The sequence below is a fragment of the Conger conger genome, chromosome 2, assembly GCF_963514075.1.
Source record: "Conger conger chromosome 2, fConCon1.1, whole genome shotgun sequence".
In the NCBI taxonomy this organism is placed as follows: domain Eukaryota; kingdom Metazoa; phylum Chordata; class Actinopteri; order Anguilliformes; family Congridae; genus Conger; species Conger conger.
Genome location: NC_083761.1, coordinates 79,823,036 through 80,035,535, shown reverse-complemented (window position 1 = coordinate 80,035,535; position 212,500 = coordinate 79,823,036). Strand labels below are relative to the sequence as shown.

Here is a 212,500-nt window from a genome sequence, read left to right as displayed (position 1 = left end):
TCAAGAATAACAATTAGCAAAATACTTGTTCCTGTCACACTGGGAGGAAACGCACTTTACACTTACACTCCTCCGTTCATCCCTCGTTCCTCCATCCCACCCGAGCCCTGTGGGGAGGCAGTGGGAGTCAGCAGGCAGGAGGCCTCATCCACCTCCATCTTATACCCCGAACCTGAGAGAGAGAGAGAGAGAGAGAGAGAGAGAGGGGGGGGGGGGAGAAAGAGAGGGAGAGAGAGAAATGGAGGAAGGGAGGGGGAGAGAGGGAGAGAGAAAGGGGGAGTGGGAGGGCAGAGAGAGAGAGAGAGAGAATGCAGGCGGGGGGCGGGGGGAGACTAATTAAAAAACATCATAAATACTGTAGACCCACCAAATAATTACTTTTGAGTTCTTAACAGTGAACGTTCTCTCTACCAATGAGGCTGAGATATCCCAGTTTTACACGTCCGTTCAGGGGGAAATTTATTCAGGGGAGAGAGTACAGTACAATACTGTCTATTTTACAGAGAGATAGTAAGTGGGGGGAGAGAGAGGGTTCTGTAGTGCAAATGCATATCCACACACTTCCCTCCAAGCAAACATGGAGGTACACACATCATTGAAGAACTTTTTCAAATGGTTTATTTTCTATTTTCATAAATATAGTAGTCAGACATGCAAGGCAGAACATAATCCACAACAGAGTGAAACACAAGGAACACCCCCCACCCCCCCCAAAAAAACTTTTTTAAAATTAATTAAGCATTAAAGCACATCAATGAACACACACCAATCAGCATGCAGTGCAAAAGTAGTTACTGTACACCCTGAAAACACACACACACACACACGCTAAACTCACAGCTTTCTGCAGGAACGGAGGAGGTCAGGTTCCCGCTCTCACCCACGACCATCACCTGATTCTGAATCCGCCCAATCAGAAGAGGGAGAAATGAAAAACGGGACAGAGCCAAAGAAAAACATGGAGAGAGAGTGAGAGAAGGACGAAGGGAGAGAGAGAGAGAGAGAGAAAAGGAGGGGGGAGAAAGAGAGAGAAGGAGGGAGAGAGAGGTCAGGAGAGAGAGAGGGAAGGAGGGAAGGAGGGAGAGAGGGAAGGAGGGAGAGAGAGAGAAGGAGGGGGGAGAAAGAGAGAAGGAGGGAGAGAGAGGTAAGGAGAGAGAGAGGGAAGAAGGGAGAGAGAAGGAGGGGGGAGAAAGAGAGAAGGAGGGAGAGAGAGGTAAGGAGAGAGAGGGAAAGAGAGAGGGAAAGAGAGAGGGAGAGAGAGAGATCACACTGTGAGTCCAGATTAAAAGCATGGAGCGGATGGTCTAATCTGGAGTGGGGCGTGCCCGCGGGTGTCGGGGTCGAGGTTCACCTGAGATTCGGAGACCAGCTGGTCCGGGGTGATGGCGCTCTCCTCCACCCGCACCTCCTCCCCTCCCTGCGGCGTCTCCCTCTGGGCGGACGGACAAACGGCCCGCGGCTGCACCCCCACCTCTGGCCCACCTGGAGGAGGGGAGGAGAAACCACACCTTAAAAAACAGGCGCTCGCACAAAGATGGAAGCCGCCACACTCCCCTGTCCGGGTCTCTTCGGGTAAAACGGCTTCCTCCAAATCGCCTACATCGGCGGGACTGAACCCCAGGATCTGCGGTCCCACAGCGTCTGCAGGCATGTGCTCCTACCGTGCGCTACACCACCTGATCTCACCAGTAATTTTACCTGCTTGGTTCAGATAATATGCCAATTAGTGAAATCAGGTGGTGTCGCGCACAGCTGAAGCAAGTGCCAGCAGACATGGAGCCACATGGAGACATCGATTGCTCAAATTCAAGCAGCTCATTACCGAAAGAATAACGGTCGAATTTTCTGATATTCCGAAAGCATGCTGCCAAAACATAGGTCAGGGTATAAAAATGGAGGGGAGGGGAAATGGCAATCCTGGAAAAGCGCTGACTGCTAACCCGAACAACTCAGCCTGGAAGAGCGCCAACTGCTAACCCGAACAACTCATCCTGGAAAAGCGTTAACTGCTAACCCGAATAACTCAGCCTGGAAAAGCGCTAACTGTGCTAACCCGAACAACTCAGCCTGGAAAAGCACTAACTGCTAACCCGAACAACTCAGCCCGGAAAAGCACTAACTGTGCTAACCCAAACAACTCAGCCGGGAAAAGCACTGACTGCTAACCTGAACAACTCAGCCTGGAAGAGCGCTAACTGCTAACCCGAATAACTCAGCCTGGAAAAGTGCTAACTGTGCTAACCTAAACAACTCAGCCTGGAAAAGTGCTAACTGTGCTAACCCGAACAACTCAGCCTGGAAAAGCGCTAACTGCTAACCCGAACAACTCAGCCTGGAAAAGCGCTAACTGTGCTAACCCGAACAACTCAGCCTGGAAAAGCACTAACTGCTAACCCGAATAACTCAGCCTGGAAAAGTGCTAACTGTGCTAACCCGAACAACTCAGCCTGGAAAAGCGCTAACTGCTAACCCGAACAACTCAGCCTGGAAAAGCGCTAACTGTGCTAACCCGAACAACTCAGCCTGGAAAAGTTCTAACTGTGCTAACCCGAACAACTCAGCCTGGAAAGCGCTAACTGTGCTAACCCGAACAACTCAGCCTGGAAATGCGCTGACTGCTAACCTGAACAACTCAGCCTGGAAGAGCGCTAACTGCTAACTCGAACAACTCAGCCTGGAAAAGCACTAACTGCTAACCCGAATAACTCAGCCTGGAAAAGCGCTAACTGTGCTAACCCGAACAACTCAGCCTGGAAAAGTACTAACTGCTAACCCGAACAACTCAGCCTGGAAAAGCACTAACTGCTAACACGAACAACTCAGCCTGGAAAAGCGCTAACTGTGCTAACCCGAACAACTCAGCCTGGAAAAGCGCTAACTGTGCTAATCCGAACAACTCAGCCTGGAAAAGCGCTGACTGCTAACCCAAACAACTCAGTCCGGAAAAGTGCTAACTGCTAACCCAAACAACTCAGCCTGGAAAAGCACTAACTGCTAACCCAAACAACTCAGCCTGGAAGAGCGCTAACTGTGCTAACCTGAACAACTCATCCTGGAAAAGCACTAACTGTGCTAACCCGAACAACTCAGCCTGCCTGGGCTTGTCTGATCTCACACGACACGGGCACAGCAAAATAAGAGTGAGGTCTAGAAGTATTTGGACAGTGACAATTTATCAGGTTCGATTCAGTTCGTATGTAAGCCTGAAAGTAAAGAGCGGACTGTCAGCTTTAATTTCAGGGCATGCACATCAACACCGAGTAGACTGTTTAGGAACTACAGTTGTGTAAAGTTGTCACTGTCCAAATACGTATGGGCCTTATTACATATATACACTCAAACAGCGATACGCTACAGCGATAATTATCATACGCCATCCATATCGCCAGTCTTTTCACCTTTTAAAAAATTTTTTTTTTATTATTATACCGGATGTGGTTGTAAACATCCAAATTTCAAAGGCCAAGTGAAATGCTTCTGGGGGCAAAAAAAAAAAAGCACCACTGTTATTTATTGGGAGTTTACGACGGCCAATCAGAAGCAAGTTCACGCAGCTTTTGTGTTTTCTGCCAATCACACGAAGGCAGCAAGGCCTTGTTGCTGATTGGTGGTTATCAAACCCCAGTACATATCAGGGCTATATCTGTGTGCTGATCATGACGCCTGTAAAGTTGGAATGGTTACAACAAATCAGGTATGATTACATTTCTTAAAAAGATTAACAAAAGCAAGCCAATATGCCGTACAGTGGGGATCGTGGCTATTACACTTTAGAAAAAAACATTTGATTGTCAATATAGTTTATCCCAAATGCTTACGCTCGCTCGCTCACACACACACACACACACACACACACACACACACACACACGCATGCATACAATCACACTGACACACACACACACATACACACACAAACACAAACATACACACACACAGGTATGTACCGACAGCCACCACAGCAAAATTACAAAATTATACCTTACTATCCAAGACAAATTTCACTTAAGAGACAATTAGGCCTCCCCTTTCCTTCAAAGCACGGACACACATGGCTGGGTCTGTTCAACCGTTTGCTATACCGTGCGATTTTTCTCTTCGCACACGCATGTTGTTCCTCAGCAACACAGCATTAATCTTTGTTAGTCAGAATGGAAACGAACGAGCTTTGTGATCGCACCGGCGGTACGGCTGGATATGCGAAAACAAACGCGGCACTGCGGGCGAACGCGGTCAGGAGTGCTAGCCGCGACCGCTACCGCGCTGTTCGGCTCCGCGGCTGCCGTTCATCTTCCTTAAAATCGCAGCCCAAGATGGATTTTCACCCCTGGTGCAGTCGGGACGTTTGATAAATTTCAGCAGTTGGAGCTAGAAAAGTCTTCCCTCCATGAATGGTTGGATAAGAATAGCCCTCAGGCCGTTTGACTGTGCTACCTCAAGAGTTCAGTCAAGAACTAGCTTCGCCGTCGAGTGCATAACCCTACAATATCAATCCCAGACTCTTATCCAGGCCAACTTACTATGTTACCAAACAGAAGTATATTATACAGGTGAATGTGCCAGATCTGACTAACAACCAGACCTGGGTGTAATACATCATTGTCTTGGATTGAAATACGTTTCTGTGCTCGATTGAGCATTCCTGGTGGAACTGAGCCAACCAAGAGGACCAGACAGGACCAGATGGGGGTTGCACTTCCTCAGTGAAAGGTAGATAAGCATTTGAATCCAAAGCAATTCCATGTCTACCGGCCTACATGCGAGTTGACTACACCAACCTATAATAACACTGTACATTACGAAGACCGTTTGATGGCATGAAAACCTGAGCGGATAAGACAGGGGTGTTGGAGGGTGGGGACAGGAAGGGGTGGGCCGTGTGATTCTAACCACCGTAAAATAAGACCGATAGATCAATCATTGCATTTACAGAGGGCTTTGCTCACATAGTGATGGGTGGGGGGGGTGTCACAACGTGTAGCACCCACCTGGGTGATTATTATTATTTATTTATTTATTTATTCATGTAATTCTTTTTAGTTATCCTTTATTTAACCACATTGAGGTTAACTCTCTCTTTTCTCAAGTGAGTCCTGGCCAAGAAGGCGGCATACATATAGTTACACAGAATAATACATAAAACATCAATGCACAAATTCACAGATAACAGCAGTGCACAGTGCTGCACGGCAGCCATTTTGTGCCAGAACACTCATTACACATCGGCAAGAACAACTTTTTAGCCAATTAAATCAGGGGATGACTAGGTGGTTGCTGACGAGCGTGGAAAGACCAGTTCACCCCATTGCATCCCAGTGCAGACAGGTATGGTGACTGGACTGGCCCGGCCCGGCCAGGCTGACACTCTAACGAGAGTCAAACCTAAATCAAAGCATATTCTTTGCCAATAATCCCACGCTCATGTACTTTTCTGACAAATCACGGTATTGTGTAGGCGGGGCTCCAGTCGGAGACTGTGATTCAAGCCAAGTGAATGACTGACCTATAATTAAAGGCAGGCTAAACTTTGTTGAATCAAACAGATTGGGAGAAAGGCTTTCTTTCCACCACAGATGCTCAGCTCTGGCCCTCCATGCCAGTAGAACTGCTGACTTTTCTACCCAATGACATTACATTACAGTTACTTAGGAAAGACTAAATTCATAGATATCCATCTAAATATATTCTGCATCAGTTGGCTAACAGGTTGATCAATGAAACCGACTGACCAGAGACTTAACTCATCAGGTGTCCCAGGTTTAAATCAGTCATGATTAGAGGGGGGATGAAAAACAGGAGTGCTACAGGGTTTGAGGGCCAGATTTGAGTGTCCCTGCTCAAGAGCCAAGAGCTCCGATGCCAAGCTCATCTCCGGTTGCTGAAGGTTTGCGTGCTTCCCTTCCAAACAGCAAACAATTCAGGCCTCGGAAACCCAGGGGGTGTTAATGCCTTCACCGATTGATGAATTAAATTAACCACTGAGGTGTTGAATGATGCCAGAGACCAGCAGAGAGACCGAGCCCCCTCCCAGGACTGGAGTCTGCCCAGAGACCAGCAGACCAGACACTGTGGTCCCCAGGACTGGAGTCTGCCCAGAGACCAGCAGACCAGACACTGTGGTCCCCAGGACTGGAGTCTGCCCAGAGACCAGCAGACCAGACACTGTGGTCCCCAGGACTGGTGTTTGCCCAGAGACCAGCAGACCAGACACTGTGGTCCCCAGGACTGGTGTTTGCCCCGAGACCAACAGACCAGACACTGTGGTCCCCAGGACTGGAGTCTGCCCAGCAGACCAGCAGACCAGACACTGTGGTCCCCAGGACTGGAGTCTGCCCAGAGACCAGCAGACCAGACACTGTGGTCCCCAGGACTGGAGTCTGCCCAGAGACCAGCAGACCAGACACTGTGGTCCCCAGGACTGGAGTCTGCCCAGCAGACCAGCAGACCAGACACTGTGGTCCCCAGGACTGGAGTCTGCCCAGCAGACTAGCAGACCAGACACTGTGGTCCCCAGGACTGGAGTCTGCCCAGCAGACCAGCAGACCAGACACTGTGGTCCCCAGGACTGGCCTCTGACACCCAGGTTCCACAGAAGGAGAAAAGACTACACTACTGGAAACAACTGGAGAGCAAACAAGACACAGAGAGGAATTCACTCCGCACTGGAGAGAAAGAGGGGGAGGTCACAAAAATGTCCTCCCCCAATGAACAGAAAGTAATTTTCATCGATACAAGTCAGTCAGTGCCCAGCCATTTGGGGGGGAGGTTGTGAAACTCCCCTCTCCCACCCCTTTCTTTTTTTCCAGAGGTCACAGTCCGTCGGGCCTACCTCCCATCTAGAATCGGAGAGCCAGTCAGTCTGACCCGTAAGGACCTCTCCAGAGAAGCTTTCGGGCTGGGCCCATCTAACTACAAAGCCCGGTAGCCATCGTACAGTCTCAGGTCGGGAGCATTAATCAGCCAGACAGGTTTTCCGCTTTCCAGAGGTTGATCGGCCTGCCAGCGCGATGCGGTGGCCAATGGGAACCAGCAGGAAACTGATCGGTGGTTGAGCAACGTTAGTCCGCATCCACAGGACGCCTGCTGCTGCCATTGAAGTAAAAACCTTCTCCCAAAGAAATTAGCATGAAAGGGCAATTACTGATTTCCCTTTCCTCTCTCATCTATGAGAATTACCTGCCAGGCCCAGGCAGGTGAAGTGCATACTGCAGGTTGGGAGGTAGGGGGTACCCCATCTGGAGGTTAACAGAGGAGTTCTCCTTCATGATCTGCTCTGTACCACCAATCACGATGCCATCCACAAAACGTACTGCGACCTCGGTGTTCAGCCCACCTCACTGAACGACCACACAGCCCCTGCTCTGCTCAGACACTGCATTAGGTTTCGTGTAACATGCTAGCTTGCACATTACCTACTGCAGTAACACACTAGCACACATTACCAACTGCAGCAACATGCTAGTATTCACATTACCTACTGCAGTAACATGCTAGCACACATTACCTACTGCAGTAACACGCTAGCACACATTACCTACTGCAGTAACACGCTAGCAACCATTACCTACTGCAGCAACATGCTAGTGTTCACATTATCTACTGCAGTAACATGCAAGTGTACACATTACCTACTGCAGTAACATGCTAGCGCACATTACCTACTGCATTAACACCCTAACGCACATTACCTACTGCAGAAAGATGCTAGAGTGCGTTACCTACTGCAGCAACACGTTAGCGCACATTACCTACTGCAGCAACACGTTAGAGCACATTACCTACTGCAGTAACATGCTAGTGTTCGCATTACTGACTGCAGTAACACGCTAGTGTTCGCATTACTGACTGCAGTAACACGCAAGCACACATTACCCACTGCAGTAACATGCTAGTGAACACTACATTATTCAATTACATTCCTTTTGAAGATGCCCTTGCCTCGAGTATATTACAATGTAGACAAAATCTGATTTCAATGAGTGATAGTGGCAGACCTGGTTGACAACATTCCCAAAACCAGGGAGTACATATGAAGTGAGTACAAACTGTAGCAACATTAAACCATAATTATTATTATTATTTTTCTTTTTAGAATTGTCCAAAAGTAAGAAGTGGTATGGGCTGGGGATGGGAGGGCAGCAATATGCAGTCTGAAGAGGTGGGTCTTTAGTCACAAATTCTGCAATTCTGCCATCCTGCCCACTTTGGGAAGTTTGTTCCAGCACAGTGAGGCCAGTACAGACAGATGATGTCATGACTAGGACTGGGATGGAGGGAATGGAGAGATCTGGCTGGGGTGGAGGGTCTAGAGAATGAGTGGAGGTATGACGGAGCTGTTCTATTCGCTATCACACACAAACACACAGACACAGACACAGACACACACACACACACACACACACACACACACACACACACACACACACACACTGTACCTGAGTCTCCCAGGAGGTCTGTCTGCATCTCCATGGGGCAGCAGGAACACGTGCGAGCAGAGGAGGACAGGGGATGGGGTTTCCCCTGGGCACTGCTGGGAAGGTCTGTGATGTCTGGGCCGCTGATGGAGCCCAGGAGGGGCGTGGCCTGGGACTGCTCCATGGAGATGGGGTTGGGGTTGGGGTTGGGGTTGGGGTTGGGGTTGGGGTGGGGGTGGGGGTGGGGGTGGGTCTGAGTCGGGTTGCCCCTGGCAACACCCTGCACCCCTGCCTCCCTCTTCGGAACGAGACACTCAGCGGCCCTGTCCAGAGTGCCTGAGGTGCCTTTACTCTCATCTTGGTTTTCTGCCACCCCCTCTGCTGTAATGCATTCCGTTTCCGTAGCGACCACTTTTTTCACCTCAACCTGAAGGAGGGGAAAACGGGTCAAGGACACAATCTTTCAAATATTACATTTCTCAATTACTTCACCATTGTAATGGTACATACCAAGAGCTCATAAAAAAACAGCCATTTTGGGTACACATGACCCGGACGAGAGCGAGAGGGAGAGAGAGAGAAACTTCCGTTTTTTCAGTTTAATCAAGAACCGTTTTCCACAGCCCTCGCGCCGTCGTCCCCGGAGACAGTACAAAATGCGACGTTATAGCCTATTCAACATGTGACGCGGTGCGCTTTAAACTTTAAAAAAAGATCCACCGGCTCGTAAAAATGCAGAAATGGGGAATTGATTTTCGGTACTGTAACACGATATTCAACTGTGTAACAGGCGTCTGTTTTGGCACTGTTATAATTCCGTCCTCATTGATCAATGTGATTCGTGTCAAATTAGTTAGCACGGTTTCGTAACAGTGGAAACACGGTCTTTCAGTCTCTCACGACAGTCCGTCGAAAAAAAATATGTATTTCTCCCATCAAAACCAATTAAACACGTACCGAGAGATAGCGATTGGAGATTGAGTCGCACAGAATTAAGAAGCTTAGCGAAAAGCTGGGGCTATGCTCGCTTCGGCGCAGGCTGAATTTCCGCCATCGCGCTGCTTTTACCTCGCATGACCGAAGTGCCGCACAGAGCGTCGGCTCGAACGGCCAACTGCGCTACTCATAACCGACACGCGCACTTCATTCCACTTCTGAGCGCGTCTGCCTTCCAGACAGTGCGTGCGTGCACATTCCGCACAACTTTTCACTAAATCAGCACCGTCGACTCGACGACCGTTAAAAAAATAAACACAGATACCTGTTTCGCTTCGCAGCAAAGAGTGCGTGCGTGTGTGTATAAAACAAAAAGCGGGGCGGACACGAGAGAGCACGGCGCTGCTGAACGAGTAGCTAAACTCGCACCTTTGTACTCCGACGCTGTAGCCTACTGTCGCGCTTGGGGAGAAAAGGGGCAGACATTTGCATATTTAAACAGAAGACAATGACAAACAACGTGTAAACTGACCCACACTGCTTAACAAATGTAGATGATACAAACAAATGCACATTCCAACGACAAAAGTACACATTTATATCGTGGAAAATGTGGGTCAGGCGAAAAAAAAATGCTCTCAAAAATAGTTTGCATGTGATTTCGCTTCGCTCGGAAAAAAAAACTGCTTCCAACGGTGCCTTTCGGCTCTTGTAGGCTAGGCTATGTTTGAAAATACATTTTAAAACTAGACAGTGTAACACCGTGCGGTGTCCAGGACGTGTTGTAAATGTTAAGTAAGCTTACCTTTCTCGCCATGTGTCTATCCTGCAGTGCGCTCTTTAGTAGTCGCGCGGACGGTTTCGCCGCTCCCACTCCCCGAACGGGGAGAGTGATGTTCCCAAACCTGGTCCTTCGCAGTCGACCCCTCGCCACCTCCCTCTCGAGCACCACTTTGACTTTGCTGCGGGTGAGCTTCTCCTGCGATAGGCGCTCCTGCGAGCTCAGGAAGCCCAGTATCTCCTTCAAGCCTAATGGCGTGTGTCCGCGGGCTGCGGCGGCGCTTCCCCGACCCTTCTCCACTAGGCTCCGAACAGAAGCCACCAGCTGATCGCCCAGATCCGGACTCCCAGCCTTCGGCCCGACCCCGAGTTTGTGTTTGAGCGACGCTTGCTGCTTATGTCCGGGAGGGTGACTGTTGCTGCTGGCACTTGCGCCCGTGCAAGTTTTCTTTTCCTTGTCATTACTACTACTACTACCCTCGTGCCCGGACAAGCCCGCTTCCACTCCCCGAGCCCCCCTGCTCTTATTGGGAGCACCGGTCTCTGTATCTTCGCTGGCGCTTGTATCTCGACCGGTTAAAACACTCCTGTCCTCCGTCTGCGGCAGTTTCTTGTCTTTCTGTGCACTTGCTTTCACGCCGCCGCTCGCGGCTGCACAACGAGCTTGACTCTTGCAAACCGCTGCGCCACAGCCGAGACAGTTTCCGCTAGCCGGGACCAGAACCGCTTCGGTTTTCTCGGCGGCGACGGCCGTTGTTTTAGGCTTGGGGTCACCGTAGTGTTTTGTCTCAATTAGATCTGAGTCGTTGCCCCTAGTCTCCTTCGTCTCCGTGGGACTGTGCGCACTGTCGCTGTTCTTGGATTTGGCGTATTTGGTTTGTTCTCCCCCAGCTCCGCTACTGCCGGTCGTCTGTTCAGTCTTTTTTCGGCTCTTTCTCTGCACCTTGGCCGCGTTTCGATAGGAGATTGAGCCTTTGTAGCTAACTTTCAACACTGTTTGCTCTTGGATCAGTTTTTCCAGTTCCGAACGGGTTCGATCTGGGTCTGAGCCGTGTCGCCTCCGGACCATTCGACAGATTCTTTCAAGGTCCGGTCTGGCTTTTCTCGATCGCAGTGAGTCGATGGTCTCCAAAATCCAGTCACGGTACCTAGGTTCAGACATGCTGATGGGTGGGTTCGGTCAGGTTTGGCCGAGTGCCTCAGTCTTGTCGTCTCTGAAGTGACGCTACTGCTCCGATCCGGTCCGAGGCCGGCTGGGAATGAAGCGGAAGGCTTGCTGTACGCCTGCGTTGGCCACATTGTGCGCTTAAGGTGGACTGTAGGAGATGGAACACTCCACTACACCACACTACGATAACAAGAGGCAGGGCGATTTAAGGTGGAATTGAGACGTTACTCATTTTGCGCACCTTTCCATCGCGTTCAAATCGGCAGGTCTTACAAATTTATGAAAACGCTGAAATATATATTTTCCCCCCCCCACTAATATGATTACAATGTTTAATTCCACAACTGATTTTGTCGTCACCACATGTAAAGACTTCGTAAAACTAAAAAGCAAATATCAAACGGTTTGAATTTTAAACAAGTAAAACTTTATTGGAATGATACTTATGTTGCAAAATATTACACTTTTTGTATTTTTTTTTCTTCATCTTTTTAACACTCGTTGTGTCCTAAAGGCCAGCGCCCAATAATAAGGAAGAGGGTAAAAGAAGTTAAGACTGTCAAAGGCAGAGATATACAATATCATTTCCCCAAAAGGTAAGAAACTACACCATCACTGCACCCGCATAGGGAGGAAAACAGATTCATGTTATTGAAAATACATTTAGAAAATATGAAAAAGTAAAATGACAAATTCATTTTTTCCTGATTTTTTTTTTTTTTTGAAAGTAAAATAGTACTTCATAAGAAAAAAAACTAAAACAATGTGGGGGAATCTGGAGTGATCATCCCACGGAAAGGAGATTGTGATCCAGCAATGACCAACAGCAAAATGAGGGATGGGGGTCCTACAAGAACAGATGCGAAATAAATAAGTATTTTCGATAATAAGTAGTGTGATCTGCGTGTCCGTCCAGAACAGTGAAAGACTACTCGTTTGGCTCTTCCGTCTGGAAAAGCTAACTTGACCATCTACGTCGACCAGGCTTTTTTTGGGGGCTCCTGCCATCAAACCAGCCTTTCCACATTTAGACCCCCCCACCCCCCACCCCCCCCGTAAAAAAAAAAAGGCAAAAGAGTTGACCTGTAAATCTCAATCCAGCAGTGTGGTCATTTATGGCAGAGGTACTCAATCTCATCCAGAACGGGTCGGCGTGGCTTTCGTTTCAACCAAGCAGTAAAACACCAGATTCTACTAATCAACGTCCTTAGCAAAGACTCTAGAGGTTAACTCGTCGAATCCGGTATGTAGGGGGCGGCGTGTAGCGTAGTGGTTAAGGTGAACGACTGGGACACACAAGGTCGACGGTTTGAATCCGCGGTGTAGCCACAATAAGATCCGCACAGCCGTTGGGCCCTTGAGCGAGGCCCTTAACCCTGCATTGCTCCAGGATTGTCTCCTGCTTAGTCTAATCAACTGTACATCGCTCTGGATAAGAGCGTCTGCCAAATGCCAATAATGTATGTAACTGCTTGGCTGGAATGAAGGCCTACAGCCACCCAGCCCTACCTGGACAGGGCTGAGGACCTCTGAGACTCCATAGCCACATGGGGCTCACTCCAATCACAAGTTTACACTCCGAGCGCCACCCATCGGGAGAGGCTAGGCAAAATGGCAAGAACGAGAAATAAAGAATGAAGTGGCGTGAATTAGGCAAATGGAGTGTCCTTCAAACGTCACTTCTGAGCTACGTCAGTTACGGACGTGGCGGAGGTGGATCCACGGGTCGATCCGTTTATACCTCAGGCTTCCTGGAGAAAAAAAAGTAAAAAAAATAAAACCTTTGCAAAGGATGTGCTAATGTTTTCTTGCTCAAAGGAAAGATTGGGAGTTCCTAACTTTGACTCTGAGCTCCAAGAAGGAACATTTAACGGGTTGGAATGTCCTTAAAGATGGCGGACCTCAATCGATTTTTTCCAGGTCGGGTGCAAGTAAAAGAAAGAAAAAAAAAAAAGGAGAAAAAGAGGAGAGCGATTGGAATGAGCCCCGGTGAAGTCAGGCCAGGATGCTCTCTGTGACAGCTAAGCCTGAGGGGCGGACCACGCTTAACGGAAACAAAATATTCCTGGGCCGTCTACGCCACACACCTGGCAGCCGTTTTCCCCCTCAGCACTGTCACCCCGGGATTTAGTCCGAAACAAGATGGCGCGCACTCTCTCCAAAACGGAGAGGCATCAACCTTGTTGATGGATAGTGTAAATGGCTGACTTGCATAGGTTTGGGTTGTACAGTAAAAATATGGCATTGGTTTGAAGTGTGCCCTATTAAGAGGATGTTCTCGGCTCAAACCGTCCCACTGAAGCCAGTTAAATGGCAAATTCACAACAGTGATGTTTGGGGTGGGTTTGGGGCCCTTTCGGTCATCGGTGAAAGGTCTACTCAGTTGGAAGGTCTGAATAACGCTTGAGCCATAACCATATTTGTCAAAAAATATTACACAGGTTTTCTCACTAAAGACATTTTTCACCATTAGTTTATACTTTATCTTCCAACAAGACTCAAGACAAGAAATGTTTCCCAGTTCACGACACCAACCAAGGTGGATTTCAGAAGCAACTGCAGCTAAATATTCAACACAGTATCTAATAAAGCTGGGATACCTCCTGGTATTGTCTTTGAGAGATCCGCTTTGAACCTGTCTCCAGGTTCTCTTACCAACATTCAGTTTAAAAACATAAAAAACAACAACGGAAAGTAAAACTACACTTAAGCTTACATGACCAAAAAAAAAAAAAGAAGAAAAAAGAAAGAAAAACAAACAAAAAAGAAAAAAAAACTTCTAAAAACTGGTATTAGTGCTTGGTTAAGAAAATTAATTGCAAAAAAAACCCCCAAAAACAAACAAACAAACTCAGTGGTATACAGAGCACGACATCATGGGTAATTGAGAAGCAGCAGTCACCACCCCCCCACTTCAAATCCCGTTTCACTGGCAAGTCATTGCAGTTACTGTTATAAAGGACAGTAAGAGGCCCCATCCAACAGTTGCCTTGGTGTGAAAAAAAAAAGTTGTACTTCAACAAGCAGAAGGAGTTTCTTTACTGAATTATTCTTTATCATTATTAATATCCATTGCTGGAATATTATGGTTAACTCAAGTGGGAAAAATTGCTGGTTTGTGTTTGTAAAAATAAGTTTGGCCAACTGTGAACATGGAGGGCGGAGCCAAATGAATGCGCTTGACTATGTGTCCCCCTTTTCTTCTTCACTGAAATTCCTAATTCTACAGTTTTACAATAAAATATAAAAACTGACGGGTCCAATTTCACTGCACTGGGATCTTAGGCCATCAAGTTTTCCATCTGAGAGTGAATGTTGAAAGCACTAAATGGAAGTGAAAACCCTTCCTCAGGTTTTTTGGGTCAAAAAATGAAAAGGTCAGTTTCCCACATATTACACACCGGGGGGATTGATTTTTAAAAGTGTTACTCTGTTACAGGCTTGGTGTTTTCTCACAAATTTAAAACCATTTGTATTATCACCATCTTTAGATTGTCAGGTGCGACGGCCATTTCCATAACTGGCCTATTGTATTTCTCTCCTCAAACTCAAAGCTCAGATTTGTGGGATTGACAACAGTGTGATTTACAGACGCTACCTGTACACGTTAGCACTTTGCATTAGCGCAAAAATGCTGGCGGGAAAGATTCCCAGTTAAGGTGGGGACAGAAAAAAAAAAAAACAGGCATGTATAAGCATTAACGTCGACACAACGTAAAAATCTACTATCCCTGGAAGGTAAGCCCTCGGCCGATAAATTCATTTTATTATGACTCTGATAACACAGCGTGCAGACAGAGAGCCCCGAAACTCCAACTCCCACAATGTCACCGTCACTACACGTCAGAGTAAACGCGTGTGTGTGAGTGTGTGTGTGAGTGTGTGTGAGTGTATGTGAGAGGGTGTGTGAGTGTGTGTGTGAGAGTGTGTGTGTGTGTGAGTGCGTGTGTGCGTGTGAGTGTGTTTGTGTGTGTGTGTGAGTGTGTGTGCGTGCGTGTGTGTGTGTGTGAGTGTGAGTGTGTGTGTGCGTGAGTGTGTGTGCGTGAGTGTGTGTGACTGTGTGTGTGCGTGAGTGTGTGTGCGTGAGTGTGTGCGACTGTGTGTGTGCGTGAGTGTGTGTGTGCGTGAGTGTGTGTGCGTGTGTGTGAGTGTGAGTGTGTGTGTGTGTGAGAGTGTATGTGAGAGTGTGTGTGTGTGTGTATGTGAGAGTGTGTGTGTGTGAGTGAGTGTATGTGAGAGTGTGTGTGAGAGTGTATGTGAGAGTGTGTGTGTGTGTGTATGTGAGAGTGTGTGTGTGTGTGAGTGCGTGTGTGCGTGTGAGTGTGTTTGTGTGTGTGTGTGAGTGTGTGTGCGTGCGTGTGTGTGTGTGTGAGTGTGAGTGTGTGTGTGCGTGAGTGTGTGTGCGTGAGTGTGTGTGACTGTGTGTGTGCGTGAGTGTGTGTGCGTGAGTGTGTGCGACTGTGTGTGTGCGTGAGTGTGTGTGTGCGTGAGTGTGTGTGCGTGTGTGTGAGTGTGAGTGTGTGTGTGTGTGAGAGTGTATGTGAGAGTGTGTGTGTGTGTGTATGTGAGAGTGTGTGTGTGTGAGTGAGTGTATGTGAGAGTGTGTGTGAGAGTGTATGTGAGAGTGTGTGTGTGTGTGTATGTGAGAGTGTGTGTGTGTGCGTGAGTGTGTGTGTGCGTGAGTGTGTATGCACGTGAGTGTGTATGCACCTACGCGGTCGGCTAGCTGTTGACATTTCGGCGTCTCGGGCAGGGTGAGGGGAGGGCCTGCCCTTCTGGTGGGTGGCACAGGTGGCCATGTCAGGATGGTGCGGGTGTTAGACTAAACGATCCCCTCAGATCTTGTGGAGTGGTGAGGCGCGGATGGCCAGTCGGGGGGGAACAGGCCCAAAAGGAGGGGTGTGGTACCAGAACATGGCCCACGATGAACACCTCACCCCCCTCCCCCAGGCCCAGAGGATGGGAACAGGAGAAAAATGAATGAGAATAATAAATTAGAGAGAAAAACAAGAAAAAAAAATACTGAAAAGGTAATACTGCTGCCCCCCCCCACCCCCTCTCTCTATCTCTCTATGTCTCTCTCTGTCTCTCTCTCTCTCAGGCTGGTGGTTGTTATCAGATAGGAAAGAGTGCCTCAGCTTCACTACCACTCTACGTTATCCCTCCTTTCTCCCTCTCTCTCTCGCTGTGTCCGTCCGTTCCGCTCCCTCTGCAGCTCCCTGGGTGGGTCTAGAACTCGGCGAACTCCTTTCCGCACTTTTCCGTGAAGGAGACCCGGATCTCCTCCTCCTCGTAGTCGTCAAAGTTACTGGTGTCCCCCGGGCCCTTGCATTTGGGGATGAAGGGGGCCTCCACCTAGAGAACACACACACACACACACACACACACACACACACACACACACGTGCGCACACACACACACATTCATACACACGTGTGCGCGCACACACATTCATACACATACACACACACGCACGCACACACACACACACACACAAAGTACAGTTTGAGTACAGGATTAACATCATTTACACTGAAGAGAGAGAGAGAGAACCTGCAGTCACCTACACACATACACGTGTCCAAAATATCCACCGCAACTTAAACGCATTACACTTCTCCACCCCACACACACAATCAGTTTATAAACCTGGCATTTTATTGAAGCAATGCAAGGTGAAGTCCTACCAGGGAACTGAACCCACACCCTTTGAGTTAAATTACAATACATTATTGCCATTTGGCAGACGCTCGTATCCAGAGCGAAGTACAGTTGATTAGACTAAGCAGGAGACAATGCCCTGGAGCAATGCAGGGTTAAGGGCCTTGCTCAAGGGCCCAACGGCTGCGCGGATCTTATTGTGGCTACACCGGGATTAGAACCACCGACCTTGCATGTCCCAGTCATTTACCTTAACCACTACGCTACAGGCCGCCCCAGTTACATGGCAGGTTGATGTTACAATGATGATGACGATCGTTTATGTCTGCTTGTGACGGTAGTGTAGTACGCATCACACAGTATCTTGCGTATCCTGGCGAAGAGATGAAGCACAGTCCAAGCTGAGATCATTCAAGGTCAGAGGATGCCGATTGGCCCATTCTCAACACTCCTGCCTTCATATCCTAGCAGGCACGCACACACACACACACACACACACACACACACACAGACATACACACGTGTGCGCGCACACAGAGCCGAACACACACACACACACAAACACGCGCGCACATGTGAGCACACACACACACACACACACACACACAAACGCACGCACACACGTGAGAGCACACACACACACACACACACACACACACACACACACTCACAGCAAAAACTACATTTAGAAACCATGTAACAGCAGCCTCAAAATGTCCTCATCACTCTGAGTCTCAGGGCTCTCTCTCACGCCAGTGCCTTTGGGTGATGAGGAGCTGGCACACAAGCCACCTCCCTGCCAGCTGATCAGCGGGGCTGTGATTTCAGCGCAAAGACTGCTTTCAGCTAAACGTCAGCGGGGCTGTGATTTCAGCGCAAAGACTGCTTTCAGCTAAACGTCAGCAGAGATGTGATTTCAGCACAAACTGCTTTCAGCCAAACGTCAGCGGGGCTGTGATTTCAGCGCAAAGACTGCTTTTGCTAAACGTCAGTGGGGCTGTGATTTCGGCATGCAGAATCGTTCAGCTAAACATCAACAGAACTGTGATTTCAGCACAGATTCCTTCAGCTGAACGTCAACGTCAACGGAGCTGTGATTTCAACACACGCTCCTTCAGCTGAACTTCAGCGGAGCGGTGATTTCGACACACGCTCCTTCAGCTGAACGTCAGCGGAGCGGTGATTTCGACACACGCTCCTTCAGCTGAACGTCAGCGGAGCGGTGATTTCGACACACGCTCCTTCAGCTGAACGTCAGCGGAGCGGTGATTTCGACACACGCTCCTTCAGCTGAACGTCAGCGGAGCGGTGATTTCGACACACGCTCCTTCAGCTGAACGTCAGCGGAGCGGTGATTTCGACACACGCTCCTTCAGCTGAACGTCAGCGGAGCGGTGATTTCGACACACGCTCCTTCAGCTGAACGTCAGCGGAGCGGTGATTTCGACACACGCTCCTTCAGCTGAACGTCAGCGGAGCGGTGATTTCGACACACGCTCCTTCAGCTGAACGTCAGCGGAGCGGTGATTTCGACACACGCTCCTTCAGCTGAACGTCACAGGCGTGAGCCACTGGGCATGGGGACAGGCAATAATAATAAGTCACGAGGGGGGGGGGGGCGGACACGCTTCCCCAGCGATTAATGACTCACAGCGACGGGCGCGATTATCGACAGCGTTCTCGGCGCACCTGCTCGGAGCGGTGTGAACAGAACGGCCGAATCGGGCGGCGAACCCGAAACTAACCGACCCCAGGCGAACCCAGACGATTAACGACCGTCACCTGCCTGACGCGTAAAAGGAGGATTTGAGTCTCGAGTATAGGAATTGGGCCCTGTACCTCGAGTGGAACCAATATACCTTTATTTTGGCAGCGATGTGAGACTGCATATGTCCTGCAAACTGCAACTCTACTGCCATTTTGGGTGAGTGCAGACATTCCAGATTCTCCTCCAAAACAGCGGCTTCGTTTCACACCTCAGCCGTATAGCTGAGCTCGCACAGAGTGGAGTCGGAGGAGGACCTTTCATATGCTGTGTCTTTGACATTCTGTCTATGAGCGCCTGATCGACCAATGGGGGTCGCTAGAGAGCGATGTTCTCCTTTTAGGGAAAACACAGACATTTTGGGAAATACACCTTTTGTCCGACTTACCCAGACTTGTTCAGAGGTGTTCGATTTAATTTGCATTTTTGTGCATTCACTGGCTCAATTTCCATGTTAGCATAACGTGTTAGCTTAGCATAAAGACTTGAAGCCTATCGAAGTCAGTAGCCTACCTCCTTCAAAGAGAATGAGAATTTAAATTTTTAAAAGGTAGAACTTCTCTGAAAACAACGTCTCTTGTTTTGACTATTTTTTTCCTGCAGGTGTATTTTCACGTGTTAAAATATCCCTGGCTTGGTGGCAAATCCACATGTCTGCTCCACTACTGCTGCCTGGTCCAGTCCTGCCTGGTCTGGTGTGATTGGTTTAGTTCCTGTCTGGTCAAGTCTGGTTTGTTCCTGTCTGTTCTGGTCTGTTCTTGTTTGTTCTGTTCTGTCCATGTGATGAACAACAATAATATTAACTTGTTATTTCGCTGACATTTTTATCCAAAGCCACCTACAATTGATTAGACTAAGTAGGGGACAATCCCCGTGGAGCAATGTGGAGATAGGGGCCTTGCTCAAGGGCCCAACAGCTGTGCAGACTTCATTGTGGCTAAACCATGGGCTTGAACCACCAGTCATGTACCTTAGCCACTAGGCTACATGGTGCCCCTTACAGGCTGTCTGCTCTGGTCTGCTCTGGTCTGGTCTGGTCTGGTCTGGTCTGGTCTGTTCCTGTTTGCTCTGGTCTGTTCCTGTCTGCTCTGGTCTGTTCCTGTCTGCTCTGGTCTGTTCCTGTCTGCTCTGGTCTGTTCCTGTCTGCTCTGGTCTGGTCTGTTCCTATCTGCTCTGGTCTGTTCCTATCTGCTCTGGTCTGTTCCCGTCTGATCTGGTCTGCTCTGGTCTGTTCCTCTCTGCTCTGGTCTGTTCCTGTCTACTCTGGTCTGTTCCTGTCTACTCTGGTCTGTTCCTGTCTACTCTGGTCTGTTCTGGTCTGTTCCCGTCTGATCTGGTCTGATCTGGTCTGATCTGATCTGATCTGGTCTGATCTGATCTGTTCCTCTCCTGTCCGTCCACGTCTGGCCCGGCCTGCTCCTCTCCGCTCTCACCTTCCTCTGGTAGATGGCGATCCAGTCCGTGGTGGCGAACCACTTGTGACCCTTGATGTCGTTGACACCATTCTTCAGGTTGCCGAAGCGCTTGGTCAGGTCCACCTGCAGCAGGTTCCTCAGGAGGTCCTTCAGGTCCGAGCTGAAGTGCGAGGGGAAGCGCACCTGGGGGGGGGGGGGGGGGCGTGGCCAGGCGGGGGCGAGGACGGGGAGGGAAGGGAGACGTGACGGGAATGAGAGAGAGGGTAGGGAGGGGGGCATGAATGGTAAATGGTTGGCATTTATATAGTGCTGTACAATTGATGCTTCTCATTCACCCATTCATTCGTCAGGAGCATTTGGGGGTTAGGTGTCTTGCTCAGGGACACTTCGACACAGCCCGGGCGGGGGATCGAACCAGCAACCGTCCGACTGCCAGACGACTGCTCATACTGCCTGAGCCATGTCGCCCCTACATGAGACAATGAACGTATGCATCCTAAAGAGCACTCGTCAAACCTAAGACAAATACACGTAGACACGAAGACAGACATCTACTTATTCATGCGATTATCTAATTAGCCAGTCGTGTGGCAGCAGTGCAAATGCATACAATCGTGCAGATACGGGTCAGGAGCTTCACTTAATGTTCACATCAACCATCCGAATGCGAAAAGAAAAAAGAAGAAGTGATCTAAGTGACTTTGACTGTGGAATCTCAGAAACTGCTGATCTCCTAGGATTTTGACGCCACAGTGACAAGTTTGCAGAGAACGGTGCGAATAACAAAAAAACATCCAGTCAGCATCCAGTTCTGCCTGTGGAGACACCTTGTTAATGAGAGAGGCGTTAATAAAAAAATATATAAGTCTAATAAATACCTAATAAAGTGCTCAGTGAGTGTATATCTTTTTAATTCATTTGTATCTAAGCGGGAGCACAGTAGCGCCCCAATGCAATCTCATGTCAGGCGGAATTAACATCTTGAGTGGCGGTTGGAGGAGTTTCCTAGGCCACACAGTGGGAGTTTTTTAGGGAGCGGCAGTCTGGGATAGAGACCTGCATGCAAAGGGCGTCTCAGTGTTTGAGTTTAAGTCGATTAAAAAAATAAAAAAATAAAAAAAATAAATATATATATATATATATTAAAAAAACAACCTTCCCCGAAACTATCTTCTCGTAGATCTGGATGGGCTGGTCGGCGAAGAAAGGGGGGTACCCTGCTGCCATCTCGTAAATCAGTACCCCCAAAGCCCACCAGTCCACTGCCTTATTATAACCCTGCAAAAAACAGAAAAAGAGAGAGAGAGAGAGAGAGAGGAACAAAGGGAGGTAGTTACACATCATGTAGTCGATAGGTTTCATTAAGTTAACTGCAGTTAAGCTCCAGCATATGAAGATTTTATTTATATATTCACCTGCACAATACTCTCTCCTCCTCCCTTCCCCTCTCTCTCAAATATATAAAATAAAGATAATTAAAAAAATTATGTTCCTTATTATTTCCTCCAAGTTAAGTATATTATGCCCGCAGCTATAATGGCCAGGTTTTCTAGGTGTATGTGCAGGTATGAGCAGGTCTAGCAGGTGTATTTGCAGGTGTGAGCAGGTTTAGGAGGTGTATGTGCAGGTGTGAGCAGGTTTAGCAGGTTTAGGAGGTGTATTTGCAGGTGTGAGCAGGTTTAGCAGGTGTATGTGCAGGTGTGAGCAGGTTTAGGAGGTGTATGTGCAGGTGTGAGCAGGTCTAGCAGGTGTATTTGCAGGTGTGAGCATGTTTAGGAGATGTATGTGCAGGTGTGAGCAGGTCTAGCAGGTGTATTTGCAGGTGTGAGCAGATTTAGGAGGTGTATGTGCAGGTATGAGCAGGTCTAGCAGGTGCATTTGCAGGTGTGAGCAGGTTTAGTAGGTTTAGGAGGTGTATTTGCAGGTGTGAGCAGGTTTAGCAGGTGTATGTGCAGGTGTGAGCAGGTTTAGCAGGTGTATGTGCAGGTTTGAGCAGGTTTAGCAGGTGTATGTGCAGGTTTGAGCAGGTTTAGCAGGTGTATGTGCAGGTGTGAGCTGGTTTAGCAGGTGTATTTGCAGGTGTGAGCAGGTTTAGCAGGTGTATGTGCAGGTGTGAGCAGGTTTAGCAGGTGTATGTGCAGGTGTGAGCAGGTCTAGCAGTTGTATTTGCAGGTGTATGTGCAGGTGTGAGCAGGTCTAGCAGGTGTATTTGCAGGTGTGAGCAGGTTTAGCAGGTGTATGTGCAGGTGTGAGCAGGTGTGAGCAGGTCTAGCAGGTGTATGTGCAGGTGTGAGCAGGTCTAGCAGGTGTGAGCAGGTTTAGGAGGTGTATGTATAGGTCTGAGCAGGTTTAGCAGGTGTATGTGCAGGTGTGAGCAGGTTTAGGAGGTGTATGTACAGGTGTGAGCAGGTTTAGCAGGTTTAGCAGGTGTATGTGCAGGTGTGAGCAGGCTTAGGAGGTGTATGTGCAGATGTGAGCAGGTTTAGGAGGTGTATGTGCAGATGTGAGCAGGTCTAGCAGGTGTATGTGCAGGTGTGAGCAGGTTTAGCAGGTGTATACAGGTGTGAGCAGGTTAGCAGGTGTATGTGCAGGTGTGAGCAGGTTTAGGAGGTGTATGTGCAGATGTGAGCAGGTCTAGCAGGTGTATGTGCAGGTGTGAGCAGGTTTAGCAGGTGTATGTGCAGGTGTGAGCAGGTATAGCAGGTGTATGTGCAGGTGTGAGCAGGTATAGCAGGTGTGAGCAGTTTTTGGAGGTGTATGTGCAGGTGTGAGCAGGTTTAGCAGGTGTATACAGGTGTGAGCAGGTTAGCAGGTGTATGTGCAGGTGTGAGCAGGTTTAGCAGGTGTATGTGCAGGTGTGAGCAGGTTTAGGAGGTGTATGTGCAGATGTGAGCAGGTCTAGCAGGTGTATGTGCAGGTGTGAGCAGGTTTAGCAGGTGTATGTGCAGGTGTGAGCAGGTATAGCAGGTGTATGTGCAGGTGTGAGCAGGTTTAGCAGATGTATACAGGTGTGAGCAGGTTTAGCAGGTGTATGTGCAGGTGTGAGCAGGTTTAGCAGGTGTATGTGCAGGTGTGAGCAGGTTTAGCAGGTGTATGTGCAGGTGTGAGGCTGGCTCACCTTGCTGAGGATGATTTCCGGAGCCAGGTACTCCGGAGTGCCGCAGAGCGTCCAGGTCCTGCCCTTTACCCGCTTGGCAAATCCAAAATCTGTTACCTGGGAAACAGACACAGACAGATTAGGCGGAGGGGTGTCTCCTCATTCAATCGATGCAGACACAAGTGTGGCCAACCAATGACAAATGGTTTGACAGCTACACCCCACACGTTATTTGAATCATCTGGTTCTTTGCACCAGAAAATACCTTATTCCGTTAAAATGGGGTTTCAACACTGGACTTAATTTACGCGTGTATTAACTACTCGGTTAAAAACATCGGTTTAAGAGTTTGATTGGCGGTCTGCGGGGTGAAAGAAGCAGCTGACATGAAGTGTTTCAGGGGGAGAAATGGAAACCTGCTCAATCTCGCTCTCGTCGCTTGCTATCTGTCTCAAACCTGCTCTCTCTCGCTCTCTCTCTCAGCTCTCTCTCTCTCTGTCTCTCACTCTCTCTGTCACTCTGTCTCTCAGCCCTCTCTTTCTCTGTCTCTCAGCTCTCTCTCTCTCTGTCACTCTCTCGCTCTCTCCCTCGTTCAGCCTCTGTCTTCCCGGCTCACATCCTCTCTCTCTCTCTTGTCGGTTGCTATCAGTCTCTAGCCGGCTTTTTGTCTCTCGACAGCTTGTGTGTTATAAACAGCGGACTCCAGAATTATTGGCACCCTTGATAAATACGCACAAAACACAAAAAAATAAAACATTGTGAACTAAAATAATTACAGTTTTTGATATACACATTATTTTTCCAAACGTGTGTAAAGTAGTGCGTTTAAAAAAAAAAAATGATTCAATGGAGTCGATCAAATACAAATGTTACTTCATAATTATTGGCACCTCAGGTTTAACACTTTGTGCACACACCCCTGGCGATGATGACAGTCCTTTTCCCTTTCATTTGTGATGAGGTCAGAGATTGTGATGAGGTCAGAGATTGTGATGAGGTCAGAGAGCACGTGAGGAGGGATCCTTGACCATTCCAGCATGGAGAAGTCTGGACCCAACTCCTTGGGTTTGTGCTTATGGACCCCTGCTCCACAGGCTTTCCATGGGATTTAAGTCCAAGGAGACTGAGGTGGCACGGATGGTGCAAACTTGTCTGAACCCTGCCCAATGCCAACAGACTATGATGCGAAAATCAAGCTAAGTTGGCAAGCTTAGGGCGGCACGGATGGTGCAGTGGGTAGCGCTGCCGCCTCACAGCAAGGAGGTCCTGGGTTCGAATCCCCGTCGGCCGGGGCCTCTCTGTGCGGAATTTGCATGTTCTCCCCATGTTCCCGTGGGTTTCCTCCGGGTACTCCGGTTTCCCCCCACAGTCCAAAGACATGCAGGTTAGGCTGATTGGAGAGTCTAAATTGCCCGTGGGTATGAGTGTGTGAGTGATTGGTGTGTGTGCCCTGCGATGGACTGGCGACCTGTCCAGGGTGTATTCCTGCCTTTCGCCCAATGGATGGTGGGATAGGCTCCAGCCCCCCTGCGACCCTGTCCAGGATAAGCGGGTTAAGATAATGGATGGATGGAAGTTGGCGAGCTTGCTTTGAAAGCCTCATATCAAGTTGCTCTTCGGATTGCTCTTCGAACTCGCCCACGGCCGGTAATATGTGCAAGACGATGTTTGGGACCAACTAGTGCGTAAATGAACAGTAGATTATTCAGATGCCGGACACAACAATTGCTCGGCGAATCGATGAAACGGCATCTGATGTAATGGTGCAATTAATAGGGGAACGGAAGTTGTCTGAGGCCTTGCATTGCAATTGGATGATCTCCAAAGACGCACCCTTGGTGTTCGTACGTTTTATTGACCAAAGCGAAATGAGAGAGGAATTCTCGTTTTGTAAAAGACTGCCTGAACGCACAACAAGTTCTGAAATTTTCAAAGTGATAGATTTTTTTTTTTTTTTTTTTTTACGAGAAAATAATGTAGCCTGGGCAAAATGTGTTGCATTGTGTACCGATGGAGCACAAGCCACGGCCGGTTTGAAGAGTGGACTGATTGCGCTCGTCAAAGAAGTTGCCCCGCAAACACTGTGGACGAATTGCATGTCAATTTTATCAAGAGGAGTGCTTACAAATCTTTTTGCTTCTCTCTGTGAGGCATCGGGAGAGGAGCACACTGCGGTCCTTTACCATTCAGAGGTCAGGTGGCTTTCTCGTGGATCAGTATTGGCACGCGTGTTTGAGTTACGCACAGCTATCCACAAGTTTTGTTTTAGTTGGTCAAAACCGTGCAGAACCGGCTGCGAATTTCAATGATCGACGCATACGGCAGACGTTTTCTCCCGAGTTCAACAAACCGAACAGTTCTATGCAGGGCCGCAATACACGATATGCCAGTCGGCTGCACGACCGGGCGGAAGGCTTTCTGAAGAAGACGATGAGATGGAGAGAGCGAGTCGCTTGGAGGTAACTGTTCCACGTTTCCCTTCGGCGGAGGAGTCGGGCGATTCTGCGGTGCCCTCGTCTGACGTGACACGCCTAATCCTTGGGCACTTGGAGGCACTCGAGTGTCAATCTGGAACATATCTGAGGCCTGGCACAGGGACAAGACCTGGACTCGATTTCCATTTGAGGACAACGCATCGCACGGCTCAAACTCAACAGCCTCGGAGGAGGACCGGCTGAGGGAACTATCCGCAGACGGTACGCACAAAAGCGTGTACGTGTCGGCCTGTAGCCTAGTGGCTAAGGTACATGACTGGGACAGCCTGTAGCCTAGTGGCTAAGGTACATGACTGGGGCAGCCTGTAGCCTAGTGGCTAAGGTACATGACTGGGACAGCCTGTAGCCTAGTGGCTAAGGTACATGACTGGGACAGCCTGTAGCCTAGTGGCTAAGGTACATGACTGGGACAGCCTGTAGCCTAGTGGCTAAGGTACATGACTGGGACAGCCTGTAGCCTAGTGGCTAAGGTACATGACTGGGACAGTCTGTAGCCTAGTGGCTAAGGTACATGTCTGGGACAGTCTGTAGCCTAGTGGGTAAGGTACATGACTGGGACAGCCTGTAGCCTAGTGGCTAAGGTACATGACTGGGACAGCCTGTAGCCTAGTGGCTAAGGTCCATGACTGGGACAGCCTGTAGCCTAGTGGCTAAGTTACATGACTGGGACAGCCTGTAGCCTAGTGGCTAAGGTACATGACTGGGACAGCCTGTAGCCTAGTGGCTAAGGTACATGACTGGGACAGCCTATAGCCTAGTGGCTAAGGTACATGACTGGGACAGCCTGTAGCCTAGTGGCTAAGGTACATGACTGGGACAGCCTGTAGCCTAGTGGCTAAGGTACATGACTGGGACAGCCTGTAGCCTAGTGGCTAAGGTACATGACTGGGACAGCCTGTAGCCTAGTGGCTAAGGTACATGACTGGGACAGCCTGTAGCCTAGTGGCTAAGGTACATGACTGGGACAGTCTGTAGCCTAGTGGCTAAGGTACATGACTGGGACAGTCTGTAGCCTAGTGGCTAAGGTACATGACTGGGACAGTCTGTAGCCTAGTGGGTAAGGTACATGACTGGGACAGCCTGTAGCCTAGTGGCTAAGGTACATGACTGGGACAGCCTGTAGCCTAGTGGCTAAGGTACATGACTGGGACAGTCTGTAGCCTAGTGGCTAAGGTACATGACTGGGACAGTCTGTAGCCTAGTGGGTAAGGTACATGACTGGGACAGTCTGTAGCCTAGTGGGTAAGGTACATGACTGGGACAGCCTGTAGCCTAGTGGCTAAGGTACATGACTGGGACAGCCTGTAGCCTAGTGGCTAAGGTACATGACTGGGACAGCCTGTAGCCTAGTGGCTAAGGTACATGACTGGGACAGTCTGTAGCCTAGTGGCTAAGGTACATGACTGGGACAGCCTGTAGCCTAGTGGCTAAGGTACATGACTGGGACAGCCTGTAGCCTAGTGGCTAAGGTACATGACTGGGACAGCCTGTAGCCTAGTGGCTAAGGTACATGACTGGGACAGCCTGTAGCCTGGTGGCTAAGGTACATGACTGGGACAGCTTGTAGCCTAGTGGCTAAGGTACATGACTGGGACAGCCTGTAGCCTAGTGGCTAAGGTACATGACTCGGACAGCCTGTAGCCTACTGGCTAAGGTACTTGACTGGGACAGCCTGTAGCCTAGTGGCTAAGGTACATGACTGGGACAGCCTGTAGCCTAGTGGCTAAGGTACATGACTGGGACAGCCTGTATCCTAGTGGCTAAGGTACATGACTGGGACAGCCTGTAGCCTAGTGGCTAAGGTACATGACTGGGACAGCCTGTAGCCTAGTGGCTAAGGTACTTGACTGGGACAGCCTGTAGCCTAGTGGCTAAGGTACATGACTGGGACAGCCTGTAGCCTAGTGGCTAAGGTACATGACTGGGACAGCCTGTAGCCTAGTGGCTAAGGTACATGACTGGGACAGCCTGTAGCCTAGTGGCTAAGGTACATGACTGGGACAGCCTGTAGCCTGGTGGCTAAGGTACATGACTGGGACAGCTTGTAGCCTAGTGGCTAAGGTACATGACTGGGACAGCCTGTAGCCTAGTGGCTAAGGTACATGACTGGGACAGCCTGTAGCCTAGTGGCTAAGGTACTTGACTGGGACAGCCTGTAGCCTAGTGGCTAAGGTACATGACTGGGACAGCCTGTACCCTAGTGGCTAAGGTACATGACTGGGACAGCCTGTAGCCTAGTGGCTAAGGTACATGACTGGGACAGCCTGTATCCTAGTGGCTAAGGTACATGACTGGGACAGCCTGTAGCCTAGTGGCTAAGGTACATGACTGGGACAGCCTGTAGCCTAGTGGCTAAGGTACTTGACTGGGACAGCCTGTAGCCTAGTGGCTAAGGTACATGACTGGGACAGCCTGTAGCCTAGTGGCTAAGGTACATGACTGGGACAGCCTGTAGCCTAGTGGCTAAGGTACATGACTGGGACCCGCAAGGCCCAGGGTAGCCACAATAAGATCCGCACAGCCGTTGGGCCCTTGAGCAAGGCCCTTAACCCTGCATTGCTCCAGGGGGGGATTGTCTCCTGCTTTGTCTAAATCGACTGTCAGCCAAATTACATGTAATGGGTCAAGACCTCTCATCTAGTTCTTGATGTCTTGCCAGAAATACTTCCCCCCAGCGGGCAGCAAATGCAATGGTCAGCCTTTTGCAACCACCCATCTTTTTGAAAGTGGATTTTCCTCCCTTGCCTACCTGAAAAGTAAATGCCGTTCAAAGCCCTGGGGCTGAGTCGATGCTCTGCCTGACCCAGAATAGACAAGCTGTGTGCCACTCACCAGGGTCAGTCAGTTATTTGCGTGACTGTCACCTTCAGCAGGTAAACTCACCTGTATGTGGTCCTACTGGCTTATGAGCAGGTAAACTCACCTGTATGTAGCCCTACTGGCTTATGAGCAGGTAAACTCACCTGTATGTAGCCCTACTGGCTTATGAGCAGGTAAACTCACCTGTATGTAGCCCTAATGGCTTATGAGCAGGTAAACTCACCTGTATGTAGCCCTACTGGCTTATGAGCCGGTAAACTCACCTGTATGTAGCCCTGCTGGTCAATGAGCAGGTTTTCTGGCTTCAGGTCTCGGTAGATGAGGTCCAGGTAGTGTAGGTACTCGAAGGTCAGCACGATTTGGGCGGCATAGAAGCGAGCATGGGGTTCACTGTGGAGGGAGTGGGGATGGGGGGGGGGTACATTAAACAGGTAACATTTACGTGTTAAAACATTGTTACAAGACCATTAAAAATCCCTTCCTATCATTGAAAAAGGCTCACTGACATGTTGACTCACCCTCTGCCTGTGTTTACAGTCCTTAAATTTGGGTTTCAAAATATGCGGTTGATGGGCTGGCACTCTGTACCAAAACATCGTATCGCTGTACAATAATTCAAGCTCACTGGTTGAAAATTGGTTCCAATTGCCACGGGCAATGGCGTTTCAACATCAGCGCGTTCACAGAGAAGGGGGAGGGATAAACAGTGTTGTGGTTTGAGCGTGTTTGTTGCGCCAATTCCTCTCTTGACCGTTAGAAGTCAGAAATTACCTATTGTAGCTTTAAGGGGGAGACACACTTGTGATCTCAGGATGACTGTGGAGGAGGGCACCCAACATTAAAACACTGGAGCCTTCTGCACTGGACTACCCCTCTTACGTGGCCTCTCTGTCACATATTTTACATTTTAGTCATTTGGCAGACGCTTTTTATCCAAAGCCACTTACAAGTGCATGGGTTCTTCCACAGGTTAAAAGCATCAAATCCATAACCAGTAAAATATGCTAAAGACAAAAACAGTGATTGTAAGTGCAAACTATTTTTTATTAAGGGTCAGGGTTAGACAAGAGGGATATCGGGGGGGAGGACGAAGGTATAGTTTCAAAAGGTGTGTTTTTAGTCTGCGTCAAAATATGGGGAGGGATTCTGCTGTCCTGACAGTGGTAGATAAGTCATTCCACCACCGAGAAACCAGAACGGAAAACAGGCGTGAACGTGCAGCTCGACTGCCAAGTGCTCGTAGTGAGGGAACCACAAGGTGACCAGAGCAGACCAGAGTGGTCTTGCTGGGGTGTAGGGAGCAATTAAAGATTGTATGTAAAGTGGGGCAGTCCCCTTAGCAGCCTGAAATGCCAACACAAGTGCCTTGTCACTTACTTCCACCTACCAGATGTTTTTAAAAATAAGAGAAATAAATTATGTGGCAGTCGGGGCTCAGTTTGTGGGAGGGAGGCAGGGCAATTTTGAGGACCAGGCCAGGCCGTTAAATGTGTGCTTGTCTGAGACCGGGGAACCGCGAAAGGGAGAGCCGTGGTGTGAGAGGGATGAGGCCGAAAGCCACAAAGCTACAAAGTGAAAGCCACAGTCTGGTTTTGTTTGCCTTTGTTTTTTTCAGTTTCCTGTGTTGAACCCCACTCCCGTGAGATGACGGAAGAAGACGGAAGTTTTATTTGTTTATACGTTCGCTCTCGTTGTGTGTGGGAAAGAAGACGCCGGTGAAAACCGACATTCACTCTACCTCTCTGTGTCCATCTCTGTCAGGCCAGGGGTGTGTGACAGCGTGTGACAAAGTATTATTATTATTATTATTATTATTATTATTAATAGGTGGTCACATTCAGATAGGCGTCTCTTTTTCAAGTGAGAGCTATATACATAGGTCAAAAAACACATACAGGCATGGAGACAGACAAATATGATTCAGGCAAACGTTACAGATAACAATAAACAGCACACAATCAAATCAAAGTATTTACATACAGAATTTGTATAAAAATCTGTATAAATCTGTATCTGTATAAAAATTATTTAACGGGACATGGGATCTTAGTTTATGCGCTTGTGCATCTTTAAAATAATTCCAGATAAAAGGGGCAAAGAATTTAAAACAGGACTGACCAAACTTGGTTTCACATATGGTGTGTCTAAAATCAAATAATGGGATCTTGAGGGATAGTTATTGGCCTTCAGCGTGATTAGAGTCAAGAGGGAAGGGGGATGTTTCATGATAAGGGCCTCATATATAAACACAATGCAGTGCCACTCTCTCCTTTTGGTTAAGGAGGGCCATCCAGCTTTATCATAAAAATATTATTTCAGCATATTCAAATGTTCACGTGAACTTCGACGCTAACATGAAACACGGCAGTTAATACTCACTCCCGATCCTGGATCACTGCAGGGTGTGCTGGCTTTCGTTGTTAGTCAGCACTTAATAGATCAATTAAAGCAGTTAATTACACAGTTAACTGGCCTCACCTGATTTCTTGGACTTGGACATTAAGGCAAAAACAAAAACCTGCACACCCTGCGGCTCTCCAGAACCAGGAGTGAGGACCCCAGCACACCCTGCGGCTCTCTAGGACCAGGAGTGAGGACCCCAGCACACCCTGCGGCTCTCCAGAACCAGGAGAGGGGACCCCAGCACACCCTTCGACTCTCCAGAACCAGGAGTGAGGACCCCAGGATACCCTGCGGCTCTCCAGGACCAGGAGTGAGGACCACTGGTTGGAGTTTACCAGAAAACAAATACAGCAAAGCAAAATGCAGTGGCCATACTGCAGTAGCCAAGAAATAAGTCAATCTCAGCAAGTATTTTAGTTTTAGATTTAAACTTAAAATCAAATTTCGATTGCATTTTTACTAAATAAGACAAAAATATTGCCAATTAAGTTTGACCAATTTCAAGATTTGCTAATTAGGTAAGAAAATTTCACTTGTCAAGCAAACAGTAACTTAAAACAACCAAGTATGTCCTACTTGAGAGAAAATGTTTTTTTGCAGTGTGTGTGTGAGTGTATGTGTGCATGTATGTGCGTGTGTGGGTTTATGTGTGTGTGAGTGTATGTGTGTGTGTATGTCCGTGTGTGGGTTTATGTGTGTATGTGTGTGTGGGGGTTTATGTGTGTGCGTGCGTGTGTTTATGTGTGTGTATGTGCGTGCGTGCATGTGTGTATGTGTGTGTGTGCGTGTGCGTGTGTATGTATGTGTGTGCGTGTGTATGTATGTGTGTGCGTGTGTGTTTTTATGTGTGTGTGTGCATGCGTGTGTGTGCATGCGTGTAAGAACGAATGAGCCCCACTCACCTGAATCTGCCGATTCTCCTCAGGTGAGAGAACATCTCGCCTCCAGGGACGTACTCCATCACCATGTACAGGTTAGTGTTGTCCTGAGGGAGGCGCAGGGGCCATCAGCACCTCCATACAGACAGTTACACCACTGCGCACACACCAACGCACATATACGCCTGTACATGCACAGAGGCCCACACACACATATACGAGCACACACACACACTCACACATCACACACACAAGCACACACATATATACAAGCACACACACATGCACACACATACATACACACACACACTCACACGCACGCACACACATACGAGTACACACACACGTATATACGAGCACACACACACACTCACACGCACCCACATACACACCCACACGCACACACATACGAGTACACACACACATGGGCGCACACACACACACACACACACACACACACACACACACACACACACACAGAGTCTGTACCTTAAAGGAGTACTCCACTCGGACAAGGAAAGGGAAGCTGACTGCCTGCAGGATTCGCTTCTCATTCAGTGTGTGTTCAATCTGTTTCAGCTTCACCACCTGAGAGAGTGAGAGGATGACAGGCAGGGAGGGAGTAGGAGAGGGGGAGAGGGAGGGAGGGAGGGAGGGAGGGAAGGAGTAGGAGAGAGGGAGAGGGAGAGGGAGGGAGTATGAGACGGAGAGGGAGGGAGGGAGGGAGTGGGAGAGGGGGAGAGGGAGGAAGGCAGGGAGTAGGAGAGAGGGAGAGGGAGGGAGTGGGAGAGGGGGAGAGGGAGGAAGGCAGGGAGTAGGAGAGAGGGAAAGGGAGGGAGGGAGTGGGAGAGGGAGGAAGGCAGGGAGTAGGAGAGAGGGAGAGGGAGGGAGGAGAAGAGAACAGTTTTCAGCTCAACTTCACTTTAACAACTTCTAGGACGCGGAGGCTTCCGCAATGACATCACAATCACATTAGCATGTAGCCGCGTGCTTCCTGAGGTCAGAGGAGACGGGTGGGACCCATGTGTTCAATCAGGGAATGCTTTCGATGGGAACCCCCTCTCTGCCCTGCTTGCAACTTTCTCTATGGGACAAGCCAAAGTGTGTGTGTGTGCGTGTGTGTGTGTGTGTGTGTTACTTGGTTGCCTCGGTTACCAGTGCCCAGGATTTAAATGCCTGCCCCCCTGCTGCCTAACTGCACCAGTGACATCTTGCCCATTTCCCTCGTGGAAATGTAAAAATATATTGAAATATACGGCAACATACTGGACTTGTACTGCTGTAGCCTATCCACTGAAGAGTCATGAAGCGTTGTGTGTTCAGAGATTCTCTTCTGCATAGCACTTCACAACTATACAAATACATTTCCACTTTAAACCATTGGAAGATATTTCACTGCTGTGGGATATACTGCTGGCCCAATATTCCCCCACACAAGTCCACATATATTTATGATATATTACATTATTGGCATTTGGCGGACGCTCTTATCCAGAGCGACGTACAGTTGATTAGCAGGAGACTATCCTCCCCTGGAGCAATGCAGGGTTAAGGGCCTTGCTCAAGGGCCCAACGGCTGTGCGGATCTTATTGTGGCTACACCGGGATTAGAACCACCGACCCTGTGGGTCCCAGTCATTTACCTTAACCACTACGCTACAGGCCGCAGTATATTGCATTTCCACAAGGGCCGGTCAGGGCTGTGGAGGGGAGGGGGAACATCTGAGACCAGGCACTGCCGTTCCCCGTTATGCGGCATTAATTCCCACATGAGTATGTATATTAATATCGATATGTACTCTGTATCTGTGGAGGCTCCGCTGCGGAGTGGCACGCGGCCCGGGCCGCCAGGAGCCCGCCCCAGAGAGAGCGCCACCCCTCCCTCCCTCCCTCCGCCTGCATGTCTTCTCCTCGGTTCGTTGCCGTTCCGCGGTGTTATTATTGCGTCCGTTTAGGATTTTCTCATTTCGCGTTTCGGAAGGAGAGAACGGCTTGCAAAGATCCATCCAACCCTCCGTCACAGGCCCGCCGTCCTCTTCGCCCTGGATCAGCCAGGATGAGCAGCAGGAACAGCCGGGATGAGCAGCTCGAACAGCTGCGATCAGCAGCTCGAACAGGACTTCAAACCGAAACACTGTTTATCCGTCCCCCGTCTCTCTAAACGCGCTGATGTTGAAACACCATTGGCCGTGGCAATTAAATCCAAATTTTCAACCAATCAGCTTGAACAATTGTACAGTTGTGGAATGTTTTGGTACAGAGTGTCGGGCCGTGAATTGTATATTTCGAAACCCGAATTTAAGGACTATTAAGACTAGGCAGAGGGTGAGTCAGCATGTCAGTGAGCCTTTTTCAACGATAGGAAGGGATTTACAACGGTCTTGTAACAATGTTTTAACACAATAATCTTACCTATTGTACCTTTAAGCGACGCGCTTAACCTGAGCTGCTCCACTAGACGCCCAGCTGTATGTAAAGGACGCAAGCGAATGCGTCTCCCTGGATACAGACGTCTGCTCGACCAGAATTAGTCCCCCCTTGAGGGAGGAAAAAACATTTTTTAAAATACGGAATGAAGCCGTAACTCCGGAAATACGGCGGCGTTTTCACAGAGACCCGTCTCTTCGGCTCACCGGACCCTCTCCGCTCGGCTGGGGAGGCCGCTGATTGTCGGAAGATTTCAGACATTTTCCGCCTCGCGGTCCAAAAGTGACCTTCAATCAGAGGGGGCTTCATCCGTTTTTATGAGGCGAGCTTCGGGCGGCGTGACTTACGGTCGTGTCAGCCTGAACATCTGTTTTTCCCCTGCACCGGCTGGCACCGATGAACGTGCGTGTCATGCTATCATCAGTCCACCAGGGGGCAGTGAGCCTCCAGCATGGGGGAGGACTCTACCTTTGTGGGCGACGTCCCTCAAAGAAAACCATGCACGACACTAGGACGAGGCTGAATCCACAGAGCACGATTGGAATGGCCGCCCACGTAATCAGGGGACACGGCACGCTTCCCCTTCAAGGTCAAAGCTTGTGTCTGACCTCCAATGTCCTCACGTCGTCATTCCCAGTCGGAATCTCGGGAAGCTCCGGAGTTTGCAAGATGACAAATGCGTCACAGCTGAACATCGTGGTTTTTGTTCGTGATATTCATTATTCCAAGCATGCATGGTGATGCGGTCAGAGTGAGGCTAATCACGTCGGCCTGTTGTCCTAGTTCCAACCTTTCGACGCAAGCAGTGAACGCACCACTGCACACTGTGAGGCCCCTACACCACTCATATCATGCTGGCCTCATCCAGAAACTCCACTGGACAAATCTCCAGCCCCTCCTACAGAACCATGCACTGTGACATCACTCCAGCCCCTCCCACAGAATCATGCACTGTGACATCACTCCAGCCCCTCCTACAGAATCATGCACTGTGACATCACTCCAGCCCCTCCTACAGAATCATGCACTGTGACATCACTCCAGCCCCTCTGACAGAAGTATGCACTGTGACATCACTCCAGCCCCTCCTACAGAATCATGCACTGTGACATCACTCCAGCCCCTCCTACAGAATCAAGCACTGTGACATCACTCCAGCCCCTCCGACAGAAGTATCCACTGTGACATCACTCCAGCCCCTCCGACAGAATCATGCACTATGACATCACTCCAGCCCCTCCTACAGAATCGTGCACTATGACATCACTCTGACTCCTCCGGGAGTTCTTCCTCATCCACTCACCTTCTGTTTGTCAAGGATCTTCATGGCATAGTGCTGACCCGTCTCTTTGTGCTTGACCAGCATGACACGTCCAAAGGACCCGGTGCCCAGCGTCTTTAACCGCTCAAACTGGTCCAGGGACGCAGTGTTCTGGAGGCGAGAGACAGAGGGGTCACTGTCAGTCACAGGCGACTCAATGCCTACTGGAGCATTCACATTTTTCCTAGCCATGATAAGATCTGTGCCAATGTTGGGCTCTTACTGCTCCATGAGGGACGGCCCCCTGCTTAGTCTAATCAACTGTAAGTTGCTTTGGATAAAAGCGTCAGCTAAATAAACATAATGTTAGAAGGCAAGGAGCATGATAGCACAGTGTCCTCATAATGGGTGGGTCTCTCTCTCGCTCACACAAACTCACTCGCTCGCTCACACAAAAGCAATGCACAGTATATTTCCCACTGGGGAAGTGAGACTGAGCTGAACAGAGACAATCAGCATTACTCATTATTGCTTGTAATCAACCCACTGAGTCTTAATTGAGGCATGGGCTGCTCCAGTTTACAAATAAGGCGTGTGCATATGTGTATATGCGCGTGTGTACACGTGTGTACACTAATGATGAATGATCGAGAGCAGAAACTTCTGGAAGGAAACATGGATGCTGGATGCCTTGAGCCACACAGGCAATATCTTCCCGGAAAGCAGGCTCAGAACCTTGAAAACGGGTCTGTGCTCTACTTCCGGATGCCAAGCTGACCGAACACACGTGACTGTAGAACTGCAAACCCGTCTGTGTTCTACTTCCGGAACCCCTCGCTGAACGGAACCACACGTGCCCGTAGAACTGCTAACCCCGTCTGTGTGTTCTGCTTCCGGAACGCCCCTCTGAACGGAACCACACGTGCCCGTAGAACTGCTAACCCCGTCTGTGTGTTCTGCTTCCGGAACGCCTTGCTGAACGGAACCACACGTGCCCGTAGAACTGCAAACCCCGTCTGTGTGTCCTGCTTCCGGAACGCCTCGCTGAACGGAACCGGGAGCAGGCTGCCGTTCCGCTGCGGTGTGCCGGCGGAGCGCAGGGCCGTGATTGGGGCAGGGTTGCCACAGCGACCGCGAGGGGCAGGGCAGACACTGGCCTCCGCGGGGAGTCTCAGACGAGCGCCATCCGATAGCAGGCACGGACAGGAAGCGGGACGGTGGCGTCTGTTACCCGGGTTACCCATTCTCCCCCTGTGCGGCTCACTCAAGCGCATAACGCACGCGTACACACACAATGTGAAAACCAGTAAGCCCGCATGTTTAGAGCTTGTATCGATTCAGATCGGATTACTGTCCGCAGCCATGGCTACGGTCCACCATAACACTGAAGACATTAGCTACTGCGCTACGCCGCAATCGCTGTTTTTATCTTTTATTAACGACGACGTTCTGTGCGCCACTGGTGCTTTCACCAGTTTCAACTCATATCCATAGGGCCTCAATCACTCTTTATCTCAGCCCCCTCCCCCACACCCGCCCTGAAACTCTCTGCAGTCTATCACAAGCAGCACACATGCACACACATTCTCACTCACACATTCACACACACACACACACACACACACACACACACACACAGGTAAATGCACGCACACATTCTCACAAATGCATTCACAAATGCACGCACACAATTTTCTCACTCACCTGTGCTGGGATCTCCCATTTCTTCAGGAAATCTTCTTTGGCTTTTGCAAGAAACTCCTTCACTGTGAGAGGGCAACGAAAGAAGGGCAGAGTAGGAGAGGCAGACAGGGGCACAGGGAGAGGGGGAAAAATGAGTGCAATGATGTTACACACACATGGTCTTTTCTTCATTGGAGTCTGAGCCTCTTTCTGACCGGGGAGTCATAAGCTCACATCACTGTGTGTGTGTGTGTGTGTGTGTGTGTACGCGTGTGTATGTTTGCATTGTACATCTGTGCGTGTGTGTGTGTGTGTGTGTGTGTGTTCGTACCATGTGTCTGTGTATGTTCACATTGTGTGTATGTGCGTGTGTGTATGTTCCCATTGTGTGTATGTGCGTGTGTGCATGTGCGTGTACACACGTTGAATCAATAGACATGATGTTGGGTCATGTGACTCAATATGGGACAGAGCTGGCGTTAAAAACAATCAATAGATCAGTGCTCAGATCTGGAGACCGCGTTTGGGCTCAAATATGACTGTACATTCCTCTTACTGCAGGGTAACTGGCCCGAATGGCAAAACTCACACATATCATGGGTACAAACAGTGACAGTTGTCAGTCATACTATACCTAGCTAGTGAAAATGGTTGGTTTGACTTTCGTGCTTGGTTTGCTAGCGAGTATGTATGCGTGTGTGAGAGAGAGAGAGAGAGAGAGAGAGAGATAAAAAGAGAAATGAGGTCATACGCTGCAATTAATTCCTAGTAGTAGTCTGGTGGGGAAAAGCTCAGTTGAAACTACATTCCCAGCATGCTTTGCAGGTCATCAACGAGCCCAAGAAACAGGGCAGGATGCAGAAGCACATTGAATTCACGTCATCTCTAGTTTTTACTAACTCTTTTTTACTAACGCTTTTACTAACCTGAACCACCTGTAGGCTCTTCCTTCTGGACAGACGGTGGGGGAGGGGGTGTTCCTTACTGACTTGGCCTATTTGACATGTGTACTGGAAATAACCTTCGCGGCTGATTCTTTGTGAATTGCAGCTTATCCGACGCATTCTGTAGTTTGCTCTAATGACCTTGATATATTTTTTTGTACGCCACTTTAGATAAAAGCGTCTGCTAAATAAAGAGAAATGTAATGTCATGTGTTCACTGGCAGTGTGTGTGTGTGTGTGTGTGTGTGTGTGTGTGTGGGTATTTCATCACTGTAGCCAGGGTGCTTTGAGTCCAGGGTTTAGGGTTTTGGGGTCCTCCAACATGGGTCGTCTGGTGAGTCAGACAAGGGCCGAGTTGGGTCACAATATACACAACAAAAAGAATGGTCTGCTGCCATTGGCTCCCGCCATATCCAACACGCCCCCTGCTGCACGTCCTGCTACAACGTGCCAAAAAAGTCCACGTTTTAACACCACGTGCAATACTGAATAAGGGGAGGAGTCAGAAAACATGGTCTGTGGTCGGCATGGTGACACTGTGGACAGCACTGTCGTCTCACAGCAAGAAGGTCCCGGGTTTGAATCCCGGCCTGGGCCTTTGCATGTTCTCCAACATAAACACCCAACTGCCTCTTATAATATCACCCAAAATAAATACCCAACTGCCTCTTATAATATCACCCAAAATAAATACCCAACTGCCTCTTATAATATCACCCTAAATAAATACCCAACTGCCTCTTATAATATCACCCAAAATAAATACCCAACTGCCTCTTATAATATCACCCAAAATAAATACCCAACTGCCTCTTATAATATCACCCAAAATAAATACCCAACTGCCTCTTATAATATCACCCAAAATAAACACCCAACTGCCTCTTATAATATCACCCAAAATAAATACCCAACTGCCTCTTATAATATCACCCAAAATAAACACCCAACTGCCTCTTATAATATCACCCAAAATAAACACCCAACTGCCTCTTATATCACCCAAAATAAATACCCAACTACCTCTTATAATATCACCCAAAATAAATACCCAACTGCCTCTTATAATATCACCCAAAATAAATACCCAACTGCCTCTTATAATATCACCCAAAATAAATACCCAACTGCCCCTTATAATATCACCCAAAATAAATACCCAACTACCTCTTATAATATCACCCAAAATAAATACCCAACTGCCTCTTATAATATCACCCAAAATAAATACCCAACTGCCTCTTATAATATCACCCAAAATAAATACCCAACTGCTTTTTTACACAATCTAATCACGTCCAATTGTACGGAAGCTCAGAGAAGCTCTGCAGGCACGCCGTCGTCTGGATACATGCAAATGCTTTACTGCCCATGATAAACGCTTTGCAGCAAATGCTAAACACTTTACAGCACATGCAAACGCTTTACTGCCCATGATAAACACTTTGCAGCAAATGCTAAACGCTTTACAGCTTATGCAGAACACTTTACAGCACATGCAAAATGACCCATGGAGGATATTCTTTACAGGAAAGAGCCTATTCCAGTCCCCCATGAATCCCACACCTCTCTCCCCCTCACACCTCCACCTCACAATCCCCACCTCCATCCCAGCTGTAGCCAGACAGACTAGCACCAGGACGAGAGGAGAGGGACTCATTAGTGTTCAACTGTTACTCTTTCTCCATCGTTCCATCCCTCTCCCTCACACACGCACATATGCACACACACACACACAGACACACATAAACAGACACATGCAAACACACATGTAAACAGGCAAATGGAAGCACACATGCCAGCACGCACACACACGAGCATATGCAAGCATATGTGTGCACACACGCACGCGCGCAAACGCACACAGACGTATGAGCATGCACACACACACACACAGACAGACATAGACACACACACACACACAAACGCAGGCACACACACACACACACAGACGCGCAGGTGTGCACACACACACATGCGCACACACACGCACGCACACGCACGCACACGCACACGCACGCACACACACTCCAGGCTGTTGCTGGAGAGGGGCTCACCAGCAGGAATGCTGGGTAAGAATGTGGGATGTGTTCACATGCTTATCAAGAAATGGAGCCAAAATGTCAGATAGCGTAAATGTTAGGGCTAATTATGAAATTAAGGCCAGAAGTTGGCATGAAATCATGAAACAGATACGGTCCTCATTGTGCACCTCTACACTGGCGGGCCATGAACGGTGATGAACTGGATCTTCAGCCAATTAGAAAACAGAAACACTGCTGCATATCCTATCTTCCAGAGTTTGATTTGATTCAATACTTTTGTTATTAACAAGATTAAACATTTTGTTATTAACACAATTAAAGACTGTTGTTTACACGATGAAACACTTTGTTATTATCAAGGCGCGGCCTGTAGCATAGTGGTTAAGGTAAATGACACGCAAGGTCGGTGGCTCTAATCCACGTGTAGCCACAATAAAATCCGCACAGCCGTTGGGCCCTTGAGCAAGGCCCTTAACCCTGCATTGCTCCAGGGGAGGATTGTTTCCTGCTTAGTCTAATCAACTCAACTGTACATCGCTCTGGATAAGAGCGTCTGCCAAATGCCAATAATGTGATGTAATGTAATCACAATTAAATACTTTTGTTATAAACACGATTAAACACTTTGTTATTAACAAGATTAAAGACTACTGTTAACACAAATCAACACTTTATTTTTTTTTACACTTTTTTTTTAACAACTGTTATTATCACGATTAAATACTTTTGTCATTATCACGATTAAGCAGCACTTTGTTATTAACACGATTAAACACTTTGTATTTAACACAGCTAAACACTTTTCTTATTAACACGATTAAACACTTTTCTTATTAACACGATTAAACACTTTGTTATTGACATGATTAAAGACTGTTGTTATCAACATGATTAAACTCTGTTACAAACACGATTAAACACTTTTCTTTTTAACACGATTAAACACTTTTCTTATTAACACGATTAAACACTTTGTTACTGACAAGATTATACTCTTTGTTATTAACACGATTAAGTACTTTGTTATTAACACGCTTAAACACTTTTCTTATTAACACGATTAAATACTTTTGTCATTATCACGATTAAGCACTTTGTTATTAACACGATTCAACGCTTTTCTGATTAACACGATTAAACACTTTGTTATTAACATGATTAAAGACTTTTGTTATCAATATGATTAAACACTTTTCTTATTAACACGATTAAAGACTTTTGTTATCAATATGATTAAACACTTTTCTTATTAACACGATTAAACACTTTGTTACTGACAAGATTATACTCTTTGTTATTAACACGATTAAGTACTTTGTTATTACCACAATTAAACACTTTGTTATTAACACGATTAAACACTATGTTATTAACACGATTAAACACTTCGTTATTAACACGATTAAACACTTTGTTATTAACACGATTAAACACTTTGTTACTAACACGATTAAACACTTTGTTATTAACATGCACGGCCCTGGTAATAGCATTGTAATGCCATACTTATACACAGTGTTGTGAAACATCAAGGTGCCCGCAATCCTGTTGATGGTTTGATCAATTAGGCAATGAATTAGAGAGAGAACTCCTATCATCTGGTGAAAACACACAGGCAGGCTCTGTGGCCCTCCAGCAGAACCAGGGCAAGGGATCATGGGAGATGTATGCATGGGTGACCCCCTGTCCTACACAGACAGCTTTCAGCACCAAATTAGCCCCTGTTGTGGGGAGTGGGGGGTAGGGGGGATTGATCCATCCACCCTCCCCCAGCCCTGATTAACCCTCCTGCACACGTTACACACACTGCTGGTCTGAAAGAATGCGTAAAATCTGACTGCCCATACCAACCCCCCCAAATTCATATGAATGCATGAGCACACACAACCACACACTCTCACTCACTCACGACACACTCACACACATACACTCACACACTCTGACACACATACTCACACTCTCACACACACACACACACACACGCACTCAAACACACTCTCACTCACACTCACTCACACTCACACACGCACACTCACACACACTCACACACACTCACACACACTCACACACACTCACTCACGCACACTCACGCACACTCACGCACACTCACTCACGCACACTCACTCACGCACTCACTCACACGCACGCATGCACAATCACTCACAATCACTCACGCATGCACAATCACTCACAATCACTCACGCATGCACAATCACTCACAATCACTCACACACACGCCATCATGAACACTCACCATCACGAGCAGGCACCAGAGCCTCTGCCCCAGTAGGAAGTGGCCCTTCCTGGGCCTTCGAGGCCTCCTTCTTCCCAGCATGCCTCCTGGAGCTCTTTCGGTCACACATGAGCTCGGCGGACGACCTCTCAGAGCGCGGGCATGTCCATCAGCGCCGCCGATTACCCACAAGCCTCTGCTCTCTCACCGTCTCTGTCTCTGTCTCTCCCTCACGTTCCTCTCTCTTCTCTGTCCCGCTCATGCACTGCGTCCCCTCTCTCTCTCTCTCTCTCTCTCTCTCCGATGTTATTAAACACTCGGATCAATCTGAACTCAGAGAAACCCTGCGGCAATGTTTACCCTGGAAACAGAGCCTGCTCAATCCCTCTCTCCCTCTTTCTCTCTCCCCCTCCCTCCTCCCCCCTCCCCCTCTCATTTTCTCTCTCTCTCTCTCACTCGCATAGTTACACTCTCACTCACACTCCCATTCAAATTCAAAATGCTTCTTTTTTTTTTTTGCGTGGCATATTTTGAAATCTGCATTGCCAAAGTGTATTGCCACTCTCTCGCTCTCTCTCTCATACTTCTCTCTACTCTACTTTCTCTCTCTCTCTATGACTCACTCATTCTCCCTCTGTCCATCCCTTACTCACATTCATTCAGTCTCCCTCCTCACCCTCAGCTTATCCACTCCTTCTTTCTGTCACTCTCCCTCCCTCCATCACTCAGCCATTCATTAAATTCTCTCTCGCTCTCTCCATTACTCCCAAACATAATCAAGTCACTCTCTCCCTCCCTCCATCACTTACCCTCTCTCCCTCTCCATTACTCCCAAACATAATCAACTCACTCTCTCCCTCCCTCCATCACTTACCCTCTCTCCCTCTTTCTCTCGCTCTCTCTCTTCATTACTCCCAAACATAATCCACTCACTCACTCACTCACTCACTCACTCACTCACTCACTCACTCACTCACTCACTCACTCACTCACTCACTCACTCACTCACTCACTCACTCACTCACTCACTCACTCACTCACTCACTCACTCACTCACTCACTCACGCTCTATTGATCTGAGCTGGGATCCCACATTCATTGTCAGAGAGGCCCATTGTGAAAGACACATTGGGCCTGATTAACTAAGACCTTCAGCATGTGCAGAAGCTTTTAGCACACACAGAACGAGTAACATGACCAATGATGGGTCATGGTGTTTGTTCTGCACCAGAAACCATTTTGTTTCACTCACACACACACACACACACACGGGCACACACACCCACAGACCTTGTCTGACTGCTTAAACAATCAAACTGACACCCAGCCCAGACACTGCCAAACACACTGGCAGAGGTAGGGTACTTGTCACAATACCAAGCAGAAAACACAAACACAACCTTTCACGCTCCACTGAAACAACGCAAACCAGACCAGGGAACAGCAGTGAAAGATTTAGGCTGACCAAATTACCCACACACACCAAATGTTGATCAATAAAGCAGCTTTTACTGCACCAGCAGTAAAAGTGATCTTATTTTTTAAAAATGTATTATCATTTAGAGTTTTTAGAATGTTTTTTATAAAATTCTAAAGCAGTGTTCTAGAACTCCAGTGCCTTCAGTCACCAGCAGTGATTGTGATCAGCATTAGAATGTTCAGCTACCTCACACCTCAAAGGGTTAAAGCCGCTCAGTCCCAAAGCCAAAGTCCACTGCTTGTCCGATTATTACGTCAGCATTAGAATGTTCAGTTAGGCAAGTACTGGTGACCTCGCGCCTCGCAGGGTTAACCTGTGGTCCCAGCCCAGGGTTCCCTCTCACCTCTCCCTCCCCGCGGCGAGACCCCCCGAGTGCCTGGGCACGGAAGCAGAGTGCCCTCAAACCAGCCACAGCGGCCCTATCGCAGCCGCCAAACAGGACTACAAAAAAATCCAATGCCGATCGACATTGGCTTCTTTAGGCCAGGGGCCTGGGTACGGAGAAGTAGAGAGAGCCACCTTGGGTCGGGCAAGGCTTTTTGGGAGAAACCCCTGTCTCAGAAGAGGAGGCTAGCACTCCTGCTGGCGGCCCAAAGCCCTGAATGACCCTGGAATCATGGCGTATCTCGGAAAACATCGCAGATGCTTCGCTTCCTGTCCCAGACCCTCCGCTTCCTGTGGGACGCCCAAGATAACAGTCTAACAGGAAGTGGCATCTCTGTTCTGAGAATCAGAGTACACTGCAAGTTTCTGCGACACTGACACCCACAAAGGCAAACACACACACACACACCCCAAACACACACACACACACACACACACACACATACATACATACACACACACCCCCACACACACACACACATACATACACACACACACACACACATACACACCCAAAACACAGACACACACACACACACACACACATACACACCCAAAACACAGACACAGACACACACACACACACACAAACACACACCCCAAAAACACACACGCACACCCCAAACACACACACACACACACCCAAAACACACACACACACGCACACCCCAAACACACACACACACCCCAAACACACACACACACACGCACACCCCAAACACACACACACACACACACACACGCACACCCCAAACAAACACACACACACACCCCAAACACACACCCCAATCAACAAACATGCACACGTTCATTGCCGGATTTGGATATCTTAATACAGTAGTCTGGAGAATCTGAAAAGCACCAGTAAAATTCTCAGCTGTACAAATAAATGAATTACTGCAAGACAACAATAATATTAATAATAGTAATAATAACTATAATAATGTTTACATTTCTTAAGATACATACCCGTATCTGTTATTACTTCATCGTAACAGGGCTGAACAAAGTTTCAAACCACGGCCAGCTAAGTGTGCTTAAAACCTCCACATCTGTAAGCGCTGTACAGCATTAAGCTTTCTTACATAGCACTCCTCTCCTGAGGGTCCCAGGCCATCGTTTCTCCTTAAAGGTACAATAGGTAAGATTTTTGTGTTAAAACATTGTTACAAGACCATTGTAAATCCCTTCCCATCATTGAAAAAGGCTCATTGACATGTTGACTCACCCTCCTGCCTGCCTGTGTTTATAGCCCTTAAATTTGGGTTTCAAAATATACAGTTGACGGGCCGGCACTCTGTACCAAAACATTGTATAACTGACCAATTCAAGCTCATTGGTTGAAAATTGGTTCTAATTGCTACAGCCAATGGCGTTTCAACGTCAGTGCATTCAGAGGGAAGGGGTGGGATAAATAGTGTTGTGGTTTGAGCGTGTTTACCTATTGTACCTTTAAAACCAGCCCATTCAGACAAAAGAAAGCAGGTGTGGGGCAGAACATGTAATCACCTGCTTTATTGACCAATTAGCCTAGGTATTGGGTAACAAGGAAAACTGGCACAACCTGTAGACTCCCGAGGGCGGGAACAAATATGCCCTCATAACGTCCTGTGGCGCCACCATGTGATGCGGAGGTGAGTAGCAGCACACTCAGAAATTAAGATGTGAAAGTGCCTAAAAAGGCGCAAATGCTAGTCGCTGGGGCTGTACCCTTATAGGCACATAAAATTGTACCCCGAGCCAACAAAAATTCTAAAATTGTACGTTTTTTGTTTTGGAAAATGCATTCATTTGTACCCATTACTGTACGTTCAGGGTACATTTGCGATGGAGAGAAAGACTTTATTTGGGAGAGCGTGTCGCTCCCGGGACATCCTGTTACCGCGGAGACCGGCCAATCCGGGCAGAACCGTTGTGCTCTGGAACACTCTCCCCCGAAACCGCCACAGAAGCTCCTGACCCGCATCTACATGATTGTATACATTGCACTGCTGCCACACGATTGGCCGATTAGAGAATCGCATGAATAAGTAGGTGTAATAAAGCAAAACTGCTCGGTGAGTGTATACACACAAGCTCAAGGGCACACAAACCCATACATGTGCACATGCAAGAGTCATAGAACCACTTTCTCTCTCTGCAAGAGTCATAGAACCACTATCTCCCAATCCAGGAGTGATGGAACCACTTTCTCTCTCTGCAAGAGTCATAGAACCACTATCTCTCTCTGCAAGAGACATAGAACCACTATCTCTCTCTGCAAGAGTCATAGCACCACTATCTCTTTCTGCAAGAGTCATAGAACCACTATCTCTCTGCAAGAGTCATAGAACCACTATCTCTTCACCCAGAAGTCATGGAACCACTTTCTCTCTCTGCAAGAGTCATAGAACCACTTACTTTCTCTGCAAGAGTCATAGAACCACTATCTCCCAATCCAGGAGTCATGGAACCACTTTCTCTCTCTGCAAGAGTCATAGAACCACTTACTTTCTCTGCAAGAGTCATAGAACCACTATCTCCCAATCCAGGAGTCATGGAACCACTTTCTCTCTCTGCAAGAGTCATAGAACCACTATCTCTCTCTGCAAGAGACATAGAACCACTATCTCTCTCTGCAAGAGACATAGAACCACTATCTCTCTCTGCAAGAGACATAGAACCACTATCTCTCTCTGCAAGAGTCATAGAACCACTATCTCTCTCTGCAAGAGTCATAGAACCACTATCTCTCTCTGCAAGAGTCATAGCACCACTATCTCTTTCTGCAAGAGTCATAGAACCACTATCTCTCTGCAAGAGTCATAGAACCACTATCTCTTCACCCAGAAGTCATGGAACCACTTTCTCTCTCTGCAAGAGTCATAGAACCACTTACTTTCTCTGCAAGAGTCATAGAACCACTATCTCTTCACCCAGAAGTCATGGAACCACTTTCTCTCTCTGCAAGAGTCATAGAACCACTTACTTTCTCTGCAAGAGTCATAGAACCACTATCTCCCAATCCAGGAGTCATGGAACCACTTTCTCTCTCTGCAAGAGTCATAGAACCACTATCTCTCTCTGCAAGAGACATAGAACCACTATCTCTCTCTGCAAGAGACATAGAACCACTATCTCTCTCTGCAAGAGACATAGAACCACTATCTCTCTCTGCAAGAGTCATAGAACCACTATCTCTCTCTGCAAGAGTCATAGAACCACTATCTCTCTCTGCAAGAGTCATAGAACCACTATCTCTCTCTGCAAGAGTCATAGAACCACTATCTCTTCACCCAGAAGTCATGGAACCACTTTCTCTCTCTGCAAGAGTCATAGAACCACTTTCTCTCTCTGCAAGAGTCACAGAACCACTATCTCCCAATCCAGGAGTCATAGAAAACAAAGCCACTCAGCAGCCTGTAGCTTGTCCCCTGCTTAGTCTAATCTACTGTAATTCACTTTGGATTAAAGCATCAGCTAAATAACAATATGCAATGTAATGTAATATGTACTGAAAATGTAGAGATAGGGAAACTACTTGGGGACAGGGATAAGGGATGACAATTAATCATTTGAATGTGAATCTCAGTAGGAGTGGTAAATCCAGGACTAAAGAATGGGCCTGGAAGTTTTGTATATTGTTTTTTGTACGCATTTCTGCGGCGATAGATGCATAAGGACACCCTGAGCTTAAACACTAAAAATGTTATCTGCCAGTATCTGACGCACAGAACGAGAGGACAAGCACAAAACACAGTCCTCCTCTCTCTCCCCCACCCACATTGGCTCACAGTAGGGTGTGTGTGTGTGTGTGTGTGTGTGTGTGTGTATTATTGCCCTCTTGAAAAGGTCCACTGCGAAGTGCTGTCACACACCGACCCAATCACCCTCTGAGCCCAGCGTTTCGCCAGCCGACGGGCGGGGGAAATTTCACACGCCAGTTTTAGCAACGAGAAGACGTAACAGTCATGTGTAACATTAACACGGGCATTTTGCACTACTGCAGCGGAGAATCTTGGACTGGAAAGTGCAGCACGTCGCCATGGTATGGGGCGGTCGGGCGCTGTCAGTGTGGCAGCTGCAGCTCCTCGCTGGCTCAAGTCTGAGAGTAAGAACATGTGCCTGCCTATAAGGAGACTCGCAAACAGAGTGTGCATAAAAGACAACTTAAAAAAATATAAAAAATAATACGATTGACACAAAATAGCAACTGCTGACATCGGGAAGCGGGTGGCATTGGTAACTGACAGGCGACGAAGCAGGACTTGACGTTAGCCAACTCAGGGCCTCCATGCAAGTTGTTGGCTTAGCTAAGGTTAGCTCAGCAAGTCGATTCATCGCTTGTCAACACGAAAAGCAACCCATTTCAGTGAGGGCCCCTATAAACTCCCTGTCACTACTTTTCTGGAACCGTGCGCATCTCAACACAATTTGTTCGCGAGTAACGTTAACCAAATGAACATTTTTACCTAGACATCTACACTATGCCGCTAGTTAACGTTACCCGCCTGGCACAAGCCATATGATAAGCTACCTAAGGTTAGCATACTGTCATGGATATTTAGCTAGTTACCCAAAGACAGCACTGGACATTGATATCGCTATAACGTTATAGTTGGCTTGGAAAGCTTACATGCAAAGTTGTTATCATAATGTAACGTTAAATATTTCCAGGCAATCGCAGTGAAATACTTGCTGTCAAAATATTATTTAAAGGTGTTAGTCAGCCTTAGGGCTATTATAGTGGTGCATCCATGATTCATCAATGTCTGTGAGTAATTAATGTACGAGTAGAATATACCTACCCTTGTCTAGCGCATCATAGCTAGCACTAGCATGCATAAGTGTAGCTAGCTACCTACCGCTTTCCATGTCGCTGCCCTTCTTGGCGGTGGGCGCGTTGCCCATGTCTGCAGGCCGGGTGGCTAGTTAGCGCTAGGCGATCCTGCAAGCAAGTTCTCCCTCCTGCAGCGTAGCGTACACTTCACGAACCTTGCAGTACTTGTCCGGCTCAACAGAGGTGTATTTTCGTCGGTTCTTTGCTAGCTAGCCAGCTAGCTTGCTCCTTGTTTGGAAATATATAAACTAACGGTATATCCCCTTATAGCCTCCCGATTATTTCCTTTTGTCGATAGGAAAAAAAACACGAATAATCCAGGACGTAAACAGCGAGTACATTAGATGTCTCCCTGGCGTTTCGGGCAGTTCCCTTGCGCCCCCGGGCCGAGTCCGGTGTTGTCGATCCCGGTTCGGATCTCCTATTCCCCCTGTCCCTCCTCGCAGCCCCTGCGGAGGCCCCCCGGCTCTCCGTTTTATTGGATCACAGGAATCCTGTACGGGCGGTTTCGACTGCCCACAGTTGTATACACTCCTTTCCTGGCCCAGGTTCCGAAAACCTTTCCAAATCCGGTACCGATTAGAACTTGCCCAAATCAATACAGCCCCCTCTTAATCCGCCGTATGAGGCAGATGGAACTCCAGCTGCAGGGGTCCCACCCTTGTACTTACCCCATAGGTCAATTCAAACATGACAGACAGTGGTGCGCTGCGGGCCGCCACGCCTCCTTTCTCCTTATGCTGTTTTGGTTGGCTCGGCAGGTGTGATTTTCCCGTAACTTACCTAGAAACCGTCCCATTTGCCGAATTTAGATTGGTTGTCGATGAAAAACCTGAAAACGAAATGGCCCCGCTAACCCCCTCCCGCCCGGGTAATCTGTGATTGGCCGAGTGACGTCAACGACAGCCTATTTTTAGAAAGGTGGTCAGAATTTAAGGCAGGTGGATACTCTACGACTAGAATATTAAATTGAGCACTAGTCTGTCTGCAAAGGTTCAGTCAATTCTGAAGTGGCTGATAAAATGCTGCTCGCAAATGCACTTCACAGTAAAGATAGATTACCTATACCCTAACTAGCTATATGTAATACAAATCAGGAGCATTCAACATATTAGTCATTTTAAATAAATCTAAGATTATAGATGCATTTGGATAGGTTCCCGTGGTCAAAGATGCATGCCCACCGCAACAGGCAGAGAGCAAACGCTCCCTCACAATTTAAACATTTGGCATATAGTTATGGTTCCAGCCAAAGCAAGTTGCAGAAGGTTGCATTTAATGCAAGAAAAACCACCCCGAAAAAAAAAAAAGCTAGAGCTATCCTTCTTGACGTGCACCGCAAGACTTGCTGCACCTTAACAACGCTCCCCCCCCCCCCCACCACCACTGGGCACTCTGAATTTACATAGCCAATAATCTGTCACCATCGCTACCACCGCCTAGCGCAAAGCCAGGCAAGGGAGTCTAGGTGCAGGAGCTAGGATGAGGAGGGAGACCAAGTCTAAGACAGTGAGAGGGACAGCGATGAGAGGGAAGGACGGTAGAGGGAAGAGTGATTCGAGAGGTGCCCCCCCCCCCCAACCCAACCCCCAAAGCAAGCTGCACGCAAAGACCTCTACTCCTGTGCCTGCCACTGCTGTTGCCTAGCGACGGCTGGTAGGCTGCACCGTCACTGAAAATTGCAGCGGAGGGCGAGCGTGTCTGAGGTGGGCTCTCTCTCACTGCAGTATTTTATGAATGAAACAAAAGCATTGGAGCTCCACCCCCCACCCACCCCCATCTTCACTATAGCTCAGAGCCAGCGTTTCCCATACGCCATACTACTCCATCTCAATGAGACTGCAGGGGGGGGGGGGCAGAGCTACAGCTGTATTCAAAAACATTTATTTACCATCACACAAGATAATTATAAAGCTTTTCTTGGGTATTAAAATAACATCCCGGTACATAAAGATGCATGACAATCTTTGCAATATAAATGGAGCTACAAAAACAAAAACAAAATTAGAACATAGATATATATACAGTTAACAATAGTCAAACACCTTCATGCACAACTACAGACCCCATCCCTCCCTCCACCCCCACCCCCACCCCCACCCAGCTCTGTTCTCCAGTTAATGTCAAAAAGGCAAAACTAAAAAAGACATTGTTATGCCACCTCAAATTAAATTCTTCCCCCTTTTCAGGAGTGAAATTGTTGCTTCAGATTCTTCCGTCCCGTTTTTTTTGTCCTTTTCGCTCGCCCTCCCCATAAAAGGAATGGCAATCATTGTTCTGAGGAAAAATGGCTCTCTACAAGTTGCAGGTGCAGCGGAGATTCTGGGCTTTCACGTCAGTCCAGTCCAGAGATTCTAGCTTCCCTTGTGCACAGAAACCCCGTCGAGACGGGGTAGCTGGCGGAAGCGCTGCACAAGCACAAGCGTTCTGTCTTGCAGTCCACTTCAGTCGCCAGAGTGCATGTGCTGTGTGCACATAAACGCGTTCATCCGTTTCCTGGCCTCCTTCCTCAACGAACGGTGCTAGGAGTCGTGGTGTAGAGCACACGGAACACACACAAACAAACACACAAACAAACAAACAAACGCACACGTATCCGTGCAGGAGGTTCCTGGTTTCCTTCCTCTGAGAAGTGCTAGGAGTAGCAATGTAGAATGTGTGTGTGTGTGTGTGTGTGTGTGTGTGTGTGTGTGTGTGTGCGCGTGTGTAAAATGTCCTTACCTCATTCCTATACCAGAAGTGATAGGAGACGAGATGCAGAGTGCTTGTGTGCAGTGTGTGTGTGTGTGTGTGTGTGTGTGTGTGCGCACATGAGTGTTTCATACATACTTTCACTACAGTAGTGCTTGTTGTGTGACAGTGTATGCGCGCTTGTGTGTTTCTGCGGTTGTCTACAAACAGTCCATGGAGTTGTCTGGCATCAGCCCGAGGGCCGGGGGCTTCCCAGGGGCGCAGGAAGGGGGCAGCATGGCGTTGGGGGCAGGGTCCACGTTCTCACTGTCCTCCATCTTGTCGGCACAGCCGTCCCAGTTGATGTGGAAGCGTGTCACGCGTGGGTTCGAGGCCAGAATGTTCCTCTGGAGCTGTGAGAAAGGTATTCAGAACTGAATCTCTCATCCGGGGGGGTCAAAGGTCAAGGGTCAAAAAGTGATCTCCCCCCTGCCTCCCCCATATAACAAGGTGGGATTACCCGTTTGAAAAGCGCATTACTCCAATAGTGGTACGAGTGTTTACCAATTAGTGAGGTTCATAACAACAGGTCCGTTTACCGGTACCGTAGGTTTATTTTCCTGTTTGACAGTTGTTTGTGGGCGGCCTGTAACATAGTGGTTAAGGTGCATGACTGGGACCCGCAAGGTCGGTGGTTCGATCCCCGGTGTAGCCACAATAAGATCCGCACAGCTGTTGGGCAAAGGGCCTTAACCCTGCATTGCTCCAGGGGAGGATTGTCTCCTGCTTAGTCTAATCAACTGTATGTCGCTCTGGATAAGAGAGTCTGCCAAATTCCATTAATGTAATGTAATGACTCTTAAGGGACATCGCTACACGTAAAAATCAATGGTACGACTGTATATGTAGTGCATATTAATTCGTCGTAGATATTCTTAGTAGAATGACGTAGATAATTTATCTTGTTTAGTTTTAGTGAGCAGTGTTCTTCCCCCATTGTATCGGAATACTGTTGGGCCATGTTTAGCTGTGGATAAAAGCATCAGCCACATGACATGACATGACATGACATGACATGACATGACATGACGACATGACATGACATGACATGAGGTGTAATGTCAGAACGTTTGCGGCACATGGCACCGGACAGAAACAAAAGTGTGAGGCGCAATTTAAAAAACGGGAGCGCGCTCTCGTCGGGACAGGCGAGCTCACCTGCGAGTAGTCGGGTTTCAGGGGCGGGTTCTCGCGCAGCTCCGGGTCGGTGTACTCGTTGTTGACGTAGTATCCGATGCGGATGAACTCCTGTCCGCGGTACGTGCAGGTGATCAGCACCACGGTGACGCCCACCGCGTCCGTCTCGGGGATCAGGCCGGTGTTCGGCGCGTCCGCCTGCCAGCGGGAAGGGGCACCGTCACAGGGGTCAAAGGTCAGCGGCGCAGGGGATGATGGGACGGGGAGAATGGGTGTGTGGACGCAGTTTCCTTGAGCTGAGCCAGTCAGCAAGCAAGGTCAAACAGCTTCATTGGATTTTTTTTTCCCCAATCACTGCAAGGCCTTGCTGCTGATTGGCTGTCCTATCAATACCCGGTAGATAAGTGATTTTTTTTTTCAGAAGCATTTCACGTGGCCTCAGATGTTGGATTGTTTATTGACAGTAGCATTTCACTTTGTCTATGACGTTATTTGCCAACTAAAGCTTCAGGTATGGTTAAACAAAAGCATGGACAATTGTCTATACATTGTCCATGCTCACTGTCTACACGAGGGGTGTCAAAGTGAATTTCCAGGGGGCCGCAGTGTCTGCAGGTTTTTGGGGTTTCCTTACAATCAGTTGTAAATTAAGGCCTTCTGTGGATTCTTTAGCCAACCAATGACTTGAATGAACCACAGGTGCCGAGAACATCCCAAAAACCAGCAGACACTGCGGCCCTCCAGGACTGGAGTTTGACACCTGTGGTCTACACGATCCATAGCAGCAGTTATTCACTCTTATAAAAATTCAACTCAAACCCATCTTCAAGCGCAGACTGAAGACGCACCTCTTCAAGCTGCACCTCTCCCTGTCCCTCCCTACCTCCCTGTGAACCTTAATTGTTGTCTTTACCTGTGATATTTACTTGTATGAGGATGTTTTGTTTGGCTAGGCAAGCGGTTTGTGTGCTGCGGTACTACAATAAAAATAATAATAAAAAAATATAGATATATCTTTTTAAAAGGCAGTTGAAACTGTACTTCCCTCTAGGGTCTTTCAGCGCACTTATCCCCTGGTTATGGGTACGCACTTTGCACTTTGAAGTACGTCGCTCTGGATAAGAGCGTCTGCCAAATGCCATTAATGCAACGCAATGCGATTAGAAACGCAGATGCATTTCCCTGGGAATCAGCAGGCGGCTCGGAACCAATGGCGGTGCGGACACAGAACCCACCTGGAACACAAACATATGCCTGCCGGCCGGAACCGGGCCCACCAGAACCGAGTCCAATGTCTGGTCGTACTCCTCACTCTCCGCTGAGCCCACGTAGATGATCTTCCACTCCAGATCTGCAACGGGAGAAATCGTGCAGCGTTAAAAAATAAAATAAAAATAAAATAAATAAAAAACCCTGCAGTGACAAACCGTAGCCCCCGGGGGGCGCTGCTGCCACAGGTTGCAGAAGAGGGAGCGCAGAGAAATTGAATTTATAAACATTACAAAGCATTTAGCAGATGCTCTTATCCAGAGCGTCGTACAATGAAGTGCACATTGAAGAGGAACGCAACCTCAGCAGCAGTCCTACCAAAAACATGGGCTTCAGCACACAGACGCTGCTGTATATCACAGTTTTGACAGTCGTCAAAAATGAATACATGGACAAATACCCTGGCCACATTTGTTCAAAGGACATGAAAAAAAAAAAAAGTTAATTGTTGCACATCTGCTCCATTTAAATTGTAAATTGTTGGCATTTATATAGCGCCTTTATCCAAAGCGCTGTACAATCGATGCTTCCCTCTCACACTCTCACAGCGATTGGCTGCCATGCAAGGCACCAACCAGCTCATCAGGACAAATGAGGGGTTAAGAGTCTTGCTCAGGGACACTTCGACACACCCAGGGCAAGATCGAACCGGCAACCCACCGGCAACCCACCGACTGCCAGCCAACCACGCTTACGTCCTAAGCGACATGGCTCAGGCAGTAAGAGCAGTCGTCTGGCAGTCGGTGGATTGCCGGTTCAATTTCCCGCCCGGGCTGTGTCGACACGTCCCTGAGCAAGACACCTAACCCCTAAATGCTGCTGATGAGCCGGTGCCTTGCATGGCAGCCAATCGCCGTCGGTGTGAGAGTGCGTGTATGAATGGGTGAATGAGAAGTATCAATTGTACAGCGCTTTGGATAAAGGCGCTATATAAATTCCAACCATTTACCATAAAGTAATACAATACAACTGAGAGAAGCAAGAGAGGGAGACCAGTAGTAATAATTTAGTTACTGAGCGATCGCGTGAACAGTTTTGCCTTTCCAGGGTGGTGGCTTAGGGTGGGTTATATGAAAGAGGGGTGTGGCTTCCACTCCTACGATACCACACCCCGATGTCCTAACTGATGTTGGGGGTCCTAGCTATCACTCTCAGAAGGAGCAGAAACTCTGATTTGGGCCCAGTGTGGCCACACAACACAACAGGACTCCTGAGGCCATTTGGAGTTCAATTCAAACACCGTGAACTGGAATGGGCGGTGCTAATATTAAAAAATAAATAAATAAATAAAAATATCAACAGGTGGGCCTAGGGCCGGGTCCTCGACAGCGGCAATCAACGGAAATTAGTCAAACGTCTTAATTCCCCCGAGTAACGGCTGACAAGGCTTCCAAGTGTGCGATTCAATCATTGGTAAATGGACGTAAGAGACGACTGCTCTTAGCACCTGATGTATGCTTGGACTAGCTTTCAGAAAGATAATCTGTTAAAAGCAAATAATATCAGAGCGGCCACTTTAACGAAATAATCTCCGCAGCGTCTTAGTCGACCACAGTCGGCTGCTGTCACGTTAAATTCGAAGCAGAGGAAGAGCGCGCCTCCCGGACAAGTCAAGACAAGATGCCCGCCCACGTAACAGAAATTGTCCAATCGATTGGAAGAGGCGTGGACCAAAGTCATTTTCAATCGCTTGGTTCAAGTCCCCGCCGGCGCCAAATTTCAAAGACGACTGTATTGTTAATTTTCTTGCTTTGTTCTATGAATAAAATATACGTAGTAGACAAGTTAAAAGATGATAATATACGGGTGTTAGAATTGTTATTTGCCAAGCCATTTAAACACAAGATGTCAATCGTAATCGCATCCCAGAAATCAACTAATTTCAGTTAAGTTACACAGCAGCCCAAGTCTAAACTATCAGACCAAACGAAGCAATAGAACTAAATCAAATAACATAGCAATAGAAATAAGCCTTTTGGCTAGCTAAAATTGCCAAGATTGTACAATTGGGGCCACTGTCAATACGCAATGCTTGCTAGCTAATTAGCTGGCATTCTGTTTCCATAACCTAACACAGACGCTACATAATGCGAAGCACAATTAAACTAAGATCTTTAAAAAGATAAGCTAGCTAGCTAGCTAACATCCGCGCGGTATGAACAGTGCACTCACCTTCTGGTAGGTCCTCCATGCATTCAAATGTCATTTCAAACTGAAAGGGGTTGCAAAATGGACTCGGGTTGTCCAGAACCGCAACGTTTAACACTTGAACTTTCGCCATAGCTGAAGTGGATGATTTAACCGAATAGAGCGAAGTACCCAACTAACGTTACCTCGTTAATTTAATTTAAAACGGACTCGTCTTTCAGTGACCAAGAAGCCTCAGACATTAAACGTAGGCGAAGCACAACGAACTGGTCATACGGAAATTACCTAGCGTTTCGCAACCTATCTCGAGGCGTCCCTGGCTAGCAATATTAGCCAGCAGCTAACTATTGTTATAAGCGTTCTAGCATAAAGCCAACCATTCTTTAACACTGGCTGGCTACTTTTCCGTAATGCTCAGAATTTAGCTAGTTAAGAAAAGTTTTACTTTGGACGACAGCAGTATATTAAGTTTAAGTAATTTTTAGTTCCACACTGTAAACCAAATCCCCCGTTTATTAATCCCTTCACGAAATTCGCTACCAATATACTCTCCCGCCAGACAACCTGCATGCAACTGAGGAAGCTCGATGCTGATTTGCTGAGATATAGCTAGCCTTGGCCACAGCTGTGGAGGTCCCGGATGTCACTGTATGGAATTGGCTGACAGTGAAAATCTGTGTTGATTTGGCAGGTTTTGCTTCACATCAATCTGGATGTATGTCGTGTGCAGTAAACCTATTGTCCGATAAAGGTGCAAACATTTACCATTATTATTATTCCATTATCTGAACCCGCTTATCCTGAACAGGGTCGCAGGGGGGCTGGAGCCTATCCCAGCATACATTGGGCGAAAGGCAGGAATCACCCTGGACAGGTCGCCAATCCATCGCAGGGCACACACACCATTCACTCACACACTCATACCCATGAGAAATTTAGACTCTCCAATGAGCCTGTCTTTGGACTGTGGGAGGAAACCGCAGTACCTGGAGAAAACTCATGTAAACACGGAGAGAACATGTAAACTCCACCCAGGGGCTGACCAGGATTCGACCACAGGACCTCCTTGCTGTGAGGCGGCAGTGCTACCCACCGCACCATCTGTGCCACCCCATCACTGAAACTTCTGTATTAAATAATTTACCCCTTTTGTTATTAATCATTTTTTTGAATGTGAAGATGGGTTGGGAAAAGTGTAATGTTTTGTGAAACAGGACGTAGTAAGCTGCTTATAAACAGACTATTTATTGAATAAAATATAAGGACTTCAGTTACAGTGAAACACAGATATCATGGTTATCCAGGCATCACAGAAATGCCAACTTCTTCAACCCTCCTATTACATTAATGCTATTTTGGCAGACACTCTTATCCAGAGCGACATACAGTTGATTAGACTAAGCAGGAGACAATCCTCCCTGGTGCAATGCAGGGTTAAGGGCCCAACAGATCTTATTGTGGCTACACCAGGGATCAAACCACCGACCTTGTGGGTCCCAGTCACGTACCTTAACCACTACGCTACAGGCCACCCTATTATGTTTTGGGTCAATTTGACCCCATTAAGTGTTTGACATCTCTTAAAAACCAGTTAACACTTTTTTATATTGATACTGTATGCTTTTTTCAAATTTTAGAATTTGGTGGGATTGAATCGTAAACATGCAATAAACATAATGCTATGCCATGTCCTGTACCAAAATATAAGAAAATATACAACCATTTAAATCTTTTTCTCAGATTTCTTTGTGAGTGATTCTGGTGGCACTTTCCCATACAGGTGCTAAACTTTCACTTACTGTTCCTTAGGCTCTAAAATGAAATGTTTCTCACAGATTTTTCACATTTCTTGATAAAAAGCTAGTAATTTAGGAGACAATACATGTCAAAAATATTTTCTTGCAATATTTGTGTGTTTATTTAAACTGTTGGACTCAATTTCACCCTAAACGTAATCAGGATTTAACATTTTCGAGGCTAAACCAGCTGGGGACATATGTTCAATGAGGTACCTTGGCTGAATGGCCGGCCTGTAGCATAGTGGTTAAGGTGAAGGACTGGGACACGCAAGGTTGGTGGTTCTAATCCCGGTGTAGCCACAATAAGATCCACACAGCTGTTGGGCCCTTGAGCAAGGGCCTTAACCCTGCATTGCAGGGGAGGATTGTCTCCTGCTTAGTCTAATCAACTGTATGTCGCTCTGGATAAGAGCATCTGCCAAAATGCCAATAATGTAATGTAATGAATGGGCCCAACACCACATAGCTTGAGACCACCACTATGTCCTGGTCCAGTATCATTTGGGCACACAGTATACACATTCTTTATAAAGAATTCCAGTCAATCATTTTATTTAAATATTTATTTGGTGGCATTCAGGTCCTGTTGTGCAGTAATCTGACTCCACAGAATTACATTCTGACCAATGCAGCTTAACTGTACCGTCCAGAGATCGTCTGCTTCTGATTCGAATCGGAGTGTTGTGGTTGACATGATCGAATGCCACCAACGTGCAACCCCCGGCTGTCACAGACAATAGTCAACACCCAGGTACAATACTGAAATACAGGCCGCCCTGCTCTTTGTTTGTTTATAGTGCCGGGGCAGCCTGTAGCGTGGTGGTGAAGATACATGACCCACAAGGTCGGTGGTTCGATCCCCGGTGTAGCCACAGTCGTTGGGCCTCCTGCTTAGTCTAATCAACGGGAAGTCGATTTGGATAAACCTCAGCCAAAATGACATGTAATGTAATGTAGTGTTTGTAAATTATAATGGTGGAGATGTTTTGTTGGAGGAACGTTATCATTCAGCATTATTCCTGACACCAGCGAACAGGCCTCAGGCACTCCACCTCCATGGGGCAGTATTCAATCCAGGTGCCCCTGCCCAGCATGTATATCATCCTGAAAGGAAGGACATGCCAGTGCCATAATAAACATACTCATGTACACACACACAGGACACTAATAACACACAGCAGCATGTACACACACACACACAGTATACATCATCATCATGTGCATGCACACGTACACACAAGCATATACATACAGACTACATTCATATGCATCAATAAAAAGACATTTTACACACAAACACCAGCATGCTTATTACAGTATATTCACTGTATGCATACATCCAGTGGAAAAAAGAATATCTATTATGTATGTATGTATATATAATGTACAAAAATACGTCATAAACACATAATTTCACTGGAATTAATGCATTTCCTTAAAGTCCTGGGGTGAAGATGGTTTAATTAATCCACTGTTCACCTCAGCGGGTTTACCACGCCCTTTACTGTGTGCCGGAGACGGTGCCAATCAGAAGGCTTGTTCAACTCACCCGTCCCCTCCAATGATGAGATCCACAGACTTGCCCATGATCAGGTAGGTCTTTCCTTCTGTCAGGTCGATGGCCTCTCTGCACTGGGGATGGGCCACAAACGTACGATTTTCGCCCCTTACCCCGGAGTCAGTGCCTGCAGAGAGGCAGAGGCGTGAAAATGTGTGAGGATAAGTTATCCCTGTTCCACCAACACTGTGTATACTGTTGCATGAAAAGTCATGACAAACACAACATAAGGATTATTACAGGCAATAACTGTGGAAAAAAGCCCAAATCAGCCCATAAAAACTTAAATGAAGATTTTTTTTATTTATTAAACCGAATTCAGAGAGGCTGAAGGATACGTTTCGAACGTTACCTTCTTTGATGACATCCTCCACAAGGACAGTGAAGCGGTCTGTGGTGGGAGACAGATGAGCGTGGAGCACTTTGGCTTTGTACACTGCAGAAGAGTGGCATGGTTAGTGAAGCACAATGGGGATTACTCAGTTAGCTGGAAAAGTTCACAGAGTAAAACCCGGAACAGCAGTCCGTGTTCCAGTTTTGAAAGAGTTATCAGGGAATTTATCCAGTAATCAGTAATCCCGCTTTGTGGTATATCCCCCAGTTCATATTTTTCTGTTTGATATACACTCAGTGAGCACTTTATTAGGTATTTATTAGATTTAGAGGTTTGACGAGTTGATCACAGCAAATCGGCAGTTTCTGAGATACTCAAACCACCCTGGTACCAATAATCATTCCACGGTCAAGGTCACTTAGATCTCTTCCCCATTATGATATTTGGTCTGAATAACAGCTGAACCTCTTGACTGCATGCTTTTATGCATTTAGTTGCTGCCACGTGGACTGGCCGATTAAACATTTGCATTAGCAAGCTGGTGTACAGGTCTACCTAATAAATTGCTCACTGAGAGTAGATCAGACATACGGGTTGACCGCAGGTGACCGCACCGTAATCCATCCCGGCCTCGCAGGCTGCAGTCTCACGGTCCAGTTCATCCACATTATTCTTCTTCTGGTAGCTGCAGTTTTCTGCGAGAGGTAGAGTAAACTTGAGGACATCCAATGCTAGGCCTCCTCTGTGACATCACTTCCTGCATGATGGATGTGCGCACCCTACCTTCTGCACAGTGGCATACATTCTCGTGGCAGATCCTGTTCAGGGCCCCATCCTTCTTCTCCGGGTGATAAAACTTTGTGCAGCGGCTTTCTGCGGTGAGACATTTTTTTTTCTTCCCCACACTGCAGGTACGTTTCCTTAAGCTCAAAAAGTAGATCCTGTTTACCAAGCAGGTAGGATCTGAACTCACCCATGGAGTTGTACTCATACAGAGTAACAGCAGCTGGCTGAAGCAGACCCACTCTGTTCATCTTATGTATCCTGAAGACCACTCTGTCAGACAGAGGGTGGGAAAGCTGATAAAAGACAGAGAAAGGGGTGGTAGAGAAAAAGCCAAATACTTTGTGTGACCATCAGCAACCAGCCAAATATAGAGTAACAGGAGCAGGCAGACAACAAAAAAGGTGCTTTTAGCTAAACCAGAGAAACCTAAGACCACAACACCTTATCCAGGTAGAAAATGAGGGAGCCCTTTTCAGATAGCTGTTTGTCCATCTCGATCTTCTGGATGTATCTGTCCCTTCCTGTGGTTAACTGTCAGGGAGAAATGTGAAACAAGGCCACGAGGATGTCCAATCAGTCAATATGTCAAAAAGATCAGTTGGACAGTGATGTAATTTTGCAAACAGCTACCCCAGACTCAAGTCAAGCAAGTGAACAATAAAGATAGCATAGTCTATTTGAACGGTTATTTTAATTAGTCAGTAGCATGGTTATCCACAGTGATGGACCCAGTCTCTTTCCTCACCTTCTCGAGGTCCTTCTCATCTGGAATGAAGCCTGTGAGCATGGTAACATCCAGGATAAACATGGTGGCATCTCTGTAGGGGGGCCGGTGTCTTGGGAACAGGATTTGCGTAAACCAAAAAATCAGAACACATTAATATCCCCATTCTCTCTCCGGTTTGGGATGCGCGCTGGAATCCGAGGTCCGGTCTCATCCCTGTAGCAGCACACACTTGCACATTTGTCAACTGGAGCCTTCAGTTTATTTCACATAAAACAACAATAAAATGGCAGTTCAACTCAAAGAACAGACCGTTACTACCTTTTAAAGTCGTTATAGATATTTGACACATCCGTGAAACATGGTATGACCACCACTGTGTAAGCTTTCTCTGAAAAGTTTGAAGTAGTCATAACATTATGGGTTTGAGAAATCAAAAGTGTATATTTATCAGTGCTTTCTGGGGATTTTAAAGTTTTTCCTGTAAAAAAAATCCCTGTAAAGAATTGCAAGAGATGTGATTTGGTTTCGGTTCAACTTACATCATCTCAATAGTGAGCTTGTACGTTTCCAGAGTGTTGTCCTTGGTAACTGCAAAATGAATATGAACAAAATGGGCTTTAATCAATTTACCATTAAATACAGACAGAGCAACGGTTTGCATGTAAAATCCAGGTAACATTGATATCCAAAGCAAATTCCCCTGGGAAACTGGGAAAAAAAAACATGAACTAAAAATGGTAATGGAATGGTAAATTAAGAATATCTCTCATTTTGTTCCTGTTTCAAAATATACATAGTGTTCTCATATTTGCATCTAAAAAGGCAATTGTCTTTGTTGATAAACAAAATGGAGAAGTCCACTGTGGGACAGCTATCTCCAAAGCATTCCCTTCAATACACAATGAAGGACCATGCAAACCATAACCCTGGGTACCAAAAACAGTTAATGTCCCTTCAAAAGGGAAGACTTACTGCTGGAACAAGAGAGTCAGCAGGCTCGAAGTGCAGTGCTCTGTTGCCTATAAACAAGGTCATTTTAAAAGTGATTAAGAAAAAAAGTAGGCAATTTGTGAAGCAGGAACCAAAAAGAGAGATGTTTTTAAATGTACCATTCTCTATACTTGGAGGTGAGGGTTTTTAGTTTTTTTCTAGTGGAGGTGTTGCTTCAGTTCCCAGTATACTGTACCAGTAGGTTCCTTCACTAGCTTCACCTCCAGTTCAAAGTTCAGGCACTCCGGCTCCTCTTCCTCAGGAAAAGCGTTGTATATCGTCATCACCTGTAATGCACCATCACAGATTGTTTAGGAATTATTAATTGCAAGAAATATGAAATACAATACAAAAGATACAAGTAACGTACATTTTGTGATCAACTTGAAAAAAAAAAAATATATATATATATAAATATAGGAAACAAAAAAAAGACAGGACAACAACACCCCCCCTCAAGATTTAATCGCATGAAACATTTTCAGCTCCGGTTACAAAAAAAGGAAAAGGCCTATTCGTGTTGACTGAGCAGTATCCATTTTGTTTGTAATTTATACAATTACCTAAATTATCGCACAGCATCTTTCTGCCAGAGATATGACTGCAGATTGCAGTAGCCTTCCCTGCAAACCTTTCACCTCTAAAACCCCACAGTTGTATTGCTTGGTGTGCTCTGTAGCGATTCCAGATTCACCATGAAGTAATGCCACACTGCAAAAAATGTCACACCTATTTACGCAATAAGATTAAGGTAAGTTAACATATGAATCAGTAATACTATGCGTTATATCAATTTAATCAGTAATATTATGTTATATTTATTCAATAATAATACTTGTAATCTGTTACCTTGATTTTTACGGTGTATCATTTTTTACAGTGCACATGGCATATTCTCAAGTCAATCTGCATTAAATAAAAGCAAAAGATATTCCATCTGAAGGAAGATTGTGGAACTCTTTTACATGAAATCTCCAGTCACAATGTTTTCATATTAATTGCACTTAGCAACATTTTAAAACGTGTGGCATTACATGGTACTGCACGTGGTGAAACTTATGTCGGAATGGATCCCATGCATTTTGAAATATGGCGGATGGTCTTTCTTTTTTTTTTTTATATGAAAAATTCTAAAGGTTCTGGAGCACCTGTTAAGATAGATATGATCATGAGCACCAGTACGTACCAAAATATTTAAATAACAATGAGCTTACAAGATTTCCATTTTCATTAAATAATTATAACTTTGAATGCAATTCACTTATGATAATCTGCTTATATAAGTACACATATCATATAATTAAATATTAAGTGTTTATAGACAACTTTACATAGCTTACAAGCATTTTTAATTATGAAAAATCTGGTTTAAGCATGTTTTAATGTTGTGACTGATCGGTGTAAAGGAGAGAGGCTTTGCCCAGGATGACCAGTTGACACTAGACTCACCGACAACGTCCCTTGGCCTGTTCCTTTGGCAGTGACACTCAGGTTTTCATCAAAATGAATCTGTAAACAAAAACAACTGTTCCTTACTGACCGAAGAGCAGTTTTCTTATGGCAGTTTTCTCTTGCTCTCTACCTCACTCAGTTTCTTTCAAGACTTTCTTCACGCACCCTTCTTCCATCATACACTCCATCACCACATTATCTTTTCTCTCTCACTCTCTCATGTTCTCTCTCTCTCTCTCTGCTCTTCCACCATTTCTTTCTCTATTTCTGCCCCGGGCTCACCCTCTCCGTGCGGGTGAGGTGAGCGTTGCCCCAGTTGAATGTCCACTTGACGGGTTTGCTACGGCTGGCCACACCGAGACTCACTTGCAAGTCAATGCTTTTCACACCGGATACTTCCGTCATGTACATTGCCACAGCCTGGAAAACTATGATGGTTGCCTGTGGGGGAACAGCAGAGGGCAGTGATGAGTCGTCCTCCCGATGCTAGCACTGTGCCTCTTGACATTGCGAAATGTGCTGGATCACACAGAAGGCTTAAACGGTGCGTGCAGTTGAGTGCATTATATGCTGCATTAAATTAATTGATGAGTGATCATGTGTGAACCAAAAACGTGAACTAAAAACGACATCCCATAAGAGTATAATATAGTTGTGTCAGAGTCCCTTTGAGTATGCAGCAGAAGCAGAGACCTTTGGGGATATTAGAGACCAGGTAAGATGGACTTTAGGTCTATAGATGGACTGAATAGCCTGTTATTGTCATAATTTATTTTTTTATATTATAATACCACATCATATAACACCGCAGAAAACGTAATTGGGGTATAATAGAGTACGTTCTGATGATATTTGTCACAGTGAATGTAGCCTGCAACGCCCACAATCTGTGGCTGAGTTGGCTAATTAACAGTACCTGAGCATACCGGAGTCCTCTGCTGTGAAACTTATGTTTTGTCAACCACCTGATGACGTGTCGAGCCTGGTTAAACTCCTTGGCCTTCACCAAGGCCAGCAGTGCATAGCCCGTAGCCTCGAGGGTGAAGAGGTGACTTCCGGGGACGGGCCAGTATGTTTTTTCTGTAACAGTAGATTGGAACATCATAATGGTTATAGTCTGAATTTTTTAATTTAATGTATGATGGAACTAATGTTTTTTTCTTATTCAGACCACGGACAATGTGCGAGTGAGATCCGCGATATTATGTCGCTAGCCATACTTCCATCAACGTTGTGGACGAGCTTGCAAGATGAATTCAGCGAATTTAAAACGCACAGAACTAAATGTACTGCTGTCATTAACTCTGTATTGACACCGCACTTCATAGAGGAGTTAAGGCAAGATATGGGCGAATCTACTTACTCTCTTTACCAGGACGAAACCACCGATAGGCCTATATGGTTTTTTAAAGTTTTTTTTTTAATGCAACTATTATAAATGTAAAATAATCATAATGTATTTAATGTATTCTCAGAGACATTCTAAGTTCAAAACAATGTTGGAACTGTCTTGCACTAATCATGAATTAAATTGTTTCGTATTTGCCAAATCAGTAGAGGGCTGTTTTCAGACGTGATTTGCGGGAACCTTCCAGTTCAACCGGTCTAATGTCCTAACGTTGAGAGGTGGATAATTGTAACCTTACTAGAAGGTATATTTTTATATATGAATATGATTATTGTTATGTATATACTCCTTATAGATATAAAATATATAGTGGAACTGGCTGCCTTCCCGTCTGTGTGACGTTCAGAATATAGTTAGCGAACGATCAATTTTGCTATGTGAACTAGTTAAAATAGCTAGGCTAAGCGAATTATGTTTGTGCAGTTAAGACTACGTTTAGATGTATGGGTAGTTATCGGTGTAACGTTAATGTTTCGATTCCTAACGACGGCAGGTTGGTAGGCAGCGGCTATCGCCAAAGGCACCTGGTAATTGCGCTGGTGAACGTTAGCTTTAAAATTTGCGGATTTATTGTAAAGCTTTTTATTTTATTTTTATTTTTTTTATCACTTTTAGCCAGTTAGCTGATAACACTTTCTGATGAGGTAAGGGTATGCGCATGGGCATTTTAGCGGCAGAGAATTAAATTAATAGTTTTAACTAACTTACTGCCGTAAAGATAAAAGAACAAAAATACGGAAATCTGCAGAGGGAACTGAGAGAACTCAGTTAGGTCACCGGGTTTTGGGACGACAAACTCTAACGCTATTGGCCAGAGAATGGAGGCTGCACACGGTCACTCAGTCCTGCATACCACGCCTGCCACATCCTACAGCTAGATGTTCAGTGCAGTCCCATTTCAACATTCACATAACGTTCCAGTGTTCTATTTGCCATATAGAATATGTATCATATATTATATATTATAACCAAATGAGAAGCGGTTCAGGATGTCCAGCTGGTGGTTCCCCTCATTGCTCAGAGCGTAAGCAGTGAGGGCCACTGCATAGGGGTTGGTCAGGCTGTGGATCCTCCGGGACAGGAACTTGCTGGCTTCCTTCATGCTGTCTGTCAGACTCTGTGGTAACGGAAAATGACACCAAAACAAACTAGAAAATCAGCTAAGAATAGATCAGCAGGGAGGGAGACACTGTTAGTCCTATATTTAAAAAATGTATTAGTAGCTGCAAGAGTTATCTGCGCTTTCGTTGTAATTATTGCATGGTGTGTACGGCGCCGCTGGGTATTGGCTGGCTGTTGTTGCCCTCCCGTGGTGTTTTTGTCTTCTTGTCACTGGTTGTGTGTTGGTGCCTTGTGACGAGACCGCGACACGAGGCAGCATGTAACGTGAAATGTCGCGCGTGACATGCGATGCACGTTTCTAGGCGCTGGCTGCTGGTCCCGGCACGTACCGTCTCGACGCACAAGCGGCGGGATTCCTGCATGGCGACGAGGACGAACGCGGTCAACGAGGCGTCGCTGTCTTTCCCGTGCACGCCACCCTGTGGCCAAAAAAAAAGCAGGAAATAAGCGTGAGTCTTGTCATCTCCAGTCAGACTGCCGACACTGCTGCTGCTCTTTACACCAGTAATACAGCACTGACAAGACTGAAAAGAGTGGCCTATATTCTCCACATATACAGCTGTCACATATCCAGCGTCTAATGTCAGGATAGTCTCCAGATTATCAAAAATGAACAATAAGCCGATTGCTTCGACTTACCTTTTGGTAAATGATTAAATTGAAGCAGGAGCAATGGGCTTATTATTTATTTGTGACGTGCACAGGGAACATATTTTGGAGGAGCCACGGGGTGGGGGATAACAGTATATCTGTTTTTTTCTGGAGGCCACCTGCAATAACATACCATCATCTCTGTGTAGTAGACTGGGGTATACTCTTTGAAAAAGCCACCTGGCTGCTGCGTGTTCAGGGCCAGCCACTTGAGGGCGCTGCAGAGCACATCTTCCCGAATGGTGACGAGTTTGTACGCCAGACCAAACACTTTGGCCACGTACGCTGTCAGCCTGGCGGAGAGACAAAGGAGTGCCTACCACATCAAAGCATTGTATCTTACATCCTGAACACCTTTGGATTCACCTAAATTAATCAAAATATGGATTTATCTGATTTTACTGATTATAATGTTTATTGGGTTTTGAAAACCTGTTTGTTATATTCAATTCAATTTCATTTGTTGGAAAACAGGACAATTGGCAAAGATGGGGCTTGAGAGAGGTTAAAAAAAACTCCCCAATGAGAAGGAATAAACTTACTTGAATGTTGTTGAGAAATAAATTATCTGGTGGGAATAAATCTTAGTAGAAACATGTATTATATGAAGAGTTGATCTTCTATTCGCTGGCCTCTATTGGATCCTCTATTGGCTGCCAGTTGTTATAGTGTTAGTGATTGGGCAGATGATACCCACTCACAGTGTTGGTCGAGCTGGTAAATGTTATAAGTGATAAGAACGGCTTGGCGGTTCAGTTGGCCAAGAACAATGGGAAGGGGCTCACCAGGTGCTAGATTTCTTGTCTTTCCAAACGCTATATGAGCCATCAGGTTTACGATAGTGCATCTGCTGAGTGTACCCTGAACATGGGGGGAAGGAGAAAAAATAGAAACATCAGCACCAAAAACAGAGCTGTTTCTCTGGGGGATTCCTGTATATACAAAAGGAAATACACAATATAATTTTAATTGCAATCATTTTCAAGTTGCTTGATGTCCTGAAACATGTCAGAAAATGTTTGATTCTTTGAATCATCGTCTGCAAATTACTCAAAAAGTGATGTATTTATTGGATATGTTTGAAGAAAAACTTCAGATATACTTCAAAATACACAAACATATATTTGTATTTGTGTATTTTGATATACAAAAACTACAGTATATTTCAAAAATGGACCTGATTAATATCATTCATTCATTCATTATCCTAATCCTAATCCTGAACAGGGCACGCACACCATTCACTCACACACTCATACCTATGGGCAATTTAGACTCTCCAATCAGCCTAACCTGCATGTCTTTGGACTGTGGGAGGAAACCAGAGTACCCGGAGGAAACCCACGCAGACACGGGGAGAACATGCAAACTCCGCACAGAGAGGCCCCGGCCGACCGGGATTCGAACCCAGGACCTCCTTGCTGTGAGGCGGCAGTGCGACCCACTGCACCATCCGTGCCGCCGGCTGGTTAATAGGTCACCTCTTACCCGTTGTGATGTATTTCAGGGCGAAGGCTCTGCGCCCGATGCCCACTTTCTCCCACTGGTGGGTGGTGTCCAGGTAGTGCGTTGCGATGACTGGCCCTGTCATGCCGATGATGTTGTGCTCGCCATTGCCTTTGGGCTGAGCTATGAGGTGGCCCATGGGGGAACCGCTGATGGCTTCCTGGACGGCCTGACTCAGCTGGTCGCCTGTACAGACAAAAAGCAAACGGGGCTGTGCTGGCATCGTTGCCTGCACTACCGCTAGCGGGAAGAATGAAATGCCGGAATCGTTCAGAAACGGCGAGCGCTTTTGACGTTCCTGTACCTGTCACGCTGATGTACGTGTGAGCGGGAGAACCTGGCACCCTGGATGATAGCTTCACGGCATTAATTTTCTGAGTCTGGGCTCCATCTGAAGGTAGCAGAAGACTGGAGAATGTCACTGTGAAACGGCCGCGTCACACATTTGTGCAGAGTGCTTACTCTCGGTATCATGAACATTACATTACATTACATTACATTACATTATTGGCATTTGGCAGACACTCTTATCCAGAGCGACATACAGTTGATTAGACTAAGCGGGAGACTCCTCCCCTGGAGTAATGCAGGGTTAAGGGCCTTGCTCAAAGGGCCCAACGGCTGTGCGGATCTTATCGTGGCTACACCGGGGATCGAACCGCCAACCTTTTGTGTCCCAGGTATGTACCTTAACCACTAAGCTACAGGCTGCCCCTAGTGAACTAGTCCAGGGGTCAGCAACCCTGGTCCTGGAGAGCCGCCGTGTGCTGGTTTTTGTTTTTGCCTTAATACCAGCAAACAATTCAGACCCAAGAAACCAGGTGAGGCAAGTTAACTGTCTAATCGACTGCTTTAATTGATCGATTAAGTGCTGAGTAACAGCGAAAGCCAGCACACCCTGCGGCTCTCCAGGACCAGGGTTGCCGAACCCCTGAACTAGTCGAACACATCAGCCAGAGAACCTTTCATTGATGAAGATTCTTTCAGTCGAACTGTTGCAAAAGCAATTCCCTTGTGCATTATCATAAAAGTCTCGTCGCATGGTGCGCCACTATAGCAAATGATTCCTTAATGGAATGTCCACTATTTGCAATGAATTCGAATCTTGTTATAACTTAACTCTTGCCTTAACCTAGTGTAACCCATGTATTTTTCCCCAATATAGAAAGGGTTAATGATATTTTCTATGATTTATGTGTTTTTACGTAAATCCCCTTAGTTCCACTAGAGGGCGCAGCGGACTATGTCACGTAGGTCACGTTCCTATGTCACGTCAGTCGAGAAATTACCAGCAAACAGATTTCTGTTGAGAAATTAGCTACAAATTTCGATAAAGATTTAAAATAAAAATAAGCCCTTTTAATTTGAGTTGGTTTAGTAAAACCTTTTGTATTAACAAAGACCAAGTGTCCGACGGTGAAAAGTCCACCTTTCATTGTTTAATATTCAAGTTTAATCGAGCGAAAGCTCCGGTGAGTTTCAGTTCATGAGTCATGCTAAGTATTGGGTGCATTTCATGTAGCTAATTTAGCTAATGTTAGCCTATGAAACGGCAGCGCCGTTGCGGTTTTCTTTTCGTGATTTCATGTAGATTTCATTTTGATGAGTTCATATTTCATGTAGATATTTAAAAAAAAAACCCAATCTGAGACAAAGTTGTGTAATATTAGTCTCTAAAAGAAGTAAGTAAGTTATAGCTCACGATGCTAGCTGAACTAGCTAAATAATGAACGAGGCATTCAGTTCATTTGTGCATTTGGTTCGTGTGTGCGATTTAACGTGAGTTGACGCTAATTGATGTAACTTTGATATAGATTAAGGACTGTACAGTCAAGATTCATATTTAGGTTTGAACTCTAATTGAAGCCGCTGCTGCGTGTAGGTTTTTTTTTTTTGTGGACGTTGAGAAAGTTGATCGGCGAGCCAAGACCCCCGAGCACGAGCGCCCTAGCTCAACTGCATGCACGCGCTCCACTCTGCATGTTCTCAACTCGGCACGCTGCACGCGCCAGGAACAGCGTCACCATTTCTGCCCAGGCTGCAGCAACGCACAGGAGACAGATAAGCAAATTGAGCGCTCTGAACCAAAATCACACTACCCGGGTAGATGGGACATATTGACATTTTTTATTTTATTTTCAAGGTTGCAACCTATTAGTCACAGGAAATCTTATTGGCCAATGTGTACATATGTTTGATATTATTGATCAGGGATTTGATTATTGCTAATAAAAGACCGGCATTTAATATTTGTTTTTTTATACCTTGTCCGTGTGCCTTGAATACTCCTAGAGTCAACCTAGAGTCTTTAACCCTTTGAGTTTTGATGAGAATCAATGCATCAGATATCTAGGCCCAAATAGAACCTGTTACACTAGTATTAATTCAAATGAATTGATAATGTTAATGAAGTGATGAAATGGCTTCTGATCCGAAGTTCAACACTGGGCACTCTAGTTTTTTTTATTTATATGTCTTTTTAAAATAGTCACAGGTCGAAATGAAGATTTGTTTTTATTTTATATCTATAGCCAAGTCATAAGGTTGAGGATTTTTTTATAAAAAAACAACGTTGTAGTTGCAAATGACTGCTGTTCCGGCTCATTTGTTCTGGACAGTGTGGGCCCGTGGTCCGTGTCGGTGTAATCGAAATGCATCCTCCTTTGCAGCTCTTAAATTAATTAACATTAGAAATTAACATTTCTAAATGCTGAAAATCATTTTCATACTCCCATGTAACATTGAAAAATACTGGTTTGATTGACATGACTGCTGAAATAACCTACCAGTACATTTTGTTGGCCACATATTGTATCTACCTGCATAAAGCAAATAATATTAGAAGATTTGAACGACTAGTCAAATCGTCGTTCCAAACTCACGGCTAAGACACGAAGAAAAATTCTTAGTCGGGGGCAGCCCTAATTCTGAGGAAACCACGATTTGGCATGGTCAGAACAGCCAGTAAGTTGCAGGGAAAATGTTTTCTTTCTTCACATCCAACAAAGGCTGGACTTTGTTCCACAGCCCTGTGGCTACATTTCTGTTGCCAAAGTGTGGTCAGACACATACCGTGTGCCGATGGATTCAGGACCAGGGTTATAACCTCCTTTTTAATTTTCACACCTTCGGCCTGTGAGAGAGACACAAGGATAAAGCAGGGGGCTTATATACTAACTGCCTTTCAACCTTTTCGCATTTTGGTATTCTTTTCATGGATGAATCTGAAAACAAAAGTGTAAAGTTAAAACTATTACACGAAATATTTGAAGACAGATAATTGACATTTGTCAATACATGGATTCAAAATAATATCTTTTGTTTCATGAATGTCTTCTGAATGTATTCAGTGAATTATTCCCCAGAATTTAGTATTCTGGATACGCACTGCTGTTTCCGTTACTCCCCAACCTTTTGCTTCATAAACCCAGTATTTTAGCTCTTCATAGTATAGCCTATTCATACAATTACATGTATGAAAGGTGGAAGAATATTTTCTCACCATAGTCTAATTCTGAAAATAAAAAATGGACCCCTGGACACACCATTTAAAGTAGTGCAATAATTATAGGTTGGACTGTCAAAAATATTTTTTCGAGCAAAGAGCCCGAGGCCTAGTATCTGTGTTTAGATAAATTAAATGAATTCAATCTTCCTTGCATACACAGCTAAAATACAGCTAACAGCAGTAGTAGTCAATGCATACTAATTACAGTGCACATTAAGTAGCATTGCTTATGACAACATTTTACATTTAACACATTTTACTCAATTTACAATGACATTTTCTGTAATTGAGTAGAACCCTAGAGAAGTCCCTTTGAGCACAGGAAAGGATGATGTCTCCTCGGCTTTTAAAGGTCCCATATTGTGTCTTTTCCGGTGTTTTATTTTTGGCCCTGATATCCATGAGACGGCGTTTGTGTGGTTTGAAGTACAAAAAAACTCTCTCTATCTATGTATTAAATACCCGTTCTCTGGCGCCTATCATAAGACCAGGCTTTTTTAGTGACTTGTCTTTAAGGCTCATTGACATCAATGAACCTCTGTTCTGATTGGCTGGTTTGCTCCAACTAAGCGAATGCTGTCTGTGCTGAGCGCTTGGATTGGTTCCGGTGAAAGGTGGGCCAGGTCCGCCCAGTAATTACATCAATATAGCGTGACTCATGTCGCCGTGACTGACTTCACTTGCCCACTTACAATAAGCAGCCCACAAGCCAACACTTTGCATATCTCTGTTTGCAGCTTGCGTTGGCATAGTTAAATATGAGAGTTCTAAATGGCATGGAACCCACTAATATTGCTTAAATTGTAAGCAATTATATTATATTAACACAAATTTTCATCTTACGGCATGGCTGTCAACGTCAGACATCGGACGCTGAGGGAACGAATAGATTGCAATTAATGACAGAGGCTCCACTAGCCATTGCGTCACGTTCGATGGCAGCGTCAAAGTTAGAGAATCACCGAGGTTCATTTCTCGATGGTTGACGTGCGCGTTCGTTCCCATGTAGTGAATTGATTTTAATGAGAAATGTAGTTGTTCTGCTTGTTTTTTCTTATTTACCTCCATACAGATGATAAAGTGGGTGGCTATTCACATGGGCTACGTGATCGTGCATGTACTACAGGTGTGGTGAACGTACACAGCTACCTCTAACACCTTTGCTCCCTGCCAAAACATCGGGCCCAAATGGATGACGAGCACTTTATTGACGGGTTGATGGGTCGGGGGTATTCTCACCACCACATGGAGGTCCTTCTTCACGCCATCTGTCTGTACCGAATCGGAGACGGCGGCTTTAACCTCGATGGAGTGCAAACCCAGGGCCAGCGGGATGACGACAAACGAGGTGGTGTTTGAAGACATGGGGTCCACGTACACCTCTGGCGCGCGGTACTTCCTCTTCTTGCTGGCCGCGCTGCACACCTGCGGCGTCTCCATCAGGTCCACTTGCACCTGCGCGAGGGAGGGAGGGAGGGATGCGCGTTACGTCTGCAACGCGAACGCCGCGTTCCTTCGCCCCGCTGTCGGGTGAGCATTGGTGCTAGCCTTCCAAGCAGTTAAGGGGTCTTCCCCAGCTTACCTCCAAAAAAATCAACAGACTCTACCCCCCTGCCAGACCTCATTGTTCAGCCTCCACAGGCCGCTTGGCACCTCCCCCTCTCTGAACTTCCACCTCACGCTCACAACTACTGTCTGTTCTGGCTCCACGGTGGTGGAATGAGGTCAGAACTGTAGAATCTCTTCCCACCTTCAAGCGCAAACTGAGGACGCACCTCTTCAAGCAGCACCTCTCCCTGTCCCTCCCTACCTCCCTGTGAACCTTAATTGTTGTCTTTCTGTGATTTACTTTTTTGTGTATCGGTATTTTTAGTTTGGCTAGGTAAGCAGTGTTTGGCTAGTTAAGTTTGGTCACTTTTGCTTTGTTGTTTGTTAGTTCATTTGTTTATAAAAAAAAATAAAAAAATAAAAAAATTCAAATAGGCCCTGGTCCTTATCTTTGTTGTACAGGTAGCAGTTGAAATTGTACTTCCCTCTAGGGTCTTTCAGCACACTTATCCCTGGTTATGGGTACGCACTTTGTTGTACGTCGCTCTGGATAAGAGCGTCCGCCAAATGCCATTAATGTAATGTAATGCAATGCAATGAGCCGAAAATGAAGGCGGCGCGCGGGAAGTTCTCGCCTTTATTTTCTCGTCGGCGTGGTTGTGAAGCACCGCCCTGACTTCCAGCTGCTCGTTGCGCACCGCGGCGTCGGGCAACTCCAGGTCGACGAAGAAGGATTTCGTCACCCTCATCTCGAAGGGATCCGCCACACAGATTCCTGCGGGCGGGAACGAGACACAGTCGCACTGCTTCACGGCACTTTGGCACGGCGGCCGCGGTCGATCCCCGTGGTGGGGGGGGGGGGGGTGTGGGAAGTAAGGGAGAAAGAAAAAAACGGATTTCTCGTTCAGGATGGGACGGTACCGTAGTCTTTGGACAGGCTGATAGCGGTGACCTCCCAGGTGGTGATGGAGTCCTTCAGGTAGCCGGTTGTTACGATTGAGGTGGACTGACTGAGACAAAGTAAATAAAGTGTTGCATCAGTTTCAGCCGTCCCGATCCCAAGCTTTTGGATATGTTGACGTAACATACGCGCGCGCCAGGGAAGCAATGCAGTCGATACACCGTTGACGCTGTCAGTTAAGTGAAGATGTGATGCTCAGAAAGTAGCACAATCTCCGTCATAGGAACCTCTTTATTTTACTGTTTATTTTTAATTTATGTATTTGAAAAAACCTTGTTTCGCCATGTAAATGAAGGATTCATCACGATTCACCCAACGATCCATCACGATTCAGCCACGCGACAACAATATAGATATATTGTGACGTTTGCATCGCGACGCGTCAATGTGTCTTCACACCCCTATATATAGCTCTTACCATTCCCTCACTTCTGCTGGGCACGGTGGCAGTGTCTCCACCCCCCATAGCCAGCTCTCGGGGAACTGCGTGCGCGAATTTATCTCGAAGTCACTAATGTATTCGTCATCCTTGTCCTCACCTGTGCGTGTAAAGAGAGGCGGAATCAGTGAAAGCTGTAGCCAGCCTTCACCCTCTGACAATTCAGTCAATCAATCATCCATCCATCCATCCATTATCTTAACCTGCTTATCCTGAACAGGGTTGCAGAGGGGGGCTGGAGCCTATCCCAGCATACATTGGGCGAAAGGCAGGAATACACCCTGGACAGGTCGCCAGTCCATCACAGGGCACGCACACCATTCACTCACACACTCATACCCACGGGCAATTTAGACTCTCCAATCAGCCTAACCTGCATGTCTTTGGACTGTGGGAGGAAACCGGAGTACCCGGAGGAAACCCACGCAAACACGGGGAGAACATGCAAACTCCACACAGAGAGGCCCCGGCTGATCGGGATTCGAACCCAGGACCTCTTTGCTGTGAGGCCGTAGTGCTACCCACTGCACATTTTTATATTGCACATTTCATACACCTTAGTGCAACACAAAGTGAATCATAGTCATTTCAACAAGCAAATAACTAAAAGGATACAGCTCAGAAGCATTACAAATAGTAAACTAAACATAACAAAGACCAAAACGGCAATAAAATGGGTAAGAATTTCCTTATTAAATAAATTCTAATAAAAAAATATTTTTGAGAGTAATAATCTTACTGTGTGCGAGCAGGAGGGCTTCCAGCCTGTAGTCTTGGTGTCTTTTTTCCACCTCTGTGCAACAGTGCAAAAATGCTTGAATGCACTCCTGCCCATCGATAATGTGCCGGGACCGCCGTTCACACGTGTACCCTTGCAGATTGTCAGCCATTCCGTCCATGCAGCACAGCCTTTCCAGATCAGTGTATTCCCCCGCTTCAACACAGCATGAGAGACTTAGCGCAGGCTAGCAGCTTCAACACAGCATGAGAGACTTAGCGCAGGCTAGCAGCTTCAACACAGCATGAGAGACTTAGCGCAGGCTAGCAGCTTCAACACAGCGTGAGAGACTTAGCGCAGGCTAGCAGCTTCAACACAGCGTGAGAGACTTAGCGCAGGCTAGCAGCTTCAACACAGCGTGAGAGACTTAGCGCAGGCTAGCAGCTTCAACACAGCATGAGAGACTTAGCGCAGGCTAGCAGCCTCAACACTGCGTGAGAGACTTAGCGCAGGCTAGCAGCTTCATCGCAGCGTGAGAGACTTAGCACTGGCTAGCAGCCTCAACACTGCGTGAGAGACTTAGCACAGGCTAGCAGCTTCAACACAGCGTGAGAGACTTAGCATAGGCTAGCAGCCTCAACACTGCGTGAGAGACTTAGCGCAGGCTAGCAGCTTCATCGCAGTGTGAGAGACTTAGCACTGGCTAGCAGCCTCAACACTGCGTGAGAGACTTAGCACAGGCTACCAGGTTCAACACAGTGTGTGCGTCTTAGTACATGTTAGAAGGTTCAACACAGTGTGTGAGACTTAGTACAGGCTCTGTAAATTCTGGAGGCAAAGGTGTAACAGCTTCTCTTACCTAATGAGCTTTCCAACTCAGTCGATGTTTGTGAACGCCTTTGGCGACTCTTAGAGTGAGTGGGACAGTTGGGGTCTGGAATCGCAGAGGGCAAAGTCACCAAGTGTAGCAGTTATTCTACATATTTCCCCATACAACTTAACTCTTCATACATGTAGACACATGCCGGAAAGAGGAAAAAAAAACAAAAAACACATCAATATCCAATGCAGTTGCAGTTAATATAATCAAAGCAAGAAGCAGTTTTTTATTTTGCAGTGGTAGGGCTCAGTAGGAGGAGGTGTCATTTATTAGTTATAAATATTTGGCTTCAGTTTAAATGTACCCGTTATACATTTCTTTCTAATATTGCCATTATGTTACTTTATTAGTGGGATACACACCGCTACACATGAATCTGGCACAACGCCAGTCACATCTTTTGTCTGGACTAGCTACAAAGCACAAATAAATGTTGGGTTAAGGGCCTTGCTCAAGGGCCCACGGCTTTGCAGATCTAATTGTGGCTACACCGGGATTAGAACCACCGACCTTGTCGTTTACCTTAACCACTACGCTACAGGCCGCCCGGACACATTGACACTTCCCCCCCAGACGGGGAATCGAACCGGCAACCCTCCGACTGCCGGACTACCGCTCTTGCCACCTGAGCTACTGTCGCCTAAACATTAAAACGACTTAATTTTGAGTTTAGTATTAAGTCAAATTAGTAAGCCCTGCACAATGAGCTCATCCGCCTTTCTCGCTCTCCGCATTATGACGAGGTCTCATTGGGAATTCAAGATGTGCCAGTTTCATACAGTTGTGAGCTGGACAGGACGGCTGTGGGGTTTGTATTTCATCGGAGGTGCTACGATGGTTTCGCGAGGCAAGTGGGGCGGCCTGTAGCATAGTGGTTAAGGTAAAATGACTGGGACCCGCAAGGTCGGTGGTTCTAATCCCGGTGTAGCCACAATAAGATCCACACAGCCGTTGGGCCCTTGAGCAAGGCCCTTAACCCTGCATTGCTCCAGGGGAGGATTGTCTCCCTGCTTAGTCTAATCAACTGTACGTCGCTCTGGATAAGCCAATAATGTAATGTAATGTAATGTAAAAGTGTCGTTAATTCGGATGGGCTGTGCCCCAGGGACCGTGCTTCTGCGCGCGTGTCAGCAGTGCCGCGCATGGTAACGATGACACACAGATTATTGATGAGAAATTGGGGAATTGTATGCACTTGCTTGCAGTGTCGGCCAGAATCTGGTAGTGTGGCAGCCCGCCACCACTGTTTTAATGTAACGGAAACGCCGATGTATGAACATCGAGATTAGTCCTAGACTGTTTAAAAGGAGCTATGTCTAGCTTTTAAATGTAGACGAATAATTTAAATAAATTAAATAAAAAAATATATATAATATATATATATTTACCTATACATTTGCTCTGTACAAATACTTTTCTACAGAGACTTGCATTGACATATACACAGACGAAGCACGAGCTATTACCTGTTCGGTAATTGGTCCCACCGGCACTGGATTCAAACGCAAGTCCAGCGTCGTAAAACACTGCCATGCTGTCAGCACCACTCCCAGGCGTACAGCCAGTATCCTGCCTCTCAGTGACTTCCCAGATCTACATGGGCAGAGGCCAGGAACATGTCAGTCAAGTAGTAGCAGGAACACAGAACGCCGAGGACGAGCTGCTGCTGTGGACGACACATCCCTCCACCATTCAGGAGAAGGAAAAAACCTCCAGCGAGTTCAACCCTTACCTTAGCCTGCGTCAGCCTTTTCTTACGGTTCAGGATGTGGACACCCTTGTCCACGGCCACCAGTCCCACCTTTGCCCCAGGGTCACCAGTGATGGTCAAGCTGAAGGGCTTGCGTGGCTCATAGACATCCCTTGGTTTTGTGGAGGTGACTTCAAGCTGTAGGCATAGGCAGAATGCACTGACTAGGGCCGGACGGTATGCTTTCAGGTATACTGGTATGAAGTCACACAACAGTATGCGGTTTTGCAATACTGACCACTACGGTATTTATTTTTCACCCAGTGAATATTAAAAATATTAACACAACATAACTCACTCACGTGCTGTCTTGCAAAGTCAGAATTTCTAACATTGACTGTATATTGACAGGTAATGCTGTGATTCTCTAAACCTTACCATTCCCATGCAAGTGTCTTTTACGTCCACCCATACAGAGTCTGCAACAACTTCCATGCCCACATGGTAGTACGCCAATAATCGAAAGGAGGGGACCATGTCTTTGGTCACTGGCAGTGATAAGATCGCTATTGCCTGTCCACTCAGTCTCTCAAATCTCTCTGCACGAATGAGCCGTCCTTTGTTCATTACCTGTTCAGATACGAATGCGAGCAGGAAGACAGCCAAGAGCTGATTAGGTAAATGACAGGTAAATTTCTGACAGGTAAATACAAGGAGCTCATCAAGAATCAAGAGAGTCAGCTTATTTTCTATTTCTAATCACAATATTTGAATTTAAAAAGCGCTCATTGAAACAGATAATAGATGAGGCACCCACTAAAACACAACAGCAAACATTTCGTCCAAAATGGACTAAAACTTCTATGATGGCAGGTGACTTCCAGAAAGTCTGAGATGTAACGTGAAGTGTGAGTACAGACAGGTATGGATACACACCAGGTATGTGAGATTGCTTATGTGTTCCTGAACCCCTGGGCTGTTCACAAGGTAGAGGCTGATGCCCAGGTTGTCTCCAATCTTGACTTCAGCTGCTTGGATGCTCATATGAAGGTAGTTTTTTGAGCCTTGTCGTGTCTTATAGGGCTGGGCTACCATACGCTCGACAGTCTGCTGCTCCTCAGTCAGGTAAGGATCCTTTGTTTTGACCTAGAGAAGAAAATGCACACTCACACTTAAAAAAAAATGTGTTACTCTGCTGAAGCTTTTATCTGAAGTGACTTACAGTTGATTAGACTAAGCCCCCTTAGAGCAATTCAGGGTTAAGGGTCTTGCTCACAGGCTCAACAGCTGTGCGGATCTTATTTTGTCGTTCTACACTTTACGCTTGAGTCATCAACCTTCTGGGTCCCAGTCATGTAGCTTAGCCACAAGGCTGCCACTTAAGTCCAGAATGCAAGTGCAGTACCAGTCTATCTGCAGGTTTTGTACGGGTCCTAGAAAGTCACAGAAAATAACTACGGGAATAGTGCGTGGTAGCTGAAGGCGAACCATGACCGAGTTGATCCAGTGGGTGATCTTAAAGGGCCCAGTATACCCGGGGGCAAGCTTCCGGGACTCTACCCGCAACGGCAAGTCCCTGGTTGCTAGCCACACCTGTTGCCCAACCCGGTAGGAAGGCCCTGGGCAGCGATGCCGATCAGCGAGTGCCTTCTGGTGGGCAGACGAACGCAGAAGAGCTGCTTGTGCTCTCCTCCAGGTTGCCCTACAACGGCAGACGATATACGTGGCAGACGGCACCCTCGCATCTCTCTTGTGTTCGGGGAGCAGTGGCGGTTGATACCCAAACCGGGCCTTGAACAGAGAGAGACCTGAGGATGCGTTGCGCAGGGTGTTGTGCGCATACTCCGCCCAGGCGAGTTGTCGGCTCCTGGAGGAGGGATTGGCAGAGGCAAGGCACCGAAGCGTGCTCTCCAAGGACCAGTTGGTGCGTTCGCTCCGACTATTGGTCTCCGGATGGATACCCAGAGGAAAAGCTCGCTGTAGCCCCAAGGAGGGAGCAAAAAGCATGGCAAAACCGTGCCGTAAACTAGGGGCCCCACGATCGGACACCACGTACTGTGTCCGTCTGATATCGGCAGACCGGTCGCAAGATCCATGGCGATGTGGCTCCAAGGATCTGAGAAGACCTGGAGGGGAACGGTGTGACCTCTTGTTGCGGACGCACTCCTCACAAGCCGAAACAAACTCCTCCACATCTCTGTCCATCACCGGCTACCAGAACCGCCTCCTCAGGAACTCCTGGGTACGATGGACCCCTGGATGTCCCGTCATCCGGGAAGAGTGACCCCACTGAACGACCTGAGCACGTGTCCTGCTGGGGACAAACAGACGACCTGGAAGGTCACCACCCGCACCTGGCTCCAGGTCTCAATACCCCATGACACTGGAGCCAAAATTTGGGTGGTCGAGACAATCAGTGTAGGAGGACAGTCCTCCTCCGACCCATCATATAGCCGGGAGAGAGCGTCCGGTTTCAGGTTTTTAGGACCTGGATGGTAGGTCAGGAGGAAGTTGAACCGCAAGAAGAACAGCAACCATCGGGCCTGCCTCGAGATCTTCCTCTGAGCACCCTGGATGTATTCCAATTTTTTATGGTCAGTCCAGTCCATAAATGGGCGCTCAACCCCCTCCAACCTGTGTCGCCACTCCTCCAGTGCCAGCTTGACTGCCAGCCGTTCTCTGTCCGGGGGAGGCCTGTAGCGTAGTGGTTAAGGTAAATGACTGGGCCACGCAAGGTCAGTGGTTCTAATCCCGGTGTAGCCACAATAAGGTCTGCACAGCCGTTGGGCCCTTGAGCAAGGCCCTTAACCCTACATTGCTCCAGGGGAGCTTAGTCTAATCAACTGTATGTCGCTCTGGATAAGAGTGTTCTCATGCTCAACGTGGCCGGCATGCCCTCTCGTGGTCTAGAGAGATAAAACCCAGAATTTCCATAGGTAGGAAACCTGGAAATTTGGTATCCGCATATCAAAATATTCAGAGGAAGACTGAGGTGAAGGAATTCAAATATAGTAGGACAATATATTTAGTGTTCAAAGTTGTGTTATTGTGCATGTAGCACAACAACCCATACCTCTAATGCTTGTTGAAGTGTACATGGCCCAATTGCAGCTGTTTTGAGCCTTGTTTATACTGCACGTGAAGAAATGTATTCTGGTGTTTCCAAATAGTTCATCTTTTAATATTATTTAGTAATTACAGACGTAGTTTGTATCCAATACTTCTCATGTTCTTTTTTAGTAGGCCTGTGGTGTGGATATTCAGTACTGTTCTGACTTACATGTGGTCTTGGAATTTACCCGGATTGGTTAGGGAGTCCTGGAATTTGAAAGTTACTATTGCAAAAAAACCTGCATTTGTGCACAATCAGAACTGAATCCAGACCGTAAAGGCAGTACCAATTAATCTCTCAGGACAAAGCTATATTCTCAAAAGAGGGCATACCATGTATTATCTTGGCACTTACAAGCCCAGTATTGAGCTGCAGATATAATATTTACGGCGGCCTGTATCGTAGTGGTTTAGGTAAATGACTGGGACACGCAAGGTCAGTGGTTCTAATCCCGGTGTAGCCACAACAAGATCCACACAGCCGTTGGGTCCTTAACCCTGCATTGTTCCAGGGGAGGTTTGTCTCCTGCTTAGTCTAATCAACTGTATGTCGCTCTGGATAAGAGTGTCTGCCAAATGGCATTAATGTAATGTAATTCAGTACATGTTATACCCATATATCATCTTCCCATAAAACTGCTTATTTTCTTCATGCATGTGCTGAAAAGTAATGTTCAGCGTCATTATTGTGTGGTTGTAGGTGGAGCTCACTGTGATTGAGAGAGAAGTTTTCTCTTCTTCAGTGTTGATGGTAATCTTGGCGATTCCGTTTTTGTTTGTCCTGCCCAAAACCGCCCCTGGCATCACCTCCACATCAATGTTCTCGGCAGGAGAGTCGTCTGGGTTGGTGATGTAAATCTGTTGCATTGAAATGTAACAGATATCTTAACAGCTAGAGTGTTAAACATGAACTATAATGTCTTATTATGTTTTCCATAGATTTTTTGTGAGTACTAGCTGAAGGATAAATGGCTGACTGCTCACTCATAACTTTGCTGTTGAGAAAAATCTCCAATGATTGATAATTTTAGTTATGCTAAAAGCTGCTTTCCAGAGAATAATGCAGAGCAATGAGTAAACACCCAGTGAATTTGTTTTGCTGGCTGGGATAGCAGCGATCATTCAATGGCAACTAGCCCAGCTCAGTATACATTTTTAAATGAAATTATTTGCTTAACATATTAGATGAAAAAATGGAAAAAATTTAAATGTTGATTTCATTGAATGTGTGACATTTGCATTTAAAAAAATTGTAGCTAATCCTGGCATATGTGAGTATTAAATAGAGGAGCAATAATTATGGAGTAAAAAGAAAATACCAAAACAGCAAAAGGCATTCCTGGTTTAAAATAGGTGGGGGTCTTCTTGAAGTGGATGGTGTAGGGTGAGGTCACTATCAGGATCCCCCTTTTCTCTGCCTCCACCATTTCACTGCCTGAGAGAGGGAACAACCCCCGTCAAGTCAGTTTTATGTGGCACACAATACATTAATTTGTACATGTTACACAAAGAAATTAACTACTACATTTAGGCATTTGCAAGCACTCAACCAGACAGGTCTGCACTTCAGTGAAGTCTATACCTTCACTCTCAGACGCAAACACAATCTTTCACACAAAGTTTACTGTTGGGATACTATAGGTTTTACTTTGTATCGGTAAGGCCTGTAGCGTAGTGGTTAAGGTAAATGACTAGGACAGGCAAGGTTGGTGGTTCGAATCCCAGTGTAGCCACAATAAGATCCGCACAGCTGTTGGGCCCTTGAGCAAGGCCCTTAACCCTGCATTGCTCCAGGGGAGGATTGTCTCCTGCTTAGTCTAATCAACTGTACGTCGCTCTGGATAAGAGCGTCTGCCAAATGCCAATAATGTAATGTAAATGTAATGTAATGTAATGTGCTGGAGTTGTGTCGGCTAGGTAAATGCATACAGCCACACACACGCACACACAGAGATAAAGAAAGAGCTAAAGCACCCTACCGCTGTCGGTCAGGATGCTGACGGACACATAGAAAGACAGCTTGATTAGCTGTCTGATGTCTGGGAAGGTCTTCAGAATTTGTTCTCTTTTTAGGGTAGACTTGCAGTTTCCTGAGACAACCTGAATTATAAAGGAAAACCATCCATGAAAATGGGCCTGTGGTGGGGTTTGGGAGGTCTCTTGTAAAGGACACGGGGGTGAGGCTGAAAAGAGGGGTACTGACATTCAGTCTCTGCAGAGAGGCAGGGATACTCTTCTTCTCACCATCCTCGGTCAGCACACCGAAGACCACAAACGCTTTCCCAGAAACATCCTTTCCGTACAGGTACCTGTAGAGCAAAACAAACAAAGGCCTTCACGAGAGAACCAGCTTGAACCCATTAGAGCACGATTGCTGAAATTATAAACCAACACCGTCATATCTGAAATCAGCTACTCTGATGAAATGTTCTGTTTTGGCTTCAAGAATAGTCGGCATTTTCAAGTTTGTGAAGAAAAGGGGCAATATTTAAGTGGTTAATAAACTTAAAATAGATTGGGCCTCATTTATCAATATTTTCATAAATCTATGTGTAAATTTCTGTGCAATCGGAAAAGATTTGGAGCACTCGTGCATTATGTCTGGGTCCTACTAACAAACTGACATGAAAACTGAATGATTCTGAATGATTTACGGTCACATTTGTTTGGCTATATAAATATATCAATATAATATTTATATTAATATAAATATGGTGATGTGATGGGTATAGACATCTCTGGACTGATGAATCAATGACTATTGAAATATTTGGCTGGAGCAGAAGGCAGAAGATGTTTGCCAAAGGACTGGAGAGCAGTACAAGAATGAGTATCTGCAGGCAACAGTGAAGCATGGTGGAGGTTCCTTGCGAGTTTGGGGCTGCATTTCTTGCAAATGGAGTTGGGGATTTGGGCAGAATTAATGGTCCCCTCAATGCTGAGAAGTACAGGCAGATACTTATCCATCATGCAAGAAGAATTGATGCTGTTTTGAAGGCAAAGGGTGTTTGCACCAAATATTGATTTGATTGAGATTTTTCTTCTGTTCATTTATTTGTTCTGTTCATTCATTTTGTTAATTGATAAAAATGAACTATTAAAATTTCCATTTTTGAAAGCATTATTATTTTACAGCATTTTTTCAGACCTGCCTAAAAAAACTAGACTTTATTATATATATTTATTTTCTGTGTGTGTGTTAGTATAAAATACTTTATTATACATATGTTTATATTCTCTGTGTGTGTTAGTATAAAAGAACACATTTGAGAAGTCTGCAGAAGAACTGTGGCAAGTTCTCCAACATGCTTGGAACATACTGTACCTTTTACTTTACATTTGAGTAATTTGGCTGAATAGTTAAAAACTGAATCAAATCAATATTTTTAGTGACCATTAAAACTGCATCACTTCTCTGAGATAGCCAACGCTGTCCTGCAGTTCTATAAGACAATCAGCAGGTTGGAGAACTTGCCACAGTTCTTCTGCAGAGTTTGGTTGGCTCCTTGCTTCTGATCTCAGACAGAAAGTAGTCAATTGCTTACAGTAATATGTTACTTTTTAAAATTAAATACAAAAATATGTCTGTAAAATGAAATCTTTTGGAATGTATATTTGGAAATCTCAAATGTGTTTTTTTATACTAACACACATAAAGAAATCAGCAGATATATAATAAAGTCAAGGTTTCCATAAGACTTCTGCACAGTACTGTATATACACACATTGCTGTTTATATAGCTACTGTATGTTTTTATCCTTCATAGAGGTTGTCAGACGGCCGAGAAACCTAAAGCCAAAACTGAAATGTGACAAATTTTTATATTATTGAAATGTAATTAAATACTTATGTACAAGGGATTGTTAATCATTTTTTGAAAGATGGCATTTCGGAGCTGCCCCCAAGAATACATTGGTGGACTGCGTGTAGCAGAACACTTTTTGGTGGACAGAATGCCTGCAACTTGCCGTTCTGGTGTAATTGAATTGTTTGTCGGCCAGTGGGGGGCAGCTGTAGACCATATGTAAAGAATCATTTCTGAAAAGAATTTAAATTGTGTGGAGATAGCAGTGGAAAGCAATGGGATGTATTCCGGCTTGCAGGCGTTATTTTCTAACGTTTCTAACCAAAGAGATATAGTCATATTATCTTACCGGGCAGTTATGTCGACTGACAGCTCAGCATCGTCAGTGTAGAAAAAAGGTTTGTCTGGTGTCAGCCGGATCCCAAAGCTTGGCAGCACTAGAGGAGTAAAGGGAGAAGTGTTCAGTGAAAAGTGAGGGTTCATACGGCAGTATCTCCCCGTTGACTTTATTCTCAACTAATGCAGATTGACTTGGTAAATGGGTGGCATTTATATAGCGCCTTTATCCAAAGCACTGTACAATTCAGAATCAGAATCAGAAAAACTTTATTGTCTGACATGACAGAAAATCATCTCCAGCGTGGCTCATCAATCAGAGACAAAAAAACAGACAAACTGACACAAAACAGCATTCCTGCAACAAGTGGAAAGTGACTAGTGCAATCAATCAAATCAATAAATAAAACAATGGCCATCTAAAAGAGGGTGGGTGATGCTTTCTCATTCACCCATTCATACACACACTCACACACCGACGGCGATTGGCTGCCATGCAAGGCACCGACCAGCTCGTCAGGAGCATTTGGGGGTTAGGTGTCTTGCTCAGGTTAGGTGACACTTCGACACACTCAGGGCGGAATCGAACCGCCAACCCTCCGACTGCCAGACGACTGCTCTTACTGCCTGAGCCATGTCGCCTTGAGATTGACTTAAAAGTGGCCAGTTTTCCTGGAGAGCGTTTTGCCCATTGACTCTGTTCTCTGCTAATGCAATTGACTTGGAATTTGCTGCTGATAGACGACTCCGAGAAGACCAGAACCTTACCATATTTCTTGACCTCAAAATCAGAGGTAAAATTCTTCTCTGGGGTGTCTTGGAACCTGGATACCACCTTCCAGGTCCCAACACTGTTAACAGAAAAGATCAGTGGTCAAGTCAGTGGATAGGAAGGTATGAGCACTGAGCAGAATTTGGTGTTTCACAAAGCAAACCTAGCAATCTGTGGGAGCTTGTACTGTCCTGATTTGAGGCCGTCGTCAGGATGAACCACATCTTTCTGAACAGTGATTCCCTCAGGAGACTGAATGGGAAATGATAAAAAATTGTTTTCATCATCATTATTTGGTAAACACACACACACACACACAGTGATGACTATTAGGTACACCTATGTTGTACTGTGTAGTATTTGTCTCCTGAACAGCCTGAATTTCCGATGGATTCAACAAAATGCAGGAAACATTTCGGATTTTGGTCCGTCCTGAGTCAATAGCATTATACAGTACCTGCAGAGGTTTTTGGCAACACATGCGCGCTACAAATCACCACCTCATGCCAAAGGCACTCTATTGCATTGAGATCGAGTGACTGTGCAGGTAGGGCCGGGGGAAGACGATCGAGTGCTCTGGGCAAAATAGGAATATGCCGCCCCCTACGTAAAAAAATGTATTCATTCAGGGGGTATTCTGGAGGGGGGCTGGAGCCTATCCCAGCATACATTGGGTGAAAGGCAGGAATACACCCTGGACAGGTTGCCAGTCCATCGCAGGGCACACACACCATTCACTCACACACTCATACCTATGGGCAATTTAGACTCTCCAATCAGCCTAACCTGCATGTCTTTGGATTGTGGGAGGAAACCGGAGGACCTGGAGGAAACCCACGCGAACACGGGGAGAACATGCAAACTCCACACAGAGAGGCCCCAGCCGACCGGGATTCGAACCCAGGACCTCCTTGCTGTGAGGCGGCAGTGCCACTGCACCATTCGTGCTGCCTAAAATTTTAGTCCCAGTAGTACATAAGCATGTCAATAAGTGAGTCGCACACATCGCTGGGATGCCTCTTCCTAGCTGTTTTAGCTCATATCATAGTAATATACCTTTTATTGAACCCCGTGGGGTAATTTGGCCTCTGCATTTGACCCATCCTGGTTATTGGGAGCAGTGGGCAGCCACAGTGCAGCGCCCGGGGAGCAATGTGGAGTTAAGGGCCTTGCTCAAGGGCCCAACGGCTGTGCGGATAATTTTTTTATTGTGGCTAGACCGGGATTCGAACCACCGATGTTGCGGCTCCCAGTCATGTACCTTAACCACTACGCTACAGGCCGCCCCCACTTCATCTGCATCAATGTCCCCGATTTCCACGCAGTGTTGTCACTAATCGCTGTTTGCATCTCCTTGGCGCTGAAGGGAAATCCGAACCATTTCGTAAAAAAAAATGTCCAGCTGTGAATATCTCTTGGTAAGACAGATTAGAGCTGCATTGGCCAGGGGGAGACTTGTAGTTGTAGTTCTCTTCTGGCAACAAGCTTATTGCTGGGCCATCATCTGAACTTGGGAAAACGTTGCCCTTTTTTTCCCACTGGCAAACACTGAAGACTCATTCGTTGATTTGGTGCTATCTTCGGCTGCTGACACCGCTGGCTCCTGTGATCCCGGTCGTAGATCAACACCCTCCTCGGCGTCGTCTTCGTCTTTGCATCCCTCTGGTCTTCATGTTCCGAAGCTAGGCTAGTCACAGCTGCACTACAACAAGCTGGACTAAAGTTAGCTTCTTGAGCAGTATCGGAACCTTTTGGGAATTTTTTTTTTTTTTTCATTTTGGACAGCATTCCAAGCTTTTCCAATTTGCCTGTTATTACATCACATTAATGGCATTTGGCAGAAGCTCTTATCCAGAGCGACGTACAGTTGATTCGAAGCAGGAGACAATCCTCCCCTGGCACAATGCAGGGTTACGGGCCTTGCTCAAGGGCCCAACGGCTGTGCGGATCTTGTGGCTACACCCGGGATCGAACCACCAACCTTGCGGGTCTCAGTCGTATACTTTAACCACTGAACTACAGGCCGCCCTGATTCAGCGCCACTAGGCGTTGAACATTTCATTGTGATGCCCGTTACCACTGCTCAGAGTATGAAAATGTTCATAAAATTCCCTGCTCTTTGCAAGGCCATGGATTATTCAATGACTGTGCTCTTCATTTTGCAAACGCTCGTCATGGTGCGGCGCCCCCTAGTGGTCTGGCACCCTGGGAAATTGCCCAGTTTGTCCAGCGCTTCTGCCGACGCTGTTCGCAGGCCACTGCTTTCCATAAATGCAGGGTTTATTGAGGTCTTTTAAAAATATTATAGCGGTCGATGACCCAGACTTTGAATGCAAAGTTCAAAACAAGATGCCACGCTCTAGCTAGCGTTCTCAGCATCGGTAAATTAAATAGAAATCGATCCAAGGTTTTGTTTTTTTGGGGGGTTTTTTTATACTCGCCTGTGGTAAAAATTGGCTTGCCAAAACATTGTATGTTATTTCATCCAGCTAATTTCTCTTCCCGGTAATGTCTGGTGCAAAATATAACATTATTTACTTTTTATCCCTGAATGTGTTCACTGCGCGTGAAAATAATCAATACCAATTCCACTAGTTTGCTAATATTTGATATATGATACTTCTTTACCCAGCTACATAACAATTTATTATTATGTCCATGTTTGCCTTCCTGTTTTTTTCCTCTAGATTTGGTATCAATACCAAGGTACCAAACTGGTAGCTGATATCGAAATCACAGTTTTGGTACGATCCAACCCAGCATAGACCAAAATCCCTAAGGAAAGGTGAATCCCACAAATAATTCAGGCTGTTCTGGAGGCAAAAGGCAGTCCTTCCTGGTACTAGATTGTAGGGATGTGACAAATCTTCAGTTTTTGTAAACTTTTACCATCCCATTTCTTTTATGGATTACCGTGCAAACGCTACTGCTAGGGGCCGCATCTTATTTATTTATATATATATATATATATATATATATATATATATATATATATATATATATATATATATATATATATATATATATAATTATGGCTTTTGTGCCATCTTACATAATTCAGATAATAGCTTCATTGCCAAATTAAAGATATACTACTCAGTTTCGGTTAACTGTTTAAATGTTTAGCCGTTCACACCCCTACTAGATAGGTGTATCTGATACCGTGGCTAAGTGTGTGTGTGTGTGTCTGTGTAAATATAATCAAAGTGGCCAAGTGGCCTTGCACAGAAGGAGGAAGGGACATGTTTGAAGGACAGAGAGACTAAAATCCTACCATTATTGCCAAAGAAACACCACTTGCAACTGGCTCCAGACCGGGGTTCAGGGCAAAAATCCTGTAATGAACTGGATAATCAGTTAAACAATTAATCAGTGAAGCGATTGGGCAGGGACTAAGTTCATTTTAATGAATGGGCCTCCCACTGCCATTTGAATTAGATGAGTGCTGTGACAAAGCTCTATTAACAGTTACTGACCCGATTGATTGGTCATTAAGTGTACAGTGCTGTTTTTATTATTTTTATTTTTGTTGTTGCCTGATTTCCTCTATTGTTGCATATTTTCACAGTGAATGCTTTCAGATCTTTGGAGAAAAAGAGTTTGAAGTACTGAGACAAATCAAAAAAATATATATATATCATATATTTATATAGATATTTGTCTGCACGCTCATTGGGAATAGTACTTATAAGTTATTTATTTTAGTACTGGTTGTAAGTGTGGTTCATTTGTAGAGCTTAATGTGTCAGCATCTTTGTAGTGGGCTTCATGCTGTCCTACCTGTGTCTTCTGGAGTATAGAGGGTCTTATCGGTCTGCACAAATATGTAACCAGAAAGGAAGGAGACCAGAATAATCTTTGCGAGGTCCTGCTCGGGAAATTTCGCTTCCAAGTAGACATACTGTTTGATATATGTCTCTTCAAAAAAATCACCAGAGATCTGTGAAAAAATAAATGCATCTAGTACACTGTCTTAGAAAGGCGGTACTTTTTAAAAATGATTTGCTGTTCAAGAATGAGAGCGAATGAAATGTATAGGTGGGACAAGAACTTTTGTTTTGGTTTTGTCAGGGGGGGGGGGTGAAGGAGCCAGATACTCACAAAAATTTCTTGCAAAGCCTGAAAGTTGTTAGTTGCGTTGAGGGTCACTGTTTTGGAGAATATCTCCCTGCTTTTGGCTGGGAAGTCTCTCACCAGGATTTCTACATCAAAATGCTCTCCTGTATACTCCTGCGCCTCCACAAACACGTTCTCCTTGCTGTTCACCCGCAGGGCGTTTGGCGCAGACACAACAAACCTGTGAAGAGAGGGGGCAGTGTCTGTGACAGAGTAGCATCAATGTGGCAATGCGTTATGATGAAGGGAATAAGCTAGTAAACTATGGACGCTAAGGTTCAATGCAAATTACCTGTAATATGTGAAACTAGCAGACTGAAGCAGTACACTGGCTGTTAGCCATGAGAACATTCAAAACAATCTGTCCAAATACTCTGCAAAATCCATATCAGTTTGAAAATGGACTCCCCCCCCCCCCCCCCCCCCCCCGCCCCCGCCCCCAGCACTCTTGAGCAAACACATCAACACACATAAAACAGTTTTTGACCAATGAAACATGGTCTGAAATATTCCAGGTGCACCCTAGTTTCTGAGCGCGTGCAACACAAATAATTCTGTAAATCCACCCTCGTTCACAGCGAAATACATAGAGCACACGGTGTGTGCTGTGTACTCACAGTGGGCCACATTCAGAGGCTGTGGGGAGAGAGAGAGCCAGTATAGCCAGTCGCAACATGTCCATGTGCATCCTGCTTGCCTTGTAGGTATTAACTGAAACAGAAACAGCTGTGTTGGAGGGTTAAAACTGGGTGAGGAACAGCCAAACACCAAGGTGAGGTTGCTGAAGACAATTTAATGTCAGAAGTCATACACTATGGCAAGACTGAGCACAGCAACAAGACACAAGGTAGTTATACTGCATCAGCTAGGTCTCTCATTTAAATGTCGACATTCTCATTCAGATAATAGCTTCATTGCCAAATTAAAGATTTACTACTCAGTTTCGGTTAACTGTTTAAATGTTTAACCGTTCACACCCCTACTAGATAGGTGTATATGGTACCGTGGGTAAGTGTGTGTGTGTGTCTGTGTAAATATAATCAAAGTGGCCAAGAGGCCTTGCACAGAAGGAGGAAGGGACATGTTTGAAGGACAGAGACTAAAATCCTACCATTATTGCCAAAGAAACACCACTTGCAACTGGCTCCAGACCAGGGTTCAGGGCAAAAATCCTGTAATGAACTGGATAATCAGTTAAACAATTAATCAGTGTAGCGATTGGGCAGGGACTAAGGTCATTTTAATGAATGGGCCTCCCACTGCCATTTGAATTAGATGAGTGCTGTGACAAAGCTCTATTAACAGTTACTGACCCGATTGATTGGTACTTATATGTAGTGCCGTTTTTTTTTTTTTTTTTTTGTTGCCTGATTTCCTCTATTGTTGCATATTTTCACAGTGAATGCTTTCTGATCTTTGGAGAAAAAGAGTTTGAAAAGAGTACTGAACGGAAAAAAAGAAATAAAAAAAGTATTTGTCCCAAGATGTCTCTGCACGCTCATTGGGAGTATTACTTGTACAAGAACTTTTGCTTTGTTTTTTTCAGGGGGGGGGGTGAAGGAGCCAGATACTCACAAAAATTTCTTGCAAAGCCTGAAAGTTGTTAGTTGCGTTGAAGGTCACTGTTTTGGAGAATATTTCCCTGCTTTTGGCTGGGAAGTCTCTCACCAGGATTTCAACATCAAAATGCTCTCCTGTATACTCCTGCGCCTCCACAAACACGTTCTCCTTGCTGTTCACCCGCAGGGCGTTTGGCGCAGACACAACAAACCTGTGACAGAGTAGCGTCAATGTGGCAATGCGTTATGATGAAGGGAGTAAGCTAGTAAACTATGGAAGCTAAGGTTCAAGGCAAATGACCTGTAATATGTGAAACTAGCAGACTGAAGCAGTACACTGGCTGTTAGCCATGAGAACATTCAAAACAATCTGTCCAAATACTCTGCAAAATCCATATCAGTTTGAAAATGGACTTTCTCCCACCCCAGCAAACACATCAACACACATAAAACAGTTTTTGACCAATGAAACATGGTCTGAAATATTCCAGGTGCACCCTAGTTTCTGAGCGCGTTCTGTAAATCCACCCTCGTTCACAGCGAAATACATAGAGCACACGGTGTGTGCTGTGTACTCACAGTGGGCCACATTCAGAGGCTGGGGAGAGAGAGAGAGAGCCAGTATAGCCAGTCGCAACATGTCCACGTGCATCCTGCTTGCCTGCCCTCTCACGGGGTTTTAAGTTGTCTGTCACTATGCTATGACTATGACTATGCTTCTGTTTTCTGTTAAGTGGCTAAGAGTCTCACTTGAAATAAAAACATTGTTTTGTTTGGTGCTATAATAAGATAAGTAAAAATGAAATATGCTCTGAAAAGTTATGTACAGTGCTGTGCAAACGTTTTAGGCAAGTGTAAAGAAATGCTGTAAAGTAAGAATGCTTTCAAAAATAGAAATGTTAATGGCACAAAGGAGAAAAGGCGGTGGAGCACCCACCTCTTCTAAAGCAAATGTCAAAATTAATCCCCGCATCTCATTGGCAGCATATTTTCATATATTAATCTGTTTACCCGAATCCTCCTGTTGGTCTGTGTCGACAGTCTGAAATGTAAATACTGTTTCTTCCCGGCAGTGAGGTTGAGAAAGAGGCAGAAGATAAGGGAGGGAATGGTTGATAACGGGAGTGCAAAGGTAAACAATGTGAGATTCCACAGTGTGATCACGGCTTGGAACAGAAGTGAGCAGATCAGCCTTCATGAACTTTCCCTTGACATGGGCACGGTGTCCTTCACACAGATATTGTCCGATATCCCACAATGCACAGGGGCACACAATCAGAATTAAGCGTGCAGGCTCACATGAAAACGTGTCAGAAATCATAATTCCAAATAAGAAACAATCCCTAAAGACATTTGCCTCAAGGACAGGCTGGGCCCTATGACAAGATATCCCCAATTTGTCAGTCTGAATTATTTAGAGTAGAGTAGAGTAATCAGTTTTTGCAATGCGTGACTCATACACTTGCCTCAGTGCAATGTTCTAGATGAACTAGATTGTCGACCAACTGCAGTTTCAAATGGCGTAATCTGTGTAATATGTTTCAACATGTGTATTATGTTGAATGTCTTAGTTACAGCAACACTGACCTAGTGAAGTTTAGTATAAATATGTGCATTATCTATTAAATTTAGGATGTGTCTGCAAAGTATAACTTATCCAGAATGCCGCAGCTTGTCTGGTCTTCAACCTTCCCAAACACTCACGTCACCCCCCTGCTTACTTGTCACATAGGATCTCCACTGAATGAAGGGTTTCGCTACAATTTTTCCATAAGTGTATGCTGCTGTTTTTAAGTAAGTGGAGTAGATGGATAGCTAGCTGTCCGTGAAAGAAACAAGTGACGGCAAACCTAGCATAATCCTGGCTTGCGACTTGACTAGAACAAGGGTCTGATTGCTAGAACAAGGGTCTGATTGCTTGGTAATATCTGTGGTTTGGGCTATCTGCTGGAATTATGAGGTACCATTTACACTATTGTGAACTAATGTTCATTTTGGGATGGCAGTAGTTGTTTTCCAGTTTTTAGTCTGACCCTCATGTCTTGCCAGGGAAACAACAACCCTCTTGCTTCATATAACGGATAAGCCACAACGATGTATTTGATTCTAATGCATTCATTTAACTTTTACCAGGAAATCCTTTTGAGATTGAACAATTTATTTTGCAAGGGAGACCTGGCCAATAGGAAGCACAATAAAAGACTTCAGTGTTAATTTTTACAACAATTTTTGAATGAGTTGTAGTGTTAGTCTTCAAACAATATTGAATTTCAGTTTTTGGTGATATTTTAGTCATTTACATTTTATTAGTTATTGTCAATGAAAATAATAATACTTTTAATCCACAAATTGACTGTTTCATGATTCAACACCACCTACAGGGCTCCAGACTAATTTTTTTAACATTGCATCCTATCCAAGAAAAATATAGAATATGCAAAACTGCAGCATTGAACTCAGAACTAAATTGACATATTTGTCTTTCTCTTCTTCAATTATTAAAGGCAATTACTGTGATATTTTCTCATAGTGGTTTTAATTATTTTTGGCCTCAATTTATCTCTGTTCATCATTGTTTCTTTGATTCTCTTAATTATAAATGGAACCCATAATACAGCTTTTACAGCTATGAAATAATTGCAATTTATTTTACATGAATAGGCTATCAAATGAGGATTTTTGCTCCGTTCATAAACTTGTGCACTGATTGATTCAGTAATCCATAACACAATTACATTTCGTATCGTGCAGTCTTCAGATGAGAACTGTATCTGTTGCATCATTTGAGGTCCTGTGCACTGAAGTTTTTGATGCATTTTGGGCATCCCACCTCTCCTCACCTCCTGGAATCCCACACCAGGCAGAGAGCAATCTGCAGGAAAATGGTCGCTAAATGCGAGCGGATAAATTGTTGTGTCACTCAGGTTGGATTGGACCATGTCTAGACCTTGCTGATTCAGCACAGGACTGGTTATCCGGAAGGCATGTTTGGGTTGGGATCTGGTTATGTTGTTTCTGTCATTTGTATAGTACATTTCACAGAGAATTTTAACAAAACGCTTCACAAAAAACCCTGGCCTGAACCAGCAAGTCTAGGACAACAGTAGTGGTAGGGGAAACCTCCATGCTAGATTTATTCATGTTTGGTTCAGGTAGGAAATCCACAGGTCCGACTTGGATGAACCCATGAAGAACTCTAGGACTTAACACTTTGGCCTGCTACCATGCTAGCATGTCATTAAAAATCAATATAAGCCACGTGAAAACATAATTGTCTAGGCCAGACTTTCACGCATATCAAGCATTCACTAATTCACAAAATAAAGATGTGCAATTTGTTTAAATGTATAAACAAGAAAATAATAAACCCTCCTTTAGATGTAGAGTATGTTCTTATTTAACAGTAATAACATAACATACGAGCTGGTTTAAAATGGCTTTTTCTATTTTCGTGCTATTTCTGCACTGAAACCGACTGACACTGCATGGGCTAACAATAATAAAAACACTTGCAGTACAATATTTCAGGGCTATTATAACGCGCTTGACCAAATAATGCAAAGAGAAGTACAGGTAGCACTCTTCTTGCTTCGACAGAGAATAAGTTTTAAACATGAAAATCTGCACATTATTATCCGTTTCCCTTGTCTAAAATGTATAGTATGTGTATGAAATCTGTTGGTGAAAGGCTGGATAGGATCTACAACGCCAGGTTACAAGACTTACAAGATTTTGTTATGCATGACATAATCTTCAAAGGGTACATTTTATAACTGAATGAAACGTATGAATGAAACAAGCTGAAACATGTTGAACTTCAGATTTTATTTCTACAGGTACTTTACACACAATTATATGCTGCAAGATACAATTTATCGTGACGGTGAGAATTTAATAACAGATCCAGAATTAGGTTACCAGTGTACACAAAGTGTGTTTTTCAGGGTGGGACTTTACAAGACTAGAAAAAGTGGATTCATGGCTTGCAGTCAGAAGAGTGTCTAAAGGAGGGGACTAGCGGTATACTCTCTTCAGCCGAGCAAAGCCCAGTACTGTGGCCATAATGATAGGCCAGTGGTTTCATGACCTTTTAAACAGCCGCAGAAAAGGCTGTGGTATGACATGTTCCATTGTTCTATGCTAAAAACGGCAAACCGCAAACTCTGGCGGAGCCCTCATGTATGACAGTTACACTGTGGGAAGGGAGTAACATCAAAATTGACATTCACAGGTGCAAATGCGACGCACATTTTACGTTTTAAAATGTTCATAACCGAAAGCAAACAGAACGTTTAGGTGGGGCATCCAAACGTGACGAGGTCTGCTGTGGCCTCCCTGATGCCTTGACAGGTCTCTTGGAATGCTGGCTCCTGGCACTCCGGCTCTGTGGGCCAGTACTCTATCCAGGTGTCCTCTCCCAGCATGTATTGCATCCTGCAGAGTGGGACACTCACGGACATGAACACCAACGCTAAACGAACACAGCACACAGCGTGGTGGCACACAGCGTGCCCAGGGCAGCTTGTGTACGTACACGTAATGCAGACGTGTGAGGAAACTTGGACACATACCTAGTTATTTGTAATGTGCGGAACGGTATGTGTCTGGCGGCGCATGTATACCGTAGTTGCCAATAATTAGCCGTTGCCCAAGAACAGACAGTGTCAGTTAAGAGGGATATATTTCTGTCACCACTGACATAATTTCACTGCCTTCATGCCTGACATTTTTTAACTCGGCTGAATTTTATTTCAGTGATGCAGAACAAATCTTTTGTCCACCCCAGCACTTTGGCACCTGCTGCAGTCATTGGGCCTGATTTACCAATATTTCCATGAGCCCATGTGTAAATTGATGTGTAATCGGAAATGTACAAATTCTGCCGTATTTGTGATTAGCATAAACTGACGCCCCTAAAATACCATATAAGGAGCTTGAAATTGCATTGTAGGCAGTTTAACCCTTGTATTGTCTTAATGGTCAAAAGTGACCGTGACTATGTTTAACAGCAGAGTTTTTAACAAGTTTGTGATGAGTGACAGGTTGTTTATTCGTGCAAAATGGGTTTGGGGTTTAAGATTCAATTAAGCTGCTTTATTTTAGGAGCTTAGTGAAGGCAGGACAATTTTTGTAGGCCATTCTCGTCTGACGTCTCTCATTAACAAGGCGTTTCTGTCTGCAGTTGGTGTTGGAGTTGGTGTGTCACGTTTCAGGTCTGTCTTGCCATGTTTTATGTTTATTTCATTTTTGTCTTAGTCACTAATTGTCTTATCTTGTATTATGTTAGTCTAGGTTCGTCATGTTGTTTAGTTTGTTTCTTGTTACGATTTATTTTCTTGTCATGTCTAGTTATGTTTCGATACGATTTATTTTACCTTGTTATGTTGAGTGGTTATCGTCTTAGTTCGTTTAGTGTTATGTTTTGATTTATGTTTATTGTTCCGTAGACTGGTCACAGTTTAAACATACACTTTTACATATCTTTCCGCAAACCTTGCGTTCCGCCTTTCTCTCTTTCTGTCATTCACACCCTAATTGTTTCTATTTGTCTATTTACTAAAACTACAAACGCTAGATCAGGATTGGGTAGAACTAACAAACTAATCATGTGTTCATGTTACCTTACGTTTCTCGTGCATGTCATTTACTAATTTACTAATGCTAGGGCAGGATAGGTTTATTACTAACGATTACTAATTACCTTGTTAAACTTGTCATCCATCGCACCTGTTTTCTATTTTCTTGCTGCGCTCTAACTAATTGTCTACACCGGCATTTATATCCCAGTCGCGCTACTGTTCGTTGCGAAATTGTCTGCCTCTTGTTCGTCAAAGCAACTCTTGAGCATTACCGTCATAGATTACACGTTAAGATCCAAGCCTGTTTACCGAACGTTGATTATTGATTTCTGTTTCGTTGACCATCGTTTGTTTTTGACCACGTCCTCGCCTACCGTTTCTGTACCTTTGCCTCGCTGATTGTTTCATGGTTTCGACTTCTGCATCGCCCTCGACTACGACCCTGCCTGCCGTCCGCCTGTACTTCTGCCCCGCTGACAGCTCTCCTGCTACCGGACCTCCCTGCACGTCTACCGACTACGAGTTCGCCTCTTTCATCGGCTGGATCTACATGTATGGACTTTGCTTGTTTTGACTACGCTCCTGGGATTCGTCCCGAATAAAGCCCTGACGGGACTTTATCTAACTATTGTTTCCTGGTGGGCCAAGGAAGAGCGACCCGCCTTCTTCAAGACGTCTCATCTCTCTAATCGTGTCCGTGATTCCGAGGTGTCTGGAGGCGCTTATTGTGCGGCGATCAGCTAACCCTACCAAGACCCTCCCTCTGGAGCAGCGAGACAATTATGCCGCTCCACGTGAGCCGGCCAAGCTTGGCTTTTGGCAGGACCAGGAATCGAACCCCGGTCCCCGGTGTGCAACCGCAAGTCTGCTGCATCTTAGCCTGTTGCGCCACCGCTGCCCCCCAGAGCAACTTTTGATTGTGGGGAACATGGTAAGTTGAGAAAGAAACACACGGGAATCTGGAGCTCACCCGTCCTCATCTCTGATGAGATCGTCAGACTTGCCCATGATCAGGTATGTCTTTCCTTCTTTCAAACCTATCGCCTCTCTGCAGGAAGGATGGGCCATAAATGTACGCTGCTTTCCCTTTAACCCAGAGTCAGTGCCTGGGGAAGCATAATTAGCATGAGTATTAGTACAATTATGAAATAGTTACTGTAAGATTAAGCATAACCTCACTTCTGTAAATACCCACATGAGTTATGAGAAAATCATGAAATCATATTTTTATTGTTTCTCTTAAATATCTTAAAACTCCATCACTTGCTAACTGGGAGAATGAAGAAGAGAGAGAGAGAAAATTGTCAATAAATGGAATGGTTTTTACCTTCTTTGATGACTTCCTCTACTAGGACAGTGAAGCGGTCAATGGTGTAACTCAGATAAGGCCGGATCAATTTGGCTTTGTACACTGCAGAACATTAACACGGAACATATTATATTAAAACCTGTTGAATATTGTTTAGCACAGGAATTAAACAATACATCGATTTTTACACAATTTTTGCGGAGAGGCTTAAAAGGAGTGCCCAATGATTCCACAAAACACAGGTGCGAAAGAAAACCAGGTTAAACCCTGACTAATGAACTCGATAGAGTAGCCTACTAACACTTGCATAAATACAACAATGCATAAATATTCTGGTAGAGGTGTGTAAACTATTTTTGAAATAAAGAGGTGGGTAAATGCTGTTCACAATGCTTCACTACACCCCTGCACATATCTGTGTATAAAATGGCACGTTGCAGTTTTCGTCTCCGTCCTAGAATGTGACCTTACCGTAGTCCATGCCAGCTGAACAGGCAATGGTCACACGGTCAAACTCTTGTTCCGAATCTTGTTTCTTCTGATAGCTGCATTTTTCTATGAGCAGTAGAGAAATGTCAATGAGAACACACAATGCATAATGCCAGCGTCCTCTGTGCCATCACTTTCCGCATGGTGGATGGGCACCCTACCTTCTGCACAGCGACACACGTCCTCATGGCAGATCCTGTTCAGTGCGCCATCCTTCTTCTCCGGGTGATAAAACTTCCTGCAGTGGTTTTCTGTAACAACAATCAGGTTTGTTTTTGTTTTTTTCCTGGGTGCTGATGTATAATACGGACCGAGACATTCAAGTCCTTTTTACCAAGCATGTAGGATCAGAACTCACCCTTGGAGTTATACTCATACACAGAAACAGCAGCTGGCTGAAGCAGACCCACTCTGTTTATCTTATGTATCCTAAAGACCACTCTGTCAGACAACTTGTGGGAAACCTTATAAAAGCAAGAGAAAGGGGTGGTAGAAAAAAAGCCAAATACTTTTATCAGACCCTCAGCATTAAGCCAAACGCGACACATGCAGGCAGACCAAATGCAGGTGCTTTTTCATCAATGCCAGAGGAATACATTTGCACACCTTATCCAGGTAGAAAATGAGGGAGCCCTTCTCTGAAAGCTGTTTGTCCGTCTCGATCCTCTGGACATTTTTATCCTTCCCTGTGGTCAACTGTCAATACGAAATACAGCCATAAGAAGGGACATTCAGTCAATGTGCCAAATTTATGGCTATAAGCATTAATTGTGGTTTACAGCTTTTAAAAGAAAAAAAAGCTTTTCATCACTGCTTGTGAATAATAATAATTGAAAGGTACAATAGGTAAGAATTTTGTGTTGAAACATTGTTACAAGACCATTGTAAATCCCGTCCTATCATGGAAAAAGGCTCACTGACATGTTGACTCACTCTTGCCTGGGTTTATATTCCTTAAATTTTGGTTTCAAATTATGTAGCTGACAGACCGACACTGTACCAAAGCATTGTATAGCTGTATAATAATTCAAGCTCATTGGTTGCAAATTGGTACCAATTGCCACAACCAAAGGCGTGGGGGGGTTACAATGTCAGCACATTCACAGAGATGGGGGAGGGATACACAGTGTTGTGGTAAGAGCAGTCATCTGGCAGTCGGAGAGTTGCCGGTTCGATGTCGCTCTGGGTGTGTTGAAGTGTGTGCAAGACACCTAACCCCCAAATGGTCCTAACGAGCTGGTTGGCGCCTTGCATGGCAGCTAATCATCACTGTTGGTGTATGAATGGGTGAATGAGCATCAATTGTACAGTGCTTTGGATAGAGGCGCTATTTAACAAAAAAGGCAACCATTGTTGCTGCAATTCCTCTCTTCGAAGCCCAAAATGACCTGTTGTACCTTTAATATGTATAATAAGCAACATTGCTGTTTGCAGTGATGGTGCCAGTCTCTTTCCTCACCCTCTGCAGGTCCTTTTCATCTGGAATAAAGCCTGTGAGCATGGTAACATCCACGATAGACATGGTGGAATCTCGATTGGATCGGTACCTGGGAAAACAGAAATAGAGTTTTAGACTGGTTGTGTTTTGTTTGATTTCAAGGTTGTAACAAAACAAAATGAATTGTACTCACAACAAATCAATTGTGAGCTTGTATGTTTCATGAGCATCTTCCATAGTGGCTGTAAAACACCAAAAAATACAAGGCACAATTAAGAAATGTCAAATTAAAATCAAGAGATTCAAAATTATATCTATGGGAGAGAGTTGTGTTTACTTTGAATATAACGGGACAGAGGAACCAAATGCAGACTCGGGCAACGTGCAAAGGCAGGCTTTATTAACAAAGGGAAGATCCAACAACGCAATCCAAAAACAGTCAAAGTCCAAGCGGACAGGTACGGGTACACAGCGCATAATCAGAAAAAAAACAGGCAGTCGAAACAAGCAAACTTGAAACATGAAAAGTTCTAGAAATTTTTGCAAATTTATTAAAAATAAAAAACTAAGAAATCACATGTACATAAGTATTCACAGCCTTTGCTCAATACTTTCTTGATGCACCTTTGGCAGCAATTACAGCCTCAAGTCTTTTTGAATATGATGCCACAAGCTTGGCACACCTTTGGCACATCTTTGGGCAGTTTCGCCCATTCCTCTTTGCAGCACCTCTCAAGCTCAATCAGGTTGGATGGGGAGTGTCGGTGCACAGCCATTTTCAGATCTCTTCAGAGATGTTCAATCAGATTCAAGTCTGGGCTCTGGCTGGGCCACTCAAGGACATTCACAGAGTTGTCCTGAAGCCACTCCTTTGATATCTTGGCTGTGTGCTTAGGGTTGTTGTCCGACTGAAAGAGGAACCGTTGCCCCAGTCTGAGGTCAAGAGCGCTCTGGAGCAGGTTTTCATCCAGGATGTCTATGTACATTGCTGCATTCATCTTTTACTCAATCCTGACTAGTCTCCCATTTCCTGCCACTGAAAAACATCCCCACAGCATGATGCTGCCACCACCATGCTTCACTGTAGAGATGGTATTGGCCAGGTGATGAGCGGTGCCTGGTTTCCTCCAAACATGATGCCTGGCATTCACGCCAAAGAGTTCAATCTTTGTCTCATCAGACCAGAGAATTTTGTTTCTCATGGTCTGAGAGTCCTTCAGGTGCCTTTTGGCAAACTCAAAGGCTGCCATGTGCCTTTTACTAAGGAGTGGCTTCCATCTGGCCACTCTACCATACAGGCCTGATTGGTGGATTGCTGCAGAGATGGTTGTCCTTCTGGAAGGTTCTCCTCTCTCCACAGAGGAACGCTGGAGCTCTGGTGGTTCCGAACTTCTTCAATTTACGGATGATGGAGGCCACTGTGCTCATTGGGACTTTCAAAGCAACAGATTTTTCTGTACCCTTCCCCAGATTTGTGCCTCGAGACAATCCTGTCTCGGAGGTCTACAGACAATTCCTTTGACTTCATGCTTGGTTTGTGCTCCGACATTCACTGTCAACTGTGGGACCTTATATAGACAGGTGTGTGCCTTTCCAAATCATGTCCAATCAACTGAATTTATCACAGGTGGACTCCAATTAAGCTGTAGAAACCAGTGGAAACAGGATGCACCTGAGCTCAATTTTGAGCTTCATGGCAAAGGCTGTGAATACTTATGTACATGTGATTTCTACGTTTTTTTTTAAAAATAAATTTGCAATAATCTCCAAAAAACTTTTTTCTTGTTGTCATTATGGGGTATTGTGTGTAGAATTTGGAGGAAAAAATGAATTAAATCAATTTTGGAATAAGGCTGTAACATAACAAAATGTGGCAAAAGTGAAGCGCTGTGAATACTTTCCGGATGCACTGTATGTGTATATATATATATATATATATATATATATGAAGTCGATATAAGGAGTGGAAGGTGGAGACACAGTTGGAATGAGGGAATGGGAATGAATGGGTAGACATACAGACTACGGAAAGCACAGAGGGTAATAAAAGGCGAAAGCGCTGAGGCAAAAGGGCACAGACTGTACCTTTTCGTTCCCTTTCCAGCCTGACCGTCAAATCAAACATCGTGCAGTCCACTTTCTTCTCTTCAGGCAAAGCATTGTATATGGTCACCACCTGTGACATAATCATCGTATTAAGACGACATAAATACCTGTGCTACATGTTGTAATTGTAATATGGGAAACAAAACAACTTCAGCAGTCACTTAAACGTGAGTGTCATTTGTTCATATTTTAAAACAGAAGTGCATATGTAACGGGGTTAGCTCAGCTAGTTCGCTTGTGTGTGAGGTGCGACAAGGGCCCAGAGGGCGACAACGCACCCGACTACGTAACCTTTGAATTAAAAATAACGTTGTTGCCCTTGGCTAGGGGCGAGTTCACCTTTAGCTGCCTGTTAACGCGTTCGTCTAGCAATTCTTTGGATGAGTGAGGGGCTGCGATTCAAATCGCACCTCGGACTCGGGCAAAATCTCTAAGGTGTTACACATAAGAGGTTCATTCATTCATTCATTCATTCATTCATTATCCTAACCCGCTTATCCTGAACAGGGTCGCAGGGGGGCTGGAGCCTATCCCAGCATACATTGGGCGAAAGGCAGGAATACACCCAGGACAGGTCGCAGGGCACACACACCATTCACTCACACACTCACACCCGCGGGCAATTTAGGCTCTCCAATCCGCCTAACCTGCATGTCTTTGGACTATGGGAGGAAACCGGAGTACCCGGAGGAAACCCATGCAAACACGGGGAGAACATGCAAACTCCTCTCAGAGAGGCCCCGGCCGACCGGGATTGGAACCCAGGACACCTTGCCGTGCCGCCCACATAACAGGTTATTCAGCTTCTTTTGTCTCATCATCCCAGCTCAAAATTGGGTCATTAGAATGTAGAGCTGGGTTGGGGTCCCTTCACTGTGATTGAAACTACTCTGGCCCACATGTTGACGAATGCCAATAACAGACTCCGAAGGGAATGAAAAGCATAGAATCAAGACTAGATACTGAAAGCTTATACCTGCGCTCTGGATGTGATTTCAAACACCTGACTGATCTGAAACAGCCGGGAAGCCTACTGCCAATTACTTTTGGTCCCCTAAAATGGGGATCTAATTGAATACAAAGGGATGTAATTCATCCATGGAACACCCAGTATGCCCTCAAATGAAAGGTGACAGTATGCACTTTAACCTCACAAACATTATTTAATTCCAAATCCAAAGTGCTGGGGTATGTACAAAATTAAATAAAAAAATCGTAAGACTGTCCAAATACTAATGGACCTCACTGTGATTTTTGTGTACATGTTTTACAAATAATGTCCCTGAGTTGTTTGAGTACTTGGATTTGTATCTGCCAAACATACTACAGCTCTGATAATTGTATTTTCATGCTTCTCTAAATGTTTTCATGCAGTGCATGTAGTAGTCATCATAGATGTGCATGCTATTATAAAAAGTGTAAAAGTCTTTGCAGAAACTTCCGCTGTGCCTCTCAAGTTTACTGTCATGTTTATATCGAACTTACGGACATGGTTCCTTGGCCAGTTCCTTTGGCAGTGACAGTGAGGTCTTGGTCAATCCGAGTCTGAAGACAAAAGCACAAGCTTCAAGTACTGAACCGACAGTTTTAGCTCTCTCACATCGGTTGAATTCCTTCACCAAATCTTATTCCTGACATCACTAGCCTCATATCTCTTATCGCTGTCTGCTTTTCCTTCCTCATGCCCATTTTTCTTGCTCTGCCTTTGCTTCACTTTCTACAAACCGCAGGTGACTGACTGACAGACTCAATTTCTCATCGTCTTCACTCTCAGTCTCATTCCGGAACGCGCCTCTCCCTCACATTCCGTCTCGCTACTCTGCCGCTATTTATTTCGCCTTTTTTTAAATATATGCTATAGACTGTAATGGTACTTGTATAGTTGTATAGATATTGTTGTTTTTTGTATTAGCTATTGTATTGTTGTACTCAGGGTATTCTAGCTGCCAACTGTGGTAGGCTAGTTTGGAAGTTGATGTATTCTTCAAGGGTTCTGATTATATCTGTATGTTTACACTCGGACTCGGAACTGTACTGTCCTCTCAGGTCCTCTTCGCACTTGTACTTGTGTTTGATCTGCACTTCGTTGTACGTCGCTCTGGATAAGAGCATCTGCTAAATGCCATGCAATGTAATGTCATGTATTTTTCTCTTTGTGCCCGTGATTCTGGATCGTTCTGTCTGGCCCACCTTCTCTGAGCGGGTGATGTGAGCGTTGCTCTTGCTGTACGACCACTTGATAGGTTTCGTGCGGCCAGCCACATCGAGGCTCACGTGCAGGTCAACGTCCTTCACAGCAGATACTTGTCTCATGTACATTGCCACAGCTTGAAAGACTATGACAGTGGCCTGTGGACAACAGCAAGAGTTAGCCGAGTAGTCCATGTTACCGGTGTTGATTAGCCATGTGTATGCCACATGGCGGTTATGTATAGTTAGTAGTATTCAGGGTATGCTAGTTGGTAAGTTGATGCACTCTTCAAGGGTTCAAGTAGTATCTATGTGGAACTGTACTTTCCTTGTTTATTGTACGACACTCTGGATAAGAGCATCTGCTAAATGACTGTAATGCAAGGTATTGTGCCTTGCACTGACAGTCCTGATAGCACTCTTCACACTGCCAAATGATGAGGATACCAGAGAAGGTTTAACCATTTCAGAGTGTTGTCATACACAGAATTTTGGCTGAAGCCAAAATAGGGAAGGGGACTTACCCACTAGGTCAGGGAATCTCTGAATTCTACATAGCATGACACCCAAAAATACAACAAGGACACTATGAGGGTTAAGCTTAAACTGAATGTCCTGCAGAACTAACGTTTCCCCATCATAAACAGAGAGGGCAGAGAAAAGGTCATAATTGATTACCTGGGTGGATCCATAACCACCTCCATGGAATCTCTGTTCTGTTAACCATTTAACAACCTTGCCAGCCTGGTCAAACTTCTTGGCATTTACCAGGGCCATCAGTGCATAGCCAGTTGCTTCCAGGGTGAAAAAGTGACTCCCAGGTACTGGCCAGTGTGTTTGTTCTGCAGCAAAATATGAATATATCATCATTATAGCATAACATTTGATAAGAAAGAATCATGTAAGCAACATTGAGTGCTTACACATAGACTCTTATTGAACCACAGTGATAAGATTCTTAATCTCCCTTTCTGCAGGGTTCTTCATGATAACATTCTTACAATGACAGTTTGCTTAATTAAATCAGTAGAACTGAGGTACAGAACTGACAACCAGGCAAGCAGCTTTCTTACCATATGAGAAGCCGTTCAGGATGTCCAGGTGGTGGTTCCCCTCATTGCTCAGAGCGTAAGCAGTGAGGGCCACTGCATAGGGGTTGGTCAGGCTATGGATCTTTCCAGACAGGAACTCCTTGGCTTTCTTCATGCTGTCTGGCAGGCTCTGGAGTGATGGCAGAGGGGCTCAGTGACAATCATGAAGCCAGATAGCACAGCAAACTGTTTGCCTGGGGTGTGATGTATAACACTGGTTAGTGGTTGGCTGGTTGGTTAGTGTTTTTTTCCCCGCTTTGTTGCTCTTAAGAGACATTACTGAATTTTCGGGTAGTTGTGTGTTTGGCATCGCATAGTGGGCCATGACGAGACCACAGAACCAGTGGTCCAGAACACCAGTGGTTCTGGACGTGCTGCGAAGGCCCACTCACTTTGACTTTTTCCACACAGATGTGAGGGGCCTCCTGCAGGGCAATGAGGACAAACGCAGTCATTGAGGCCTCTGAGTCTTTTCCTCGTACACCACCCTGTGTGCAAAAAAAGCACACTGAACATATCGCAAACTATAGGATTCACATTTGTTTTTTCATGCTGTTAAAGGTCACCATCTTAGGACTTTATTGTGCCTGGTGTTTTCTGTCTGCATGTATGTCAGCTGTCTTAGCTCAGAGGTTAGTCACCAGTTTATTAACTTGTTGCCTTAGCTTCCCTGATACCAATTAGTGCTAAGTTCATAGATGCAGTATATTGTCACAATGTAGTGATAGACAGTGCAGGTTACAATAGTTGAACAGTAAGATATGCGGTCTAGTTGTTCATGACTTCTTTTTGCATAATGTGGCACCTGAACATACTCAAAAGAACATGCGGAATAGCAGTCACAATCCCCCCAGACCTGACTTATAGTAACATACCACCAGTCCTGCACTGTAGACCTGGCCAACCTCTTTGAAAATGCCATCTGGCTGCTGTGAGTTCAGGACCAGCCACTTGAGGGCGCTGCAGAGAACATCCTCCTGAATGGTGATGAGATTATACGCCATGCCGAAAACTTTGGCTACGTATGCCGTCAGCCTGTTGGGAGATACATGAATTCTCACCACATGACAGCACTGAACCAATACTTTTAACACGCTTTTGGCAGACAGATCCATTCAAGTATAGTCATAAAATGTCCCAACCCTCATGGATATTGGTAGTGGATAAAAATACTGCTCACCAAGAGCTGGGATTACCATTTGCCCAAATGCTGTAGGCACCCTCTGCGTTGCGGTAAGCCAGCTGCTGAGTGTACCCTGCAAAGAAAGAGGGAAGGAGAAACAATGGAAACATTTTCAACAACACTAACACTTTGCCCCTATTTTATGAAAGATACAGTGACTAAATATATATGTATATTCCATGTACGGGATGTATTTAGTATATTTTATACATATTATTTGGGGGATCTGTAGTCTCTTACCCAGATTAATGAATTTGATGGCTTCAGCCCGACGATCTAACCCAACTTGCTCCCACTGACCGGTTTTGTCTAGGTAATGTGTGGCGATGACAGGTCCTGTAACGCGGATCATGTTCTGCTCGCCGCAGCCCCCTGGCTGTTGTATTAGGCTGCCCATAGGTTTCCCACTTATGGCTGCCTGAATGGTCTGGCTCAGTAGCTCCCCTTGGCAAAGAAGTAGACGGCACACTCAGGGCTATCCTGATGTCATACACTAGCAGTTCATTCATAATCCCCTCAAAAAACAAACTACATTACATTACATTATTGGCATTTGGCAGATGTTCTTATCCAGAGCGACGTACAGTTCATTAGACTAAGCAGGAGACAATCTTCCCCTGGAGCAATGCAGGGTTAAGGGCCTTGCTCAAGAGCCCAACGGCTGTGCAGATCTTATTGTGGCTACACCAGGATTAGAACCACCGACCTTGCGTGTCCCTGTCATTTACCTTAACCACTACGCTGCAGGCCACCCGTGGCTGCCTGTGCGAAATCCAGGAAAAAAAAGGGAAGAATATTTCCTTTTTTTCAGGAAAGGAGACATGGCATTACCTGTCACACTGATGTAGGTCTGTGCAGGTGAGCCCGGCACCCGGGATGTTAAGTTCACAGCTGCGATCCTCTGCTTCTGAATGCCACCTGAATGGACAGTGGCACAGGCCAGGTCATGCTCAAGGTCAGACTGGGAAGCAATGTTGAAAACCATGCATGTGATATTATAGGTTGGTCACCTAGAATTGGATTAGAGGTTGGGAGTAAGATTTACAATAGATAAGACTTTTGTATTGAAACATTGTTACAAGACCCAATCCCTTCCTATCATTGAAAAAGGCTCGCTGACATGTTGACTCACCCTCTGCCTGTTTTTATTGTCTATGAATTCGGGGTTGAAAATATACAGTTGATGGACTGACACTCATGTACCAAAACATTGTACGGCTGTACAATAATTGAAACTCAGTGGTCGAAAATGTATTCTAATTTCCACAGCCAATGGCGTGGGAGGGTTCGATGGGGTTTAAGTCTGGGCTTTGGCCAGGCCACTCAAGGACAGTAAGAGACTTGTCCCGAAGCCTCTCGAGCGTTGTCTTGGCTGTATGCTTTGGGTCATTGTCATGCTGAGAAGTGAGCCGTCACCCCAGTCCAAGGTCGCGTGCACTCTGAAGCACTCAGAATCTCTCTGGACCGCAGACGTATTTTGCAGCATTCATCCTTCCCTCGATTTTGACAAGTCTACCTGTCCCTGCCGCTGAGAAGCACCCCCATAACATGATACTGCCGCCACCATGCTTCATTGTTGGAATAGTATGAGCCAGGTGATGAGCGGTGCCTGGTGTTCTGCCCAAAGAGTTCAATTTCTCTCTCATCAGGACCAGAATATCGTCTCTAAATGCTCCTTTAAATGTCCTGTGGCAAACTCCAAGAGACTCGAGCTACTCTACCATAAAGGCCTGATTGATGGAGTGCTGCTGAGATGGCCATCCTTCCGGCAGGTTCTCCCTTCTCTGCAGAGGACCTCAGAAGATCTGTTTGAGTGACGGTTCTGACCAAGGCCCTTCTTGAGCAGTTACAGTTTGCAAGAGTCCTAGTGGTTCCAAACTTCTTTCATTTCACAATTATTGAGGCCACTGTGCTCCTCAAAGCTCTAGAAATGGTTTCATACCCTGCCCAGATCTATGCCTCGCTACAATTTTATTGCAGTCTACAGAGAGTTCCTTGGACTTCATGGCTTAGTTTTTGGCTTGACATGCTGTGTGAATTGTGGGACCTTATATACACAGGTATGTGTCTTTATGAACTATGTCGAATCAATTAAACTTGCCTCAGGTGGACTCCAGTGAAGTTCTAGACACATCAAGGATATTTAAAGCTTACAGGATGCACCTAGCCACAATTTGGAGTGCCACAGCAAAGTGTCTGAATACTTGAGAGATACTTGAGTTATTACATTTACAAAAACACGTTTTCACTTTGTCATTATGGATTATTGAGTGTAGATTGATGGGTAAAAATGGCAATTTTATCCATTTAAAATGAAATCTACAACAAAGTGTGCAAAAAGTCAAGGGGTCTGAATACTTTCTGAAGCCACTGTATCTCTAATCAATGTATGTCTGGTAGCTTTAATATGGAAGATGGCAGCTGATTGCAGGCTGTAGCAAATTACAAGTTTGGTGAAGAAAAGTACAAGCTTCGTGAAATTGTCCCCGGATCCTTCAACCTTGATCTCAGACCACTAAAAGAAGTAAACCAAAGCAACGATCTCAATGCAAGTCTGCCAAAACAGAATAAGAATTAAAATGGGATAAGTGGGTACGTTTTGATCATTGGAGGAGTTTAAAAGAAGAGGAGAACATATTCGGACTGCAGATCGGACTGTGCATTAAATATCTTTTAGTAGAGTTTATTACTTTTGTAGGGCAAAACTTGCTATCTTCAAACCACACCAAGCACTACCTTGCTGTAGAAACTGATTAATTACCATGTTATGCCAATAACCTAGCTAAAATGCTGCAGTTGCACTGTAATTACCACTTACCAACGCAGGATGTCACCATAACAACCAAAAATCTTACAAATTGTCACTTTACGGGAAAAAAAGGGTTCGTACTTTGTCCACACCCAGCAAGGCTGAACTGTTCTACAGCCTTGTGGCTGCATTTTGCACTCAGAGTGTGGTGAAAAAAAACGTACCATGCTCTGCTGGATTCAGGACCAAGTTTGTAACCTGCTTTGTGGTTTTCAGTCCTTCAGGCTGTGAGACATGGGGAGAATAAATAAATTAAGCAGTATCTCATGAGCTTCTGCTAAGTCTTCTTAAGTTTTGTGAGACATTTAAAATGATTGCATTGAAAACATCTGAATCAGTGCCTAATATTTGCTCCAATTTGCTAAATAATGAAAACCCCACTTCATTGTCACTCTACCAATAGGATAATTCCATATAAAAACACTGGCCAAATCTATGAAACTTTTTAATGACATGTTTTAATAATATGTAATACCATGTTCAGTTGTACCTTTTTTAACAGCTGGGACTCATAGGACCACTCCGAGGAATCGCCACCTTAACGTGGTGGAGGGGTTTGTGTGTCCCGGTGATCCTTGGAGCTAGGTTGTCGGGGGCACTGTTAGCCCCCAGTAGGGTCTCCCAAGGCAAATTGGTCCCGGGGGAGGGACCAGACTAAGAGCGATTCAAAGACTCCATGATACGGCCACACAATGACCCAGTTACCTCGCCCGGAAAAGGGAAACCGGGGCCCCCTGCTGGAGCCAGACCTGGGAGGGGAGCTCGTCGGCCGTCGAGCTCGTTGGCCGGGCCTTATCCCATGGGGGTCACGTGGGGTCGCCGCCCTGTGGGCTCACCACCTTCAGGGGTCGGCATCAGAGTCGGGTGCTTTGCCCAACGAGCAGTAGGCAAAGGCAGGGATCCGGGCGTGCTGATCCTCGGCGTCACAGACTGGTTCTGGGGACATGGAACGTCACCTCTCCGGTGGGGAAGGAACCGGAGCTAGTGTGGGAGGCAGAGCGGTACCAACTAGATATAGTTGGGCTCACCTCCACGCACAGTACTGGTTCCAGAACCAAACTCCTGGAGAAGGGCTTTTCTTTTCTGGAGTTGCTCAAGGTGAGAGGCGCCGGGAGGGTGTGGGGATACTCACAAGCCACCGGCTGACCGCCACTGTGTTGGAGTTCCACCCGGGGAACGAGAGGGTCGCCTCTCTGTGACTACATGTCGCTGGGGGGAAAGCTCTGACTGTCATTTGTGCTTATGCAACAAACGGCAGTTCAGACTATCCGGCCTTCTTGGAGTCAGTGGGCGGAGACTCCATAGTTCTGCTGGGCGACTTCAACACTCACGTGGGCAATGACGGAGAAACCTGGAGGGGGATGATTGGGAGGAATGGCCTGCCTGATCTGAACCCAAGCCGTGTTTTGTTATTGGACTTCTGTGCTGGTCATGCATTGTCGATAACAAACACCATGTTCGAGCATAGGGTAGCTCATAAGTGTACTTGGTACCAGAGCACCTTAGGCAAAAGATCGATGATCGACTTTGTGGTCGTATTATCAGACCTGCGGCCGTATGTCTTGGACACTCGGGTGAAGAGAGGAGCAGAGCTGTCAACTGATCACCACCTCGTGGTGAGTTGGACCAAGTGGCCGGGGAGGCTGCCGGACAGACCTGGTAAACCCAAACGTGTAGTGAGGGTGAACTGGGAACGTCTGGCGGAGGCCCCTGTTTGCGAGGTCTTCAACTCCCACCTCCGGAAGAATTTCTCACGCATCCCGGGGGAAGCTGGGGACATGGAGTCCGAGTGGGCCATGTTCAAAGCCTCCATTGCAGAGGCGGCAAGCAGGAGCTGTGGCCAGAAGGTCATCGGTGCCTGTAGGGGCGGCAACCCAAGAACCCGCTGGTGGACACCAGCAGTGAGGGAGGCCGTCAAGCTGAAGAAGGAGGCCTTTCGGGCTTGGTTGGCCCGGGGGTCCCCTGAAGCAGCAGACAAGTACGGGGTGGGCAGAAGGGCGGCGGCTTCGGCTATCGCCGAAGCAAAAACCAGGGTATGGGAGGAGTTTGCGAGGCTATGGAGAAGGACTTTCGGTTGGCCTCGAGGAAGTTCTGGCAAACCATCCGACGACTCGGACTGGGGATATTGTCGGGTGGTGGAAAGAGCACTTCGAGGAGCTCCTGAACCTGAACAACACGTCCTCAAGACGACTGGAAGAGGCAGAGCCCGAAGACTTGGGGGAATCTGCACCTTTATACCTGGCGGAAGTTGAGGTAGTCAAAAAGCTCAGTGGCAAGTCACCAGGTTTGGATGAGATTTGCCCTGAGATGCTGAAGGCTCTGGACATTGTTGGGCTATCTTGGCTGACAAGCCTCTTCAGTGTTGCGTGGAGGTCGGGGACAGTACTTGCAGAGTGGCAGACCGGGGTGGTGGTCCCCATTTTCAAGAAGGGGGACCGGAGGGTGTGCTCCAATTATCGGGGTACCACACTCCTCAGCCTCCCTGGGAAAGCTTACTCTAGGGTGCTGGAAAGGAGGCTCCGACCGACGGTCGAACCTCAAATTCAGGAGGAACAATGTGGCTTCTCTCCTGGTCGTGGAACAGTGGACCAGCTCTTTACCTTGGCAGGGTTGCTGGCGGGGTCATGGGAGTTTGCCCATCCAGTCCACATGTGCTTTGTGGACTTGGAGAAGGCTTTCGACCGTGTCCCCCGGGGAACCCTGTGGGGTGTACTGCGGGAGTATGGGGTACCGGGGCCGTTGTTACGAGCCATCAGGTCCCTGTATAACCAAAGTGAGAGCTGTGTCCGCTTTCTCGGCACAAAGTCAAGCACGTTTCCTGTGGGTGTTGGACCCCGCCAAGGTTGCCCCTTGTCACTGGTCCTGTTTGTGGTATTCACGGACAGGATCTCAAGGCGCAGCCGAGGTGAGGAGAGTGTCCGGTTTGGTGAACTCAGAATCGCATCTCTGCTTTTTGTGGATGATGTGGTTCTGCTGGCTTCATCGGACCGTGACCTTCAGCACGCACTGGAGTGGTTTGCAGCCGAGTGTGAAGCGGCCGGGATGAGAGTCAGCATCTCCAAGTCCAAGGCCATGGTTCTCTGCCGGAAAATGGTGGATTGCTCCCTCCGGGTTGGGAACGAGACTTTGCCCCAAGTGAAGGAGTTCTCGGGGTCTTGTTCACGAGTGAGGGTAGAAGGGAGTGTGAGATCGACAGGCGGATCGGTGCAGCGTCAGCAGTACCGATCCGTGGTGAAGAGGGAGCTGAGCCAGAAGGCGAAGCTCTCTATTTACCGGTCGATCTACGTCCCAACCCTCATCTATGGTCACGAGCTTTGGGTAGTGACCGAAAGAACGAGATTGCGTATACAAGCGGCCGAAATGAGCTTCCTCCGTAGGGTGGCCGGGCTCAGCCTTAGAGATAGGGTGAGGAGCTTGGACATCCGGAGGGAGCTCGCAGTAGAGCCGCTGCTCCTTCGCATCGAAAGGAGCCAATTGAGGTAGTTTGGGCATCTGATCAGGATGCCTCCCTTTGGAGGTTTTCCGGGCTCGTCCAACTGGGCAGAGACGCCGAGGTAGACCCAGAACCCGCTGGAGAGATTATATATCTCTCCTGGCCTGGGAACACCTCGGGATCCCCCAGGAGGAGCTGGAATGCGTTGCTGGGGAGAGGGACGCCTGGAATACCCGGCTTTGCCTACTGCCACCGCGACCCGACTCCGGATAAGCGGGTGGTGATGGATGGATGGATGAATGGACTCATATCACTTAGTTATGCATAACAATGTTTTTAGTACTTATTACCATTTTTAGGACTAATGCTCTCAATACTCTAAGACCTTGATCACACAGGACGCTCTTTAACCCCTGTTCTTGATCCCTTTTTAAAGCAGATATAATCCTGGTCTCTTTTGAAAGGTAACTCCTGTGGGTTTGTTTCCCAAGAGTCAGTATTACACATAATATTACTGAAACAAAGTTATAGAACATCTAACTGGAAATAGAAACGGAAATTCTAAGCTATTTCTACTGGGTATCCAAAAAGGCCATTTGGAGACTCAAAAAGGACACATGGTAACTAAATTATATTATGGGCATTATGAGGTGTACAATACTTTATACTTATCTTGGAAAAGTTTCCCAATATGTGAAAAAAAGTGTTCTCATTCATCCCCTGCCAGTCACCCTCCCCAAACAGCTCCCTCATTCATCTGGCCTCTGGAGGAGCAGGGCTGCAGTAAATCATGTTGTATATTGGGTGATGGGTGGAGGCTTGGAACATATTGGAATAATGGGCTAATGACCGCAGGTAAGGAATATATAAGCGGAGAATAGTGGGTGAAATCTTCAGGGATAAGTGTGACGGGTGAGTTCACTGACCACCACAAGAAGGTCTCTCTTGACACCATCCGTTTGGGTGGAGTCGTAGACAGCGGCTTTAACCTCGATGGAATGAAGACCCAGGGCCATTGGGATAATGACAAATGGGACTGTATGTGAGGACATGGAGTCCACAATCACATCTGGCATACGATGCTTCTTCTTCTTGCTCGCTGCGCTGCACACGTGCTCTGTCTCCATAAGCTCCACTCGAACCTGCAGGGCGGAGGGGAACACGTGACTCCTGTGCTGAGCGTGCGTCCTCCAGACTGTCGAACAAAAGCAAAGGGCTAAAGGCTTACCTGTATTGCCTCTTCAAGGTAGTTGTAAAGCACAGCCTTAATTTCCATCTGCTCATTACGCACTGCAGCGTAGGGCAGCTTCAGCTTGATGAAGAAATTTTTCCTCACCGTCATTTCAAAGGGATCCGCCACACAGATTCCTGCAGACAGAGAGAGTCACAGTATTGTATAGCAGTATTATTTTTTCCTTACTGTAGCTCATGCATATGGGATATTTGCATTTCGTACTATATCTCTTGTGTGTTTGCATGTTAATATCATGCAATAAAACACAAAAAGCTGTCTTATTTGTTTATTTGAAATACATGTGTATTTCATGTAGCGCCCTGTAGCATAGTGGTTAAGGTAAATGACTGGACCCTTGAGCAAGGCCCTTAAACCTGTATTGCTCCAGGGGAGGATTGTCTCCTGCTTAGTCTAATCAACTGTATGTCGCTCTGGATAACAATGTCTGCCAAAGGCAGAAATGTAATGTAATGGGGCAGTACATTTTTCTTTTCATGAAAGAAGTTCAACCTTTTAACTACCTTTAAAAGGTGCACGGATCACCGCACTCAACCAGTGGAAGACGGAAGATGATGCATGTGTGTTCAGTGGTTATAGAGCCAGTGAATGCATGAAAATTAAATCGAACATCTGTCCGAGTAAGTCGGAAAAAAAGGTATATTTCGCAAAATGTTGGTGTTTTCTTTTGAAGAGTGCGATGAGATGGGTCCCCTGTCCAATGCACGTGAATACTAGTAAAGACTTCTGATGGAGTTGACTGTATTTCTACTTTTATTAAACCTGAACCCAATGGTTAAGCTGAAAGGAGAAATAAAATGACAAGGAGAGTGGCAATACCGTAGTCTTTGGACAGGCTAATAGCGGTGACTTCCCAGGTGGTGATGGAGTCCTTCAGGTAACTGCTCCTTGTGAATGACGTGGACAGGCTAGAGTATGAGACAACTAGTTATACCCAGCGGACAAAACTTCAGCTGCAGACAGACAGGCACAATACAATTTATTTCTAGATCACTTTTGCCCAACAACTAATATTTTACCCTGACAACAGGGTCACAAGCAACTGTTCCACAGAGAGCACTTACCAATCCTGTTTGCCTCCAGGACATCCTGGCAGTGACAGTTCCTCCCATAGCCAACTCTCAGGGAACTGCGTGCGGGATACAATTTCAGTGTCGCTAATATAGTAGTCATCATCTTCACCTAAGTATGGAAAGATCCCAGAGTTATAATCAGCTGAGGCTTGGGACAAACTCTGTCCTTTGACATGGGGAACAGATGGATGTTTTACTGGAGTAACCTGTAATGGTGCTCTGCCTGTCATTAGTATATCTATCCATATTATTTTATCTACTGTAACATCCAGACACAAGGAAAGGCAGCAATGTCCATCATAGAAAGACATGGTCCAGTAAATCTGACAGGCGTTCGGTACCAGTCGCAGTCTCCAACCTGCAGAATTTGGCTAAAGAAAATGATGGCAGATCTTACTGCGTGCGAGTAGCAGGTCTTCGGTCTTGGCTTCCTCTGTTTTCTTTTCTACTATTAAGCAGCAGTGCACAAAAGCTTCGGCACAGTCTTTGCCGTCAACGATGTAAAGTGAGCGTCTCTCACACGTGAAGCCCAGCAGATTCTCCACCATGCCGTCCTGACAGCATTGTCTCTCCAGTCCAGTATAATTTGCAGCTGCAACACAGGGCACCAGATTCAGCACAGGGTTCCAGGGCACTGTTTTGCCAGTAACTCAACAAAGGGCAAGCATTCCAACACAGGGATAGTGGCCCAACACAAACCCCAGGCATGGAAACCATATTGAGACTAACCTTGCCTGCACCAAAAGCCTTAGCAGGAGCAACAGAACAGGCAGGGAAGCACCAGTTCTGGAAACAATTCTTGAATAATATATAATACTCATATTGCTTTGGTATTTAGACGCACTCTTTGTTCATTACATATTTCATCAGCTTTTTGACAGTTTTAGAGTAAAACAGATGCAGAGTTTACCTAGTGAGCTTTTCAACTCTGTCAGTGTGAGTGAGCGCCGTCTACGACTCTTTGGTGGGACAGGACAGTTTGGTTCTGGACAGAGACACACAGAGAAAATTCCATTTGTTTGTATGTTAGTGTTTAGATGGTGATAGAGACTGACAGTCTCATAACAGGCCTTTTCTTGGTTGGCTTTTGGCTACTTAAGCTTTTGTATCATTACACTGACAACCTGTGCTAATCTTGGAACTTCTGAAAAATGCAAAGATGAAAATATCTCCAGCGTTCAAATATTGGAGAATATTTTCTCTGCCTATTTGTTGAAACCTCAGACACATGCACGTTATAAAAATAATATGCCACAAATACAGACCATTAGCACATGTACTGCACAAACATACAATGGTGTTCCTCACAGGTTAATAAGTCTTTGCACGATTGAAAACATACCTGATCTAGGTTCGGTCTTATCAATGCTAGATTCAAACGCCAGGCCAGCGTCATAGAAAACTCCCATGCTGTGAGCGCCACTCCCAGGTGTACAGCCAATATCATGCTTTTCAACGATGTCCCAGATCTACATGTGGAAAGGACCTCAAGTCCATCAAGAGACATGCACCCCCAAAAGCCAGTATTGCAAGGTGCTCATCATTTTTACATAAAGGGAAAAAGGAAAAATGTACGACAAAATCTTCCTCCCTTACCTTAGATTGTGTCAGTCTGTTCTTACTGTTAAGGACATAGACACCCTTGTCCACAGCCACCAGTCCCACCTTTGCCCCAGGGTCACCAGTGATTGTTAAGCTGAAAGGCTTGCGTGGTTCATAGAACTCCTTAGGCTTACTGGTGGTGACTTTCAGCTGTAGGCACATAAATGGTAAATGGTTGGAATTTATATAGCACTTTTATCCGAAGCACTGTACAATTGATTCTTCTCATTAACCCATTCATACACACACTCAAACACTGACGGTGATTGGCTGCCATGCAAGCCGCCGACCAGCTCGTCAGGAGCATTTGGGGGTTAGGTGTCTTGCTCAGGGCCCAGGCAGGGGATCGAACCGGCAACCCTCGGACTGCCAGACGACTGCTCTTACTGCCTGAGCCATGTCGCCCACATAAAGACAAAGTGGGTGCAATCATTGTGTTACCATTCTTTCTGGCATACCGTTCCCATGCAGGTGTCCTTTACGTCCACCCAGATGGAGTCCGACACCACTTCGTTGGCCACATGGTAGTACGCCACAATTCGGAAAGAGGGGACCATGTCTTTGGTCACTCGTAACTGTATGGCCACCATTGCCTGTCCTAATTGTCTCCCTGCATGAACAAGCTGTCCTTTGCTCAGTACCTGTGCAAGAACAAGGCCAGACAAGTAAACACCGGGAGCTGACTGGGCAGATGAAGATCACAGATTAGATTCACCTGAAGTGTAAATGTTGCAGACTGGCAAAGGTAATAATGGATTGAATTTTTCCGTATGATCTCAAGAATTTAAAATGGGAGAGAAACTCACTCAAGCTCCATCAACATGTAGCATGCAGTTGTGCACCTAAACACTCGCTACACATCAACTCTCAGATGGAAAGAGAGGACATTGCAAAGGCTGTTAAACTGGAGGATGATGATTAGCTGGCCAGATTAAGATTTTTCCCAGTGATTATGATTTATGATTATGGTTGCTTATTGACTATCCCAGACACCAAAACACTCTGATTGATGTGAATTGGACCAATATTTATAGAGAAAATTACTACACAACATCCCTGTGTTCGGGACCAGCTCACAATGGTCTTAACTCTCTTATGCAGGCTGATCTGAATAAACCTGCCTGGTTAGTAGTCTCTCGTTAGCACGTTAGCAACAGCTTCCCCACCAGAGATCAGCTTTGGTTTTTGTGTGTGTGTAAAGTGTAATTCCTTCTGTTTTCATAAAAACTTCACATACCAGAGCAATTTCAGCATACTGTAACATGGTAATGCTGATCTACTGTGATACTGTGGTGGGGAAGCTGTTGCTAACCAGACACTACGAACCAGGCCGGCTTATACGCCCAGCCTGCATAACAGAGTGCATAGGTGTTCGGACCTTTGGTCTTCCGAACACCGGGACGTTGTGCAGTTATTTGTAATTTTCCCTATAAATATTGGTCCAATTCACATCAATCAAAGTGTTTTGGTGTCTGGGATAGTCAATAAGCGTCTATGGTCATAAACCACATTTCTCTGGAGAAAAACTACCATTGAACAGACGTTAACTTCTGGTGGAAGCGACCACTTCGCTGTGTTCTGTTTGGAACACAGTTTACGTTATGGGTAGCACCATCTTGAAGGAATGTTTTGACTGTGGTCGCTTGAGTGGGTGGGGCCTAGGAATGGTCAATTAACATATACGTCATTTTTGAATGGACTCGGTTAGATTTCACATCTAATTTTTTTTCTCATATTTTCTCATTGTGACGCGTAATGGATTTATAGCCGAATGATAGACGAGTATTTGAAGATTCCAATAGAATCTGATGCAGTTTTTTTTCCAAGTATTCTGTAGAGCTGCATGTTACCCCCTTTACCACGCAGGGACACATATACTAAGTATGATAATGTGAAGAGTACAGACAGGTACAGAGCAGGTATGTGAAGAGTACAGATGGGTACATACCAGGTATGTGAACTGCTTTTGACCCTGACTACCTGGGCCGTCCCGAGTGTTGAGGCTGATTACCAGATCGTCTCCCATCTTCAGTTCACCTGACTGGATGCTGATGTGCAAGTAGTTCTTTGAGTTGTCCTTTGTGGCATATGCTTTGGCTATCATTTGTGCTTTAGCCTGCTGCTCGTTAGTCAGAGCAGGATCTTTGGTTCTCACCTGGTGACAAAGAGGCAAACGTAAATCAAGCCACTTACTTTGGGACAATGTTATTTTCACACAGAAAGCAGACACAGTTCTTTTCAATGTGTTTTGGGGAAACAGTCTGAAGATATTAGGGTACATGCCACATGCCACATCCATCCATCCATCCATTATCTGAACCCGCTTATCCTGAACAGGGTCGCAGGGGGGCTGGAGCCTATCCCAGCATACATTGGGCGAAAGGCAGGAATACACCCTGGACAGGTCGCCAGTCCATCACAGGGCACACACACCATTCACTCACACACACACACTCACACACTCACACACACACACTCTCACACACACTCACTCATACCTATGGGCAATTTAGACTCTCCAATCAGCCTAACCTGCATGTCTTTGGACTGTGGGAGGAAACCGGAGTACCCGGAGGAAACCCACGCAGACACGGGGAGAACATGCAAACTCCGCACAGAGAGGCCCCGGCCAACGGGGATTCGAACCCAGGACCTCCTTGCTGTGAGGCGGCAGTGCTACCCACTGCACCAGCCACATGCCACAGCAATGATAATTAATTAGACGTATTTGTAATGAATGGTAACTAGTATTGATTATGCTGTAATCAGCCAACTATAGTAAATTCCATGAGCAGCCAATTCTGGAACAGTTCCACAAAGAAAACGATATCAACAATATCTCAGCAGTCACATTTGTCATTCTGTATATTCCACTGAGTTGCACCAAATAGTTATTTTTTAAAGACCCTACATTGGCCAGCAATGAGCCACAGATTGTCTGTTGAGTGATTTGAGGGTGTAGCTTACAGTGATCGGTAGATTTTTAGCATCTCCATTGGTGTTGACGATAAGCTTGGCAATCCCATTTCCCTGTGTCCTGCCTGAGGATTCCCCTGGCCCCTCAACATCAATGCCTTGAGCAGGACTGCCATCTGGGTTTGTGACATAGACCTAATATAACAACATTGCAGCAATAAGTATTATTTGACAGATAACCAGAATGACACATATCCTGAAATGCATATCAGAATGCATATCAAAACCCATTATAAAATGGAAGCAAAATATCATGTAATATCATATGAAATTTAAAGCATGACTTTCTTGCAGGGAAGTCCAGAGGTGAGAAATACTTTATTTACTTTTTAGCTCTAATCATAAAATCAATTCAATAATTGGTAATTATAGCACATACCGCAACTTGAAAATACATTCCAGGTTTAAAATAGGAGGGGGTCTTCGTGAAGTGGATGGTGTAGGGTGAGGTCACTATCAGGATCCCAGTTCTCTCTGCCACCACCATCTCACTGCCTGATAATGGGAGGGTCAGGAGTACAGCATTCATACAGTTATAGTGCAGATATTGAAGTCAGAATGGAGCAACTGCAGTTTAGCCACCTACAAATCACTACTATTGGAAACTGCAGCACAGTCACTGACCACAACAGGTATATGTTCGACTTATTCTAGAGACTGTTGTGCATGAAAATCCCAGGAGATCAGCAGTTCCTGAGATACTCAAACCTATATGTGTAGTTTTACAGGGGGACGGGGGCCCCAGGTAGCCTACTTTTCCAATGGGCCAGCTGCCAAAATATAACTATTTTTAAGGAAGATTACACAGACTGTTTTCATAAAAATGTTTGCATTAAACGTTTACGCCAATCTACAGCACTGGTTTAAAAATGTAGCCTAGACCCGTTCTTTATTAAATAAGATTTGCTAAATTGGACGAGTCTTATCTTTCTGTGCATTTTTTGTCCAATTGCAGATATTTTAGAAATGGTCCAGTCCACAGTTGCAGTAGGTGATTAAGATAAAACATTGTGACCAAGAAGAACATATGCTTGAGAAAGAGGGTCAAAAGGGTACCAGACAAAACACTGGATGCCAGTGATTTTATTACTAACAATCAAATAAACAAAAATACTGAGTAAAAATACTTACCAGTGTGTGTCAGGACACTGACAGATACATATATGGACACCATGTCCACATCTTTGGGGAGTGGGGTTTTCTGTATTTGCTCCCTTGTTAGCTTGGCCTTGCCCTTTCCTGCCTCAATCTGAATTTGGAAATAGAGACAGGCAACAAAACCAGCCATGAAAGTGGGTCAGTTGTGGGTTTGGAGCGCACTTGTAAAGGTTTGGGGGTGAAGCTAAAGGGAGGGGGTACTAACAGGCACTCTCTGCAGAGAGGCAGGGATAATCGTCTTCTGACCATCCTTTGTCACCATACCAAAAACTACAAACGCTTTCCCAAAAACATCTTTTCCAAACAGGTACCTGCAGAGCAAAATAAGGGAAGGTATTCACTTAACTGCATATAGGATAGTTACAACAAACAACTTTTTGAGTCAATGACACAGGGTTCGTTGACACAAGAGCAACCATTTTGTGAAAGCACTTCAGGCTTTTGATAAATTATTTCAAATTGTCTCTGTAATCATTTTGTCAGCTGATTTCCTCCTAAATTCGGTATAAATAAGTGTATTGTCCTACCGGGCAGTTATGTCGATGGATAGCTCCTTATCATCAACATAAAAAAAAGATTTTTCTGGTGTCAGCTTGACCTCAAAACTTGGAAGCACTAGAGGAATCAAAGATAGACATCAACAAATAATCCCAGACAATTCTCCACATAAAATAATATAGACACTAAAAAAATTTAAAAAGCTGTAATCTCACCATATTCTTTGACCTCAAAGTCAGCAGTAAAGTTCTTTTGTGGGGTGTTCTGGAATCGGCAAACCACTGTCCAGGTCCCCTCACTGTGAACAGAGAGATAGATATCATTGCACGGTGCATGGCAATATGTAACCCAAGGCGATTTGTGTGTCTCTCAAAACAAACCTGACGATCTCTGGGAGGGGGTACTGTCCTGATTTGACCCCTTTGTCAGGCTGCACAATGTCTCTCTGAACTGTGATTCCATCTGGTGTCTGAATAGAAAATAAGCAAAAGGTCTTTTATCATGACACATACAGTCTCAGAACTTAAATCATGCGATCAAGATGGCTTGCACTTTTGGAGGACAGCAAAGGCTACAGCCTTACCATGATTTCCACAGAAACACCACTAGTGACCGGCTCCAGACCAGGGTTCAAGGCAAAAACCCTGTAAAGAACTAGAAAATCAATCAGCTGATTAATTAACTGAGCATTATGTTTTATATCATACATCAGTTTACACATGTGGAAGGAATATGAAAATCTGAACTGCTTAGAAAAACATTGCTACATGAGTACATGTAGAGTACATGTGGTCAGTTTGTCTTTCATAATGTTTTATTGTACCTGTGCTTCTTGGAGTATAGATGCTCTTATCCGTTTGTACAAATATGTACCCAGACTGAAAAGAGACCATGATGACTTTTTCGTATTCTTTATCGTTAATTGTTGCTTTCAGGGAGACATATTGTTGCTGATTTGTCTCTTCTTCAAAATATGCCTCGGGGAGCTAGAATGGAAGCATAAACTCTTAAGGACTGGAACTGTTAGAACTGGAAATCATGAACCATAGCACAAACTCAAAAAAACCCCAATTCAAATTCCCAAAAATGTATGAAATAAACACAGGTGATTAACCAATATTTTGTGCTTAAAATATACACTCACTGAGCACTTTATTAGGTATTTATTTTTATTTTTTTACTTATTGGTTAATCTTTGGTCAATTGATCTGCTGCTGTAGCCTATTCACTTATGGGTTTGGGATGTTGTGGTTTCAGAGATGGTCTTCTGCATAATACTTTTGTAATGTGTGGTTTTTGTTTCTTGGTTACTGTCAGCTTTGACCAGTCAGTGAAAATCCCAGGAGATGAACAGATACTCAGACCACCCTGTCTGGCATCAATATCATTCCAATTTCAAAATCACATTTCTTCCCAATTCTGACATTTGGTCTGAAAAACAGCTGAATCTCTTGACCATTTCTGGATGCTTTTATGCATTTAGTTGCTGCCACATGAATGGCTGATGAAATATTTGCCTTAACAAGCAGGTGTACTGGTCTATCTAATAAAGTGCTCACTGAGTGTATTTTATCATAAGATTGCTCATAGAATACGGTTTTAAAAAGTTGGTCGGTAGACATTTCTAAGGTCATGTCTTGTACTCTTTCAAATCACACTTCTCTCCTCAAGTGACATGAGCACCCACCAAAATTTCCTGGAGAGCCTGGAAATTATTGTCTGCCTTCAGGGTCAATTTTGTGGAGAAGAGCTCTGTGGTTTTGGCTGGAAAATCCTTCACCATAATTTCAGCATTGATGTTTGGTCCTTCATATCCCTGTGCCTCCAAAAACACATTCTCCTTACTGCCCACCCGAAGCAGGTTTGGTGCAGTCACAACAAATCTGTGAAGGCAGAAGAGGAGAGGTAAGGGAAGTAAGAAACAGCAAAATCTTTTCACACATCACTGTCTATGAAACTGCTGGACTTCAAAAGTACACTTGCTGTTAACAACCAGGACAAGATAGGATTCAAATTAACATACAGTGGTGTGACCAAGGGTTTTTTTGTGGGTTTTTTTGCATGTATGTCACACTTAAATGTTTCAGATCAAACAAATTTAAATATTCGTCAAAGACAACACAAGTAAACACAAAATGCAGCTTTTAAATGAAGGTTTTTATTATTAAGGGAGAAAAATAATCCAAACCTACATGGCCCTGTGTGAAAAAGTGATTGCCCCCTAAACCTAATAACTGGTTGGGCCACCCTTAGCAGCAACAACTGCAATCAAGCATTTGCGATAACTTGCAATGAGTCTCTTACAGCGCTGTGGAGGAATTTTGGCCCACTCATCTTTGCAGAATTGTTGTAATTCAGCCACATTGGAGGGTTTTCGAGCATGAACCGCCTTTTTAAGGTCATGCCACAGCATCTCAATAGGATTCAGGTCAGGACTTTGACTAGGCCACTCCAAAGTCTTTATTTTGTTTTTCTTCAGCCATTCAGAGATGGACTTGCTGGTGTGTTTTGGATCATTGTCCTGCTGCAGAACCCAAGTTTGTTTCAGCTTGAGGTCACGAACAGATGGCCGGACATTCTCCTTCAGGATTTTTTGGTAGACAGCAGAATTCATGGTTCCATTTATCACAGCAAGTCTTCCAGGTCCTGAAGCAGCAAAACAGCCCCAGACCATCACACTACCACCACCATATTTTACTGTTGGTATGATGTTCTTTTTCTGAAATCTGGTGTTACTTTTACGCCAGATGTAATGGGACACACACCTTCCAAAAAGTTCAACTTTTGTCTCGTCAGACCACAGAGTATTTTCCCAAAAGTCTTGGGGAACATCAAGATGTTTTCTGGCAAAATTGAGACGAGCCTTAATGTTCTTTTTGCTTTTTTCGTCTTGGAACTCTGCCACGCAGGCCATTTTTGCCCAGTCTCTTTCTTATGGTGGAGTCATGAACACTGACCTTAACTGAGGCAAGTGAGGCCTGCAGTTCTTTGGATGTTGTTGTGGGGTCTTTTGTGACCTCTTGGATGAGTCGTCGCTGCGCTCTTGGGGTAATTTTGGTCGGCCGGCCACTCCTGGGAAGGTTCACCACTGTTCCATGTTTTCGCCATTTGTGGATAATGGCTCTCACTGTGGTTCGCTGGAGTCCCAAAGCTTTAGAAATGGCTTCATAACCTTTTCCAGACTGATAGATCTCAATTACTTTCTTTCTCATTTGTTCCTGAATTTCTTTAGATCTCGGCATGATGTCTAGCTTTTGCGGATCATTTGCTCTACTTCACTTTGTCAGGCAGGTCCTATTTAAGTGATTTCTTGATTGAGAACAGGTGTGGCAGTAATCACGCCTGGGTGTGGCTAGAGAAATTGAACTCAGGTTTGAGAAACCACAGTTAAGTTATGTTTTAACAGGGGGGGGCAATCACTTTTTCACACAGGGCCATGTAGGTTTGGATTTTTTAAATATAAACCTTCATTTAAAAACTGCATTTTGTGTTTACTTGTTTACTTATCCCAACATCAATTCCCATTTACCATAGTCACACACACCAGAGTACTTTTTATTGAATGTATTTTCACTTCAAAGCATTTAAATATATTTAGAAAAAGTTGTTTGTACATACTTGACCTACATCATTTACAGTTACAAAGTATTTCATTTCATTGAACTGTTAATGCTCATATACAGTACACATGCGGTTTGTGTAGAATTATAACAAACACTTATTTTAATTAAAGCCTGTATTTATGGTAGCGCATTCAAAATAAACTTCCCTTACAGAACATTATTTCTTCTTAAAATAAGCCACAACATTAGGGTTTCAAGAGCTTGATGGAAAGCACACATTTCTCAAGTTTATGCAGTATATTCAAAAATTACTTTTAAAAAGACAGTATTATTAAATTATCATTCTTTTAATTCATTTCACTATGGGATACTTATTCCAATATTTAATTTCTCTTGGGAATATTTTAAATGCTTGGATCAGTAGACATCAGTAGACAAGTCTTAGGTACCCTGTAGATTTCTTTCATTATTTCATCAAATTTGAGATCTTCACAAGATTTTGTATTTTGTTAAATAAAATAACATATTAAACAATAGACCACTTTTCAGATAAAAGCTTGATGGAGGCTGTCTGTGATTACTTGGTAAGCGAAACAGCCAAAGTCTGCAGAAGAACTGATTTTCTTTTATAACTGCAGGACTGTGTACTGTATTTTGGTTGAATGTCTTCTCAGCGGATACAATGCCCTGCTTTTGGAATCGAAGCATCTTTCTTCCATTATCTAATCCAGCTGATTATTATTCACTCACTGCTGTATGATACTCTTGTTTAGTTAGTCTCAAACATTTGACCATTGATAAGGATAAGAGTCAAGAAAATTCACCAATGATGTTTCAATTAGCAGTGCCCCTGTGAAGGAGTGCAAATGTGACCTGCTCTATCAAAATCAGTTGTATTGACCAAAAAACGTATTTTCAGTTTTAGAAACTAATCTGAAAAGGAGAATGTAAGCTTTCTAACAACACCAAAGTTATTTCTTCTTACATATCTTATGTATGAACCCTTTAAAATTATGTTTTTACTTTTGCTGAGTTTGGCATTAACATGTACAGATTATGAAAGCCAAGATATTGTTATACAAAAAAGAAAGCCTAAAAAATAATCATTTTTACCAAAACATCAATTTTTGTGAAATTGACCGTCACAATTTACGACTGATTATGATAGAACGGGTCACTATTTGTATCTCCGTTCAGCCCTCCAGACTCCTCGCTCTTGCTGGTGCCTGTCTGGCTATTTTCTACTTGATCTCTGCCATGTTCATGGTTTGTCTCAGAAGAACTTACAGAAGGAATTACCCCAGTGTGTTTCCTCACTTTTGATAATGTGTAGAGTGTGTGTGTGTGTGTGTGTGTGTGTGTGTGTGTGTGTGTGTGTGTGTGTGTACGTACATACCCATTTTAAATTGTACTTCCCTCTAGGGTCTTTCAGCGCACTTATCCCTGGTTATGGGTATGCACTTTGTTGTAGGTCGCTCTGGATAAGAGCGTCTGCCAAATGCCATTAATGTAATGTAATGTGTGTCTGTGTGGATGTGCATGCAGTATACTCACAGTGGATCACATTGTGAGAGTGCAGGAAGAGATAGAGCCAAGGTAGCCAGCCACACCACATTCACACACATCTTGTTCACCGGGTCCAAGTGTCCCTCTCAGCCCTGGACAGCACTTATTTATACCCACTCTCTGACACACGCTTCCCCCAAACCTGGAAGCCCCAGGCTCCAAAGAAGAACTCCCAGTGCAAACACTGGCTGACCCCCAGGTGGATTGGGGTAGTGAGCTGAGCTCATGTTTGATAACAGGAATCCAATGGCAACAAATCAATCATGGGTTGCACATTACTGGTATAAGGAGATTTTGCACATGCAGTAAACAGGGAATCGGGTAAGAAAGTGAATTTAATGTGAGGCGTTAGGACTATGTGCGGAGAGAAAATGTGCTGGAGTTACCAATAGGCATGAACAAGTGCTTCTGTGCGCCAAACTTGTTTATTTGCATTGCTTGCACCAGACTGTTTCCAGTGTGTGTGTGTGTGTGTGTGTGTGTGTGTGTGTGTGTGTGTGCGTGTGCTGTAGGAAGGGTGCCCATCTCAATTCCCGTATGCTGACACATTTCCCAGAAATCACTTTTTTTTTTCATTGCGCAAGTGTTCTCAGCCCATGTGAAATGCAGACTGCATTGTGCAGTGTGTAAGTACGCCCTTCCCACACCGTATATATCGGTAAAGCTCTGCACAGGCAACCTGTTGCTTTGCACCAGTTGTCCCAAAATGCTCTGATGCCCCAATCATTCTGGGTTTATGATTTGGGTTTTTTTTTTTGTTTTTTTTAAAGAAGGAAATGTATGTCCTGGACAGTCTCTACTAAAAAAAAAAGGCACAGCTTAAAATTACCGAATAAAGCACCCTGACTCCAGCTTCACCACTCCACCATACTCTCTGTCTCTCTGTCTCTCCCTTGCAGTCGCTCACGCTTCCCTAATTATTTCCTTTTCCCTTGTCTACTCACTAATCTACTAACGCTGAATCAGGATTGGGTAATACTAACATTCCAACCATGTGTGCATGTTTACCTTACGTTTCTTGTGCATGTCATTTACTAATTTACTAATGCAAGGGCAGGATAGGTTTATTACTAACGATTACTAATAATCTTGTTAACTTGTCAATCCTCCACACCTGATTTCAATTCACATGCTGCTCTCAAGCTAATTGTCTGCACCAGTCTACACCTGCATATAAGCTCAGTGTTCATGTCATGTCTTTGTGAAATTGCTGCCTCCTGTTATTTAGTGCACTGTTGAGCGGGGTTCCAAGCCATTGTCTACCCGTTACAATCCAAGCCTGTTTATTGACCATCGCCTGCCTGTACCACAAACTCTTGCCTGCTGTCTTTGTGCTTTTGCCCCACGGAGCAGACTTCAGTCTCGGTTCTTGCACCGCCTTCGACCTCGAGCCTGCCTGCCTACCGTCCGTCTGTACTACTGCCCCGCTCTCCTGGTGACTGGACTTGACTGGACATGGTGTACCAATTACGAGACTGCCTTCTCCCGCAGTACTGTACTTTGGTTTTGGCTGGATTTCACATGTATGAACCTTGCTTGTAGCACTCTTCTTGCTTCGACAGAGAAGAAGTTTTAAACATCAAAATCTTCACATTATTATCCGTTTCCCTTAATTTCCATAGTCCATCGTATAGTATGTGTCTGTTGGTGAAAGGCTGGATAGGATCTACAATGCCAGGTTACAAGACTTACAAGATTTTGTTGTGCATGACATGATCTTCAAAGGGTACATTTTATAACTGAATGAAACATATATAATGAAACAAGCTGGAACAAACAAATATATGTTGAACTTCTGATTTTATTTCCACGGTTACTTTACAGACAATTATATGCTGCAAGATACAATTTATCATGACGGTGAGAATTTAATAACAGATACAGAATTAGGTTACCAGTGTACACAAAGTGTGTTTTTCAGGGTGGGACTTCACAAGACTAGAAAAAGTGGATTCATGGCTTGCAGTCAGAAGAGTGTCTAAAGGAGGGGACTAGCGGTATACTCTCTTCAGCCGAGCAAAGACCAGTACTGTGGCTATAATGATAGGCCAGTGGTTTCATGACCTTTTAAACAGCCGCAGAAAAGGCTGTGGTATGACATGTTCCATTGTTCTATGCTAAAAACGGCAAATCGCAAACTCTGGCGGAGCCCTCATGTTTGACAGTTACACTGTGGGAAGGGAGTAACGTCAAAATTGACATTCACAGGTGCAAATGCAACGCCCATTTTACATTTTTAAAATGTTCATAACCGAAAGCAAACGGAACGTTTAGGTGGGGCATCCAAACGTGACGAGGTCTGCTGTGGCCTCCCTGATGCCTTGACAGGTCTCTTGGAATGCTGGCTGCTGGCACTCCGGCTCTGTGGGCCAGTACTCTATCCAGGTGTCCTCTCCCAGCATGTATTGCATTCTGCAAAGAGGGACACTCACGGACATGAACACCAATGCTAAACGTACACAGCACGTGCCCAGGGCAGCTTGTGTACGTACACATAATGCAGACGTGTGAGGAAACTTGGACACATACCTAGTTATTTGTAATGTGCGGAACGGTATGCGTCTGGCAGCGCATGTATACCGTAGTTGCCAATAATTAGCCGTTGCCCAAGGACAGACAGTGTCAGTTAAGAGGGAGATATTTCTGTCACCACTGACATAATTTCACTGCCTTCGTGTTCATTTTTTAACTCGGCTGAATTTTATTTCAGTGATGCAGAAGGAATCTTTTGTGCACTATGGCACCTGCTGCAGTCATTGGGCCTGATTTACCAATATTTGCATGAGCCCATGTGTAAATTGATGTGTAATTGGAAATGTACAAATTCTGCCGTATTTATTAAACGCATAGACAGTTTTTTTTTTTCTTATCCACGTGTGTATGTCGATGAATTCCAAACGATCCTAAATGAAACACAGGATTTGTGATTAGCATAAACTGATGCCCCTAAAATACCATATAAGGAGCTTGAAATTGCATTGTAGGCAGTTTAACCCTTGTATTGTCTTAATGGTCAAAAATGCCCGTGACTATGTATAACAGCAGAGTTTAACAAGTTTGTGATGAGTGACAGGTTGTTTCTTTGTGCAAAATAGGTTTGGGGATTAAAATTCAAGTAAGCTGCTTTATTTTAGGAGCTTAGTGAAGGCAGCCACCAACAATCATTCCACGGTCAAAGTCACTTAGATCACAAGTAGGTGTAATAAAGTGCTCGGTGAGTGTTGATATCCCTATATTCACACTGTAAATGGAAGACATTAGTCTAGCAAAATGTTTTGGTTACAGTGGGCATTACTTTTGTGCAAATTACATTACATTCACTTGACAGACTAACTTTTTTTTTTTTTTCTTCTCCCTTTTTCTCCCAATTTAGTCGCCAATTGTACCCCCCTCTATTCCAATTGGAGTTGGTGTTAGATACCCCGTCCACACCCCGCCCCCTGGTGGGCCGAGAAAGAGCGACCCGCCTTCTTCAAGACGTCTCATCTCTCTAATCGTGTCCGTGATTCCGAGGTGTCTGGAGGCGCTTATTGTGCGGCGATCAGCTAACCCTACCAAGACCCTCCCTCTGGAGCAGCGAGACAATTATGCCGCTCCACGTGAGCCGGCCAACCTTGGCTTTTGGCAGGACCAGGAATCGAACCCCGGTCCCCGGTGTGCAACCGCAAGTCTGCTGCATCTTAGCCTGTTGCGCCACCGCTGCCCCCCAGAGCAACTTTTGATTGTGGGGAACATGGTAAGTTGAGAAAGAAACACACGGGAATCTGGAGCTCACCCGTCCTCATCTCTGATGAGATCGTCAGACTTGCCCATGATCAGGTATGTCTTTCCTTCTTTCAAACCTATCGCCTCTCTGCAGGAAGGATGGGCCATAAATGTACGCTGCTTTCCCTTTAACCCAGAGTCAGTGCCTGGGGAAGCATAATTAGCATGAGTATTAGTACAATTATTAAATAGTTACTGTAAGATTAAGCATAACCTCACTTCTGTAAATACCCACATGAGTTATGAGAAAATCATGAAATCATATTTTTATTGTTTCTCTTAAATATCTTAAAACTCCATCACTTGCTATCTGGGAGAATGAAGAAGAGAGAGAGAGAGAGAGAGAGAGAATTGTCAATAAATGGAATGGTTTTTACCTTCTTTGATGACTTCCTCTACTAGGACAGTGAAGCGGTCAATGGTGTAACTCAGATAAGACCGGATCAATTTGGCTTTGTACACTGCAGAACATTAACACGGAACATATTATATTAAAACCTGTTGAATATTGTTTAGCACAGGAATGAAACAATACATCGATGTTTACACAATTTTTGCGGAGAGGCTTAAAAGGAGTGCCCCATTATTCCACAAAACACAGGCGCGAAAGAAAACCAGGTTAAACCCTGACTAATGAACTCGATAGAGTAGCCTACTAACACTTGCATAAATACAACAATGCATAAATATTCTGGTAGAGGTGTGTAAATGATTTTTGAAATAAAGAGGTGGGTAAATGCTGTTCACAATGCTCCACTACACCCCTGCACATATCTGTGTATAAAATGGCACGTTGCAGTTTTCGTCTCCGTCCTAGAATGTGACCTTACCGTAGTCCATGCCAGCTGAACAGGCAATGGTCACACGGTCAAACTCTTGTTCCGAATCTTGTTTCTTCTGATAGCTGCATTTTTCTATGAGCAGTAGAGAAATGTCAATGAGAACACACAATGCATATTGCCAGCGTCCTATGTGCCATCACTTTCCGCATGGTGGATGGGCACCCTACCTTCTGCACAGCGACACACGTCCTCATGGCAGATCCTGTTCAGTGCGCCATCCTTCTTCTCCGGGTGATAAAACTTCCTGCAGCGGTTTTCTGTAACAACAATCAGGTTTGTTTTTGTTTTTTCCTGGCTGCTGAAACATTCAAGTCCTTTTTACCAAGCAGGTAGGATCAGAACTCACCCTTGGAGTTATACTCATACACAGAAATAGCAGCTGGCTGAAGCAGACCCACTCTGTTTATCTTATGTATCCTGAAGACCACTCTGTCAGACAGCTTGTGGGAAACCTGATAAAAGCGAGAGAAGGGGGTGGTAGAAAAAAAGCCAAATACTTTTATCAGACCCTCAGCATTAAGCCAAACGCAACTCGTGCAGGCAGACCAAATGCAGATGCTTTTTCATCAATGCCAGAGGAATACATTTGCACACCTGATCCAGGTAGAAAATGAGGGAGCCTTTCTCTGAAAGCTGTTTGTCCGTCTCGATCCTCTGGACATTTTTATCCTTCCCTGTGGTCAACTGTCAATACGAAATACAGCCATAAGAAGGGACATTCAGTCAATGTGCCAAATTTATGGCTATAAGCATTAATTGTGGTTTACAGCTTTTAAAAGAAAAAAAAGCTTTTCGTCACTGCTTGTGAATAATAATAATTAAAGGTACAATAGGTAAGAATTTTGTGTTGAAACATTGTTACAAGACCATTGTAAATCCTGTCCTATCATGGAAAAAGGCTCACTGACATGTTGACTCACTCTTGCCTGGGTTTATATTCCTTAAATTTTGGTTTCAAATTATTTAGCTGACAGACCGACACTCTGTACCAAAGCATTGTATAGCTGTACAATAATTCAAGCTCATTGGTTGAAAATTGGTACCAATTTCCACAACCAAAGGCGTGGGGGGGTTACAATGTCAGCGCATTCACAGAGATGGGGGAGGGATACACAGTGTTGTGGTAAGTCGGAGAGTTGCTGGTTCAATGCCGCTCTGGGTGTGTTGGAAGTGTGTGCAAGACACCTAACCCCCAAATGCTCCTAACGAGCTGGTTGGTGCCTTGCATGGCAGCTAATCACTGTTGGTGTATGAATGGGTGAATGAGCATCAATTGTACAGTGCTTTGGATAGAGGCGCTATTTAACAAAAAAGGCAACCATTGTTGCTGCAATTCCTCTCTTCGAAGTCCAAAATTACCTGTTGTACCTTTAATATGTATAATAAGCAACATTGCTGTTTGCAGTGATGGTGCCAGTCTCTTTCCTTACCCTCTGCAGGTCCTTCTCATCTGGAATAAAGCCTGTGAGCATGGTAACATCCACGATAGACATGGTGGAATCTCGATCGGATCGGTACCTGGGAAAACAGAAATAGAGCTTTAGACTGGTTGTGTTTTGTTTGATTTCAAGGTTGTAACAAAACAAAATGAATTGTACTCACAACAAATCAATTGTGAGCTTGTATGTTTCCAGAGCATCTTCCATAGTGGCTGTAAAACACCAAAAAATACAAGGCACAATTAAAAGATGTAAAATCAAAATCAAGATATTCAAAATTCAGAAAGAGATCAAAAACCAGAAAGTCCAAAAACTAAAGCAGACAATCACTGGGAACAAGGGTCAGAGCAATTCAGGCTAGAACCGGGGGAAAGGAATACAAGGGCAGACTAGGAAAACTTGACAAGACGAACTAGCACAGAACAAACAACCTATATATGAGGTCTATGTAAGGGGTGGGAGGTGGAGACACAGTTGGAATGAGGGAATGGGAATGAATGGGTAGACATACAGACTACGGAAAGCACAGAGGGTAACAAAAGGCGAAAGCTCTGAGGCAAAAGGGCACAGACTGTACCTTTTCGTTCCCTTTCCAGCTTAACCGTCAAATCAAACATCGTGCAGTCCACTTTCTTCTCTTCAGGCAAAGCATTGTATATGGTCACCACCTGTGACATAATCATCGTATTAAGACGGCATAAATACACGTGCTACATGTTGTAATTGTAATATGGGAAACAAAACAACTTCAGCAGTCACTTAAACGTGAGTGTCATTTGTTCATATTTTAAAACAGAAGTGCATATGTAACGGGGTTAGCTCAGCTAGTTCGCTCGTAGGCACTGTGTGAGGTGTGGCAAGGGCCCAGAGGGCGACAACGCACCCGACTACGTAACCCTTGAATTAAAAATAACGTTGTTGCCCTTGGCTAGGGACGAGTTCGCCTTTAGCTGCCTGTTAACGCGTTCGTCTAGCAATTCTTTGGATGAGTGAGGGGCTGCGATTCAAATCGCACTCGGGCAAAATCTCTAAGGTGTTACACATAACAGGTTAATTCATTCATTCATTCATTCATTATCCTAACCCGCTTATCCTGAACAGGGTCGCAGGGGGGCTGGAGCCTATCCCAGCATACATTGGGCGAAAGGCAGGAATACACCCTGGACAGGTCGCCAGTCCATCGCAGGGCACACACACCATTCACTCACACACTCATACCTATGGGCAATTTAGACTCTCCAATCAGCCTAACCTGCATGTCTTTGGACTGTGGGAGGAAACCGGAGTACCCGGAGGAAACCCGCGCAAACACGGGGAGAACATGCAAACTCCGCACAGAGAGGCCCCGGCCGACCGGGATTCGAACCCAGGACCTCCTTGCCGTGCCGCCCACATAACAGTTTATTCAGCTTCTTTTGTCTCATCATTCCTGCTCAAAATTGGGCCATTAGAATGTAGAGCAGGGTTGGGGTCCCTTCACTGTAATTGAAACAACTCTGGCCCACATGTTGACGAATGCCAATAACAGACTCTGAAGGCAATGAAAAGCATAGAATCAAGACTAGATACTGAAAGCTTATACCTGCGCTCTGGATGTGATTTCAAACACCTGACTGATCTGAAACAGCCGGGAAGCCTACTGCCAATTACTTTTGGTCCCCTAAAATGGGGATCTAATTGAATACAAAGGGATGTAATTAATCCATGGAACACCCAGTATGCCCTCAAATTAAAGGTGACAGTATGCTCTTTAACCTCACAAACATTATTTAATTTCAAATCCAATGTGCTGGGGTATGTGTGAAAAAAATAATTGTAATTGTAAGACTGTACAAATACAAATACTAATGGACCTCACTGTGATTTTTGTGTGCATGTTTTACAAATAATGTCCCTGAGTTGTTTGAGTACTTGGATTTGTATCTGCCAAACATACTATAGCTCTGATAATTGTATTTTTATGCTCCTACAAATGTTTTCATGCAGTGCATGTAGTAGTCATCACAGATGTGCATGCTATTATAAAAAGTGTAAAAGTCTTTGCAGAAACTTCCGCTGTGCTTCTCAAGTTTCTTCTAGGCTGTCACGTTTATATCAAACTTACGGACATGGTTCCTTGGCCAGTTCCTTTGGCAGTGACGGTGAGGTCTTGGTCAATCCGAGTCTGAAGACACAAAGCACAAGCTTCAAGTACTGAGCCGACAGTTTTAGCTTCGGTTAGTTTCGGTTGAATTCCTTTACCAAGTCTTATTCCTGACATCACTAGCCTCATGTCTCTTATCGCTGTCTTTTTCTTGCTCTGCCTTTGCTTCACTTTCTAGAAACCGCAGGTGACTGACTGACTGACAGACTCAGTTTCTCATCGTCTTCACTCTCAGTCTCATTCCGGAACGCGTCGCTCCCTCACATTCCGTCTCCCTTGTCGCTACTCTGCCCCTATTTATTTTTCTCTTTGTGCCCGTGATTCTGGATCGTTCTGTCTGGCCCACCTTCTCTGAGCGGGTGATGTGAGCGTTGCTCTTGCTGTACGTCCACTTGATAGGTTTTGCGCGGCCAGCCACATCGAGGCTCACTTGCAGGTCAACGTCCTTCACAGCGGCTACTTCTCTCATGTACATTGCCACAGCTTGAAAGACGACGACAGTGGCCTGTGGACAACAGCAAGAGTTAGCTGAATAGTCCATGTTACCGGTGTTGATTAGCCATGTTTATGCCACATGGCAGTTATGTATAGTTAGTAGTATTCAGGGTATGCTAGCTGCCAAACGTGACATGCTAGTTGGTAAGTTGATGCACTCGTCAAGGGTTCAAGTAGTATCTATGTGGTCATGCTCGGACTCGGAACAGTACTTCCCTTGTTTATTGTACATCACTCTGGATAAGAGCGTCTGCTAAATGACTGTAATGTAAGGTATTGTGCCTCACACTGACAGTCCCGATAGCACTCTTCACACTGCCAAATGATGAGGATACCAGAGAAGGTTTAACCATTTCAGAGTGTTGTGTTACACCGAATTGTGATTCGACTCACTGATGTATGCAGTCCTTGGACTGACTGAAGCCAAAATAGGGAAGGGGAATCTCTGAATTCTACATAGCATGGCACCCAGAAATACAACAAGGACACTATGAGGGTTAAGCTAAAACTGAATGTCATGCAGAACTTAATGTTTCCCCATCATAAACAGAGAGGGCAGAGAAAAGGTCATAATTGATTACCTGGGTGGATCCATAACCACCTCCGTGGAATCTCTGTTCTGTTAACCATTTAACAACCTTGCCAGCCTGGTCAAACTTTTTGGCATTTACCAGGGCCATCAGTGCATAGCCAGTTGCTTCCAGGGTGAAAAAGTGACTCCCAGGTACTGGCCAGTGTGTTTGTTCTGCAGCAAAATATGAATATATCATCATTATAGCATAACATTTGATAAGAAAGAATCATGTAAGCAACATTGAGTGCTTACACATAGACTCTTATTGAACCACAGTGATATGATTCTTAATCTCCCTTTACGCAGGGTTCTTCATGATAACATTCTGACAATGACAGTTTGCTTGATTAAGTCAATAGAACTGAGGTACAGAACTGACAACCAGGCAAGCAGCTTTCTTACCATATGAGAAGCCGTTCAGGATGTCCAGGTGGTGATTCCCCTCATTGCTCAGAGCGTAAGCAGTGAGGGCCACTGCATAGGGGTTGGTCAGGCTACGGATCTTTCCAGACAGGAACTCCTTGGCGTTCTTCATGCTGTCTGGCAGGCTCTGGAGTGATGGCAGAGGGGCTCAGTGACAATCATGAAGCCAGATAGCACAGCAAACTGTTTGCCTGGGGTGTGATATATGTTACAACACTGGTTAGTGGTTGGCTGTGGTTTTTTCCCCGCTTTTTTGCTCTCAAGAGACATTACAGAATTTTCGGGTAGTTGTGTTGTTTGGCATCACATAGTGGGCCATGACGAGACCACAGAACCAGTGGTCCAGAACACCAGTGGTTCTGGACGTGCTGCGATGGCCCACTCACTTTGACTTTATCCACACAGATGTGACGGCCCTCCTGCAGGGCAATGAGGACAAACGCAGTCATTGAGGCCTCTGAGTCTTTTCCTCGTACACCACCCTGTGTGCAAAAAAAGCACACTGAACATATCGCAAACAATGGGATTCACATTAGTTTTTTCACGCTGTTAAAGGTCACCATCTTAGGATTTTATTGTGCCTGGTGTTCTCTGTCTGCATCTATGTCGGCTGTCTTAGCTCAGAGGTTAGTCACCAGTTGATTAACTTGTTGCCTTAGCTTCCCTGATACCAATTAGTGCTAAGTTCATAGATGCAGTATATTGTCACAATGTAGTGATAGACAGTGCAGGTTACAATAGCTGAACAGTAAGGAATGCGGTCTAGTTGTTCATGACTTCTTTTTGCATAATGTGGCACCTGAACATACTCAAAAGAACATGCAGAATAGCGGTCACAATCCCCCCAGACCTGACTTATGGTAACGTACCACCATTTCTCCATGGTAGACCTGGCCAACCTCTTTGAAAATGCCATCTGGCTGCTGTGCGTTCAGGACCAGCCACTTGAGGGCGCCGCAGAGAACATCCTCCTGAATGGTGATGAGATTGTACGCCATGCTGAAAACTTTGGCTACGTATGCCGTCAGCCTGTTGGAGAGACACATGAATTCCCACCACATGACAGCACTGAACCAATACTTTTACACTTTCGGCAGACAGATCCATTCAAGTATAGTCATAAAATGTCCAAACCCTCATGGATATTGGTAGTGGATAAAAATACTGCTCACCAAGAGCTGGGATTCTTAGCTGCCCAAACGCTGTAGGCACCCTCTGCGTTGCGATAAGCCAGCTGCTGAGTGTACCCTGCAAAGAAAGAGGAAAGGAGAAACAATGGAAACATTTTCAACACCACTAACATTTTGCCCCTATTTTATGAAAGATACAGTGACTAAATATATATGTATATTCAAGATGTTCCATGTACGGGATGTATTTAGTATATTTTATACATATTATTTGGGGGATCTGTAGTCTCTTACCCAGATTAATGAATTTGATGGCTTCAGCCCGACGATCTAACCCAACTTGCTCCCACTGACCGGTTTTGTCCAGGTAATGTGTGGCGATGACAGGTCCTGTAACGCTGATCATGTTCTGCTCGCCGCAGCCTGCTGGCTGGTGTATTAGGCTGCCCATAGGTTTCCCACTTATGGCTGCCTGAATGGTCTGGCTCAGCAGCTCCCCTTGGCAAAGAAAGTAGACGGCACAGTCAGGGCTATGCTGACATCATACACTAGCAGTTCATTCATATTGGTAATCCCCTCAAAAAACAAACTACATTACATTATTAGCATTTGGCAGATGCTCTTATCCAGAGCAACGTACAGTCGATTAGACTAAGCAGGAGACAATCCTCCCCTGGAGCAATGCAGGGTTAAGAGCCTTGCTCAAGGGGCCAATGGCTGTGCGGATCTTATCGTGGCTACACCGGGATGAGAACTACCAACCTTGCGTGTCCCAGTCATTTACCTTAACCACTACGCTACAAGCCGCCCGTGGCCGCCCATGAGAAATCCAGAAAAAAAAGGGAAGAATATTTCCTTTTTTGCAGGAAAGGAGACATGGCATTACCTGTCACACTGATGTAGGTCTGTGCAGGTGAGCCCGGCACCCGGGATGTTAAGTTCACAGCTGCGATCTTCTGCTTCTGAACGCCACCTGATGGGACAGTGGCACAGGCCAGGTCATGCTCAAGGTCAGACTGGGAAGCAATGTTGAAAACCATGCGTGTGATATTATAGGTTGGTCACCTAGAATTGGATTAGGTTGGGAGTGTAAAAATTTACAATAGGTAAGATTTTTGTATTGAAACATTGTTACAAGACCCAATCCCTTCCTATCATTGAAAAAGGCTCACTGACATGTTGACTCACCCTCTGCCTGTTTTTATTGTCCATGAATTTGGGGTTCAAAATATACAGTTGACGGACTGACACTCATGTACCAAAACATTGTATGGCTGTACAATGATTCAAACTCATTGGTCGAAAATGTATTCTAATTTCCACAGCCAATGGCGTGGGAGGGTTCGATGGGGTTTAAGTCTGGGCTTTGGCCGGGCCACTCAAGGACAGTAAGAGACTTGTCCCGAAGCCTCTCGAGCGTTGTCTTGGCTGTATGCTTTGGGTCATTGTCATGCTGAGAAGTGAACCGTCACCCCAGTCTGAGGTCGCGTGCACTCTGAAGCACTCAGAACCTCTCTGGACCGCAGACGTATTTGGCAGTATTCATCCTTCCGTCGATTCTGACCAGTCTCCCTGTCCCTGCCGCTGAGAAGCACCCCCATAACATGATACTGCCACCACCATGCTTCACTGTTGGAATAGTATGAACCAGGTGATGAACAGTGCCTGGTATTCTGCCCAAAGAGTTCAATTCTTGTCTCATCAGGACCAGAGAATTTTTCTTCACGCTCTTTAAATGAAATAGAAACTGATTCATTAACATGTTATGCCAATAACCTAGCTAAAATGCTGCAGTGTCATAAAAATGTGTTTTCATATCCTTAGAGTTCTTAGAGTTATGTGTTAGCATTTGGCAAGCAAATGCTGTTAGCTATGGTTTTAATCTTTTCATGGATTTATAAGTATTTGGAGTGAGAAGTAAGATTAGTTTTACTTCAATGGTACTTATGGAATATGCATGTGTACTCATATATTTGTATGTCTACACAAACGATGGCCTTATAACAATGGGGCACCATTAGCTCAGGCGGTAAGAGTGGCAGTTAAAAGGTTGCCAGTTCGATCCCACCCTGGGTGTGTCGAAGTGTCCTTGAGCAAGACACCTAACCCCCAAATGCTCCTGGTGAGCTGGTTGGTACCTTGCATGGCAGCCAATCGCTATTGGTGTGTGAGTGTGTGTATGAATGGGTGGACAAAGGCGCTATATAAATGCTATATATATACTTTCTACTCATTTAAAGCTAGCCAAGCCTCTGATACTTGAAAGGGTACACAGGATTGCAGTGTGCAATTGCACTGTAGTTACTGTAGTGCAATTGCACAGAGGATGTCACCATAACAACCAAAAACAAAAATCTTACAAATTGTCACTTTACTGGAAAAAAAGGGTTTGTACTCTGTCCTCACCCAGCAAGGCTGAACTGTTCTACAGCCTTGTGGCTGCAGTGTGGTGAAAAAAACGTACCATGATCTGCTGGATTCAGGACCAAGTTTGTAACCTGCTTTGTGGTTTTCAGTCCTTCAGGCTGTAAGACATGGGGAGAATAAATTAATAAAGCAGTATCTCATGAGCTTCTGCTAAGTCTTCTTAAGTTTTGTGAGACTTTAAAAATGATTGCATTGAAAACCTGAATCAAAGCCTCATATTTGCTCCAATTTGCCAAATAATGGAAAAACCCAGTTCATTGTTACTCTACCAATAGGATAATTCAATATAATAACACTGGTCAAAATAATAATAATGAAAAAAAATATATATATGTAATAGCATGTTCAGTTATACCTTTTTTAACAGCTGGGACTCATAGCACTTAGTTTTGCATAACAAAGTCTTTTGTACTTATTACCATTTTTACTACGAATGCTCCTAATACTCTAAGACTTTGATCACACGGGACACTCTTTAACCCCTGTTCTTGATCCCTTTTTGAAGCAGACATAATCCTAGTCTCTTTTGAAAGGTAACACCTGTGTGCTATGTTACACATAATATTACTGAAACAAAGTTCTAGAACATCTAACTGGAAATAGAAACAGAAATTCTAAGCTATTTCTACCGGGTATCCAAAAAGGTCATTTGGAGAAATGTTTCCCAATATGTGAAAAAAGTGTTTTCATTCATCCCCTGCCAGTCACCCTCCCCAAACATCTCCCTCTCAACCTCCCTCTCCTTGCTCTCCCCCCTGACAGCGAAAATACCGCAATTATTACAACGATAATATCTAGTATACTAATATATTGACGTCCATAGATTTAAGTAAATACTCAACCCCCATCAACAATTCAAACATCCCACAATGTCACATGCTACATATCATTCAAAAGCAGACCTGTACCTTATTTATAAGCATACTGAATAATAATTTGAAGTGTTTTAAGGAGTTGAAATGCGCAGCATCTCCCAAGATCCCAAAAGCAAGATCATGACAAGTTATAATGCTGAAATAACAAATGAAAAACGGGCTTAAATTAAATCTTGAGTCAGTAACCATTCATCTGGCCTCTGGAGGAGCAGGGCTGCAGTAAATCATGTTGTATATTGGGTGATGGGTGGAGGCTTGGAACTTATTGGAATAATGGGCTAATGACTGCAGGTAAGGAATATATAAGCGGAGAATAGTGGGTGAAAGGGACATCTTCAGGGATAAGTGTGACGGGCGAGTTCACTGACCACCACAAGAAGGTCTCTCTTGACACCATCCGTTTGGGTGGAGTCGTAGACAGCGGCTTTAACCTCGATGGAATGAAGACCCAGGGCCATTGGGATAATGACAAATGGGACTGTATGTGAGGACATGGAGTCCACAATCACATCTGGCATACGATGCTTATTCTTCTTGCTCGCTGCGCTGCACACGTGCTCTGTCTCCATAAGCTCCACTCGAACCTGCAGGACGGAGGGGAATGCGTGACTCCTGTGCTGAGCGTGCGTCCTTCTCCAGACTATCGGACAAAAGCAAAGGGCTAAAGGCTTACCCGTATTGCCTCTTCAAGGTAGTTGTAAAGCACAGCCTTAATTTCCAACTGCTCGTTACGTACTGCAGCGTAGGGCAACTTCAGCTTGATGAAGAAATTTTTCCTCACCGTCATTTCAAAGGGATCCGCCACACAGATTCCTGCAGACAGAGAGAGTCACAGTGTTCTATAGTAGTATGATATATTTTTTCCTTACTGTAGCTCATGCATATGGGATATTTGCATTTGGTACTCAATCTCTTGAGTGTGTTTGCATGTGAATATCTAATGCAATAAAACACAAAAAGCTGTCTTATTTACATTTATATCTATATGCGTATTTGAAATACATGTGTATTTCATGTAGCGGCCTGTAGCATAGTGGTTAAGGTAAATGACTGGACCCTTGAGCAAGGCCCTTAAACCTGTATTGCTCCAGGGGAGGATTGTCCCCTGCTTAGTCGAATCAACTGTATGTCGCTCTGGATAAGAGCATCTGCCAAATGCCAGAAATGTAATGTAATGGGGCAAGTTTAACCTTTTAACTGCCTTTAAAAGGTGCATGGATCACCGCACTCAACCAGTAGAAGACGGAAGATGATGCATGTGTGTTCAGCGGTTATAGAGCCAGTGAATGCATGAAAATGAAATCGAACATCTCATCTTAGTCTGAGTAAGTAAGGTATATTTCGCAAAATGTTGGTGTTTTCCTTTGAAGAGTGCGATGAGATGGGTCCCCTGTCCAATGCACGTGAATACTAGTAAAGACTTCTGATGGAGTTGACTGTATTTCTACTTTTATTGAACCTGAACTAAATGGTTAAACTGAAAGACCCAAGAAATAAAAAATGACAAAGGCAATACCGTAGTCTTTGGACAGGCTGATAGCAGTGACTTCCCAGGTGGTGATGGAGTCCTTCAGGTAGCTGTTCCTTGTGTATGACGTGGACGGGCTAGAGTATGAGACAACAAGTGCAGATAGCTATACCCAGCGGACAAAACTTCAGCTGCAGACAGACAGGCACGATAAAATGTATTTCTAGATCACTTTTGCCCAACAACTAATATTTTACCCTGACAACAGGGTCACAAGCAACTGTTCCACAGAGAGCACTTACCAATCCTGTTTGCCTCCAGGACATCCTGGCAGTGACAGTTCCTCCCATAGCCAACTCTCAGGGAACTGCGTGCGGGATACAATTTCAGTGTCGCTAATATAGTAGTCATCATCTTCACCTAAGTATGGAAAGATCCCAGAGTTATAATCAGCTGAGGCTTGGGACAAACTCTGTCCTTTGACATGGAGAACAGATGGATGTTTTACTGGAGTAACCTGTAATGGTGCTCTGCCTGTCATTAGTATGTCAATCCATATTATTTAATCTACTGTAACATCCAGACACAAGAGAAGGCAGCAATGGCTCAGGCAGTAAGAGCAGTCGTCTGGCAGTCAGAGGGTTGCCGGTTCGATCCCCTGCCCGGGCTGTGGCGAAGTGTCCCTGAGCAAGAGACCTAACCCCCAAATGCTCCTGACGAGCTGGTCGGCGCCTTGCATGGCAGCCAATCGCTGTTGGTGTGTTGATGTGTGAGTGTGTGTATGAATGGGTGAATGAGAAGCATCAATTGTACAGCGCTTTGGATAAAGGCGCTATATAAAATGCCAACCATATGGTCCAGTAAATCTGACAGGTGTTCGGCAACAGTTGCAGTCTCCAACCTGCAGAATTTGGCTAAAGAAAATGATGGCAGATCTTACTGCGTGCGAGTAGCAGGTCTTCGGTCTTGGCTTCCTCTGTTTTCTTTTCTACTATTAAGCAGCAGTGCACAAAAGCTTCGGCACAGTCTTTGCCGTCAACGATGTAAAGTGAGCGTCTCTCACACGTGAAGCCCAGCAGATTCTCCACCATGCCGTCCTGACAGCATTGTCTCTCCAGTCCAGTATAATTTGCAGCTGCAACACAGGGCACCAGATTCAGCACAGGGTTCCAGGGCACTGTTTTCCCAGTAACTCAACAAAGGGCAAGCATTTCAACACAGGGATAGTGGCCCAACACAAACCCCAGGCATGGAAACCATATTGAGCCTGCACCAAAAGCCTTAGCAGGAGCAACAGAACAGGCAGGGAAGCACCAGTTCTGGAAACAATTCTTGAATAATATATAATACTCATATTGCTTTGGTATTTAGACACACTCTTTGTTCATGACATATTTCATCGGCTTTTTGACAGTTTCAGAGTAAAACAGGTGCAGAGTTTACCTAGTGAGCTTTTCAACTCTGTCAGTGTGAGTGAGCGCCGTCTACGACTCTTTGCTGGGACAGGACAGTTTGGTTCTGGACAGAGACACACAGAGAAAATGCCATTTGTTTGTATGTTAGTGCTTAGATGGTGATAGAGACTCACAGTCTCATAACAGGCCTTTTCTTGGTTGGCTTTTGGCTACTTAAGCTTTTGTAGCATTACACTGACAACCTGTGCTAACCTTGGAACTTCTGAAAAATGCAATGATGAAAATATTCTCTCTGCCTATTTGTTGAAACCTCACACGAACATTATTAAAAATAATATGCCACAAAAACAGACCATTTTTGTACTGCACAAACATACAATGGGGTTCCTCACAGGTTAATAAGTCTTTGCACGATTGAAAACATACCTGATCTAGTTTCGGTCTTATCAATGCCAGATTCAAATGCCAGGCCAGCGTCATAGAAAACTCCCATGCTGTGAGCGCCACTCCCAGGTGTACAGCCAATATCATGCTTTTCAACGATGTCCCAGATCTACATGTGGAAAGGACCTCAAGTCCATCAAGAGACATACACCCCCAAAAGCCAGTAGTGCAAGGTGCTCATCATTTTTACATAAAGGAAAAATGGAAAAATGTACGACAAAATCTCCCTTACCTTAGTTTGTGTCAGTCTGTTCTTACTGTTGAGGACATAGACACCCTTGTCCACAGCCACCAGTCCCACCTTTGCCCCAGGGTCACCAGTGATTGTTAAGCTGAAAGGCTTGCGTGGTTCATAGAACTCCTTAGGCTTACTGGTGGTGACTTTCAGCTGTAGGCACATAAATGGTTGGAATTTATATAGCGCCTTTATCCAAAGCACTGTACAATTGATGCTTCTCATTCACCCATTCATACACACACTCACACACCAACAGCGATTGGCTGCCATGCAAGGTGCCGACCAGCTCATCAGGAGCATTTGGGGTTTAGGTGTCTTGCTCAGGGACACTTCGACACAGCCCGGGCAGGGGATCGAACCGGCAACCAGACGACTGCTCTTACTGCCATGTCGCCCACATAAAGACAAAGTGGGTGCAATCATTGTGTTACCATTCTTTCTGGCATACCGTTCCCATGCAGGTGTCCTTTACGTCCACCCAGATGGAGTCCGACACCACTTCTTTGGCCACATGGTAGTACGCCACAATTCGGAAAGAGGGGACCATGTCTTTGGTCACTCGTAACTGTATGGCCACCATTGCCTGTCCTAACTGTCTCCCAGCATGAACAAGCTGTCCTTTGCTCAGTACCTGTGCGAGAACAAGGCCAGACAAGTAAACACCAGGAGCTGACTGGGCAGATGAAGATCACAGATTAGATTCACCTGAAGTGTAAATGTTGCAGACTAGCAAAGGTAATAATGGATTGAATTTTCCCACATGATCTCAAGAATTTAAAATAGGAGAGAAACTCAGTCAAGCTCCACCAACATGTGGCATGCAGAGCAGCTGTTGTGCACCAGAACACTTGCTACACATCCACTCTCTCAGATGGAGAGAGAGGACATTGCAAAGGCTGTTAAACTGGAGGATGATGATTAGCTGGCCAGATCAAGATGTTTTCCAGTGATTATGATTCATGATTATGGTTGCTTATCGACTATCCCAGACACCAAAACAACGATGTGAATTGGACCAATATTTCTAGAGAAAATTACTACACAACGTCCCTGTGTTCGGGACCAGCTCACGATGGTCTTAACTCTCTTATGCAGGCTGATCTGAATAAACTTGCCTGGTTAGCGGCCTCTCGTTAGCACGTTAGCAACAGCTTCCCCACCACAGATCAGCTTTGGTTTTTGTGTGTGTGTAAAGTGTAATTCCTTCTGTTTTCATAAAAACTTGTTACAAGTCACATACCAGAGCAATTTCAGCATACTGTGACATGGTAATGCTGATCTACTGTGATACTGTGGTGGGGAAGCTGTTGCTAACCAGACACTACGAACCAGGCCGGCTTATACGCCCAGCCTGCATAACAGAGTGCAGAGGTGTTCGGACCTTTGGTCTTCCGAACACCGGGACGTTGTGCAGTTATTTTTGACTGGACTTGGGTAAATTTCATATGAAAATTTTTTTTCATACTTTCTCATTGTGACGCGTAATGGATTTATAGTCGAATGATTCCAATAGAATCTGATGCAGTTTTCTGTAGAGTATTCTGTAGCGCTGCACGATGTTACCCCCTTTACCATACGGGGACACATATACTAAGTATGTTAATGTGAAGACTACAGACAGGTACAGAGCAGGTATGTGAAGAGTACAGATGGGTACATACCAGGTACGTGAACTGCTTTTGACCCTGACTACCTGGGCCGTCCCGAGTGTTGAGGCTGATTAGCAGATCGTCTCCCATCTTCAGTTCACCTGACTGGATGCTGATGTGCAAGTAGTTCTTTGAGTTGTCCTTTGTGGCATATGCTTTGGCTGTCATTTGTGCTGTAGCCTGCTGCTTGTTAGTCAGAGCAGGATCTTGGGTTTTCACCTGGTGACAAAGAGGTAAACCTAAATCAAGCCACCTCAGAGCTTACTTTGGGACAATGTTATTTTCACACAGAAAGCAGACACAGTTCTTTTCAATGTGTTTTGGGGAAACAGCCTGAAAATATTAGGGTACATACCACATGCCACAGCAATGATAATTAATTAGACGTATTAGTAATGAATGGTAACTAGTATTGATTATATCGATTATTATAGTATTGGCTGTAATCAGCCAACTATAGTAAATTCCATGAACAGCCAATTCCGGAACATTTCCACATAGAAAACAATATCAACAATATCTCAGCAGTCACATTTGTCATTCTGTATATTCCACTGAGTTGCACCAAATAGTTTTTTAAAGACCCTACACTGGCCAGCAATGAGCCACAGATTGTCTGTTGAGTGATTTGAGGGTGTAGCTTACAGTGATCGGTAGATATTTAGCATCTCCATTGGTGTTGATGATAAGCTTGGCAATCCCATTTCCCTGTGTCCTGCCTGAGGCTTCCCCTGGCCCCTCAACATCAATGCCTTGAGCAGGACTGCCATCCGGGTTTGTGACATAGACCTAATGTAACAACATCGCAGCAATAAGTATTATTTGACAGATAACCAGAATGACACATATCCTGTAATGCATATCAGACAATGTGGACTTTCTCAAAACCCATTATAAAATGGAAGCAAAACCTGTAATATCATATGAAATTTAAAGCATGACTTTCTTGCAGGGAAGTCCATAGGTGAGAAATACTTTTTATTTACTTTTTAGCTCTAATCATAAAATCAATTCAATAATTGGTAATTATAGCACATACCGCAACTTGAAAATACATTCCAGGTTTAAAATAGGAGGGGGTCTTCGTGAAGTGGATGGTGTAGGGTGAGGTCACTATCAGGATCCCAGTTCTCTCTGCCACCACCATCTCACTGCCTGATAATGGGAGGGTCAGGAGTACAGCATTCATACAGTTATAGTGCAGATGTTGAAGTCAGAATCAGAATGGAGCAACTGTGCAGTTTAGCCACCTACAAATCACTACTATTGGAAACTGCAGCACAGTCACTGACCACAACAGGTATATGTTCGACTTATTTTAGAGACTGTTGTGCATGAAAATCCCAGGAGATCAGCAGTTCCTGAGATACTCAAACCTATATGTGTAGTTTTACAGGGGGACGGGGGCCCCAGGTAGCCTACATTTCCAATGGGCCAGCTGCCAAAATATAACTATTTTTAAGGAAGATTACACAGACTGTTTTCATAAAAATGTTTGCATTAAACGTTTACGCCAATCTACAGCACTGGTTTAAAAATGTAGCCTAGACCCGTTCTTTATTAAATAAGATTTGCTAAATTGGACGAGTCTTATCTTTCTGTGCATTTTTTGTCCAATTGCAGATATTTTAGAAATGGTCCAGTCCACAGTTGCAGTAGGTGATTAAGATAAAACATTGTGACCAAGAAGAACATATGCTTGAGAAAGAGGGTCAAAAGGGTACTAGACAAAACACGGGATGCCAGTGATTTTATTACTAACAATCGAATAAGCAACAATACTGAGTAAGGTTCTTACCAGTGCGTGTCAGGACACTGACAGATACATATATGGACACCATGTCCACATCTTTGGGGAGTGGGGTTTTCTGTATTTGCTCCCTTGTTAGCGTGGCCTTGCCCTTTCCTGCCTCAATCTGAATTTGGAAATAGAGACAGGCAACAAAACCAGCCATGAAAGTGGGTCAGTTGTGGGTTTGGAGCGCACTTGTAAAGGTTTGGGGGTGAAGCTAAAGGGAGGGGGTACTAACAGGCACTCTCTGCAGAGAGGCAGGGATAATCGTCTTCTGACCATCCTTTGTCACCATACCAAAAACTACAAACGCTTTCCCAAAAACATCTTTTCCAAACAGGTACCTGCAGAGCAAAATAAGGGAAGGTATTCACTTAACTGCATGTAGGATAGTTACAACAAACAACTTTTTGAGTCAATGACACAGGGTTCGTTGACACAAGAGCAACTATTTTGTGAAAGCACTTCAGGCTTTTGATAAATTATTTCTAATTGTCTCTGTAATCATTTTGTCAGCTGATTTCCTCTTAAATTCAGAATAAATAAGTGTATTGTCCTACCGGGCAGTTATGTCGATGGATAGCTCCTTATCATCGACATAAAAAAAAGATTTTTCTGGTGTCAGCTTGACCTCAAAACTTGGAAGCACTAGGGGAATCAAAGATAGACATCATCAAATAATCCCAGACAATTCTCCACATAAAATAATATAGACACTGTAAAAAAAAAAAAATGCTGTAATCTCACCATATTCTTTGACTTCAAAGTCAGCAGTAAAGTTCTTTTGTGGGGTGTTCTGGAATCGGCAAACCACTTTCCAGGTCCCCTCACTGTGAACAGAGAGATAGATATCATTGCACGGTGCATGGCAATATGTAACCCAAGGCGATTTGAGTGTCTCTCAAAACAAACCTGACGATCTCTGGGAGGGGGTACTGTCCTGATTTGACCCCTTTGTCAGGCTGCACAATGTCTCTCTGAACTGTGATTCCATCTGGTGTCTGAATAGAAAATAAGCAAAAGGTCTTTTATCATGACACATACAGTCTCAGAACATAAATCATGCGATCAAGAGGGCTTGCACTTTTGGAGGCCACAAAGGCTAAAGTCTTACCATGATTTCCACAGAAACACCACTAGTGACCGGCTCCAGACCAGGGTTCAAGGCAAAAACCCTGTAAAGAACTAGAAAATCAATCAGCTGATTAATTAACAGAGCATTATGTTTTATATCATACATCAGTTTACACATGTGGAAGGAATATGAAAATCTGAACTCCTTAGAAACACATTGCTACATGAGTACATGTAGAGTACATGTGGTCAGTTTGTCTTTCATAATGTTTTATTGTACCTGTGCTTCTTGGAGTATAGATGCTCTTATCCGTTTGTACAAATATGTACCCAGACTGAAAAGAGACCAAGATGACTTTTTCGTATTCTTTATCGTTAAATTTTGCTTTCAGGAAGACATATTGTTGCTGACTTGTGTCTTCTTCAAAGAATGCCTCGGGGAGCTAGAATGGAAGCATAAACTCTTAAGGACTGGAACTGTTAGAACTGGAAATTATGAACCATAGCACAAACAAAAAAAAAAACCTTCCAATTCAAATTCCCAAAAATGTATGAAATAAACAAAGGTGGTTAACCAATATTTTGTGCTTAAAATATACACTCACTGAGCACTTTATTAGGTATTTATTAGACTTATTTGTCAATCTTTGGTCAATTGATCTGCTGCTGTAGCCTATTCACTTAAGGGTTTGACACATTGTGGTTTCAGAGATGGTCTTCTGCATAATACTTTTGTAATGTGTTTTTTTTTTTTTTTTTTTTTTTTGGTTACTGTCAGTTTTGACCAGTCAGCGAAAATCCCAGGAGATGAACAAATACTCAGACCACCCTGTCTGGCATCAATATCATTCCACAGTCAAAATTACTTAGATCACATTTCTTCCCAATTCTGACATTTGGTCTGAAAAACAGCTGAACCTCTTGACCATTTTTGGATGCTATTATGCATTTAGTTGCTGCCACATGATTGGCTGATGAAATATTTGCGTTAACAAGCATGTGTACCGGTCTATCTAATAAAGTGCTCACTGAGTGTATTTTATCATACGATTGCTCATAGAATACGGTTTTTAAAAGCTGGTCGGTAGCCATTTCTAAAGTCATGTCTTGTGCTCTCTGAAATCACACTTCTCTCCTCAAGTGACATGAGCACCCACCAAAATTTCCTGGAGAGCCTGGAAATTATTATTTTTCTCCAGGGTCAATTTTTTGGAGAAGATTTCCCTTTTGTTGGCTGGAAAATCCTTCACCGTAATTTCAGCATTGATGTTTGCTCCGTCATATCCCTGTGCCTCCAAAAACACATTCTCCTTACTGCCCACCCGAAGCAGGTTTGGCGCAGTCACAACAAATCTGTGACGGCAGAAGATAAGAGGTAAGGGAAGTAAGAAACAGCAAAGTCTTTTCACACATCACTGTCTATGAAACTGCTGGACTTCAAAAGAAGTACACTTGCTGTCAACAACCAGGACAAGATAGGATTCAAATGAACATATCCAAGCTCTGCAGTCTTATCCCAACATCAATTCCCATTTACCATAGTCACACACACCAGACCCTGGTAGCACTTTCAAGTACTTTTTATTGAATGTATTTTCACTTCAAAGCATTTAATTATATTTAGAAAAAGTTGTTTGTACATACTTGATATACATCATTTACAGTTACAAAGTATTTAATTTCATCAAACTGTTAATGTTCACATACAGTACACATGCGGTTTGTGTAGAATTATAACAATCACTAATTTTAAGCCTGCATTTATGGTTGCACATTCAAAATAAACTTCCCTTACAGAACATTATTTCTTGTTAAAATAAGCCACAACATTATGGTTTCAAGAGCTTGATGGAAAGCACACATTTCTCAAGTTTATGCAGTATATTCAGAAATTACTTTTAAAAAGACAGTATTCTAATTAAATTATCATTCTTTTCATTCATTTTCAATTTCTTTCATCACTATGGGATACTTATTCCAATATTGAATTTCTCTTGGGAATATTTTAAATGCTAAATTGAAAGCAGTAGTTTGGATCAGTAGACATCAGTAGACAAGTCTTAGGTACCCTGTAGATTTATTTTATTATTTTGTTTTTAGCATTAGTATCTCAGTGGAAAAGAACAAATTTGAGATCTTCACACATTCATTTTTCAATAAATGCAATGCTACAGAGAGGATTTTGTATTTTGTTAAATAAAATAACATATTAAACAATAGACCACTTTTCAGATAAAAGCTTGATGGAGGCCGTCTGTGATTACTTGGTAAGCGAAACAACCAAAGTCTGCAGAAGAACTGATTTTCTTTTACAACTGCAGGACTGTGTACTAAGAGAATTGATGCACTGATTTCATTGTTTAACTCTTCACTGCTATTTATAGTAAAGTTTTCGATATTTAATACTGTTAATTTCATCTTTGCTTTATGGAATTATTTAACGTGATCCTAACACATTTGCACAGTACTGTACTAACAAGGCAAAATAACATTTTCAAACACCAATATTTATGTACACTTTTTTTTTTCTACTCAGGATTGAGGCACACAGAAAACATTTCAAGTCATTGGACTGTAAAAGTGCAGCCCCTCCCCCAATACAAAGGGTCATAAGGATTTTTTGGCACAGCACCATCTGAACTGAGTACAGTTCATTGCCACTGTGTTTGCTCAGTGCAATGCCATAACCCCTATCATCATACATTCTCTGCTTTTAAACACAGAACCACTTAATGTAAGAGAAGAAAAAAATATCTGCCCTGTTTTCCCCATTTTGTGGAAGGGGTCTGGCTACAAATCTAAAATGAATGATATAATGATTTTGGTTGAATGTCTTCTCAGCGGATACAATGCCCTGTTTTTGTAATTGAAGCATCTTTCTTCCAATGTCTAATCCAGCTGATTATTATTCACTCACTGCTGTATGATACTCTTGTTTAGTTAGTCTCAAACATTTGACCATTGATAAGGATAAGAGTCAAGACAATTCACCAATGATGTTTCAATTAGCAGTGTTCCTACGAAGGAGTGCAATTGTGACCTGCTCTATCAAAATCAGTTGTATTGACCAAAAAACATATTTTCAGTTTTAGAAACTAATCTGAAAAGGAGAATGCAAGCTTTCTAACAACACCAAAGTTATTTCTTTCTACATATCTTATGTATGAACCCTTTAAAATTATGTTTTTACTTTTGCTGAATTTGGCATTAACATGTACAGATTATGAAAGCCAAGATATTGTTATACAAAAAAGAAAGCCTAAAACGGCCCAAAATGATCATTTTTACCAAAACATCAATTATTTATGTGAAATTTACGTCACAATTTACGACTGATTATGATAGAACAGGTCACTATTTGTATCTCCGTTCAGCCCTCCAGACTTTCCCCAGCTCTTGCTGGTGCCTGTCTGGCTATTTTCTACTTGATCTCTGCCATGTTCATGGTTTGTCTCAGAAGAACTTACAGAAGGAATTACCCCAGTGAGCTTCCTCACTTTTGATAATGTGTAGAGTGTGTGTGTGTGTGTGTGTGTGTACGTACATACCCATTTGAAATTGTACTTCCCTCTAGGGTATTTCAGCGCACTTATCCCTGGTTATGGGTATGCACTTTGTTGTAGGTCGCTCTGGATAAGAGTGTCTGCCAAATGCCATTAATGTAATGTAATGTGTGTCTGTGTGGATGTGCATGCAGTATACTCACAGTGGATCACATTGTGAGAGTGCAGGAAGAGATAGAGCCAAGGTAGCCAGCCACACCACATTCACACACATCTTGTTCACCGGGTCCAAGTGTCCCTCTCAGCCTGGACAGCACTTATTTATACCCACTCTCTGACACACGCTTCCCCCAAACCTGGAAGCCCCAGGCTCCAAAGAAGAACTCCCAATGCAAACACTGGCTGACCCCCAGGTGGATTGGGAAAGTGAGATGAGGTAAGAGAGGGGATGTTTGATAACAGGAATCCAATGGCAATAAATCAATCATGGGTTGCACATACTGGTATAAGGAGATCTTGCACATGCAGTAACCAGGGAATCTCACATCACGTAAGAAAGTAAATTTAACGTGAGGCATTAGGACTATGTGCGGAGAGAAAATGTGCTGGAGTTACAATAGGCGTGAACAAGTGCTTCTGTGTGCCCAACTTGTTTATTTGCATTGCTTGCACCAGACTGTTCCAGTATATGTGTGTGTGTGTGTGTGCGTGTGCTGTAGGAAGGGTGCCCATCTCAATTCCCGTATGCTGACACATTTCCCAGAAACCACTTTTTGTTTTTCATTGCGCAAGTGTCCTCAGCCCATGTGAAATGCAGACTGCACTGTGCAGTGTGTTAATACACCCTTTCCACACCGTATATGCCGGGAAAGCTCTGCACAGGATTTTATGATTTTAACATTTTTTTATACGGTTAGTGATACGGTTTGTGGCTACGCCATCTAGCTAAACGCCTTCTTTGGCATGTCATGTTTAATTTACATTATTTTAATATCTTTGTCATGTCATGTTGTATGAACTAAATGTTTTTGAAAATGACGCTAATTAAATGTGGTATTTGCTTGTGTTAGCCTATGTAAGTAGTTTCTTGAAGAACACTGATCAGCATCGTTCATCATTAAAAATAATTAAAAAGATGGAGCAATTGCATTGTTGACTCGGCAAAATTGTTTCAGAATAAACACGTTCAAAATCACTTTAAAACAACTAATTTAATTATTTCAATAATAACAGGTGATTACTTTGAATGTTACAAAATTGTTTAAAAATCATTGTTGTAGGCCTACTTAATAGGCCTAGCCCTAAACAGATTCATTAATGAATTCATTAATTTACAAATTTCACCATGCCTCGCACCCACCGGTCTAGCAGTGGGTAGCCTATAGCAGGTGACCTCTGCTGGGTATTTGAGGTAGCCGGAACGAGTTTCTGGCTGAGCTTCCACATAGCCAAGTGTTTATAAATGATACGAAACTAAAATATATCTTTCTCCATAGCAACACGTTGCATAGACTTATTTACACCTCACTTCCGCTTCACCCCCGCCGTCTGTCCACTGTTCTTCAAATTTCACCCCCCCCCCCCCCCCAGATTTACCGTTTTTTCATTTTTGAATTAAAAATGAATTTCGATGATACCTAGACCAAAGATTGTCTAAAGTATATCCCAAAGGTGCAAAGTACAATTCAAAGGAAAAACACTTTTCTTTAATATAAAAGTTATACTTTTGACAGTGTTTTGACTTCATGGATCGTGTTCACCTCCAGGGGGCGGTAGAGTTTCAATCACAATTTACACTTGATGAAAAGGGACACAGATACGTATGCTCTCCTGTATTGGTGGTGTAAGGCTGACTGACTGTGAGCCCCTGACCTTTTACTAGTGAGTGGGTAAAGTTGCCTTCCCTTTGGGACGGTACCATAAACCTTAACAACCGCGCCTGGTTTACAGCCTCTTCCCTAACAGCACCTGAAGGACACACGCAGATACCTTCGCCCTACACAGCTAACTTCGTCATTGGGTTAGTGGGGGTCTTACAGTGGGCAACGTATGCCAATGCTGCTCTGAGAGGAAGAGGAAGGATAAGTGCTGGGACGAGGGGTAAGAGTTCTCCAAGACCATGCCAACCTTGGCCCCTACAATACTGCCCATCTGATCACCTTTTTGGCACCCTCCACAACATTATGATTCCACCAGCACAGATGGGTATAATGGAGCAGCCCATGTTTGTTATCATCAGGGACAACGTTAGCTTCCACCAGGCTGCTCTGGTCCACAACTGGTTTCTTGCCCACCCCAGATTTTCCAACATTTGTCTCCCACCATATTCACCATTTCTAGGGCCTCACAGCTTTCTATTCGACCAGAGGGCAGATTGCCCTTACTAGCAGCAACTTAGTTTAAAGAAACACACACAGGTATTCACCTAAAGCAGACTACATGTTTATTCAAATTTACTCAAGCAGTTTGACAAAAATGCAGTGGGGCAAAAGCAAAGCAGTTTTAAAGATATGTGCGTATTTGAGGCGCACACAAGTTTAGGCGGTGCATCCGTTTGTGCGGACATTCTCTGTGGCCTCCACGATGTCTTTACAGGTCGTCAGGAATTTTTCCTCTTGGCACTCCGAGTCTGTGGGCCAGTACTCAATATAGGTGTGTCCACTCAATATGTAATCCACCCTGCACGGAGGGACACTACAGTGAGGACATGTATACGCACACACGTTAACACACCGTAATGCACACACACACATGGTAAAACAGTATTTATCTGTGGGGCGACATGGCTCAGGCAGTAAGAGCAGTCATCTGGCAGTCGGATGGTTGCCGGTTCGATCCCCCGCCCGGGTTGTGTCGAAGTGCCCCTGAGCAAGACACCTAACCCCCAAATGCTCCTCATGAGCTGGTCGGCGCCTTGCATGGCAACCAATTGCCGTCGGTGTATGAATGGGTGAATGAGAAGCATCAATTGTACAGCGCTATATAAATATACAGATAAAGGCGCTATATAAATGCCAACCATTTAACTAGCACTTTTATCCACAGCATTCCCATTCACCAGTTCACGCATTCACACACCAACGGCGATAGGCAGCCACCACACAAATGGTAAATGGCAGGCATTTATATAGCACCTTTATCCAAAGCACTGTACAATTGATGCTTCTCCATTCACCCATTCATACACTCACTCACACACTCACACACCGACGGGTGTCTTGCTCAGAGACACTTCGAAACAGCCCGGGCGGGGGATCGAACCGGCAACCCTCCGACTGCCAGACGACTGCTCTTACTGCCTGAGCCATGTCACACAAGCCACCGACTAGCTCGTCGGGAGCAATTGGTGGGGCTAGGTGTCTTGCTCAGAGACGCTGCGACACGCCCGACACATGATCGATCAAACCGGCAAACATTTTGACTGCCAGACAACCGCTCTTACCTCCTGAGCTTGGGGGGGGGGGGCATAGACACATACATTAACACACATTACCTGTCGTTTGGCTGATACCTTTTATCCAAAGCGACTTGCAGTTGATTGCTGGAGCAATGCAGGGTTAAGGGCCTTGCTCAAGGGCCCAACGACTGTGCGGATCTTATTGTGGCTACACCGGGGATCGAACCACCGACCTTGCAACCCCATGTACCTTAACCACTACGCTACAGGCCGCCCTACACACCATAATGCACAGTACCTCTGCAAAAGTCCCTTTCGTTTGTTCAATTTCCACTTGTTATATTTTTTCTAAATCAGCCATTCAGTGCAATAATGCAGGAAGCATATTTAACATAAAATAACAAAAAAACCTTTCCCCACTACATGAACGGCCATTTTTTTTTTTCCGGAATCAACTTTGCATGGTGCATTGGTGCAGTCACCAGCGGGGTCCGTGTTGGCATTTTCGTAGGTGAAGACAATGCCCCCGGCTCGTGGTCCTCTAATCACAGGAGCACCCTCTCAAGGTAATACCGAGTGAGTCAGGAGAAATCGCCACGAGAGGCAGCAGTATCTCATCTGATTAAACACAATCAAGGGAAGTTCATAACACAGGCTCTCGGCACTGAACGACTCAGTACGAACTGTTGTTCAGACAAAGCAAAACAAATTGTGTACAATGATTGTACGTTATATGATTGCTGCCCCGTGTTTTGGTTAGAACTGCCTGAAGAACCACCAGGGGGTCTCATGAAATGACGGAATGCACGTGTTACTGACCTGGGTGTCAATGTGGACCCGTGGGGCCCCACGGCTCCCCTGTCCTGGTATGCAAGACTTGAAAACGGTCCCATGATCAGATAGGTCCTTCCTTCGATTAGATCTATTGGCCCTCTGCATTCGATGTGGGCTAAATAGGTTCGGTTCTTCCCCTCCACAGCAGAGTCTGTGCCTGCAGAATGAGAGGCATAAAACCAGCTGAAACAAGCTATTATGGTAAGCTCTTTCTCTGGCAATAACGCAAACTTAGGCTTAAGACCAAATCGAAGTGCACCCACAAAAATCTTAAGAGTACAGAGCTGGTGGCTAATTGACTACATCAGCACAAAAAAAAAAAACAACAACACAGCCTGCTGAGGCAGGACTTATCACAGAGTAGAGTAGATTCATGATAATATTTTTATTATCAGAGATATTTTTTTATGGAGGAGGCTGATCACAGTCAGGCTTTACCTTCTTTGATGGTTGTCATTACCAGAAGAGTGAAGCGGTCATGGGTGAGAGTCCGGTGCGCCTCCATCACTTTGGCCTTATACACTGCAGAGCATTAACATGGTTGGCATACGCAGCACTTAAGTCAAATTCACGCGGCGGATGTGAGGATTATTTATCATTAAAATGTTCAAATCCAGCAGTTTTAATAGCTCAATTCACCCTTGTTTAATGAGCGCCGAACACCTATGGCATCAACAGTTTAAACTCCTCAAATATCCAACAGTAAAATAGATTTATGTAAATGGTCTGCATTTATACACTCAGTAAGCACTTTATTAGGTATTTATTACATTAATGGCATTTGGCAGACTATCCAGAGCAATGTATAGTTGATTAGACCAAGTGAGAGCAATGCAGGATTGAACCACTGACCTTGCGTGTCCCAGTCACGTACCTTAACCACTACGCTACAGGCCGCCCTTTTTTATTAGACTTATTTTTTAGACTTCTGCTGCTTCAGCCTCTCCACTCAGAGGTTTGATGCATTATGTGTTCAGAGATGCTCTTCTGCATACCACTGTTGTAATGTGTGGTTGTTTGCGTTACTGCCACCTTCCTGTCAGCTTTCACCAGTCTGGCCATTCTCCTCTGATGTCTCTCATTAACAAGGGGTTTCTGCCCACAGAACTGCTGCTCACTGGATATGAATTACACCTGCTGCCAAAGCTCTTGGCTTTTGGCCTTCCAAATTGTTGTTTATCCTAGTTTTTGAGCAAGCTCTAGCAAATTTTATTTTATTTTTTTGGCATTACACATTTGCCTGAACAGGTCATTTGTCACCCATTGGTGACATTGTTTCTATCTATGTGTACTACTATGCGAATGCCTAATGTCAGTCTCATTCATCAGTCTTCATGGTTTGTTTTGGGCTCAATTCCTTGTTTTGGAATCCATAATCTGAGTACAGTGCTGGATTTATTTCACAGCAGCTTATAACCATTCCCTGATATCTTTATTAAAAAGTTGCAGCTATAATCTCGAGATGAAGGAGATTAACGAATTAAATTAAATGAAAGTTACAGATAGACAAGCTACAGTCACAAAATAAATTCATGAAAGAAGATACCAAACCAAATCATGTCATTCCTACGGTCCAAAAAAATCAACAGACATTCCAAAAAGGGATTAAATATAAAATGCTAGATGATGGATCACAGAGAGTCTGTAAAGAACAGGAGAAGCATAATAAATGCAGGTAATCTCATTGGTTTGCTGCTGTACTCACAGATTCCTCCTTGGATCTTGCGGTTCTCATTAATTAATGTAATAATTATGACAGTCAGCCTACCGACAAGTCATTCAATTCGCAAACGGACTCATCAAAGCGCATTAAAATCCATGATGAACATATCACCAGTGCAAAAGACTCAAACACCAGCTGGAAAATAAAATGAATCAAAAAAGAAACCATTATCCTTATGTTATGTTTCCAGGCTGGCCCTGACTCTATAAATAGCTTTGTGTTCTGGTGTCTCTTCAGAGGCAGTTAAACATTCCAGGGGTAGACACACCATGACACCCTAGATTTATATGCATAGAAAACAGCCTTGACATGGTTTTTGCCAAAGGAAATTACCACAGGCTGAATTCCTACGGTGAGGTCAACAGGACCAGGCCACTTAATAACACTCTAATATTGTGTGGATTATGAACAAGTTTGCCAAATAAAATTATACTGTCAAAGGCCATAATCTAAAAACAAGCACATGGGGAAAAAAAAACACTGCACCATTCTCTCCTCTATACATCACGCAGGCCAAATGCACATTTGTGAATAAAAATTCACTACAGATTTTGCTCTTGCCGGTGACCATACCGTAATCCATGTCAGATGAACAGGCAGTAATGGCGCGGGGTTCATCCTTCTTCTCGTATCTGCAGTGTTCTGTGAGCAGAAGAGAATGTGAATGATTGGCCTAGTCTGTGACATCACTTCCTGCCTGATGAGATGATGCGCACACTACCTTCTGCACAGCGACACACGTCCTCCCGGCAGATCCTCTTCAGCGCCCCGTCCTTCTTCTCCGGGTGATAAAACTTAGTGCAGTGGCTTTCTACAACGGAAATTGTTTCAAGTGCTGATGTAAGATATGGGCAGAACTGCGTGTGCTTTTTCTTCATACAGCACCATACACTGTTACAAGGAAGGGAGATCCGAACTCACCCTTAGAGTTATACTCGTACAAGGTAACAGCAGCTGGCTGAAGCAGACCCACATTGTTTATCTTATGTATCTTGAAGGCAATTCGGTCAGACAGCCTGTGGGAAACCTGATGAAGGAGAGAGAAAGGGAGGGCATGTTATGTGGATGCCGGTAAAGGACCCAAGTGCAGACCAGAAATGGAGCGCAAAAACAGGGTTTATTAGGTCCTCAAAAATAGACAAGGCACACAGGCCAACCACCGGAATAAAAAGTAAAACAAAAAAAATCCAAAGCTCAGAAGTTACAGGGAACGTGGAACAAAAATATTCTCAAAAAAAATCAGAACTCAAAAAACCAGCAAAAAATACCATTAACGAGGAACAAAAGTTATTAGAGGAGAGGAGAGGAGAGGAGAGGAGAGGAGAGGAGAGGAGAGGAGAGGAGAGGAATTAGACAGCGTTTCTCACCAGCCTTACAGGCAGATACTGGCACAATCTGACAAAGACAACCAAACAAAGGGGAGCTTAAATACCCAGAGGAGGCAACTAAAAGGCAGAAGAAAACAAGGAACAGGGGGAACCAATCAGGACAATGAGTATGTAAATTAACTGAGGGGAGTGGCAGACAGAGGCAGGTGAGGGCCGGGTCAGGACAAGGAAAACAAGAGCACATGGTGAGGCAGAGAGTCACAGGCAATACTAAGACATACGTTTACCCATCCATCCATCCATCCATTATCTGAACCCGCTTATCCTGATCAGGGTCACAGGGAGGCTGGAGCCTATCCCAGCATACATTGGGCGAAAGGCAGGAATACACCCTGGACAGGTCGCCAGTCTATCGCAGGGCACACACACCATTCACTCACACACTCATACCTACGGGCAATTTAGACTCTCCAATCAGCCTAACCTGTCTTTGGACTGTGGGAGGAAACCGGAGTACCCGGAGGAAACCCACACAGACACGGGGAGAACATGCAAACTCCGCACAGAGAGGCCCCGGCCGACGGGGATTCAAACCCAGGACCTCCTTGCTGTGAGGCGGCAGTGCTACCCACTGCACCATCATACGTTTACCATGAAACATAAATACGAAAAATAATGAATTACAAAAATAAAGTATAATAAACAATGAAATAAACTCACAAAACAGATCATGACAGGGCACAGAGAGAAGAGTGACTCAGGCCCTCAGGACAATATGCTCATGCTTTTTTCATGCATCAAAACCGGAGGAATACATTTGCACACCTTATTCAGGTATAAAATAATGGAGCCCTTCTCTGAAAGCTTTGTGTCCATCTCAATCTTCTTGATGTACTGGTCCATTCCTGAGGTTAACTGTCACAGTAAACAGAAGACAGGATATTGACATGTAAAAAAAAGTCATCATTCAGTCAGAGTGCCAGTTGGACCAGGTGAAGGATGATGTAGTCAGTACATTAACCTAAACAAAACCATGCAAAACAACAGTGCAAATAAACCAAAATCATCGTGGTGGCTTGAGGATGACTGAGGTGACACAACTGGGACTATTTTTTCCCAGTGGTTTAAAAAAATGCATTGACACAACTGTCTAGAGCACAGGTGTCAAACTCTAGTCCTGGGCCGTAGTGTCTGCTGGTTTTTGGGGTGTTCTGGGTTCATTCAAGTCGTTGATTGGTTAAAGTATCCACACGCCTTGTTCTCAAGGCCTTAATTGGCCTTAATTGAAACTGATCGAAAGGAAACCACAAAAACCTGCAGACACTGCGGCCCCCTGGGTATTCAGTTTGACACCCCTGGTCTAGAGTGATGGACCCAGTATATTTCCTTACCAGTTTAAGCTCTGCCTCATCTGCAGTAAAGCCTGTGGGCATGCTGATATCCAGAATAGACATGGTGGAGTCCCTTTTGAAGGACTTGTACCTTGGAAACAGACAATAACCTTAGAGTGCTGAAACCTGCTCTGGGTTGAACACTCAGTAGCAATATTCAGCAAGGTTGTCCCCTTAAATTCCTTTTGAGCTTTCCCAATTATTTTGGAAAGTTAAACAACATTCACTTCAGTTCAACAAGCTGTTAATTCAATCTAAAATCGGTCAGATCAGTCAGATCAGTATACGCAAAATAAGCAGTATACGATAGCTAGCTAATTCAAACATAGTTGCTTAGCTAGCACTGGCATTAGCCAAGGGGGGTGACAGAGGGCAGATCATCTCGGAGGATGTAGCAGGTAAGTTGCTGAGTATCTCAGATTTGGGAAGATAACATTTCAAGTTGTAACTGATCATCATACTTGAAATTTTAGACCAGGGGCCTGTTCCATAAAGCAGGATTACTGAGTTTGGCAGATAACCTGTCACGTTTCATGCTTGTCATGTCATGTTTCATGTTTAGTTATTGTCTTAGTTATTACAATGTATTTTCTAGTCTTGCCATGTCACGTTATATAGTTTATTCATGTCACTTGTGATTTATGTTTGTTTCAGGTTATGTTGTTCCGTTCATTGATTAGCATACACTTTTTTGTGTCTTTCTGCAAACGTTGCATTCATGCTTTCTCTCTCTCCCTTGCAGTTGCTCATGCTTCTCTAATTGTTTCATTTTCCCGTGTCTACTCACTAATCTACTAACGCTAAATCAGGATTGGGTAATACTAACATTCTAACCATGTGTTCATGTTTACCTTACATTTCTTGTGCATGTCGTTTACTAATTTACTAATGCAAGGGAAGGATAGGTTTATTACTAATTATCTTGTTATCTTGTCAATCCTCCACACCTGATTTCAATTCACATGCTGCTCTCAAGCTAATTGTCTGCACCTGTCTACACCTGCATATAAGCTCAGTGTTCATGCCATGTCTTTGTGAAATTGCTGCCTCCTGTTTTTCAGTGCACTTTTGAGCGGGTTTCCAAGCCATTGTCTACCCGTTAAGATCCAAGCCTGTTTATTGACCATCGCCTGCCTGTACCACTAACTCTTGCCTGTTGTCTTTGTGCTTTTGCCCCACGGAGCAGACTTCGGTCTTGACTCTCGCACCGTTTTCGACTCCGAGCCTGCCTGCCGTCCGTCTGCACTACTGCCCCGCTGACAGCTTTCCTGGTTACTGGACTTTTTGCATGGTGTACCGATTTCGATACTGCCTGCTCCCTCGATACTGTGCTTTGGTTTTGGCTGGATTATACGTGCATGAACTTTGCTTGTTTTTCGACTAGGCTCATTGGACAATCCCTTAATAAAGCCCTGACAAGACTTTATTCACATCTTTGTTGTCTGAGTCGTGTATTTTGGGTCCAACCCCCACACACCCATTTCATAACCATAAAACCCAGAACAGCTATTTTTACTGTAGTCTGTGTTCCAGATTTGGGCAGGGTCCGGGTTTTACTCTGTATATATCTGGCTAACTCAGTAATCCTGCTTTGTGGAACAAGCCCCAGGTCTACAATGTTATTAAGGTAGAATTTGTCCTATTCATTATTTGATCAAATTAAGTTAAAAGGCTGGAAAGGAGAAATAGATCCTTTTGCATTGAGTAATTGTGATCTTGGTATTACAAGACAGGCCTATGCAATTAACTGTGAATTTGGTTGACAATTTGACCCAAGTCAGTGTTTGGTATGCTGCTCCAAACGAAACGCATGTCTCACAATAAAACTTTAAAAACTTTAGGAAAAAAAGATCCTTAACTTGCTGTTATCTCCGCTAATTTGTTATTATTCATGAAGTCGTGTCTGGCAAGTTGTTATTTTATGGATTCTGGACTTGCATGTGATTTATTATGTTTGAGAATATTTGCAATAAACTAAGTTTGTTAAGACACACTATGACTTACCAAACGGTGTTCCTGATTAGCCTACACCGATTGATTTCTGAACAGTTACAGGAAGTGTTGAACAGTGTTGGCCCACTTTAAGTGTAGCCTTTTACTTTATTTCTAAGAATAAAATTCTACAACAGAAGCCTAATAAGAAATAAAGGCCTGTCTCGAATACAAGCCTGCCCCAAATAAAGGCCTGTGCTTTGTGCAGCCTAAGTAAATAAAAGACCCCGGACACAATTTGAGGATTTACGGTAATGCTATGTGACATCCTGTACCAACTTGGCATACAAATGTGTTGTGCAGCGTTATTTTGATCCTCTGTATAAAACTGTATAAAATGTAAGAAAAAGTACAACCATTTTTATTATTTCCTGAGATTGTGAGTGATTCTGGTGGCACGTTCCCATACAGGTGCCAAACTTTCAGTTACTGTTCCTTAGGATCTAAAATGAGATGTTTCTCAAGATTTGTCATATATTTACCTCGCAAAACATATATTTTTAAATAAAAAGCTAGTCATTTGGGAGACAAGAAGGTTTGTTTGACTCCCCTGTGGTAGATTTGCAAAACTTCACCGCCATTTCATCTTAAAAGAAGCCTGATTGGGCAAGAAAACTGCAGCACTGGTAACGCTGAGCAGATGATGACGTTGTACAGATTTACACAGCTTCGTTACACAGCAAGTTTGTTGCAATTTCAGTTCCACTCACATCATGTTAATTCTGAGCATGTACGTCTCTTGTGCTAATGGGTAGGTAACTGAAAAAAAAACAAGAAAACAAACTCACTGAACTGTGCCATTTCTGTCATCCTGCAATGACCAATATATTTTCTCATGGTTCATTTAGTTTATTTTGTTAAAATGCAGGACAGTTTTCCTTCAGTGCCCTACTGTACCTGTTGTCTGCTTTTCTAGCTTAACCTCCAGGTTAAAATCAGTGCAATCTGCTTCATCATCCTCTTGCAAAGCCTGGTATATTGTCATCACCTGAAGTGAAAGTGCACAACAAGGGGAAAACTTCCTTATCGTAATGCAAACACAATGAATCCTTGCCTCCTCGTAAGTGAGCGCACGTGAATGAGAACTGTGAAATGGCATAATTGATGCCCCAAAAATGCCATGTAGGTGTGTCCAGAAAACGAACCTCAAAGCTGTCTGGTTTATGGGCAGGACTGTATGTGGGTTTGGGCACGGATAGATGGCCAATGGGATCAACAAGAACAAAGAGGTTAGACTACTGTAGAATACTGTCGGCACCTGATTGGGTCGACTGCATTAATTGGTTTTGGCAAAACATAACAATATGGGGACTTTTCTCTTTCTAAACAGTTTACTACAATATGTTTCTGAAAACATTAAAGGAGGGAAATAAGAAATGCAGTCGCTGAATCATGGTTCATGCTTGATCTGCAATGAAATTTATAAACAATTTCACCATTGTTCATCTGAATGGTGACAGGCTCTGTGTTTTTCGTTGTCTAGTGTTTTGTCTAAGTGTCTAGTGTTTCCGTGTTTTGTTACCCTCTGTGCACACCGTAGTCTGTCAGTTCAGTTCACTCCCATTCATTTGTTTCACCAGTGTTTCACTTCCTGATTATTTACTCACACCTGATCGCCATTTCCCTCTTGTTACCTCTGTTTGTCTAGTTTGATTGTTATGTGTCCTGACCATACTCTCCAGTGCTATATTCTGATTGATACCTGGTATGACATTGCCATCTGTTGACTTCTGCCTTTAGCTTATCCTGGGCGACATGGCTCAGGCAGTAAGAGCAGTCGTCTGGCAGTCGGAGGGTTGCCGGTTCGGTCCCCCACCCAGGCTGTGTCGAGGTGTCCCTGAGCAAGACACCCTACCCCCAAATGCTCCTGACGAGCTGGTCGGGGCCTTGCACGGCAGCCAATCGCCATCGGTGTGTGAGTGTGTGTATGAATGGGTGAATGGAGAAGCATCAATTGTACAGCGCTTTGGATAAAGGTGCTATACAAATGCCTGCCATTTACCATTTATCCTGCCTGTCTAGTTTGGAACCGTTGTTTATCGACCCGTTTTTGTTTTTCGACCTCTGTCTTTGCATTCTGTTTTTGTCTGCTCTGCCCGCTTACTATCAACCCATCGCCTATGATCACAACCTGACTGGATTATCTTGTTATCCATGTTTGCTGGTGTATTGACCCTCTGCCTGGACATTTAATAATGAATCACCAATCACCAATAACGCCTATTCCCTGCTTTTCCTGCTTGCTGGCTATTGAACCCCACCTGTCTAACCTGCCATTATTACAAAAGACTTTGAACGAAAAGCTACGCCTTGGTCTCGCCACTGCATCTGTTGTTCTACATTGCTGATAAATGGCAAAAATAAATAAATAAACAAATAAAATAAAAAGAAATCATCATCCATCACACCACATATGAACACTTTATAATCACAGTATTACTCAAGACAAATAAAGACCCAATGTGCAAGTGCAGCAGAATATATATTGATATAATTACTTACACCCAGTGGTTAAACCTGCTAACAGAATACACTGTATATCAATGGAACAAAACTCAGCCTCATTCAGAAAACAAACAGAAAAATTCAATAAAAACTTCTCGCCACTCCTAAAATCTCTACAGTTGCTGGTAAAGTAATGCCACACATACAGTCACACTCACACACAAACCCTTTTAATCCCACTACGACTCAACACACATACCCAGGCAAACACACGCACACACACACAGCCAGGGGGGAAGCCAGGGGTTCTGATTGAAAGGGGAGGGTAGTTGGTGGAGGGATTTTAAATGGCTTCACCCTGTTTTTGTAAATAACTAGAAAGGAAATAAAGGAATTAAGGGGGGATAGGTCTGAATGGTGTGTCTATGATCTCCCTTTGAAATGTATTCAATTTGTTATTCAGCCAGCCTATAATCTAGATACAGTAGCCTAGATATGGAGATACTAGATTTAAAAGATTAAACAGTGAATGCTGTTTTTCAGCAAGATAGCAAGAACAGTTATTACCATGGTAGCTAGCAAGATCAGCAAGAGTAAGCATTAGGTTTAGAAAGGTGGATAAGTACTCAGTTACCATGGTATTTCCAGTTAACTACCAGCTTGGAAGCAAGCTAAGAATTTCACAGATGTTAAGACAATAGAGAAAAATCATAATAAATCGTAATAATTTAGCAAGATGAAGAGGTCTTTTGTTCTATTTGACCGCTGTAAAACTGGTGGTTTTATATGACAACTTACTGACAGAGTCCCTTGGCCAGTTCCTGTAGCATTGAATGCTATTTTCTCATTTCCCCGGTCCTAGATAGATAGACAGATAGATAAACAGACACAGTTAACCAGGGAGGCCAATTGGGAGCAAAGCTCTCCATTACAATGGTGCCCTGAGGATACAACAATTGTAACAAATACAAAACAATACATTACAATGTCACAGAAGCACAGCAAACACAATAAAAAATATGCAGATAAAATAGCAAATGCTATGTGGCCACTCATTACATTATTGGCATTTGGCAGACGCTCTTATCCAGAGTGACGTACAGTTGATTAGACTAAGCAGGAGACAATCCTCCCCTGGAGCAAAGCAGGGTTAAGGGCCTTGCTCAAGGGCCCAACGGCGGTGCGGATCTTATTGTGGCCACACCGGGGATTAGAACCACCGACCTTGCGGGTCCCAGTCGTTTACCTTAACCACTACACTACAGGCCACCCCCCGTATTCACTATCCCTCCTTTCTGCTTTTGTCACACCTTGGTTGAGCGGGTGATGTGCATCGTGTCGCGGTTGTAGAACCATTTTTCGGGTATGATGCGTGAAGCCACAGACAGAGTCACTGTCAGATTAGTCGGGCTCTTTGCAGGCGATTCCGTCATGTACAAAGCGATGGCCTGGAAGACTATGACGGTAGCCTGTGGGTGAAAGAGAGGTGCTGTGTTGGAACTCCATAAATAATACAAAACCAGATATTCTTCCATTTTTACATCAATAGGGAACAGAAACCAGTGCTAGAAATTGGTGAAATGGTTCATTCAATAGAACAAGAAACAAGATAAAATACCTAAAGTGTAACCCACTCATCGCTGACCTACAGAGGCAGTTCCACCTTCTGGAAATATACAGTATTTTCCTCCTTCCTGAATTCCACTATTATTGTATATTTGTCATGCTGAATACTTTCAGATCTATGTCATATTATTCATTCATTCATCCATTATCTTAACCCGCTTATCCTGAACAGGGTCGCAGGGGCTGGAGCCTATCCCCGCATACATTGGGCGAAAGGCAGGAATACACCCTGGACAGGTCGCCAGTCCATTGCAGGGCACACACACCATTCACTCACACACTCATACCTATGGGCAATTTAGACTCTCCAATCAGCCTAATCAGCCTGCATGTCTTTTGACTGTGGGAGGAAACCAGAGTACCCGGAGGAAACCCACACAAACACGGGGAGAACATGCAAACTCCGCACAGAGAGGCCCCGGTCGACGGGGATTTGAACCCAGGACCTCCTTGCGGTGAGACGGCAGCGCTACCCACTGCACCATCCGTGCCGCCTATGTCATATTACACAAAGGGAAATTGAGTAAACTGAAAACAATTTTAAGGGGAAGAAATTATTAAATATTCTGTATAAAAAACATTTCATCCCAAAAAACCTTGCTATCAACCGTTTGCTTGCAGATATGCTACAGGTGGTGCAACCAGTTATCACAAGGGTGATATGGGTGTTTGATAACTTTTTTTATCAAATAGATTCGTTAGGAATTGAAAAAAATATGGTGTTTTGTTTACTCGGATCCCCTTAGCCTAATATCGTCCAATCTTGTTGAAAGATCTGAAACCATTCAGTGTGACAAATATGCAATAATAGGGGAAATCAGGAAGAGGGAAATACGTTTTTCACAGCACTGAATACTGCATATACAGTAGGTCAAGGGAATCGGTACAATAGTAGGGTATATGGTACAGGGTATCTAAGGGAGTGTCAAGCCGATCACTGACCCCCCTGTAGACCATTTCTTATGCCCCCTGAAAGCCATACCTGGGTGGACCCAAAGCTCCCGTAGAACCCTTGCTCTGTCAGCCACTTGACCACATGAGCAGCCTGATCAAACTGGCTGGCCTTGACCAGGGCCATCAGAGCATAGCCAGTGGCCTCCAAAGTGAAATGGTGATTGCCACTGACTCGCCAGGATGTTTTGTCTGTAACGGGAGAGTTGAGAGATCATGATTTTTTGCAGTGCCGAAAAAAGGGTATACCAGCCATTGAAGCCGTACGTTACAAACTTTCGGCTGCTTGGTCTACAGGTTGCACGGACACTCAGTTAGCTGAGCGGGTCTGGGGCATTGTGCGTGCTGTCTGGGCCAGGGTGTTCCCGAGCCCTGGTGCTGGTGCGCGAGCTCTCTTACCATTTGAGAAGCGGTTCAGGATATCCAGGTGATGCAGTCTCTCATTCGCCAGTGCGTAGGAGGTCAGGGCTACAGCGTACGTGTTGGTCAGTGTACGGATATTTCGCAACAGGAATTCTTTGGCTTGCCGCATACTGCCTGGCAGGCTCTGGTGTAATGATAAAGAGGATAGAGACATTAAGGTTGTGAGCACACTCCTAGTCTTCTGGGATGGGAGTGCGCCAGAGATATTATGAATTTCTTATGATGGCAACATTTTGCAAAGTAACCGTGCAGTTATAATACCAAGTGAAGATTTGAATGCGTGTACCTGCAATGAAATTGAGAAAATTAGCAAATGGGCAAATTAGAAAAAAGTATTTCACCCGCTTCATATAACCGTCATCATGGCACGACAACCAGTTTGTTTTCACATGCGCTCCTCAGAGTAATCACTGGCTATCGGCCAGACGGACCTACATACTGTACTAACGGACATTTAGGACGGTTGTCCGAAGTTAAGTGCGTTTGTTGAATCCGATGTGGCGCACTTGTATGAGCCTTTTGTTCCAAAAACATAAGAGAAATGTATGATAAGAATTTGAAAATGTTCTTGCATGAGGCCCGTTGATAGTATAGTATCACAATACCCTTATACCCTTAACAGTTCAATATGGATTCTCATTATCTGGATTCTCTTATCAGAGTGTGTGTGTGTGTGTGTGTGTGTGTGTGTGTGTGTGTGTGTGTGTGTCCGTGTGCCTGTGTACTGTGCAGATGTGTATGTGCGGCTGTACTAGTACACGGCTGCCAGAAAAAAAGGCACTACTGGGGAATTTCTCTGGTACTCTAGTAGATGTTTCATGTGTGTCCAAAATCATAATCTACAACAGTTTCTGTGGTTTTTAAAAAAAATGGTTTCTTTGCAGTTGTTTAGGCAACCCTGCCTTAGGCAACCCCCTCACTCTAATGTTCTTCTCTCTACATTATGTGGTAGTATTGTTTGCAGCGTGCAATTGTATGCCATAACTGCACATTCCCGTGCATGTCAAAATAATAACACTGTGTGTGTGTGGGGAAAAAAAAAACACCAAAAAACAAAATGCATTCACTGTGTAAATCTGGGGCATTAGTGGCAGTCCCGTACAGTAGTATGAGGTGCCAGCTTTTTGTCTAGGTAACCTGAGGTCACTGTGTTTGTAGGTGTGCTGTGAAAATGCACTTACAGCTACTCTGGTCACGCAGATGTGAGAGGACTCCTGCATGGCGATCAGGACAAAGGCTGTTAGCGCTACTTTGGGGTCATTATCCTTCACACCACCCTACATGAAAAAAAAAAAAACATACCGTGAATGCAGTCTTATTCGGAAGCAGGCTTCTGCAAATTGGAGAGGTGTCTTATACAAAAAAGGGCTGGTGTGGGTCCAGCTTTTAGTTATAGCCCAGCACTACAACGACTGATTGAATAATTAATTGTGGTCTCCACTCACGGCTTAATTTGAACATTTATATAATTCATTTTCAGCTTTTTAAAAATTTCCTCAATGTTATTAATTGTTAACTGATATCAAAATTTAATTTTGGATCATCTAATGATACCCATGTGAACATACATGGCAATTCCATTGACAATATTTGCTAATGTACATTTCCCAGCATGTCTGTTCTTTAGACAAAATTCCAATGAAGCTTATAATTAAGCAGTAACTCACGACAGGCAGTGGTATATTGTCATTTTATCACAGCTACGGGAGTGATCCGAGCAACGGCCCTTTCATTGTGATAAAATGTCTATATACCGCTGCCTGTCGTGATTTATTGCTTAATTAGAAGTTCCCTTGCTCCGTTATATCTCTATAAACTTATTCAGGCTATCATACCACTCTTAACAAATGCATCTGCAATCTCACAAACTGTCCTACAGTTTATTTATACTGCGGGAATTAGGTTACACATTCTAGAGCTCCTAAAACTATATTGATTCAATTATGCGTGAAGCTAAAATGGTTAAATTCGTAAACTGGATTATTAAGGGAAGTAGATACTGCTGAGCAGGGTTCAACAGGCTCGCATTGTCGGCTACTGTATCTGTAGCGAATCAAGCTTATGTTTTTTCATATAGTGTAACCATGGCGAAAGCCATCCGATTAATTCGGTCTCTGCCCAGCGAAAACACCCCGAGCCCTATGGGAATGTCGGAGAGAGACGTCCCTTTTTCCAAGGAGTTGATTGGTGAAAGGGCGGTCCTTTTATATGTTTCAAGCCAATGGCCCAAACACAACCTGCCCCGGACCGGGTTAGCTGCGCAGCACGTGTTGCCCCGGTGACATACCCCGATTTAAAGTAACTCCGCTTCGTAGTACAGGAAACCCAGGGTTAGAGCCTAAATTACGTTGCTGACACTGTAATCCCACTTCGTAGTACACACCCTGATGGCCCTCTATTTATATTGGAATAACATACCATCATCTCTGACTGATAGATCTGGCCGAACTCGAGGAACATGCCATTTGGCTGCTGCGCGTTCAGGACCAGCCACTTGAGGGCGCTACAAATAACATCTTCTCCAACGGTTATGAGGTTGTACGCCATTCCAAGAACTTTAGCCACGTATGCTGTCAGCCTGTTGGAGACACACAGCAAGTCATGACCCATTTCACTCAGATATGGATATTAGTTTGTTTTTTGTTTTTATACTACAAACTAGTAGAGGACATTTTTTTAAATAAATTAATGGGGTGCTTAAAAGAAAAAATATCTGTCATCAATGGAACAGAGACACATTTGAATGCTTAATGTTTAATGAGTTTGGTCTTCATACTTCTTAATGCCCTTGTGCAATGATGATTTAATTTGCTGAGTGATGGGAAAGGGGTAGTGGTTAAACTGGACAGGGCCAATGGGGAAAGACTCACCAGGTGCTGGATTTAGTTTTACGAAAAACGTGGTAAGAACCATCACTCTGCCGATAGCCCAGCTGCCGATTGTACCCTGGGCCATCGAGAGGTAAAGAGAAAAAAACTTTTTCAGTCTTTATTTTTTTGTGGGAGACATCTTTGCGGTTAACCATAATAATTCTGGATGGTAGGCTAGGTGCTAGTCTACAGTGATATGGGTTCTTTCTGAGAACTAACTAACTAAAGGTTGTTGCGTAATTACTTAAACCAGTCTCAATTACACACACCCGTCTCAAACCAGGTTTACCTCTCGCTGTCACTAATTGTTCCGTTGATCTCCTGTGAGAAAAACTTAACCTGTGAGAAAATCATAACCCCATGAAAAAAACTTAACCCGTGAGAAAATCATAACCCCATGAAAAAAACTTAACCCGTGAGAAAATCGTAACCCCGTGTGAAAAACTTAACCCGTGAGGAAATCTTAACCTGTGAGGAAAATGTGGGCCCAAAGTGTACACCCCCTTTTAGGAGCTACCCGTTAATTAGTGTGCAAGAGGAACAGATGGCTGAGGTTATGTGTGCGGCGATGTTTAAACTCATAGCTTCTTACCGTGCTTGATGTGCTTGATAGCCTCAGCTCGACGGTCCAGCCCCGCTTTCTCCCACTGCTGCGTTTTGTCCAGGTAGTGTGTGGCGATGACAGGTCCAGTCATTGTCATCATGTTCTGCTCGCCGCAGCCCCCGGGCTGTTGTATGAGGTGGGTCACAAATTCTCCATTGATGGCTGCGTTAATGGACTGGCCCAGAAGCTCACCTACACAAGTAAATCAGGAGACGCAGTCGAGTGTTGCGCTGACATCGTGATCTAGCGCATTCATAAGTGACCGAGCAGTAGTGGCGTTAGATTTCCCATCCTGGGCAAATTTGCAAAGAGGCCATTGCAATGTGATCGTACACACAGGGGGGGGGGGTGAGCTTGAATTTGTCTACCCAGTGAGACCACCAGTAGGTTGTTTGTTTTAACCCAGTCAACATCCAAAAAAAATAATTTGGATGGATTTGGGAGAGGGCCGATTAGCATGTGCTGTCCTCTCCAGCCTTCCTTTCACACTGCAGTTCACAAACCAGGCGTGTCGGAGGAGGTCAGTCCTCTAAATAGGCAGTTCAACAGGCAGCCTGTTACTTAGTGGCTATGGGACATGACCGGGACCTGGAAGGTTGGTGGTTCAAGCCCCAGTGTAGCCACAGCTGTTGGGCCCTTGAGCAAGGCCCTTAACCCCGCCCTGATCCTCGGGCCCCGCATGGCATCATAAATAGGATGGGTCAAATGCAGAGGACAAATTATTACCCCACAGGGTTTAATAAAGTATATCAACTTCTTCAGGGGTACTTGAGGCGAGATCTGTGGGCGTCTGTGGCTGTCACTAGTCCACAAAAAGGTGCAGTTACCCTGGCTGGTTGAATCTTTCTCTTCCTTGGCTTGCACACTTTTTTAAGGCTACCACAATCCCACTGCATATACCCCACCCACCCCACCCACCCACCCCACCCCTTTCCCTCTGAAAAACATGTCAAAATGTCAACAAGTATTGAAAATTTGGGGAATTGTAATGTCTCCTTACCAGTCACACTGATGTGTGTCTCCGGGTGTGTGCCGGGGACAATATGCTTCAGATCAACAGGGGAGATGGTATCACTCTGTATTCCACCTGCTGCAACAGTAGGGAGGTGTGGCATATCACAAGTGGGGAATAATTAACATGTATGCACCAACAACCCAGACCACTGATCCTGAATCAGTGGCTCAGTGCCAACCTTCTGCACAAAATAATTCATTTAAAGGCCCACTCAGTTTCAGTTCCTGATAAAATGCTCATGAGCAAACAGATATGATACAATAATATATATTTATTCTCCTAATAAAACCAACAATAAATATTCTCATAAAAACCACTTAAAAAGGAAAAATAAGTATTTAAAATAAAAGTTGGAACAACTCTACTTCCTTGTTCAGCTTTCATGTTCCATTCTTGTTTTTTTTCATAACGGACATTTTGAGTCCTGCTCAACTCATCACCGTGGAAACAGACTTATTAACCTACTCACGCGTCAGTAACTGTCAGTAAGTGGTAACTGTCACAAAGAATCCAAGGGGCCAATCAGAGCAGTGCACTCTGGCTGCGCAGTTAGCACAATCAGTAAACTTACCATACACTGCTGGATTCAAGAAGATGGTCTTGACCTTTTTTTCCATTCGTTGTCCTTCAGCCTCCAGATACATAGTGAAAAAACACAGGGAGAAAACAGCAGAAATTAACTTCAGCTGAAAATCAGTGTTTTGGGATTTCTCAGTTCAAGCGTAATTGAGTTTGCCAACTAGCTATGGGCGGCCTGTAGCGTAGTGGTTAAGGTAAATGACTGGGACATGAAAAGTCAGTGGTTCTTATCCCGGTGTAGCCGCAATGAGATTTGCCAAGCCGTTGGGCCCTTGAGCAAGGCCCTTAACCCTGCATTGTTCCAGGGGAGGATTGTCTCCTGCTTAGTCTAATCAACTGTACGTCGCTCTGGATAAGAGCTTCTGCCAAATGCCAATAATGTAATGTAATAATGTAAAGCTAACTGAGTACCTACAGTGCATCCGGAAAGTATTCACAGCGCTTCACTTTTCCCACATTTTGTTATGTTACAGCCTTATTCCAAAATGGAATAAATTCATTTTTTCCCTCCAAATTCTACACACAACACCCCATAATGACAACATGAAAGTTGAGTGTGTTTTTTTTTTTTTTTTTTTTGCAAATTTTTGCAATTCCTTTGACTTCATGCTTGGTTTGGACTCCGACATGCACTGTCAACTGTGGGACCTTATATAGACAGGCGTGTGCCTTTCCAAATCATGTCCAATCAACTGAATTTACCACAGGTGGACTCCAATTAAGCTGTAGAAACATCTCAAGGTTGATCAGTGGAAACAGGATGCACCTGAGCTCAATTTTGAGCTTCATGGCAAAGGCTGTGAATACTTATGTACATGTGATTTCTTCGTTTTTTATTTTTAATAAATTTGCAAAAATGTCAAAAAAACTCCTTTCATGTTGTCATTATGGGGTGTTGTGTGTAGAATTTTGAGGAAAAAAATGAATTTATTCCATTTTGGAAAAAGGCTGTAACATAACAAAATGTGGGAAAAGTGAAGCGCTGTGAATACTTTCTGGATGCACTGTAGATCAGGGCTGCCTAGTACTATTCCAGGAGATGTGCTGTATTGTAGGTTTTCAACCCTTATTCACACCTGACTCTACTCAGTAGCAGCTCAAAGCAATCTCTAGCTGTTGAAAAAGGTATGCAAACTAATAAACTACAGTAACCAGTTGCTCTGATCTGAACCTGGCTCACTTAGTCGCCTCCTAAGTTTAAACACTGTAGCTAGCTAACCATATGAAGCACATAGTACTGACAACAACTTGCCTCCACAGGTCAGAAAGTGAATATATCCGACTTTAGTGTTGCCTTGTCACAGCTTATCCACTGGAGGATGCTTGGTAAATGTATTTAGGGTATTCTTGCTTGTGGCTGGAATCATGTGGTACTATCAGACTGAAGAATCCTGTTGTTGTATTTGTGTGTTTGTGTGGGTGTGTGTGTAGTGGGTGGGGGGGGGGGGGGGTGACAGAAAATGCTGATTCAAAAACCAACTAAGCCATTTATATAAAGCTGTACAATATCAGTCATATTGCAGAACAGGTCCAACGTCGCTTGTATTGACGCCTTGGAGCCTTAGAGGTGGTTGGTGGTGTGTTGGGTAAGATAGTGGGTGAAGGCTGCTCGTACCACCACACGAAGTTTCTTCTTGATGCCATCATTAAATCCTTGGTTTAGGACATAGGCCTTAACCTCAATGCTGGGCGTACCGATGGCCATGGGGACGATGACAAACGGGACAGCCCGGGAGGACATTTCATCTATTGTCACCATTTCTATGGACTTTCTTTTCCCCCGGGCTGTGCTGCACACGTCCTTCGTCTCAAACAGTTGAACTCTGGCCTGCAGGAAACATATTATAGTAAACGTGTAGGTATTGGGAGGTCTCACTTTCTCTGCTGTCGTGCTCTCATTTTGTCAATTACAAAAGCGTCGATGTGCTCTGACTTAGAACTTGAGTGGATATCATCTTTTTTTTTTTTTTTGATTGATTGGATTTTGTTTATGTATAGTAAGTGACGCCCATTAATGCCCATTAAGGGACTAGTGCTGGAAATGATAAACACGCGTAGGACATATGGCAAGCTAATGTTATTAGTCCATAATGTTAAATGTTAATGTTATCGGTTTTAATGAAACCAGGCTACAGGTGAAGAAATGAAGCAGTGCCACAGGGAAGCCTCACCGTTATTTCAAAAGGGTAATAGTTGTGAAGCACCGCTTTTATTTCCAACTGCTCGTTGCGGACTGCAGCGTAGGGGAGCTTCAGGTCGATGAAGAAATCTTTTGTCACCTTCATCTCAAAGGGATCCGACACACATATACCTGCAGACAGAGCACAGCCATTGTGTGGAATGACAGCTTCTTTCAACACCCTGAGCAATAAAAAAAATAAAAAAATGTAAATAGTTGCATTAGGAATAAGGTGGTATGCAGGCAAAAGAGCATCTCGGAATACACGACACGTCAAACCTTCAAGTGGACAGGCTACAGCAGCAGAAGATTTTCAGCATGAACGTGCAGATGACAAATCTGCAGAGATTGCGTGATGCAATGATGTCTACATGGAACAGAATCTCAAAGGAATGTTTTCAACACCTTTTAAACACCAACAGAAATTATACCTGCTGCCAAAGCTCTTGCCACCTTTTCCGAATTGTGGTTTATCCTAAATCAAATTTTATTTTCTTCTTCTTGGCATTACACAATCACCTGAGCTGGCCATTTGCCATTGGTGACATTGTTTCTTTCTGAACGCATCAATCTACACTCAGTGAGCACTTCATTAGGTATTTATTACACATATTTTTAGACTGTTTTACTGCTGTAGCCTGTCCACTTACAGTTATGATGTGTTCAGAGATGCTCTTCTGCATACCATTGTTGTAATGTGTGGTTATTTGCGTTACTGTCACCTTCCTGTCAGCTTTGGCCATTTTCCTCTGACGTCTCTCATTAACAAGGCGTTTCTGTCTGCAGAACTGCTGCTCACTGGATTTTTTATTCAGTAAGGGTAATTTTCTTTATTGATTCTTAATTGACAAGGTGTGTTAACATAAAGACAATCACATGATTACAAATAACCTTTTAGTGTTAATCCGTATTGCTATTATACCCCTTTCTGAATTAAGTGCTTACAAGGAGTCTTTCTCTGTCTCTCTTCGAGCAGACAGACAGCCTTTGACCTTAATGTCTCTGCTTCTCCTGGAAGGGGGTAGCTAGTACATTCCGGTCTTACAGCAAGGTCAACAAGGGGTATTCAGAAGACAAAATACTGATAAATGTTAGAGACCAGCTTCATGTCTTTTTGTTTTGGTGAAGCCCCCCCTTCTGGAAAAGTGTGTATAAGAGTCTTATGTCTGATTAAAATCAGAAAGCCACTCTCACTTTCTGTTATTCCTTAATAAATACGAAAGTTAAACTCAAGTATAGCTATCGTTGTTTTTACAGGGATCTGTTTCAAACTCCAGTTCAGCCTGATTGAAGTTATATATCTAGGCCACAACATTTCTAAAGCAGGAAAATCTTTGGGAACTTACAGAATCCAGGCAATTCCCGATTTTCATAACCCCCAAAGTAAAAAACAAAATGATCTTTTCTAGGCATGACAAGTTATTGTAGACAGTGGATCCCTGACTACTTTGCCCACGGCCTAAATCTCTCTGCTAACGATAAGGTGACATGGACAGAGACTGCTGACATGTATTTTCAGAAATTAAAACGACAACTGACATCAGCCCCGACTTTGGACCTTCCTGACATGAACAAACATTTTCTTTTGACTGTGGATGAGAAGGCTGGTTATATATCTGCTGTTCTTCTGCAAAAACATGGTGATAGGCCTGTTGCATATTATTCTCAGAGACTTGATGCTGTCACTAGGGGTCTCCCCCCTTGTCTGCAATCAATTTCAGCAGCTGCTTCTGCAGTTACGGCTTCTGCACCGATTGTTGCTTATCGCCCACTCACTGTTTTGGAGAAACTGTTAATTTCTCATCAGCCCGATTTCCGGGTCACTTGCTTGCCCAGGCTGCTGAAGTACACCTGCTATTTGTCCCAAGGTAAAACTCTTTGTAAACTTTAGAGAAGCAGAATCAGCGAATGCAATTACTCTGTAATAGAAACTGGACTGTTACGTTATCTAACATATTATAATGACCAGATCAGACCATTCAGCCCTGCAATGCCCAGCTTTTCCTACCACTAAATTGTACCTACTGCTTAGTTTCCCTAAAAGCTAGATAGGATCAGCACTGTATCAGACCTGGTCTAAAAAAATAACCCTAATCTAAAAAAATAAAAAAATAAATAATAATAATAATAATAATAATAATAATGATCCTGCCTCTACAACATGACCTGGCAAGCTATTCCACAGTGACCACTCCCCTCTCTCTGTGAACAAAAAAGAAAAATGTATCCATGCTCATTTTCATTTATGCCCCCTTCGTTCTGTAAACAGAATTCAACCTGAAGAATCTCCTGTAGTTCACTTCGTCAGTCCCTTTCATGAATTACGACTTATGCAGACAGACTTAATGCGGGAATAAGTGCTGCTACAGGACAGACACACCCAGACGGACAGAAGGCCGGTACCGTAATCTTTGGACACGCTGACAGCAGTGACCTCCCATGTTGTGATGGAGCCACCCATTAAGCTTTCCTTTTGCACTGATGTCGTCTCACTGGAGGGTAACAGGAAACAAAGAGACCAGAGTCACATTCATTACATTAAATTACATTAATGGCATTTGGCGGACGCTCTTATCCAGAGCGACGTACAACAAAGTGCAAAGTGCGTACCCATGACCAGGGATAAGGGCGTTGAAAGACCCTAGAGGGAAGTACAGTTTCAAGTGCTACTTGTACAACAAAGATAAGGACTAGTGTGAGGGAGCAGGGGCGGAAGACCAAGAGCGACCGGGAAGGGATCACAAAGTTACCAACAATAAGTTGGATAACCACTAAAATAGATGAGTAAAATAACAGAAAAAGGGAACAAAACTCCCCGGCGATCTGCCAACCGAAAATATGACTAGAACTAAAATGGTCAAGAAAACAGCCTTCAAAACAGAGGCGGAACCAAGAAACAAAACTAGGGAAGGTTCTCAGGAGCTAACCAACCCAAAGGAAAACAGTTTAATAACACAAGACAACAACAACAAGATGATGCTTGAAGATATTCCTCTTGCAAAACCGGCTGCAGAAACTACACTTAGTAGTCATGATAAAACTGTCCAGTTGTACTGTGAAGAAGGAAAACTGAATGCAGTAATCAATGTTTGACTTCTATATATCATCGTCCAAAATTGTGAATGCGATGAATGATCCAGATTTTTGTATTATTTAACAATTCAATGAATTGGCGTAACATAGATTTCCAGAGACCAGTTTTTTTTATGTCATGCATCTCACCACTTCACCACTGTTTGAGGGTTTTTTTTACCACACAATGCTATTTTGGGGGGGGTAAAATATATTGAGCATCCACAGTCAAGTGGTAACAAGTCATGGCCAGACCAAGGCAAAACAATCAGGCTATTTCAGATATTTTAACCCTCAAGACACAAGCTAAACCCTCAAGAAACAACAGTCAGATACAGATTACTGTCAAAAAGAAACACGGATTTTAAGAAATGTTCCAAAACATTCTATTTCTCTCATCAGTTATGCTTTGATGAACGGTTCTGTGGGAATGTTTTCCAGTTATTGGCATAAAACAGTTATTATTATTTGGAGGCGGCATGGATGGCGCAGTGGGTAGCACTGCCGCCTCACAGCAAGGAGGTCCTGGGTTTGAATCCCTGTCGGCCTGTTTGCATGTTCTCCCCGTGTCTGCGTGGGTTTCCTCCGGGTACTCCGGTTTCCTCCCACAGTCCAAAGACATGCAGGTTAGGCTGGTTGCCAAGTCTAAATTGCCCGTGTGCGAGTGAATGGTGTGTGTGTGTGCCCTGCGATGGACTGGCGACCTGTCCAGGGTGTATTCCTGCCTTTCGCCCAATTCGCCTGTTCAGGATAAGCGGGTTAAGATGATGGATGGATGGATATTATTATTTGACCCAGGTCATGAGTAGTGGTGCATTAACGGCAGCCCTCACCACTTTGAGTTCTCGTCTGGACATGCTGGCAGGTCTATCTCAGTCCATAGCCAGCTCTCAGGAAATGTTGTGCGTGGCGTTATTTCATCGAATGCCTTGGCGTCATCGTATTGTTCCTCACCTGTGCGTGAACAAATAGGCAGACTGAGATGCCATAACAACCAGCAAAAGGAATTCATCCTGGTTTTAATAGCTTGTCAACCTGGTGAGGAGAACAGTGTACTAAAAAAAAGATGGCCTTCAAAACAGGACAAGCAACCAATCCAGTTATGGAAATTCAATCAATTGAATAATGACTCAACATTGGGCGCAGCCTATCCATATGGAAATCTAATACACGTACACCCACTGAGCACTTTATTAGGAACACCTACTTATTCATGCAATTATCTAATCAGCCAATCGTGTGGCAGCAGTGTAATGCATAAAATCTTGCAGATACGGGTCAGGAGCTTCATTAAATGTTCACAACAACCATCAGAATGTGGGAAAAAATGTGATCTCAGTGATTTCGACCATGGCATGATTGTTGGTGCCAGATGGGCTGGTTTGAATATTTCTGTAACTGCTGATCTCCTGAAATTTTCATGCACAGCAGAAATTTTCAAACACCCAGTGAGCGGCAGTTCTGCGGACAGAAATGCTTGTTGATGAGAGAGGTCAACGGAGAACGGCCAGACTGGTTCTAGCTGACAGAAGGGCTACGGTAACTCAGATAACCACTCTTTTGTGGTGAGCAGAAAAGCATCTCAGAATGCGCAACAAATCGAACCTTGAGGTAGATGGGCGACAATTGCGGAAAACCAGCAGAAAAAAAAGTTCCTCCTCTGTCAGCTAAGAACAGAAAGCTGAGGCTGCAGTGGGCATAGGATAACCAAAACTGGACAGTTGAAGACTGGAAAACGTAGTCTGGTCTGATGAATCGCAACCCGGTATTCGTATAGTGTTCCTAATAAAGTGCTTATTGAGTGTAGGTGTCATATATGTCAGTCTTATGTTATGTAGGGACACGCACTCAGTGAGCACTTTATTAGGTATTTATTGAAGTTCTTTTTTAAAACTAAACTTCTGCTGCTGTAGCCTATTCACTGAGAGATTTGATGTGTTGTGTGTTCAGAGATGTCTGACCTCTCTCATTAACAATGTGTTTTGCCCACAGAACTGCTGCTCACTGAATGTTTTTTTGTATTTTACACCATTCTTTGCAGACTCTAAAGACTGTTGCGTGTGAAAATCAGCCGTTTCTGAGATACTCAAACCACCCTGTTTGGCACCAACAATCATTCCACGGTCAAAGTCACTTAGACCCCATTTCTTCCACACTCTGACATTTGGTCTGAAAAACAGCTGAACCTCTTGACAATATCTGCATGCGTGTATGCATGCCACATGATTAAACATTTGCATTAACAAGCTGGTGTACAGGTCTAACTAATAAAGTGCTCACTGAGTATATATGGCCATTAGATTTTACAAATTTACAATGGTTAAGGTCATTCAAGGGACTGTGTTCTTGCACAAGAAAATATACTTGAAGTAACTCGAAAAGCACCTTGTACAGTGCATTTTTTTATGTTTTAATATTAGTTTGGGTTGGAACAATTTCCTATGGCTCTCCTTTCTCTAGAACAAACTAATAACACTGCTCACAATGAAATAAGCACAGGCATGATATTAAGAAGTGATACGCAAATTCAGAATTGTTAACGCGACAGACTTAATCTGTTCGCTCCCACAGCCCATTGTTATTCGGCCCTGTAAACTCTCCTGCGTGTGGGATTGTGGGAGAAAACCCGAACAGGCACAGGGAGACCGTGCACCAAACACAAAGGCCCCGGTCGGGATTCAAACCCGGGCGCCTTCTTGCTGTGAGGTGAACGCTATCCACTGCAACACCGTGCCCTGTGCTGCCCTAATAGAAATGACCTCCTCCTCCTCCTCTTCTATTTCCAGCATGATTGCAGATCTTACTGCGTGCAAGTATCAGTTCGCCAGCCCTTGCTTCCTTGGATTTCTTTTCCACTTCCGAGCAGCAGTGCACAAACGCTGCTCTGCACTCCTCGCCCTCCTCGATGAACATGGCGCGTCTGTCGCACGTGTAGCCCATGGGATTGGCCACCATGCCGTCCGTGCAGCACTTCCTCAGCTGCCCTTCGTAATTCCTCACTGCGACACGGGGAGGTAATTAGTAAACGGTCGGCATTTATATAGCGCCTTTATCCAAAGTGCTGTACAATTGACACAATGCGCTGTACAATGCTCCTCATTCACCCAGTCATACACACACTCACACACCGACAGCGATTGGCTGCCATGCAAGGCGCCGACCAGCTCGTCAGGAGCATTTTAGGGGTTAAGTGTCTTGCTTAGGGACACTTCGACACAGCCCAGGCGGGGGATCGAACCGGCAACCCTCCGACTGCCAGACGACTGCTCTTACTGCCTGAGCCATGTCGCCCCATAAAAACATACCAAAGCCAGGTTTCTAAAAACCCAGTGCGGGAACCCAAAAGCAGGCATCCAGGCAACGCCATCAAACGTACCAAAAATGCATTTGAGTTAAGGAAAAAGGAGTTTAAATCTTTCATGACTTTTATGAATTAGTTTGGCATGACAGGAAAGCACAACCCCCCCTGTAAACTGACACATTCAGTGAAGTAGCCACACACATTACATTACATTATTGGCATTTGGCAGACACTCTTATCCAGAGCGACATACACTTGATTAGACTAAGCAGGAGCAATGCAGGGTTAAGGGCCTTGCTCAAGGGCCCAACGGCTGAACGGATTTTATTGTGGCCACACCGGGATTAGAACCTCCGCCCTTGCATGTCCCAGTCATTCACCTTAACCACTACACTACAGGCCACCCTCAGCCACACATAGACACGCTCACCTAGTGAGTGTTTAACTTCCGTCAATTCGAGCGAGCGCCGCCGTCTGCTGGGGAGAACAGGACACTCGGGGTCTAGAGCCATGGAGTGGAGAGAAAGTCATCAACAGCAGAAGCTTTTTTTTTTTATCAGTACGGACAAATCATGTATGATGCAGATGATGAGGTGGAATACCATTAACCAAACCAAAGACAGGGCAGGGAGCGATAGTCTATGTGAGGGAGGTGGTGAAAGAATGAGACTTCGCTCAGAGTGTAGTGAGTGTGGGCTGATTGGTGATTGGTGATTGGTGAGTGGGAGCAGGTGTGAATTGGGTGATTGGTGAGTGGGAGCAGGTGTGAATTGGGTGATTGGTGAGTGGGAGCAGGTGTGAATTGGGTGATTGGTGTGTGGGAACAGGTGTGAATTGGGTGATTGGTGATTGGTGATTGGTGAGTTGGTTTGTTCTCATCTGTTTTTGTTCCCTGAAATGTGTCCAGTTCCTGCTTTGCACTGCTAGGAATCTAATTGTACCTGCTCTGGCTGTGGTCCCACCATCGTTGGATACAAACACCAGCCCAGCATCATAGAAAACTCCCATACTGTCACGACCACTACCCGCGGTACAGCCTATGTCCTGCTTTTCAACAATGTCCCAGATCTGCATGTTGAGAGTAATATGTGAGAAACTCACCGAAGAACAGAAACACAGAGAAACACAGAAATACATTACCCCCCCCCCCCCATCCCCACTCCAACAGCAGGACCTTCACTCCTTTGAAAACACAAAAATGGGGCACCATGTTTATCTCCTTTACCTTAGTTTGTGTCAGTCGGTGCTTATTGTTGAGGACATAGACACCCTTGTCCACGGACACCAAGCCCACCTTTGCCCCAGGGTCACCGGTGATGGTGAAGGTAAGGGGGAAATTTGGCCGATGCATTATCTTGTCTTCTGAAGTCACCTTGAGCTATAGGCAGGGCAAGAACACAGCCACTCACAAACACTCGTCTCAACCGAAATGCAACCAGCACATTTTTTTCATCTTCTATTCGCCTCACCGTTCCCATGCAGGTGTCCTTTACGTCCACCCACACAGAGTCCGACACCACTTCCTTGTCCATGTGGTAGTACGCCACAATTCGGAAAGAGGGGAGCATGTCTTTGGTCACTTTCTCTTTTAAGGCAATCATCTGCACATTCTTTCTGTTGTATCTGTTTGCACGAATTAGCCGCCCTTTGCTGATTACCTGTTCAGGTACAAACACAGGCAGGTAAACACAAGGATCTAATAAAAGGTGGTGAAAGAATTGATCAGATAAACACAAAGTTACACGGCAAATGTGTGAAGTGTTAGTACGGACAGGCACAGGCGCAGGTACGCACCAGGTATGTGAGATCAAATGTCTTTTCCTTAGCACCTGGGCTGGTCAGAATGTCGAAGTGTATGTCCAGGTTGTCTCCATTTTTAAATTCATTTCCTAGGACACTGATGTGAAGGTAGTTATTTGAGCCTTCTTGTGGCTTGTAGGCCTGTGCCTGCATCTGTCGTTTCGCCTGTTGCTCAGTACTCAGCCCATCGACCTTGGTCTCCACCTGAAGATAAAAAGGCCAAACTCACTAAATTGACCTGGCCGATTAAAACTAGAAAGCCCGGGTTGTTCACTTTCTAGAACCACCTAGACTGACACTCAGCAGCGTCGGCCTGGTCCTACACGACAGCATTGATTCATGCACCCACAGCAGCCTGATTGCATATTGATTGTGTAAGCAAATGCTGCACAGGGTTTTCTTGAAATTGCATAAAGGACATAAAGAATAGCAGTTTTGTTTTGTTACAGGGTAAGGGAAAACATACAAGGCATATTAGGCAATAACAAAAAGGCCCAACAAATTCATCACGCTTCCCCATTCCTCTGCCTCTCCTCTAGCTCATCAATTCCACTGAGATTGCAAAGCTTCAATTGTTTCTTTGAGCAGAAACCGCTCTGAAATCATGTGTCACAGGTCACGCCCGGCTACAGTCACTCCATTGGCTACCGGCTGCAGCTTCGATCAGATTGAAAGTTCTGACTCATATGCTGCTGCCAACAAGACGGCCCCTCCCTACCTACAGGACATAATTCAGCCAGACACACCAGCTTGTCCACGGCGACATGGCTCAGGCGGTAAGAGCAGTCGTCTGGCAGTCGGAGGGTTGCCGGTTCGATCCCCCCGCCCGGGCTGTGTCGAAGTGTCCCTGAGCAAGACACCTAGCCCCCAAATGCTCCTGATGAGCTGGTCGGTGCCATGCCTTGCATGGCAGCCAGTCGCCGTCAGTGTGTGAGTGTGTGAGTGTGTGAGTGTGTGAGTGTGTGAGTGTGTGAGTGTGTGAGTGTGTGAGTGTGTGTATGAATGGGTGAATGAGAAGCATCAATTGTACAGCGCTTTGGATAAAGGCGCTATATAAATGGCAACTATCTACCATTTACAGCCACAGGCCGGGCTTGCTAATCCTGCCGGCCGCGTGAACGGTTCTCGCTTGTCCCAACTGCAGAGCTTCTCCACCCTAGCTCCCCAGTGGTGGAAGACCTACCCAAGAACTGCTCAGTCACTGCCCATTTTCCACCGCAGTCTGAAGACTCATCTCTTCACTCTGTACCTAAACTCCTCCGCAAGAGTCCCCTAACTATTGTCACTTGTTTTTCACCTGTCTATCTTTACCCCCTTGTATTTCTTAACCCAGGATTTATGAATTTGTATTTCTCGGTACTGTAGTTAATCAAATTGATGTTGTCTTGATCCATCCATCCATCCATCCATCATCACCCGCTTATTCGGAGTCGGGTCGCGGTGGCAGTAGGCAAAGCCGGGTATTCCAGGCGTCCCTCTCCCCAGCAACGCATTCTAGCTCCTCCTGGGGGATCCCGAGGCGTTCCCAGGCCAGGAGTGATATATAATCTCTCCAGCGGGCTCTGGGTCTCCCTCGGGGTCTCCGCCCAGTTGGACGAGCCCGGAAAACCTCCAAAGGGAGGCTCCCGGGCGGCATCCTGATCAGGTGCCCGAACCACCTCAATTGGTTCCTTTCGACGCGAAGGAGCAGCGGCTCTACTCCAAGCTCCCTCCGGATGTCCGAGCTCCTCACCCTATCTCCCTATCTCTAAGGCTGAGCCCGGCCACCCTACGGAGGAAGCTCATTTCGGCCGCTTTTATACGCGATCTCGTTCTTTCGGTCACTACCCAAAGCTTGTGACCATAGGTGAGGGTTGGGACATAGATCGACCAGTAAATCGAGAGCTTCGCCTTCCGGCTCAGCTCCCTCTTCACCACGACGGTCCGGTGCAACGCCCGCATTACTGCTGACGCTGCACCGGTCCGCCTGTCGATCTCACGCTGTTGTCTTGATATAGTAGTTAAAGACTTGGCCCTATCTATCGTGTACTAGACATATGTGCATAACCAACTGATCCTGTATGAATTATACCTCATCTGGCATGCTTCACGCAGTTGTACATGTAATCTATTCAGTTCACTCAAAGCTTCCATTTCAGTGAAAAACTGAAACATTCTCTCTGCGGAGTTATAAAACTTTCATTTATATAACTATATTCATCCCTGGAATCACAGTCTCGGAAGACCGTAGATTTCTTGTGCCTGGGAGTTAGGTTTTAGTGCAGCGCCTGCTGTGGCTGTGGAGTCTAGTCCGTGAGAGGCAGACTCGACCACGGATGGTACACGTGTAGGCCGGACCTGATGATGTTGATGGTGTGGTGGTGTCCTGTTGTTGTTTCTTCCTCTTTGTTCTCTTTGCTTCACGGTGTTGAGCCAAGGTGGTTTCACACGGGGTGGCCTGTAGTGTAGTGGTTAAGGTAAACGACTGGGACATGCAAGGTCGGTGGTTCTAATCCTGGTGTAGCCACAATAAGATCCGCACATCCACTCTTGGGCCCTTGAGCAAGGCCCTTAACCCTGCATTGCTGGGTGTCTCGGTGGCGCAGCCTGTAGAGCACTGACCGCATGTTCATTGCGAGCCGCGACGTCGGCGGTTTGAATCTGACCGTCTGACATTTGTCGCATGTCTTCCCCTCTCTCTCGCTCCCATTCTTTCTGTCTCTCTATACTATATACTGTCCAATAAAGCTGAAAAAGGCCTAAAAAATATCTTTAAAAAAAAAGAAAAGAATGTCCTTCGGGATCCGTCTGTTGTCCGTTCCGCCGAGCATGGCACAGCCAGCGAAGATGTCGCTGCCTCAGGAGAGAGTACATGCCGAGAAGCTGTGCGCTCTCCAGGACTGCAGTGTGTGTGTGTGTGTGATCCTGTCCCTCCACGTCATGCCCATGCCTCCGCTCTCGAGACTCGAGTATGTGGTCCAAGCTTCACTGCCATACAACACATGAGTGTGCTGATGACACAGGCTCAGCACACCTGTACCTTTGCGTGGGCTGTGAGTTTGCCATCGTCCCGTACTCTGGCTCTGAGCTTCCCAAAAGTTGCTTGTCCAGTGCGGCTGCTGAGCTCAGCATGGAGTGACAGGTTGTTGGTGATGATGGACCCGAGGTAAGTGAAAGTGCTGACAGCTGCCAGTGTGTAGTTGTTAATGGTAATGGCAGGGGGGTTTTCAGTGCCCTGTCCCGTCGAGTTGGTTTTATTCAGGCTGATGGTCAGGCTTGGGTGAACTGGTCCATGAGGGTTTGCAGGTGATCCTGCGAGTGTGCTGCCACTGCTGCATCATGAAATGATGAGTAGTAGGCATGTAGGCTCTTGTCATTTGGGGTGCATTTGTAGTTGGTGAGGGCAGTATGTTTTGCTCCCAGGATCGGTGCCAATTTCATTGAATTGGCTTCGGACCAATCATTGGACCTTCTCAACTTTTTGCCCAAAAGTGTCTAGCCCACACTATGGATGGTGTCGCGTAAGCCATCCCGATACTGCTGAGCAGAGCAAGATTGTGGTAAACGGGGGAGGGATTCCTCTAGAGTACAGAGGAAGGAAGCAGCTTTGGTTGGATTAGCTGCTTTCCTGCTGTCAATGCTAGGGGCTCCTATTGGTTTGGCTCAATTACAATTTTTTGTCTGTAGCTTGACTTTACAGCACATGAGGGAGTGGTCTGTGTCGCAGTCTGTGCTGTGGAAACTGTGTTTGAAGGATGCCTCTGAGATCAGCACGTCGTCTTAGGATCAGGTCCAGCTGGTGCCAGTGACCAGATCGTGGGTGTCTCCAGGAGACTTTGTGACGGGGTTTAATCTTAAAATTTGAGTTGGTAATGCTAAGTTTGTGGTATGTGCAGAACTCAAGGAGACGCTGCTCATTCTCATTCATTTTACTAATGCCATGGTGTCCCAAGCAAGATGGCCAGGAGTCACGACTTGCGCCAACTCTTGAATTGTGTCCAAGTGTGTAAAGCTGTTCTTGTTTAAGGATGTTTTTTACAGTCGCCTCAAGCTCATTATAAAACTTGTCCTTTATTTCTTGCGAGGAGCCAAGTTTTGGAGCGTACACACTCACCAAGTGGACAGGTCCCATGGTTGTGCTCAGCCAGAGGGCTAAGATTCACTCTGAGCCGCACGTGGGTGGTACTTTTGCTCCCACAAGGGTATTCCTGACAGCAAAACCCACTCCATATTCCCTGGTTTCCTCAGGGGACTTCCCCTGCCAGAAAAAGGTGTAGTCCTTTTCTCTTAGTGAGCCCGAGGAGTGGAGTCGGGTTTCCTGAAGGGTTGAGATGTCAATTTGTTGCGTCTGGAGTTTGTTGTTTATGACTGCAGTCTTGCGGACATCGCTTTCAGGTTGTCTGTTAGTCCTTACGTTCCAGCATCCCAGACATAATGCTGGAGTCTGCGCTACTCAGACAAACAACAACACACATGGTGCTAGGAGAGTGCAACATTAGTCAAAGCTAGCAAAATGTCAGCAATTTAGCAATATTTTACACTGGGAAATCCCACCAGTACAACAGCGAAGTGCACAGTATGCAAGGTTTAGTTTCGAGGGGTGGCACAATTTCAACACCAGCAATCTTATAAAGCATTTGAAGGCGCGTCATGCAAAATAGCTGAGTTCATCAAAGCAAAGGGAAAAGTTTTCAAAGAATTGCTAACAGATCAGATTTTGAAGGACTTGAGGTCTGAGAAGCTGATATGGTAAGCCCAGTTTAAAATAAAGGTGCATTCACCACCATATTATTGTGGTTCATGTTCTAAACAGTCGATAAGCTACAGTAGTTCTAGGAAGCAATCTGGCCATTTCAGGGGGTTTAAAATGCAAGCGCCACAGAGAATTGAATGCTACAGCATTATAGTTTAGTATTATTATTATTATAAGTATTATATTAGTATTAGTATTATACTCAATTAATTTCTGTAGCTGTTGGTTGACGTATGGCTTATTGTAATGTTATGTTGATTCTTAAGGTTCACAGAAGATCTATTCGTTGACACGCAAATTCAAACTTATTTTCATGCCTAGTTTTCTCATGCTAGGTTGTACTTTATTTTCTTCATCGGTCTGCGTCCGTGAGTGCAAAGTATTTAGCACTTGTTTTTGGTTGGGTTAATCGCCCTGGTTTTCGAAGGGTTGTTTTATTTTCTCCAGCCATTTTGGGCTTCATTCCTATTTGTGTTTAAAAAATCTCATTTGGGTTAGTTCCTCCCTCTGTTCCGGGTTTCCTCCCAGGATTTACTGGCAAACACGTTTGCGTGTTTGCTTAGAAGGGTTATCTCCCTCAGTCGCATCTGGCTCTCCGCCCCGTCCAATAAGTTTGGAGGCATTTGATTGAACGTGAGCAGAAAAGATGCTTCTGTACACATCAGAGTTCATTCTGCTGCTGCTATCAGCAGCTACATTATCAGCCGTGTGAGCCAGCACCTGTAACCGAAGGGCCTGTTTTTGTCATTATACTATGATATGTAAATGGACTGCATTTATATTACAGCTCTCTTATCAAAAATGCTTTATTTTGTTTTATATAGTTTCCTTTTAATCTTTCATTATTATCGTTTAATCACTATTTTCATTTAAGCACACAATTTTGATTGCACATATGGTTCTCTACATAACCATCATGGCAGTGTTGTATGTATGTGGGGGCAGAATGGCTCTTGTGATTACATAGATTAATGACAAGGTTTGTTATGCTGAATATACTGTATGTGGGTAATAAAAATACAGATTCGTTTGGGTGAAAAGCTTTGGGGTGGAGCTCACAGTGATTGACAGGGTGCTAATGCCTTCCGGGGTGTTGATGGAAAACTTTGCTACCCCGTTTCTGTTCGTTGTGCCCAAAGATTTTGTGCCCAATTCCTCCAGAGCAATGCCTTTAGCAGGTGTGCCATCTGGATTTGTGACGTAAACCTGTCAGAACCAATGAGGAAGCATCATTACTGTGAGGCAGAAACGTACACACGCACACATACACACACAAGAATATTAGTTGGTAATAAACATCTTATATATGTGTATACTGCGCATACTGTAAGCCCCACGCTAACCCAACAACGGAATTTAGCGAGGGCGAAGGTATCTGCGTGCTTGCCCTTCTGGTGTTGCTGAGAGAATGTTAGTAGGGTTAAATGTTAATGACTGCAATATGGAGAGACTAGATCAGCCAATATGTATTATCTGAATCCATTTTAATAATAATTTAGATTAGTTATCTATTCTTATTTATAATTTAGACTTGATCACTACGGGAATCCTGTACTGAGATGTACTCGAGATTCTTGGTCAGCCTGGACCAATAGAAAGCTGAAGGCAGAGTGGTACTACTGTCATTGTAACTTGGTTTATTTATTGGCTGATCTAGTCTCTCCGCATAGCGGTCATTAACATTTAACCCTACTAACATTCGTTCAGCGACACCGGAAGGACAAGCAGATACTTTCGCCCTCACTGCATTCCGTCATTGGGTTAGCATGGGGCTTACAATACTGTATGGTATTTACATTAAATGTATATAAAAACCTTGTATTGTCAAATATTGATGCTTTTATTCATTAAAAAATGTGATGCACGAATACATATGAAAGATTACTTAATCCATCAAAGAATTCCATCACTTAAGATTTTTTTTTATTTTTTAAATACCAAAGCATGAAAAGGCATTCCTGGTTTAAAGTAGGTGGGCGTCTTCTTGAAGTGGATGGTGTAGGGTGAGGTCACTATCAGGATCCCCCTTCTCTCTGTGTCCACAATTCCGCTGCCTGGCAAAGGAAGAAGTTCAAGCCTAGTCACACGCGGAGCATTATGCAGAGAGTAAATACATATTCAGATCGATCGAGGTAACAGTATCCAAAGCATGTAAGGGCTCATTACCACTGCCTGTCATGAGGCTGAAAGACACGTAGAGAGACAGCCCGACTAGCTGTCCGATGTTCTCGAAGGTCGTCAGGATTTGCTGTCTTGTTAACTTGGCCGTGCCCTTTCCTGAGTTAAGCTGAGTCAAAAAGAAACACAAGTCTAAAACCCAGCCATGGCATTGGGTAAGCGATGGGTTTGGGGGCCGGGTTTGCCACTCTTATAAAGGATTTGTGGGTGAGACTCACAATTACTTTATCCAGGGAGGCAGGGATGCTCCTCTTCTCGTCTTTGTCCATTAGCACACCAAAAACCACAAACGCTTTCCCAGAAACAGCGTTCCCATACAGGTATCTGCAGAGAAAGATCATTCAAAATTTCATTGGATAACACATAACTAACTGCTTCTTTGTGTTGGGAATGTGCTCTTACTGTTGACACCCCCCCCCAGACCTTATTATGATGCACAGTGTGTGGTTCTCACCAAGACTGACAGAGAAGCATAGTCCAGCTCTTGTAATAGCAAATCCAAGGGGTTTGTGAGAACTAAAGTATCTTAAGGTAGGGGGGTTTCAATAGCCAACAAATAGATTCTGTCATCAATGTGCCAGAGTTACAATTTAATGCATTATTATTATTATTATTATATATAATTTTTAAAGATCTGTTTATGATTTTCTCCCATTTTCTCCCAATTGTAGCCTATCTATTAAAATGACCCATGTTAGATGAGGCCTTCTCCAAGCCACATCGTCTCAGACCCCCGCCACGAATGGGGTTCGATTCCCGGTCCTGCCAAAAGCCAAGGCTGGCCGGCTCACGTGGAGCGGCATAATTGGCTCGCCGCTCCAGAGGGAGGGACTTGGCAGGGTTAGCTGATCGCCGCACAATAAGCGCCTCAGACGCCTTGGAACCGCGGACACCGTTTGAGAGATGAGACGTCTTGAAGAAGGCGGGTCGCTCTTCCTCGGCCCACCAGAGGGCGGGGTGTGGACGGGGTATCTAACACTAACTCGAATTGAATTATAGGGGGGTACAATTGGCTACTAAATTGGGAGGAAAAAGGAAAAATCAGAAATAAAAAAAAAATTTTAAACCCCGCCACGATTGCATTCAGGAATCTATTGTACACAGCAATCCTACAGCTTCCCTGCTAACAATGCTAGGTTAAGGGCCTTGCTCAAGGGCCCAATGGCTGTGTGGACCTTATTGTGGCTACACCGGGGATCGAACCACCAACCTTGTGGGTCCCAGTCACGTACCTTAACCACTACACTACAGACTGCCCTGGCTGGTAACCAGCTTGCCCAGCTTGAAAATTGAGCTGGTCAAGTGGGTCATAAGTTGGTCTCGCTGAGTATGAGCTGATCAACCAGTTTAGCAAAGCTGGTCTAGCTGGGTATGAGCTGATCAACCAGTTTAGCAAAGCTGGTCTAGCTGAGTATGAGCTGATCAACCAATTTAGCAAAGCTGGTCTAGCTGGGTATGAGCTGATCAACCAGTTTAGCAAAGCTGGTCTAGCTGGGTATGAGCTGGCCAACCAGTATAGCAAATCTGGTCTAGCTGGGTATGAGCTGGTCAACCAGTATAGCAAAGCTGGTCTAGCTGGGTATGAGCTGGTCAACCAGTATAGCAAAGCTGGTCTAGCTGGGTATGAGCTGGTCAACCAGTATAGCAAAGCTGGTCTAGCTGGGTATGAGCTGGTCAACCAGTATAGCAAAGCTGGTCTAGCTGGGTATGAGCTGGTCAGCCAGCTAAATCACATCGAGCTGAGAGCTGGTCTGAACTGCTCAAAAGCTAGCTTGATCACTTTCAAAAGTGTTAGCATTTAGTACAACATAGGGTTTCTGTTTTTTCTTGTTTTCACATTGACAATCGCAGACAACCCACCCCTGAATATAATGATTTCTTGGAGACCAACTGGAGAAGAGGTTGGTGTGGGTCCTGCATATTAGTACACAATGTTCATTAATTGTGTGGATCTACTATATTGCACTTCTGTAGGATATCAGGCTGTTAATCATTTTTGGAAATTAGTTTATTTGTCAAAACTGATAGTTGGTCATTTGCTGGGGTGGGGGGGGGGGGGGGGGGCATATTGGACAGGAATAGTTGATATCAAATAATAGCATTCAATTATGCTTAATGTCCTACTTGGCAGATATGTCAACAATCAGTTCAGCATCTTCAACATGGAAGAACATCCGTCTTGGTGTCAGCTTCACCTCAAAGCTTGGCAGTACTACAATAGTCATAGAGAAAAGATTTGTTAACAGATGAGATTCATGAATGTATTGCAAAACATTATCTCTATTGACACATCCATTGCGGTTTCAACCTCAATGTTGATCAACCGTGCTGGGCAATAACCAGAAAGATTCAAGGAAAAAGCATCAGATATGAGGTAGCCACTGAGATTTCTCAGCGGACTCAGACCATCTTGACTCATCGGGACTCATCTTACCATACTCCTTGACCTCAAACTCTCCAGTAAAAAGGTTGTCTCTGCTTTTTCCAAATCCACACACTATCTTCCAGGTCCCCAACCTGTTGAGTCAGAGAGCATATCAGTGGATAGGAGAGTATGGGTCTGAAGTGGAATTTGGTCTTTTACCACACAAACCTGGGAATCTCTGGGAGTTTGTAATTTGAAGATTTGACCCCATTGGGAGGATACAAAAATTCATGTTCGAGTGTGATGCCATCAGGATTCTGGATGGGAAATTAACAAAAGCTTGTGTCTTGATCTGGAGCCAATACAATGTTAGAACATAAACAAGTGGTCAATGGGGGTTGTATGTTTGTAACAGAGTAAAGATTACCATGATTTCCACAGTAACGCCATCTGTGATTGGCTCCAAACCAGGGTTCATGGCAAAGACCCTGTAATTAACTGTAACATCATACAATTATTAATTGCAAGCCAGTGAAGTCATTGCCCCAGTGAATTAGATAAGGAAAAAAGAAAGTACAAAGTTATGATGCCTTAAAAAGTGGAAACACACAAAGTGAAGAATAAATTATGTAAACTGTAAAAATAATTGCACTTAACATTTATGTATGTATCACTAGAAAGCTCATATTTATGGAATGTATAGTGTTGCTTTAAATATCTAAGGATAGTATGCTCAAATGCATACATACAGAATTAATCACTCTTTTTTTCGCTATTGTGTTGCATTTATATACAGTGCCCTCAAGAAGTGCCCTCCTTTATTTTTGCAATCCACTGAATACATGTGCAGCTGAGATAAGAAGATGAACACTAAACAAGAGTTCAGAATTTCAGCTTTTATTTCCTGGTATTTACACCTAGATCTGTTAAACATAGCACCTTTGGTATTAGACCACCCAGTTTTCATGTATGCAAAAGTATTGGAATAGAGTAAATTAAAGTAAATAACACTTAATATTTGGTGTCAAAATCCCTTGCTTGCAATAACTGCATCATGCCTGTGACCCACTGCCATCACAAAACATCACATTCTTCTTTAGTGATGCTTTTCCAGGCTTTCTTTCAGCTGTTGTTTCTTTCGGGGGGTTTTCCCTTCAATCTCCTCTAAAACCTTCCACTTTTTCTCCCTTAGGAAGGGCGACATGGCTCAGGCAGTAAGAGCAGTCGTCTGGCAGTTGGAGGGTTGCCGGTTTGATCCCCCGCCCGGGCTGTGTCGACGTGTCCCCAAGCAAGACACCTAACCCCTAAATGCTCCTGACGAGCTGGTCGGCACCTTGCATGGCAGCCAGCCGCTGTTGGTGTGTGAGTGTGTGAGTGTGTGTATGAATGGGTGAATGAGAAGCATCAATTGTACAGTGCTTTGGATAAATTATATGCCAACCATTAACCATTATTCATTGTGTTGGCGGTCAATTTTGGGTCATTGTCTTGCTGCATGTTCCTCTCAATTAGATTGGATGCATTTCTCAGTAAGTTGGCAGGCAGAATGTTTTTGTAGACTTCTGAATTCATCCTGCTGCTACCATCATGGGTTACATCATCAATAAAGATTAGTGAGCCCACTCCAGAAGCAGTCATGCAAGCCCAAGCCATGACACTTCCTCCACCGTGCTTCACAGATGAGCTTGTATTTTTTGGATCATGTGCAGATCCCTTCTTTCTCCACACTTTGGTAGAGGTTAATTTAGTCTCTTAAAATTTTGTTCCAGAACTTTTGTGGCTCATCCCTGTACTTCTTTGCAAATTGTTATCTCACCTTCTGATTCTTACTACTGGTGATAGGTTTGCATCTGGTGGCATAGCTTCTATATTGCTGCTCTCTAAGTTTCTTTGAACAGTTGTTTGAGATACCTTCTCCCCTGCCCTGTGAAGATTGTATGTGATGTCACTGACTGATATTTTGGGGATTTTCTTCACAGCTCTCACAATGTTTCTGTCATCAACTGCTGTTGTTTTCCTTGGTCAACCTGTTCAATATCAGTTGCTCAGTACGCCAGCGGTTTCTTTATTTTTCAGGATGATTTCCCTTTTCTAAAATGGATTGCTTTTCTCCCCAAAGACAGCTCTCTGGTAGTTTTGGTTTATCTTTTTTTTACACAAATGCAGTTTTCACAGCTAAACCCAAGCCTAAAACCGAGAGTAGACATTCAGAAGTATTTTTTGTTTAACCAATCAATCTAACAGGACACATCTGGGCAACACGAAGCAACTGTCAGTCACATGTTCCAATACTTATACTTTTCCCACCAAAGAATTGGCTGGTCTGATACAATAGGTGATATGTTCTAAGTTCTTTAACAAATCTAGATAAAAATACCAGGAAATAAAAGCTAAATTTAGATCTGTCATCTCATGTACATCTTTTAACCTCAAACTCAATAATTTTCAGTGTATAGCAAAAACAAAGGAATTGAAGGGACTGTAGATTTCTCTTGTTGTGTGATGGGAACACATTTCTGGCATCAGTACAATTCTCACAAATCTTGTCATGGTGATCTTGTACACATTCCCTGTCAAACACTGTGTGTGCAGAAGGCTCCAGACTGCCCTACCTATGTCTTCTGGATTATAGATGGGTTTATCTGTCTGCACAAATAAATACCCTGGCTGGAAGGAGACCAGAACGACTTGCTCCACTTCGTGATCTGGAAAAATAGCTTGCAGATGGACGTACTGCTTTTTTTTGGGATCAAAATATCTCTCAGGAATCTGGAATATAGACAAAGGAATCTGTTATAGAACCTGGCTCTGTGTTTAAGAAATGTGGGGTTACTCAGGGTATTCTAGCTGCCAACTGTGGTAGGCTAGTTTGGATGTTGATTGTATTCTTCAAGGGTTCTGATTATCTGTATGTTTACACTAGGACTCAGAACTGTACTGTCCTCTCAGGTCCTCTTCGCACTTGTAGTTTGATCTGCACTTCGTTGTATGTCGCTCTGGATAAGAGCTTCTGCTAAATGCCATGTAATGTAATGTAATGTAATGACCCGCAGTGTATCGACCCGTTTTTGTATAACGACTTTTGTTTCTGGATTCTGTTTTTGTCTGCTTAGCCCGCTTGTTAATCGCCTGTGACCACGATTACGTTTTGGATTATCCCTGATACACCTGTTTGCTGGAATTTTGACCTATTGCCTGGACTTTATATCACAAGCTGCCTGATCCCCACGGTATCTGTTTGCTGGCTATTGACCCTCGCCTGTCTGACCTGCATATTTACAATAAAGACTTTTATTATAATTCACTACATTATTCACTACACATGCTCTGTTGTGTCCTTGGTCACATGCCTTGTCACATGCACTATGGGACAAATGCAAGGTTAAGACGTGCCTTGGGGGATGAGGCAATGGAAAAAATGCTTGCCTATTTGCCAAAGACTACTATTTCCCTTCTACTACTATTTCTGTAGCTAGTTCCTAACCCAATCTGAAATAGCCCCTGCAATTCTGAACTTCATTTTGATAACGAGTCTCTCCTACGGCACCTTATCAACTGCTTTATGGAAATATAAATATATACAATATACATGTACAGAGTGTGGATATACTGTGCAAAAAGGTGTGACAAAATGCTGTAAAATAAGAATGCTTTAAAAAATATAAATGTTACTAGTTTATTTTCATCAATTAACAAAATGCATGAACAGAAGAAGTGAATGAAAAGAAGAAAAATCGAAATCAAATCAATATTTGGTGTGAACACCCTTTGCCTTCAAAACAGCATCAATTCTTCAAGGTATACTTGCACACAGTTTTTGAAGGAACACGGCAGGTAGGTTGTTCCAAACATCTTGGAGAACTAGCCACAGTTCTTCTGTGGATTTAGGCAGCTTCAAATGCGTCTGTCTCTTCATGTAATCCCAGACAGACTCGATGATGTTGAGATCAGGGCTCTGTGGGGGCCATACCATCACTTCCAGGACTGCCACTTCTTTACGCTGAAGATAGTTCTTAATGACATTGGCTATATGTTTGGGGTCGTTGTCCTGCTGCTGAATAAATTTGGGGCCAATCAGATGCCTCCCTGATGGTATTGCATGATGGATAGGTATCTGCCTCTACTTTTCAGCATTGAGGAGACCATTAATTCTGCCCAAATGCCCAACTCCATTCGCAGAAATGCAGCCCCAAACTTGCAAGGAACCTCCACCATGCTTCACTGTTGCCTGTAGACACTCATTCTTGTACCGCTCTCCAGCCCTTCGGCAAACAAACTGCTTTCTGCTACAGCCAAATATTTCACATTTTGACACCCCAGTTCCTGTATTTTCGTGCATAGTTGAATTCTTCCATGGAGACCACTTCTGACCAGACTTCTCCGCACAGTAGATGGGTGTACCTGGGTCCCACTGGTTTCTGCCAATTCCGAGCTGATGGCACTGCTGGACATCTTCCGATTGCAAAGGGAAGTAAGCATAATGTGTCTTTAATCTTTTCCTTGGCCGACCACTGCGTCTACGTTCCTCAACGTTGCCTGTTTCTTTGTGCTTCTTCAACAGAGCTTGAACAGCACATCTGGAAACCCCTGTCTGCCTTGAAATTTCTGCCTGGGAGAGACCTTGCTGATGTAGTATAACTACCTTGTGTCTTGTTGCTGTGCTCAATCTTGCCATGGTGTATGACCTCTGACATTAAACTGTCTTCAGCAACCTCACCATGGAAGCAGAGTTTGGCTGTTCCTCACCCAGTTATAAGTCTCCTCCACAGCTGTTTTAGGGGGGGGGGGCAGTGGGTAACTTCTTAAATAAGCTCCCTCCCCAGAATGTGAACCCTCTCAACTTTATACTTTTTCAACCAATCAAAATGACTGCAGTACTTTTGTTTTGAGCCTGCTCAAATTTTCTCTACTTTCTTAACCAACCACTTTGGATTTGGGTAGAGGACTTGGTTTGGGACTGGAAGGAGTTAAACTTTCAGAGTTGATAATGTGTGCTATGGTTAGGCTTACCCGTGTGTCTGGCCAAATGCGCTGGCAGAGAGAGATGCTGTTATCTGGATGTGATTTGCCAAGGGAGGGGGGGACTTACAATGCAAACACAAGTGCAAATATCAGGGTTCAAAGTATAGCTTTCCTTTCACATTTTAAATTTTAACTTGGTCATAATATTGTCATACTTTTATTTTAGCAGTTTTTTGGTAGTTTAGCAGCTGTTTCAATGTTGAAGGAAATGAAGCTTACAGTGGGAGCAATAATTATTTGGTCCCTTGCTGGTTTGTCCACTTACAAAGAATGGAACTGTGTAGAATTTTAATCATAGGTACATTTTAACATTGAGAGACACAATATCACAAAATAATCCACAATAACAACATCATATATATTTAATATCATATTTTCACATGAAATATGTATTTGATTCATAGAGCAATAGGACTTAATACTTGGTGGAGAACCCTTTGTTGGCAAGACGTTTGTTGGAGTTTTTCACCAGGTTTGCACAGATCTTGGGAGGGATTTTGGTCCACTCTTCTTTGCAGATCCTCTCCAAATCCTTAAGGTTCCAAGGCTGTCGCTTGGCAACTTGAAGCTTCAGCTCCCTCCACAGATTTTCAATGGGATCTAGGTCTGGAGACCACTCCAGGACCTTAATATGCTTATTTTTGAGCCACTCCTTTGTTGCCTTGCCTTGACCATATGTTTTGGATCATTGTCATGTTGGAAGACCCATCCACGACCCATTTTCAGTGCTCTCACTGAGGGAAGGAGGTTGTTGGCCAAAATGTCCTGGTATATGGCCCCATTCATCCTCCCCTCGATACGATGAAGTCGTCCTGTCCCCTTAGCTGAGAAACACCCCAAAAGCACAAGGTTTCCACCTCCATGCTTCACAGTGGGGATGGTGTTCTTGGGGTTGTACTCAGCATTTCTCTTCCTCCAAACACGGCGAGTCAAGTTGATGGCAAATAGCTCTATTTTGGTCTCATCTGACCACATCACCTTCTCCCAAGCCTCCTCTGGATCATCCAGGTGTTCTTTGGCAAACTTCAGACGGGCCTGTACATGTGCCTTCTTCAGCAGAGGAATCTTGCGCGTGCAGCAGGATTTTAATCCTTCATGGCCCCAGACCGAGGGAGATTGGCGGTGACTTTGTGTTTCTTCCATTTTCTAATAATTGCTCCAACAGTTGTTAACTTCTCACCAAGCTGCTTGCTTATTTTCTTGTAGCCCATCCCAGCATTGTGCAGGTCTACAATCTTGTCCCTGATATCCTTAGACAAGACTTTGTCTTGGCCATGGTGGAAACATTGGAATCTGATTGAGTTTGTGGACAGGTGTCTTTTATACAGCAACATAACGATGTAACCAGTTGACACAGGTGTTTTGGGTAATGAGTTGAGATTAGGAGTGCTTCTTAATGGAAAATTAACTGGTCTGTGGGAGCCAGAATTATTGCTGATTTGTAGGGGATCAAATACTTATTTCATGCAAAAATACGATAATAGATTTATAAAATTTATATGATGTTGTTATTGTGGATTATTTTGTGATATTGTGTCTCTCAATGTTAAAATGTACCTATGATTAAAATTCTACACAGTTCCATTCTTTGTAAGTGGGCAAACCTACAAAATCAGCAAGGGATCAAATAATTATTGCTCCCACTGTAATTCTGGAGTCTAAAGGAGCTCCATTCATTTCCATTGGCTCAGTCAGAAACAATTTGTGCTTGGAATGTAGCACAAAATTGGCGGCACAGGTGGTGCAGTGGGTTGCATTGCCGCCTCGCAGCAAGAAGGTCCTGGGTTCGAATCCCTGTCGGCCGGGGCCTCTCTGTGTGGAGTTTGCATGTTCTCCCTGTGTTTGTGTGGGTTTACTTATTCATGCGATCATGTAATCCAGAGGTGCCATATCCATTTCTGGATTTCATACCAACTTCTGACCTTAATTACATAATTAGCATTTATATATCTACAGGTAGTCGTCGTCTTACGACCGTTCGCCTTTACGACCGCAAAGAAAATATTGATAAAATATGACTTAAAGATGATTATAATATCATTACACAGTATAATATATGTAAGGTAATTATAACATAGGCCGACTTACGACCAGTTCCACTTACGACCGGTCGGTCGGAACCAATTACGGTCGTAAGTCGACGACTATCTGTAGTAGTGTACAAAAGTTTTAGGCAGGTGTGAAAAAATGCTGTGAAGTAAGAATGCTTTCAAATATAGAAATGTTTATTTTTATCAATTAACAAAATGCAAATTGAGTGAACAGAAGATAAATGTAGAAGAGCACCCACCAGGATATCCTGCATATGCTGGAAGTTTTTCTCTTTGCTCAGGGTGACTGTTTGGGACAAGATTAGCACTTGGTTGGCAGGAAAATCTTTGACCCGGATTTCAACCTGAAGTGTATTTCCGTCATACCCCTGCGCCTCCACAAACACATTCTCCCTTGTGCCAAGTCTCAGCACGTTTGGCGCGGTCAGGGCAAATCTGTGAAGAGAGACGACAGTTTCTGCATCTCGGGAGACAAAAGGACAATGACCAGGGATAAAAGGAATGAGGCCGGTAGGGTTGGTGAGCATATAATCTCTCATTTTCATGATTTCTCTTTCTTATGAATCAGCTGAGTGTAAAGTGGCTGGTTTTCAAAAACGCAAAATGGCCGACGACCAATAGATGATATAATATCCAAATAGGCACGTCTGTACGTCTGAAACTACATAGATAAGGTCACTCTTACATTGCTTATCACCATTTAAAATAAGACAACTACACTTTACATAAGAAAATATGTGGATTATTATATGGTGTTGGATTGACTAATTCTAAAGACTAATTCTAAATTTTAGATCACCTGGTTTTACTCTCAGGCATACTCATGATTTGATTGGCAAATGGATGCCATTATTGAAGATAAGTACAACAATACATTTTTTCCTTCTATGGTTTCTTTAAAAAAAAATCTTATCTTAGGCAAATTTAAAAGAAACATCAAACCGAAGATGCTTTCAAAAATAATTAAATGAACTCTCTAGACATTGAAAGATTACTATAAAGAAATAAGTAAACAATTAAAAACTAAAGCAAACAAATGTTTGTTATGACCTTCACTTTAAAACTAAATCAGTTTTCTTAGAAAATCAGCTGGCCTGGATCAAGTTTTTATGTGAAAAGCATTTTTCCCTGTGTTTCACCGACCGGTCTTAACAAACCTGAAGGAGAGCCATTTTTCAATATGATCCTAGTGCCAGTATTTCTTGATACACAAGTCATTGTGAAAACATAAAAATAATATCTCATTTTTAGCATGAGTAATGCAGCCTTTTAAAAATTACCGGGGAAATTCCCCTGGTGGAAATTGCTGTGACCAAATTCCAGCGTAAACACGGGGTCCCTCAGCAGAATGCGAGAGAGCAAAGGGTGGGTCAGTATGGAGCGGCCAATACTTACAGTGGATCACATAGTGACAGTACAGGGAGAGACAGAGCCAAGGCGGCCAGCCGCACCACATCCGCACCCATCTTCCCAATCTACACGAGTACCCGCTCTGCCCCTGGCCTCTGCTTTTATATCCGCCTACTTCCAGCTGCGCCAACACCAAAGGCTGATCCCCTAGGAGAAGCAAAGAGTGGCCCTCAGCATGATCGGTAAAGAAGCAGGGGTGGGGGAAGTGTGTGTTTGGCGGGCAGTGGAGGACCCCAAAAAAGCCAATACAAGATAAAAAGTAAAGGATCTCTCTGATAACGCAACTCTTCACAACAGTGCAGCTTTCTATGTCAATAGAATAAAGAACCATTACTGAATCTAAAAAAAAAACCTTTAGCCCCATCCACTCTGCCCCCTTTTGGTTATGAATAAAACCGCAATGGCGGTGGGAGATTGTTAAACAGACACATGACTTTCTCATTCACACATATTCAGTACCTGAAATATGCAGTGTACACTGGAAGCAATGCCGGTGAAGTGACTATACTAACATACAATGCCGGTGAAGTGACTATACTAACATACAATGCCGGTGAAGTGACTATACTAACATACAATGCCGGTGAAGTGACTATACTAGCATACAATGCCGGGTACAATGGCAGTGTCCGGCCTGGGAATCAGAACTGCAACCTTAACCATTATACGACACTACCGCCGGCACGGACTCAAGCTGTCTGATAACTAGGAACAAAGGCACAAAGTGGGGGCAGCATGTAGCCCAGGGGCTAAGTTGCATGACTGGGACCCTGTCATGTTTTTGGGTTCCAAGCCCCAGTGGAGCCATGATACGATCTATGCAGCTGTTGGGCTCTTGAGCAAGGCCTTAACCCTTCACTGCTCTAGGGGAGGATTGTCCCCTGCTTAGTCTAATCAACTGTACGTCACTTTGGATAGAAAACAACAGCAACAGCTAAACAAATGTAATGTAACATTAGCCCTGATTATACCATCTCCCCAGGTCCAGTATGGGGACTTTCTACTAGAAAAAAAGTCTAATAAACTGTAAGTTGCTTTGGATAAAAGCGGCAGCTCAATAACAAATTATTATTATTTTTATTGCTACTACTAGTGCTACTGCTAGTACTATCTCTACTGCTCCTTCTACTACAACTACTGATCATTATTATTATTATTATTAATAATAATGGAATTTAATGGGACTGGTGCATTGTGTTTTCTCACTAGGACCCACACTTTTATGGCCCCTGGGTGAACCAAACCCCCCCCCCCCCCCCTCCACCACAGCCCCCACCTCCCTCCTGTGCAGGTGTAAACCTCGCCCTGACTGCTCTCCTCGAAGGGAACGGGAAGAGGGAGACAGCGGAGCGGGGGCGGTTAAAAACGCGGATTGAAAAAAAAAAAAAAAAAAAAGTATAAATGAATGGTCACACTTTACAATAAAGGTGCATGAATTGGTATTAACTAATGTAGTTGTTAACGTGAATTAATTTGTAATAAATAAATAAATAAATAAATAAATAAAACAAACAAACAAACAAACAAACAAACGCATGTCTAATCTTTATAACCTAAGGAGGAAGGTAAGTATCTGCGAGAATGCGCATCACGTGACCGAAGTAAACTGGGCCACACAGAGTAGGAGAGGGGCGGGACCTATTTTACATAGCGACAGGTAGGGTGAATGTTATCCAAAGACAGAATTGGTATTGACGTCGCTTAGGTACACACCAAAACGGCAGCATTTGTACTGCGCGCTAGGTTTCAGTCCGTGAGTACATTTTCAAACCGGAAACTCAATATTTAGGTATTGTTTTGGATCAGTGGAGCACAGGTGAGCGTCAATCACCTGTTCTCAGAGGAAACTAAGCCTTTTGCGCCTCGCTTCTGCTCACGCCATCCATAACCATGGGGGGGGAAGTACCGCAGTAAAATGCAAACGGTGAGGGTAAGTGCCGTTTTCGTGATCATTTAAGTAAAACCACCCAAACCAGTCGTGTGTGCGGTCGTTCGAACAAATAACATTGAGCGAAAAATATTTAGAGTTGGGACGATGGACGGGAACTTCTCTCCTGGGCCTTTATTATAGGCCAAAGAAGAAATTGGAGCGGCAACTGTATTCCAAATGTACGATTTTCAGAAGTTTGCTGTCAGTGTAATTCGAAACTTTGTTGCCTCCCATTTTACTCGTAGCTGGTGTATCTGGATCTGCAGCATGCCAGAGACCGTCCCATGAACTTTTATTATGCCTATTTCTGCACTTTTTCATTACATTCTGCAACATTCATTACATTCATAGGTTTTGTGCTCGTGTTATTTGTCTATGGATTATTTTTATTTTATTTGAAGTGTGGTCTAACATCATACAACTGAAATGGGCCTAATTCCTTGTAGTTCTCGGTTGCATTTTCTGGAACACTTGGTTATCATACAAACGGAACTCTTTTGTAATTATATTATTCTCATTCTGCATCATTTGTATAATCTGTTCATGGTCTTCAAATGAAGTATTTATTTATTATTTTAATGATTTTATTTTATTTTTATTATTATTTTTTTTAATGAGTACTGCATTTCTCATTTCTTTCCCATACATTGTCCCTTTCAATGTAAAGGCGCAGATTTGAGCCATGCAGCTAATTTCTGTACCGGCATTGGTCGCTTTGATACGTTTCTCCTTGCCTGACACTATAAAATACATACAATTGATTCTCATGAGCAGTGTGCAAAATATTGGATTGTTTGGCTATTTATGTTTGGACTTATGCCCCTTGTTGGCTTCTGGGTGTTTAAGAATACCATTACATTACATTATTGGCATTTGGCAGACGCTATTTTCCAGAGCGACGTACATTTGATTAGATTAAGCGATGCAGGGTTAAGTGCGGATCTTATTGTGGCTACACAGGGATTAGTGTCCCAATCATTTACCTTAACCACTATGCTACAGGCTGCCCCCATAGAATACCAATCTTCAATTAGCTCCCATGCACATTTTAACCACCCCTGCCCCCCATACTTTTGAGGTTACTTGAGAGTGAGAGAGTGAGAGAGTGAGTAAAGTGCTTTGGATAAAAGCACCATATAAAATCAGATCATTTACCATTTTACCGGTCAATGTACTTGTTTTTGATGATACTATATTATATTCCTGCAGCAGCCTCACTGCTTCCCACTCATCTCATGAATGGATGAGGGAGACATCGGTATGACTATATCACATTTGTATATTGACCTTTATTTGATTATTGTCAAATCATGTTTATTTATTTCTATAGGTATCGGTACTCATTGAGGTGTTGATAGAGGTACAGAAACCGGGCTGCCAAACCCTGTCCTGGACAATTTCACCCCTAACAAAGCGCCCCTTGTTCAACAACTAGAGATCTCATTGAGCTGCTAATGAGTCAAATCAAATGTGCCACGGTAGGGTTGAAATGAAACCGACAGGACCGGGATCTCCTGAAACGGCTCTGGGTAGCTCTGGTTTTGACCTTGCTTGTGGCTCAGGGACTCAGTGTGGTTGAGGGTGGATGTGGGGTGGTTAGAATCTGTGTTTGAACCACTGTATTGTATTTTCTTATCAATGTGTCCTGTCCGACCGATGTCTGTGTATTTATTTAGGTGAATCATTAACTGGTACTAACATTACAAGACCTAAAAGTTACTGGAAATGATTGATTTTTATCAAGAGGACTCTCATATTTTTCCTGTGGCTCCAACGAACCCCCACAAGCTCACATGTACTGCAATACATTTGTACTTCTAAGTAGTTTTTGATTAATGGCATGGCTCCACTGCAGCCATCAAACTTCAGCTAATTTGTCAACGTACAGACGATCGGTTTCTTTTTCTACCTCAATAAGGCGCTCGTCATCCATTTGTGCCTGATGTTTTGGCCAAAAATGTGTCTAAATGTGTTAGAGGTAGCTGTGTACGTTCACCACACCTGTAGTACGTGCACGATCACTCAGCCGATGTGAATGGCCACCCACTTTATATTTTCTGTTGAGTTGAATAAGAAAAAAAGCAAGCAGAACAACCACATCTCTCAATAAAATCAATTCGCTATATGGGAATGAACGCGTGCATCAACCAACAAGACATGAACCTTGATGATTCTCTGACTTTGATGCTGCCGTCGAATGTGACGCGATGGCTACAGCAGAGCCGCTGTCGTTAATTGCAATGAATTAGTCACAAAACTCCAATTTGTGACGTCGGTCATGGTGGATTTGCTCGTCACTGTCATGGCTTAACCGACAACGGAGTTGAACCGCCATGTTTGACACCGGCCACGCCGGCCAGTCGCTGCGACCAGCCCGGGTCTCCCGTAGGGTGAAATGAGACCCTTCGCTCGTTCTTTGGTGAAACCGCCCCCCGAAACCCTCCCGGCAAAGGCGACCGCTGGTCAAATCGGAGTCGACCCCCGAGTATTCGTGTTCTCTGCTGACCGTGTTTTTCTTTTGTGAATCTTTTTGTGGCAGGGGAAAGTTTCAACATGATGCGGGAAAGTGACCTTTCTTCTGGACCCCTGGTGAGTCTTGCTGAGTAACGCTCTATAGCAGGGGTGTCAAACTCCAGTCCTGGAGGGCCGCAGTGTCTGCTGTTTTTTGGTGTGTTTCAGTGCATGAGAGATGCATTTCTTTAAGTCTTTAATTGGCTAAAGAGTCCACGCACCATGTTCTCAAGGCCTTAATTGGCTGCTGATTGAAAGGAAATCACAAATACAAGCGGACACTGCGGCCCTCCAGGACTGGAGTTTGACACCCCTGCTCTATAGTCATTAACTAAAGTCAAGTTCCTGCTCTGCAGCAATTCACGCAGACATCACATCGACCTTGATCTTCAATCTTTCTTCCAGGAAAAGGAATGATAACGCATATAAAACACCTGCAATAAATAATTTAAATGAATAAAAAGGAATATTTATCCCAAACACAAATTAAAAGCCTATACCTGGACCAAAATGTCAGCAAAGAGTTGTGCTGACCTGGGACCTGTTTTACCTTTCATTATAAGTAATGCTAAGATTCTGGATCAGCAGTCCGCCTCTGACATGCTTGATGCATAAGTCCCCTTCATTTGGGGTTTCAAAACTGCCTTCTGTTTTCATATTCTGTATCATTTTGTTACTCTGCGTATATTTTTAAGCGGCGTACTTTTTTAAAAATTGATAAAATGTATTTTTCTTTTTGTGGATACTACTATACATTTCCCTCTTTATATTTGATAGAATTTCAATAGCCAATAAAAACATTTTTTTTTTTTTTTTTTGCAATTGACACCAGCCCAGAAAATGGTACTTTTTGACTCTAAGAGCAAAAGGGCAGGGGCTCAAGCCCCACTTGGACCTGCAATGCAGGTCCCCAGAAGTTCTGTAGCTGTATACATGGTTAATGCGGCCACAGTGACAGTGTGGTGGGGGTGGGGGTGGAGGTGGTGGGGGTGGGGGTGGGGGTGGTGGAGGTGGTTGTGTATTTTTGACAGTTTCGGGGCTGACCCTGCCCTGGCCGGGCTCTCTGTTTCCAGGGGTTGTGCCTGGTTGTTGCCGTGGCGACGGCTCTGGCCCTGGCCCTCATGCTCTGTGTGATCCGGAAGATGAGGCGGAACGAGGGGACGTACCAGCCCAGGCAGGAGGAGCAGACGGGGGCGCGCAGCGTGGAGACCCCCGACGCCCTCAAACTGCCCAAAGAGGAGCGGCTCATCTGAACCCACCCCCCCCCGCCTGACCGTTCTGCTGCCCCTGAACCCCCCACAGGCCCCCTGCACCCTCCAGTGCGGGCAGAGGGTACACCGGCTCCACCAATGCGAGCTCCACCCTCTCAGACCCTTCCCTGTCCTCTGCTGTGAGTGCCCCCTTTGCCAGACCTCTAAACCTCTAAACCCTGCCAGGGCAACACTCCCAGCTCCAGCACTTGTGGCCCTCCCGGGGACCTCTTAAGTGCCCCCTTCAACTTCCCCACCTGCCCCACAAACCCAGGCAGGGGCTTCTGGGGCTTCTGTCCCAGGCTCCAGGCTCCAGGCTCCAACTTGATCTGCCAGTCTCCATCTTGGGAGAGCGTCTGCGCCAGTGTTGCGGTTCTGATTGTCTCTCCCTGCTGGCTATCCGCACCCAGGGATATCCTGAAGGGCAGGGACCGTGGACCAGCATCACCAGGACTCTTAATTCTAATGTAATCCTTTTTGCTTCGTGTAATCGATAGTATAAAGAGAACTGTATTCACCATTTTCTGTTCCTCGTTGCGTAACTGTGGAGGCGTGACGAACCGTTCTTCTATCCAGTCGCTTTTGTTTACACGGAAAACCGCTATTGAGCGTTCGGGGCCGGTTGGCCTGCATTTTTGTGACGAGGCCTCACTAGACACACAGGGCTGAGTCATTACCTGTACATGTGATGTCGTCTACCATTAATTTACCTGCACTGGTGACGCTATAAGCTGCACATTTACCTGTTACAGTTGCATGGTCTTTTACCCGCATAGCTTGCATACTACACATTTAATTTCTGTAACTTCACCTGTGCAGGCGAACACTGCTGAACATCGACCTGTGGAGGTGACCGGATAATCAACATTCTTACTGCACTTGATCTCAGCCAATGTTGAATGTTTTTACCTGTATAGGTGACAGGTTACTGAGCAGGGACATTCTGCTAAATGTAGTCTTGGTGCTTTTCAATAGCCCAGCTCAACCAGAATACTTTGTACACAAGGAGTATGTGATTTCACGCTTGTTCCATTTTACGATTTGTGAATGTTTTCTACTGTATATGAAGAGTATTTTAATCAAATGCTGTGCCAAAAGCAACTCCCAAATACTAAAGTGTGAAAAAAGAGAATGAAATGATAATTGGTAACGTGATGTGGCAACTGAAATTGTTGTTTTTTCTTTTGTTTCTTTTCTTTTTTACACTGAACTTGTCACACTGCTGTACAATAAATGATATAAGCGTTTCCTTAAAAAAAAAAAAAAAAAAAAAAAAAAAGGCAATTGTTACATGCCAAAAAAAATCTCATCTATATTTATGTAAGGAGTAGAGTATTGGTTTGACTGTAGTTATTCCTTCTCTTGGACCCATATGAGTGTTACTGGTGGACAAATCGTTAAACATGCTGGTCTCTGTGCTGGGTGACATTACAACTGAAGCATCCGATTGTAAAGGTATATGGTCTTACATTCAACCTTCTGCCCCCCCCCCCCCCCTTCTACAAAAATTAAATGAAAACTGGAATTGTCGTCACTGAAACTGTCACTTTCATTATTAGTTTAATATTTGTGTGTGTGTGTGTGTGTGTGTGAGAGAGTGTGAGAATGAGTGTGTGTGCTTGTTAGAAACTTGTCTTTCAGTAATGCTTGATTAAAGTCTTTGCACTCATGCTCCATGTTATCTACAGTTGGCTTGATTGTGAGGGTTACTCAGATTGCAAGTTTTTGAATGCTAATGAATTCATGCAGAAAAATGTGCACAATGCATTCCTTAGTGATTTCAGGGTACACTCCGTTTCTATTTCAGTTTTTTTCCCACAGTCTGTTCTTTGTGGTGACCGGTTTCAATTGGTCCTTAACTTGTTAAATGTAAGTTAAAGGTCGCTAGAGCCAAGGCTGTGAGTTGGCAATACTTTGTATTTACTTTGGCATCAAAGTTTAGGACAAATATTTATTGAATTGTTAAGACGGGAATTGTAATGGACGTGATACAGGAAGAGGGGTATTTTCGGGGGCAAAGTCCAGCTTTACTGACAGGTTTTTAAAAGAGAAACAAATCACAACATGCTTCTTATTTTAATATATTTAAAAATGCGACATAAAATAACATGTAAGCAAAAGGAAATGTGTGTCCGTTTCTCATCGAATGTCAAAACGGTGTCAGTGCCGTGTCAGTGACATGCTCCGCAAGATCCTACTACAGAGAGAGAGTTAAAATTGGCCTAAGGCAGTGGTCTCCAACCCTGGCCCTGGAGGGCTACTGGTTCTGCTGGCTTTTGTTTTCACCTTAAAAGTACCTCTCTATCCTATTGGTTGGGCATTGCTGTGGCTTTTCCAGCATGAGACATCTGCATCTGACTCCGGGGTTTCCAATCTTATCTGAAGAAGCTGGATGCTGGATCTGGGTGCAGGTTTTTGTGCTTCTTCAGTACTAAGCACTAAGACACCTGGTTGTACTTTTCTATGTCTGGGTTGAAGACCATGAATTGGTTCAATCAGGTGTGGTAGTGTAGTGATGGACTAAAAAACAAACACTCCACCCACACTGACCCTTTTTTGATTGGACCACCCCTGTGCTGAAGTTTGCTCCCCTACTAATTTCAAAATGAGCCCTTTGATTGCCTTGGTTTAACGTCTCCTCTGAGGAAATGCATGGTACCCAGATCACTATCCCGTGGGTCAAGTGACAAGGGTCCAAGGGTCAATCCAATTAGGTCAATTCTTGACTGAAGACCATGATTAGTCAGGTGTTGTAGTGCTGGGTTAAAACAAAACCCGGCACTACAACACCTGACTAATCATGGTCTTCAGTCAAGAATATAATCTGGTGTTGTAGTGCTCGGCTAAAACAAATACCAGCACCATTTTCAGATACGATTGGACAGCCCTAGGGCAAAGTCAAACTCCAGTCCTGGAGGGCCGCAGTGTCTGCTGGTATTTGTGGTTTCCTTTCGATCAGCAGCTAATTAAGGCCTTGAGAACAAGGTGTGTGGACTCTTTACCCAAAAAATTAATCTCTCTTGCTGAAACGCCACAAACCAGCGGTCACTGTGGCCCTCCAGGACTGGAGTTTGACACCGCTGCCCTAAAGGGTCACACCCCAGGCTTGCTTAGATTCAGTACTTAACCATGAGAAGGGTGCAGGGTGGCATGGCTGCTAGAAACCAGCTTTTACTTGTAACATTGCAAAATGTCATGCCTGGAACCCTCTTTGTGCGTTTCTTTTTAAAGAGTTTCAGTGGTGTTTTCACATGAGTGATGGCACACGGTGAGTTCTTTTTCTGTGTCAGGGCCTGTCAGGAACTGATGCGAGGACATAGAGCAGAGGTGGGCAATGAGGGCCGTATCTGTTTCTGGTTTTCATGCCAAATGCTGGCTTTAATTCCTTAATTAGCCCTAACATTATGCCACCTCAAATTGTAGCTACACTTCATGATAAGCGCATTAAAATGACAGCCGAATATTGTTCTTATGTCCCTACATTAAAACATTTTACTATGATCTAATCTATGAGTGAACCAGTATTGGTGTATGCAGCCAATCAGTTCATTTAGCCAGGGCAATTGGTGGAAACAAAAACCTGCCGACACATCGGCCCTCCAGGAATTGCCCAACCCCTGACATAGAGGAAAGCTGTCAGGTAGCTGTCAGGTGGAGATGAAAAGAACAAGTTGCACAGGTTAGGTGAATGAAGTCACGCCACCTTTTGATGAGCCAGCAGACGGTGAGACAAAATGGTTTTGCTGCGAGGAGTCCCAGTTTAGCTCTAGGCCTGGGGCTCATATTCCAATGACGTATTTCATCCTTCCTTGTCTCCTCCTTCCTTGTCTGAACCCGGAAATTGATCATCTTTAAGGACATTTCAACCTGTTAAATGTTCCCAGAGAATCATTGAGGAAGAAAACGGCAGTGCATCCATTTTTTTTTTTTTTTTTTGGAATTGATGACGTAGACACGATCGACCTGTTGTTTAACCTCCCTCCATCAGTTTGTAATTGACGTGACTTCAAACTCACATTTGAAGGAGCAAGGACATCCCATTTGCCTAAATACATGTTTTCTTGAGCCCTCGTGCCTTGCTTCCTGCCCTCACTTCCTCTCCTTGTCTTCTTCAAATGGGTGCAGCCTGGACTGGAGGGAAAGAGGCAAGGGCAGGAAACGAGGAGGCAAAAATAAGCCATTGGAAAGAGCCCCTTGACTGCACTTAGTCCTCTTTGGTCTCCAGGCTGAAGCTCGGTCTGATGAGTGACACCTGTTGGCCATGGAGAGGAACTGCGTTGTCAGAGAACATTGGCATCTGTAACAGAACCGGTCATGCCACAGCTTGCAGTGTGTATTGGG

General features: G+C 44.6%; 8 protein-coding genes across 9 annotated transcripts in view; all 8 read right to left on the bottom strand.

Annotated features, from left to right (window-relative positions):
* Positions 1-11,373, bottom strand: part of LOC133122371 (atherin-like) — a 14,516-nt gene extending 3,143 nt beyond the window's left edge. Inside the window, exons 1-5 of the mRNA XM_061232331.1 lie at positions 10,155-11,373; positions 8,435-8,840; positions 1,352-1,482; positions 839-899; positions 67-172 (exon numbers count right to left, since the gene is read on the bottom strand). Of these exons, the coding sequence (XP_061088315.1) occupies positions 67-172; positions 839-899; positions 1,352-1,482; positions 8,435-8,840; positions 10,155-11,291 (1,841 nt within the window). The 5' untranslated portion in view covers positions 11,292-11,373. The remainder of the gene's footprint in view (positions 1-66; positions 173-838; positions 900-1,351; positions 1,483-8,434; positions 8,841-10,154) is intronic.
* A 4,992-nt stretch (positions 11,374-16,365) lies between these two features.
* Positions 16,366-49,735, bottom strand: LOC133117270 (cAMP-dependent protein kinase catalytic subunit alpha). Of its 2 annotated transcripts, none has more exons than XM_061227289.1 (10): positions 49,134-49,735; positions 37,225-37,286; positions 35,563-35,691; positions 32,322-32,420; positions 31,857-31,939; positions 28,815-28,941; positions 23,258-23,353; positions 21,295-21,417; positions 20,158-20,322; positions 16,366-16,652 (listed from the first exon to the last, which is right to left on the bottom strand). In XM_061227289.1, the coding sequence occupies exons 1-10, from the start codon at positions 49,177-49,179 to the stop codon at positions 16,527-16,529; spliced, it is 1,056 nt and encodes a 351-aa protein (XP_061083273.1). In that variant the 5' UTR covers positions 49,180-49,735; the 3' UTR covers positions 16,366-16,526. The 2 variants fall into 2 exon arrangements, with proteins under 2 accessions (XP_061083273.1, XP_061083272.1); XM_061227288.1 differs by lacking the exon at positions 49,134-49,735 and adding an exon at positions 42,447-42,802.
* A 1,478-nt stretch (positions 49,736-51,213) lies between these two features.
* Positions 51,214-56,955, bottom strand: LOC133122148 (histone chaperone asf1b-A). The gene is made up of 4 exons (XM_061231917.1): positions 56,417-56,955; positions 54,211-54,326; positions 52,997-53,173; positions 51,214-52,191 (listed from the first exon to the last, which is right to left on the bottom strand). The coding sequence occupies exons 1-4, from the start codon at positions 56,523-56,525 to the stop codon at positions 52,000-52,002; spliced, it is 594 nt and encodes a 197-aa protein (XP_061087901.1). The 5' UTR covers positions 56,526-56,955; the 3' UTR covers positions 51,214-51,999.
* A 1,521-nt stretch (positions 56,956-58,476) lies between these two features.
* On the bottom strand, positions 58,477-93,199 carry LOC133113292 (complement C3-like). The gene is made up of 44 exons (XM_061222950.1): positions 93,107-93,199; positions 92,186-92,381; positions 91,722-91,792; positions 91,228-91,321; positions 90,596-90,791; positions 90,275-90,434; positions 89,769-89,839; positions 86,658-86,746; positions 86,491-86,573; positions 85,736-85,823; positions 83,784-83,889; positions 83,560-83,680; positions 82,900-83,015; positions 82,292-82,438; positions 79,406-79,615; positions 78,908-79,099; positions 78,512-78,667; positions 78,246-78,372; positions 76,759-76,833; positions 75,921-76,115; positions 75,161-75,281; positions 74,703-74,791; positions 74,417-74,556; positions 73,473-73,688; positions 71,798-71,858; positions 69,030-69,116; positions 68,708-68,911; positions 68,005-68,080; positions 67,353-67,512; positions 66,898-66,987; positions 66,416-66,563; positions 64,955-65,118; positions 64,321-64,479; positions 64,036-64,095; positions 62,783-62,873; positions 62,136-62,184; positions 61,615-61,705; positions 61,311-61,400; positions 61,057-61,162; positions 60,867-60,956; positions 60,698-60,778; positions 60,102-60,185; positions 59,741-59,876; positions 58,477-59,295 (listed from the first exon to the last, which is right to left on the bottom strand). Exons 4-44 carry the CDS (start codon positions 91,296-91,298, stop codon positions 59,205-59,207), a joined length of 4,887 nt encoding a protein of 1,628 aa, XP_061078934.1. The 5' UTR covers positions 91,299-91,321; positions 91,722-91,792; positions 92,186-92,381; positions 93,107-93,199; the 3' UTR covers positions 58,477-59,204.
* Positions 93,200-95,976: 2,777 nt separating this feature from the next.
* LOC133111328 (complement C3-like) lies at positions 95,977-127,601 on the bottom strand. Its single transcript, XM_061221562.1, has 41 exons — positions 127,473-127,601; positions 124,043-124,238; positions 123,179-123,341; positions 122,939-123,009; positions 122,736-122,824; positions 122,571-122,653; positions 122,385-122,472; positions 122,063-122,168; positions 121,831-121,948; positions 121,079-121,194; positions 120,691-120,834; positions 119,672-119,878; positions 118,182-118,364; positions 117,718-117,873; positions 117,464-117,590; positions 117,032-117,106; positions 116,519-116,713; positions 116,113-116,230; positions 115,868-115,956; positions 115,025-115,164; positions 114,723-114,938; positions 110,528-110,588; positions 108,386-108,472; positions 107,795-107,998; positions 107,552-107,627; positions 107,247-107,406; positions 106,764-106,859; positions 106,354-106,501; positions 105,959-106,122; positions 105,281-105,439; positions 104,576-104,635; positions 103,070-103,160; positions 101,178-101,226; positions 101,006-101,093; positions 100,153-100,242; positions 99,905-100,010; positions 99,708-99,797; positions 99,529-99,612; positions 99,076-99,159; positions 98,719-98,854; positions 95,977-96,603 (listed from the first exon to the last, which is right to left on the bottom strand). Exons 1-41 carry the CDS (start codon positions 127,541-127,543, stop codon positions 96,462-96,464), a joined length of 4,926 nt encoding a protein of 1,641 aa, XP_061077546.1. The 5' UTR covers positions 127,544-127,601; the 3' UTR covers positions 95,977-96,461.
* A 1,666-nt stretch (positions 127,602-129,267) lies between these two features.
* Positions 129,268-153,519, bottom strand: LOC133111322 (complement C3-like). Its single transcript, XM_061221548.1, has 41 exons — positions 153,384-153,519; positions 150,835-151,030; positions 149,958-150,120; positions 149,718-149,788; positions 149,516-149,604; positions 149,351-149,433; positions 149,164-149,251; positions 148,842-148,947; positions 148,610-148,727; positions 147,851-147,966; positions 147,457-147,600; positions 146,824-147,030; positions 145,611-145,793; positions 145,157-145,312; positions 144,907-145,033; positions 144,509-144,583; positions 144,006-144,200; positions 143,368-143,485; positions 143,114-143,202; positions 142,271-142,410; positions 141,966-142,181; positions 140,760-140,820; positions 139,182-139,268; positions 138,590-138,793; positions 138,338-138,413; positions 138,035-138,194; positions 137,552-137,647; positions 137,145-137,292; positions 136,750-136,913; positions 136,020-136,178; positions 135,635-135,694; positions 134,108-134,198; positions 133,694-133,742; positions 133,522-133,609; positions 132,686-132,775; positions 132,438-132,543; positions 132,259-132,348; positions 132,080-132,163; positions 131,627-131,710; positions 131,260-131,395; positions 129,268-129,896 (listed from the first exon to the last, which is right to left on the bottom strand). The coding sequence occupies exons 1-41, from the start codon at positions 153,452-153,454 to the stop codon at positions 129,755-129,757; spliced, it is 4,926 nt and encodes a 1,641-aa protein (XP_061077532.1). The 5' UTR covers positions 153,455-153,519; the 3' UTR covers positions 129,268-129,754.
* Positions 153,520-155,600: 2,081 nt separating this feature from the next.
* On the bottom strand, positions 155,601-202,586 carry LOC133111318 (complement C3-like). Its single transcript, XM_061221534.1, has 41 exons — positions 202,454-202,586; positions 201,298-201,493; positions 196,598-196,754; positions 194,413-194,483; positions 194,214-194,302; positions 194,055-194,137; positions 193,745-193,832; positions 191,839-191,944; positions 191,609-191,729; positions 191,381-191,496; positions 190,502-190,648; positions 184,705-184,914; positions 184,380-184,568; positions 184,136-184,288; positions 183,852-183,978; positions 183,341-183,412; positions 182,414-182,608; positions 180,443-180,563; positions 178,941-179,029; positions 176,530-176,669; positions 175,974-176,186; positions 174,351-174,411; positions 173,765-173,854; positions 172,753-172,956; positions 172,161-172,236; positions 171,709-171,868; positions 170,472-170,567; positions 169,267-169,414; positions 168,899-169,059; positions 167,601-167,759; positions 167,089-167,148; positions 164,743-164,833; positions 164,556-164,604; positions 161,854-161,944; positions 161,288-161,377; positions 160,056-160,161; positions 159,856-159,945; positions 159,708-159,776; positions 157,850-157,933; positions 157,397-157,568; positions 155,601-155,859 (listed from the first exon to the last, which is right to left on the bottom strand). The coding sequence occupies exons 1-41, from the start codon at positions 202,522-202,524 to the stop codon at positions 155,718-155,720; spliced, it is 4,953 nt and encodes a 1,650-aa protein (XP_061077518.1). The 5' UTR covers positions 202,525-202,586; the 3' UTR covers positions 155,601-155,717.
* A 7,578-nt stretch (positions 202,587-210,164) lies between these two features.
* dennd1c (DENN domain containing 1C) overlaps positions 210,165-212,500 on the bottom strand; it is a 26,644-nt gene continuing 24,308 nt past the window's right edge. Inside the window, exon 23 of the mRNA XM_061232142.1 lies at positions 210,165-212,500. This exon is cut by the window's right edge and continues 1,069 nt beyond it. The gene's annotated coding sequence lies outside the window, so the exon portion shown is untranslated.

Excerpts from the sequence above, each read along its gene's own strand:
- LOC133111318 (XM_061221534.1), bottom strand. The coding sequence starts at position 202,524 with ATGGGTGCGGATGTGGTGCGGCTGGCCGCCTTGGCTCTGTCTCTCCCT. Across the intron at positions 183,413-183,851 it reads TGGGACCACAGCCAGAGCAG|ACCCCGAGTGTCCTGTTCTC; the intron begins GTACAATTAGAT and ends CCATGGCTCTAG. Across the intron at positions 164,834-167,088 it reads CTGGCCAAGGGACTCTGTCA|GTGATGACAATATACCAGGC; the intron begins GTAAGTTGTCAT and ends CTTTCACTTCAG.
- LOC133122148 (XM_061231917.1), bottom strand. The coding sequence starts at position 56,525 with ATGGCGAAAGTTCAAGTGTTAAACGTTGCGGTTCTGGACAACCCGAGT. Across the intron at positions 54,327-56,416 it reads CATGGAGGACCTACCAGAAG|ATCTGGAGTGGAAGATCATC; the intron begins GTGAGTGCACTG and ends CTCCCGTTGCAG. Across the intron at positions 52,192-52,996 it reads TGAAACCCGACTACTCGCAG|CTCCAGAGGAACATTCTGGC; the intron begins GTGAGCTCGCCT and ends CCTTTCTCACAG.
- LOC133117270 (XM_061227288.1), bottom strand. The coding sequence starts at position 42,555 with ATGTGTGACCGAAAGAGCTCCAGGAGGCATGCTGGGAAGAAGGAGGCC. Across the intron at positions 37,287-42,446 it reads TCTGGTGCCTGCTCGTGATG|TGAAGGAGTTTCTTGCAAAA; the intron begins GTGAGTGTTCAT and ends GCCCTCTCACAG. Across the intron at positions 23,354-28,814 it reads ACCAGCAGGGCTACATACAG|GTAACAGATTTTGGATTTGC; the intron begins GTGAGTTTACCG and ends TCTGTTTCCCAG.
- LOC133111328 (XM_061221562.1), bottom strand. The coding sequence starts at position 127,543 with ATGTGTGTGAATGTGGTGTGGCTGGCTACCTTGGCTCTATCTCTTCCT. Across the intron at positions 105,440-105,958 it reads GTGGTTATGGATCCACCCAG|GCCACTGTCATAGTCTTTCA; the intron begins GTAATCAATTAT and ends TGTTGTCCACAG. Across the intron at positions 100,011-100,152 it reads TCATTTTCTACCTGGATAAG|GTTTCCCACAAGTTGTCTGA; the intron begins GTGTGCAAATGT and ends TGCTTTTATAAG.
- LOC133111322 (XM_061221548.1), bottom strand. The coding sequence starts at position 153,454 with ATGTGTGTGAATGTGGTGTGGCTGGCTACCTTGGCTCTATCTCTTCCT. Across the intron at positions 149,434-149,515 it reads CCCCTCCCAGAGATCGTCAG|TGAGGGGACCTGGAAAGTGG; the intron begins GTTTGTTTTGAG and ends CTCTGTTCACAG. Across the intron at positions 143,486-144,005 it reads AGACCTGCTACTCGCACGCA|GTGAAGATGATGACTACTAT; the intron begins GTAAGATCTGCC and ends TTCCATACTTAG.
- LOC133113292 (XM_061222950.1), bottom strand. The coding sequence starts at position 91,298 with ATGCACATGGACATGTTGCGACTGGCTATACTGGCTCTCTCTCTCCCC. Across the intron at positions 90,435-90,595 it reads AGGCTTTGCAAGAAATTTTT|ATCTCTGGTGATTTTTTTGA; the intron begins GTGAGTATCTGG and ends ATTTTTTCACAG. Across the intron at positions 83,681-83,783 it reads CCTCTCTGCAGAGACTGAAT|GTTGTCTCAGGAAACTGCAA; the intron begins GTCAGTACCCCT and ends TTTATAATTCAG.